General features: G+C 36.8%; 1 protein-coding gene and 1 pseudogene across 6 annotated transcripts; both read right to left on the bottom strand.

Moving 5' to 3' along the window:
- Positions 1-137,167: 137,167 nt before the first annotated feature.
- LOC144317205 (high mobility group protein B1 pseudogene) lies at positions 137,168-138,422 on the bottom strand (annotated as a pseudogene).
- A 26,546-nt stretch (positions 138,423-164,968) lies between these two features.
- On the bottom strand, positions 164,969-266,638 carry IBTK (inhibitor of Bruton tyrosine kinase). 6 transcript variants are annotated; one of them, XM_077903260.1, is made up of 29 exons: positions 266,444-266,638; positions 255,281-255,977; positions 251,501-251,597; positions 250,247-250,371; positions 244,339-244,449; positions 241,856-242,026; positions 238,402-238,519; positions 238,078-238,258; positions 236,259-236,382; positions 234,330-234,507; positions 231,017-231,191; positions 229,204-229,803; positions 227,966-228,052; positions 227,075-227,157; positions 226,953-226,990; positions 226,408-226,504; positions 220,914-221,015; positions 216,648-216,765; positions 213,301-213,361; positions 212,390-212,511; positions 210,819-210,931; positions 199,799-199,902; positions 198,068-198,231; positions 196,582-196,674; positions 195,995-196,138; positions 178,046-178,192; positions 167,687-167,758; positions 167,142-167,274; positions 164,969-166,217 (listed from the first exon to the last, which is right to left on the bottom strand). In XM_077903260.1, the coding sequence occupies exons 2-29, from the start codon at positions 255,599-255,601 to the stop codon at positions 166,086-166,088; spliced, it is 4,011 nt and encodes a 1,336-aa protein (XP_077759386.1). In that variant the 5' UTR covers positions 255,602-255,977; positions 266,444-266,638; the 3' UTR covers positions 164,969-166,085. The 6 variants fall into 6 exon arrangements, with proteins under 6 accessions (XP_077759386.1, XP_077759382.1, XP_077759385.1 ...); XM_077903256.1 differs by having other exon boundaries at positions 199,799-199,947; positions 231,017-231,194; positions 266,444-266,637; XM_077903259.1 differs by having other exon boundaries at positions 231,017-231,194; positions 266,444-266,637.
- Between the last annotated feature and the right edge of the window lie 21,720 nt (positions 266,639-288,358).

Here is a 288,358-nt window from a genome sequence, read left to right as displayed (position 1 = left end):
TCATAGAATTAGTTAATAAGAAAAAAATTATCACATTATAGTAAAAATAACACTAAATTAATAGTTGGGGAGGATCCAGATTTTAGATCTTGATTACTAACCTTCTTAAGTCAACTTAGCTTCTCTAAACCTGTGTATTAGTGTGAGAAATGAGAGCAGATGATAATAGTTATCAGTTCTAAAGTACTAAATCTAACAAGATTAAAATGAAATATAATATGTGTAAGTTTCCCTTAAAATGATAAAACACTGTGCAAACACTAGGTTTTGTTGCTACTGCTGAGTCAATCAACCACTCTCTCTGGTCACCACAGCATCACCTCATCTACTTCAAGGACTGTGTGGTTACACCAATTTTCTTGGGCATAAAAACAGTGCCAGCATGTTCCACATAATTAGAGCTCCCACCCAGCCATTTTTCACTTTGACAGGGGAAAAAAAAGGAAGGAAGGGCTGTGTTCCATGGTTAGGCCAACCTTTGATTCAGATGTGAAATGAAAGCTTTGAAGCAGAGGTGATGGGTCTGTGCTGGCTAGGAAAATGAACTGTCTCCTTTCAAGGAGCCTTAAGTTCCCCTACTTCAGGGTGTGTCAGCATAGACACAAACAGACAGTCAATTTTCCATACAATAAGGTTTGGAGTATTGCCACTCTAGTGAAGGGCTGAGGAAAAGGTTTGTGGAATGAGGCTTTCAACATTTTCAAACATTAGATGGCAAGAAAGCATTTTTTTTCTGGATGATATCTGAGATCTCCTCCAACTCTGAAGTCCAATTAGTCTCTGAATCAGCAAATTATACAAAATTTAAGGAAAAACATGGAATCTCCTTGACTCCTCTGTCCCCTGTTTGAGACCCAAGCATTCTGAATCATCTCAGAAAATAACCTATATTTTCAACTTACCACAGTTTGTCAGCCTACCTTAGCCACTCCAGGCCATCCTTACAATTCTTCTTCATAGTGCGTTCCTTTCATTTGTACACTTAATGATCTCTTTTCTTATGTCATTGTCTGTTATTTCATGAGGACCTGTCTTTACAACAGACTGTGAAGTCTGTGTGTATAGGACTCATGCTCTGGCTTTTCATGTCACTTTGTAACCTTAATTCCCTGAGACTCATACTTGGTAGAGTCAACCATTCCAGGGTAGCTCTTTGCGTGTTTTTGCCTTCTTTTACTGGTCCCTGAACATCACTTCTCATGACTGACAGTCACACGTTTCCTTCTGGTGCTTTGCTCTACATTTCCTCTCTTCCTGACTATGCTTTATGTTTCCAGACATATAGGTAACATCCACAGACCATATACAGAAATGCCCTCTGGGAATTGAACCCTGAGATGCTGGCCATGGTGGGCCTACATACTACAGAAAGACTAAAAGTGTACTCAATGTGGAAAAAAATTGCAACAATCACCCCATGGTGAGGAATAAATATTGGTAATAGACATAGAAAGAAGGAAAAAAGAAACTATTTCTCAAAACTGAGTATCAAGTGACAACTGAGCATTATTTTAACAATGGGGTGATTCCAAGAGCATAGAAGATAGAACTTTTAGAAGCTGGGTTGATATGCCCAGGTGGCCCAGTGGTTGAGCATCTGCCTTTGACTCAGGTCCTGATCCCAGGATCCTGGTCCTGCCTCAGGCTCCCTGGATGGAGTCTGCTTCTCCCTCTGCCTGTGTCTCTGCCTCTTTCTGTGTTTCTCATGAATAAATAAATAAAATCTTTTAAAAAAAGAAGCTGTGGTTTTACTCCCCTGTTTTTGTCTTACCACTTTTTACATTTGCTTTATGCTGTTCAAAGTAGATCACCCAGGTCAAAGAGGGTAGGAGACTGAGAGAAAAGGAAAAGCAGAAAAGAAGGAAAGATCAGTCATTCTGATATGTTCAAAACACTATGTATATCTTTCTTTCCATTGGTGCCAGGAAAATGGCTGCTAAAATACTGTAAAAAGCTAATTATTTTAGTCCCTTAGATAGAATACAGTGGACTAATAGTTCAGCTTTAGTACCAGTTAGTGAGACAATTATGTAGGTGCCCTGAGCTAAGGACTAATTTAGCATGAGGATGTGATAGACTGATGACCCCAAATGTTCCCAACTTCTTGTTATTCTTGTCCTTTGCAATATACTTTTGCACATTTTCCCCTTATTAGGTGAGATCTACTTGTTCACCTCTTGAATCTGAGGTGACTTTGTGACTTGCTTTGGTCAATAAAACACCACAGAGTGATGGCATGCTAGTTCTAAGCATAGGCCGTGAGAGAGAGAGATTTTGAATGTTTTACCTCTCTCTCTTAGAATTGGCCTACCAGCATAAGAATAAAACTGGTATAGCCTTTTAGAAGAGAAAAAATACATAGCCCAGTCTTCTACCACATAACCCAAACTATCTGCTAACCACAAGAATGAGATCCTGCTGATATTCCTAACCATCCCAATAATATACAAAAGATACATTAGTGAACTTAGCAGAACTAAGTAGTGATCAGTTAGGGCCCAGGACTACCTATCTTGCCCATTCACTCATGAGCAATAATAAATGCAGTAAAAGAGAATACAGAGACTTTCATTCAATAATTTGGCCTGGCATTTTGCCTATGTACATAAATCTGAAAATATCCAGGAGCCTAAGCAAGTAACATTCAGAGTTCATACTTTTACCAGGGCTATTTGGAATCCAGAGTGGGTTGTTCCAAAAGCAGATTAAAAGTCCCAGAGAGCATTTTTAATAATAATCTTAGAAGCTAACAAATGCTTATTTCAAAGCCACCATCTTTTCTAATTTCTACAAACATGAGATGCCATTACCCTGCTTTCAGGAGCAGAAGCTAAGGGTAAGAGAAGGTAGGTAGGTACCAAGAGCTAAGATGGAAAACTTGGTTGTCTGATGCCAAAGCTCTGTTTATGAACATTGCACAATAGAGTCACACTGGGAAAATGGCAGTATTGTCACAGCTTGGTCCTTGGCAACCAAGGATCAAGGTGTAAGGCAACTGTCCTATACACAGTGGAAATGGGGTTTGGGGTAACTAGGCTTATTCAAAGTAAAAGGAGACAAGGGGGCAGCTGGAGAGAAGGCAGCTGTGAAACACCTGTCAGATGTTATTGCAACAATAAACAAGCCCAGAAAATTCTGCTTCCCTCCAGAGAATATTTGTCTCAATGGTGAAATAATGCAAAACTGGGCAAGAGTCAGTCATAACCCAAGAGGAGGGGGGACTCGGATCACAGAGACTTAGAAGATTGCTCTTTACTCTCTGCCTCTGACTCAACAATCCCAGAGGAGTAGCACTTGCTTGCTATCAGTTTTCCCAGTCATCTCAACAGACAACAGGAGAGGGGGGTAAAGCTGCAAAAATTCCCATTCCATTGTAAAGCTCCTAGATTTGGTTGGGGATTTCTCAGTCTCCCCTGTAAGCATGGAAAAATATATTTACCCATTCTCTAGATGTTTAACTTACCCAGTCCTCATGAAAATTACAATATTGATTACTCTAAATTATCCTGTTTTCAAGAATCAAATTATAAATTTATCCCTTAGTATAGAACTAATAACTAATTTTGCTCTTAACAGCAACTTTGAGATATGTATTAGGATTCCCATTTTACAGATAATTTAATTTAGAGAGGAGGTAAGCAACTTGCCAAAAATCACAAAGGTGAGCCCCAGTCATTGCCAACCTACATTGTCAACTGTCAGAACTCATGCTTTCAACTCTTGTCTATTGTCCACCATAGCTAGTATGCCAATAGAGCTTTCTTTTTTTTAGCATGCCAATAAATATTCTGCATGTGAGAGTCAAGGGTAAGACTCATTTTGAACTCTTGTCTATTTTCTCTTTAACTAACAACTTAGAAATGACACTGAAGACCAGAGTTGTTAACACTCTTAACAGGTCAGTTCTGTGCATCTTAAGAATTATTTCCCTTCCAACATTAACACATTTCCAGTTCCTTATGGCAAATTTCAACTCTGCTGAAATGCAATAGCAAAACCATCAGCCTTTTTCTGGTGTTTACAGTTTATTTTTCAAAATTAAAACTCAGGACACAGATTCCCATTTATGAATCAACCCACCAGTGTTTTTCTGAGCTAAATTGGAGATCTGGGATATGTCTTCATCCAGCCAACCTGCTGTTGTTTGGGACACAGGGACAAGGTAGGGTGCACTCAGCCAAAGGATGCAGCTTCAGGAGCAGTCAAGAGACTGAGCATGCTCTGTGGATTACTTTCTTACACTCAATTCTGTTATGGTGAGTTTCTATGTGTAGGATGCCTGGATGATAGGTGGAGGAATATGAATGCCAGATCTCCAGAAAACTCATCATTTTCTTATCATTTCCTTTTTTCCTATGTATTTTCACTTCCCGAAAGAGATAGAGAGTATATTTAAAGTTCAAGTTTCTATCCATCACACATCTCACGGCATATGACCATAGCATAGTGGACTAGGAAGGCATCCACATTCTCTATTTCAGTCTTCTCCAATGAATGGAGTCTACCTACTGCTTTCAGGGATTTATAACTTCTGCTCAAATATTTTCAGTGACAGACAATTTATTACACAGGACAGTCTAATTAATTATTTGAACCATTCAATTTACCAGTGTGACAGATATTAAAGTTTTTCTCTGTATGTCAGGCATTGCCCAGAGATGATAAAACATACCACTCTTAGGAAACTGACAGTCCAACATTAGAACCATAATAAGCCTCCCTTTAGCATCTAACCCTTATATTTTTGGTTCTCTCTTTTAAGGTGTCACAGGGTAAGTTCAGTTTCAGATACCCATCCCTGCTAAGTTATGATCCTTATGCCCCTGGGAGAAACTCAATGTGAAGATACTGTCAGTAAGATACATCTTCCTGACAGTGAATTGTAAAGACTTTCCTTCTGACAGGAGAGAATAGGAGAGTCATTTTTGACCAAGAAAAAGAAAAGAAGATCTACTAGAGCTGAAAATATTTATCTATGGTTAGACTTCATTGATTTGGCATCTGTGTTGAATGCGAAAAGAATAGGATTTGTTATTAGCACACCCCTAGGTGCTGATGACCAACACAGAATCTTCCATGACTTCTACTGACTACTTTCTATTTGATATTTCCTTTTCCTTTGCCTCTGTGATTGCTCCTTCTCAACTGGCATCATTGGCTTTTTCTACTATTTGGATACTGTAAAAGTTAGTATTCTCCAGTGTATGAATTTCATCCCCATCTTTTCTTATACTACAAGTTCTCTCATGTGGCTCCCATGGCTTCCACCAAATCTGAAAGTTGACAGCTCCACTCTTCAATTTGTATCTGCAGCCCTCATTTCTCTCCTGGCTTCTACAACTATATTGCCAATTTCCTAATCCACTGTATTTCTTTTAGGCACATCAAGTTATTCCCTTTTCCTGTCCCCTTTTCAATCTGGCAAGCTCATATTCATCTTTCAAAATTCAATCCAAATTTATATCTTCTGGGAGACTTTTTCTGACTCATCCAGGCAGTTATTAATGTCTTCCTATGCATTGGTGAATGCTCAAAAGTATTATGCATCAGACGTGAGACATGCTAGACATTGTGCTGAATAATGAATGTTCCACATTTAGGAGGATAGAAAGTCTGTACTCCATGGGGTATATAATCCAGAAGAGAAGACAGAGGTTGGACATGTAATTTAGGAACATTGACTATTATAAAGAAATAACGTGTTATGGTTATCTATACTGTGGATAAGGCTGTACAATAGCACATTCTATATCTGTGAAATGTCCTATAGATATCTACACAGTCTGATATGATAGCCATTAGCTACACATAACTAATGAATACATAGACATGCCTGATGCAAGTGAGAAATTAAAATTTTCAATTTATCTAATTTTAATTGATTTAAATTTAAATATCCAGCTAGCGGCATCTATATAAGACACATAGTTCTAGATGTTAAGGAAGTTTTCCCTGAAAGAATAACATTTATTACTCTTGGACCTGAAGGATGACTAGATCTGAAAGGCAATTGAGAGATGGAAAGAAAATTACAATATAGCACTGTAAAGGCCCCCGACTCACAAGTTCATGTTGTTAATCCCATACTCTGCCCCTTAGCTTTTGTAAATGTAAAATAGTGCCTGACACATAATTAGTGCTCAACATATATTATTTTTTTATTTCATTCTGGTTTATAGACTTCTTCATAAATTTTATTAAGTTATTTCTCCATTTGTATACTATTTGCCTCCATCAACTTCATAAGAGTGGGAACTATCTCATACTGTTTTCTATTCTGCTACAGTATCCTAAGAGTTGTATACAGGCAAATTCGCTCTCCATCGGAAACATGCTACATTTTAGGGGAATTAAACTTCAGTGAGGACATGTGTCAAGTGATGATCATCTCCACACACCAAGATTTTGAGCCTTACGGCTCTCAAGGTCAAAGCATGGAGTTTTAAGCTAATCAATTCTGAAAGCTTTCAGTTAGTGCTTAAACTAAGTCTTATGCCTCATGTCCTCTACAGTCTTGAATCCATCTGCAAGGCATTTGCGGTAAGAATTTTGCCTCTTACAAGAACTATGATCCCATTTCACATCCAGCTTCACATTGCTATCAAAAAGAAAGCATTCCCATCGGTTTTGTACCAGTACAATTTTACCTTGTTGCAGTATGCTTTTATATATGACATGGGAAAGGTGTGGGCAAAGGAAGTGCTATTTTGGGATGCATGCTTATCAACACATAGCAGGTGTACTATAAAGGCTGGAGGAGATGTTTTTAACTAGTGAATTCCTGAGAGTACCTGCCAAAGCCAATAATGCAAGTGGCTTGGCAATCTGAGCAACTAACTCCACAACCTCACCCCCAAACCTAAAGAGGGGTTCAGACTATTTTTAAATTGTGAAAGCCATCCAGATATCTGTATAAAGTATGAGGAGCTATGGACAGATGAGAAAAAAATGGTTACAGAGAACTGAAAAAGGAAATTGTCAACAAACTGCAGATGAGAAAGAGAGAGAGACAGACAGACAGAAAATGACTAATAAGGCCATGGCAAGTTTCTTCTCACTACCAAGTCAGATTCTGCCAATTTATGGTCAAGAGAGACTTCTCACCAAATTTTATCCAGTGTTTAAGACCTAGTTCAAATCCCATTTGCCCCACAGATCTATGGTGGCCTCTTACTGCTGAAACCCCAGGATATTTGTCATTTTTTAAAAGATTTTATTTATTTATTCATGAGAGACACAGAGAAAGAGAGGCAGAAACACAGGCAGAGGGAGAAGCAGGCTCCACGCAGGGAGCCCAATGCGGGACTTGATCCTAGAATTCTGGGATCACACCCTGAGCCAAAGGCAGATGCTCAACCGCTGAGCCACTCAGGCATCCCGGATATTTGTCTTTAATTTGTAGGTTGGCACTTAATTATGTATTGTCTTATGTTATTCATTAAGATTTCATGTGCTTGGGTTTTATTTCCTCACCTAGAATATAAATTTCATAGGACTATGACATAACTATCCTGAATTCCCCATGTCCTAGCATGGAGCAGGGCCCTTCATGAAGCCCCTGATAAATATCTTCTGATTTATTCAATAATGTGCTAGAAGACACACCAAGTAGTGAGTCAAAAAAAAAAAAAAAAAAAAGGCAAGGGAATAAAGAAGAGCAGAGTGCAGGGCTGTGCCCTAATAAAAGCAGCTAAGCTTTCCTGAGATGACTCATACAACAGCAACGTCAACACTGATGAGCAGAAGTGGGGTAAATGGCTTGGACACTTGAACTCCGATGTTCTCTTACTATTGGCTGACATATGGATTACATCTTCCCCTGACAGTGTATAAAGGGCCAGGTTCTTTGGAAAAGAAACCTCTATTCCAATGTTAAGAAAAAGTCTATATAAAAGTGTTTCCCATTCCAGAGGCTTGTGAAAATTATTAATCAGGCGAATTGTCTGACCTATGGTCCCAGAATATTAAAACTGTTTACTTCTTCAAGGCCACGTTCTATCTACTCCCTCTTTCTACTATATAATCAACCTTTCCTTCTTTACTGGCTTCTCTTCAGCACATAAATATGTCCAAATATTTCAACATATCTTCAAGACACCTTATCTTGACCTTGCATTATTCCTGTAGCCATTACCCTACCTATCCTTTTCTTCAGAACCCAACTTCTATGGAGAAGGCTATCCTTGGTGATTCTAATTCCTTGCTTCCCATTTTTCCCATAGCACACTGTAAACTAGTGATTCTTGCCCTTAATTCTGAAAATTACTAGAAAGGTCACCTATAATATCTTAATGCACAATAATCATTTTTGTGTCTATTTTTTATTATGGCAAATATATGTAACATAAAATTTCTCATTTTAATCATGTTTAGCTGTACAATTTTATGGCATTAAGTACATTCACAGTAGCATGCAAGAATCACCATTATCCATTTCCAGAAGTTTTCATCATCACAAACAGAAATTCTGAAGGCATTACACTCCCATTCTCCTCTACTCTCAGCCCCTTCTTCTTCTACTTTATGTCATTATGAATTTGCCTATTCTAGATACCTCATTTAAGTAGAATCATACAATATTTGTTCTCTTCTGTCTGGCGTATTTCACTTTGCATGTTTTCAAGGTATATCCATGTCGTAGCACATTACCAGAATATCATTCCTTTTCAAGGCTGGATTATTCCGTGTTTATATATACATATATGCCAATATGCCACATCTTGTTTATCCACTCATCAGTTGAAAGACATTTGAGTTGTTTCCACCTTTTGGCTATTGTGACTAATACTGTTATGAACATTGGTATACAAGTATCTGTTCTGCTTTCAGTTGTTTGTATACCTACTCAGAAGTGTAACTTCTAAATCATAAGATGATAATCTATGTTAATTCTTAGGAAATACCAAATTGTCTTCCACAGCAGCTGCACTATTTTAATTCTCACCACCAATGCATATAAGTTCCAATTTCTCTCCATCCTTACTAACATGTGTTATTTTGGGGGTTGTTTTTTTTTTTCCTTTTGGGTTTTTTGTTTTGTTTTGTTTTTTGTTTTTGTTTTTGTTTTGTTTTTTGGATAGTAGCCATTCTAATATGTGTGAAGTGTTATCTTATTGTGGTTTTTGATTTGCATTTCCCTAATGATGAATGATGTGGAACATCCCTTCTTGTGCTTATTGGCCATTTGTATATCTTCTTTGGAAAAATACCTATTTGAGTCCTTTACCCATTTTTGAATTGTATTGTTCAGTTTTTTTGTTGTTGAAAATTGTGGTTGCAAGCAATGAAAGCATTTTGAAAACTTAAATTAAAAGTAATTTGTTGTAAGGATAAGAAGTAATTTGCATAATTTGAAGGAAAGTTGGAGAATTTAGTTTAAGAAGAAAGACTTGGATGGATTGCAGCACCAGGGTTGTAAGAAGTGAGGGGCAGTCTCCTGAGGGTCCAGCCACTTGAATGAATTGGCTGCCAATTGTTTCAGCAACGTGGTCAAAACGAAATTCCAGAAAGTGAGTATCATATTGGTCTGGCTGGGACACACACTATCCCCCGTTGTGACTGGCAGTCTAAACCTGGCTGTATCCAAAGGTTCACACCCCCAGGGCAAAATAAGAAACAATGAATAAGTGGATGTAAAATGACAAGTCTACTATACTCCTAATCTTTTACTTTAGCATAGACCTCTCTCATCAGCTCTTAACCTAAATATCTGATGACTGACATCTCTACTTAAAAATTGTTAGCACATATTGGTAATGCCTTGCTCATCTTAGTTGGGTAGAAGGTTCCCTTATAAATACCTCTCTTGCTGCATTTCTCACTCTGGACCAAAGATATATGTCAGTCTCTCTCTCCTTCATGAGACTGTTTCATATTTAGGTCTTTCATTCATTTTGAATTTATTTTTGTGTATGGTGCAAGAAGATGGTCTAGTTTCATTCTTCTGCATGTTGCTGTCCAATTTTCCCAACACTCTTTATTGAAGAGACTGCCTTTTTTTTTTCCATCGAATATTCTTTTCTGCTTTATCAAAGATTAGTTGACCCTAAAAGATAACTATTGATTCTAATGAAATTACTAAGAGTTTGGTAGATGTAAAGATGCTGTGGTAGGCAGAAAAAAAATGGTGGAATCTGTGAATATGTTACATTAGATAATAAAAAGGACTTTGCAGATGTGAAAAATTTGCATTTGATTCATTCAAGTGGCTGAACCTTAAAGTAAAAAGATTACCTTGGACTATCCAAGTGAGCCTAATCTAATCACATGAGTTCTTAAAGGTGGAGAAACTCATGGCTATGGTCAATAAGAAGGGGATGTGACTTAGAGAATAAGGATCAGAGAGAAGAAAGATCAGCAACATTGCTGGCTTTGAGAGGGGCCACAAGCCAAGGAAGATGGAGAACCCCTAGAAGCTGGAAAGGCAAATAAGAAAATTCTCCATAAACTTCCAGAAATGAATGCATCCCTGTCAAAACCTTGAGTTTAGATTTGTGAGATTCCTGTGGTACATATGACCCATAGAACTGTAAGATAATAAATATTATTGTTTTAAATCACTAAGTTTGTAGTAATTTGTTACAGAAACAATAGAAAACTAATATAGATGCTTAAAGTTAAAAGGATAACATGTTTGAGAAAAGAGTCATTTATTGTACAAATGCTTAGCAAACAAAATTTCATGTTGTACTTAATACACTGACTTTATATGATTTTTTTATAGGGATGACATACCCAAGATTGGCATTATGCATCTAGTTGTCCAGGAAAAAATTTTTAATGAAAATAAGTATAAAGTATGACCTCTACTTTGCTTCCAAAGACCAAATTTTTACACACTAGAAGATTACAAAACAGAATATAATCAAGGGCCAAATTATATATTATAGCAAAAACAAAGGGCTATAAATGTGATTATTTCATATATCAGATTTTTCAGAATAAGCTAAATTTCAGATATCCTGAATGACTATATATATATATATATATATATATATATATATATATGCCTTCCAGCGGCACTTTGGTGAGTGGGTCATGCCCACAGCATGAGGTGTTTGGGCATCCCAAACACTGCCCACTTCGCTAACGTGACACAGATCGAAGATGCTGTCTCCTTGTGGGCCAAGCTGAAACTGCAGAAGGCATCAGAGAGATGGCAGCCTGACACCAAGGAAGAATATGAAGACTCCAACAGGAAGGTGGTGAATAAGAAGACCTATGAGGACCTGAAGAGACAAGGACTGCTCTAGTGTTCAGGGATGTAGCTTAGCTTCTGGGCTTCCCCAGACTTACCTGAAACCTCCTTTATCTATTTCTCCCAACCAAATGCTCCTTAAAGACTCTCCTACTTAGTCTAGCGTGCGTCTTGTGAAAACCAAGGCATGCTGGCAGGTTGCAGGGCTGAGATGTGTTTTATCTTTGTTTTATATTAAAAGATTCTGTCAGAAAAAAAAAACAGTTATATATATATATATACATATATATATATATATAACTGTTAAAAGGGCTAGAAATTCTTCCATTTTAGATATAAAATTTACCTCTTGCTCTGGAAATGACAAATCATTTGTCAGACAACATGTTCAGCTTCCTATCATGATGATAGGAAGGTGAGAATGAAGTTTAATAGGACTGGTGATGTGTTAGAAGAGTACATGTGTATTTATCTGTGTGTATGTAGAAGAATAGAACTTGAGTGCAAATTAAAAATGATCTTTTAGAAAAGCAAATATACCTCCTTGCCTGAATTTTTTAAGGAAACAGTAAGCTTTAAATGACTATAAATGGAGAGTTGGCATGAAAAGGAAATACATAGTACAGTTTAGCAAATCAAAATAATAATAAAAGAATAAGCAATATTTGTGAATTTGAAATAGGTTATCTTTTTTTATTTACAAAATAGTAAGTTCCTTAGGTTGTAAGTCTACAGAACTGAAGTTTTGAAACAGCTTGTTTGAATTTTTGATCTTCCTCTAGAACAGTAAATTTGAGCAAAATGGAAGCACAAGGATGTGAATTTGTAATGGGGTAAACCAGTTGATATTATACATTGTAAGTTTCCCAAAGACTTGCTGAGCTTCCCTGGTTGAAATTTCGCACATATGATGAAAATGAAGTAGTCCAGAGCTATGGGAAGGACCACACTGACACAGTTGATGCTGCTCCAGAAACAGCAGAGATTATACATTAAGGAAAGAATAAGGACCCAAACTTTGGAAAGCAAATGGCATTTAGGACTCTTGTGATCTCTAAAAATTAATTGTAGAGGAGAGGGTTCAATCAAATCGAGGCTGTTAAGATGGACAAAGTAGCAAAGGATGTTTTCATTCACTTTAAGCAGGAGACTTGAAATGACTTCAAAATTGTCTTCTCTTTAGTTCAATAGTTCTTTATGTCTATTTAATGCCAATTAAAGATGAGAGCATGACAGACACTAATTTTTAGTAAGTAATTAACCAAGAATGATTTATCTTGGCTTCCCACTGCTTCTCCCGTTCTTATATTTGTACTGTCCAACAATAATAACTATGCCTTGGTGGTCAGTTGGATATCCCTGACTCAGCAAATCTAATTTTTGTGGGTTGCTATTGATCTCCTTTTCCTTCATCAGCTAAAACCAGTACTCACCCAGATCCCCATTATTGAGTTACTCTTCCTCTAAGACAATGGAAGTGCCACCAACCGCACACACTGCCCTCTGCTCCACTGCCCATCTCAATAGCCTTGATCTGGGTGAACCCTCTCCTCTAAAATTAGATTTTAGAGATTACAGGACTGGTGAGAGAAAGCTTAAAGTAAATGAAAATGCTCCATTTGACACTAAATGAAGAGTGTAGGCTCAGAATCAGAGAATTTCCTTGAATTGATCTATATTTATGCAGTCAGAGGCTTTTTCAAAAATGCCATCCTACTCAACCTTCTAAAAGTATGATTTTTTTTCATTTTAATGGGAAATTTATATTTGATTGAGAAGATGGAACATAACATTCTCAATTTAATGTTTCCGAGAGATGCTTTTCATTCACTGGATCATATGCTTAATATAGGTTCAAAACATAGAATTTAGATAATTTGTTTCCAGGTAGGAGTATGAATTGATATGAATCAAAGAACAAACTAATTATAACAACTTTCCTTTGAAGCACACTTTAAGGGATTATTCAATAAACATTTATTGAGTACTTTCAATGTGCAAAGCACTATTTTGGGAACTGGATAAATATACAAAGATTTTTATGACATGTCTTCTTCAGTAAATTCATGGCCTAATAAGAGAAATGAATACAAAAATATCTTATTGTGTTTTTTATTGCTGCAAACATAAAAAAAAAATAAAAATTAGCATTGGGAATTTGGAAAATGATGCAATCCCTCCTGCATACAAAGATTAAGAGCATATTGGAGGAGCCTGTATTTGGCTATGTTCTTTAAAAGATAAAATAAGTGTAGAGATAAAAAGGTAGGTGTATAGTCATAGGGAAAAGAGCCACTGGGAAATCAAAGACAAAGAGGAAAACACCATGGAATGTGTTCATGAGCTATCAAGTGGAACAATTTGGTTAAAACACAGTACTTAAGTGGGAAGAGGTGGAGAAAAGGGGCTAAAAACCAAACCATGGGTATTTTAAATGCTAGGAGTTATTGAAGTTGTTTAAAAAGACATGATTCCCCAAAACATATATGGAAATAGTGTATACAAGTTGGATGGAAGCAAAGTAAATAAGAGACAACTAAGATAGTTCGGAAGACCTCTCCATGATCTTAATTCTCAAGATCTTCATGTCCTATATATATAATGTGTCTTGATGCTATGTATTGACTGAGCATCTGCTCTCTGTATACCATGCTACCCTGCCTGGCTAGACTTTTTACCATGATTTACTGCTGGATCTTTCCCTCTGAGTCTAGTGTTCAATAAGAATTCATATCTCACCTTCCTGCTGCAGTTAACAGAGTCATGGCTGGCAATGTATCAAAAGGATTACTTAACAGAAATATAGGCTGTGCTATAATATTAAAGGCAAAAACTAGTGATGAGGTTCAACAGCCAATGAAAGAGGCAGAGAAGGAGTACTGCCAGGAAGTAAGAATAAGCCTAGTGGTACAATGCCATAGAATCGATAAGGCAGTATTGAAAACCATCTGTATTGAAAATGGCTATGGTGTTTGGAAATGACCATATCTTATATATACTACATCTGTTCTAATAGTTATACTTCAGTGCAAATGTTCCCCAAAGGTATGAATTGGGGTCTTACCACACACCTACCATAATGCCTGACATATAAGAGTAACCAAGTAATTGTTTCTTCAGTAAATTAAGGAAGTAATGGATAGTCAGTCAATAATCACCTTAATTAGAAAATATTGCTAATTATAAGTCAGGGAGGAAGGTAAAAAGTGAATGGTAAAGAACGAGAAGCAAACGATGCAGACCAAAATACTTTCAGAAAGGAAATAGTTAGATAAACGAATGAATAGCACAAGAAGTTAGTAAGGGTTTGTGTTAGTGGTAGTTAATGTTATTATTATTTGCTTTTGCCTTTTGTTTTTAAGTATGAAGGATATTTGAAATCCTGTATAGGTTGTGGAGAAAAGACAATTAAAGGTTGATAAAAAACAAAGGTAGGTAGGGAGAGGATGAGAGAGATTATAACTTATAAAATAAATAAATGTCCAAAGAAGCTCAGAAAACATGAGATAGAGCAAATTCTCAGAAAAGAAAAGTGATACTTATTCTAAGAAAAGAAAAGAGATATTGTTATGTAAGAATCAACAGATCTTTAGAACATAAGTCTTGAGTTAGATACAGAGAAATTCTGAAGTAAAGAATTATGTTGGCCTTGACCTCCCATGAAAGAAGAGAATGAGAAATTGTGGAAAGTTGAGGTTTGATGATTAAGTAGAGTAGGAATGATTAGGAAGTGCTACCGTGGAAATACATTTAAGATTTATAATACAGAGTTATTAGCCCTGAGGGCCCCAAATGATAGCAAAGAACTTTTTGAATTATAAGAGGTTCAGTAAATGTGCTTTGTGACTTTCTCCACGAAACTGCTCAGGGATTTGCAAGATGGGTACATGCAAAAGTCACAAAATGAGGGGATTCAGATTACTAAGGAGAGAAACCTAATTGGTAGTAAGCAAGAGCCAGAATTTCTCAAAAATTATTTTTAATAATTACTTGTTAGTAATTATTTCTCCTACTTAAATGTAAGCCCCATGAAGGCAGGGTACAGTGCCAACCAGTCAGAGCTGGCCCTCAAAAACTAGTTGCTGAAGCATAGAAGAGAGGGGAGAGGAAAGGGAGAGGAGACGGAAGGCAGAAAATAAGGAAAAGTAGTAGAACTTTTAGAACTTTTGTTTAGAATGAGCAGTCATGTTGTTCTACATGTTATTTGAAAGAATGCTCCCCTTTGTTAAAAGGAACCCCACTATACTTTTAGAGTACAAAATAATGTGCTGAGGACTATTTTACATTCTCCCACTTACTTTAGAAGAAGCTAGGGATCCCTGGGTGGCGCAGCGGTTTGGCGCCTGCCTTTGGCCCAGGGCGCGATCCTGGAGACCCGGGATCGAATCCCACGTCGGGCTCCCGGTGCATGGAGCCTGCTTCTCCCTCTGCCTGTGTCTCTGCCTCTCTCTCTCTCTCTCTCTCTCTATGTGACTATCATAAATAAATAAAATTTAAAAAAAAAAAAAAAAAAGAAGAAGCTAAAAACGTTTTGAGTATATATTAAGAAGAGAAAAGTCATATAAGGCAGTCAATAAAATGCCCATGGAGTTTTCATTCTAAGAGAATGTGAAGTCTGTTTCTGACAGGAATATCAGATTAATCAAGAAATGTGTTAGTGAAAATGGTAAGAAAAATAGCACAATTTACTCTCATTTCCAAGGAAATGTTCAAAAATAAACCTATCTCACCAGATCTGTGAGAAATATCTGATAGCTACCAGAGCAATCTCAAATACTGGATAAAATGTGTTCCTGCCTATCACATATGTTCTCAGATAATTCTTCAAAGAAAAATGGTGTTACCCAAGTGATAGACCATCTGCATAAGGGGACAGTTCAGTGAGTGAGTTTTTACAAATGCTTTTTAGCCAGGTTTGTGACACTAAAAGTGAAATTTAAAAGTAGTCAAAAGTTATATCCATAATCAAGGCCTTATCCAGACCAAGAGGAGTCTTTGGTAATAGAAAAGGAGTGTAGGAGTAACTATGACCATAGGATCAGTGACATCATGGGAAGACATCAGGGTTTCACTAGGTCTTTGCATGTCCCAAGGTTGACATCTTCCAGAATTTTCTGAGAGACATATTATTCCTTTTGACTCATCTTCTAGTCCTAGAATCTCCCAAGGAGGAGCTATGGAATATACAGATTTAATGGGTAGTTCTAGCCTAGCCATCTAGTGCACAATTTGATGCCAACAGATGCAAGGGAAATAATGCAAATAATCAATGATGACTGCGAAAACATCCATAGGTGCAATTCTACTCCAGTTCCCAGATTAAAGAGTAGAATTTTACCTGTTGATGTTCAAATTCATTTTATCCCTCCCACCACACCACACCTTCATCCATTCTGGCCATTCTGATTTGAAATGGAGATGCCCTGCTCAGTGCTCTAATCACAGTTGAACTTGGGCTGTGGTAACAAAAGGCTGACCCCTAAGGGCCTCCTATGCTGCTTTAGTCACATCCCTGCATACCCAACAGAATCTCACTCTGACTCTCTGTCCTGAGCTCCCCATCCTAAGATCTCTCCGTATGACCACTTCAATATTTATTCTGATACTTTCCTGGGGTTCTAGCTTCCCTGAGAGGACTGTGGTCCTGCCTTTATCTTTCCAAGATTGCTTTCTCAGGGAGTAAAGATCTGATCTCCAATACAACCCAAGTTTTTGCATTGTTTATTGCCTACCTTGATTGCCAAAACTTAGCATAATGTCTGGCACATAGCAGCTATCTAGTATATACGTTGAACTGAATTGAAGCATGACCTGCTCTGAGTTTCCTGGCTCCAATGCCAATCATTTGTTTGAGGAGTGCCTGAGACTGCCACTTCCTACTTGCCCTCTGTGCTGTTCCTTGCTTGGCCAACTGTAGTTCTACTGCCAGGCAGGCTGTCATCTAGTGTGGAAGACCTAATGTCAGGTTTTAATCACCTGGCTGGCACATCCTACTTTAGGTAACAGGCGGGCCTAGCCAATAATTTCCAAAATTTTACAAGGACAATCTACTCCTGAGTCCAATGCTTTGTACAGGTACCTTCCCATTAGCAAAGCATCTATTTTGAACATGATTTCCTAAGTCAAGTCAAATTTATGTGATGCTCCTTAAACAATTAAGCCTTTGGGCATTTTCCTCTATTGTATATAGACTTATTTTCTCTAATGTGGTACATAAGTCTCACAAGCAATGTATATGACAATGCATATAATTAATATTTTGGTATTGACCCACATTCTGTCCTCTTCTAAAATTATTTAGTTAAAATGTACTAGGCTATTCCAGGACATTCTGAGATTTTATCAAATAGACAGCAATCTTTCTTGGCAAGAGAAACTGTAGACAACCTTGAGAAAAGAATGTTTAGAGAAAATATTCAGTGACTGACCCTTATGTCAAGTAAAAATTTAAACAAGAAAACATGTGATAACAGTAGCTGCCCATCTACAGAATGGAGTATGTATCAAAATGCTTTTATTATTTCACAATGTAAGAAATTTAAGATGTAATTATTATCAGATGTTTATATATGCATAGGACGTTAAACTTATGCTTTCATTTTCTCTGTCAAGAAGACCAATCTTCAGCTTGAAAAGGTCAGATGAAATAATAAGAGGGAACTAAAACCAAGATAAGTATAGAGATTATAAGTGTATAATTGTAAAAGAATTTAAGTCTCGTGGTCTGGACAAAAATACATATGGATATTTCAGAGGGAGGGATGTAAGACTAGGGAATTGAAACAAATTCTCTGAATTGAATCTTTGAGGAGCCAGGGAAAATAGAAGATGAGCCTTGTTGTTCACATTTCCAAAGAGGAGTGACAGATTTTACAAAACACAAGCCACAAGATTTGATATGTGTTTTGGGCAAAATTCTTGACTGAATTATGAAAAACTGAGTTTGTAATACATGAAAAGAAAATGACGGTAATGAAGAATAAATCATCCCAGATTAAACTAATTGTTGGTAGAGTTACTAAATTGGCAAGAAGGAATGATATAAACGTGGCATATCATTATTGCAGCAAGATGTTGGACAATGTCTTTTATATTTTTCTTGTGTTCAAAACAAATAATTATAAATTGGATTAAAGAAGTTAGTTAGATTTAAAATGGGTTGAACAACTGCAGTAAAAAAGAGTCAGTGTTGACCTAAGGGAAATTCCAAGAGGGTCTCTGTATCTCATTCAATACTTTTACCAGTGATTTGAATAAGAATTCTCAGCAGCTCTGAGACAGATAGCAATTACCCACATGACAGAAAAAGAACATAAAAGAGCTCATTCGGCTTAAGTAATGAGCCAATTCAAACAAAAATGAAACTTAGAAGAAAGGAAAGAAGAAAGAAACAAACAAAGGAAAAGAAAAAAGAGCTTTTCACATGGAATTATTATGAAAGAAGGTAACGAGAGATGGAGTAGGGGATAAAAAGCAGACAGATTTTTATTAAGCTTCCTAGGGCTGCCATAACAAAGTACCAAAAACTGGGTGACTTGAAACAATAGAATTGTGTTGTCTCACAGTTTGGAAGCCAAAGTCCGAAATCAAGTTGTCAGCAGTGCCAAGCTCTGATGGCTTTAAGGGAGAATTCTTCTTTGCCTCTTCTAGTTTCTAATGTTTGCCAAAAATCCTTGGCATTCCTTGGCTTGTTCGTGCATCACTCCAGTCACATGACCATCTTGTCCTTGTATCTTCACACCATCTTCCCTCTGTGTGTGTTTGTCTCTATGTCCTAATTTCCCCTTTTCATAAGGACATTAGTCACATTGGATTAGGGCCCGCCCTAATGACCTCATTTTATTTAATTACCTCTGTAAAACTCTGTTTCCAAACAAGGTCACATTCTGAAATACTGGAAGTTAGGACTTAAACATATCTTTTGTAGAGGGACACAATTGAACCCATAACAAGCCACTGAAAAATGAAAAGTAATGTGACAAACATGAAAAGCATGACTGCAAAGATCAGGAAGAAAGGGAATTCTGCCTCCCTGGTCATGGCTCACCTGCAGAACTAAGGTCAATTCTGGGCCTCTAACAAGCAATCATGATGATGAGGTTACTTAAAACCAAATTATTGGACCTTGGTTTGGAGGAAATGGGAATGTCTAGCCTGAGGAAGAATAGGCACAGGGGGAAATGAAAGCTGCTTTCAAATACATGATCAGCTGGCTGAAAGTAGAACTAGAGTTGTTTTTTATGGCTCTGAAGTCAGAATTATATTACTGACAGAGATTGATTCAACTGGATGAAAAGAAGATTCTAAAAGGTAGTGTGTCCAGAGGCAGTTCAAATTTCATAGAAATACCGAATTCCCTATCTTTGGATATCTTCAAGTAAAGGCTTAACACAGAAGGAGGGAGGTTTAAAGGAAATGAAAGTATTGGAAATTAGGTTGGATCATGAGTCTTCTGACTTTGATATTCAAGAATTCTATGAAAGAAGTTACTCTTTTAACTAAAGAATATTAACACTCAAAGTAACCCATAGTATCTTCTAAGGAAATGAAATGTGCTAACCAAAATTTAGGATTATCTTCTATTAAATAAAATGTAAGGAAAGAAAAATGAGAAGAATCACATATTTTAATTGTATAAATAGATGGTGTAAGTAAATGAAATAGGCTCAGTAAAAATATAGAAAAACCACAAAATCAAATAACGGGAAGCAAAAAACTTTATCCAAGTCACAAGAATTTTAAAATAAAAGTAGATTTTCAGTTTCTATAGAATTAATATGAAAGATGAAATCTAGAATAGGAAATAGAAAATTCAGTAAGGACCAACATTTTCTTCCCCAAATACCTGGGAAATAGAGGAAACAGGAAGAATAGATACTATCTGGTGAAGTGAATTAATTTCTCTGAAGAGATTTAGGGGGAGGAAGAGATCAGTGAAGATGAGCTAATAGAAGGAGGTCACATGGGCAAGTGGAAAGGGCACTAGGTTTGGAAGTAAATCTGAAGACCAGCTGGTCTTGGCTTAGCCACCAACCAGCTGCACAAAGTCACACAAAACACTTCTCTGCTTCTCAGTTTGCTCTGTTATTAAAAAGCAAACAAAGAAGAATCAGATGATGTTTTAACAATTCCATCCAGCTGTAAAGTTGGGACTCTGGTGAAAATCCACAGGTAGGGAGTGAGGAAATATTTTAGCAAAATAAAGGTGTAAGAACATACAATTTTAAACACCTAAAGGAAGAAACAGCCAATGTAACTGTAGTAAAGGACTGGAATTAAAAGCAATGGATTGAAATAATAATAGTAGGTACTGTAAATGGAATGTGCCAATAAGCCAAATGTCTATGTATAGAGAGACTCTTAGAGTTTCAAGAAAAATAAAAGGGAAGTCATTAGCATATTAATTATTACACATGGGGATCCCTGGGTGGCGCAGCGGTTTGGCGCCTACCTTTGGCCCAGGGCGCGATCCTGGAGACCCAGGATCGAATCCCACGTTGGGCTCCCGGTGCATGGAGCCTGCTTCTCCCTCTGCCTGTGTCTCTGCCTCTCTCTATCTCTCTGTGTGACTATCATAAAAAAAAAAAAAATTTATTACACATGAAGTCTTAGCTTTGTATTACCAATGAACTTATGAGTTCCTTGTATATAAGTTATAAATATTTATGTAAACTCACTCATTCAGTACATTGCTTTGTATGATCCAAGATGTAATATACCCATAAACTGGAGGCTATGTGTATGACTTCCAAGTCTAATAAAGTCAACTTCTAGGCAACATAATTTAGAATTAAGTTCTCAGGTACTTTTTCTGCAATAGCAATTTCATAAAATTTCTCCCCCACATTTAATTCAAATTTAATCGTTATTATAATCCTTGATTTTTATCTGGAGAGATATAAATTAACTGACATTTATTTATAATTCAGAATAATACATACAATAAAACAAGAAGATTCAACATATAAAAGAGGTTTAAATTGACAGTGATACCTCAGGATTTTGAAGGATAAGTAGGAGTTTTTCCAACACAAAAATGGAAAAATATTCCAAACAGAATGTTTAAAGGCATTGGAAGCAAGAAACAAAATGAAATTTTGGGAAGATTGGGAAATTACAATTGGTTAAGTATTTCTGAAACAAGTGCTAGGAGTAGACAATATGCAAGAGGTGAAGCAGAAGGAGAAAATTAGCTCACAAAGGGCTTCCTGGATCACTCTAGCAATGAACGCCTTTATTAAGGGCAATAAAAAGCCACTGAAAGACTTTGAGCATTTAAGTGATAAGCACAATTGGCATTTGCGGGGGCGGGGGGTGGTGGTGATGATTCTGGCTGCAGAGTGGAGTAGGGGTGATATGAGCTGAAGATGTGAGCAAGTCAGGGAAATGAACTGAATTAAAGCCATAACCAAGAAAATGGGGCAGAGATGTTTTAGGAGTGAAATTGGTGGGATATTGGTTATCAGTGATATGCCCCAGAACTGCTATAGAACCAGTCACAGAGAGGGACCACAGAAGGAAAAACAGATTTGGACTGTATCAAGTTTGAAATGCTCAGAAGACAAATACACATACTTCTGTATCACCTTTTTCTTTTCTAACACCTACACATTTTAAAAGTCTATTTTTTTAGAGAATACAAAAACCTAATTATCTGATTTCTTTTATTAGTTAAATCTCTCCTTAAGAAAATAAAAGAAGGGCATCTGGGTGGCTCAGTTGGTTAAGCGTCAGACTCTGATTTCAACTCAGGTCCTGATCTCAGGATCATGGGATCGAGCCCTGCATCAGGCTCTGCACTCAGCACAGAATCTGCTTGTCCCTCTCCCTCTGCTCCTTCCCCTGCTCTTTCTCTATCTCTAAAATAAATATATAAAATCTTAAAAAAAAAAAAAAAAAAAAGAAAGAAAAGACAACTGTGTTTTCCCTCCAGAGTAAAATCAAGCCCCACATAATGGTCTTAAGAAATGACAGTTTCTAAAACAAAACCTGATCTAATACTATAAAATGAAATAATTGGACAAAGACAATTATCATATGGTTTCACTCATCTGCAGAATATAAGACATAATACAGAGGACCATAAAGGAAGGGAGGGAAAACTGAATGGGAAAAAATCAGAGAAGGGGACAAACCATGAGAGACACTTAACTCTGGGAAACAAACTGAGGGTTACTGAAGGGGAGGTGCGTGAGGGGATGGGGTAACTGTGATGATGAGTGTGATGTGATGAGCACTGGGTATTATACACAATTGATGAATTAAAACCTACATCTGAAACTAAAGATCTACTATATGTTGGCTAATTGAATTTAAAAACAAAAAACAAAAGGTAATATCCAACCAAAGACCAGTTAATCAAATGCTTTGTCAATAAAAAGTAATTGTTTATGTCACAGCTGGATCATCAAAGTTTAAAGAATGGGAATGCAGAAGATATGCTTAATAGCAAAACTGAACACAACCTCATCTTCCAGGATTCAAAGACTCTTCAGGTAAATGTGCTCTTTGTACCTTACTTAAAACTGTGCATAATGTGTGGAAATGTTTTTGTCTTTGCTGGATAGTCAAGTCAACTCTCCTGCTCTGTGAAATGGTTTGAACTTGGTTAGAAGAATCTGAAAAGTGACAGCATCTATAAAAAGGAAGGGGACAGTGGGCCAAGTTTGCATTCTCCTTTGGCAACGTAGAGCCAGACTCATAGGAATGTGGTCAAGACATAATGTTACATTTAACTGATACTTAACATACCATAGTTGGGAAGGCCACAGAGTTGCTGCAGTGTGTGTCAATAAGCCCTATGAGAAAAACAGACTGTGCAAATGTTATTTCCAAAAGTCACACACTGGCAGGGTGACAGACACTAACACATTTGGGTAGCAATAGCCAATCCAAAGTTTCCCTGCATAATTAGTAGATTTGGTACTCTTGAAAAAGGACATTTTCCATGAAGAACTTGCTTTGAAGGCAGACTTTCACTGCCAGGTCTCCTGGGAGAATAATTTTTTCCAGCTCTCACTTTTGCTATCTCTGACTCATCTCTCAAAGTTTAAAGGAAAACATTCTTATAGGGGGAACATGTGGGGGTGAAGATATAACTTTTTGAGTATCTGCAAATGTCCACTATTATCAGAGTTTCGTGTTAGTTTGCTAAAGCTCCAGGGTGGTGACCCCAGTTCTGGAGATGGGGACAGCTTGACATGTAGCACCAAAGGCACACCAATCATGTTTCACATCATGTGCCAATAATCCCTAAGATCCACAAACCCTGACATTCTTGGGAGGAAGTAACAATTTACTCTTGAAAGAGGAAGTAGATATAAAGTTCTGGACAGTGTTGGGTAGGCAGTCAGGAGGAAGAGGTGGAAAGGAAGATTATCCAGACACTTTAAGAAATGACTAGAAAATATCAAATAAGTTAGGTGGCTTCCTAAACCCCTACAAAAAGAACCCCTATGAAACTAGTTAATGATAGAAACAAATATGGCCCAGAAGAACAGACTTTGGCTGACTTGGCCTCTTGGATTTTAAAAGCATTCGAGGGGAACAAGTTGACCTTCTGATGCTGCAGTGATTAAATATGGCAGTATCTTTACCTTTTTGTTGCAACTGGTTCATCAAATTCTTTCTTGTTCCTTATCAGTACCTCGGGAGTAAATTAACCAAATTGTGGTTAGGGGATTGTGGGTGCATATAATGGCAGCTAGCTTTTGCTGGGTTTGTTAAATATGACCCATACTTCTAACCAGTGGACTCTGCTTCATATGACTGAGCAATAAACTCTTGGGATCTTGGTTCAGTCTATCAATGGCCTCAGCTAAGAATGATTCTTTTTACCAACATTCAGGGAGAGAATTAAAGCTATCTCTGGCAGGTAAGTTTGGCAGAGACTGGCCATATGCCTTGACACTGACAGTGCAGCTTGCCTCTGCCTCTAGAGACCCCATCACCAGGGTTCACACAGCTTTGGTACTGTATAAGTTATATAGAAGAAAAATAAAGAGCTTCTTTTTTGGAGTGAGGGGGGGGTGCTGAGATTTTTCTGATTTTATTTTATTTTTTGTAAAAAGATTTCACTGTTCTATAAACAGTCTCCCATGGTCCTGGTTTTATTGTAATTATGTGTATCCATCTTCATTTTTTTTTCCTTCTCCCAAACCTGGGCAGTAAAGATTTGCACCCTTAAAAGAAACCACATACAGAAAGAAACCACATTCTTGGAATGAAACATCCTGAAATAGCATCTACATGTTTCTTTTGACTGATTTTGATGTCTTCCACATACACAGGTTTAAAATTACTCTTAGCAATTGGGGCAGCTTTGAGGGGATTGGGAGAGTGCCCGCCCTTCCTCTGCAGGATCTGATATGCCTCTGACCCACTGTATCTGAGCAAGGCAGGCTCCAGGAAAATTTTCTTGGAGTTCTGGTTTACTTCCCACCAAAATATAAAAGATTCTGGTATCAAGTTTGTACGTCATAAAAAATGCATTTTCTTATTGGAGTCCAAGGATTGGAATAAAAGGCTATGTTCTCTTGAGTTTGATTTTACATATGAAAATTTATAAAATCAAATACATATGTGCACACACACACACATACACACACATATACTTTTATGCTTTTTGTTAGACTTTAACTTATTCACTCCACAAAGGCCACTATAAGAAATATCTGATGAACATATTATCCCTATTCAAATCAAAAATGTAAATTTGAATCAGGAGAGTCTCTCAATGTATCTCCTCTGGAACAAAATAGTGAGTGCACAGAAAAGGCCTTCAATGGTAGCACTTTATTGGGACAAATAAAGTCCTCAGAGAACCATATCATGGAGGGTTGTAGCAAACAACTACAGGAACCCCAAAGGAATAAAATCTCCATATGAAACACAACACCTATGGCATGGGTTAGAGTAACCCTTTATTCTCCCAAATGGCTCTGGAAGAATGTACAACTTTGAGCTATGACATTTTTGCACCTCTGGAGAGATGCCATTTCTAAGTGATGGCCGTGGCCCTTCCACAAGAGACAGCCTGTGTCTCCCAGACCACCGCAATTATGCCTCTCTTCTCCTGGCCTCTGCCCGCAGCATGGGTCAAGATGCCACTACCCACTTAGAGCACTCTCGTTTACAGTCCCAAGGGGATGGTGAATACCACATATGCGAATTTGGGGGAAATGCACTAGGGAAAAAACCCAGCTTGATTCAGAAATAGTACAACCGTAAAACCCAATATATAGTCAGTATTTTTCTATATATGTGAATATATATTTTCTATATATGTGAGTGTTCCAGAATAATCAACTTTTTAAATCTCAAATGCTTTAAATGATTGATACAAAATCTAAACTACTATTATTCTATTATTCTCTTCCTTGCCTTCTCAATTTCTGAATATAATTTTACCATTCTTAATAAATTGGCATCAAAATTTTCTGCTATTGAACATACCTGATCTGGTGTCATGTGCATTCCTTTTTGATCTCTTATCTCACATACCCTGAGCTTTAGCCAAAATGGACTATTCCTTACTTCCCTTTATATCTATCACTTTTGGCACTTGTAGCCTATATTCAGGCATGTTTGTTGAGAAGGACTCTAACTCTTCTCTGGTCCCCATTTCCACAGCTCTTCTCATCTTTCCTGACCCACCCACTGATCCACCTTTTTGCACAAGTACTGCAAATAATATTTCCTTAATTGGATGTCAGTTTTCTAAATTTTGGTTTTGACATTTGCCACTCTCTTTCATGATTAGTCATATACTTATTTATATGCATACAAGTTGTTGAGAGCAAGAGCCATATTTTACATACCTTAGTTTACCCTGTTGTGCCTTAAAACAGATATTTTTAAAAAACACTTTTAAGACATTTGCTGAATGAGTTTATAGTAAAGGTTCTGGCTGGTCAAAAATGAAATTTGATATAGCTGGCAAGTGAAGCTAAGTGAACTTCCCCCCATTCCCAAACCAAATTCCTTTGTCTATTCTACAATCATTGATCTAAATAGAGGCTGAGAGTCTCCCTGAAAAAGAGCAAAAAATAAAACCACTCTAATCCTGCCCAGAATTGGAATTACTTCTAGTGCTTGGAATAAAACCTGCCTCATGATAGGTGTTCAAGAAATAAATAAACCAAGTATTGTGACATAGCCAGGCTTAATTTAAATTCTCTTGGCTAATTTTAACAAAGCATATCATCTCATCTCATAGCAGCTTTTAGTCCTCAGCCTCAGGAATAGTAAAGATATTGGTGACTGACAAGACCATCGAGGAGCTAAACTGTGGAGGCCTATGAGAAATCATGGCCACTGTGACACCCTGGCCCACAGACACTGCATCTTAACTCTTCAGGCTTCAGTTCAGGGGAGATAATGGCACTTGTAGAAAGGAATTCCCAGCTTTTTAGAGAGAAGGGCAGCAATGAAGGAGAATCTCACTCTATGCCTAGAATAGCAGTGGGAATGGGAATGATTCACGTGAATCATAGACTCACAGAAGACACCTCTCAGTGAAATATATGGGTGTGATTTACAAGGGAATGGAGTTGCTACATAAAAAGATTGCCGTTATTAGCTGGTAAAATTTGGTCTATTTAAGATGACATTATTTTCCCCAAGGGTAGGTATGGAACCATTTGGGAAATGAATGACTAAATGAATGAATGAATGATCGCACTTAATAAAACCGAGCTCTTAGAAAACTGTTTCCTTCCCCTAAAGATATTAAATATTTTAGTAAATTCTAATAAACAAATTGCTTAAAGCCAAAGAACCTCAGAACTAATGGGGAACTTAGCAACCATCCAGTGTGAAGCTCTTGCTTTGCTGATGAAGCTCCAGTCCTATGGCCTGTTGTTGACCAAGTTGGAACCAGCAACCAGGCTTGCTGAGATCCAGCACTGGAACTTTTTCTGTACCAGAATAGATAATCCCTAAAGCATGATGTGGAAGTCAATTTTGCTTGGAGCCAAACTGGGACATACTAAGGAGAACCAAGCTCTGAGACCCAATGTTCAGGTCACACTGATCAACATCAATGGCTCCTACTAATGAACAAGCCAACTATTTTCCATTCCCGTTAAAAGAAAGTTAGAATTACATAGTATATATAAAAAAAAAAATTGACCTTTTGTTTAATAAAAACTACCACAAAAAGCATACTTCCTTGAACCATCACATCTCTAAGCAAAATGACTGAATTGCATGGACTCTGAGAGGCATTAATTTCCATGGTTGTTTTTAATTCTGGAGTTGGGAGGAAGAGAAAAACTTCATAGATAGCAATAGAATAAGGATAAGTGCATCTAGAAACTTTCGTTTGGCAGCTGAAATCCTGCTTAGAAACGTGTGTGTGTGTGTGTGTGTGTGCGTGCACATGCACTTGTGTATTTTTTTACAAAGTCTTTTTGTAATGGTAGTCAACCTTTCATCCATTCAGCAAATATTTACTAAAGACCAATATCTTGTCAAGAATTATGTTAGAGATAGAAATATCACAAGGACCTAACAAGAGCTAAATGCAGACCATATGGAGGACTTACCTGAGGAGCTGAGTCCTAACAGACAATAGTTTTTAACTGTATGAGGCCTAGAATGAAGGACACTGCAGACAGAGGAAAAAGAGAGCATAGTTCTTGGAACAGGAAGATATTCATAGAGCCTGGAGTACTGAGTCGGGGAAAAGGTGCAATGACAAAGGAGACTGGAAGGGAGGAAAGACCATCTCAGGGGTTTGAGCTGTCTCTCACAGGTGATGGGGAGCTATCAGAAATATCAAGGAACTGTTACATGATCTGATTCATATTATAAAAATAACTCCATCTTAAATGGCCCTTAAACTTAAGAAAAGATGCCCGGTTAAACTTAGAGATACTGCTTATTACCTATTAGATGAGCAAAAACCAAAAAAGTTTAAGTAGGGTAGAAAAACAGGTATTTGCCCTTATTTCTGGCAAGAGTAATAACAACTTGGTGACACAAACCAAAATTACAAACACACAAACCTTTGACCCAGCAATTCCAGTTCTCGAAATCCATCCTACAGTTACTCTCACACCAGTATGGAGTGACATATTTAGGACTTCATTCACTGCAATCCTGTTTGTAATAGCAAAATATCAAAGACTATTAAATGTCCATTAAAAGCAGACTGGCTAGGGATGCCTGGGTGCCTCAATGGTTGAGCATCTGCTTTCAGCTCAGGGCATGATCCCGGGGTCCTGGGATAGAGTCCTGCACAGGGCTCTGCACAGGGAGCCTGCTTCTCCCTCTGCCTGTGTCTCTGCCTCTCTCTGTGTGTCTCTCATGAATAAATGAATACAATCTTTTTTTAAAAAAGCGTACTGACTAACTATATTTTATTAGCTTCACATTATGGGCACTTCGCATTTAAAAGAGTATTATATAACTTCCTTATATGGAAAGGTTACCATGATATGTTATATACTTAAAAAGTTAAGCACAAAACAGTGTGTACAGCATGGTATCCACATGTAAAGAGGGAAAACATACTAATATATTTTGCTGTATATGTACAGAATATCTCTCAAATAACATAAAAAAATTCCTCATCATGATTATCTGTGTGGAAAGAGTTGGGAGGTAGGATTAGGAAGGATGCCATATTTTGTGACATTAGCCCAGAGTATTATACAGTAAGGTGGGCAGAACCCAAAGCACAGCTGAGGACTGGGGGGATGAGGAGCAAATATAAGACCACTTTCAAGAAGTCTGGTTGTGGAACAGCTGGAGAGCAACAGGGGAGGGTTCAGGGTGGGCATAGAAGAGCTATGTCAGACCAAGAAAAGTCTCTTTGACTGGAAGACAGACTTGAGTTTGTTTTCAAATATAGACACAGAAACAAAAAGATGAAAAATATAGGATAAAGAATATATTGGTGAATGAGGCAAGGAAGAAGTAAAAATATTATACATTTCCAAATAAGTCTTAAAATTACAAGTCCAAGGATTATACCTTTTTTTCTTTTTACTTTCTTTTCTTTTACTATATACCCTCTGTTGTCTTTAGAATGGTTGTTTGTACCAAGAAAGACTCATTAAATGTTTATTTACCATCCAATGTCATGGTACCCAAACTCGTGTCTTGCAGTATTTTTCACTGATGCCACATGACACATCCAAAATGATATGCTATAACAGACAGTATTTGCACATATTAAAGCAAGATCAAAGTGGCATGCACCTACTTTAGAAAGTACAGGCATCTACCTATCTCTGAAAGAATGAAGAATGTAGCTTTTCCCTCCATCTCCCTGGCCTCCACTGTCAATCCTGCCTAGAGTTCCTAGCTGCATGTGGATCCTCTACCACAGGCTATGCTTCCCGCAGGTCCAGACCCACACTCAATGTACAAGTCAGGGCATGGCCCCACAAATTCCTTACTAAGTTTTTAGTGTTTTCTATGCACCAGCGTTCCAACCCCCCTTTCTGATATTTTCCAAGTGAAACATTTGACTCACGCTCCCCCTAGTGACAGCCCCAGGAATGCCTGTCAGTGACCTAAAGTATACCTCATTGGTAGCAAAGAGAAGGAGCCAGCCCCAAAAGTGCATCTTCACTTCCTTCATTCCTGCCTGACACGTTTGCTGATGTTGCTCTCTGTGATTAGAAAGAAATATTTGGCAAACCGAGTATCTAGAAACTAATAAATGGAAGGGAATGAGTTTCAGTCAACGATGTAATGAGGACATCACCAAATCTTCCTTGTTTTGTGTGGAAGAAAATGTTAGAAGCAGGAAGACTCTGGATATGTTAAGAAGTAGAGGAGGGAAACATGGAATATACTGGGTGTGCCCCAATCTGCAGTGGTGATTTCAAAGCTGAGGCAGTGTGATCCTTGCCACATTTGGGCTCAACTGAAGACAGAAATCAGGTTTAGTGCTCTGAGGACATAGAGCTTTAGGGGACAGTGATAACAGTGATTAAATATTTGCAGACTGACATGTGGAAGGCTAAATTTTCTTGTTCAGAACAACTTCAGTGGATCTGAAACATTTAAGGACCAGTTTAAGAACTTGTGAATCTATCTATGGACTTTCTCTCTAGAAAAATATGCTTTCATAATTCACAAAGAATCTCTGAAGAATCAAAGAATGTGAGGAAAAACTTTATAGCTAATAAATATAGAGACAGATGTTCAGTCTTACTTAAAATTTCAGGCTAAAGTATCAGGGATATACTATATTTTACCTGTCAATCTGCAAAAGATCAAATAATTTAGTAATGCAAAGTATTGTCCAAAGTGTTGAGAAACAGGCACATGTCTCTGAGCTTTAAATATAAATAATCAGTTGGCTTCACTTGACTGTCTCAAGGGTTCTGCAGATCTAACATGGGCAAGGCAAGACTAAAAACTCCCACAAACACGGTCCCTTGGTAGTGTTCCCTTGCTGGCATTTAGCACCCCCATCCACTTAGTTGTGTTAGTCAGAAATCTCAGAGGCATCATTGACATTTTCCTGCAACTGCTTTTGCCTACTTCCCATGTCACCACACCACTTTAAGTCATCATCATCTCTCACCTGGACTAACTGTAATAATCTAACTTGTGTTCTGACACCCACTCTCTTCCTCTGATGGGTTATTTTCACTGCAGTCAGAGTGATCCTTTCATAACTTAAATCTAATTATGATAACCCCCCTGCTTAAAGTCCTGCAATTGCTTTTAAGATAAAGATAAAAATCCTAAATGTAACCTGTAGACTGTATACCATCTCACTTCTAATTATATTTCTAGGTCCCTCTACCCCATACTCTCCTTAATTCCCACACTCCAGCACTCTGGCTTATTCTTTTTTCTTTAGAGCTTTTTCTCTCCTGCCACAGGGCTTTCTTTTTCTTTTTCTTTTTTTTTTATGATAGTCACACAGAGAGAGAGAGAGAAAGAGGCAGAGACACAGGCAGAGGGAGAAGCAGGCTCCATGCAGGGAGCCCGACGTGGGATTCAATCCCCGGTCTCCAGGATGGCGCCCTGGGCCAAAGGCAGGCGCCAAACAGCTGCGCCACCCAGGGATCCCCAGGGCTTTTTTATATATATTTCTTCTGTCTCAAATTATCGTCTTCCTCTCTTCACCTGTTAAGTTCTACTCAGGACATAATTGCAATTCCCTGAAGAAGGCATCCCTGTCACCCCAGCTCAGTTCAGTTTTGTTATTTTGTACGTGAGAGCAAAGAACTATGTCTTTTTTCTTTATGTCAGTTATAACAATTTGTAATTGTGCCCTAATCTACATGATTATTTTAGTCCTATCTTTTCCTGCTACTAGACTGTAATCTTTATGACAGCAGAGACCTTATCTTTCCCAAAATGTTAGTGTGTCTTGAAATAGCAAGAGGTAGGCACTGTGTATGAGTGTGTTTTTGAAAATGTGAGGAAGAAAATACACAAAAATATTAACAGTGGTTATTTCTAGGTAATGGGCTTATGTATGATTTTTTTTCCTTCTTTTATTTTTCTGGGGTTTTTTTATGTACTTTACACAATGGGTATGCATTTATTTATAACCAGATAGAAATCAGTAAGTATTATATTATTAGAGGCCTAATGAACTGAATTTCAGAGGAAATGCCAAATGTAAGTGGACCACAAAGGATTAGCAGAAAAAGTATAGAAAACTAACAGCATAAAAGAGAGTCTAAAATGAAACTGTTTTGAAAAAAAAAAAAAAAAAAACTAACCTTGGGGTAAGCAACAGAACAAAAGAGGCTCTTTTTAATCTGAATTAGCATCCTCAGAGACATTTGAGGAATGCTATTTTTATCATAACAAACTGCTATAAAAAAGAGGACAGAGAACTAGAACAAGACTGATATAATTAAAAATATATTTGCAAAAAGGAAATGAATGAGCTACATGATAAAATATACACGGCTGAAGTTAGTGAGCTGAAAGATAAGTCAGTCTCTCAAAACATGACATTTAAAGCAATAGAGACTGTGAGACAATAGTTAAAGGACATGGCAGGTAATCTAAGTGGTCCAATCTATGTCTAAAAGGGATTGAGAAATAGATTGTAGAGAAGAAGGGGGAAAAAGAAATGGTGAAATAAAATTTATCTGACTTAAAGACAAAAACAGGTTTTCACATATGAAGAATCTACCAATAGCCAAGTGGGATGGGGGAGAGGTCAAGACATAAACCTAGACATATACTCTAGAAAATCAATTAACCAAGGAAATAAAATCCTAAAGCTTCCAGCTAGTGATTCAATTACCTAAAGGAATCAAAATCTTCTACAGTTTGAAAGAATGATCATGAACAATAAAGCAGTATCTTCAAATTCCTGAAGGAAAGTTAACTTGAATCTAAAATTCTCTAAATCAATCTGTTTTTCAGAACAAATAGGTATTTCAAACAAATAGATATTTTATATGGAAAAAATTCCAGCATGTGTTTTAACAAAATTAAAAAGAAATATATGAAAGTAGACAACATAATTCATTCACTTTAAAATCTCTTTCTTCTTTCCTTTTTTAAGATTTTATTTATTTATTCATGAGAGACACAGAGAAATGCAGAGACACAGGCAGAGGAAGAAGCAGGAAAGAAGCAGTCCCTGCATGGAGCCTGCTTCGGGACTTGATCCTGGGACTCCGGGATCACACCCTGGGCCTAAGGCAGGCACTAAACCATTGAGCCACCCAGGTATCCCTAAGATCTCTTTCTTTTTTAACCAATCATAACACTAGGTGCTGGGGATACATGATAAGCAGAAATGACAAAACCCTTTCCCACATGGAGCTCATATTTTAGAAGAGGGACGCAGATGATGAGCAAAATAAGTAAGTAAAAATATTTAGACTGTTACATGGTAATCCATCAGTGATGGGGAATATTGCAAGGACACAATTTTAAACAGTGTTATCAGAGCAGCCTCACTAGGAAAGTAACATCTGGATCAAAGCTGGAAGAGGTGAGGGGTTAGCCTTCAGAAGTATGGGGCAGAACATCCCCAAATGGGGATGGGGTGGAGGTTTCAATATGTGCAAAGGCCCTGAGGCAAGAGCAAGCTTGTTGTGTTCTGGGAACACCAAGGACACCACTGTGGCTAGAGAGAGTATACAGAAAGAAAGGCAATGGAAACAAATTACATGGGACCTATTAGGCCACTGGCAAACATTACTTTTTACTCAGAATGGAATAAGAAATTACTGAAGTTTCAAATAGAGAGACGACATGATCTATCTGTTGAGTTAATATACTAGGAATAAATTGAAGGGAGTCTCAAGGAAACTGGGTAGGAATTTATTACAATCATTCAGGCAAAAGATATATGAGATGGTTAGACCAGGATGATAGTAGAGTAAGAGATAAGAAAGCTTTATACTCTAGGTACATTTTGGAAGTAAAGCTAATAGGAATTAAGTGTGAGTCCAAAGTTTTTGACCTGAGGAACTGGAAGATAAAACTGCCATTGCCTAAGATAAAGAAGCTGAAAGAAGCAGACATAGTGGGAAAGACCAGGATTCAATTTTGGACATGTTAAGTTTGAAATAGCTATTAGATATCCATGTAGAGTTATGGAGAAGGAAGTTGGATAAATAAGTCTGGTTTCAAGAGAGGATATAAGACATATAGAAATAGATATTTATATTTACATATAAAATATATATACATATATACATATGAATCATCAAAGTAGAGATGTTAATTTAAAATATGAGACTATATTAAGGATCTAGAGAAGTGGATGGAAATGAGTAAACGGAAGAGATTTCAAAATTTAGTCCTAGAATGTACCTATGTTTGGAAATGAGAGATATGAGAAGAAAAGAGCAAAGAAAACTGAGAAGTAGTAACCATAGAAATAGGCAAAAAACCATAGTAGTATCATGTCCTGGAAGCCAAGGGAAAAACATGCTTCAAAGAGGAAAGCATGATCAAAAACTGCTGACAGGCCATGTGAGATTTAGCAACATGAATGTAAATAGTGACCTGGATACAAGGTTTCTGTGGAACCATGGGAAGAAATTGGAAACAGTGAGTGAGTATAGGTAAGGCTTTAGATTTTTCATACTATAGAGGGAAAAAAGAAGTGAAAGGTAGCTGGAGGGGAAAGTGGGGTCAAGAAAGAATTTGTTAAGTTATGAAAAATAGCATCTTTAGAGCTAATGGAAGATCCGACACTGAGCAGGAACTTAAACTTGATCAAGAAATTAAAGTGTAATTTAAAATTATATTGGTCGATTCTAAAAGAAGTAAAAAGCAATGTGACTATTTCTAAAGTATTAACTGGAGAGGAGATGGTGAGGAAGAGATCTTTACCTCTCATCTTATGCATTTCAGTATCATTTGATTTACCTGTCCATTAGTATGCATGGATTATTTTCAAAATATTAAAAAGTTTAAGTAATTTATGGAGCCCTGAATGCAATTTTTGTATCAAGTAGGACCTCCAAAAGATTATATAATTAGACATTGGTAAAATCTAACACCTTTCAGAATTGACTCCACCAAGTGCTAACATTAATGTGCTAGCTTTCATCAAAAGGTTACTTTGAGAAGTAGCGGTAAAAAATATTTCCTGTTTATTGTAAAACTGTTGTTGAAGACTTTGTTTATCACATGATGCAGCATTCATTGAGTCCTCAAGTGAGTGTCTTTTAATCTCAGTGCTAAATAAAGCTTTGCTTCTGCTGAAAGCCTGTCTTACTTTCTCCTGTGCAAGAGAACTGTTCATTGGTTTTGTTCACCTTTTTGACCAACAGTCAGACTGGAAGACCCATCCCAGAAATTGTGTTACCCTGTATGGGTGGCATATTTTTACTTCCCTTCTCCTTGGTCCTGATTTTCTATTTCTATTTTATCTTTTAATTTTACTTATTTAGGATATAAACTGTGTGATGTAACATCATTTGTAAATTGAGGTAAATAAGTAGAGTTTGTTACATAATAAAATATACTATTTATGACCACTAATAAAATGCCATAGTCCGTCTACTTTCCCAAACTGCCAAATCTTACTCAAGATCTTTTCCCATCACCTTAGAGGTTCTATTGGCTATATTTAGGTGCAATGATAAAAAGTGTAGACCAGTATGTCCTTAAAGGTTTTCAAATAAACTGGACAAAAGTTTCAAGACACATACAGAAAGAAAGCTTGAATACAATAAATCTAAATAACAAGTATAAAAGAACATTTCCAAGTAGTTAGAGCCATTCAAAGATGGGAGTGGACTACCCTACCCTCAGCAATTTATCCTCTTCTGGGACTCCATACCCCTTTCTGCTGGAATAAGGGAGACACATGTTTAGGTTCCCCACACCAGGAACACTGTGCAGTATCTTTGCTTCTAATGATCTCAGTATTAGAAACCATCACTGGATTATTTATTTCAGTGTAGAAGACTTGATGTCTAAATCTTTGCCTTGTCCCTTCCCTATCCCCAAATTGAAGACAAGTATTTGTCTCCTTGGCTGTTGGCTCAGTCTCAGTCACTATGGAGGAATGTCTACTTTACCTATAGCCTTGGTCCCTTTGGAGACAGTTTATTTTTTGGTCTCCACCCATTACATGAATTAGTAAGAAGATGTCTGAAAGGACAAAATTGCTAACTCAGCAGCCCTAAATGTAAAGAAAGCTTGGGAAGCTACAAAGATAATGTAAAAACATTAAAATTGACACATGGTTCTCCATTATCTCATCTCAATATCAGATTCAACTTCAGATCAGATACCTAATACTGGGGTGCCTGAGTGGCTCAGTCAGTTAAGCATCTGGACTCTTGATCTCAACTCAGGTATTGATCTTAGGGTTGTGAGTTCAAACCCTCTTTGGGCTCCACACTGGATGTGAAGCCTACTTAAAAAAATAAAAACTAATACTGATTCCAGCTACTTTGTAAGCAAGTCATGGTAATCATCTAACACTTATAACCATTGGAACAATTTGTAATCTTCTATTTTCATACATTGCAGAATCACATACAGTACCCATTTTTCTATTATTTTAGGGGTTAAGCAGACATGGTTACTCAGCATTACAAACCAGAATCTTTTCTGAGGTTTTGATGAATTGGGAAATACTCAGAGAAGAAATTTCAGAGAACTTGAATCATTTAAAGAATTATTCAGAGCAATACCATATAAGGTCATAGAACAAAGAGCAGCTAGACCACCAGTGACTTTAATTCTCTGAGGGTAGAACTGTAATGACTCATTCAAACCAAAAGGGGCTCCAGTGTCTAATATCTGCAATATCTACTCAGAGCTCAAATGCAATCCCATCCTTGGGAAGAAGTGGAAGCCAAGGGAAGAAAAAGCTCTGGGTTGAGACTGAAATGAAGGAGCGAGACTGAGGACTTAAGATTCCGTATACCGTGTCACCCAAACCAGACACACTAGATTTGTGTTCAGACTGCATCAGAATATTGTCTGAAAAATGTCATCCTATTCCATGATTTTGCTATTTTTTAATTTTTCTTGGTTCTATGTAGAATTGTCATGGTAAAAAATGATACATTAGAGGGTAAGTCTTCATGTTACACAAGGATTATTGGCTTCACATTAGAAAAAGTCATACCATTTTAAAAATGACTACAACCCATTTTACACCTAAAATATATCCTTTTGGAGCAGCCCCGGTGGCCCAGTGGTTTGGCGCCGCCTTCGGCCCGGGGTGTGATCCTGGAGACCCCAGATCGAGTCCTGCCTCAGGCTCCCTGCATGGAGCCTGCTTCTCTCCCTCTCCCTCTGCCTGTGTCTCTGCCTCTCTCTCTCTCTCTCTGTCATGAATAAATAAATAAAATCTTTAAAAAAAATAAAAAATAAAATAAAATATATCATTTTGTATTAGTCAAGAACCCAACAGAAAACACCACACTCAAACCAGGATAATTTATTATGCAGTCTCTGTAGCTCAAGGTTAGTTCATTATCACCTAAAGTCTTGACCTAAAATATGCTCAATGTTATGCTAAATGCTGGATGAGATTCAGCAGTATACAATATTCCTTTCTTTAAGCTTAACAAAGTTATTAGAAGGGCAAGATATAGACATACAAAGTAGCAACAACCAATATAAACAGAATTTGTTTTAAATTTTGTGGTGCATTCTACAAAAGCCATAGAAGACTGCAGGAGCAATGATAGCTAAAATGATCTAGGAAGACTTCATGGCAAAAATAGTAAGTGTATAAACAGGATAGGACAATTTCTCCAGATAGAAGAAACAGAAGGAACACAAACTGGAAACAGATATAGATACTAACAGGATAGTCGGCCATTCCAGAATACAAGGTAAACCCTCAACACTGGTGCTTCTTCTAAATGATGGGCCATATTGTAGATATAATCCGTATTTTAGGTCCAAATAGATCCAAGCAATTTGAGATGATAACTCCTTCCACTTCCACTTACTCACACAGACCTCCCTCCAACAGTTCTGAAGACAGATTAAGATAGAAAGTTAGAAGGAAGTTAACCCATAGCTCCTAGTAGGACCTAGGATAAGACTATAACCCCTGACTAAATATGCAAAAAAGCAGCCTCCCTTGTAACCACTTATGTTATTGTCTTCCTTTTCTCCACTAGCAACCCAATCAACCTTGATGGTAGTTCACAAGTTTCCTGGTAACAATCTCCAAAGATTAACTTTTGACTGTGTGTGAGTTGAAGAGATACTAGGTTTGAAAATGAAAAAACATGCTTTTCCATTAACTGTTATCAATTTAATGCTTGTTTGTGTTTCTCCAAAATGCCATTCCATACTAGCTGAAATGAATCCTTACTGACTTTGTTAAAAATAAAAAACATCCATCATCAAAACTGTCCTACTAAAAGAAAACCCGCAGACTTCCCTGCCCTGTAGATAAAAACCTAAAAAGAACATTTGGCCTGGAAATCGGAATATACAAGCCAAACCTGCATGCAGACAAATGGTAGGGTGATGATGTAACTTAATCACCATCTTTCCTTTCTCCTTTCTTGCCTCACTCGCACACCTATCTTTTTAAAAAGTGTTTGTGCTGTTGCCAGTAAAATCAAGCATGATGTAGAAATCTCTTTGGGGTATTCCCAAATACTGACCTCACTGAAAAGGGAGTAGGTGGGAATACCACAAAATGCTTGAAGGAGCACCTAATCCTAAAGGAATTCAGTTCTCCCTAAAGCAAAATTTGCATGATTCACCAGAGTAAAGACAAAATCCATCTTTCTTTCCATAGCTGATGTGGTCACATACGAAACTACTTGGAACTAAGCACCAGGATAGAGATTTTGATGCTTTATGTAGAAAAATAAGATCTTGAAATTTGATGAATTCTTAATGCTTTTCTTTTTATCCTGAGATCTCTGTTTTTGATTTCTGGAGTTCTCAACCTGACTATACAAAACAGTTGTTTGAGAAGCTCTTCAAAAATGCTGACCTCTCTCTCTCTCTACACACACACACACACACACACACACCTCAAACCTTCTTTTTCTTAATCTTTGATTTTCTGTGGTTTGAAAATTATATGCCTATGTGTAGTTTTTTGGCATTTTCCTACTTTGACATCTCTATGCTTCTTAGATCTGTGGTTTGTTGTCTGACATTAACTTAGGGAATTTTCACTCATTATTGTTTGAAATATTTCTTCTGCTCCTGTGTCTCTTTTCCTTCTGGTATTGCCATTACATATATGTTATACCTTTTGTAGTTGTCCCCTCATCCTTGTATATCCTGTTCTAGTTTTCTTTTTTCCAGTTTTTGTTCTCTTTGCTTTTTGGTTTTTGTGCATTTTATTAATCTATTGTCTAGCTCAGATATTGTCCTGCCTACTAAGCCCATCAAAAGCATTCTTTTCCGTTATAGTATTCTGCTTTGTTTTGTTTTGTTCTTCTCTCTAGCATTTTGGGAGATACTTTCTTAGAATCTCCATCTCTCTATTTACATTGCCCATCTGTTCTTGCATGCTGTCTGTCCATTAATTATTAGCATATTAAATAATAATTAGCATATTAATCATCATAGTTGTTTTAAATTCCTGATCTGACAATTCCAACATCCCTGCCATGTTCTGATTCTAGCTCTGTCTCTTCAAATTGTGTTTTTGGCCTTTTGGTGTGCCCTGTAATTTTCTCTTGATAGCTATACAGTATGTTCCAGGTAAAAGAACCACTTTAAATAAACCTTTAGCAATGTGGTGGGGAGGTGTGGGGGGAGGGGAAGTATTCTATAGTCCTTTAATTAGGTCATAGTCTTTTAGTAAGTCTTTGCCTCTGGACTGTGAACTTCACCAGGGTTTTTCAGATTTTTTTTCTCTCCCTTAGATGGGACAGGGTGGCTGGAACTGGATGGAATTGGGATTGCCCTTCCTCTAGTTCAAAGAAGTTCCAGTAATATCCAGCGTTAGGCTCTGATTAACTGTTTTCCCCTAAGAGCAGATCTTGTTAAGAATTGAGTGCTCTGACATTTTTCAAAATCACTTATTTTCGCCTCTCTATGCCCGAAGCCCAAGGGGATTTTTATTCCAATATTTTCTGTGGGAAACTGGTTAAGCTCTTGGACATAAATTTCATAATATTGTGGAAGTCTTGCTCTGATTGTGTTCCCTTGTTTTTATAGGAAATGGGAAATGGGAAAAGACATCCCATTTCCACCCCCACATTATTTCAGATTTGGCAATTTTAACTCTCAAAGTTGTTCACAATTTTGTGAAAAAATTGTGTCAATTATGATTCAGGTTTTCCTGCACTTGACTGATTACACTCATTAATGTCTGATGTGGGAAGCTGCTATGACCTTTATTTGCCTGTCTCTCCAATCTTGGAGGCAGCAGTTTGCCCTATGTCTTCACCTCTCATGCATCCAAAAAGAGTTCTGGTTTTTCAATCTGTTTGGTCTTTTATTTGTTGTTAGGATGGACTGAGGACTTCCAAGCTCTTCGCATGCAGAACGTGAAACCAGAAGTTATTTTGTACTCATTTGGTACAACCATATATCTTAGAAATCACTTTGTATCATAGAGATCTTTGTCACTCTTTTTAAAAGCTGCATAGTATTTATGTATATGAACCCAAGTTTACTTAGCCAATTCTCAATGTTGAGGCATTTAGGTCATTTTCAATATTGTGCAACTGTAAATAAGGTAATAATGAATAACCTGTTGTACATGTATTTTTGCATTATTAGAGGCATGTCACACAGGTACAGCTATAGTCTCAACGTTTATCTCCCCCACCGCCACCACCAAATTGACATGTAATCCTAATGCCCAATGTGATAATATTAGGAAGTAGGGCCTTTGGGAGGTGATTAGGTCACAAGGGCAGAGCCTTATGAATGGAATTGGTGCTCTTATAAAAGAAACCCTACAGAGCTCTATAGCCCCTTCCACCATGTGAGGATACAAGTAGTGTGCCCTTACCAGACCATGTTGCACACTCATCTCAGACTTTGAGTTTCCAAAACTATGAGAAATAAATTTCTACTATTTATAAGCCACCTAATATGTGTTATTTTGTTATAGCTGTCCGAACAGACTGATTGATACATTCCTAGAAGTGAGAGTGCTAGATTAAAGGATAAAACATATATCATTTTGTTAGATGTTGCCAAATTTCTCACCATAACAATGTATAAGACTTACTGTTTTTCCTAAACACTTGCTGTCAGAGTATAATACCAAGCTTTTAGATCTTTACCAGTCTGATATGTGAGAAACACCTTGGTGAAGTTTTAACTTGCATTTCTCTTATAAATGATCAAACATTTTTTGTGAATTATCTATTCATGTTTCTTGCCCATATTTTTATAGGATTTTGGCCTTTATATTTTCTTACTTTTTCTTTTATTTCATTTAATTGAGATAAAATTTACATACATTTAAATGTACAGGTCTTGAGTACTTCAATGAGTTTTCACAAATATATACATCTTTATTATCACAACACTAGTCAATATGTAGAATATTTCTATCACCTCAGAAGTTTTTCTCATGTTTCCTTCCAGCTAATCTCCACATTCCATAACCAATCAGTTTTGACTTAAGTCATATGGTATATATACTCTTGTATCTAATCACTTATGCTCAAAACAATGCTTTTGAGATCCATTCATATTGGTGCATATAGAAGTCATTCTTTCCCTTTATTTTTTAATGTACAATTTACTGACAGTCATTGCATTCATATTGTTATGCAACCATCACCTCTATGTGTTTCCACAAGAAATTTTATTACCCCAAAAGAAAGTTCCATACCATTAAACATTCACACCCTATCCTCTCCTTCCTCTAGCCCCTAGCAATCACCAATCTCTGTCTGTATAGATTCACTTATTCTGAACATTTCATATAAATGGAATCATACAATATATGACCTTTCATGTCTGTCTTACTTCTCTTAGCATAATGTTTTCCAGATTCATCTGCATTGTAGCATGTATCAGTACTTCCCTATTTTACGGTTGACTAATAATCCATCGTATGAATATATCACATTTGTTTATCCATTCAGTAGTTAATGGACATTGTTTCTACCTTTGGCCATTGTGAAGAGTGCTGCTATGAACATTCATGTACAATTATTTAAGCATGTATATTCAGTTCTGTTGGGAAATATCTAGGAGTGGAATTGCTATGGTAATTCTATGTTTAGCTTTTTGAGGAATTACTAAACCAGTTTTCACAGAGGTTGCACAATCCTATGTTCACACCAAGGAAATATAAGGGTTCTAATTTCTCTACCTTTTCACCAACAATACTCGTTCCTACTTACCACTGTTCATAGTCCATTGCATAAATATACAACAATTTGTTTATTCATTATCTTATTAATCAGCATTAAGATATTTGGGTATTATGAATAAAAATACCCTCGACTTCCTTGTATAAGTCTTTTTGTGAGCAAATGTTTTCGTTTCTCTTTTGTAAATACCTAAGAGTGGAATTGCTGACTCATAGGATATGTGTATGTATATACAACTTCATAAAAAAATTGCCAAACAGCTTTCTGAAATAGCCCATTTAACAGTTCTATCAGGAATGTATGACAGTTCTCAATGCTTTATATCATTGCCAACATTTGGTGTTGTCAATCTTTTTAATTTTGGCCATTGTAATTGGTGTAGAATATTATCTATGGTATCTCATTGTGGCTTTAAAATTCATTTACTCCAAAACAAACAATGTTGAGCCCCTATCCTTATGCATCTTGGTCATTTGTGAATCTTCTTTTGTAAAGTGTAAGTTCAAGTTTCACGCACATTTCATGAGTTGTTTGGCTTTTTGTTAAAGATTTATAAGAGTTCTTTTCTTGAATATACATTTTGTAAATGTGTTTTCCAGGTCTGTGGATTGCCTTTTCATTTTCTTCATGGTGCCTTTTGACATTCAGAAGTTTTTTATTTTGATCTTCAAATTTTCATTTTTCTTTATAATTAGTACTTTCTCTGTCCTAAATTTAAGAAATTTATATCTACCCCAATTTTGTGAAGATATTCTGTTTTTAGAAGCTTTTTAAAATTTAAATTTTTGTATGTCTATGATTCATATCAAATTGATTTTTGATTATTTTATGAGGTAGTGTCAATAGACTTTTTCATAAAATTAGACATTTATTCTAGCACCACTTGTTAAAATGATCCAGTCAGTTACTGATTTCTCTAGTTTCTTCTTGCTTACTTTTGTTTAGAGGAACAACTGTATCATGTGCTAGGAATGAGCAATAAACTAGTTGATTAGCCATCTTTTTGAGGGCAAATCTTCAGTTCTGCAGTGATGAAACTAGTCCAAAAAACAAACAAAAAAAAAAAAACTGATCAAAGCTGACTATGGATGTAGATGCCAGTGCTACAGCCAGCATCAACATCTAATTTACCTTGCTTGGTGACCCTCTGAAAGTCAGCTTCTAGGTCTCCAGTGGCTGTTTACTGGTGATAGAAAAGGAGGTGTTCAGAAGACTTGAGCTTTACCCAATAGGTATAATATCTTGTTCTAAGAAGCATCCTTTCAGTCAAAAGTGAGAGTTTTCCTCTTGTCTTCCTGGAAAGTGGTTGAAATAAATATTTACATTTGGTCAAACCCAGAAAGAGAAAAAGTCAATCCCCAAGGTCTGGAAGAGAGAAATAAGAACTAGGGACTAAGCAACAGCAGGTCTGGTTAGAAAGGGATGCCCATGCTGTTGAATGGAATCCCCTCTCTGAATCATTTACTGACTGACCATACTTTCTTCATTAGTCTTTTGTTATTAGAGGAAGCAAGGGGAAGGATGTAGCATAGTACTAAGAGATAACAGAGAAATATCTTCAACTGGGATCTAATATTTCTCTACTGGTCAAAGATTTTCTTGGTCTGACATTTCCTTCCAACACCATATACTACTTGAACTGCCCACTCCTGAAAAGACATCCCATTTCCACCCCCACATTATTTCAGAGTTGGCAAGTTAAAATCAATATATTTTTGAAGGTAGAGGGCATACTATGGAGATTACTAAATCCAATCTATTTTACATATTAAGACACTGATGCCAAGAGATTGAACAACTCACCCAAAGTTACATTTCATCAAAAGTACAAGATGAATTTCTCTCCCTTTGAAAAAGCTAACCATGTAAACCATCTACCACCCAGTCTCTGATCTCTTCACATAAACCAAATGACACAAATAAATTATAATAGGCCACCTTGACAAAGAGCTGATACTGAGGTATTGAGCTATGCTAACTACATCTAAAATCATTTTTTGCATAGAGAAGCAAAATTATGAGGAATTATTGCCATGATTGACCACTGCATTTCTATCAGGAATAGAAATAGAAGGAAGTGGGCTGGAGACCCCCAGCGAATGTAGCTTTTGCATCTCGCTCCTGCCTTTAGATTACAAAGCAGTGAATAAGCATAACCTGGTATTTCCTGAAAGCTAGATAGTATATTGCTAAACTGTTACCAAAAGGTTCATTCCCATAGATTAAATAGCTAAGAATAAGTACATGAGTAAAGAGAATAAGATTATACATATTCTTAGAATTGGAGATTAAAACAATTACTGATAAGATCTTGCTCTTAATCCAAGTAGGAACACTCTATTTTTATTTTAGCAGCTTTCATTTTATTCCTCAATTTAATATTTCAAGGCCACTCCAGAGGAATTTTTATGGCCTCTGTCTCTCTTTTTTTTTTTTAACCCCTTTTATTCCCACTCCACCCTTTTAAAACAGAAAGAGAAGGTTTGAGAGTGGTATATGATTAAAATTAGATTATAATCAAGGATATTTGTGGAAAAATTTTCCCTATTCCTCTTTTGTTTTGTTTTTTTGTTGTTGTTGTTGTTTTCAAGTGGCCAACCTTTAAACCTGATTCAAGTATAAATTTAATTAAAGTATAATTTGAGAAACTTTTTTTATTACAAAAGTTTTCATAGTTTTATTTTAATGGTAAAAAAAATAAGGGGACATACAAATAGGCTTCCAAAAAGCAACAAAGACCCATTAATAATTCCACCACCTAATGATAATCACTATTGCCATTCTGAAATATCAGCATAGCTTGTTTTATCGTGCTTCACTTTATTGCACTTCGCAGACACTACATTTCTTATAAATTGAAGGTCCAAAACTTCAGTGGAGGAAGTAACTCAAATGTGGTGAAAATAGCAAGAGAACTAGAATTAGAAGTGGAGCCTAAAGAAGTGAGTGAACTGCTGCCATTTCATGATCAAACTTGGCGGGCTGAGGAGCTGCTTCTTATGGATGAGCAAAGAGTAGTGTCTTGCGATGGAATCTACTCCTGGTGAAGATGCTGTGAAGACTGTCAAAATGATAACAAAAGATTTAGAATATTACATGAGCTAGTTGATAAAACAGTGGCAGGGTCTGAAAGGATTGACTCCAATTTTGGAGAAGTTCTACTCTGGGCAAAATGGTATCGAACGGCATCACATGCTATAGAGAAATCATTCATAAAAGGAAGAGTCAATTGATATGGAAAACTCTTGTTGTCTTAATTTAAGAAATTGCCACAACCACCTCTACCTTCAGCAATGACCTCCCTGATCAATCAACAGCCATCAACATCACAGCAAAACTTTCCACCAGTAAAAATAATGCAACTCACTGAAAGCTCAGATGATGGTCAGCATTGTTTAGCAATAAGGTTTTTTTTTTTAATTTTATTTATTTATTTGACAGAGAGAAAGAGAGAGCATGCACAAGTAGGCAGAGCATCAGACAGAAGGAAAGGAAGAAGAAAGCCCTCTTCTGAGCAAAGTGTCCAATGCTGGGCTCAATCCCAGGACCCTGGGATCATGACCTGAGCCAAAGGTAGATGCTTAACCAACTGAGCCACCCAGCCACCCCCTAATAAGGTATTTTTAAACTAAAGTATGTACATTGTTTTTTAGACATAATGTTATTGTACAGTTAGTAGACTACAGTATATGGTAAACATAATTTCTATGAGCACTAGGAAACCAAAAAGAGGTATTTGATGTACATTATTGTGGTACTCACATTTTTGCAGGAGTCTGCAATCAAACCCACAGTATCTCCAAGGTATGCCTGTATATCCTTCTAGATGGCAGGGTTTGTGTGTTTGTGTGTTTGTGTGTGTGTTTTCAGATGTCCTTGACAATGTTGATGCCTACAAGCTCCTAACTTCTCAGTCCTGTCCAGCCTTTCCTTGACCCTTCTGGAGCCAACACTGGTAATATAACAATGGGCACAGTTCCCACCAGCTGTTAGGGTCTGAAACTCATCTCTCTATCGTAGTTCTGTGATAGCCCAGATGAGTCTTGGGCTCCTGCAAGTATATGGAGATACAGCCTTCCCACCCCCACTGAGTTTATACAATCCATAAGACTGAGCAGCTAGGCTGCCTCAGTTTCCTGATTGGGGTTTTTCTTCTCCATCCACTTGGAACACTATTCCACCAAAACTCCTCAGCTAGGGCCCAACACTCAGCTAGCTCTTGCCAGTGGTCCCCTTCCTCCTAGGACTCTAAACTGGATCCTCATCCCTTGGCTGCCTTGCACATCTTCTCAAAAGCATTTCCTGGAAATTTCAAATGCAACACCCACCAACCCAGATCCAACATCATCAGGCATCATTAACACTGCATTTAGGTCACTTTCATCAGCAATCAAACCTAGAATGGTTTCCCCTACCTTTGGTGTACTTTGGTCCCAGGGGGCCCTCTTCCCACCATCCCACTGCAGTCACCTCAGGATCTGGCTTACTGCATATTTATATGTTCAAATGTTTTGAGCCATTTGTTTACTCCTTTTACTTAAAACTAGTTACCCTTTACTGAGCACTGAGTTATTTAAACTGCAGTAGAGGGTAACAATACTTTAACTAATTACTTAGCAATGGTGTTTCAAAGCAATGAAAATTTATTTTTATGCCCACGTTGTCCTATGGATGGCTCAGTACCCTTTGGCGTGAATTAACTCTCACATTATAGCCTTTTCATCCTTGTCAGCAGGAACAGCAGTAAGGAAAAAGAAAAGAATGAAGAAATAACCAAAGGAGATTTATTCACATCATGTGTTCTCCTTTCCGAGTGGGGAGGGTAAGGTGAGCGGTATCCTTTCATCCACTGATGTCAAGATGTCTTCCTTTATATATATAACATATATATATATACATATATATATGTGTGTATATATATGTTTTCATTTGATCTAAACAAGCGTGCTGAGTTACATCTTGTTGCTCTCATATATCAGACAAAAACCCCTCTGTGGTAACAGGGTGGAGAAGCCCTCAGTGCTGTTTTGCCCCAAGTGACATATATAAGGGATTATTTTAAAAGCAAAAGGGCATACCTACCTAACAAACTTGGGCAAGCTCAAGTGGCAGGCTTGTCTTTCAAAGAAGCAAAATCATCAAGAATATGTTTTATGACATGCTGAACCATTATTCCCTAATGTCACTTTTTTTCCCTCAAAGAGAAACGAGTATTTTTGAAGTCATTTAGCTAGTGAGCACATTATAGTGAAGGGCACTGAAGGAATTGCACACCTTGTCTCAATCCCAGCTGCCAGCTCCCACTTGGAAGGAAGCCATCTATCAAGCTAAAAACAAAATATGTTTTGTAGGCTACGATGGAGACTTGGGTCCAAAGTAGAAGAAATGGAACCATAATCATCTTGGGTTTTTCTTTTGTACATAATAATTAAGGTAGAAGAATAAAATTCGAAGACAATGGTTAGATAAGAAATAAATTTTAGGGACGCCTGGGTAGCTCAGTGGTTGAGAATCTGTCTTCGGTTTAGGGTGTAATCCAGGAGTCCCGAGATTAAGTCCTACATCAGGATCCTTGCATGGGGCCTGCTTCTGCCTATGTCTCTGCCTCTCTCTCTGTGTCTCTCATGAATAAATAAATAAAATCTTTAAAAAATAATAAATTTTAGTCACTGATCAAAGCTAAGCATTTGTTAAAAGTATATATGCCCATTTTCTGAATTATCAAATTTTTATTTACATACATGTAAAACATGTGTGTTGCTAACCAATCAGTTGAACTGAACATCATTATCTATTCCTGTCTTTCTAGCAGTTTGCAGCAGTACCAAATTCCAACTACAGGAGATGGGACAGAGGAGCAAACAAAGCAGGGGCTATAAACCCAGCCCCTCCAGGACCAGGCAGGGAGGTGGGTAGGTGAGGTGAGTCCAGTGGGGATGCTGGTAACTAGGAGGGCACAGTCTTCTTCCACTATCTGACAGGCCAGCTGCTGCTCAGCCTCAGCCTCAGCCTAGCAAGGCCATGTGGGAATGCCAGCCCAGTGTTGACAGATACTCTGAGGCTTTGCAAGAGAAGTCGGAAATCTGGATATTTATGAGAATTCTTTAGATTTTTAAATGTTGGCAATTGACTTAAAGAATTTTCAAACCCCCGGTAAACCCAACAATAAACATGTGCAGGCCAGATGCTACTTTCAAGACTTCTAGTTTGTGAGCTGTATTCTAGAACATGGGAAGGAGGGGAGAGGAAGGGGCATATGTCAAGCTGGATGAGGTCCTGCAGAGGTGAGATGAGCTTAGATATAAATATATATATGTATATATTTATGCATATAAATATATATTTATATATTTTATATATTTATATTCATAAATATATTTTATATATTTATATACATAAATGTCTAAGTCCTTTGTATCGATGAATATATACATACCTATATATATTCAATGAGATGGTCTTTCTTTTTTTTTTTTTTTTTTCTTTTAAAGATTTTTTAGTAATTTATTTGAGAGGGAGAGAGCACAAGCAGGCAGGGAAGAAAAGAGAGGGAGAAGGAGAAGCAGACTCCCGCTGAGCAGGGAGCCCAATGTGAGGCTCCATGTGAGGCTCGATCCCAGGACCCTGAGATCATGATGAAATGGTCTTTCATTAATTATTTATCTATATATACATCACTCACATTGCTTGCATATACAAGGGAGCCATTAAATATTGTTCAAAATATACTTATTGAACACTAATACATTCCAGGAATTATTGTAGGATCCTGAGACAAATTAGTGAACACAGCTGGCAAAGATTCTGATCCTCAAGGCGGGTAGATTTCCAGGGTTGGGCAGTCAGATAATCAATGAACATAATAAGTAAATTGTATTTTGTAGTAGGAGGTAGGAAGTGCTACCAAAATAAAAAGCAAGGTAGGTGATGGGGACTGGGACTAATGAGAGTGATACAATTTGCAATATTAAATTGGTTAAGTATTTTTATTTTTTATTTTTTTAAATTATTTTATTAATTATTCATGAGAGACACACAGAGAGAGGCAGAGACATAGGCAGAGGGAGAAGTATGCTCCCTGCAGGGAACCTGATGCAGGACTACATCCCAGGACCCCAGGATCACAACCTGAGCCAAAGGCAGGTGCTCAACTACTGAGTCACCCAGGTGCCCCAAGTATTTTTATTTTTAAAAAGATAATAGATTTTTCTATTAAAATTTTTTAAATTCCACTATCATTAGCATATAGTGTTATATTCATTTCAGATATACAATATAGTGATTCAACAATTCTATATATTACCCAGTGTTCATCATGATAAATGTACTTTTTAATCATCATCACCTGTTTGAGCTGTCCTCTGTCCACCTCTCCTGTGGTAACCATCAGTTTTTCTCTATAGTTGAGAGTCTATTTCTTGGTTTCTTTCTCTCCCATTTTTTCCCCATTGCTCAATTGTTCTGTTTCTTAAATTTACATATAAGTGTAATCTTCTGTTATTTGTCTTTCTCCGAATGACTTATTTCACTTATTTCACTTAGCATAATATACTCTAGCTCCATTCATGTTGCTGCAAATGGTAAGATTTCATTATTTTTAATGACTTAATAGTCCATCGTGTGTATATATATCACATTGTCTTTATCCATTCATCAATCAATGGACATTTGGGCTGCTTCTATATCTTGGCTGTTGTAAATAATGCTGCAGTAAACACAAGGGTGCACATATCCCCTTGAATTAACGTTTCATATTTTGGAGGTAAATAGGCAGTAATCCCATACTAGATCATAGAGTAGTTCTGTTTTTAGCTTTTTAAAAATATTTTATTTATTTATTCATGAGAGACACAGAGAGAGGGACAAAAACTTAGGCAGAGAAGCCGGTTCCCCGCGGAAAGCCTGATACAAACTCAATCCCTGGACCCCAGGATTATGATTTACCAAAGGCAGACGCTTACCCCCTGAACCACCCAGGCATCTCTGTTTCTAACTTTTTGAGAAACCCTCCATATTGCTTTTCACTGTGGCTGCACCAGTTTGTATTTCCACCAACAGTGTAGGAGGGTTCCTTTTTCTCCATAGCCTATATGTTTCTTGTATTTGTGATTTTAGCCATTCTGTTCATGTCTTCTGCCCATTTTTAAAATATATTATATTATTGTTTATTTTAGAGAAAGAGATAGAGAGAACACAAGCAGAGGAACAGAGTGAGGGCAGAGAGGGAGAGGAATAGAATCTTAAGCAGGCTGAGTGTGGAACCTGACATGAGGCTCAAACTCATGACCCTAAGATCATGACCTGAACCAAAATCAAGAGTTGCCTTTTAGTTTTGTTGATTGTTTCCTTCACTGTGCAGAAGCTTTTATTTTGCTGTAGTCCTAATAGTTTATTTTTGTTTTTATTTCCCTTGCTTCAGGAGACTTACCTAGAAAAATATTGCTATAGCCAGTGTCAGAGAAATTACTTCCAGTAATTTTTAGAATTTTTATAGTTTCAGATCTCACATTTAGGTCTTTAAATAGATTATTTTTATGTTAATCTAGTGGTGAAGCAGGGTAGGAGACACCCATTAAATCCACTGTTAATTCCAAAGACTTATTTTAGCTATTATGCCTAATTTTTCCTCCATTTTTTTCACCAATGATTATGTAAAATTGTAAAGTTAATTTTTAATTTCACATTTTTTATTATTTTCATACTCATACACTGGTTAGTCATTTGTTTATTTGTTCAGCTATTATTTAATGAACACCTACTATATGCAAAGCTCCAAGTCAGGAATCACGGAGAGAAAGGAGGACATGACAGAGACAGAGAAGACTTTGATAAAACAATCTCAGGAACAAAAACTGTATAAAGATATTGGCCTTCTTCCTGCCCAGTGCCCCAAGAATGAGATGCTTTTAAGAACCAAATTGGTTTGGGGCCCCTAGGCGGCTCAGTGGTTGAGCATTTGCCTTCCACTCAGGTTATGATCCTGGAGTCCTGGGATTGAGTCCCACAACAGAGTCCCCACAGGGAGCCTGCTTCTCCCTCTGCCTATGTCTCTACCTCTCTCTTTGTGTCTCTCATGAATAAATAAATACAATCTTTTTCAAAAAAAAAGAACCAAATTGGTTTTCATTATTGTCAAGAATAGTTCCATCTCTGAGGGAACCAGAGCCATGTCTATCCATCTGTAGCAATGTGGGTGGCCTCCTGTATATTTCACACCATTTCCACTGCTTCCCCTCTCTAATCACATGACCAAGGTAAAAATTAAGTCAGTGTGGGCTCCTAGTGTGATCTCAGGAACCAATGCTCCTACATCTCTGAGTCTCTCTTATAACAGTATACATTAATACTCATGCATTTTTAAATGTTCTCTAGGATGATAGAGTGTGCATAATGGTCAAGACATGGTGATGATGAGACTCCTGGTTTGGGAGGCTGCATTTATGTGCATACCACCAGTAACCTGTAAGATTTAGTCCTTCCAACCGCAAAATGAAGTAAACATGTATGTCTTTCACATTTCACAGGATTCTTGGGAGAATCCAATGAGTCACTGGAAGAGCCTTCTGTAAACTCTCATTAATAATTATAAAGCAGAGCTTGTGCTTATCAAGTTCTTATCTCATGTGAAGCATGGTTTTACATATATTAACTCAGTTAATGCTCACAACAGTCTATGAAATAGGTGGTATTATCTTCAGTGTCCAGATGAGGAAATCCAAACACAGGGAGGCTCAGTGACTTGCATAAGGTCACACAGCTGTCAAATGGCACAGCCAGCATTTTGTCTAAGCTATCTGATTCCAGAAACAAAATCTTTAATCCTACTTTTAAACACTGCTATACAACTTACAGAAACATGATCCATTCCACAATATTCACCATCTTCAATATGCAAAGCATCATGCTAAGTAGGATGAGAAATATAGGATATAAAAAAAAAATCTTCCTGCCTTCAAGAAGATAACAAATTAGTAGGAAAAACAAAGAAATCTAGTTCATACTGAAGTCACACACAAATGTGTGTGTGCTTATAGATATCACGTACCCATTCCTGTGTTATGTCTTGACTCAAACTCCCTACCATCAGTAAAACTCATATGTGAGTTCTTAGGTAAAAGGAAGATATCTGCCCACACACAAAAGAACAGAACCGAGCTCAGTGATTATAAGGGTTCTTGGAAACAGAGTAGGTGTGGTGGATGTTAGATGACTAGGACCTAAATTCTCTACCACCAACAGCTACTCCAGGGATGCTCTTCGAATTGGAAGCAGAAGTGGACAGCCATTTTCTCTAGGTTGTATTTTAAAAGTGAATCAATATCACAACCTCCCAAGTGATGTCTAGCAATAGCATATGCTCAAGAAAGAGAGTTTCCCATGGAGAGAACTGAGGGGAGGCTGTCGGAGAATCTTTACAAATATGTGTTGCATCATAACTCAGCAATGCTTACCTTCACCTCCCAAACACTCTACTCCAACATGTTCTGGGGCCTTTGCTATTCTTTGTGAGGTAGAATCCAGGGCTGACTAGAGGTCCTCAAAGATTTATTTAGAATTCATCCCCCATAAAATAATTAAGAACTCACTTTTTAAGCACCAATACATTTTCATTACTTTGTTCTATCTTATTTCTGAATATCCCAATGAAAGTTTTATTCTTCTTGGTCTCCTTCAGCGACCCACTGCTTAACTCTTCCCACAATCCAAATTTTATAAAAATGCAAATCTTAGTGTTCATTATTATCTACAGATCTCAGTAAGGAATTAAAAAAAGGATCTGCTTTAATTTCATGGACTTTTGTGGACCCAACACATTAGGAAGTGATTAGAAAGGTAGTTGGTAATATAAGTTGTACAACCCAAGTTTGGATCTTTATTAAGGCACTTTTTTAGAAATATTTTTTAAAATTTATTTATTAATGAGAGACACAGAGAAGGGAGAGACACAGGCAGAGGGAGAAGCAGGTTCCATGCAGGGAGCTCTATGTGGGACTCAATCCTAGGTCTCCAGGATCAGGCCGTGGGCTGAAGGCTGCGCTAAACCGCTAAGCCACCCGGGCCGCCCTATAAGGCACTTTTAAAGTGGGGAAGCCCCCAGGATCTATCCTCATTTAAGACTCTTCCAGAAAGACCAAATATGAAAAAAGATAAAGAAAACAGAGCCGGGGATCCCTGGGTGGCTCAGCGGTTTAGTGCCTGCCTTTGCCAGGGCGCGATCCTGGAGTCCCGGGATCGAGTCCCACGTCGGGCTCCCGGCATGGAGCCTGCTTCTCCCTCCTCCTGTGTCTGCCTCTCTCTCTCTCTCTCTCTATCATAAATAAATAAATAAATAAATAAATAAATAAATAAATAAATCTTTAAAAAGAAAAGAAAAGAAAACTTAGAGCCTTCAGTGTCCACTCTGATTCTTAGTTTCTTCCTGTGTGGGGGTCATTTAACTTTTGCCTCTTGACTGAAGGCTTAGAAAAAAATAAAGAGCTTCTTTTACAGAAACAAATTCAGATTAACCCCTCAAGATAAACATAAACTGAACCTTTCAAATCTTTGGGACCATTAATTATAGATAAAAAATGAGACAACACATAGATAAAAAACGAGACAACACAATCAAATAATCCAGAAAAAGAGGGGACTGTCCCAAGAGACAGATGCCAAGTTCTAGAGAGGATATATTTATCTCTGGAGGGATTTGGTTCTCCCCAGTCTATTCCCATGAAAATGAGAGAAAACAAGTAGATGAGGATTTCTGTGCTGATCAAACCAGGGTAGTTAAAACATTTAAATAAAAAAAATCTTAATGAGGGCTTCCTCCATTCTTCATATATAGTACCCTTAGACATTTTAAGCCCAACTTTATCCTCGAAAAAAATCCCTAAGCTCCAAAGCATGTTTCAGTTTCTAAGGGCTCTCACAAAAATCACAACGAACATTTTTGTCCCATCTAAACCCAAATCCTCACTCAAAGAAATCCTTATTCCCAAGTATTTTTTTATTTGTGGCAAATGTTTCCAAATCAATTGTAGATATTGCAGTACATACTTGCTTTGATTGACTAACACCAGGTGCAAAAAACAGAATTGATCAAATCTGTTAAGTCTATTCTTATGTCAAAACACTAGCTTTATTGGGCCAGGGGAGAATGATGAGGAGGGTTGCTTCAGTCTGGTGTTCAAGAACATTTGACATACAAAGAAGGAACCCCTATACACCAAAATGAAATTGCTCGGACTTCAATATTTATCAGAAATACCCACAGATGAAAAGAGAGGAATAAGTTATATTGTTTTTTTCCTATATATATTACATCTGCAAAATTTTAGTCACAAACCACAGACTACCTTTCCTCTTTGTTTCTTAATTCCTACCTTGAAATTGTTCACACTATCTCATTTGCAAGTTGTGTGCTCTACAATCATTTAAAGGGCTACATTTTTAATTTTTTTGGTGGCGTGTAGGAAAAGATGAATCCTATTATTGCAGGTAATCTGATATTTCTGAAATTAGATATACAAGAAAGGGAAAAACAAGCCTGTTATTTCACCTTAAAAAACTGACATGATTTAAAGCAACTGATTATTATGAAGCTAAAAGATTCATCTCTACATGTTCATTACTTAGTCATTTGCTTAATTGCATTTGATTAACCAAGCTGAATTATGTTTTTTCCTTTGTATAGCTTTATTGGTGGTACTAATTTCCAATTATCAAACAACACCATGGGTAGGAAAATGTCTTCATTATTACAAAATAACCAGAGAGTTATTAATCAGAAACAAAAACTATAAAAATTCATAAATTTGAATATATTAAAATATGGGAGAGGTTGGTAAAAAGCATACACTTTCAGTTATAAGATTATTAAGGTCTGAATGTCTAATGTATGACATGGTGGCTATAGACTTGATAGACTATAGTTCATAGACTGTATTGTATAATTGAAATTTGCTTAACGAGTAGAACTTCAATGTTTTTACCAAAAAAAGGGGGCACGTGGAATATGCAAAGTGATAGATGTGTTAAGTAACTTGTGGGGGAATCCTTTCACCCAATGTACTCCAAAAAAAATTGTGTTCATCAAAAGGAATGATAGCAGAGTTAACAGGAAAGCTGCAAGTAGAAGACACTAGCAATTCTTGAAGAATTTCTATAAATCATTATCCATAAAAAAAACCCAACCTAATAGAAAAATGAGTAAAAACTTGAACAGATTTTGCAAAAACAGGATATCCAAATGGTCAATTAATAAGTGTAAAAGTGCTCAATCTCATTAATCATCAGGGAAATACAAACAAAACTACCATGAGATATAACTAGACATAAACAAGAATGACTAAAATAATCTAGAAGGGAAATAGCAAATTTTGGTGAAAGGATTGAGTGCAGAAATTAACATATATTCTTGATGGGAAAATTAATTGGTTGGAAAACTGGCAGTATCTGTGAAACTTGAGCATAAACTACCTTACAGTCACCGGAAATGTGTACAAATGTTCACCAAAGACAGTACTAGAGAATATTCCTAAGAACCCTATTGATAATAGCCCCAGACTAGAAACTACTTAAATGCTCATTAAAAGTACAATGAATAAACAAATTGTGGTATAGTCACACAAAAAAATATGACATAGCCCTGAGAACAATCACACTATGACTCTGCATAACAGTGTGGATGACTCTCATGATCATGTCAAAAGAAGCCAGACACAAAGGAGTATACACAACATTTTCTAGTTGTATAAAATATAAAAATTGGCAAAATAATATAAACTGTTAGAAGTGGTTACTCTTGGGAATGAGGGCTCAGGCACAATAGAAGGCTTTTGAGTGCTGGTAAAATTCTGATTTGTTTGGGTACCACTTATAAGAGGTGATCATTTTGTAGGTAAAACTAGCCAGTTATATACTTATAACTAGAGTACTCTTCTGATTTGTAGTACTCTTCAAAGAGGTAAAAAACAAAGCAAATTGGGCATGACTAACTTGCATTTTCATGAAAACACTTTCAAACAATGCTGTACAGTTTAATAGATGAAGATTGCCTTCCTTTTTGAAATTGATCTTTGTAATCAAGGAAATATATTCATTGAGAAGTTTTCTTCTACCACAAAAAGGCAACAAATACCAAAAGTTAACAAACAGTACCTATTTTTCTTAAAAAGATTCAATAATTCCTTTCACTGAGCTAAAAAAATAATATAAACTAAGAAGTTTTTGTGCTGGTATTGATAATGTTTCAATGTACCTGATGCTTTATGGTTGGTTAGTAAAATACTTTCTATTTTCACACACAGTATCTTTCCCCTGAGCCACATGTCAAATAGAACCAATATTATTATTGTTTCTGTTTTTATGGATAAGGAAAATGAAGTTCAGAGAAATACCATGTGTTGGTGATCACAAAAACGAATAATTTATCACCTGGATTCAAATTTGATGGAGAATTGATGCAATATACTACAGTTCCGCAAATAGTCTTATTTTAATTTTTCCTGTACTCCTCATAATCTGCCTGAAGTGAAAAATCCCCCTGATAATCCTAGATTCATCATTCCTCCGCTAAAGCTGAAGTGTTCCTTAGTGCAGAATTGCATAAAAGATTAATTGGAATTTTTTTCTTTTTAAATGTTTTTATAGCTGGTGTCAATTTTTCTTTGTTTTCAATCTGCAAAAAGCTACCTGAAACTCCTCAGTGTGTTTAAAATCAGTCCACTCATGGTTGCTTATCTTTGCTCCCAGGTAATTAAAACACTGTAATACCTGGATCACCTTTGACTTGGTGCTCTCTGATTTTGCCTTCAAAGTTAGAGAGGTAATAAAGGACTAGATTACAGAAGTAAGTCCTCAATGATGTTTTGTGAATTTTTTATGTATTTTAAAACTGAAAAATGCAAGAACCTGAACTTTAAGTCTGCTTAGCACCTACTCTGGATATTAACTTTACAACCAAATATCTTGCATAAACTTAGTGTAAGAAAAATAAGAATTCAAAAGCACAGTACTTCCTATATGGGGTAACAGATGGAAAACAGAATGTGTGAAGAAAAACTAAATGAATAAGGGATGTGTGTCATAAAGCAGAGTAACCTCAATGACAACCAATTAATTTTCCAAGACTGTACATCTTATTAGTCAAACAAGAGAGAAGAGAAGAAAAAAGGAGGTGAAGTAAATATATAAATTGGTGTGGCTTTACTCATGGACTCTAGATTGACTTATGAGCCACTGAAAGCATCTCTTTCCAAGGAGGCTCTCCAGATTTACACACTTGTCTTATTCTGGAGCTTAAAACTCAGCAGTCATTCAAGTTCCTAGCATAATAGGTATCCTCTCCTTTTTAAAAATAGCACTTTAGGGGACGGGGCAAGATGGGGGAGGAGTAGAGTCCCCAAGTCACCTGGCCCCACCAACTTACCTAGATAACTTTCAAATCATCCTGAACACCTACTAATTCAATCTGAGATTTAAAAGAGAGAACAGCTGGAACACTACAGAGAGAAGGGTTTTTGCGTCTGAGAAGGTAGGAAGGTGGAAAAAATAAAATAAAACTGAATCAAGTGGGGGAGGGGCCCCGCGAGGAGCCGGCTAAGGGGGCAGCTTAAGGAAGGCCCAGCCCGGGAGAAGCAGGAACTTAAAAAATCCGCCCCGGATTCTTCCCCGAGGGAAAGGCGCTTAGCAGGGAACTCAGGCAGCATCCCAGGAGGGGCGGTGAGGCCTCCAGTCTCCTGGAGTCACTAACAGAGGAGGTGCGCCTGGGGGAGAGCGCCCCACACCCCGCGGGCCGATCCTGGTAAACGGCTGGAGCACGCACCCCGCGGGGCCTCTGGAGCAGCTCAGGCGGGGGCTCCGGGCAGAGGGGGCTGCGCAGCCCCAGGAGCGGGATTCCAGCAGCGCAGGCCCCAGATCCCAGAGCGCCGGGGGACACAGCCCAGGATCCTGCACTCCCCTCGGGGCAGGCGGAGGTGGGGAGGGCACAGGACAGCGAGGACACTCCTGCTATGGGGGCCCCCAAGCTGTGCAGGTCAGCGCCCCCACCCCCAGAGCATCCAGGCCAGTGTGGACTGGGAGACTGCGGTAGTTACTGGCGGAAATGACTCCAGGGCTAGAGAGCTGGCCACCACCAGTGTGGTTGTTCCTCCTTGTGTCACCCTGTGCCTGGGACAGAGCAGGGCCGCCAGGGAACAGAGGCCTCCTGGGGTCAACAGCTCCCACTGAGCTGTGCACACACCTGAGAATCAGCTTGGCAGCCCCTCCCCCAGAAGACCAGCTGGAAGAACAGGGGAAGAGCAAGTTCTTGGCCGAGCAGCATTGCAAAGCTCCAGGGTAAGTTGAGGAATTAACAGTATATAGAACCAGAGAATACCCCTCCTTTTTTGTTTTGTTTTGTTTTGTTTTTCTTTTTTTTTTCCTTTTTCTTCCTTTTTCCAGTACAACTCGTTTTTAGCCACTCTGCACTGAGCAAAATGACTAGAAAGAAGAACTCACCACAAAAGAAAGAATCAGAAACAGTACTCTCTGCCACAGAATTACAGAATTTGGATTACAATTCGATGTCAGAAAGCCAATTCAGGAGCACAATTATAAAGCTACTGGTGGCTCTGGAAAAAAGTATAAAGGATTGAAGAGACTTCATGACTGCAGAATTTAGATCTAATCAGGCCGAAATTAAAAATCAGTTAAATGAGATGCGATCCAAACTGGAGGTCCTAACTACAGGGGTTAATGAGGTAGAAGAACAAGTCAGTGACATAGAAGACAAGTTGATGGCAAGGAAAGAAACTGAGGAAAAAAGAGAAAAACAATTAAAATACCATGAGGAAAGGTTAAGGGAAATAAATGACAGCCTCAGAAGGAAAAAATCTATGTTTAATGGGGTTCCAGAGGGCATCAAGAGGGCCAGAGGGCCAGAAAGCATATTTGAGCAAATCATAGCTGAGAACTTCCCTAATTTGGGGAGGGAAAAAAGCATTCAGATCCAGGAGATAGAAAGGTCCCCCCCTACAATCAATAAAAACCATTCAACACCTCAACATTTAATAGTGAAACTTGCAAATTCCAAAGATAAAGAGAAAATCCTTAAAGCAGCAAGAGACAAGAGATCCCTAACTATATGGGGATAAATATTAGGTTAACAGCAGACCTCTCTCTGTCACAGAGACCTAGCAGGCCAGAAAGGCCTGACAGGATATATTCAGGGTCCTAAATAAGAAGATCATGCAGCCAAGATGACTCTATCCAGCAAGGCTCTCATTCAGAATAGAAGGATAGATAAAGAGCTTCCAAGATAGGCAGAAACTGAAAGAATATGTGACCACCAAATGAACTCTGCAAGAAATATTAAGAGAGTCTCGGTAAAAGAAAGAGGATGCCCAAAGAAATAATCCACAAAAACAGGGACTGAATAGGTATTATGATGACACTAGATTCATATCTTTCAAAAGTAACTCTGAAAAAAAAAGTAACTCTGGACATGAATGGGCTTAATGATCCCATCAAAAGACGCAGGGTTTCAGACTGGATAAAAAAAAGCAAGACCCATCCATTTGCTGTCTACAAGAGACTCATTTTAGACCTAAGGACACCTACAGCCTGAAAATGAAAGGTTGGAGAACCATTTACCATTCAAACGGTCCTCAAAAGAAAGCAGGGTTAGCAATCCTCATATCAGATGAATTAGTTTATCCCAAAGACTGTAGTAAGAAATGCAGAGGGACACTATATCATACTTAAAGGGTGTGTCCAACAAGAGGACCTACAATCATGAATATTTATGCCCCTAATGTGGGAGCTGCCAAGTATATCAATCAATTAATAACCAAAGTAAAGACATATTTAGATAATAATACACTAATACTGGGAGACTTCAACATGTGCTTTCTGCAAAAGACAGATCTCAGCACAACATCTCCAAAGAAAAAAGAGCTTTAAATGATACACTGGACCAGATGGATTTCAAGATATTTACAGAACTTCACATCCAAACCCAACTGAATACACATTCTTCTCAAGTGCACATGGAACGTTCTCCAGAATAGACCACATACTAGGTCACAAATCAGGTCTCAACTGATACCAAAAGATTGGTATTGTCCCCTCCATATTTTCAGACCATAATGCTTTGACACTTGAACTCAATCACAAGAAGAAATTTGGAAGAAACTCAAACACATGGAGGTTAACAACATCCTACTAAAAGATGAATGGGTCAACCAGGAAATTAGAGAAGAGTTAAAAAGATTCATGGAAACTAATGAGAATGAATATACAACCATTCAAAATCTTTGGGATACAGCAAAAGCTGTATTCCTCAGAGGGAAATACATCACAATACAAGCATCCCTCGAAGAATTGGAAAAAACTCAAATACACAAGCTAACCTTCCATGTAAAGGAACTGGAGAAAGAACAGCAAATAAAACCTATACCAAGCAGAAGAAGAGAGTTAATAAAGATTCGAGCAGAACTCAATGAAATAGAGACCAGAAGAACTGTAGGACAGATGAACAAAACCAGAAGTCAGTTCTTTGAAAGAATTAATAAGATAGATAAACCATTAGTCAGCCTTATTAAAAAGAAAAAAGACTCTAATTAATAAAATCACAAATGAAAAAGGAGAGATCACAGCCAATACCAAGGAAATATAAACGATTTTAAAGACATATTATGAGCAGCTATACTGTCAATAAATTAGGCAATCTAGAATAAATGGACGCATTCCTGGAAAGCCACAAACTACCAAAACTGGAACAGGAAGAAATAGAAAACCTTAACAGGCCAATAACCAGGGAGGAAATTGAAGCAGTCATCAAAAACCTCCCAAGACACAAAAGTCCAGGGCCAGATGGCTTCCCAGGGGAATTCTATCAAACGTTTAAAGAAGAAACAATACCTATTCTACTAAAGCTGTTCCAAAAGATAGAAAGGGATGGAATACTTCCAAACTCATTTTATGAAGCCAGCATCACCATAAATCCAAAACCAGACAAAGACCCCAGCAAAATGGAGAATTATAGACCAATATCCCTGATGAACACAGATGCAAAAATTCTCGACAAGATACTAGCCAATAGGATCCAACAGTATATTAAGAAGATTATTCACCACGACCAAGTGGAATTTATCCCTGGTATGCAAGGCTGGTTCAACACTCATAAAGCAATCAATGTGATAGATCATATCAACAAGAGAAAAAACAAGAACCATAGGATCCTCTCAATAGATGCAGAGAAAGCATTTGACAAAACACAGCATCCATTCCTGATCAAAACTCTTCAAAGTATAAGGATAGAGGGAACATTCCTCAGCATCTTAAAAGCCATCTATGAAAAGCCCATAGCAAATATCATTCTCAATGGGGAAGCACTGGGAGCCTTTCGCCTAAGATCAGGAACACGACAGGGATGTCCACTCTCACCACTGCTATTCAACATAGTATTAGAAGTCCTAGCCTCAGCAATCAGACAACAAAAAGAAATAAAAAGCACTCAAATTGGCCAAGAAGAAGTCAAATTCTCCCTCTTTGCAGTTGACATGATACTGTACATAGAAAACCCAAAAGACTCCACCCCAAGATTGCTAGAACTCATGCAGCAATTCAGCAATGTGGCAGGATACAAAATCAATGCCCAGGAATCAGTGGCATTCCTATACACTAACAATGAGACTGAAGAAAGAAATTAAGGAGTCAATCCCATTTACAATTGCACCCAAAAGCATAAGATACCTAGGAATAAACCTAATGAAAGAGTTAAGGGATCTATACCCTAAAAACTACAGAACACTTCTGAAAGAAATTGAGGAAGACACAAATAGATGGAAAAAATATTCCATGCTCATGGATTGGAAAAAATAATATTGTGAAAATGTCAATGCTACCCAGGGCAATTTACACATTTAATGCAATCCTTAACAAAATACCATGGACTTTCTTCACAGAGTTGGAACAAATAATCTTAAGATTTGTATGGAATCAGAAAAGGCCCCAAAAAGCCAGGGGAATATTGAAAAGAAAACCAGAGCCGGGGGCATCACAATGCCGGATTTCAAGTTGTACTACAAAGCTGTGATCATCAAGACAGTGTGGTACTGGCACAAAAACAGACACATAGATCACTGTAACAGAATAGAGAACCCAGAAATGGGCCTTCAACTCTATGGTCAACTAATGTTTGACAAAGCAGGAAAGACTATCCACTGGAAAAAAGACTCTCTTCAATAAATGGTGCTGGGAAAATTGGACAACCACGTGCAGAAGAATGAAACCAGACCATTCTCTTATACCATACACAAAGATAACTCAAAATGGATGAAAGATCTAAATATGAGACAAGATTCCATCAAAATCCTAGAGGAGAACACAGGTAACACCCTTTTTGAACTTGGCCACGGCAAATTCTTGCAAGATACATCCATGAAGGCAAGAGAAACAAAAGCAAAAATGAACTATTGGGACTTCATCAAGATCAAAAGCTTCTTCATAGCAAAAGAAACAGTCAACAAAACTAAAAGACAACCTACAGAATGGGAGAAGATATTTGCAAATGACCTATCAGATAAAGGGCTAGTATCCAAGATCTATAAAGAACTTATTAAACTCAACAGCAAAGACACAAACAATCCAATCATGAAATGTGCAAAAGACATGAACAGAAATCTCACAGAGGAAGACATAGACATGGCCAACACGCACATGAGAAAATGCTCTGCATCACTGGCCATCAGGGAAATACAAATCAAAACCACAATGAGATACCACCTCACACCAGTCAGAATGGGGAAAATTAACAAGACAGGAAACAACCAATGTTGGAGAGGATGTGGAGAAAGGGGAACCCTCTTGCACTGTTGGTGGGAATGTGAACTGGTGAAGCCACTCTGGAAAACTGTGTGGAGGTTTCTCAAAGAGTTAAAAATAGAACTACCTTATGACCCAGCAATTGCACTGCTGAGGATTTTCCCCAAAGATACAGATGCAGTGAAATGGCAGGACATTTACACCCCGATGTTTCTAGCAGCAATGTCCACAATAGCCAAACTGTGGAAGGAGCCTCGGTGTCCATCGAAAGATGAAGGGATAAAGAAGATGTGGTTTATATATTTATGTATACAATGTATACTCAGCCATTAGAAACGACAAGTACCCACCATTTGCTTCGACGTGGATGGAACTGGAGGGTATTATGCTGAATGAAGGAAGTCAATCAGAGAAGGACAAACATTACATGGTCTCATTCATTTGGGGAATATAAAAAATAGTGAGAAAGAATAAAGGGGAAAGGAGAAAAAATGAGTGGGAAATATCAGAAAGGGAGACAGAACATGAGAGACTCCTAACTCTGGGAAACAAACACAGAGTGGTGGAAAGGGAGGTGGGTGGGGGGATGGGGTGACTGGGTGACCGGCACTGAGGGGGGGCACTTGGCGGGATGAGCCCTGGGTGTTATGCTATATGTTGGCATATAGAACTCCAATAAAAAAATATATACAAAAAAAATAGATAAAAAAAAGAAAGAAAAGAATTTGCAACTCTCTTAAAGCCTTGTACAGAGTAAAGAAAAAAATAGCACTTTAGAAAAAAATGACATTATCATTATTATTAAGGATTACTTTTGAAAGATATTTTAATATGGTTTAATAATCATCATATTTTATTTGTATCCTTGGCCCCTTAGTAACTGACTCAGATCAGCTTTATCAGTTGAAAATTATTAACAAACAAACAGGATTACCATGAGATAAGTATACTTTATGTATAAGTGCCTAGTAGAATATGAGGCAGCCTGGGTAGCTCAGTGGTTTAGCGTCGCCTTCAGCCCAGGGCCTGATCCCAGAGACCTGGGATCAAGTCCCACATCAGGCTCCCTGCATGGAGCCCGCTTCTCCTTCTACCTGTGTCTCTGCCTCTCTCTCTCTCTCTCTCTCTCTCTATCTATCTCTCTCTCTCTCTCTTTCTCTTGCTCTGTGTCTCTCATGAATAAATAAAATCTTTTTTTAAAAAAGTGCCTAGTAGAATAAATAAATGATTCCTCTGGTAGAATTACTTGAAATTCCTACAAGGTTTTGTCTTCTCTTATCCATTCTTCAGTATATTGAATAATCTTATTCATAGATGAAAAGATCTTTTAATTACTTTAATTTTAAATAAAGAAATTTTATTATGTTAAAATATAACTACTGAAACTACTAATTTAGTAACTGTCAAGGCTGATCATTATCTGGGTGGGCAGGTTGCCTAAAGGGCATTGGCTCTACACCACATTTTCATGACAATCAAATTCATAGGAATGTGAAACTTCAAGTTTCTTTCATACACTGACCAAGAAAAGCACAGCATTTCATATGCCTCTTACCTCTGCAGGCAATCATGTGGCATGATAGAGATTGAAAATAAGGTTATGAGCCTCTTCTTGTCATGGCTCTAAAAAACCAATGTGCCACTTTTTAAAATAAGGAATATTATGATAGAACTATGGGATTGAGTCTCTCTACAACTTTTGAATTTCCCAGATACTCCTGCCAACTCTTTTTTTTTTCTCCCGCCAACTCTTACATCTATTGTTGTACATTACCTATCTACCCTCCCAATCCAGTTATTGTGTCTGTCCAAGTCTCTCCTGACTCACATGGAAATATGGCAAAAGCCAAATTTCACCAAAACAACATAACTACTTTCAAAGAACAGAATGCTATAGTGATTCTTCACATGTATCTGATGGTTCTAAAATAGTGGATAAAACAAGTCATTTATTATTTTTGATTAAAAGTGAAGAATTCTTCCATGCTTGGGTGACATTTGGAATTTAGAGACTGATGAGTTTAATTCATAACCAAATCTTAGTTTTCTATTGCTGCAATAACAAATTACAACATAACAAATTACCACAAATGTAGTGGCCTAAAAGAATCCTTAGTTAGCTTGGGCCACCAAAATAAACCACCATGGACTGGGTAGCTTAAATAACAGAAATTTATTCCTCACAGTTCTGGGGTCTGGAAGTCTGAGATCAGGGTGCCAGCATGATTAGGTTCTGATGAGAACCTTCCTGGCTTATAGATGGCTGCCTTCTCATTGTATTCTCACAGGGCAGAGAGAAAGAGGACAAACTCTCTGGTATCTCTTTTTATAAGGGCACTAATCCCATCATAAGCCTTCATGACCTCATTCAAATCTAAGTACCTCTCAAAGGCTCCATCCCCAAGTACTATCACATTGTGTGTTAGAGCTTCAGCATATGAATTTTGGGGGGACATAATTCAATAGCACTGACTCATTCCTTTCATCTCTCCATGTTGATCCTATTGATAACATATGAAAAGCAAAGAACACCTTCCAATTTAAATTCTATAGAATCAATTTGTCAGTCAGCAATTTTCATTCATTTGAAATCCTTTGGTTAGCTTATTCTTTTCAAAAGAGAAAATCATTCACCCAGGGTATATATAAGATTAGCATAGTAGACAGAATAACAGCCCCCCAAAGACGTTCATGTCCTAATCCCTAGAATTTGTGAGTATGCTTTCTTATAATGCATAAGGCACTTTACAGATGTGATTAAAGGTATAGACTTCGAGATGGGGAAATTATCATGGGGTATTCATCAGGTCTCTATCAACTAACAAAATGTCAAAAAGTAATTTCTTTGAATATTAAACTACATAAAATTTGAACCAACTAAGAACCAACTAACAAGTTACCAATTACTAACACTTACCAATGGATTTCCCTCCCTCCATTGTGGATACACCAGGTTTCATATGCTTCATGTAAAAAACACTGAGGGTTGCTGTATGTTTCTAATTTTAAAATCTTAAAATATTGCTTATATACTTGCTTTGCTAAGATCAGAGAAACTCCTCAATAACACAGTGGCAAGATGAAGAGAAATCAACACAAATATAAAGCTGTTCATTTTGGTGGGCAGCCATACCATGGTATGATATCAAGAACCCAGAAGGGTCCTTTTGGTAGATAGTCTCCAAAGATGATTACCATAAGTTTCTTCCTTCCCTGTACAAATATTCTACCCTCCCCCCAAATGAAAGGTAGAAATTATTCTTCCTCCTCTTGAATCTACACTGCCCTTGAAACTACTTTGACTGAAAGATTACAGTAGAGATAATATTCTCATACTTCTGAGCCCAGACCTTAAGAAGACTGACAGCTCCTACTTTCTTCCTCTTATAATCTTCCTTCTTGGAACTCAGCCACCAACCAGTAAGGAAGCCCAAGAAGCTAAATAGAGAGGCCACATGGAAGAGAACAAGACCCTTGCCAACAGTTCCAACTGAACTCCCATCTGGCAGCCAGAAATTACTTCCAGCCATATGGCTGAAGCCATTTGGACCTTCAAGCCATCCCCATCCTAGTACTCCAGCCAACACTACATGAAGCAGAAGAGTTGCCCATTCAACTAGAATGGGGAAAAAATGGAAAATAAGAGCAGAGTGAAAAGGAAGATGAGCATTACAATTTTAAATAGAGTAATCAGGGAAAATTTTATGAGAATGTAACATGAGGAAGTGAGCCATGTTGATATCTGGAGGAAGAGTATCCTAAGCAATAGGGGTGGCCAGTGAAAAGGCCCTAATCTGTGAGTGCTTGGCATGTTTGAAAAGAATCAAGGAGTCCAGTCTGGTTTGCAACAGGGTGATCAAGAGGGAGAATGATAGAAAGGTCCAAGATAATAGGAGTCTATAGTAGGTGGGCTCTGTAATGGGTTGAATGGTAGCTCTCAAAAATATATGCCCACATCCTAATCCCTGGATCCTATAAGTGTGATCTTATTTGAAAAAAGTCTTTGCCTATGCAAATAAATTAGTGATCTCAATATGAGATGCATAGGTTATCTGAGTGGACTTAAATATAATAATAAGTGTTCTTATATGAGAAAGGAGAGAAATCCATGTGAAGATGGAGGCAGAGATTGGAGCCATGTAGCCAAGAAACATGTGGAGCTATGAGAAGCTGGAAAAGACAAAGAAGCTTCTTCTCTAGAGCTTTTGGAGGGAGCATGGTGCTACCTTGACTTCGCATACTTCTGGCCTCTGGAATTGTGAAAGATTAAAATTCTGTTGTTTTAAGCCACCAAGTTTGTGGTACAGCCCTAAAAAACTAATACAATCTTTTTAGGACACTGTAAAGATTTTATTTTGTAACTAGGGAATAGGGGAGCCATTACAAGATTATAGCAGAGAAGCAACATGATCTAAATTACACTTTTAAAAAGTGTTGGACTGCTAAATTGAAAATAAAGTGTTTGGGCCCAAGAGTAGAAGTCAGGAGACCAGTTGGGAGTTTAATACAAGCAAGAGGAAAAAGCATAGGCAAATATTGCAGCAGTGTTAGGGACAAAGAGTGGTTAGATTCTGGATCTATTTCTGCCGTAGAGAGAACAGAATGTCTTGATAGGTCGGACCTAGAATATGAAAGAAAGGGAAAAGCCAAGGATGACTGCAAGGTTTTGGATATAAGCAAATGGAAAAATGGAGTTGTCATTGACTGAGATGGGAAATGTTAAAGGTAGACCAGATGTGTGGGGGAAGATCAAATGAAATCAATTTGGAGCTTTTGGAATTTGGGGTTTTTATGAAATATCCAATTGGAGATGTCAGGCACCCAGTTGTCTATAAAAATCTGAGGTTCTGAAGAGAATATGGGCTGGAAATATTAATTAAGGTACATCAACATGCAGGTGCTTTTCAAAACCATGGAACTGGGTGAAGAAAACAAAAAAGTAAATATAAAGAAGGGAAGAGAACTAAGAATAGAACTCTGAGTGCTCTAGCATCAGGAGGAAAAGGAGCAGAAGGACAAGAAAGGAGACCAAGAAGAGGTAATTGAAAAGATAGGATGAAATCCAAAAATCGAAGTATGCTGGAAGTTAAAAAGTATATCATGCTCTTATAATTTACTTCCTTGAAGGAGTGATAAAACTATGTCAAACATGTGGTTCAGACAAGTAAGACTAGGACTGAGAATTAGTCAGTAGCTCTAGCAAGTTGGAGGTCCCTGGTAACTTTGATAAGTGCAGTCCTGGTGAAATATTAGGGGCATACGCCTGGCTAAAGCGGGCTTAAGAGAGAATAGAGACCATGTGCATGGAAAAGTCATTAGAGGACCTATAATACAAAGAGAAGCAAAGAAATGAGATGGCAGCTCTCAAGGGAAGGAGAGCCAAGTAAAGAGTTTTTGAAATTTAAAGAAAAAGTATCATGTAAGTATGCTGATGGTAGCCATTGAAAAGAGTAAAAAAGAAAAAAGAAGAAAGACAAAGAAAGGGAAGAGAATTGCTGGAGCCATGTCCAATGGGATGGGATCTAATATGCAAGAGTGAGGGAATTGGCACAGTAAGTTCTTCTACAGTGTAGCCCAATGAAAGAGGATGTGGTTGCTGGTGAGGTAGGGCGATAGTAATCTGGAGCTGTTCTCTTCTGTTTGCTTCAATATGATGGGTGAAGCAGGAAGTGAGGCACTGTCTGAGAGTCAAGATAGGAGAAAGGGTATTGGAGGCTGGAGCAGAGAGAAGATATGAAATAAGTGTCCAGGAGAGTGGGCGATTAAATAGCTAGGAAATTAGAATGATTGTCTAGCAGCATCAAAGGCCTATTTGATGTTTGTGGTGACAAGCTTAAGGTGCTACCAGGCAGCACTGTGGAATGTTCTCTCCAGTCAAATTCAGCTGTACTGAGGCAGCCACAGAGCAGCCAACTCCTGGGTTTAAGCAGGGCCCCAGGTTTGCCTAGAGATTTCTACAACCTGAGAGAGGCAAAAGGTAGCCAAAGGTATTCACCGGGAGTGGCACATTGATGGTTGGCTTTGGATTTAGGCTTGTAAGGAAGGAGAGAGAGGCCATCAGGGGAATGAAGGATAGTGAAGTGTAGTGAGACCAATGGGTAGAAGGCCAGGGTGTTGGGGAATCAAAGGACTATTGGAAATACCAGAGAGAGTAAACTGGGAATGAGAAGAAACCCAAAAGAATTTAATGTTTTAAATACTGAACACCAGAACAGACCAGAGGGCAAAAGCCCTCCCCCTGGTCTTTGAATCACATTAGGAGAAAAGAGAACCTTTGAGATGGACCAAAAACAACTTCCTTATCCATTATTTCCTGTGCTAAAAATGCCTTTTACTTTAAAAGCTCTTTATTTGTTCAAGTTTACAGAAAACCAGGAGGGCTATATTTTTTTTCCAAGCCAATTTCTAGCTGTCCTATCTTCAGAGGTGATTCTCATTGGATTCACAATATGCTTTTCAATCTAAGTTGAATGTTATATGTGTAGATGCCTCTTCACCACATCAGTGACTGTGATCTCTAACCCTCCGTCCTATCCCATTTTATAATCTATAGTTTTTCATTCTTTTATTCTCCTTATCGCCCATCTCTCTTAAAATTAGAATATAATGCTTAAGCACAAATACAACAGAGCAGACTCACCAGGCCAAGAACAGTGGGAGGACTATCTTGCTATCCTTTATGTCATTTACTTTCCCAGTGTCATGTCATGTCAGTGTTGAGTTCAGTGTTTTTCAGGAAATAGACGCCCACTTTCTCACAGAGTAAGAAGTGCAATGGGTAAAACTCCTCTCACGGAGCCATATTGCACCTGGAGATATCTCCAGGGGGAGATATGCAAAAATAAACAGCAGCCCCAGGCAACTAGGTCCCATTATATTTTTATTAACACAGTAACTCTTTTACCCAAGCAATATCCCAAATTGGGTAATTACCTCCCACATTGCTTTCCCCCTGGCTCTGGAGCTAAACACCAGGCTCTTTCTTAATTAGTGTTCTGAGCTTTGAGTCAAGTTCCTTAAGTTCTGTTACCCAGCTGCTACACAACTACCCAGATGTTGCATGAGGCCCTTCCTAAATATAGCTCTTTAAGCACATTCAGAATCCTCCAGGAAAAAATAAATAGCATTCGTATAAGATTTTATTGACAAGAATCTGTGTCTCCCACTTAAAAGTGTTTTCAAAAAAATTAGAAATGTCAAATAAGCAACATTTTATACTAACTAAAATTTCGAACTACTGACCTGATCAGGTAAAAAGATCATCAGGTAATAAAATCTGATGCAAGTTCATTGCACTTCATGCAGTAATATGTTATTACTGAGTAAAAGTAGTTTAGCAGTAAAATGGTACGTATGAAATAAAGTATGTTGAGGGGGAAAAATCTACTTGTGTTTTGCATTTAAATGTTTTAGTATTTAAATGGAAACCAAAAAGGCAACAATATTCTGAAGCAAAAACAGAACTGGAATTTCCATCTCCTATCCACAGCATAAATGAGGTCATTCCACAGCAGTGCCTTCTTGTAACCACTTTGAAATGAGTGCACTCAGACAGCATCTGTGGCCTGGATCCAAGATACTGAAAATCTATCCTGTGCTGGCTTCTGAAGGACGCATCACATGCATGCGCGCACAGGTACACACACCCACATGCATGTGCACGCACACACAGTGGAGTTACAGCTCTACTAAAACTCACGTAATCTATGGCTATGTCTGTAAAATTTATAAATAAACTACTAAAGCTGCCTCAAGCAGAAGGGGCAGAAAATGCTGCTCCTTTTATTTCACTTTGGAAATAAACTCCATTTATTTGGAAAGGTAACAACATATGATACCTTGACAACATCAAAAATAATATTTAAGGGATCCCTGGGTGGCGCAGAGGTTTAGCGCCTGCCTTTGGCCCAGGGCGCGATCCTAGAGACCCGGGATCGAATCCCACATCGGGCTCCCGGTGCATGGAGCCTGCTTCTCCCTCTGCCTGTGTCTCTGCCTCTCTCTCTCTCTCTCTATGTGACTATCATAAATAAATAAAAATTTAAAAAAATAAAAAAATAAAACCTATTTAAAAAAAAAAAAAAAAAAATAATATTTAAGAATATAGCAATCCCCTGTAGCATCATTTCATGTCTCCGAAAGGGTTAACACCTGAATCCAGTTCCTTAAATCTGAATTCAGAGGGCCACTCATGCTGCCCGTGTGGCTTCTGTCCACGCGTGGAGCTCACATTTGTGAAGCTTTGTCTGAGCAAGTCACCAACCTGCTGTCACTATTTTTCATTAACCTTTCACTTACAAGAGATGCGTTATCAAGATACCTTATCAAGTGCATTATGCAGCACATACCCTCCAGGAGGTGCCCTCCAAGGAGTGCCACCTTGCAGAGGAATTAGCAGGTGGAGAGATGGGTAAGGGTACAGAGGTGATGGCGCTGCTGTGCAAAGGAAAATATTTATGGGAACTCATAGCTGAAAGGAGAAATAAAGTAGAGCTAATTATTTCAGTACAGTAAATAAGGGGCATTGTTTGCAGTGACGCCTGGGCCTCTGTACCCTGTAGGTACATCTCACACCCTGAGATGAGTGTGTACACCCTGTAGGGCCAGCCTGCTCCTGTCTGGCATCCACCAGCCTTGCCTGCAGTGTGGTCATGGGTGCCTTTTAGAGAAGCTTGAGCCTCTGGGTTCCCAGGTAATGACCAGCCTGCATCCCACTACTCTTAGCCCATCTACGGCTACCTATGTCCTACAGCTCATTTGCTCATATCCAAAATTTGAAAGAGAAGTATTGCCACAAAGTTTACAACACATGGAGCTCATTTTTGTTTCCTGCAGAATAACATAGAAATCAGACATTCAGGATAAACTAAGGGTCTAGGTCTGAAGAAGGTTGAAGAAGCCGAAGGAGGAATGCCCTATTGCATGTCTAAAATTGAGGAGGATCAGGGGCAGGAAAGGAGAAAAGGAAAATAACTATTTAGAGAAGAAAAAGTGAATTCAATGAAAGGAACGCTAGGTAACCTTGGAAATAATTTCTTCAAATTCTTAAGTTTCCTCTTAGCATTTCCCGTCAGCTGTCTGGCTATCTACCAGGGAAAAGAAAAATCTAATACTGTTCCTGTGGGAATTTGAATTGTAAGTATGAAAAATAACAATGGCCCACAGGCCGGAGAAGGAAATGGCAAAATTCCTAAATGACTTGAGGTGGAAGAGCAGGAAGAGTGTAAACTTTTGTGTTTTTCCACTTTTCTGTGTGGTAATGCACAAGATGAACCTCCCTGCCATGAAGACTGGTGATGAATTGATATGGAGCAGCATCACACTCGGACAGAATTACACATCCATTAAGTATTTTGCAAATCCCTAGCACTGAGCATTCAGTAAAGTGTAAGAGTTAAGGATTTGGTTTCTTCAGCCACGCAGACTACTATACTTAAATCCAATTCTATCTTTGTGACACTGGCAAGTGGCTTAAACATGCTGAATCTCAGTTTTCTCACCTAGAAAACAGAAGCAATAATAACACTTTTCTCACAAAGTTGCAAGGATGAAGTTATTAATACATGTAAAGTATTTGGAACGCCTGGTACATAGTAAGTACACAACATATGCTAGCTATTATTATTGTGACTATCATTGCATCAGTAATAGTTATGTTGCTTCCAGATATTGTAGAACATATTTTGTATTTTTTTAAAGATTGATTTATTTATTCATGAAAGACACACAGAAAGAGAGAGACAGAGACAGAGACAGAGACACAGGCAAAAGGGAGAAGCAGGCTTCCCACAGGGAGCCTGATATGGGACTTCATCCCAGATCCTGGGATCACGGTCTGAACCGAAGGCAGACACTCAACCACTGAGCCATCCGAGCGTCCCTATTTTGTATTTTTAAATAAATTTTCCAAATTTCTGGGGAAATTAATCATCCAGGTACTTATGACAGAACATTTCATGAAAATTATATTTTACTTTTCTTTTTATTCTTCAATACGTACATATAAATTTAATTATGTACTGGTAGTGTATGAAGTACATGTGCATGTACTATAAAAATATATAGTATGCTGCATGTTTTTAATATATTTAATTATACATATAATTTTAATTTTATATTGCCAGCCTGTATATCCTAGTGGAGTTGACCAAAAAAAAGTTGTAACCTGGTTACAAAATGGCAATAAATTAGTTGTTGTAGAGCTGAGGTTAAGTATAGCTCTAGTTTATTGCCATTCCCTTAAGACTTAGAGAACAGAGGCCAATAGGATCTATTACTTTGCCTGGCAAACATTAAGCAATGTCATGAGTGAATGGATGGATGGATGGATGGATGGATGGATGGATGGATGAATTGCCCCAGTATGTTTTCAGTCTATCCTATTGATATAATTTCCCTCTGCTTTATTTTTTAAATTTCTCTTTCAAATATTGGTTCACATGTAGAAAGCTTTTGAATTGATCACAAGATAAATGTAAAAAGAAAACATATCTGCATGCCATCCACTATACTTGTCATAATTTTCTCCTATGCCTCTTTTTCTTCAAAGTCACCTCAATTCTCTCATGCAATTTACCTTGAATAAATTGAAAGCAAAAGTATTTTTGCACCTACCATAACCATAACCAGTATACACCTTCCCCACCCTGAAATAGAGGATGAAATAAATGTGAAAAGTTATCATATGATAGTCACTCTGTCCATCTGTTTTCTTTGAATTTAGGCTCCAACAGAACTGAGACCATGTCTTCCAGAAATCGTGGATGTCCAATAAATATGATTTGAAACAGTCTCACTGAGAGGACTCAGGTTCTCTATGTGGTTATCCTTATTCCAGCCTACCACTGCCTGCATGATGCTTATTCCTCATTCTCTACTTGCTTCTGTTTCCTGTTTTCTTCCAGACTACAGTCAAGGCCAGAAAGCTCCTCAGTCTACCCTTTGCTCAGCTAGACTGCCTCCTCCCTACTTCAACTTGCAGGCTATTAAACAGAGCTTTTTATAGTACCCAGACTATGTCAGCCCTCTCAGATGAATTACTTAAAAAAAAAAATGATTCATGATCTTGACCCTTGGGGCTGGAAAGTAATGTCTCATTGAGTGAAAAGGCAGCATAAAACTTCAGAGAAACTGTAGTTTATTTTTCAGCTCATACCTGTTAACTTTCCAGCAGTTGCTGGAAATTATTGTGAAGAATACAAGAAAGAATTTGGCCATGTTGTATGGAAATAGCAATAAAAATTGTTCTGTATATAAAAAAAATTAAGGAAAGCCATTATTACTAGTCCAGCTACTAGTAAGGTTCAGTCATTGGTTCATTTATCATTAGGGATATAATAATCTCTTTGGGAAAAGTTTATTCCAAAACATTATACCAATAACTCTTTTGTCATCTTATTTATGTGAGGTAGACTTACTGACCTTAGCACCAAAAGACAAAACTGTGAAAGTAAAATATATCAAATTAAATAAGAGTGTCAAATTACCAATTTGCATATCAAAATTCAGAAAGATTAATTAAATAGGGAATAAGAGGAACCAAGAAGATTAAGTCCAGTTACTCTACTTTTTTTTTGCATTTTTAATAAAATGTATGCCATACATTATCAATAAGAAAAAACAGTTGTATTTTTTATTTTAAATGTGCTAAACTCCATTTTGTATCTTTAGAATTCTACTCTCTTGTCCATTTATAAATATTTATTAAATATCTACTTTGTGCAATGCAACAATATAAATAAAACACAATTCCTGACCAGAACAAACTCACATTTTAAAAGGCAAACAAGTATACAAAAATGGGAATACTATATATGAAGTATAATAGTAGGGATTTTATTAGGTCAGAGATGGCTCAAGGAAGGAGTGGATAATTCTCTCAGGAGAACTAGTAGGTAAAGTATATAGCAGACAGGCTGAGTGGTAAAGGACATTTCTAGAAGAAAATGAACTATATGCGTGAAGACATGGACACATGAACCAGCATAAAGTGTCAATGAACTCAAGCCAAGCATCATGGCTGGAGCATGAGGGGAGAAGGTAGATGGTGAGGTGGCAGTTAGCCAGGTCTAGAGTCATAGTGGGTTTGAATGTTGTGATAAGAAGCAGAACCAGTTGTGTGTGCATGCAACCTGTGCAGCTATCTAGCACCCCATGAATGGAAGGGCTCTGTGCCTGGTTTAATGATCCACTTCACCATCTTGAAGTTCTTAATTTTGAACAAGAGGTACTGTATTTCATTTTGTACCAGATTCCATAAACTTATATTTAAGAGTTTAAACAATACGCATTTCTAGAAAAAAAAATGATGGAACTAAATTCTCCTTAGATTATTTGTGATTCTCTGTCTTTAACAAGCCTCAGTCAGTATACACAAATGCCAATAATTCTCAAAAGAAGGAAGGGAAATTTCTAAAAACATTGCTCCTGACCAAAGCTATTCACCAATGAAACCAGTTAGATGACTGTGATCGTTAGTCTTTTCTGCTGATTCTTGCTCCCACTCAGGTTTGAAAATATCCTCCAGTTAATTACTATACAAATTTATAAATATTCTCAGGGATTATCTTTATAAAAACGAATCCTTTAAACAGCATGCATGAAATCATTTGGCATTCCCTTTGCCAACACATACAGTGTTTAATTCTCAGCCTCCTGACTCAACCTACTTTCCACTTAGAATCTTAAGCAATGGCATATAAAGCTAGAGATGAGCTTTTGTTTACATTCTAGTTATACAATGAATTATATTATTGCTTATCTAGGGAATAATAAATTATGATTGCCAAAATTATTCATAATTCATTTATCTTTAAAATTAAAGTCCCTGGCCCAATAAGCAATATTTAATTCATCTCCAGAAGTCATTTTGAAATGAATCCATTTCCAATATCTTTCTTTTATTTGAAGCATACATTTATTCAATTTACCATCTGTTTCAATAAGAATGATTTCTCCATATGTATTACTCTCAGCATTTTTTTCGCCACAATCCTAGATCAACATAGACAATATGTTTTAGTTTTTCATTTTGTTTTTTTATTGAAATACAAAATTTAGAAGGCACACAAATCTTACGATCAATAAATATATATATGTATATGCATAGAAGTATATACATATACGCATGTACACACATAAATGTAACCACCATCCAGATCAAAATATAGAATATTTCCAACACCCAGAAAGACATTTTATACCCTTCTTAGTCAACACCCCCCACCCAGAGTTAACCATTAATATGACTTCTCTCATGATCTTGCCTATTCTTCTTTTTAAATACTAATATAATTAACGTATAGTGTTGTATGTATTTCAGGTGTATAAAATAATGATTCAACAATTCCATCCAATGCTCATCACAGCAAGTACACTCCTTAATCCCCATCACCTATTTCACCCATCTCCCTACCCACCTTCCTCTGGTAACCATCAGTTTGTTCTCTATAGCTAAGTCTGTTTTGGTTTCTCTCTCTCTTCCCTTTACTGGTTTTGTTTATTTGTTCATCTGTTTATTTCTTAAACTCCACATATGAGTGAAATCATATGGTATTCAACTTTTTCTGGCTGACTTATTTCACTTAGCGTTATACTCTCTAGCTCCATTTATGTCATTGCAAATGGCCAGATTTCATTCTTTTTTATGGCTGAAAGAAGATATAGCATATATACATAATGGAATATTATTAGGCCATAAAAATGAGTCTTCACCTATTCTTGACTTCATGTAAACAGAAATTTTGGTATATTTTACTCATTATTATGTCTGTACAATTCATTTTTATTATTGTGTATAACAGTATCTTGTTTTTTTATTACTATGTGAATATACCACAATTAATTTATTCATTTTACTGTTAGCAAACATTTATTACTGAGTCTCACTGATGAGTATTTAATTAGCTCTGAAAAGTTTTTAGTCATTATCTCTTTGTTTCTCTTCCAGTCTGTCTTCCTTGTCCTGATATTCCAGTTACATGCTTATTAATTTTTTTAATGGGTCCCACATGTCTTACTACTTTGTTTCGAGCATTTCCCTACTCTTCTCTCTGTGCTTCAGTTAGATGTTTTCTATCGACTTCCACTTCATTCATTCAATCTTCCTCTGTGCATGATCTGCTTTTAATTCCATCCAACAAGTTTTTTTTTTTTAAGATTTTATTTAATCATAAGAGACAGAGAGAGAGACAGAGAGAGAGAGGCACAGGCACAGGCACAGGCAGGCACAGGCACAGGCACAGGCACAGGCACAGGCTCTCCATGCAGAGAGCCTGACGTGGGACTCGATCCCAGACCTCCAGGATCACACCCTGGGTTGAAGGCGGCGCTAAACCACTAAGTTACCAGGGCTGCCCTCAACAAGTTATTAATTATGAAATTAACACTGTATAAATTTCATTTTCCTGCAACTTCACAGCCTAGCTTTATTTTTTATTGCACATAATACATTGTATATAAAAGTACTACAGAGGCTACAGATGATATTTTCCCCCAGTGGGGATTTATTCTTTGCTCCATTAGGGTGTTTTAAAACACAGATTTTATTATTATTTTAGGTATGGCAAGTAAAACATCAGGAGATGACTGATATTGAAAAGATAATTTGTTACACTCACAGATCCTAAGAGAAGGAGGCATGCCATTACACAGGAGGTCATATGAGGAATTTCCAGGTTGGTCAGGAGACAGAAGGAGGGGGAAACAATAAGCAAGAGCCTTCATAGTGGTTCCTGTGAAAAGGAAATGACATAGCAGGGTAAACAGGTTTAGGATTGGCTTGAATATCAGCAGGCTCTGGGGCATAGGGGTTTTTGTTGGTACCTGGCTGTGAAGTGATTAGGACATGGGAAAAAAAAAAAAAAAAGGACAGGGGCATAGTAGACTAGAATATGAGAGTCCATTAAAGTAGGTGATTGAGAGTATGGGCTCTGGATTGGTTGGTTTGCATTTGAAAGGTACTCAGGAGCAAGTATTTACTCTCCATGAACTAGCTAATGTTGGGAGGGGCAGTCCCTCCAGATATCAAAAGTATCAGAAGTCCCCCCAAGATATCAAAGCATCAGAAAACAAAAAAATAAAAGACATAGTTAATACATTAAGGGACTGATAACTTCAGTAAAAAATTGTCCTTGTTTGAAGATGGTAAGGAGACTCAGTTCAGCTCTGGTTTGTTCCTATTCCTCAGGCATTGCTCTTTGAGGCTTCCCTTCGGTCATTTTAAGATTAACCTGATGGTCTTCCATCCTATGCAGGTTCATAATTTGGCATATGTCTTAAGGGAGAGAACTTACATATTGGTATTGCAGGCTATTTCCCTCTAGCAGGACTTCGTTTCCTCAGTACCCTAGGACAATGGGAGACTTCCTTCTGCTTTCATGGCCAGCAACAGACTCCTGAACCACTGGCACTTAGTAAATGATGTATAGGGAAAACCCAGCTTGTGTTCTGGCCTCCCCTTCCTCATATTTGTTACACCAGTCTCTTGGTACTAGCTAGTTTCTCTTTCTCCCAGCAAAGTTCCTACACTTAGGAAAACCTTTATTTTTAGTCCACATTGCAAATTGTCCATGTTCCTGGAAATAAAACTGTTAGCAGACATCAGTTCATCTCAGAAGAGCTTTCTTGCTCTCTGGAATATCATTTATCTAATCCTCATTATTTTCACAGCTTTTCAGTGCCATTAAAAGTATTATTTTTGCAACTTGCTCTATTTTTATTAGTTTCAGTGAGGAAGCCTGCCACAACCTACTATATCTTACCCAGGAGCAAAAATGAGTGTAGATCATATGTCCTTAAGGCTTATCTTTTATTTTAAAGAAAGAACAAAAACAAAAAAAAATTAAAATATAGATGAAAAACACATAATGCATTAGAGAATACATTAACACTATTCAAGATATTGAGGAAAAAATGCATGTTAATTGATTTTTTTTATTTTAATCAAATGTATGTATGGCTTTTCCAAATAGGTATTCCTAGCTGTCTTACTTTGTTGTTGACACAGTTGTTTATGACTCAAAGAGACAAATGAATACAAAGACATTGAAGCCATGAACAGGTGGACCTATAAAGAATTAGAGTTAAAGAGAAGTCAGGAACTATCATTCTCACTCTACACATTTCTTAAGTTTCTAAAGAACTTAAGAAAAATGTTCAAAATAAGTTTGGAATATACAAGCAAATAGAGTACTACACCTCAAGAGATATATATTTTTTAATTTTTTAGAAAGTGAGAGAGTACAAGGGCAGAGAGAGAGAAACTCAAGCAGAATCTCCACTGAGTACAAGGCCCAGCACAGGGCTCAATCCCACAACTCTGAGATCACAATCAAAGCCCAACAAAATCAAGAGTCAGAAGCCCAGGCACTCCTAAACCTCAAGAGATTTTAAAAAAATGCTAGCAAATATCCCTAAACATATATAGTACCATGTCTGTTATGTAGTAGGCATTTTTAAAAAATATTTTATTCATTTATTTGAGAGAGAGAAAAAGAGAGAGAGGGAGAGAGAACATGAGCAGGGAGAGGAGCAGAGGGAGAGGGAGAAGCAGACTCTCACTGAGCAGGGAGCCTGACACAGTGCTCAGTCTCAGGACCCCAAGATCATGACCTAAGCCAAAGTCAGAGGCTTAACCAACTAAGCCACCTAGGCACCCCTAGTAGGCATTCAATAATTGCTTAGTTAGTTCAACCTTTGAGCAGAATGAATAGATAAATTATGACTTTAAAACATATCTTACTTTTATTCTTCTAAACAAATTAGCTATAAAAGTAATAATGTTCAGAAGACTTTAGTAGTAGAGAATAAAACTAGTAACTAAAAAACACATTTCAATTAAAATATCATGATATAGTGTTTCTAAAACCCCTTAAACACACACACACACACACAAGATTCTGAATAATGGCAACAGATATTATAATCCAATCATTTAATCTAGTACAATGTTGAAAAAAGCGACTCTTCCTTGAAAGAAAAATTAATCACACACTAACCTTTGAAGTTTACAGAACAGCTAAACCAAGTCTCAAGTTGTATTAATGTTGGAATCTATAATGTCTATCACAGACTGACGAATAAAACAGAAATTGACTCTCTGAAGGGCAGCAACTGATTTTTAGTTATTAACAGTATCTGTTACCCTACTCTGGCTACGTTTACTTAGCAATAACAATTCAGTGTAGCATGGTGAGTAAGAGATCTGAAGTCAGAGGGGCCTGGGTGGCACAGTCGGTTAAGCATCTGACTACTGATTTTGGCTCAGGTCATGAACTCAGGGTCATGAGATTGAGTCCCTTATTAGGCTCAGTGCAGAGTCTGCTTGAGACTCTCTCCTTCTCCCTCTGCCTCCCTCCCCAGTAGGCTCTCTCTATCTCAAATAAATAAATAAATACATCTTTTTCAAAAAAGAGTTCTGAAGTCAGTTGGCAGGGATCTGAATACTAGAAAGTCATTTGACCTACTGAAATCATAGTTCCTTATCTATCTAATAGAAACATAGAAACAATCTCATAGAGATTAAATTAAAAAAATACAAATTATCTGTTTAGGATGGTTTCTAGCACAGGGTAGAATCTTAAAAATTGCCAAATAATTGGCTACTATTTTGTCATCTCATATTAAGTATATATACATTTATATGTTTATTTTTATGTTTTTGAAAAATATATAGCATATATATAGTGTGCATGTATGTATGTATTTGCCATTTCTACCACCAACACCCTGATTCACATTCTTCTCACCGTAACTCTGAAGTTATTGTCTTAACTGCTTACAATGATCATTGTGTATACAACTTATGCCTACTAGTGGATCAAGACTATGTAAGGATGGTATAGTTGACTTTGTAGTTAAAGCTTCAACTTCCATTCAACCCCAAATAATTCATCTAAGCCATTCATGGTAATTCCATTCCCCTTGCCAGTAACTTGTTACAGAGTGGGCTTCTGACTCAATTGCCAGCAATGAGAAAGGAAAGAATGACTGTGAAAGGTTACTGGCTTACTCCTAAAAGAGAACCACAGAATGATATGATCCATTTTCCCCTTGGATATCATGCCTGTAATGTGATAGCCATCTAGCTATCAGCCAGAGGAAGAAGCCTTCACCAGGCTTGACAAAAAGATATAAAAAGAACCAGAGTCTGTGGTGAAATTATTGAGCCACTCAACCAAACTTTGTATCTAACCTACCTCAGAACTTCCTGTTACATCAGGTATTAAGTGCACTTACTTCATCACTATAAGCCCCCATACTAACCATAGTGACTTTTAGTTTAGTGGGTGCTCAGCAAATATTTCTTAAAGGGATTTAAAAAAACGATGGAAGTATATTACCCAAGGTAAAATGATTAGTGCAATACATATTCATTGAATAAATTATTTTTAAGGCAACACTAAGAGGACTGATTATGCAGTATTACCATCAGGTCCACATCACTATCTAAATTGTAATCTATCCTATTTAAGTTACTAAAGTATTGAAACTCTGCTGCTTTAAGAGGGAACTCTATGATATGGATATCCTTGGATTTGAAATCAGAAGACCTGGGACCAAGAGTCATTGGGTATGACTTTGGATAAATAAAATAGGTGAGAAGAATATTAATCACATTTATCACATATTTACCATGTAACAGATACTGCGCTTAGTGTATATGTCACTTAATTCTTAAATAACCCTATAAATTAGATTTTATATTATGCTCATTTTTAAAAGTTGCCACTAAGAAATTAGATTTAAAGGTTGGTTAAGATGTCAGAGGAATAGGGGACCCTAATTTTGCCTGGTTCCTGGAGTTCAGCTAGATAGTTAACAAATCATTCTGAACACCTGTGAAATCAACCAGAAATCTGATTTTTAAAATTGCTGCAATTTTACAAATAGAAAAGCAACTACTTTTTGCAAAGTAGGAGGTGTAGAGACATGAATCTAAGGCAATATATAGGAAGATAAACTTCAGGGGGTGGGAGAGAGCCTCTGTAAGCCAGGTATAGGAAAGTGATATAGCAGCAGAGTGCAAAATTGGAACATTTAGAAGTCTCCCTAAAAGCTGCTCTCGAAGTAGGGTGGAATCCCAGGTCAGACAGCGTGGTCTCAGGATCCCCAGGGTCACAATGAGAACTGAAGTGCCTGAACCCAGCAGAGTTTCCAGGCATTAGAACAGGGAAGCCAGCTGGAAACAGCGAGCCTAGGAATGGGCTTTCAGCCTGGAGTTGCCACAAACTGCAAACCATTGCACTGTTGGGTGACTGCTCTCCAAGCAGGGACCTAGCAAGAGGCAGGACCTCTGCAAGACTTCCCTTCCACACCTCCATTTGTTAGGAGTGATGTGGATGCACACCACTGCAGTCTATAAAGTTTGGAGCCTTGAAACTAAGTCTCATGCTTGAGATAAAAATGCTCGGTCACAGGCTGGGTGAACACAGAGTTTGGATGGAAACCAGGGAGAGAAGAGTGATTGACTGCTTTTCTCTAAGGGCACACTGAAGAATGGGGAGTGTGAACTTTCAGCTCTGGGGCTAGAGATCAAGGGGCGCCATTTTCATCCCCCCCCCACCCCCATCAGTGTGGAAAGCTATCAAGGAGGAAAACAGCCAGGTAGAGCAATCCAGAGCCACTTACACTGGGCCTGGCCCCCTGGCAAGGGGGGTGCAATTCCACCTGGGCAAAGACATCTACGAATCAGTACAATAGGCCCCTCTCCCAGAAGACCAGCAGGAATATCTGGCTAATACCAAGTTTACCAATCACACAGAACTGTAAAACTCCAGCACTAAGGGAAACACTGTTTAGCATTTGTGGGGGGTTTTTCTTATAGTTCTTTAGTCTTTCAGTTTAAATTTTTTCCTTTACAGTTATTTTCCTTTTTTATCAATTCTTTTTTTAATTCTTCTTCAGTTTTCATTTTTATATTTATGTTATATATATATACATACATATATTTCTTTTTTGGCTTTCTTTCATTGTATTCAATTTTATTTTTGTAGACATATAAGCTTTTCTTTCTTTTCTATTTTGGAATCTAACTTCTTCTAACAAACAGACAAAATACACCCAGGATCCAGTCTATTGCTCTGTTTCATTCACTTTTTCTTTTTTCCATTTCTATTCTCTTCTGATTTGTTTAGTGTATATTTTTCTGGTGTCATTGTTGCTATTTTTGTATTTTTTCCCTCCTATATTCTTTCTGGACATAATGACAAGACAGAAGAACTCACCCCAAAAAGAGAACAAGAGACAATACTCACTACCATATTTAATCAATATAAATATGGAGTTGGAACTAAAATTCAAAACAATGATTATAAAGATATTGGCTGAACTTGAAAAAGGCATAGGAGACACTAGAGAATACCTTCCTGGAAAAATAAAGAACTAACATCTAAATCAGGTCAAAATCAAGAAATCTATCACTGAAATGCAATAAAAAATGGAAGCTCTAACTGATAGGATAAATGAAGCAGATAAGAGAGTCAGTGACATAGAAGACAATATGATGGAGAATAAGAAAGCTGAGAAAAAGAGAGATAAACAACTACTGGATCACAATGGGAGGATTCAAGAGGTCAGTGATACCACAAAGTGAAACAATTTTAGAATAATTGGGGTCACAGAGGAAGAAGAAAGAGAGAGGGGGCAGAAGTTTATTTGAACAAATTATAGCTGAGAATTTACATAATCTAAGGAAGGAATCAGGCATTCAAGTCCAGGAGGCATAGAGAACCCCCTTCAAAATCAATAAAAATAGGTCAACACTGTGACATACAGTAGTGAAGCTTACAAATATCAGAGATAAAGAGAAAATCCTGAAAGCAGCTCAAGACAAGAGGATCTTAACTTAAAAATGTAGAAACAAGCAGACTTGTCCTCAGAGACCTGGCAGGCCAGAAAGGATGGGTATGATATATTCAAGTTGTTAAGTGAAAAAAATGTGCTGCCAAGAATACTTTATCCAGCAAGGCTGCTATTCAGAAAGAAAGAGAGATAAAGAATTTCCAGACAAACATAAACTCAAAGAATTTATAATCACTAAATCAGCCCTGCAAGAAATATTAAAGAGGATCCTTTAAGGAAAGGGAGAGCCCAAAAGTAACAAAGACCAGAAAGGAACAGAGAAAATATACAGAAACAGTGACTTTACAGCTAATACAATGGCACTAAAATTCATATTTTACTAAAATTATATTTAATACATATTTACTGTCTACAAGAGACTGATTTGAGACCAAAGACACCTCCAGATTGAAAGTGAGGAGGTGGAGAACCATTTATCATACTAATGGACATCACAAGAAAGCTGGGTTAATGATCCTTATATTAGACAAATTATATTTTAAACCAAAGACTGTAATAAGAAATGAAAAGGAACTCTATATCTTAATTAAAGGGTCTATCCAACAAGAAGATCTAACAATTGGAAATATTTATGCCCCTAACTTGGGAGCAGCCAATTATATAAACCAATTAATAACAAAATTAAAGAAAGACATTGGTAATAATACAATAATAGTAAGGGACTTTAATACCCCACTCACAGCAATGGATAGATTATGTTAGCAGAGATCAACAAAGAAACAAGGCCTTTGAATGACATACTGGACCAGATGGACTTCACATATATACACAGAGCATTCCATCCTAAAGCAACAGAATATACATTCATCTCAAGTGCACATGGATCATTCTCTAGAATAGATCACATACTGGGGGTGCCTGAGTGGCTCAGTCAGTTAAGAGTCTGCCTTCAGCTCAGGTCATGATCCCAGGGTCATGGGACTGAGTCCTACATTGGGCTCCCTGCTAAGCAGGGAGCCTGTACCTCACTCTCCCACTCCCCCTGTTTGTGCTCTCTCACTCTCTCTCTGTCAAACAAGTAAATAAAATATTTTTTAAAAAATCACATACTGGGTCACAAATCAGGTCTCATTTGGTACCAAAAGATTGAGATTATTCCCTGGATTATTTCGGATCATAATGCCTTAAAACTTGAACTCAATCACAAGAGAAAATTTGGAAGGAACACAAATACATAGAGGTTAGGGTATCCTATTAAAGAATGAATGGGTCAACCAGGAAATTAAAGAATATTTTTTTTTAATTCACGGAAGCAAATGAAAATGAAAACACAACTGTTCAAAACCTTTGGAATGCAGCAAAGGCAGTCCTAAGACGAAGTGTATAACAATACAAGACTTTCTTAAGAAATGAAAAAAAGTCTCAAATATACGACCTAACCTTACACCAAAAGGAGCTGGAGAAAGAATAGCAAATAAAGCCTAATTCAGCAGGAGCAGAGAACTAATAAAGGTTAGAGCAGAAATAAGTGAAATAGAAACCAAAAGAACAGTGGAATAGATCAACAAAACTAGGAGCTGGTTCTTTGAAAGAATTAATAAGAACAATAAACCCCTAGCCAGATTTATCAAAAAGGAAAAAGGATCCAAATAAATAAAATCTCAGTTTGACTATTGTGGACATTGCTGCTATAAACATCGGGGTGCAGGTGTCCCGGAATTTCATTGCATCTGTATCTTTGGGGTAAATCCCCAACAGTGCAATTGCTGGGTCATAGGGCAGGTCTATTTTTAACTCTTTGAGGAACCTCCACACAGTTTTCCAGAGTGGCTGCACCAGTTCACATTCCCACCAACAGTGTAAGAGGGTTCCCTTTTCTCTGCATCCTCTCCAACATTTGTGGTTTCCTGCCTTGTTAATGTTCCCCATTCTCACTGGTGTGAGGTGGTATCTCATTGTGGTTTTGATTTGTATTTCCCTGATGGCAAGTGATGCAGAGCATTTTCTCATGTGCGTGTTGGCCATGTCTATGTCTTCCTCTGTGAGATTTCTGTTCATGTCTTTTGCCCATTTCATGATGGGATTGTTTGTTTCTTTGGTGTTGAGTTTCATAAGTTCTTTATAGATCTTGGAAACTAGCCCTTTATCTGATAGGTCATTTGCAAATATCTTCTCCCATTCTGTAGGTTGTCTTTTAGTTTTGTGGTCTGTTTCTTTTGCTGTGAAGAAGCTTTTGATCTTGATGAAGTCCCAATAGTTCATTTTTGCTTGTTTCTTTTGCCTTCGTGGATGTATCTTGCAAGAAGTTACTGTGGCTGAGTTCAAAAAGGAGCCTCGGTGTCCATCAAAAGATGAATGGATAAAGAAGATGTGGTTTATGTATACAATGGAATCTTACTCAGCCATTAGAAACGACAAATACCCACCATTTGCTTCAACGTGGATGGAACTGGAGGGTCTTATGCTGAGTGAAGTAAGTCAATCGGAGAAGGACAAACATTATATGTTCTCATTCATTTGGGGAATATAAATAATAGTGAAAGGGAATATAAGGGAAGGGAGAAGAAAGGTGTGGGAAATATCAGAAAGGGAGACAGAACATAAAGACTCCTAACTCTGGGAAACGAACTAGGGGTGGTGGAAGGGGAGGAGGGTGGGGGGTGGAGGTGAATGGGTGACGGGCACTGAGGGGGGCACTTGACGGATGAGCACTGGGTGTTATTCTGTATGTTGGTAAATTGAAACCAATAAAAAATAAATTTATTAATAAATAAATAAATAAATAAATAAATAAATAAATAAATAAATAAAATCATAAATGAAAGAGGAGAGATCATAACCAACACTGAACAAATACAAACAATTATAAGAACAGGGGCACCTGGGTGGCTCTGGTTGAGCATCTGCCTTTGGCTCGGGTCATGATCCTGGGATCCTGGGATTGAGTCCCACATTGTGCTCCCTGCAGGGAGCCTGCTTCCTCCTCCACCGGTCTCTGCCTCTCTCTCTCTCTCTGTCTCTCATGAATAAATAAAATCTTTAGAAAAGAACATATTATGAGCAATCATATACTAATAAATTAGGCAATCTGCAAGAAATGGACATATTCCTAGAAACATATCAACTACCAAAACTGAAACAGGAAGAAATAGAAAACCAGGACAGACCCATACCAGGAAAAAAAATTGAAGCAGTTGTCAAAAATCTCCCAACAATCAAGAGTACAGGACCAGGTGGCCTCCCAGTGGAATTCTACCAAACATTTAAAGAAGAATAAATACCTAGTCTTCTGAAGCTGTTTCAAAAAATAGAAATGGAAGGAAAACTTCCAAACATGTTCTATGAGGCCAGCATTACCTTGATCCTAAAACCAGACAAAGACCCCACCAAAAAGGAGAATTAAAAACCAATATCCCTGATGAACACAGATGCCAAAATTCTCACCAAGATACTAGCCAATAGGATCCAAAACACATTAAAAGGATTATTCACCATGACCAAGTGGGATTTACTCCTGAGTTGCAAGGGTGATTCAACATCTGCAAGTCAATCAATGTTATACATCACATTAATAAAAGAAAGGACAAGAACCATATGATCTTCTCACTAGATGCAGAAAAAGCATTTGACAAAATACAGCATCCTTTCTTGATTAAAACTCTCTGTGGTGTAGAAATTAAAGGAATATACTTCAATATCATAAAATCCATCTATAAAAAGCTCATGGTGAACATCATTCTCAATGGGAAAAAACTGAGAGCTTTTCCCCTACAGTCCAGACAGGGATGTCCACTCTCACCACTGTTTTTCAACATAATACTAGAAGTCCTAACTTCAGCAGACAACAAAAAGAAATAAAAGGCATCCAAATTTGCAGAGAAGAAGTCAAACTTTCATTCTTCACAGATGACATGATGTTCTGTGGAAAACCCAAAAGACTTCACCCCAAAATTGCTAGAACTCATACAGAAATTCAGCAACATGACAGGATATAAAATCAATGCACAGAAATCAGTTGCATTTCCATATACTAACAATGTGACAGAAGAGAAATTAAAGAATTCATCTCATTTCCAATTGCACCAAAAATCATAAAATACCTAGGAATAAACCTAACCAAAGAGGTAAAGGATCTGTACTCTGAAAGTTATAGAACGTAGGAAAGGAATTGAGGAAAATACAAAGAAATGAAAAAGCATTCCTTGTTTACAGATTGGAAGAACAAATATTGTTAAAATGACCATGATACCCAGAGCAGTCTACACATTCAATGCAAACCCTATTAAAATACAACCATTTTTCACAGAGCTGGAACAAATAATCCTAAAATTTCTCTGAACCAGAAAAGACCCCAAATTGCCAAAGGAATGTTGAAAAAGGAAACCAGAGCTGGTGGCATCACAATTTTGGACTTCAACTTGAAGTTATATGGTTACAAAACCATACATTAAGACAGTATGATACTGGCATAAAAACACACTCATAGATCAATGGAACAAAATAGATAACCCAGCAATGGACCCTCAACTCTATGGTCAAATAATCTTCAACAAAGCAGGAAAGAATATCCAATGGAAAAAAGACCGTCTCTTCAACAAATGGTGTTGGGAAAATTGGACAGCCACATGTGGAAGAATGAAACTGAACAATTTCTAATACCATACACAACAATAAACTCAAAATGGATGAAAGACCTAAATGTGAGACAGGAATCCATCAAAATTCTAGTAGAGAACACAGGCAGCAACCTCTTCAATCTTGGCTGCAGCAACTTCTTGCTAGGCACGGCTCCAAAGGTAAGGGAAACAAAAGCAAAAATGAACTATTGGGAATCCATCAACATAAACAGCTTTTGCACAGCAAAGGACACAGTTGACAAAACTAAAAGACAACTGACAGCTGGGAAAAGATATTTGTAAATGACGTATCAGATAACGGGTTAGTATCCAAGATACATAAAGAATTTAGCAATCTCAACACCTAAAAAATAATCCAGTCAAGAAATGGGCAGAAGATGTGAGCAAACAGTTCTCCAAAGAAAACATACAAATGACCAACAGACACATGAAAAAATTTTCAACATCACTTGCATTAGGAAAATACAAATCAAAACCACAATGAGATACCACCTCACACTGGTCAGAATGGCTAAAATTAACAAGTCAGGAAACAAATGTTGGTGAGGATGCAGAGAAAGGGGAACCTTTTATACTGCTGGTGGGAACGCAAGCTGGTATACTCACTCTGGAAAATGGCATGGAGGTTCCTGAAAAAGTTAAAAATAGAGCTACCCTATGATACAGCAATTGCACTCTAGACATTTGCCCAAAGGATACAAATATAGTGATCCAAAAGGGCACCTGCACCCCAATGTTCACAGCAGCAATGTCCACAATAGCCAAACTATGGAAAGAGCCCAGATGTCCATCGACAGAATGGGTAAAGAAGATGTGGTAGATATATACAATGGATTGTTGCTCTGCTACCAAAAAATAAAATGAAATCTTACCACTTGCAATGATGTGGGTGGAATTAGAGGGTGCTAAACGAAAAAGTCAATCAGAGAAAGACAATTATATGATTTTACTCATATGTGGAATTTAAGAAACAAAACAAGAGCAGAGGGGAAGGGAAAAAATAAAATAAGATAAAATCAGAGAGAGAGACAAACCATAAGAGACTCAATCATAAGAAACAAACTGAGGCTTGCTGGAGGAGGGTGGGATGGCGGACAGGATAACTGGGTGATAGGCATTAAGAAGGGCATGTGCTAATGAGTACTGAGTGTTACATGCAATTGGTGAATCACTGAAATCTACCTCTGAAACTAGTAATACACTATATGTTAATTTATTGAATTTAAGTAAAATCAGTAGATAAAAAAAGTTAGATTTTGAGTAATGAGGGTGTAAAGAGTTCAAGCAATTCCTCCTGAAGTGAACTGGGAAAAAATTATTAAAAACAACTGTTTGAAGGTATTTAAAAATGATCAAGGCTGGCAGAAACTTGAAAATAATTTCCTCTTGAAGAATGTGACTGAAGTAGGTAATAACTGAATCTGTGACATTCATACTTGGTGGGTGCTCCCCAATGACTCCTCCCCAACCCAGAAACAAAAAAACTATATGTTGGCTCAAGGTGGCAGATGACAGAGTTAAGAGCAACAGAGCAGCTATACATCCAAGGAGTAAATTTTGAAAACACAAGGAGTATAGAAAGGCTAATGTCTAAAATCTAACTCTAAAAGCTAAATAGCAAGTCAACACACAAAAAAATACATGCTGTATTCCTTTTTAATTTATAATTTATTCCTTAAATCATCTCTTCCTCATACCATTTACTATAAAAATGTCACAAAACTCATAACGCAGATGTATCACTCCTTTCTTTCTCACTCTAAAACTCCTAAACAGTCATTATAGAACTTACCCATCTGAAAACTTTTAAAGGAATATATATAATATGGTTACTATATAACTCTTCTAATCTAAATTTAACAATTGTTTTGAGTTAATGATGGAATAGAATATGTTTTTGCCTTTCTAGTACGATAGACCCATGACTTGAAGATTGAGAAACGAGAAATGAGAGGAAAAAGGAAAAGAGGAAAAGAAAAGGTTGTTAATTCTATGGGCAAGTTTATCAAAAGAATGTTTCCTAATTATCTGTAGGAATAAAAACGAAGACCCATGCCCTTAAGGGCTTATTATTAAGAAAACAGCTTAATGTTTGATTAAGGAATAATTGGGCTGGCACTAAAGTTTAAGATCTATGTCAGAGCTTTTTTATTACTGTTTTAATAGTTTAATTTTAATAACACTATTTCCTACAACTGATTAATTGTTTAATCAAAGTGAAGATAAATATTTGCTCCTGCTCCTCCCTCTCTCTGAATTCAAAATGTGCTCACAGGACTTTCCAATATAACAAAGTATATTATTATGCCTTTTATTTGCTCTTACTATTGAAAAATTGTTTTGAAAATATTTTGCACAAAAAAAGTTCTCTTATCTTTCTATCCCAGAAAGCACAATTATTTTATGAGGCTTTATAAGTTTGCTTCTAAAATAAAAATATACAACTTTATTGGCAACAACTACCCATTCCTCTTGAGTCTGTGTGTATTTTAATCACCACAAAACCTCAACATAACCCTCAGAAAAAGTTAAAAACAAACGAAAAGCCTCTCCGTGGATTGCCTCTCCTATGAATACAGTAAGTACCTCTTCTCAAAATCTCTTTTTAAAAAAATAATTTAGTTTGAGCTGAAGAAAACAAAGCACTTTGAATCAAGATTCAAAGAGAAAGTGCACCGGGGGCCTCTGTGCACGTCCTAGGGCGGTACCCTGGGGACCTGGGCTGAGCATCCAGCCGCCTTCCCTGCAGGTCACTTCAGAAGCCTCCCAGGCCTGCGCCGAGCGGGAGCCCAGAGGGCGCCCCTGAAGCTTGGGGACAGAAGCCCTGGGTCAGGACTTGCACACAGCACTCTTGCCTACCTTGTTTCAGTTCTCATGGTTCAACTCTTGGAAACCACATGCAGAAAGCTTTAGTTGAAAAATGTCTGGTTCTGGGCAGCCCGGGGGGCTCAGCGGTTTAGCACCCCCTTCAGCCCAGGGCGTGACCCTGGGGACCTGGGATCGAGTCCCACGTCGAGCTCCCTGCATGGGGCCTGCTCCTCCCTCTGCCTGTGTCCCTGCCCTCCCCCCCCCCTCTCTCTGTGTGTGTCTCTCATGAATAAATAAAATCTTAAAAAAAAAAAAGAGAGAGAAAAGAAGGAAAGAGAGAAAGAGAGGGAGGGAGGGAAGGAAGGAAGGAAGGAAGGAAGGAAGGAAGGAAGGAAGGAAGGAAGGAAGGAAGGAAGGAGGAAGAGGGAGGGAGGAGGGAAGGGTCAGTTGCCCCCGCACCACGACAGTGTCTTCGGCGTCCAGCCCTGCGTGCACAGCGCCGCGGGCCTCGAGGTGGGTGTCTTTCTGTTTTTCCGTGTCAGCGGCCAAACGTGAGGGGTCTAGGGCTGGTGCTCTGCCCTCCAAGAGAGCTTGCCAGGGAAAGTCCTGTCTCCTTTCCTAGAGGGGGTGGCCGTGGCCTGGCAGGGGACCCTACCCAGCAGGACGCAGCCACTAATTTGTATTCCTTCCTGGCTTCAGTGGGCATTTGAAGGAAAATCTGCTGGGCTGTGTGTGTCCCTGAATCAAGGGCTGTCAATTCTGTGCTCTGCTTTTCTGTTTAACCTCCTTTCCAGCACAAAAGCTCTCCTTTAAACAATCTGTTTTCAGTTAGAGATTTTTGTCTTGTGTACATCATCATAAGTTTGGTCCACTGCCGTAGTACCAGAACCATCCTTTCCACTGAGAGACCAGCTCTTGCTCCCACAGCCTCAGATAACCTGCCCTGGAGCCCAAAGTCTGCACCAAACGCTTTGGAGAGAACCCATGGAGAGAAACGGAAAGTTGTTTGAGTGTTTATAATCCTTATTAATGAAGTACTTGTTGGAGCCCATCTGCCCTGTGACTTGGTGTCAAAAACCTTCCACAGACCACTCTTGGGAAGGTCAGCTGGGAGATGAGGAGTGCCGCATGCTTTTTATCATTTGATTTAATTAGAATAGAATAGAATGGAATTATTGACTCAAACAGGTTCTTATTGTCGGGAGTTCACAGGAACAATGAAAGAGCCTTGAATTATTTAGTTCAGGCCAGCCCTAATTATCTGAAGAGGTTTGGGGACCACCTTCTCTTTCTCCCAACTTCACCTTTTCAGGCAGCCCAACATAGCTTTACCTTCTCTGGGACTTCTTTTTTAAGTATTCCCAATTTCCTGTGCTGGAGATTCTCCCGCTAGCCCCCCCTAACCCCTCAGCCCTTTCCTAGCATCTCTGCCTTCCGTAAAAGCACCAGTTTCTTAGAGCCTATGGCATTTCCTTGGCCCTGTGCTGAAGTACCCCAAGACTTGTGAGCTGCTGGCCAAAGGTGGGGGGGGGGGGACAGGACAGTTTTGTTCATAACTTTCAATTGTTCCTGTGGGGGCAAGGCGTTCATGCCCATTGGGTGGAAAAGTAGTCATTTCTCATAGGAGGGAAAATCTTCACTGCTCTCAACTACCATAGCCCTCGGGTTGCCCGAGGTTTTCTTGGAATGAAGTATGTTTGGGGCCTCCATCCTGGTAACGTGTTAGAGACCAGATGCTTGTCCCATTGATGGTTTTGGTGAGCTGTTACTGCAACTGGGAGGTCAACAGGTAGACCTGCTCTTGCTGGGAGAGGCTGGTCTGCCCACCCTGGGCAGCCCCACTCTCCAGCATTGCTGTGGGAAACGCAGTATAATTGACCTGGCTCTCTTGATCCACCCCTGGCCCCAGTGACACTTGAGATTTCTGATCACCATGACACAGGAGGGCAGCTGAGGCAGCCTCTCAAAAGCATGGGGGACATGCAAGAGCCCTGTAGGGAAGCAGGAGTTTGTGATGCTGATCCTCCTGTCTTCTTGCTCTACAACCTGCACATTCATTTAGGGTCAGAATGTGGATGGATTGAACAGGAGACACTGCAGGATGCTCATGGTGTTGCTTGATTGCAGTTCATTGTTTTCCTGGGCAACTCAAGAGAGCCAACCTTCTCCTAGGGACAGGCAATGCCTGTCTGAAGGAAACCTGCCCTGCCAGTCTACTGTTTTTCCTCTCACTTTTTGGTGCAGATTCATATTAACTGGTGCAGATTCAAGTTAATATGAATGCCTTGACATGCAGTAAATGTGGTCAGTAACACAATCAACCCAAGCAGTCCCCAAGACCAAGTATTTATTGGGCCAAAAGCCCAATAGTAGAGTAGACTGGCTTGAGAGTAGACTGAGGGTGAGAGATGGAAGGAGGGGGTCTATTTCTTCTGTTCTGCCTTAATAGATCTAATTTTAAATAAAGTATCAGCATTAGGATTCATGGTGGGGTTTCCAGAGGCTCCCAGGCACTTCACAGCAAAAAAGAAGAGGCTGCATAGAAGTGATACCATGAGCGCCCTGCGGCACATCCTGCCCAATTGTTAGTGCAGTCTGAGGACAGAAGGGGCCGCAACAGGATGCTCAGGTGTGCCAGAGACCTGGCCGGAGCCCCAGGGAACTCTGCCTCACACTCTGCTCACCTAGTCACCTCCTACCTCTGCCCCGCAAGCCCCATGGCAGTCCCAGATGCCCAAGGCTGACCAATAGGAGCCAGAGGCCATAAAATATGGCCATGGGGTGTGGCCAGGGCCCATCCAGAAGCACCTGGTAATCAGGAAGAGAACTGAGCTGTGAACGGAACAGTTGAAGAGTTTAAAAGGCTTTATGTGTTTTGATCCCCATTTTCTCCTCTTGGCTTAAAGTTGCATGTATGTGAAACAAACAAATTCATGATTATCTATTTTTCTGGCTAAGAATGAGCCCTGCTTGCTCAAGGCCTGCCTGTGGGCCCACATGTTACAGATCAGTCAGCTCCCATGGCCCTCATCAGGCTGTGCCAGAGAAGGTGGCCTCCTCCTTGTCTGTCATGTCTTACTCCGTGGACCAGGAGTCAGTGTATTTTAGAACAAGATACTGACTCATTTGTACTCACATGGTGCCCTTTGCGCTGTTGATACAATTGTGTTGGGAGAGTCTGGGAACATTCTCTCTCTCTCTCTCTCTCTATATATATATATATATATACACACACATATATATACATATATATATGTACATACACCATATATACATATATATACACCATATATACATATACACCATATATAGTTCTGTAAACACAATGGGTTCACATAGAAAGAAGTGACTTTGATTTGGGGATGATATTGATTTGCTACACATGAAATGAGAGCTTAGAAAAAAATCCAAAGACTCTGTAATGAATTGTAAAGACTTCATGCTTTGTATTGTACAAGGAACTAAACTGCTGAAACTTTGTACCATAAATACTTGTCCTTCATATGACCAGCAACTTGTAAATAAACCAGATGATTTCGGGCCTAAAAGGGGAGAGGGAGAGCATTAGCTCTGAGAACTACAAGTAAATTCATGTAAACCATCTTTCTGTATATTCAGTGTGAAAACTTTCAACAACATAGCTAGCTGAGAACCAAAGATAAGCTGAACACCGTCCAAGACACCACAGGGAAGGCAAGGTTCTTGGTCTCAAGAACTCATAATCTGAGTGAGGCATAATAAAGATACCAATGAAAATCTTACCACAATATATAGGGCTTCATACTGTGCTATCTTAGGTATCTTATATCTTTATATCTAATGTATGCCTATATCTTGTCTAAAACATTCCAATTTATTTAACAACATTTGCCAGTCTCTACACCAAAATATCCCAGCTTGTTAGCCTCCCCTCTCCTTTTCCTGCAAACTTCCCTTCTGGTTCACAGAATTTTAACTGCCTCAATTCTTGAATAGATCTTTCTCTCTTGTCTTCCTCCAACCCATTTCCCCCTTACCACACCTCCCCCATACACACACACTTTGGAAGATAAAATATACTTAGAAATAATAATAGATCCTCTTCAGAAAAGATCATAGTATGGCCTTTAAAACATACTCTGTGTACAAGTTTGGTGCAGTGCACTTTAATAACTATTGATTTTTAAATACAGAATCAGCAGCCAACTTTCTAAAAGACTATTCAATACTTTCCTGTTTTTACTTTTAAATAAAATATAAATATCCTCAAATTAATATAGGAACTGTAAATATAAATTAGAAATCTAGAAGCTTGCAATCTCAGGTTTAAACACTGAGCAAATATTTTCTAAATAGACGATTTTCAATATCTATAAACACTTCAGTATATGCAATGTGACATAGAGGGTATTACTTAGGCTAGATCATAACCAACATGCTAATCTAGATTGGATGGCACACTGGTGTTCTAACCACAAAGTCCATAACATATAAGAGATCTCTGTATGTTTATCAAAAGCCAGTGCTTTGTAAATTCACAGATACAACACCAGAAATGGGTTTCTATAAGTAAAAATAATGATCTGTTAACTAGCATGATGAAATATTAGAAACTGACTCCTTTCATGAAACTTTAAAAATTGTGAATTGGCTAAAATTTATTTTAGAGGCATTCTCCACCCTTAAATGAATCAGGTGAAAGAACCCAATGAAGCCTATACTTCTTTATCATTAGGGATAAGAATTAAATACTGCTGTGTCCAGATAGGACCTCTGGAGAATTGTTTCCTAATAGATTACAAAGGACATAAGACCATTGTTCAAAGTTTGAAGAAACAGGTGATCTATAAGGGTAGCAGAATCTTGCCTCTGGAATCCGGGCATTAATCTTGAATGACCCTCCCTATGTTGGAGGGTCAGGACATCTTTAAAAGTACTAAGAACTGGGACACTTATGAGCCTACAGAACAGGCTGTCTGAAGTGTTCCACTGATGCTTAGGCCTTTTTCCTTGGCTATAGCAATTAATGTAGAGAGCACAAGAGTATAATTTGGTATGGTATAATATAGTGTGATAAATAATACTATTAATAATAGCTTAGTTTTGAAAGCAGTCACCATGTATCAGGCACTGTTCTTTGCTAGGGGTCAGCCAGTTTTTTCTTAAAAGGTCAGATAGTGAACATTTTATGATTTATGGGCCAGGAGACAAAATTGAGGGTAATATGTACGTACTTAACTGTTTTTAAATGGAGTCCTTAAAAACTAAAAAAAAAAAAAAAAAAAAAAAAAAAAAAAAATTCTTAGTAACAATTGAGCCAGAGAAAGCAGAGTAAAGAGGAATCTATTACCTGTCATTGGCAGGCGGGCTATCTTGTTCCTTCTGTAAAATAATGAAGCTTTTATCAAGGGCCTCCCAATGCAAATAACATTTATGGTTCCAGATGGCTCATTGCAGTTGTTCATCTTTATGTAACCAGATGATTAGTACAGAGCAGCAATTGTAGCTAAATCATCTGTCAGTTTGTCTTTAGACCTTGCTGATCATATCATCCCAATATTTGGGATAACTGATGACATGTACTTATGCATGGAAGAGAAGATTAAGCTTTACTCTCTCTAAAAGGAAATGTAAAAGACAAAAAACACTAAGATTGCTTTGGGTCCCAAGTCTCTGGCACCAGTGAAAACATCCTGAAACATCCTTTCTGGCCAACATCCTGAAAACAGTAGATGCTTTTTCTGGCTAATGGTGCAGTGATTCTCTGATATGGGTGTCCTTTTTCCTGGCTCTTTAATCAGCAGCAAAATCAAGTGAAGTAGTTTTGTTATGTGTAGGCTCAAATCAGATGATCCTTGGCTGAGTAATCATCACTCTGGGAACATTTCAAAACATTCATGTTCACTCTGAACATCCCTTACTTGGCAAGGAAGGTTCTAGTCAAATTATAGATACTATTCTGCATGTGATAGGGAGTTACTATATATTCTGTATGAGGATTTCAAATTGTAAACCTTTTCAGCTAATCAATGACTAGAATGGCTTGAATGCCTCCTCTGAGCAAAAGGCTCAAGGTCTTCTCGCACAGCACAAGACTCGATGATGTACTTCCTGTCCAAAGATAAAATTAATATTAAAATTGTACTGAAGTCATGAATACGTTTAGCATTCAGCTGATATATAGGATTAGCAAAACAAATGGCTATGTGCTAAGTATGCATGAGTGTTATAATCATAGAGTCATCTGAATCTTTTTTTTAGGTCAGCAACAGTTGAATATTGTTCAACTTACTATAAATTAATAGATTTCTAACTGAATATATGAAATGTTTACTATGCTATTAGTAAATTACTTTGTTACAGGGGTGCCTGGGTGGCTGAGTTGGTTAAGCTTCTGCCTTCAGCTCAGGTCATGAACCCAGGGTTCTGGGGTCAAGCCCCACATCAGGCTCCCTGCTCAGCAGAGAATCTGCTTCTCCCTCTGCCTCTGCCCCAACCCCAGCCTGTGCTTGTGCATGCACTCTCTCTCTTGATCTCTCTCTCTCTCTCTTTTTTTCTTTCTCTCTTATGGGCACATTCTCTCTCAAATAAATAAAATCTTAAAAAAAATAAATTACTTTGTTATAGGAAGCCTGCTTTACTTGGATGTTTTGATTATATACAGCCCTTTGGCACCTAAACTACTTAAGACCTGGAACCCCTAACGCCTCCCTTAAAAGAAGCTGTGTTTGCTTTCTGAGTCAGTTTTCTGATTTCCCTGATGTTCAGTGGCAGCTTGAGCTCTAAATTTACACACCTCTGCTAAGTGATAAGGGGCAAGTTATGACTGGTGAGGCTTGTGAGCTTCTTCGCTGAACCTCTAAGTGCCACAGAGAACACACAGTCACATGGCCTCTAGAGAGGGAAGCTCTCAGATGCATAGCAGATTGAAATTTCCCTAGGGGAAATCCTAATCTCCATCTGTCGCTGCCTGAGAAATCTGTGTAGAGAATAACAAAACAGGAACCTGATATCCCATAGTCACATGTTCAAATTAAATTAACTTGAATAAATCATTATCCTAAATACGGTATTGATGAAATTATAAAGTAACAGATACACTCCTTCCATTCAAGTAGATAGCAAGAACTTGTGAGTCTTTTTTTAAGCACACAAATGCTACTTTAATACCCTTTAACAATGTTTATTAGAAACCTACTCTGTCCCAGACTCTGACAGTCCCTTTCTCATATGTCATCTCGTTTCCTTTCCACAACTCATAAATAGAGGGCAAGGGTTAGAACCCAGCTTTTCTGAACCAACACAGGGTATGAAGGTGCTGCATTGGTTTTGTGACCTTATTGGGAAATCTTTCTCAGGACTGTTTAGTAGACATTATGTAATATGTTTTGTAAGAGGAACCAATTTGGTAAAACTGAGAATGAGAACAGTTTGCTTTTAATTTCTTTTGGAGGGATTTGTGTGAAATTAAGAGCTCCTACATTGAGCTCAGTGGGACTTTTCACTTAGGTAGTGAGTATAAGCAACTTTGATTGGGACTGTCCAAAGTGACTATTTTCTTAAGAAGGAGAAACAAGACAAAGTTCATGATAACACTCTCCTAATGGAACCAAACTGAACCACCCAGCTTAACTTCCCTAGGGAGAACCTGCGTCAAATTGAACACAAATATTTACCTAGACGTACTTGAAGAGGAACCCGAGACTCTTCCATGTGTGTATTGCCAACCTGATCCAAAGAGCAAAGCAATCATTAGACCTTCTGATTTAGTTATGGTTTACATAAATATGTTATAATACTTATATAAGGTCTTTATACAAATATAAATATAAAATAAATGCATTTTAAATGTATATTAAAAATAAATATAAACATTATATAAATACATGATAGTTTATATGAATACATATAAAATATGTAGAAAATGTATCTAGAAATATGCCAGCAAGAATTTCACTGATTTTTTTTTTTCTCTCCACTATTATATCATCAGGAATTCTCTTATAATTCTACTTGTCTGGGAACTCTGCAAAGACTTGTTTGCATTTTCCCTGCACTCAATCTCAGGAGTGGTAACAGAAACTATGTTTGTACCAAATAACAGTTTCATAAAGGTTTTGGGAGTGAGCAGAGGCCTGCCATGGTTGAAATGCCTTAAAGTGCCTAGAAGTAGATGAGCTGCCATTTAACAGAGCCAGAAACACCAGCCTCCAGAAGCCCTAAGACCCCTGACCAGCTCTCTCAAGTTCTCTTCTTAGGATAGGTAACTCAATGTTATATACCTGGAAAAATTGTATAAAACCCTGTACCTCCTTCAAGTACTACAGGGCCAGTTGCCTTATTTGCAGGGTCCAATAAAAGATGGAAGGATGTAGATACTTGTTCACAAAGTAAAAAAATAGCTTTTTCCTTTTTACTTAAGTCTTTCTCAACTTGTGATGGTGTTCTTTATTTGCTATTTAATGTAGCATTCCCTTATGGAAATATTCACTGGGCAGGTACAGACCTTCCTCACTGTAGGGCTCCCCAGTCTCCCCCAACTCAGCACATGGAGTTGCTTCCAACTGTCCTTGTACCTGCACCCAGCCCTACCATGGGGCAGGGGAGGACAGCAGTTGCTGGAACAAGGCGGGAGATGAGGCAGCCGAGAATCTGACCCTGGGAAGCAGCAACATAGCAAGCAGAGAGACCACGTGTGAAGTAGACTCCAAACCCATGTCACATACTCTGTGGTCCCATTAGACCTTACAAAACACAAATTCAAGCATAAAGGTTTTGAGAATTTCAAAACAGTGACCACAGAACATTAAACACCCAAAGTGTGGAGCCCTTGTGAACACAGCCGGGTACAGTCATACTGATAATACCCATGAAGCCGGTCCTGGCTAACCCTAAAGTTTTCCCAGAGCACCTATTTGCTAAAAGTAGGTTCTTCAGTCCAGAAATTGGTCATGTGACAGTGGTCTACCCAAATAATGAGCAAAGAGACATTGTCCGAGGAAAGCCTCCTAAAGCAGAAATGCTAGACAAGGAGCCCCTGCCAAGAGACAGCTCTCCTAATTTCAAATTTAGCAATAGATAAAAATGAGTTCAGGGATCTAAAACCTTTGCTTCACTCTCAAAAATTTCTAACTAATCATCAGGATAAACTTGCAAGTAGAAAAACTCCCTGAGTTTCTTTGTTGACAGGCTAAAGAGAAGGTAGATAATGAGAGAGCCCTAATCAGATAATCAGCACAGAAGCCACCAAATCATGAAAATCCAGACAACCAAAAAAAGCATTATCTTATTAGCTGGACCAAAAAAGCAGATGGTCAGAGAACAAGCTCTGGGAGCCTGGAAAATAAGATCTTATGGAGAAAAATAAGAAAGAAAAGAAAAGCACCATGACAGGCCTGAACTCTAAGCTAGTGATGGAAAAAACCCAGCTTAAAATCAACCATCATGCATCTTACATCCTCCCAAACAGAAGTTTATATGTTATCCTCAATGGGTTCTAAATCTCAAACATAACTCAAAACTATTTTGACACTGAAATTACATAACTGGGGCATTAGGTTCAGTGTTTTGCATTAGCTATCATGGTAACTTGTCACCCTTTGCTAGCTTCGTTTTGCACTGGGAAACCAGGGCTTACAGAAGTACCTTACCCACAGCCACCCGAGTGGCTCAGAGTGACAGAGCTGAGGGGTGACTAAGTAGACCGGCCTCCGTGCCTGCACTATTAGCCCTGTACTTCACCCTCATAGCACTAGCTGCCTGTATTCCCTCAAGAGGCACAAAAAGCATTTCTTAAAGCCCTATGTCCTGATTTTTTTATTTGGAGATTGCAATCACTAGAGCAAAAGAACTCAGGCAATGCAGGTAATGAGAAGCAGTTCAAGGATATAAATGAAATCTTCAAGCTCCTCCTCTTTTCTCTCTTCCTTCTGGTGTGAATCATCCCTTGTAGCCTTTCTATGCATCCATGTCCTACTTGTAAAATAAAAATAATAAGTCTTCATCATGGTATTGTGAGGGCTAAAACTGGTAATCCCTGTAGAGTTCTTAGCATATCCCTCAATAAAATTTGCCATTATCAGTTTAAATGTTCATATTAGTGTTAGTGTCATTTTTGGAATAGGAAAGAATGCTGAATGTGTATGGGCAGGTACCATTAGTCCCTTTCCGTAGACTAAAAGTAAGAAAAAACAGAGCACTGTGTATAAGCTGGGTTAGGGAGAATTACAAATTTCTAGCCTAATGCTGATTAAAACCTGTGTTGTGTTATAACTATCAAGAAGCACACCTAATGTGCTTTATTTTCCAATCTGTGTTCTCCTAATCTGAAAATTCTTTCAGAGGCTCCTCATATCCTATATATGGCCAACTTCTTAGTCAAACAGGAAAAAATCTAAGGGAAAAACTAAATCTCAATGTACTGGAATCCAAATGTTGCCAATTTGTCTGCTCTAAAATTTATTTCTGAAAAATTTTATACCAATACCAGTTACTCAGTTTATTTATTTTGTATTTTACTGCCTATATATGGCTTAGGTACTGCATCTTCTGATTTATAAATTTTACCTGTTACCTCACATAGAGTAAAAGTTCTGTATTCTCTAATTCCCAGCACAGTGATACATAACAAAAAAAATGTATAATAAAGGTTTAATTTACTTATTAGGCTAAAGAACACTTCCTAACATTCTCTCAGGGAGTTCATTCCCTGGCGGCCACAGATTTGATCTCTGTAAATTTAGCATTTGGGATCCTAATGAGTTAATTTCCTCTGCCAGGTGGGAGACCTCACAAGAATCCCATTGCACAGTAAGCTACACCTGCTCCCCAACCACTTGGGGCAACTCAGACCAAACCACTAGCAGGTAAAAAGAGGAATCACAGTCTTGGCAGGAGTAATATATCCTGATCACCAGTCAGGAGGAGGAAGAACTTGCTGTTCCCAGAGGGCAAAGAGGAATACATTTGGCATGCAGGTGTTGGACTTGGGCTTCTTTCAGAATTCCCTTGCCCAGTTATGAAACTCATTAATGTTATTTGTCCATTATAAACCCAGAAGCCACAGCCTGAGAAAGGGGATAGAACCCTTCTGGATTTCCCACCGCATAAGTGCCATAGACCAGCAGAGAAGCTAGCCAAGAGTGAAGGGAATTTCGAATCGTTAGTAAAGGAAGGAGAGAAGTATCATTTCTGATCTCAAGGTTAACTGCAGTAGTGAGGGCAGTAGTTTGTCTCACTAATCATCCTCCTATGAGTCTCCCTCAGGGAGAAAAGGCCCACCAGAATCCTGTGGGAGCTGGCATCAAAATTCGTATGAAATAAGTAGATCCAAACAGTACAAGGAGAGGACATTCATGTGTGCAGTGTCAGAGTTATATGCTCCCTTCAAGACATAGATGTACCCCCCCACTGTAGGTGGGAAGGTAGTTGCCAATCAGCCCTCTTTGGGATCACTTCAGTACAAGAAACCCCCCTGCCCAAGGTCATGTGCCCTTTGGGCAGACCAAATGTAATGACTGACCAGTGCAAGTCAGGACAACTCTGAAGGGCTTCAGAACCCTCCTGCCCCACACAGGGAGAGGCCTTGTTAGGACTCCACATCAGCCCAACTTATTCTTCTGTCCAAGTTTTCTTCCTCTTTGGCCCCCACCTTAATAAATTTCCTCTACATTCAGTTCCATCTCAGAACCTGCTTCTTGGAGAAGCCAACTCAGAGCAGTCCACTGTTACTTAAATTAACTGTGAACTTGTTATCAGATCATCATGTTGCTTCATCTTCAGGCCCTACTTTTTCTGGTGAGTCAGAGGGATGTCAGGAAAATGGCAGACTTGCTCTGCTGCACTAATGATATACATGTGAGTGCTATCCACAGGCAAAGAACATAGGAGCAAGAGGCTGAGAGGTTTTTCTTCTACAGGCTAAAAATGAGGCAGAGCATGAGATTTCCACATTAGGAACTGTGGCAATTGGCAGTTTCACAGGATACCCTCAAGATACATTCCCCTTCAGAAGGCCAACATTTTCGTGCCTATCACAGAGAAGGCACCACTCACTAGCCAGAATGGGCCAAAGACAATACACAGACATACAACAGAGGATTGTAGGCAGCGGTGTTCTGGCAAAGGTTTAACAATCAACAATCAATCCAGAGGAGGGGGGAAGCACTGAATTATAACATGCTTACTTCCATGGTGTAAAGACTCCCACCGTGACTGATTTTAAGTTACCAATATGACATCACTGATTTGTAATGTCAGAAAGAAATGTGCAGTAGCATACCATCACAGAGGATTTCCACCATACAGTTGCGATACATATAAAAAGCACAAAGAGGATAGATAATAGTAAGAATAGCTAAACAATTAAGAAGTGACAAGTTTTGAGTATTACCTCTTTTTAATATAATTTTTAATTGTAATTTTATATAATTAAGTTTATAATAATGGCATATTTACCAATTGGGCCATAGAATTCCTGCAAATTTAACAATCAACTCTAACAAGCAGTAGAAGCCAATTCCAGCACATCATCTGATATAGAAACAGTTAAGAAAACAATAGCTCCCACTCTCCCCTCTCTTACCAGTCTCCAACACAAAAAGCTAGAACCAGAAGAGGAAGAGGAAAGAAAGGAAAAGGCATATTTCCCTCTCTCTTGGCCAGATAGCCATGGGAGTAGGAAATGCTGCATAATAAACCATCCCAGAATGTAATGGCTCCCTCTTATGGTTCTGAGGGCCAATGGGGCTCATCTGGGTGGCTCTTCCCCATGGAAAGTTAACTGGAGCTGCAGTCATCTGGTGCCCTGACTGGGCTCTCATGCCTGAGATGGGCCATTTACATGTCTGTCCCCTTAGCAGAGACAGCTGGAAGGTTGGGCTCAGCTAGGACTGTGGCAGGACTGGGCCTCCCTCTCTATCCATATGAGCCCAGGGTTTTTTGTCTGCATGTAGTATCTCTACATAATATGCTGACATGCCAGATTTCTTACATGATGGCACTGGGCTTCCAAAAGCACAAAATAAGAAAATACCAAGCCTTCTTATGACTAAGGCTCAAAATAGGCACAGCATCCTTTCCTCTGGTTAACATGAGTCATAGGCCTAGCTCAGATTTGATATTGGAGGGTGCAACAATGGTCATGGTCAGTGGAGGGCCATCTTTGGAGACCAGCTACCATGGGAAGGGGATAACTGAGAGGCAATAAGGAAATAAGGTTTAAATTGGATTTGAAATAAGAGGTTTACATCTGAGATTGGAAAAGCTTGAGGTTTAAAATAACTGAAAGTGACAGGAAATTATAGATTCTAGACAAAATGTTATTAGGGATGAGAAAGGAATATTTGACATAACAGTTTAGGAGCATTTGAAATAATGTAAAATAGCTTGGTTATATATACCCCTACTCAATTTAAAATGTTCAATAAACCAGCTGCACAAGATTGTAAAAATACCAGTAATAATTATGAATTATTAAGAAAATTTGTTTTTCAACTATTATATCAAAATAAGATAAATATTTAGCGGTGTTTTCTTCATCTGAGTCAGGGTTCACTCTTAAGAATGAACATCTTAATTTCTATCTGAACAGTGCAAACTGACAACTGTTTTACATTTATTTCAATTTTGTCATACAGTTTAGTTTAACACTCAGCATGTGACTCCCTCCCATTTTCCAAAATCTTTGCAGTTTTTCCAAATGTGGAAATTATGGAAAAATAAGTGTTCTCTAGGACACACCCACACCCTGCTCAATTTTGAACAGATTAAGAATCAGTTGGAATTCACAGTATCCTTTCCTAGAGCTAAATAGTATGTTGAAGGACATTTGTAAATTATCACTGGGAATAATACAGATCTGCTTCAGATCTGCAGTTATGAGTACCTAGACCCAAGTATTCAGGCTTCAAATTAAGTAGGCCTATTTTCCTAATTTAAAGACCTACTCAAATCTTCCTTCCTAAAAGCTAAATCTTCCTTTCTCCAGACAGATCTAGTATGAAAGAAAATTTTTGTAGAATATGGGAAGTACACTGGTTCCTAATTCCTATAGAAGGGTTAGCCCAACTTGGGCTATTTCTCTTCTAACATTATTGTGAAAACCCAGGGTTTTTTATTGCTTTAGTGGGACAGCATTACTTTTTTCCACAGCCAAGCTGGTTAAGACAGAGTGTCCCTTATTGGAAGGCAGGCCATATGAAGCAGGCAAGATTCAGACAAAGGGTGGGGAGTACTTCTAGCAGGATCCAGAAGGAGATTTGAGTAGCCAGGTTAAATAATGTTGTCTGATTCGAGGGTAACTTCTTGAGTTGAGGCATGGCTGTAAGCGTACATTTCTGCATGAAATAATCATTCCAAAAAAGTTTGCTGTAAAGTACAGCGTGTTGTAAGAATTGGCTTTTCAGCCAAGTTTTTAATTAGCATCAAAGTTTCTTAATGGAAGATTGCATAGTAATTAAAACCATGAGTTTTGAAGTGAGACTTGAGTTAAAACAGATTCTTCTACATATTGTATATATGACCATTCAACAGTCACCCAGCTCTAAATGTCAATTTCTTCTTCATGAGACAAAATGATAGTGGGTCATTAGTAGGATTCAGAAAATTGTGTATGTTAAAAATAGATAATAAAATATAGTTTCCAATAAATATAGATGATGTACATTTTAGAGGGATCACCATGATAAATCTGGCTTGCCATTGGTCATCACACAAAGTAGTTACATATTATTTACTTTCCTATATCTGCATTATATCCTTATATCTTATTTATTTTATAACTGGAAGTTTGGATCTTTTAATCGCCTTCCCCCATTTTCCCCATCCCTGCACCTCCTCCAGCAACCATCAGTGTTCTCTATATCTGTGAGTCTGTTTCTGTTATGTTTGCTTATTTGGTTTTGTTTGTTTGTTTTTAATTAATTACACATGTAAGTGAAATCATACAGTGTGTGTCTTTCTCCATTTGACTTATTCCACTTAGTATAACACCTTCTAGGTCCATGCACGTTGTTACAAATGGTAGATTTTCTTTCTTTTGTATGGCTGAGTAATATTCCATTTGTGTGTGTGTGTATGTGTGTGTGTGTGTATATATATATATATATATATATATATATATATATATATATATACCATATCTTCTTTACTTTTTGTATTAGTGTTTTCATTTTCTTCAAATAAATACCCCAAAACAGTATTGCTGGATCATATGGTAGTTCTATTTTTAATTTTTTGAGGAACTTTCTACCATTTTCTGTTGTGGCTGCACCAATTTTCATTTCTTCCAAGAGTCTACGAGCATTCACTTTTCTGTACATCTTTGCCAATACTTGTTATTTTCTGTCTTTATGATACCAGCCATTCTGACTGGTGTGAGGTGCTATCTCATCCTGGTTTTGATTTGCATTTCCCTGATGATTAGTGTGATGTTGAGCATCTTTTCATACATCTGTTGGCTGTCTGGATGTCTTCTTTGGAGAAAGGTCTACTCAGGTCCTCTGCCCATTTTTTAATTGGATTCTTTATTTGATACTTTGTTATGGGAGTTCTTTATATGTTTGGGATATTAGCCCCTTATCAATTATATCATTTGCAAATATCTTCTTCCATTCAGCAGGTTGCCTTTTTATTTGTTGATGGTTTCCTTGGCTGTGTAATGCTTTTAAGTTTGATGTAGTTCCATTTTTTTTTTATTTTCCCTTTTTTCTTCTTACCTCAGAAAACAGATCAAAAAACAAATTGCTGAGACCTGTGTCCAAGAACTTACTGCCTGTGTTTTCTTCTGGGAGTTTTAGGATTTCAGATCTTACATTCAAGTTTTTAATTCATTTTGAGTTCATTTTTGTATATGGTATGGGAAAGTGGCCCAGTTTCATTCTTTTGGATGTAGCTGTCCAGTTTTCCCAATACCATTTATTAAAGGGTCTTTTCCCCATTGTATGTTCCTGCTTCCTTTGTTGAAGATTAATTTACCATACAAGTGTGGGTTCATTTCTGGTTTCTCTATTCTGTTCCAGTGGCGTATGTGATTGTTTTTGTGCTGGTAGCATACTGCTTTGATTACTATGGCTTTGTAGTATAGTTTGAAATCAGGGAGTGTGATACCCCTAGCTGTGTTCTTCTTTCTTAAGATGCTTTGGCTACTTGGGGTTTTGGGAGTTCCATAAAAATTTCAGATTCCTTTCTCTAGTTCTGTGAAAAATGCCATTGGGATTTCGATAGGGATTACATTGAAGTTAGCTTGTTTTAGGTAATACAGACATTTTTAACAATATGAACTCTTCTAATCAATGAACTCAGTATATCTTTCCAGTTATTGGTATTATCTTCAATTTTTAATGAATATCTTATAGTTTTCAGAGTATAGGTCTTTTACCTCCTTGGTTAAATTTATTCCTAGGTATTTTATTCTTTTTGATGCAATTGTAATAGGACTTTTTAAACTTCTCTTTCTGATAGTCCATTATTACTATATAGAAATGCAACAGATTTCTGTATATTAATTTAGTATCCTGCAGGTTTTGAATTTATTTATTACTTTATTTTGGTGGAGTCTTTAGGGTTTTCTATATATATTATCATGTTGTTTGCAAATAGTGACAGCTTTACCTTACCAATTTGGATGCCTTCCATTTCTTGTCTTAATACTACAGCTGGGACTTTTGTTTAATAAATACAATGTTGAATAAAAGTGATGAGAGTGAACATTCTAGTCTTGTTCCTAATCCTAGAGGAGAAGCTTTTAGCTTTTCACTATTGAGTGTATCATTAGCTGTGGGTTTGTCATATATGGATTTTTTTATGTTGAATTATGTTCCCTCTAAACCCACTTTATTGAGAATTTTTATCAGAAATGGATGTTGGATTTTGTCGTATATTTATTCTGCATCTATAGTGATGATCATATAATTTTAATCCTTCATTTTGTTAATGTGGTGTCTCACTATGACTGATTTGCAAATATTGAACCATCCTTACATCCCTAGAATAAATCCCACTTGATCATTGTGAATGATCCTTCTGATGTATTGTTGAATTTGGTTTGCTAATATTTTGTCAAAGATTTTTACATCAGTTAACATTAGCAACAAGATTTAGAACAAAACTATTACCTCTTTTTACCTAGACTCAGAAGGCAAAACAACTGATTAACAGATACAAATTATTAATATAAATAATTTGCAGGACAAATTTTGATGAGATATTGAGGACCACAGAGAAACATAAGATCTATAAAACTTAAAATAATGGACTCATTTACATAGGGAGAGAAGAATAACTTTTATTATATTTATTTCCATGTCCTATTTTTTTTAAAGATTTTATTTATTTATTCATGAGAGAGAGAGAGAGAGGGAGAGAGAGGCAGAGGCACAGGCAGAGGGAGAAGCACGCTCCATGCAGGAAGCCCAACATGGGACTCAATCCCAGGTCTCCAGGATCACACCCTGGGCCACAGGCGGCGCTAAACCACTCGCTGTGCCACTGGGCCTGCCCTACTTCCATGTTTTAATGTGAAGTGAATCTCAAAATTGTTCCAATAAAACCTAGTTTGAGACCCATATAGTCTGATGGAAAAACAGAGTAACAAAGTTCCTTCACTATTTATAAAGCACTGGATGCCAGGATGTTCTTGTAGGAGGGAAAACAGCAGTACAGGGGCACCTGGGTGGCTCGGTTGGGTGTCTGCCTTCCGCTTAGGTCATGATCTCAGGGTCCTGGGATTGAGCCCTGCATTGGGCTTCCTGCTCAGTGAGAAGCCTGCTTCTCTCTCTCCTTCTGCTGCTCCCCCTGTTTGTGCTATCTAACTCTCTCTCCACCAACTAAATAAAATCTTTTTTTGAAAAAGAAAAAATAAAGAAAACAGCAGTACAGAAGACTATATATAGCTGCTTACTTCAGGAAATTTTCCTCTGATGGTGAGGATGAATTATTCAACAAATAATTATTATAAGTAGAAGAAAACATTAGAAAAAATATTATTTTGTGTGCTTTGAGGCATCAACTTTAAAGTTACTTTTGCCTTATTTCACCTATTTTTAAATTAGAAAAAACAATTATTTTTGCTATATGCTTTTATCACATTTTATTAAGTGTTTGAAACAATTTGTTATTTTAATTAGAATTTATCTGAATTCAAGCACTAAATTTGCTAATTTTTCCTGAGGGGCTGCTTCATTTCCCCTTTGCTTCCACCAAGGTTTTTGTCACTGCAGAAGGACTAATTTCCTTTACTGAGAAGACATAAATCTGAATTCCTCCAAATCAGCCTTCTTTGTTATCTTCCCATCCATGCAAATGCAATAATCTCTCATGTAAAAACTTACTTAATCAGAAACTATGATAAGAATGCTAGATTATAAATAGTATAGAATAAATAGAAACAAGCATTATGGTCCAAATTATCTGAATAAAACTGGTGTTGATATCTATGTCCAAAAAGGAGATGCTTTAGATGTTTAAAAAGATAAAGGAATGAAAGAAACCAATAATAATAATACCAATAACAAAAATGATAATGATGATAGCTCATATGTAGGTGCTTTTGAAGAATGTTTATGACCCAGATCTCTGGCCCGGGGCACCTGAGTGGGTCAGCTGGTTGAGCATCTGCCTTTGGCTCAGGTCATGATCCCAGGGTCCTGGGATTGAGCCCTGCATTGGACTCCCTGTGCAGTGGGAAGTCTGCTTCTCCTCTCTCTCTGCCCCTCTCCCTGGTTTGTGCTCTCTCCCACTTGCTTGCTCTCTCTCAAAGAAATAAAAACTTAAAAAAAAAAATCTGGTCCACTTTTATGGATCACTGTCTTTATACACATCACTCATGTATATCTGATTTGTTGTACTGGTTCAATATTTACTGACTGCTTATGACATATAAAGCAGAGTCCCTAAAGGTGAGCTAACACAGCTGCTCCACAGTTTGTTCTTTCTACCTTTGCAAACTTGCACCACAAACTCCAAGAGGATAAAGGGTGATGCCAGTCAGTCCAGTATTTGTGTGAGAGTAACTTTGATCTTGACCACTTCCTGGATGAGGTGAACTCTGAAGTGAGTTATTCGGAAGAGAAAATGTTGACTACAAATGAGAAAGGATCCCTGTCCTCCCAGAAAAGATTTAGGTTAGAAGTCAGAGGATTAATCAAATAGGTTTAGGGTTAAAGAGGAGAAAATGGTAGCTTTAAAAGGGAGCTCAAGACTTGCCCCTTCTTTGCTATTATGTTACATTATCCTGGGGGTTACAGGGTCAGGCAGGCATCAACAGGGCCTCTTGGTAGATGGTGGAATACTTGATGTGATCAAGTAGCCATATATGGCCCTACGCTGTGCCCCCTGAGAGTCTGTTCTCCTTTTGACTCTTCCACTCTTGAGGTTGACATCTCTTTTTATTCTTCTCTCTTCAGAGATCCCTACTCTGAGCAATCCTGGGATGAGTAGCTTAGATTCAGCTCTAGCTCCCAGAAAGAAAATGTCCTTCCCTTTCTTTGTAGATGCATTCTTCTTTGGATCCTTCTTTCCATACTATCTCATGTCATGAAACCGGGGAACTACAGAGCAGACATAGTAAAAAGGGACGTGTTCCAGGCTTACTCTTAAAGAAAACCATAGACAAGTCTGGAGCTTTCAGAAGAGAAGGACCTGTTCCCCTAGTTGCTGAGGATGTTGAAATGATCTTCAGTCATCAACCCTCTTTGAAAAGGAATTGCCTTAACTAAGAAAGCTGCCTTGCTCGAAGTTATACCTCCTTCCAGGCACAGCTTACATTCACAACCTATCCCTACTTAAGAAAATTCTGAAAAGCTGTCCCAACTCCAGAGCTACCCTTGAGGTCAGCAAAGAAGGCCTTCAATGGGACTACATTATTGCTCAACTTCTCCCACTGCCCAATCCTGCTTCCTATTCATCCCTTTGACAGCCCAATATCAATACCTAATCAATGTCCTCCCTATTAAAAAAAGTAGAATAGTGGAAACCATTCATAGCTTGCAAGCTGTATAAAAACAGGTGAGGGACCCCTGGGTGGTGCAGCGGTTTGGCGCCTGCCTTTGGCCCAGGGCGCGATCCTGGAGACCCGGGATCGAATCCCACGTCGGGCTCCTGGTGCATGGAGCCTACTTCTCCCTCTGCCTGTGTCTCTGCCTCTCTCTCTCTCTGTGACTATCATAAATAAATTAAAAAAACTAAAAATAATAAAAAAATAAAAAAAACAGGTGATATTTGACCAGGGGCTATAGTTTGCCAACCCTTGCTCTATAACCACTTTCCTAAATTCCATCAGCTTTGGAATCTTAGTATAAGCATATGCCATATGATGCCCATTTCCAAAAAAAAAAAAGTTTAAGCTAGAAATGCTTACATTTAAGTCATTGATGGGCAAATCAATAATGCCATCAACTCATTAAGCAAAAGCATTTACATGAATGAAAACATTCCCACTCCTCATACTGTGTTTTTTCATGAAATAAAAAGACTTTGTTTTGTTGGTTTGAGGGTCAAACATTCCTGAAGTAGAATATAAATGTCACTTGGAAAAGAAAAACATTATCAGCAATTAAATGTAAAATTTTGGAACTGTGATAAAGAGTGGCTTTCTATCATTTTCTTCCTTTGAATTTCATGGAATCTGGCAGCAATCTTCAGAAAGGCACAATATCACATTCATGTGTAATTTACATTGAAAAGAAGCTGCATAGAAATGACTCACAGAGCCTATTCATCAAGAGTCCTAGTATGTGCTCAGCAACAAGGATTGTCACCTTAAAGGCTGAGTACTCAAAAATGTTCGTGTGATGAATTATTATGAGTAATTAAATAAATGAGGAGTTCAATAAACTCCTCAATACTCAAGTAGACCTGTCCTCTACTTTGATTTTGTTGTTCACTTCCTGCTCACGCTTCATTGCAAACTATGGACAGAAAAAATTTCAGTGCTTTATTTGACATTAATACCCAGTCAAAGTCAACCTTGTATGAAAATAGACCCTATTTTCAGTTTCAAAATTCAAATTAACTTCATATCAGATAACTGATTTTTTTCATAAAATACAAGAGTCGGACTATTGCATTCTAGATTAGAGTTAAAATTTCCCAGAAGAGAGTGTCTAGAATAGGAATCTGATATGATTCACACTTTCCTTTTTTTCCCTTCTCTTTTGTAGGTGTAATCTTTTTAGAGAAATTCACAGTTAATCCTATAATGATATCTGAAGGAAAATCAGTGAGGATAGAGTAGGCCTGATTTTTCTAACCATAAACACTATCAATTAGAGCTAGAAATAACTTTGGGAAACCATGGCCACAAAGACTATGGTTAAACTAAAAATAAAATGATACAATTTGAAGGGGGTGGATGACAGTGGTTTAGACAAGAGCCTTCCCTTTATTGCAGGTTTTCAGGCAGAGGTCACTATGAAGTCAACCATTGTGGTTTCCGACATAGATCCTCAATGTAATTCTCTTCCCTTATTGGATTCCCCATCCCCCTAAAGCTTCCTCAGACTTGCTTTTTTTCCTGGGAAACCTGATCAGACACCTCTTCTTTTGAGACTAAGAGATAGAACATCAGGGCAGAAAGAAACCAGGAAGGAGAAGGAGTAAGAGATGAGCATAGATAGGATTTTCTCTTAATAATGGGGCCTATGCCTCCCACATCTACCTAAGAAACAGTGGGATTTATCTACTTTTGAGTAAACTTCACTCCAGCTCCCACTGGCACTTAAACCTTAAAACCAAGCAGTGTTTCATACTGCTTTACGAATCAACTGCTTTCTCATTAGTTAACACCAACTTATTTTATTGAAGAGAAAAGCAAATCTTTGTAAAATAATAAACTATATAATGGCACTTGATACTGGTCTGTCACACTTTGAGAACTTCAAACATTAATTGAGTAACCATCCTTTAAGGGAAAGGGGACATGATTGGAAATAATGGTATTGCCTGGTCATTCAAATTATAAAGCCAAGATATAAAAGATACGGTGAAATGCAGGAGAAAATTGAGTTCCAGAATAACCCATAAGGTCGAAGACCAAAAGTCAGAAGCTTCTGGGTTCAATGCTATTTTGTTTCTACATCCTGAAGGGAGCACATTACTCTCGCTGTGACAAGATACTACTACATGGTACCCATCTCTTCTTTATTACTAACAGAAAATTAATTTTGTTTAGGGAAAACAGTGTGTCCAAGCTAACCACACATACACATACAATATTTTCCAACTTCCTTTGTAGATCTCAATGTCCATGTGACATGGTTCTGTCCAATAAGATGTAAGTGATAATGGTTCTTGGGAAATTTTGGTTAAACAAACTCTATGTTCCATGCCTCTTTTCCTTCACCTTTCCCCTTCTTTCTTGAAGGCACTAGGTTTGGAAGTAGAGGAGGCCAAGTCACATTCATAAGGAAGAGATGCCAAGGTAAGGGGGCAGAGCAGAAGGACAGAGTTCCTGTACCAGCCCTGGACTGCTTCCTCTGGGCTTTTTTGTTCATGGAAAATAAATAAATAAATAAAGCCCTATGTGTTTCAGCATTGTCATTTTGATAATTTGAGCAAAACACAATCCCTAACTGACGCATCTTAACAGTTAAAGAACCCAAGGCCCTCTTCACTGACCAAAGTTACATGACTGATATGTAGTCGTACCATAGCTCCAATCCACATCTGATTCCCAGGAGCCCATTCTCTGTCCACCTCTTTGTCTTTTTTCTTTGCCTCTGCCTCCTCAAATGAGTCCTGTCACTTTTGGTATTTATGGCTCAAGTTCCTAAAAATGATTTCCTTCACAATATTAAATAACAGACTTCTCTCCTGTCTGACCTTCTTATACAGAAATGAGTTCACAGGGTTTTTGCCATTGTTCTTTGGAAAACTGAAGGAAGTGCAGGGCAAGCTTTCGTAAAGAAGAGGGCACTGGAACTGGGCCATGCAGGATGTCAGGGATTTCACTGACTGAGGTCATGGAAGGAAAGTCATTTCAAGTAAAATGAACCCTTTGAGTAAGAGCATAGAGAGGATCAACTCCAGTTTGGCAGGAACAAAGAATATGTGAAGGCTATATTTACTTTTTTTTTTTTACACATTTTTTTCTTTTCAATAAGGTAACATTTATTTTGAAAGATTTTTCCTGTCAAGGGGAAATCTATTTGTAGTATGATATCAAAATCTCGATGCCACTCAGAAACAAAATTAAATGCAAAAATAGGTAATATCAGCTATGGTGGAATTACATTTCCCTATTTTCTCAATCAGTTGCAAAGGAATATTAGTCTACCACAAAGTCTCTGCACTGTACCATCATACAATTTATAGAGTTTATTGTATTGGTGTTAAGAACATTTACATATTAAGTTCCTAAACAGTCTTGAACATGAGGTAGGTACCCATTTAACACCTAGTAATTCATTTTTATTTTAACCAATCATAGTGCACATGGTTAAGTCATTTTATGATTTTATATCAGTTGAACTCTGTACAGCTTATATTTTTAACATTCTATGATACAACATATCACAGAAATATGTCTTTGATGTGAGATTTTTAGAATGGTATGGTATCTTAAGAATAGCAAAAGTGCTTTTCAGGTGATCATACATTACTTCAATACCATTAGTTAATAAGTGGAAACAATTGAAACTCAGTCATTAATAATTTTTTAAAGATATTAATTACAAGTTCCCTTATCAGCTGTGCTGCTGTGTTAAAAATATTAACGGCCTCTATCAAATGCCATTACATTTTTTGCAAATAGATAAAACAAGCAACTACAGAGGCCCTATGAATACTGAATGTAGTTGCCTGCGGCTTCTTTTTTCTTCCCCCAGTATTTATTTATGTATTTGAGAGAGAGAGAGCGTGCACATGAATAGGGGGAGAAGCAGAGGGAGAGAAGAAACAAGCAGGCTGTCCCCTGAGTGTGGAGCCCGATGCAATGCGGGGCTCAATCCCAGGACCCTGAGATCGTGACCTGAGCTGAAACCAAGAGTTGGACGCTTAACAAACCGCACCGCCCAAGCGCCTCTGGCACAACTTTTTTAAAACATTTTTTAAACTCTAGATTAGTGCTTCTTTTCATCTATCAGCCACTTTTTCCAATGATGGCTTCTCTACATGTGCGGACAATCTATTGCATTCCAGAAGATGGCTTAACATGCTTACACATGATTCTTTTTCAACGTGATTTAATATTCAAAAGAAAAAGTAGAAATCTACAATGACAAATCAAGACGGTATATCCTTATTTATGATGTCGGTTTCCAAGAAATGTATTGAAATTCCCAGGTAACTACCTAGGGGCTAATCTTAAACATTTGCACATATTCAGGCCTATCATTCTGACATGAAGTGCTGATATGTTTTCAATCACATGAGCTTCTGCATTGCTACACATTTTAAGATTATTATGACAGATATTTAGTGTGCCTGTTTTGCATTATCACAGCTAAAAGTTTATGTTATAAAAATGTAGCCATGTTTACTTTTTAAAAATTATTTATGCCCTAGATATTTCCAAAATTATTTTGGAGGAAGCATACAGTGAAAAATAGAGATACAATAAAACCACAAACAAAATTGAGTTTTAAAAAGTGCTGAATGGGATGCCTGGATGGCTCAGCTGTTGAGCATCTGCCTTCTGCCTAGGGTGTGACCAAGAGCCCAGGATCGAGTCCCACATCAAGCTCCCTGCATGGAGCCTGCTTCTTCCTCTGCCTGTGTCTCTGCCTCTCTTTCCCTGTGTCTCTCATAAATAAATAAATAAAATCTTTTAAAAAAATAACAAAATAAAAAAGTGCTGAATAATGCTTTCTACAATATATATATATGTGTGTGTATTTTTGATGACAAAAAAAATTTGTAATTGAAGTGTAGTTGACATACATTATGTTAGTTTGTTGTGTAATGTTTGTTGATTTGACAATTATATATATTATGAAATGCTCACCAGTATAAATGTAGTCACCATCTGTCATGATAAAATGTTATTACATATTATTAGTATTCCCTATGCTATATTTTTCATCCCTGTGATTTATAATTAAGTGGAAGTTCCTTTAATTTGTCTCACCTGTTTCACCCATCCCCCACCAGCTTCCCCTCTGTCAACCACCAGCCTGTGCTCTGTATTTAAGTCTGTTTTGCTTTTTGCTTGTTATTTTTTAGATTCCACATATAAGTGAAATCATATGGTATTTGTCTTTCTTTGTCTGACTTGTTTCACTTAGCATAATGTCCTCTGGATCCATCCATATTATTGCAAAAGGCAAAACTTCATCCTTTTTAAAGCCTGAGTAATATTCCATTGTGTGTGTATCTGCATGCTCACGTGCACACCACATCTTCTTCATCCATTCATCTACTGATGGACAATTAAGTTGCTTCCATATCTTGGCTATTGTAAATAATGCTACATTAAACATAGGGGTGGATATGTCTTTTCAAATTAGTGTTTTTGTTTTTTGGGGAGTAAATACCCAGAAGTGGAATTACTGGATCATATGGTATTTCTATTTTTAATTTTTTGAGGAACCTCCATACTGTTTCCTTCCATACTGTCTTAAATAGCAGCTGCACCAATTTTAATTCCCACCAATAGTGGGCCAGGATTCTCTTTTCTCCACATCATTGCCAATATTTGTTATGTCTTTTTGATACCAGCCATTCTGACTGATATGAAGTGATATCTCATTGTGGCTTTGATTTGCAGTTCCCCTATTAGTTGAGCAACTTTTTATGTGTCTCTTAGCCATCTGAATATCTTCTTTGGGGAAATGCCTATTTGGGTCCTCTGCCCATTTTTAATCACATTATTTTATTTTGGTTTTGGTTTTGTTTGGGGTTTTTTTTGGGTGGTGGGGGGAGAGGGTCAGTGTTAAGTTACATGAGACCTTTGTGTATTTTGCATGTTAGATTATTCACAGATATCTTTTCCCATTCAGTAGATTGACTTTTTGTTTTGTTGATGGTTTCCCTAACTGTGCAGAAGCTTTTTAGTTTGACGTAGTCGCATCTGTTTATTTTTCCTTCTGTTTTCCTTGCCTGAGGAGACAGATCCAGTAAAACTCCTAAATCTGGTGTCCAAGATACTATTGCCTATGTTTTCTTTCAATAATTTTATGGTTTTAGGTCTTACATTAAGGTCTTTAACCCATATTGTGTTTATTTTTGTGTATGATGTAAGAACGTGGTACAGTTTCATTCTTTTGCAAGTAGCTGTCCAGCTTTCCCAACATTATTTATTGAAAAGACCATCTTTTCCCCATTGTATATTCTTTCCTCCTTTGATATATACAGATTGGCCATCTAACTGTGGGTTTATTTTTGGACTCCCTATTTTGTTCTATTAATCTATGTGTCTATTTTTGTGCCACTATCATACTGTTTCAATTACTACAGTTTTGTGGTATATTTTGAGATCCAAGATTGTGTTCTTTTTTTCCTCTTTGTCAAGATTGCTTTGGCTATACAGAGTCTTTTGTATTTCCATACAAATTTTGGGATTGTTTGTTCTAATTCTGTGAATAATGCCATGGGGATTTTGACAGGCATTGCACTGAAGCTGTAGATTACTTTGGATAGCATGGACACTTTAATAGTATGAATTCTCCCAATCCATGCACACTGTATATTGTTCCATTTATTTGTGTTGTCTTCAATTTCCTTCATCAGTGTCTTATTACAGTTTTCAGAATATAGATCTTTCACCAACTTGGTAAAATTTATTCCTAGGTATTTTATTCTTTTGGATGCAATTGTAAATGTGAAGTTTTTATTAATTTCTCTTTCTAATAGTTCATTATTACTGTGTAGAAATGCAACAGATTTTTGGATATTAATTTAATATCCTGGAACTTTACTGAGTTCATTTATTCTAATAGTTCTTTGGTGGAATCTTTAGGGTCTTCTACATATAATAACATGTTGTCTATAAATAATGACAATTTTATTTCCTTACCAATTTGGATGCCTTTATTTATTTTTCTTGTCTGATTGTTGTAGCTGGGACCTCCGGTACTACGTTAAAAAAAAGAAAAAGAAAAAGAAAAAGGAGAGTAGACATTCTTTTCTTGTCCCTGATCTTAGAGAAAAAGCTTTCAACTTTCTCCCATTGAGTATGATGTTATCTGTTTGTCATGTATAGCCTTTATTATGTTTAAGTATGTTCCTTCTAAACTCACTTTACTCAGAGTTTTTATCATGAACTGATGTTGGATTTTGTTATTTTTTCTGCATCTGCTGAAATGATCATATATTTTTATTCATTTTGTTAATGTGGTGTCTCACATTAATTGATTTGTGGATATTAAAACATTCTTGCATCCCTGGAATAAATCCTTCTTTATATCTTGGTGAATGAGCCATTTAATATGCTGTTAAATTCAGTTTGCTAATATTCATTGAGGATTTTTGTTTCCATGTTGATCGGGGATGTTGGTATGCAATTTTTTTCTTTTGGTTGGTAATGTCTTTGGTTTTCTTATGCTGGCCTCATAGAATGAGTTTGGAAATATCCTTATTTTTTTTTTTTGAATAGTTTGAGAAGGATAGATATTAACTCTTCTTTTAAAGTTTGGTAGACTTCACTGAATCCACCTGGTCCTGGGCTTCTGTTGGGGTTTCTTTATTTTGATTTAATTTTGTCACTAGTAATTGATCTGTTTAGATTATCTGTTATCAATTCAGACTTGGAAGATTGTATGTTTCTAGGAATTTACCCATATTTTTTTTGTTGCCCAATTTGTTGACGCATAATTTTTTGTAATAGTCTCATAATCCTTTGTGTTTCTGTGATATCAGTTGTAACTTCTCTTTAGTTTCTGAGGTTATTGATTTGAGTCTTCCTTTTTTCTTGACAAATTTCATTCCTTCTACTAACTTTGGGATTTGTTATTTTTTTCTAAATTGTTTATTTGGATTTTTCTTGTTTCTTGAAAGGGGCTTACACTAGAAACTTCCCTGTTAAATCTGCTTTTGCTACATCCCATAGAGTTTAGTTTTTAAAAGATTGTATTTATTTATGCATGAGAGACACAGGGAGAGAGAGAGGCAGAGACACAGGCAGAAAGAGAAGCAGGCTCCATGTAGGGAGCCGAACGTGGAACTCGATCCCAGGTCTCCAGGATCACACCCTGGGTTGACGGCAGTGCTAAACTGCTGAGCCACCTGGGCAGCCCCACCATAGAGTTTAAACTGTTGTGTTTTCATTTTCATTTATGTCCACGTATTTTTTAAAATTTCCTCTTTGATTTCTTCATTGACCTATTGGTAGTTTACTAGCATGCTGTTTAGTCTCCACCTGTTTGTGTCGTTTTTCTTTCTTTTTTTTTTTTCTTGTAGTTGATTGCTAGCTTCATACCATTGTGGTCAGAAAAGATGCTTAATATTATTTTAGTCTTCTTAAATTTATTGAGATTTGTTTTGTGGGCTAACTTGTGACCTGTCCTGAGGAATGTTCCATGTAAACTTGAAAAAAGAAAAGAATGCATATTTTGCTATTTGAGGATGGAATGTTTACATATATGTTATATTCTTCACGCACACACACATACACATACACATATATGGTCCATCTGGTCTGATGTTTTATTTAAAACTATTTCCTTATTAATTTTCTGTCAGAATGATGATCTATCTATTGATTTAGGTTGGCTGTTAAAGTTTCCCACTGTTATTGTACTACTGTCAATTTCTCCTCTTTTTGCTATCTCCATTTGCATGGAATATCTTTTTCCTATTTGATGGGCATTTTTATCTGACTAAATCTTATTAAGTCCTCTATGCTACCCCCTGCTACCGTGCAGGAGTAGGTATTATTAATATTCCCATGTTACAAATAGGGAAACTAAAATATTGAGAAAGTAGTTTGGCCAGTGACAGAAAAGCTAATAAGTGATGGAGTTGAAAATTAATCTCAGAACTTTTTGATGCTATAATTCATGCTCTTTTGACTATGATATCTCCAATTAGAATAGTAACGCTTTTCTTAAACAAAATTATTGAATGAGGCACAGTCTACAGAATATAATGGAGCAGAGCTGCTTTGACTGAGGTGGAGGGGGCATCTACACTCATTTTCATCTGGTTTCTTTCCCAGTGCCCCTCTGCATGAGTGGTTGTTTCTCAGAGACCTCAGCTACAAGGACTCAAGGATGCTTGAAGCACATTTTGCAGCCAGGGTGTTAAATGAAGTCTCTCTCCATACCCAGGCTCTCCTGACTATGAGAGCCAAGGTGATACAGATCAGATCTTCACAGAAGAAAGAACTATAAAAAATGTGATGGGTTACTTTTCAGTACTAGTTTAACCAACAGTGCCAATTCCTTCTTCATTACATGGCTGTTCTTTAGTGACACTCATAAAAGCCAGGGCATAACAATTGTAGATTTTTTAAAGCATTTATTTGGAAAGCTAAAGTCATATAATAATTCTCAGGTAATGTGACTCAACTGGAGTAAAACTAAGTGCATGATTAGCATGTTCTAGAATCTATATCAATTTTCTCCGTTAAGTATGGATTTTTTTCAAAATATACAAAGTAAAAATTCCAAATTAGAATCACTAGGAGGAGGATGCAGAAAAGGAGAGTCTGTAGTTGATTTAGAGTAATTACATAGGCTAAAGCTTTTAGGCTTATAGAAAGCAAGGTTGACATTTTGAGGTAAAAAATCAGATAGTCTGAGTTATCCTCTAACTGTATCACAGATCCAAATGCTTGAGCATGATTCAGCTGCTTTTCCAAAGTTCTGAACCACAATACATGGAAAGGATGAACTGGACATGGACATTTTGAGGCTAGAAGCTAATGGTTATGCTCCTCACCCATCAAAGACTCCTGGAGTACATTTCATTTTTTAAAAGGTTTTATTTATTTATTTATTTATTTATTTATTTATTTATTTATTTATGAGAGGCAGAGAGGTAGAGACACAGGCAGAGGGAGAAGAAGAATCCATGCAGGAGCCTGATGTGGGACTTGATCCCAGGACTCTGGGATCATGCCCTGAGCCAAAGGCAGATGCTCAACCCCTGAGCCACCCAGGCTTCCCGTACTTTCATTTTTAATTGGATTTGTGCATTCCCAGATAAATGAGATTATAGTCAGTCTATGGTTCATAGGTGATTCCATGAACTGCATTTATCCTCATAGAAGACAGAAGTCAGGTTCCTTATTTTAAAATTTTTTCAGGGGGATGCCTGGGTGATCCTGGAGTCCCAGGATTGAGTCCCACATAGGGCTCTCTGCATGGAGCCTGCTTCTCTCTCTGCTTATGTCTCTGCCTCTCTCTGTGTGTCTCTCATGAATAAATAAATAAATTTTTAAAAATAAAATAAAATATTTTCAGGGATTTATATAACCCTAAGCAGAGGTTAGGTGTGTAGATGATCTACCCCGAAAAGGCATTCTTTTAAATCCCACTCTGATAGAATAAGAGTACTTTTTTAAAGATTTTATTTATTTATTTATTTGACAAGAGAGAGCACATGTAGACAGAGCAGGAGGAAGAAGCTAAAGCTACCACTTAGCAGAGAGAACCTGACACAGGGCTCGATCCCAAGACCCTGAGATCATGACCTGAGCTGCAGGCAGATGTTTAATTGACAAAGCCACTCAGGCGCCCCATAAGAAGAATACTTTTAATCAAATTTGTCCAGGAGCTCAGCTGCACAAGACAAAATAAGAAATCATAAGTACTTGAGTATTCTTAGATTCAGGCCTGTGGCACTGTACAGAAGGGCAGCCTCTGGAAAAACTCACTAGCTATTTGCTGTTCATGAAGAACAGGTAATTACATGGTGATTGTGTTGATCAGAGACTATGGGTTTTAGTTTGGATATCGGTGTTTTAGCTTATGGATCTCCTGAATGACCAAGACTGGTCATTTTTGATGTGGAGCTTCTCAGGTCTTTTTAGACATTAGGTAACTCTGTGGACAAGATGACCTAGTATGATGGTGTATATGGAGGACCGTTTGAGTATAAGATCTAAGGCAGACCACTAGCGGGCTATTACAATTGTTCAAAGGTAAATAATAAGGAATTGAATTATGTTCATGAAAAAAACAAAGGTGATAGAAAATAGAGATGTTAGTAGATTTGGCATTAGAAAGGATCTTAGTACAGAGGAATCCAAAGAACTCACAGGACTCCCAGTAACGTATGCCAGTTGATGTATATTAGTCATAATAATACAACAGAGTAAGAAACCAAAATGTTCAGTGATAGGGAAATAGGTAAATAAACTATGATGGAAATGAAGAGGATCATTGAATGATCTGTCTATATACCTTGACTTAGGAAAACAAAAATTCTGCACAAAACCTGAGGTCCACTCCCATCCTGAGTTCATATGATTGTCTTTACCTTTTTATCATGGAAGCCAAGGTTGCTAGACCTGGAAGGGTTTGCAGAAATCTGGGAAGAATGTAAGGGTTGGGCATGATTTGCCTATGGCTAGAGAGTTCAGGTCAAGAGTTCTCTGAAAGGCTGACCCAGTAGATCATCCAACCCAATATATCATTCCAGGGCAGCTAGGCACAGAAAGAGAGAGATGGGGCTTCAGGATGTCAGATCAACTGAGCTCACACAAAGAGTAGGAAGTAGACTTCAAAGAGAGTCCCTCAAGAGTTTTTGTAGAAGGTCTTCTCTTTAGAGGTGAGGAGGGCAGAGTTAAAGACTCAGAAATGGTATGAACAGTTTCTCAATGTAGGGATGGAGATAGAGAACTCAGTCACATGCTTTTCCCATATTTCTCCCGTAAAGTCCATTCCAGTGGGCCCAAAAATACCAACAGAGTTGTGGGAGAGGCATTATGTGGAAGACAGAGTAGCTTTATCTCAACATTGTACCAACCCCAGGGACTCTACTTTCCATAATGCTGAAGGAAATATATTAGCAAGGACTCAGATAAACTGGGCTCCCTTATGTAATCATATTTTTATGCTGTATTCCAGACAATAAGCACGTACAAGGAATACATTTAGCAACAAAATAAGGACTTCTAGGATGGTGCTGTGCCTGCCAAGAGTGCTGTGGTATAATTTCTGTGTGGGTATTATAACTTTGTTCTTTAAAACTCTTAAGGGATCCACATTTGCCTGCTACAGAAAGGAGGATGTGGTTAGTTATACAGTTGTTCACTGTAATGTAAGAGGCCCCTTGGTGTGCAGGAGAGAATTATGGATTTGAAGACAGAAGACCGTGCAACTTTACTAGTCGTATGATCTCAGGCAAGTTATTCAATCTGATCCTCAGTTTCCCCTTCTATAAAATGAGACTAATGGTTCCATTCTCATCTTTCAAAATTGTAACAACTCTGAATATTAAAAATAAAAAAAAACTCTATAAAAACATCCATAACTATCTGTAGAGCACTACATAAAATAATATTCCAATAATGTACTTAAACCAGTTGCTACCTGTTATAGAGATTCCTGAATACCACAGGTAGGTCCTGGAGTCAATAGGGAATTTAAATACTGAGGATTCCCAAACCTATAAATCTAGCCAGTCTCCTCTAGTAGCTTGCCCATACTATTGCAAACAACATCTTTCTAAAGGTTACGTTCCATTATAACAGTCTTCTAAAATTTTTCAGTGTCATCATGGTTCTCAGTATAAACCCAAGCCTTTAGCAAAGTTCACTAGGGCCTTTACGATTGGCCCCACCTAATCCTCAGAGTCCTGTTCACATACCTCTCCTTCTGCTTCAGAATCCAGACACACTGACCTGTAGTTCCCTGAGTGGCTAGCCACCTTCCCACTTCTGTGTATTGCTAATGCTGTTTCTGGAATAATTTTCCTATTTAGCTTACCTTGTACAGTTTTTCAAGGCTCAATTTAAATACAACTTCTTGGGGCACCAGGGTGGCTCAGTCGGTTAAGCATGTAACTCTTGATTTCAGCTCCTCTCATGATCTCAGAGTTGTTAGATCAAGCCCTGCATCAGGCTCCACACTCAGTAGGGAGTCTGCTCCAGATTCTCTCTCTCCCTCTGCCCCTCCCCTCATGCTCACCATCTCAAATCTTTAAAAAAAAAATAAATACCACTTCTTCCAAGAAAGTTTTACACCACTCCTAACACACACACTCACACCTGGCCTTCCATCTCCATAGCCATCATTTTCTATAACACTTCTCATACTGTAATTATTTATTCTATGTTTTTTTTCTACCAGATGAACTCCTTGAGGGAAACTACTGAGATTTCAGTGTTTTCTCTCCAACAACTTGCTCTGTGCCTGGCACACTCCTGATTCTGGTCAAGTGTAAAGAGTTGAGTAAATCTACCCAGAAGGAATCTTTTTTCAAATCCCTGCCTAGACAGGGGAAGCTTCTCTTTAATTAGGCATGACCTTGAGGTTGTCCAGCAGATGGACAAAAAAAAAAAAAAGTTCAATTGTTTAATTATAGGCCCTCTCTTATACCAAAGACATTTTAAAGGAAGATTTACAACCATCTGGTTATTCTTCAGAGCAGCCACAGCAAACAGGAGAAGTCTCCTTTTATTAGGCTAGAGGCCAGAGCAGAGATCAGTGGGGAATGTTCCCAAGTCCAGAGCACAGCTGACTTCAAATAGGAATGAAGAGTCCATGGGAATCAAAGAACCAAAGATAGTCACTCCGAAGGAACACACCCTTGGGTCCCTCTGTGTATCATAAGGAGAGAATCCTCGCCCCCCACCCCCACCCAAACAGCATGAGCTTGTCCTTGACCCACCGCTGGGGAGAGGCAGAGGAAAAGAAGAGAAGCTTTGAAAACTTACCTAGAAATCTCCTTACTTTACCAATTATAGAAGCCTACCTGACCACTACTCCTTCCTCAAAAACAATTGCACTCTTCATTATATAAAATATATAATTCATTATAGAGCATTCTTGCAGTTGAAAGTCCTGGAGTGAGGTGCAAAAGGAGAATAGAGGCCATCATCCAAATGTGAAAAAGAGAATGGTAAGGGTTTTCTTTAATTGCCAAAGCATACAAATTGGAAAAAGTATGAATTCAAATTTCTTTTTTTTATTTTATTTATTCATTCATGAGAGACACAGAGAGAGAGAGAGAGGCAGGAAGAGACACAGGTAGAGGGAGAAGCAGGTTCCATGCAGGGAGCCCGATGTGGGACTTGATCCCGGGTATCCAGGATCAGGCCCTGGGCTGAAGGCAGCTCTGAACCACTGAGCCACTCAGGCTGCCCCCAAATTTCTTAATATATGACCCAACAGTTCTTGTGTTTGGGTTTGCATTTACCCTACCTTTTCTTAATTCATCACTGTCCTACTGTGTAAGTGAACAACAAAAAACAAAACAAAACTCATCCCTACCAACAATGCTCTTACAACTTCAATATCACAGACCATAGATCTACTGAAGCTTTGCAGTCCTTTCAGAGTCATGAACATTTGCTTTAGAGGCAAAGAAAGTTACTTTATTGTTGGTAGCAAAAACCTAAAGTTGTTTTTTTCCCATGACTTAACAAATAGCATCAAAGAACTTGCATTAATATTTCACATAAGTCACAGACACGGGATTTGTTTTGATTTTTATTCATTTCTAAATTCTCTTCACTTCAAGGGTGACTTGTTGAGGTTTGAAAGTCTCTGCGGTTTTATAAATCACCCTAGGAAATGGCTCCTCACGAATTTGCTAGGATTTTTAATAAGTTTACATGATTAATGACTATTACAAGTTATTAAGAGCTTAACGTAATAAATATTAAATATCCATTGTGGTAATTACTTGTTCTTGTTCAGAGCTGCTTTTGCAACTTGAGATGCTGTGAAAGGTCTCAAGGGAAACAAAGATGTCAAAGACAAGCCTGCCACTTAGTAGAAGCCTTGAGCTTCAACTTCTGAGTTTCACTGGATAGTTTTCCAACCCCAGCCCTGCCAGTAGGAGGATATGCATGGGGCAGAGCCTTCGGGGAGTCCAGATAGTCCAGATAGTCTCTCAGCGTTTTTTGACTTTTTGGTTGGGGTTTGGTTTTTATTTCCTCGGTGTTGAAGGTTCATTATTCCAAGGCAGGTAGGAACCATGTAAAATGAAGGGAAGGGTATACTCTGCCTGTGAATTTTCTTGGATGATGAAAAGCTTACCTTTCATTTCAAAGATACAAGAGAAACAGGGCTGCCTTGTTAATAAAATAACAGTGGAGTCCTGCTCCTGCTCCTTCGTATTTCAAAAACCCTGTCCTTCTGAGGTGCAAGTGCTAAACATGTAGCCGGTTTACCTCAAGATGCTGCAAAGAAATTGGAGTTGCCCAGGCTGCTTATGGTGTCAGCAAACTGGAGGAAACCAAAGAACCAGAGAAGAAAGACAGTGATTGTGTTTGCCACTCATTTAACATTTCCAGGGGGTGATGTGGACAAGAGTGGGAGCAGGTTGTAAAAAAACACGAGCTGGGTCTTACCATTTCTCAGAACTGACCCAACCTCTCAAGCCAGTTTTGCTAGGGTTGATTGAGTCAATTTAAGGAAACTGATGATCACATCTCTTTCATTCAGAAAAGAACATATAACCTAGATCCAACCCAGGAGAATTAAAGACCAGAGCTTCAATAAGCAGATATTTTCAAAATCTTTGTCCCTAAGATCACAGTAGACATGTATTCTAATAATATCCTGAAAAGAACGTAAAGAGAAAGAGCAGATGTCTGAGGAGGAAGTTTGCTGGAACCTGGGATCTGGGTGCACAGCCATTGCAGGCAGGCACCCTTTGACTCACTATCTTCCTTCCTTCCTCTGGAATATTCAAAACAGGAAGCAAATCCCAGGGCAGAATGTTCTGAGTTTTGTTCAGAATGAGGCTTCTGTGTTGCTTTCTGGTAAGGTGTTTTCAGGAAAACTTTTTCTATTCTCAACATACTCAGTTCCAAGAGCCTGAGATTTGACCGTGATTTATACTGATTGAAAAACCAGAACTACCTCAGAATCATGACAGAAAAATCATAAGCTCCTTGGTATAAATTTGAGAAACAGGCAGTTCCCAACCAGTTGTAGAATCAGAATTCATCTCTAAGACATCCTTGGGAACTCAGAGTGTATGTTCCCATAGAGATATGGTGGGCCAGTTCACCACAGCCAGCGGCACTCATCACAGAGCTGAGACAGCGTTACACCGACAGCATTCTAGAACCTAATCATCACTGCTTCTGAGAAAATGCATAACAAGTTTCAAAGGGCATTACCAGAACCACAACCCTCTCCTTCTCCTCAGTTCCGTGGCAAGATCTTTCCTGTCTTTCAATTCCCATCCTGCTGAACCACAGGAGAGCTCCTCCCAGTGTGCAGCAAGCCAGGCACAATAGAGCTTGGTGTGGGGGTCGGGGGAGGTGGCCTCAACTCCTGCAAGGCGTGCAGTATCTTCAGGGTGGGGCTCGGCTGAGCAGAAGCATCCAGCAGAGGAGCAGGAGTACGTGAGAATCTCCAGACGCGAGAATTATAAGCTAAGCCCCCAGTGAGAACTTCCAGTGGAATTCTGCAGGACCAGCCCCCACTGGGTCTGGTGGAGGCAGGAGGAAGGCTCAGGCAGGGAGTGGTGGAAAGAACCAGCTGGGGCAGGGAAGCAGTGCCAGCTAGTGGAACAGAGGTTTAAGGGCAATCACTCTCTTGGGTAATGGTTTCAGCAGGAGCTCCTTTCATCAGCGAGAAAAGCAGCAGTTGAGACTTTTGTTTTTAAGATTTTATTTATTTAAATATTCATGAGAGACACACAGAGGCTGAGACATAGGCAGGAGGGAAGCAGGCACCCTGAGAGGAGCCCAATGTGGGACTCGATCCCAGGACCCCGGGATCACCACCTGAGCGGAAGGCAGATGCTCAACCACGGAGGCACCTAGGTCCCCTACTGTTGAGAGTTTCTGTTGTCTTTACTGGTGGAGGCCCCTTGAAATGAACCTTGCAGTTCAGCCCCATGACTTACTGGGCCCCAGGTAGCCCCAGACCCTGCTCTGATAACCATATCCTTGACCTTTTCCATTTTGACTAGGACATCTCATCCCTATGCAATGTCAGCCTTTATCCTACAGCTCAAGCACCAGAAGGGTGGATCTGAGATGCTTCTGGTTTTGGAGCTGATTAAATCATGGCCAATGTGTAAGAATATATCCTAGAACCAAATCATTATGTCTTATGGTGAGGAATATGCAAAGATCTCTGGTTTTTCTCTCAAATACTGAAGACCCACTATGTGCCAGACTCACTTTGGCTTGAGGAAACAAAAATAAATACTAGCGGTGGATGGGTGGGATGTTTGGTGACAGCACACACAACACACTTTAATTCAATGTGGTAAATACTATAGAAGCCATTGGAATCAAATGCTGTTGGACTAGTGGAAGGGAGTAATTCTTCACATTGACGTGTTAAGGAGACCTAAAACAGTGGTGAGCTAGATTTGAAGCCTCTCAGGCAGCCACACTGACTACAAATATAATTGCCTTCGGAGGTACCAAGAGAGTGTGTCGAGGTACAGCCACCAAGATCAGAGTAATCACAGTTCCCCTTCCACTGTGGATTCTTTGCCAACTAATTTAAACAGATTCACCCAGACGCTTGTTCACACTGTCTCTTAGCCATGTGGTTTTCCTTCTCGCCTTCATCCCACAGATGATCTTGTTTTAGAGACCTCCCTCCATGTAACAGGCAACCTGCTTAGAAAGGCAAAGACAAGAGCCAAGGTCCGTTGGACTGAGCTCTGACAACTCCATCCCCTGAGTTGGGCAGTTGATTTTAACCTCTTTGTGGCTTAACTTTCTCATCTTTAAAATGAGGGTTTACCAACCTTGCAGATTTGTTTTAAGGGCTAATCTATATAATGCATGCAGAGAGGGGCACCCTGCCTGGTGGAGCGCGGGCACTGAATACATGGAAATTGCTTGTTCGATTTGGCCCTCCTCCCTAAAGGCTGCTCTGGGGAAAGAAAGGAGACGGCTGCTTCCCCTGTGATTCTTACAAGCTCTGTACATCAGAACCCATGTCCCAGGGCCTGCAGCTCCCCCTCTGGATCCCAGGGAAATGTGTGTCTATGCAGTTACAGATCAGGACACGGTCCACATTGTCCAGCCCCTGATACCAGGAGGCCTCACCAGATGGTTTCTCCCTTCGCCTGAGAATCTCTGGGATTTGCACCATCTAAACACCGTTCACTGCCACGCGATGCCCCCCTGGGGGCAGCACTCCCTGCGGGTGCCATGCCCACCGGACACAGCCCGGGGAACGATTTCCTGTTTCCCGCAGGCTGATCCGGTGCCACGCTGCACCGTAGGGACCGTAGCCAGGCCTGGGCGGGCAGGTGTGTAGGGCCGCACGTCTCCTGATGGCCCAGCTGGGAGCCTCTCCTCTGCCCCGTCCCACCTCACAGGGCTGTGGCAGAAGCCGTCGGGGTGGAACAGTGTGCAGAGATACTCGTTCATGGAGTGTTTCCCCGTCCCTGTAGCATCTTCTTTCCTTTCCCCGCTTTGGACCAGGCCGGAGGCTCTGATCTCGCCATCCACGGGCAGCCGGGTGGCTCTGGGGTCCCAAGGATGGAGGTGGGGGCTGCGACAGCATCTGAACTTTAATATATACGGGGTTTGAAAGAAATGAAGGAAAGAGGTTATAAAGACAGCATCTTTTTTTTTTAAGCATTTTTTTAAAGATTTTATTTATTTATTCATGATAGTCACAGAGAGAGAGAGAGAGAGAGAGAGAGAGAGAGAGAGGCAGAGACACAGGCAGAGGGAGAAGCAGGCTCCATGCACCGGGAGCCCGACGTGGGATTCGATCCCGGGTTCCCAGGATCGGGCCCTGGGCCAAAGGCAGGCACCAAACCGCTGCGCCACCCAGGGGTCCCTAAAGACAGCATCTTAATGAAAGAAGGGCCGCACAGGCTTCCCTCTGACTTTCGAAGGCTCTTCCAAACTGGAAACAGGGAACCCGGGTGGGAGAAGCAGGGCACAAGCAGGGCCTTTGGGGCCTGTAGTCCTTTTCTATGGCTGCATAATAAGTGACCTCCAACTTAGCAGCTTAAAACACTGCTCCTTAGCTCAGGGTCCTGTGGGTGCTGCTGGTCCCACAGCACCTGGTTGTGTAGGTCAGGGGCAGTGTGTGCTCAGAATATCACAGGCTGAAATTGAGGTGTCAGCGAGGCGGAGTCTGGTCTGGAGACTCGGGAGAAATCACATCCAGGCTCATTCAGGTTGGCAGGGGTCAGTGGGGCTGAGGCCCATGTTTCCTGCTGGCTGTCAGGGCCTCTATCCATTTTACTGTCAGGCCTGAGATGGTGTGTTGAATCCTTCTCATGCTTTGAATCTCGGATTTCCTTTTCTGCAATCAGCAGGAAAAAACTGCTGTTATGGACTTATGCTGTCATGTCAGGCCCACCTGAATATTCCCCCTAATTAAAGGTCAACTGAGACCTGGGTTACATTTGCAAAATCTTTTCACACCAATACCTAGATTACTGTTTTCTGAGTAACAAAGAGGAGGTATGCATAACCCTAGGACCAGGAATCCTGGAGGTTATCATAGAATTCTGCAGTCCCAGAACAAAGAACTGAACCCTGCTTCTTGACAGCACCATTAAGGCCATGAAGGGAATGGCTATATGATGTGGCCAAGAACATAGGATCATAGGACACCCTGCAAAGGTTCTCACCTTTGTCCCACCATGGCTTGGCCATGAAACTAGTATGACAATGTCAACTCCTCGGTCCTGAAGCCACCATGTGGAACTGGGCAGTGGACACCTGAGAAGTGACCAGTAGTAATCATATTCTCAAAAATAGGTACTCTATCAAAGCCCAGACATGCAGTCAGAAATGAAATGGAGTTATAGAAGTTCATGACAGTGATACTTTTTGCATATCCACAAGATAGAAGTTGGACCACTTGGTGTCTCCAACCCTAACAATATAGTACCTGATGTATTTTTTTTCATTATTTAATGAATGAATGAACAAAGGAATGAAGCTAGTAATGAATAGTTTGCAAAAGTTCACAAGAGCCACCAGCTTTTGAATCGGTCTCTCTTTCAGGTACAGGAAAAAAATACATGAGGGTAGCTCTTTTAAAAAGTGTGTTTGGAGAAAGGTTATTAAGTATTATATAAAAAAACAATTCTTTAATGAAGACAATTGGGAAACTGCTAGATCACAATGGTACACTGGTTTCTTTCCTGAGGATTTTTTTTAACATCCTTTAAAATGCCAGTGTATATATATTATCTTTAGCGGGATGGCATATGCAGCATTTTCAAAATTTCGAAATTTCCTTGATACAAAGAACCCCTTTTCATGCTGGTCATGCATTGGGAAGGCTGGGCTAGGATACAGCAGTAACACAATCTCAGTGGTTTAACCAGTGGTGCTTTGTTTCTTGTTTCCTTTACATGACAGCAGCTAGGTGGCTGTAGCTATGGCTCTTCTTAACATCCTCTTCACTCTTGGATCGAGGCTGAAAGGGCAGCTTCCATCTGGGCCAGTGCTGGTCTCATGGAAGAGATAAAAGGAAAACAGTAGAACATTGTGAAGGGCTTGAGGCTTTCACCGTGGGTGCCGTGTGGCACTCATGTGCCATTTCATTGACTGAAGCAGATCTTGTGGCTGAGCCCAATGTTAATAGGGAGGACTGTGACCCCCTAGAGGGAACATTCAGTGATACTGATTCTTTGTGGAACCCACTTTGAAAACCCCACATCAGGAGCACTTGAAAATCACTCGGGGCTTGGGGCTGCCTGTATTACGTACAACAGAAGAAAAAATCAGAACCGCAGGGCAGGGCAAAACTCATAGACAAATCTTGGATTTTACTCCAAATCCACCGTACTTTTGTAACAGTAGTTTATGCTGTTCTTTCAAGTTGAGGAAAACTATGAACAAAAGAAAATGGAATAATTATCCAAAATTATTGCAAATTTATGCCTAAATATTTTCAAAAGAAGAAAAATGTTAAAACATTAAGTCTTCCATTATCTTCTGCCTGAAAGTTCTGATTTTTGGACATATCTAAGGGAAAATAGAAGCCTGTTTGCTTCTCATGGAAGGGAAAAGCATCTCTTCGGTCTAGGGAAAGACATCAGTCTCCCAGTGATACAGCACGGCCTTCCCTCACTGAGAAAAAGAAGAAGGTTCAAGAGAAAAGGCACAAAGCCAAGGAGAATGATTGAGACTTTATTTTCTTCTTCTACCTCCCTCCTTTCTATCCTTTACTTCAGAGCTAGGCAGGGGACAGAGTTAATTTGGCCCAATTAAGAAAAGTTAAAAACAAGAGGGATACTACTTACCAATTGGCCTGTTTGGGTAACTACTGATCCAAAACTTTATTCTGGCTGCAGACAAAAAACTTGTCAAATTTTTTATTGATCATCCCAATGATAATTCCTCCCAACAAATCCATAGCTGACATTTTGGGATAGCTTGGTGAACTCAACTTCTTTGAGAAACACCTTTATACTTATGACCTGTGGCTGGCTGATTCATTAAAGCTAGAATCAGCTTTAAAAATGCGATCACAGATCAGAGTCTCTCTCACCTGTGACACCCACTACCATTCACTAAAGTCCCTTCATCAAAAGAACTTCTAACACACACACACACACACACACACACACTCTCTCTCTCTCTCTCTCTCTCTCAACATATGTACTTATATGTCTAAGTTAAATAAAACTCATAGATGTGTGTTTGTGTGTGTATATATATATATATATATATATATATATATATATATATAACATATATATATATTAGTTATATGAAATCCCTATAGGTTCAAATTCAAAGAGTTATACACTGATAGCTAGAGAGGTCATGATCAAAATCTAACAAAATACCTTTAAGGTAGTTTTAACTGATGTCCTTTCACAAAGCCTAGAGTGACCCAATGACTGTGTTTTGTGAAATGTGTGGGTTTACTCTTTCCTGGGCCATATGTTTTGAACAACTTCACTAATTAGGCTTGTATTTTCAACTCTGCCCCAAATGTCTTTGATTCATAGACAGTGAGATTGACCTGGATTTGACTTTGCCTGAATTAAACTAGCATTTGTTCTCAGCCATGTGTCATCAGAAGTTGAAATCTGCAGGTAGAAGTGATGGATATGCTGTCTCTTGGAAAATACACAGCTAGAGAAGTTCCATACAAAAGATTTTGGATTTAAAATCCCTTAAGTGGTTTTATCCAAAAGAAGTTATTTTACAGGGATCCCTGGGTGGCGCAGCGGTTTAGCACCTGCCTTTGGCCCAGGGCGCGATCCTGGAGACCTGGGATCGAATCCCGCGTCGGGCTCCCTGCATGGAGCCTGCTTCTCCCTCTGCCTGTGTCTCTGCCCCTCTCTCTCTCTCTCTCTGTGTGACTATCATGAATAAATAAATAAAATCTTAAAAAAAAAAAGTCATTTTACAGTGCCTAAAATAGGACAAGCCTAACAGAGTGTTTACAAAACAATAACCCACACTCTCTCCTCTCCCACATGGTCTTTTATAATAGTCTAATTAATTTATTTTGTTAGCTGAAACCTATAATTAAGATTTAACAAGAACCTCACTAACTTATAACCAGAAGTCATAGCTAATCATCTTGAAACATCAAACAGTTTCTCAACTTGATCTTATTATAAAACTATCCAGAGAAATGGAATATGATCTTTTCTTCTTCATCTAGCCTATTAAGAATATACATGTTATAGTTTTGGACAAGTATTATAAATTACATTTCCAACTTTTCACAATACCAGAGAACTAGAGGAAACTTAAAGAAAAAAGAAAACCTAAGGCTATAGCAACAAAGACCATGGATGTGAGCTAACTTGACTGTAGCTAAAAGGTATTCCATGTTGGAGAGGAAATAATATATATGTCATTGGCTTGTAAATATTTTAAGTGGAAAGTTTTAAATTTCCTTTTTATAAAAACCAGGTTTAAGAGAATCTGAATCTAGTTGCTAAATCTTAAACTGATAGTAAAAGAAACACCTCCCTCCATCATCCTCTCTGATCCCACTATGCATAGCAAACTGTCAAAACAATTATAAAGCATCCCTTTAATTTGATAAGAAACTCATTATAAAGAGTTTTGCAACTTTAGAAATGTACAAGGTTGTCTTCCAAGAGCCTAAAAAAATATTTCTGCCTGCTGAGAGGTAATGACCACATGTTGGGTGACAGTGTTTCCCTACATCCTGACAGACGATGCTCACTCATACTTGACGCAGAAAATCCGACAGGGGCTTCTCCATCTTCTGATCACAAATCCACACGTCTCTTTCATCCATACTCCTGTTCTGTGTGCTCCCCTTTGACAAGGAAAGAGTCGCTGCCCCTCTGAAGTATTTCCCCTTGCTCCTGGCATCCAGTGCCTTCACCTTTACAAGGAATCACTTCCACCATTCTTTCTTCTTTCCTGCAGCCTCTTTGATTCTTCTCCTCTGGGTGTTTCCATTGGCACATGGACAAGCTTGTGTTTTCCATTCTCAAAAAACAAATGGCAATAGCAATGAAGACAAACTATCTTCATCCCTCAGCACCCTCTGTTTCTGACTCCCTTCCCTGCTCCTCTTCACACCAAAACTTCATGAAACATGAGTCCGTTCAGTCTTCACACCCTCACCGCCTTTCCCTCTGGTCTACTCTGTCTTTCACCCTACCCTCCACTGAATAATCTTGCTAGAGCTGCTGACAAGCTGTGTGATTCCATTTCCAAGGGTCATGTATATAAGCCCTCATGTTACCTGGGCTCCCAGGAACTCTCAAAGAGGTAACCACTCTCTCATCTGCCAAGCACTTTTCTTTCTTTCTTTTCCTTTTCTCAGTGACACCCCGAACTTTTTTCATTCTCTTCTACTTTCTGCCAGTTTCTTCCTTCTCTTTTATGTTCCTCTTCTTGGCCCAACCTCTTAGGTTAAATGCCCCAGGATTCAGTCTTTCCTCTCTACATTTTCTCCCTGGGCTTACATACTAGTTATGTGCTAGTGACTCAGGATCATCAGTTAGGATTCATTCACTGCAAATAACCAAAAATCAAACTCTGTCCTAAAAGTAATAAAGCAGGGGGCCTATTGGCTCACATACATGAAAAGTCCAGAGGCAAGGTAGTCTTCAGGGCTTAATGATGTCATCAGGGAACCAGATTCTTTCCAATTCTCTGTCCTGCCTTCCATATTATTAGCTCTATGTGTCCCTCCTATGTGTGAGCCAATGTGTCCTTCATGTTGACAAAATGGTTGCAGTGGTTCCAGACTTTATATCCACAAATCATGCCATCCGAATGAGAAATAGGATTGATTTATAGTAGCTTTCTCAGTGTTCTCAGCAAGACCTGAAACATTCTTTCTTAAAAGATCTCCCAAAATGAAACCCTACATGTGGCCATTTGCCCCAAATTTTTCACAGACCTACTTCTGATCTGATTCTTTTGCATAGGGTAATGCTATGTACAGGGTACCTTAAATCTAAGTTTCCTGAATCAATAACAATGTGGGAGAGGTATGCAAAATACTTCTATAGGCTGATTAATCCATTTCCTCTCCATCTATGTTGAACTTAGGCCAATTACATTAAGATATATGTCCTTTATTCTTTTTATATAGCCCTGCAACTTTCCCGTACCAAATTTTTATATTCTACATTTTTTAACTATCCTGAAGTGACTGCTGATTCTCTATTATTGTGCCTTGACTTTTATAACAATATATCAATTGGAGAAGTTTGGAAAGAAATATAATTAATTCTATTTGGTTATGTTTTGCTTGAGATGCAAGGGTAAAATTGGTCCAGATGGCCTTTGGATATAGGTCTGGATCTTCACTTTACCAGTTTTTGTTGCTGTCTATAGTAAATGATGTAAATGACTGGGTTTAGGTGAGTTTGGTGCTTCCATCATGTAGACTTTTCTCTGTTTCTTTGTGTCCTAAAAAGAATTTTAGTCTCAATAGTTTTATAACTAAAATCAGAATCTTTTTGTGTATAAACATTAATAGTGACTCAAAGAGATAATTGCCTATAAAGTGATGAATAGATTTTTTTAATATAATTTTTCTCAAAAAGTACACATCAAAGATTATAGTTATTAAATTTAGCCTTAAATAAACATAGAACAAGTATCTTCAAAGTATCCTGAGCTCAGAAAGAATGGAAATATGAATGTATTAATGAGGTAAATAAAGAGCAAGAGTTGAATCCTCGACATTTACTTAGAAGCTAGGTTAATTTTATAAAGCTGCATTATTTTTTTTTTTAAAACCTCTGCAATTATTAGTTTATTAGTATCATCCAGGACTCAGATGTTCAGTATTCTTCCTGAAATTACATAAACAAATGCAAATGGAAAGAATCCAAGTCAAAATTATATAACAAAACAGCACTCCATCACAAAAGCGTGTAAAATTACAAGAACGCTATTTTAAAACACTGGCACTTTAAGAGAACGATAATCTCAAAAAACCACAAAATTGCCAAATTGTTCCCTAAACTGCTAAGTAGATAAACATGACTCTAATGAATGAGTTTGGGTTTTGTAAGAAAAATCAAATTCAAATCAGATAAATCATACTGAAATACCAAGTTTTAAGGGTCTTCTTCCTTTACGTCTATTTGACTTAAAGGAGCAAACTCTAATATAGGAAAATATACCTGATTTTAAATGTGGCATACATTTTAGAAGTTGGCCCAATTAATTAAAAATACCTTTAATGGAGAGTCAAGTTTCCTTAGAAATCCACATTTAGATAAATAGAAGACATTTACAGCCAGCACTTTTTTTTTTTTTTTCTGTTTTCCAGAGCCTTTGCTGGGACTAATGTCAACAAAACATTTAATATGGCAGTCTTGTATTTTAAGCTCACGCTTTTGGGGATACATTCTCAGGTCTTCTTTAATGTGGGAACTGCAAATATAACTGCCATTACATGGTAATGGGAGTTAAAGAATGTAGAGTCCTCATGTAAAGATTAGAACATACTTTTCTTAGTCCTTCAAGGACAGACTTTCAAAATGATTGATTCTACTAATCCCATGCTGTGAATAGACTGGTTACTCTTCACTTTATAAATGTGACCGGGCTATGTGAGATCTGGTATCAATTGATCAAGATTTGAGTTTCAGTTATGGATGAAAACTGTCTCAGTTCGACTTTTATTACCCTCATCATGAGTATGCAGGGTGCAGACAAAAGCTTTCTATCAGCTAACTATATGAAAAGATAAACACTGTAATAATCCATGTGATCCAAAATGGGCAAAAGCAAGACTAGCTTCCCCTCAAGAAGAAAAATTTCAGACCTATGAAAAGGACAACAATACTAATAAAAAAAATTGTATTTACTTAGAAGCATTCAGAATGTCAACAAAACAGCTGCAACTTTTTTTTTTTTTTTTGCAATTACAGAGTGGTATTCAGTTAACAGAACAACAATTATTTCGTAGAAGCTGCATCAGAGACAACTGAAGATGAAAAAACTACCATCCCCATATATAACTAATTTGTGCTGTGCACCAACAAGAACCTGCTTTAAATTTCCATGCCAATTTACAACCCCCATACTGTACCAGGCAAGATTAGTGGCTATTGAAAATACCACCAGGACAGGGCTATCTAAAGACACATTCGGTAGTGTGTTAACTATACAAAAAAAGACACTGTACAGTTTAAAAACAAATCTTACACAGCCTTACATTTCAATTTTTTTCTTTAAAAGGAGTGAGTTGTGTACAGGGGGGTTAAATGCTTTATAGACAAGAAAAAAAAACTGCGCTAGAACCAACTTATTCATCATCATCATCTTCTTCTTCATCTTCATCTTCTTCATCTTCTTCCTCCTCCTCATCCTCTTCATCCTCCTCGTCTTCCTCCTCTTCCTTCTTTTTCTTGCTCTTTTCAGCCTTGACAACTCCCTTTTTTGCCGCATCAGGCTTTCCTTTAGCTCGGTACGCAGCAATATCCTTTTCATATTTTTCCTTCAGCTTAGCAGCCTTCTTTTCATAAGGCTGCTTGTCATCTGCAGCAGTGTTATTCCACATCTCTCCCAGTTTCTTTGCAACATCACCAATGGGTAGGCCGGGATGCTCTCCTTTGATTTTTGGGCGATACTCAGAACAAAACAAGAAAAAGGCCGAGGGAGGCCTCTTGGGTGCATTGGGATCCTTGAACTTCTTTTTTGTTTCCCCTTTAGGGGGGATATAAGTTTTCATTTCTCTTTCATAACGGGCCTTGTCCACCTTAGCCATGTCTTCAAATTTTCCTTTCTCTTTAGCAGACATGGTCTTCCACCTTTCTGAGCACTTCTTAGAAAACTCTGAGAAGTTGACTGAAGCATCTGGGTGCTTCTTCTTGTGCTCCTCTCGGCAAGTTTGCACAAAGAATGCATATGATGACATTTTGCCTCTCGGCTTCTTAGGATCTCCTTTGCCCATGTTTAATTATTTTCCTCAGCGAGGCACAGAGTCGCCCAGTGCCCGTCTGGCTCTCACTTGCCCCGGCGCTGTCTCTATGGAGCTCAGTGTACTGCAATGGCTGTGAGAGCGGGAGCCAGACGCAGCCTCCTCACTCTCTCCGCTCTGTCAAGCTGCATTATTTTTTTAACACTTTACATATTTGCCTTTTTAAAAAATTTTTTTTTCAGTAATCCTTTGAAAGGTCTTGCATTGCTCATAAATGGAGTAGTTTACAGTCATATTATTTAAAAACTATTGATTACTAACCTACTTGGTGAACAGCTAATAGCATGACTGATTAGAAATCATTTTGGCTTCCTTTACCTGAGGTAGGGTCATCTTAGAAAACATTCTTCATGTTAACTAGAATTGAAATTACAATTAAATAGATGAAATGTGTTGAGTTCTTATCAAGAAAGTTTTTAAAATTAAAGATACTTCAAAATAAAAAAAAATCTTAAAATTTTATTATAGTCAAAGGGGGAATAAGAAAAAATATGGCTCCGAAACTTTGTGTTGTCTCTACATTGAATACCCCTAAGATGGGGCAGTGAGTCCTGTCTTTCTGGCAGAACTATCCCCAGATTGCTCTCCTTCTATGGCAAATAGGAGAGCCATAGGATTTGTACATGGAAGGTCTCCTTATTGAGGGCTCAAGAGGCCTCAAGTAGGAAGAATTTGGACCAAGAGGAGACAGGAGTGGAGAGAGGAAAAGAGGGAAGGAGAGACTCCTCTAGAAGCTCATAAAATAAAACATAAACCCTTAAACCCTATCACAATAAATAGGAAAAAAATTACACCCTGCCCAAAGTTACACAGTATCATTGTGTCTTCTTTCTCCCTGTCAAGGGGAGATCTCACATACATAAGATAGGCCACTGGTGACTGGACAAGGGTGTGGAATTGGAAAAGAAGAGGATACCAGGCATCATGATGCACCAGGAGCCCCAAGGCCTTGTAATCCCACACTTTGATGTTAGTTTCCTATTTTAGTTTTAAAAGGAGAAAAGAATTGTGATTAGCCATTAAAACACTCATTGAGTTAACCTTTTATTTTATGTAGTCTCTTAGTAGCAGAGGAAATACAAAGATAGGATGTTTTGGGGATACATTTTTGGAAATAGATTAACAGTTGGGGTAATAGCAAAAAACACAAGAATTTCCCTGAGGTTTTTGAGTAACTGAGTGGGTGATGGATGCCACTGACGTCAACAGAAAGATGGTTAAGAAATAGGGTTGGGGATGAGGATTGGAAAGTAAGAGTTCTAATTTGGCCATGCAGTATCTTCTGTAATGTCTTCTATAGTCCCAGTGAATGCAGACCTCAGAGGTTCTGTTGCTACGCTTAGACCAACATTCCTCATTCACTGGAACAACACCCCTATACACCCTGTCTCCCAAGAGCAAAGCCTGAATGTCATTTTAGACCAGGCCTTCCCCTTCCTGCCAGCCATCAGCTCAAGCTGTCTACATTTCACCATGCTATTATATCTGACTCTCATACCCAAACCCACCTTTATGATCCAATTCCCAGTACTCTGTGCCTCCTCCAATGATTAGAACCTAAATAGTACTATGTGAAACTATGGCTGGGTGGTACCCATCACCACACAGGACACAATCCAAGCAGTGATAAAGATTTGATGATCCAGAGTATAAGTTTCTTTTTAAGTCTTTCCTTTTTATATCCTCCCCATGCACCCTAATGCTAGCATTATTTTCTGGATAGCCCCTGCAGCAGTCTGGTTGACCAGAACTCCAGTTAAGATATCCAGACTAGTTGTTCCAAAGTCTGAAAAATATCAGCATCACCTTAGACAGCCCAGAGTTTTCAGCCCAGGTTTGTCCATCTTAAGAACTCCAGCTTTACCTAGCATTTCCTTGTCTCTATCAAGCAATAGAAGGAGGAGAAGGAAAGAGGAAGAAAGAGAGGATGGAAAGAAAAATCTATATATATGTCATCTCGTTTCCACCCTCTCAACACTATCATCATTCTAATATAGTATGCTATTTGGATCATTTTCCTGTTCCAAGGGCCATCAGAATCTCCAGTGAATGCAGTCTTCTGTATATATAACCAATGTTGCTTACAGAATCAAAAGAGAAGAGCTGATCATAAGTAATTAAAAATTGTTTAAATTTCTTCAGACAAAGTTCTTGGGATAAGAGGGTTTCCGTTGGTATTGATGGGGAAACTGAGATTCCGCCCACAGAAAGGAAGACAGATATTATGCTAACTAGAGAAAGTAAGGTAAAACCAGTCCACTTAGAGGCAGTTCATGAGGAGGTATGCCTCAGGAGATGGGGACACACACACACACACACACACACACACACGGGGCCAGTGTTGGCATGTGATGGATATTAGTAGAGTCCATGGGAAGGAATTTGAATTTCATGCCTGAGGTAACTGAGAAATCCTCCAAGCAAATTTGACCAATTATCTGCAACCCCATTGGAACAGGCATCGTTAGAAGCACACTTCCCTTCTGTTTTCCAGACTCCACCTCCATAAGAAGTTAATTTGTATTGCACAACCCAGTCTTCTGGCTTAGACAGAAACATTTCGTTTTTTTAGAAATTACCAAAAATATTTATAGCTTGACTAAGCTAATTTAAAACACATAGCAAAAGCATGCCGTGCCTTGCGCTCTCTGGGCTGCAGCTGTGGGAGCGGCTGCTTGCCTCTCAGCCAGGGGGGGACTTGGTCGGTGGGGACACTGTCAGGAAATGGCTCTCCATTCATCACGACCTTGCATAGGTTACACGGGACCCCTTTGCTTACTAGGTAACTGTCTGGCATGGATGCAACCGTTTCCAGGCAAGTTTTCTTCAGAACCTAAACTTTCAAGGCATTTGAGCCTCGAGCAAGACCCTGAGCTTGTCTCAGGGTGAAATATTTTGTGTCCTGACCCAGCAAAATATTTTACAATCTGTTTCCTAATCCTGGAAAAGCTGAGTCTTACCCTTGTATAAACCGAAAATTTGCCCTAAAAAATGAAAGCAATTAAATAAAACAATAGGGAAAAGATTTCCTTTGTTCTGCGGAGAAAATTCAACATTTGCCCCCCCTGGGCCACAGCCAGCCGGGCTATCAGGAATCTCAGCTGAGTGAAGGCGGCCAAGCCTGCCCCAAGCACCTGAACCAGACACCAGACACTCTGCACCTTCTCCCTGGTGCTTCAGTGGAAGCAGCGGTTATTATTAGCTTCTGTAATATTAAGAGACATGCCAAAAGATTCTCAAATCTCCAGAAAACATAAAGTCCATCAATTATAGGTATACTGGGCAGACTTATTCTTCTGATTAAACTAGGAATGCTTCCTCTGGAAAAACTGTTTTGTCATCAATTAGAAAAGGCATGGAAGGAGAAATTAAAAAAAAATTTTTTTTTTTCTCCAAAATGTACATGGAGAAAACGACTATGGAAGAGGGGACAGAAGGGAGGCCACTAGGAAGTGGAAATGACCACCAGCACTTTTGTTCTGAAAACCAAGCAGATGATGATTGCAACAGGACATTTGATACATATATACCTCTTGATAAAAGCAAAGATGACAAAATTACAAAAGCCAACATTATCATTGTTGAAAAGCAATATGCAAATTATGGTCTTAAAATAAGCCTGGGAGAGGCCTGGGCTTCACCCACATGAAAGGCCACTTCTTTGCTAGGCTGCTCTTATTGTTTACACTAATCTCCGGTAAGGCGAGCGTGGAGTTTCTATGAAGTGCAGTGTTGTGATTCATGACATTTAGCAGATGAGGAAGGGCCCTCTCCAGAAATGAGCCTCTCGGCTGAGGCTGAGCAGAAAATAGCCTGAAATGAGTCACACAACGTAAGAGACAGCACAAAAGATGATTCACTGGGTCCCAAGGAAAATAAATAGGAGTGAATGGCTAGTGTGCCCAGGGAAACTCAGGCTCAGTGGGCAGAATTTATTGGTCTGCCTCACACTGAGCCCCATCATCGAAGCTGGTGGGACGAGGTGCTGGGGCTGAAAATGTGATGGGTGGCAGTGAGCTCCTTTTGAGGCAGTGGCACTGCAGTGGCTGCTAGCTTTCAGTGAAGGATCTTTGTGGCCGAGGGATACATCTGCACTAAATGCTGTGAAGTATATGTTGTGAAATGATTTATCCAGAAGGCTACACAGCTGGCATCAGATAAAACATTTGGAATCATTTTAGATGTACATTACCTAGAGGCAGCCTTCCCTCCCCAATGCTAAATTTAAACCATTCCTGTCATTTCAGACACTAATGAAATCTGTTTTTCATAGGATGTCTGTCTTGGAAATAGCATGCAACCCCCACCCCACCCATAAAATGGAAGAGAATTTGAAATTTATAAATCACCCGTTCTTCCACCTTCCTCTCCCTGTGCGCGTGTGTGCGCGCCCACACACGCGCGCACACACACACTCATGCACAGCCCTACCTCTTTTAAGAATTTCAGAACAGAAGAAGGAATGCATGGAAGTGATAAAGATGAGCTTCCCAGGATGGAGGAAGGAGAAGGAGGGGGTGGCTGGTGCCTGCCAATAACACACAAACAGCGGCACTGAATGACTCATGCAAAAGCCCCAGAGGGATCATCGGTTCCCTCAGTCGCCCTTTAGAAGAGAGACAGAAAACACGGTATTATAAATGTTCCCACAGAATCACAGCTTTACTGGATCCAAGGGAACCACAAGCTTACCCTGCTGCTCACTATGCTGTAGTGTAAATAAGCTGATGTGCCCTACATACCAAGAAACCCAACAGAAAACATTGAACACACACGTGATTCAATATCCAATGGGAAAGCTCACATAGTCTGATTGAGTCTGTCCTATTCTATGCTTGAATATTACAGTTTTAAAAGCTTCCAATGTTCCTTGATGCCATTTAAAGGCGAAATGAACATATGAATATTATTATCCTTATCTCAACTGTAGATTCCAAAACGATTTCAAGAAATTAAAAGCCAACTTTAAGCAGAACCCAGGAAGAGTTCCAGTTTGAAACCCAAATACAAATGCTCTTTGCTCTTTTTATGTAAAGAAGGGGCTTGCTCACATCACTGATGATCATAACACACAGTCACAGGAACACCACATCTTTAACTTTTCCCATATGTCTTAGTTTTGCATGATGATGATGCTACTGCTTACCATAGTTCTTCACCTCATCTGGAATGAGTTAGCAGAGGAATTGGATGCTATTGCACGGGGGCCAGGAAAGATGCCTAGGATCCTGCCCAATGTGTAGCAGTGCTCGTAAATGTCTGCAAGTGTAAAAAAAGGATTGGCAAGCCTTGCTTTGTCTGAGTAACCTTCTCCCTTCCCTCAGTGTGGCTCAGAAAGAGCACATTTCTATGGCCCTCTCCTAAACTGAGCAGACAGGCGGGGATACCACAGGCCTTGAACCAACACTGTTCAGTAAGTACTGGGAAAAGTCTTTGACTGTAGGATGCCCAAAGCAGTAGATCCCCCGAATACTTCCTTAGAGAGTCTAAACTACCTGAGTTGCTGTGTCTCTTGAGTTTTCAGGGTTTTCCATCAAGGCATTCGGCCAAGACTGATGTGGCTACCATGCATTGTGACATTGCATTGCTCAAATAGCTGATGTGGCTCAAAGCCTCCACTTGACATTTCAAGGAATGTGTATAAAACCACTGGGGAAAAAGTGGTTCTTCATAGGAAGTCTTTAAATCCAATGTCATACATCACCTCAAGTGTGAGAATCTCCTGTTCTCAAGCTCTATCATCAGTGCTTCTGGCCTTAATTAATCCAAGGAAAACCATGTGCTGTACTCACTACCACAGTTAAGAGCTTTGGCCTTCTTTGGGCTCTGCCATGTTTTCCTTCCATAGTAAGTACTGCTGAAATACCCAGTCCCCTCACACGTTTCTTTTTTTAAGACTTTATTTATTTACTCATGAGAGAGACACACACAGAGAGAGAGAGAGAGAGAGAGAGAGGCAGAGACACAGGCAGAAGGAGAAGCGGGCTCCATGCAGGGAGCCTGATGCGGGACTCGATCCCGGGACTCCAGGATCAGGCCCTGGGCCGAAGGCAGATGCCCAACCACTGGGCAACCCTGGCTGTCCCCTCACATTTCTTGATGTGAGACTTGCCATCAGGAATAGAAATAGTCAATCCACTATTGACAACCTAGTGTATATCAATATATACTGTTGAGTGCAAATGACTATTTGATATCACCATATTACTTTGTGATGAAAGATCTGTGAACTCATATGATCACTTGCAGTCATCTACAGAATATAACCACCTCTACGGTGACAAGATGATACCGCTATATTATCAAGCCAAAACATCCTAACCTGGCTCTGTCCTACAAATTGGACTGCTGATTATAAGCACCTTCTTCTGGGTGGAGTCTGCCTAAAGTAAAAGTTACTTCAATGAAGGTATGTTAACAAAGGCCAGTTCACTCCCACTTGTTATTTAAATCTTTACCCAGTGCTCAGAACAAAGTTTGATCAATTCCCTATTGACTTTCAGAATGCACACAGAATCCATATTTTCTCTTCGATTAAAACACACAGTGATTAGCAGAGCCTGGCAATACATACCCAGTCACTTAAATTTTTTTTGAAAGTATCACAAGATGCTTCAGAGTCAAGACTCAGGAAACCAAGACTCACAGTCAAATGTAAAACAAGGCACAACCACTTAGGCATATTTCTTTACTGCTAAAATATATTTGAAGATCTCTTGATTGACACAGGAAATAGTTTTGGTTATTCTAATAGCAGTTTATAATACTGGCCATCTCTTCAGGGTTTCCAGTATTCCTGGTCAAGGCTGGGCTGTGCTTTCTACAGAGTAATCAGGGTAACCTAATGGCCACTGACAATGTGTAAAGGGGACTATGAGCTATTCCCTATGGCTGGGCCCAGAATTCCATGTTCTGCATTCCCAAGAACAACCTATTTTAGAACAGAAAATAAAAGGTGATTCCCACTTATGTTAGAGAAGCTCAAAGAGCTTTGTGTTTAAAAAAAAAAATAATAACTTCGATGGCAACCCATTGAGATAAGGAACAGGTGTTAACCAGATTCTTATTGGGAGATTGTAGTTATAAGCTGTGAAGGACATGGTATGCCAGCGAGCAGGCTGTATTACAGTCAAACATTGGGTTGACATCTTTGCATTTGACTTCCTGCTGTATCACTTCATGCTTTCATGCAACACATTTATTCAATATGTAAAACTAGATTCAGAATCATCTTCTTGTTAGTGTATAAAACTTCTGATAATTGAAATCCTGGCTATTACAGCCACTACTATCTTTGTTAAAATATAGCCATTATGATGTTTGGTACCACTTGGAATTATATTCCAATAGAAAAATCTGCATGAGATAAATGCCAAATTTAAGTCATAAGGGCAACTAAGCAAGTGATTTTATCACCAAAACTATTATTCACAATTGCTTCAGGTTTTTTTTTTTTTTAATTCCGTATGTTCTGTTTAATTGAGAGCATGTAGTCAAATAATATCCTGCACTAATTCAAGATTTTGAAGCACTGTATGTTCGGTAGCTAATTTAAAATAATTGACTATCAAATTGATTTTTTAAATGTACTCTGTGTAAATTCTAGGCATTCTGAATATCTTCAGAAATAAAATTACGTCCTAGAAAGCACTTGAAGTGTGTGTGCCTAGTACTCAACATTTCTAACATTCAATTAGGGGATTGAGTAGTATATGGGTATAAAGAGCATAAAATTCTATATAAAACATTCTTCTCGAGGATGGAGTGGAAAGGCAGAGAGACTCCAAATAAGACAGTCAGCATTTACTCAAATGACTGTTCACAATGGGAACAAGAACTCAACCTATTGATCTAATCCCATTATACTGGGATGCAGGGATAGAAAAAAAGAGAAAGCAATTTGCCTTTTTGTCTGTTTTGCAAAGTGAACAAGAGACTATTTGGTCAGGGAAAATTTTGAGACCAAATACTTACATGTATTGACATAGCTTTGGGGGCAGGGGGATTATATTGAGATTATTTTAAAAGTTCTTCCTTCTGTTCGAAGAAAAAGCAAGGACAGTGTCCAGAAAGCACATTGCCATTCAGAACTACCACCACCACCCCACCACCCCCACAAAGAAATAGAATGACTTCAATCACCCTATGTGGTTTGATTTCGTCTAAGTATAACTTTAACAATCCTTGCTAATCAGTATTTTAGTTCTATAAAAAGAAATATAGTACTTTGCAGTCATTTCCTAATTAAAAACATATGCAAGAAATGCAATGGTAAAGGAAAGGAGGTAAAACTTGGGATTCCTTGGAAAAGGAAAGTGCCTATTTTCTCTTTATGCTTTGACCTTTGCGTGATTTCTACTGTCCACATTCTCTAAGCTCCTCACCATGATGTCCCATGTGAGCTTGGGCCTCTCCCAGTTCCAGAAGTCTTTCAATAGGTCTATGCACTTTACCTGCCTCTGAACCCAACACTGTAGGATTTGGTGATGAGTAACACTGTCAGCAAAGGACCCACTGGCTCAGATGCCTCAGAATTTATTGCCAAAACTCTGAAAGTCTGTCTAATCCCCAGGTTGCCCATTCTTTTCTCCAATTTGGCCTCATTTTCAGAATTAGGTCTCTACCTAGGTTTCCCTTTAATTTTTGCCAGTTAGTTGCTCCATCTGATAGACTCTTTACCCTCAAAGATAGGCGCTAGATCTTGAGGCTGAATTAATGGAGATTAAGCCCTGCTTGTTCTAACTCATGGCTCCTGCCTCCTGTCCTCTAAAATAGGAACAGATCATCCAAAATCATGACTTTTGTTTGCTGGCTCCTAGAGCCCAAATTCTGTTTCTATGTCACTATTTACTCACTTACCTAGGAGATTGTGTAACTTGTCTCTAAGATGGTAGCAATAATCCCTCCCATCCCACATGCACATTTTTTTTAACTTGCATTTTGAGATAACTATAGACTCACAGGAAGTTGCAAAACTGGTACAAAGAGTACCATGTAGCCTTCAACCAACTTCACAAAATGGTGATCTTAAAAGTATAACTATGGTATGATATCATGATTATTGGGCAATATATAGTACACTATTAAAACCAGGAAATTGACAATATATTATAGCTAACTAAAGATCTTTACATCATTTTTGAACCTTTATTCATTTGTGTTGCTTATAGTATATCTATATACTTTTCTCATTTTGAGAGTTTCATAAATGAAATCTTACAGCATGTACTCTTTCAAGATTGATTTTTTTTTTTTACTAAGCCTAAGACCCTTGAGGTCTACCCAGGCTGTTGCTTTTATCAACAGTTCATTCCTTTTTATTGCAGTATTCCATTGTATGGATGTACAAATTTGTTCAGTTGAATGCAGGATGAGGGATTATTGCTGCCATCTTGGAGACAAGTTATACAACTCTTCAGGTGACTGAATAAATATTGGCACAAAGACTGAGAACTCTTTACGCATAATATAGGAGATTTGGGTTGAAGATTTAATTTGCTTCCAGGATTTTTCTGTTATAATTAAAGTTACTATGAATATTTGTATACAGGCTTTGTGTGAACATAAGTTTTCATTTCTCTAGGATAAATGCCCAAGAGTGCAAATGGTGGGTCATATGGTAAGTGCAGGTTTAGTTTTATGAGAAACTGCCAAACTATCTTCCAGAGTGGCTGTGTCATTTCACATGTCCACCAGCTAATGAGACCCAATTTCTCTACATCTTCCCTCACTAGCAATTGGCATTATCACTAGTTTTGATCTTAGCTATTGTAGTAGCTGTATGATGAATACCTCACTGTGGCTTTAATTGGCATTTTTCTAATGGCTGATGTCGAATGTGGTTTCATGTGCTTATTTGCCATCTGTATCTTCTCTGTGGTGAAAAATCTGTTTATATCTTTTGTATATTTTAGAATTCATTTTTCAGATGTGATTCCTTACTCTGTAGTCTTTCATCCTCTTAACAAGGTCTTTCACAGCACAAAAGTTTTAATATATGTTGATTCATTTGATTCATCATGCTTTCGATGTCCTACCTAAGAACTCCACATATTTTTGGAGAAATTGAAAACGTATATTTATATGTGCTTGAATCTGCATAAAGGAACTGGAAAAACACCTAATCTAATGAAAGTGTGAGGCACCTGAATGTGGGAATCGGAGAATATAGGCAGGGATAGGAGATGTGACTTTTCATCTTTTTTATATTCAAGTTTTTAACTACATGAGGATATTAATTTTATTTTTTTAAGATTTTATTTATTTATTCATGAGAGACACACAGAAAGGCAGAGATACAGGCAGAGGGAGAAGCAGGCTTCCTGGAGGGAGCCTGATGCGGGACTTGATCCCAAGACCCCTGGATCACGACCTAAGCCAAAGACAGATACTCAACCACTGAGCCACCCAGGTGCCTTGAGGATATTAATTTTAAAAACAGAGCATGGGCTTTGGAATCAGATCAGTTTCAATACAGGCTCCACAAATTTGCTGTTAGAGCTTGGAAAGTTATTACTTTAGTTTTCTCGTCTGTAAAATTAAATGTAAATAGACATAGTATCAGTCATTTTTAGGAAGATTAAATAAGATTGTGAAAATAGTTTAATAGTGAACCAATTATGAGATTGAATTACAAATCATAAGCCAAAGTAAAATTTATATTTAATATAAAATAGTTCAGTTTTTTCCTCCTGCTTCATAGTTATCTTTGGTGACATATTGCTCAGTTTTTCTAGGCTTTGTACATTCTGCTGAGGAATTACAGTGGCTACATTTGTCGACTCTGCTTCTCCAATTAATGCTGTTTTGATAAGTAAGCATTTTTTATTTGTGCTTATAATAAGCTCTGTTCTTTACACAAACTAGCAATCTCTAATACTCTTATTAAGTGGCAATTTATATTCTTCCTGAATAGGTGAGAACTCAGGGCTCAGAGAGGTAAAGTGACTTGATAGTTTGTCTAATTCCAGAGCTTCATATGTAACTTTGGGGTGCTTGGGGGAGCTCAGTCAGTTAAGCGTCCCAACTTTTGATTTCAGGTCAAGTATTGATATCAGGATCATGAATTCAAGCCCCATATTGGACTCCACACTGGATGTGGAGTCTACCTAAAAACAAAAAAACAAAACAAAACAAACAAAAACAAGAAAAACAAAAGAAAACAAAAACAGCATATAGCTAACTTTGATGCCAGTATAATCTAGAATATTTTCCATGGAACTCCAGTCCCTTAGAGATATTGCTCAAAAACAAAAAACAAACAAAAGGCATTGATTCAGTGAACTTAGTGTATATATTAAAATAAAGCATGTTGAAAAAGTCCCTTCTTGAGAGTCTGCATTGCCTAATCACAAATTAAAGGTTCTGAGGAATCCTATAGTCTTGAACCAGCATTTCCCAGATTAACTTTATCACAAGGTTCTTAAGAAATATAGAACTAGTTGGGCAGCCCAGGTAGCTCAGCTGTTTAGCAGCCCAGGGTGTGATCTTGAAGACCCAGGATCCAGTCCCACGTTGGGCTCCCTCCCTGGAGCCTGCTTCTCCCTCTGCCTGTGTCTCTGCCTCTCTCTGTTTCTCTCATGAATAAATAAATAAAATCTTAAAAATATATATATATATATATATATATAACTATTAAAATCACTCAGAATTAGCATTCCATAGAAATATTTTAGGACTCCTTAAAGCCCTAAAGAGCATACGCTTTGCCCTATTTTAAAATGCTTGATATTTCTGTAAACTATTTCTAGCATAGCTTCACAAAAACTCCACAGATAGTTCATTTATATGACATTATAGCATCCTACTGATGAAAATAATAATCTTGTGGCAAACTTCATGAAATATATATGCTTTGGATTTATGAAGAAAACCCCCAGAGTAGCAAGTTTTGCACCAACTCTGAGGGCAAATGGTGTTAAAGAGAACATAAATCTCCTTCTTGATAAGCCTGTGACTTTTCACCTTGAATGGTGTACTATTCTGAAAACTTTAAGATAAGGTCATGTTGGAAACTCCAACTAATGCAAAATATTGTTTAACATACATACAACCAAAAAAGAAATTTATTTTCTTTAATCTCAGTCGCTACCTTTAATTCTGGTACTTCTTACCTATTTCTTCTTACAGGCTTTTAGAAACATAAGGTATTATGTTATCAACTCAAATGTCGGTGCCTAGATGGAAGGGAATATACTGGCTATTTCCTGTCCTTGGACTCTACCCTCTGTGCAGTAGCTATTTAAACAAAGGCTTGGTAATGAATGTGATGGTTTTTTTTTTTAAGATTATATTTATTTATTCATGAAAAACAGAGAGAGAGGCAGAGACATAGGCAGAGGGAGAAGCAGGCTCCCCAGGAGGAGCCTGATGTGGGACTCAATTCCAGATCACAGGATCATGCCCTGAGCCAAAGGCAGACGCTCAACCGCTGAGCCACCTAGGCGTACCATGAATGTGATGGTTTTAGATACATAGTTATAGACATGTATGTAACATAAAATCATACTAAATACCTCTTTTCCTAAATTTTTCCGTGTCTGATGATGGCAAAATGAGTCAAATACGCTATTTAATTACTTATTAGACTGGTCACTGCTATGTTATTCTTGAAAGGTAAAAGAAAATTCATCTTTTCATTTCAGCCTATTGTTATTTCCATTTTACTATTTATTAATAAGTACAATTAGAAATTTGTTTCAGAAAGTTTAAAATTTCTTTAGAAACTTTAAATGCCTTAATTGAAACCAGTGACATATGTAACAAATAGAACTTTAGAGATAAAATAAACTCATTTTCTCTAAAAATTAAATTAAAATGATAATAAGTTTTATTTCCTCTAAATATTATGCAAGAAGTGAAGAATTGAGTTATAATAACACAATACTTTAATTATTTTAATAGAATCATCTGTAATTTCTACCAAGAGAATATTTCAAAAGTTTAAACTTAGACATTTAATAGTGTCAGGCATAAGTTGTTATGAATTGAACTTAATTATGATGCTTTTATTTTCTATCTTATTAGATAATTTTTTTCAGTAAGGGTGGACATTGCTACTTCCTTTTTGTCCTAAAGTATACAAATATGCTTTTGTGATATTTCAGAATATATTGTTCCACAGAATTTTAAGACTAGCTCATTAAAGTAAGGTACCGTGGAGCAAAATCTACCTTGATTTGACGCTTATGACTTGATTTTAAAAGAATTTATTTACCTCCTGAATTTTAAGCTTGCTTATTTGGCTCACAATAAAATAAAAACAGAAAAATAAATTGATGAGTGTACTTTGTGTAATTCTTTTTAAACATTTATCCATCTTTAAATATTATCCATGTAGCAACTGTAGGTGTGTTCATAGAGAATATAAAAAACTCTCACACTTCCAATTCCTAAGTTTATGATTTTGATGCAATTCACAACTAAAAATTCTAAACTAAGAGGCCATCTGTTTCTATGAATCTGAAAGATACTGCCCTATTTGGAGACTTTTATAACATTAAACATGAAAATCTGGAGTTTGAAACTTCTAGTTACCTGTAAAAAAAACTCTAACATCTAATTTGAGGATAGTTTTAATATTCACATATTCTTAAAACACAAACCTCAAAGTGATTCCAAAGAAGACTCTAAGGCTGAAATGGAACACAAGATTAAAACCAATTTTTTAAATGCTTATTAGCTTTAATAAAAACCAACCCCCAAGTATTGATAAACTTTAACTGACTTTATTCATTTTCTGCTTTAGTTTCTTTCTTTTTTGAAAAAAAAAGATTTTACTTATTTATTCATAGAGACACACAGAGAGAGAGAGAGAGAGAGGCAGAGAGAGAAGCAGGCTCCATGCAGGGAGCCCTACGTGGGACTCGATCCTGGGTCTCCAGGATCACACCCCGGGCTGCAGGCGGCGCCAAACCGCCGTACCCCCGGGGCTGCCCTAAAGTTACTTTCTTGGCTGACTCATTGTCCATTAATTGTTGGATCTTCCAGCAATTAATATGCTTATTAGAGGGACAGTTGGGTGGCTCAGTGGTTGAGTGTCTGCCTTTGTCTCAGGGCGTGGTCCCGGGATCAAGTCCCTCATCATGCTCCCCCAATCCCCCCGCAGGAGCCTGCTTCTCCCTCTACCTATGTCTCTGCCTCTCTCTCTGTGTTTCTCATGATTAAATAAGTAAAATCTTTTTTAAAAATGCTTATTAGAAAAGGGTTTTTTCAAATATGCTTATCTACTGCTGTATATGGTATATTTTGGTAATTTATCAGAATACATAGTTTACTCATCTCTTTATATCATTTATACATCACAATAGGATTCAAAAGTTTTTTGCTTTAACAAGTCTAAAAAATACTCTGAAACAACATTTAACATATGTAAATAATCTAAATGCTTATGTTATATTACACCACAGATTTTGCCTTAAAATATTTGATAGCTGTAGCAAATGAAGATAGATGCTTTACACTATACATTTTTGAGACTAGGGCTTATTTTATGAAGCAAACTTGACTGAATAATTAGAGCTTTTGTGTTGACCAAGTTCAGGGGTTTTTTTACAGTCTCAGATTTTAAGATTAAACTAGTTAAAGCAATAGTTATACTGAGCAAGAATTATGTCTGGTTTTCTTTTCTATAAAGCCATCTAACAGATTTTTTAGTTTATATTATAGTTAATTTTACAATTTTTAAATTATTTTATACTTGTAGAGCTTAGAAGTCAAGCCCTGCTAAAAAAGGCTTGTGCCAAAATAGTTGCTCCCTGACCTCAGCTCAAACACAATTCCTGTCAGCTCTTTCACCTGTTTCTTCTTTATTTCAATTTATTTTTTAAACCACTTTACTGACGTATGACTGACGGGTAAAAAGCTTACATATTTAATGTATACAACTTCATGAGTTTGGTAGTAAGTGTATACCCATGAAGCCATTACCAACTTCACTATTATTAAGGCCATAGACATATCCATCACCCCCAAAGTTTCCTCCTTCCCTCTTTATTAGTAGTAGTAATGTGTGTGTGTGTGTGTGTGTGTATGATAACAACACAAGATATACGGTCTTGGCAAATTTTAAGTATAAAATAAGCAGTGTTAGCTCTAGGTGGTACGCAGCATAATAGATCTCCAGAACTTATTGGCTTGGGCCATAAGAGCAAAGCACTATGCTAAAGTCTACTAAAAGCTGGTCCTTGGTTAATCTACAAATTACTGAAACTCCTCAAAGTGGATAATCAAATCTCCTCTGAGAAATGAGAAAATTCTCAGCAACTTGGGATAGATGTATTGGACCCAAAAGAGGTCAAACCAGAACCAGTTTAAAGGGTAAAATCTGCAAAGAACCAGAGCTTTTCTGTAGTTATAATCAAATAATAAAAGTGGAGGCCATTCTGCTTGAAGTTTGATGGGATCCATACATTTCATCTTATACTGAGATTTAGTCTTAAGAATAACTCCTGGTTTGGTCAAAGGGGAAGTTTGTGTTTGCTTCTTGTTTTTCTTATTATTTAGAAGTGATTTTCAATAGCCTTGAAGATATCTTTTCTCTGTCATCTTAAAACTGGAAGTCCTACTGCACACTAACTTGTGCCTCCAAAGTCTCTACAAGTAAAAACAAAACAAAAAAACACATCACCACCAAACCTTTCTTTCATGTGCACATGAAAGCACTAGAGGTTTCCTTAATTTTTAGCCTAACTTTAAAAGAATACTATATATATTTGCCATCAATTTCAAATGCTATCTATTTTTAAAGGAGTCTATAGGGCAGCCAGGGTGGCTCAGTGGTTTAGTGCCACCTTCAGCCCAGGGAGTGATCTGGAGACCTGGGATCGAGTCCCACGTCGGGCTTCCTGCATGGAGCCTGTTTCTCTCTCTGCCTGTGACTCTGCTGCTCTCTCTCACTCTCTCTCTCATGAATAAATACTTTAAAAATAAAAAATAAAAAAAATACAAGGAGTCTATAGGATTTTATTTTTTAGGAGCTCCAAGTACATCCTAAATTGAACTCCACAGCTAAGGAGATTTATAAGTATTTTGGAAAATATTTGTACTGTAAGTTCGTATTTATAATTTTAAATGCATTCAGTTCTTCATTTTCTGTGCAAATTAAACTAAAAGTTAAAAGTCCACATGCAGGATCCCTGGGTGGCTCAGTGGTTTAGCACCTGCCTTTGGCCCAGGGTGCGATCCTGGAGTCCTGGGATCAAGTCCCACGTCAGGATCCCGGCATGGAGCCTGCTTCTCCCTCCTCCTGTGTCTCTGCCTCTCTCCCTATGTCTAGCATAAATAAATAAATAAATAAATAAATAAATAAATAAATAAATAAATAAATAAATAAATGAATAAATAAATAAATAAATCTTTTTTTAAAAAGCCTATATGCACATAATTTATAAAAGATGGGCAAAGGGAGAGCTTATATAACAAAATACCTGATTACTTAAGAAATGATAATCTGTTTTGGATATCTGAAAATAAGTTTGGCTCTCTAATTCTTCCCACACAGTTTTAGTCAACACTGTTTAACTTTTATTTTCTATCAGAGAATATAACTAGAAAAAAATTAATTAATTGAGGTATAATTGACTTAGTTTCAGGTGTAAACATAATACTTCGTTATTTGTATATATTGCAAAATTATCACTGCAATGTCTACTTAACATCCATCAGCATATATCATTAGAAAATGTTTTCTTCTTGTGGTGACTTTTAAGATCTATACTCTTAGCACTGTTCAGATTTGCAATGTGTTATTAACTACAGTCCCCATGTCTCCATGACTTGCTTATAACTGAAGTTTGTACCTTTTAAACTCCTTCACTCATTTTGTCCACCCTTCACCTCCTGCCTCTAGCAATTGGCAATCTGTTCTATCTACTAACCTATCTGTGCGTATAATATTTAATATAAAAATATGTTATTTATATATATAATTATGTAAACATTATATATAAATAATATATATTTTAAGATTTCACATATATATTTTTTAAAGACTGCACCTATACATGAGATCATATGGTATTTGTTTTTCCTGTCTGACTTATTTCACTAGCATAGTGCCCTCCTGATCCATCTGTTATTGCAAAAGGCAAGATTTCTCTTCTTTCCATGGCTGAGTGATATTCCCGTATGTGTGTGTATGTCACAATTTTTTACCATTCATCCATCAATGGACACATAGGTTGTTTCCATATCTTGGCTGCTATAAAATAATACTGCAATGAACATTGGGGTGCATCTCTCTTCCAGTCGTGTGTTTTTCTTAGAAAAGCACCCAGACATGTAATTGTTGGATCATGTGGTAGTTCTATTTCTAATTTTTTGAGGAACCTCCATACTGTTTTCCATAGTGGCTCTACCAATTTATATTCCCACCAACAGTGCACAAGTGTTCCTGTTTCTCTACATCCTTATCAAGACTTACTCCTTTTTTGTTGTTAACTGCCATTCTAACAGGTGTGAGTGATATTTCCTTGTAGCTTTGATATGCATTTCTCTGATGACCACTCATGTTAAGCCCCTTTCATATGTCTGTTGGCCATCTGTATGCCTTTGGAGAAATGTCTATTCAGGTCTTCTGCCAATTTTCTTTCTATCTATCTATCTATCTATCTATCTATCTATCTATCTAATTTGCTATTGTATGGCAATATTTAAAATATTTAAAATTTTAATTTTTTAAATTCAATTAACCTACAGTGTTATATTAATTTTAGGTGTACAAGATAATAATTCAATAATTCTATATATTACTTGGTGCTCATCACAGTACATGTACTCTTAATACACTTCACCTGTTTCACCTATCCCCCCAACCCACCTCCCCTCTGGCAGCCACCAGTTTGTTCTCTATATTTAAGAGGGGTTTTTTTTGCTCATCTTTTTTGTTTTGTCCCTTAAATTCGACATAAGTGAAATCATATTTTTCTGTGATATTTTTCATTTAGCATTATACTTTCTAGATCCATCCATGTTGTTGCAAATGGCATGATCTCATTCTTTTTTGTGGCTGTGTAATATTCCACTGTATGTATATGTGGTGTGTGTGTGTCTGTATACCACCTCTTCTTTGTCCATCTATTGATGGACATTTGGTTTACTTCCATATCTTGGCTATTGTAAATAATGCTGCAGTAAACATAGGGATGTATATGTCTTTTTTGAATGAGTGCTTTCATTTTCTTTGGGCAAATAGCCTAAAGTAGAATTACTGGATCATATGGTAATTCTATTTTTAGGTTTTTGAGGAACATCCATTCTATTTTCCACAGTGGCTGTACCAGCTTGCATTCCTACCAACAGTGCACAAGGGTTCCTTTTTTTCCACATCCTTGCCAATACTTCTTATTTCTTGTATTTTTTTATTTTGGCTATTCTGACAGGTTTAACTTGATAACTCATTGTGAGTTTGATTTGCGATTTCCTGATGATTAGCGATGTCAGGCTTCTTTTCGTATGTTGTTGAGTTTTAGGAATTCTTTATATATATTTTGAATATTAGTCCCTCATTTGCAAATATTTTCTCCCACTTGGTAGGTTGCCTTTTCATTTTATTGGTGACTTCCTTTGCTGTGCAAAGCTTTTTAGTTTGATGTAGTCTCATCTGTTTGTTTTTATTGCCTTTGTTTTTGTCAAATTCAAAAAATCTTTGCGAAGACTGATGTCAAAGACTTTATCACCTTTTTCTTTTAGTAGTTTTATGGTTTCAGGTCTTTATTCAAGTCTTTAACTCATTCTGAATTAAATTTTATACATGGTGTATGATAGTTTTTCCAACATCATTTATTGAAGAGACTGCCCTTCCTGCGTTGTATACTCTTGACTCCTTTGTTGCAAATTAATTGGCCATATATGTATGGGTTTATTTCTGGGCTCTCTGTTCTATTCCATTCATCTGTGTCTTTGTATGGCAATACCATTTTGATTACTATAGCTTGGTAATAGAATTTGAAATCAGGAAATGGTGATGCCTTCAGCTTTTTTATTCTCCCTCAAAATTGCTTTTGCTATTCAGTCATACACATTTCAGAACTGTTCTATTTCTGTGAAAAATGCCATTGGAATTTTGATAGAGATTGCTTTGGATAGTATGGCCATTTTAACATGACTTCTTCCAGTCCATGAATATAGAACATCTATTTATATCTTCCTCAGCTTCTTTCGATATTTTACAGTTCTCAGTGCACAGATCTTTCACTTCCTATTTTATTCGTTTTGCTGCAACTGTATATGTTCATTTAAATTCCTCTGATGGTTCATTATTAGTGTATAGAAACAACAGATTTCTGCGTGTTTATTTTGTATCTTGCAACTTTACTCAATTTATTAGCTCTAACACTCTTTTAGTGAAATCTTCAGGGTTTTCTGTTTAGTGTCATGTTATCTGCAAGTAGTGGCAGTTCTACTTATTTCTTTCCAATCTGGATGCCTTTTCTTTTCTTGGCAAAAATGCTCTGGCTAGGACTTCCAATATTATGTTAAATGAAAGTGGCAAGAGTGAGCATCCTCGTATTGTTTCTGATCTTTCAGCTTTTCCCTGTTGAGTATGATGTTACCTGTGGGCTTGTTGTATATGGCCTTTATTATGTTGAGGTACATCTCCTCTAAATCCACTTTGTTTTTATCATAAATTGGTGTTACATTTTGTCAAATGCTTTTTCTGCAACTATTAAAGTTGGTCATGATATTTATCCTTCATTTTGTTAATGTGGTATATCACATTGTTTTAGATGTTGAACCACCCCTGGAATAAATCCCACTTGATCATAGTATATGATCCTTTTAATGTACTGTTGAATGTGATTTGCTAATATCTTGTTGAAAATTTTGCATCAGTGTTAATTGTGGATATAGGCTGTAATTTTAGTTTTCTTGTGGTGTCCCTGTCTGGTTTTGGTATTAGGGTGATGCTGGTTTTGCAAAATGAGTTTGGAAGTGTTTCTTCTTCTACTTTTTGGAAGAGTGTGATAAGGATTGGTGCTAATTCTCCTTTAAATATTTCGCTAGAATTCATCAGTAAAGCTACCTGGGCTTTTGTTTGTTGGGAGGTTTTTGATCGCCAATTCAATCTCCTGAATAGTAAGCAATGTGTTCAGATTTTTAATTTCCTTGATTCAGTCTTGGAAAGTTGTATGTCTCTAGGAGTTTATCCATTCCATACAGGTTTCAAACTTGTGTTCATAGTAACTTATGGATCCTTTGTATCTCTGTAGTATTAGTTGTAACATCTCTTTCATTCAAATTTTGTTCATGTCCTTTTTTTGTTTGTTTGTTTTGTATTTTTACCTTGGGGGGTCTTGCTAAACGTTTGCCAATTTTATTTACCTTTTCAAAAATCAACTCTTGGGCAGCCCAGTGGCTCAGCGGTTTGGCGCCACCTTTGGCCCAGGGTGTGATCCTGGAGACCGGGGATCGAGTCCCATGTTGGGCTCCCTGCATGGAGCCTGCTTCTCCCTCTGCCTGTGTCTCTGCCTCTTTCTGTCTCTCATGAATAAATAAAATCTAAAAAAAAAAAAAAAAAAATCAACTCTTAGTTTGACACGCTCAACTGTCTTTTTAGTTTCTATTTCATTTCTTTCTATTCTGATCCTTGTTATTTCCTTACTACTACTAATTTTGGACTTCATTTGTTCCTCTTTCTCTAGTTTGTTGAGGTGTAAAGTTAGGTTGAGATTTTTTTTGTTTCTTGATGTAGGCATTTACGGCTATGAACTTCCCTCTTAGAGCCACCTTTGCTACATCCTCTAAGTTTTATTACGTTGTATTTCTATTATCATTTTTCCCAAAGTATTTTTTCTCTTTTGATTTGTTCTTTGACCCACTGTTGTTCAGTAGTATGTTGTTTAATCTCCACATATTTCTGAATTTTCCAGTTTTCTTCCTGTGATTGATTCTACTTTATACCATTGTGATTGATTCCAGTTTATACATTGTGGTCAGAAACGATGCTTTGATAGATTTTAATTTTTTTTTTTTTTTTTAGCCTTAGGCATGGTCTTTATTCACTTGGATAGTGTACAAATATTACAATTTCTTTTTGCTGCAAAAAGTATAAAAATAATCTTTATATAGGAATCCATTCGTTACTGCAAATCTTTCTAAATCTCTGCAAATGGCTCTAAATGAGGGTAAATGAATAAACAAGATGGGAGGGTTGGTCTACAGGACAGCAGGAGATTGGGCCAATCCTCAGGGGCTCACCTGCCCAGATTTCTAGCTAAAGACCTCTCTGTTCCTTCTGGTTGACAGCCCCTCTCCCCCACCTATAGGTACTCAGAGCTAAAGGTCCAGCAGATGAGGGGCACACAGGAGAGGTCTAGGGGGAGCTGCAGGGTCAGGGGTGGAGAGAAGCGAAGGAGGCTCGGAGTGGTGCTGGCAAGCATCTGGCTCCACCCTCAGCTTCCCTCCCCAGAGTGGGAGGCGTTGGCTGGAACAGGGCAGTGGGGCTGGACAAGCTGCCCTATGGGGATGATGGCAGGTCTTCAGTTCTGTGCCACTGAGTGGCAGCCGAGCCTTGGCTCTGAGAGGGCATGAGGTGGGGGAAAGCCCCAGAAAAGGAGAGGCAAACACTCTGGTGATAGGATTTTAATTTTAAGTTTATTAAGATGTGTTTAGTGGCCTAACATATGATCTATCCTGGAGAATGTTCCATGTGCACTTCAGAAGAATGTGTATTCTGTTATTTCTGGATGGAATGTTGAGTATATAACTGGTTTACTATGCCATTTCAGGTCATTATTTCCTCTGGATGATCTTTTGAAAAACTATTACTTTCTTTATAACAAGTTATAATGAGGACTAGTGGATTTCAGGGCACTAAGGAAATTCAAAATCTTTTTTTAAACTGTACTAAATATTTGAGAATTAAAGGAGTTGTAAGCAATTTACAAATATTCCCCTTTTGCTATCAATTAATAAAAGCCCTCCATTTAGTGACAAACAAAATTTAAGTTTTTAAATTTATATTGCAAGTATGTTTTTGACTCTCTTCCAGTTACTGGCCTTCTCTGTGCTATGAAAAATAGATTATCAAGCCAAGTTTATCTTCCCTTTTCTTTCACCTCAAAATGTCCTCTGTACTATGGTTTTTTAAACTTTAGCATGCATCCGAATCTCCTGGAGAGCCTGCTAAAACATAGATTGCAGGGTTCTACTCCAAGTTTCAGGTTTAAAAGAACTGTTGTAGAGCTTATTAATTTGCATTTCTTACAAGTTCCTGGTAATTTTGATATTCTTAATCTGGATACCAAACTGAGAACCACTGATCTAGGATTATACTAAGTTACTCTCCTTCAGTTTAAGAGAAATAGATAGCACTTCTCTCCAACAAATTTTACTTTGTACTCTTGATTCCATCTTCATCTCTATCACACAATTATTTCCTCTGTTTGCAGCTCTCCAATTTCTGTATGCACTGACTTCCTCCATTCTGCTTTCCTGATGAGTAGACTTCAATTTTTAAAAACACAAAACAAGGGCATCATCTAACTACCATTTTTGTCTCATGAATTACCTGTTCACTGCCAAATTTCTAGACAAAATATCCTTGAACCAGAACCTCTGCATGCTCTTGCTTTTCATTATTTGGACCATCTCTGAATCAATTAAGAGTCCCAGCAGGAAACAGGTAGCACTCTCAACTTAGGTAAATTATTAATAAACCTATAAAAGCGTCAGCAGGATATAGGGAAACTACAATGGATACTGCAGTAACCTGAGCTAGAAACAATGAGATCATCCTGTCATTCCTAGATCTGAATGAGAGGAAGCAACACTTAACAGAATCTGAAGAACGCTCCACGGGAACAAGTTGCCTGATAGGATTTATGACCTTCTGGCGAGTAGGGTAGCCCATAGCAATACCATGTAGGCAGGAGACAGGAAAAAACAAACAAACAAAACAAAACAAAACAAAACAAAAAACTGTTCAGACTCTTTCCTCCTGTCAATATGCCAATATTATACTAGTTGCTCCAAACTAGCTAAAGTAACCAGAAGCTAGAAGGAAAATGAGCTAGTTGATAAAGTTCTAGAGTTCAACCTCAGAAAGACAGAATAGTAGAGAGAATAGAGAATGGATCTGAGGTGCAAATAGATGATATCCAGCACAGCCCATACCTTTTGATTTTTAGCTTCTATTCTTGTCCTTTATTTTGGTAACAATTTCTGTTCTCAACACAGAAAACAAAATCCTATAAGCTGCCATTTCAGAAGATGATGTCAAATTCATTCATATTCTTTTCATGAACACATGGAGCAATCTCTAAGATTCTACATGATAAAATACATCTCAATAAATTAATAAATTTAAAAGGATCAAAACAATACAAATAGGTTCTCCAAATTTAACAAAATTAAAACAGAAATAAACAACAAAAGGATACTGGAGAAATTCCTGAATATTTTAAAATTAAACAATATACTTTTAAATAATCCACAGTTCAAAAAAGAAATCAAAAGGAAATTTTAAAATTTTTGAATGAAAATGAAAACATACAAAAATTAATGTGCTAAGTGGTATATTTATAGCTTTAAGTGCCTATTACTTGGAAAAAAGAAAGCTCTTAAAATCAGTAATCTAGGGTTAAACATCTAGCAAAAGAACAATAAATTAAAGCTAAAGCAAGCAGAAAAAGGAAAATAATGAACATCAAGGTTAAAACCAATGGGGAAAAATAGGGAAAGCAATCAATGAATCCCAAAGTTGATTCTTTGAATAGATTAACAAAATTAATATATCAAGGGAAAAAAGGAAAGAAAACACAGACCCAAAATTGAGAGTGAAAGTGGAGACCTCACTACCAAGCTTATCGAGATTAAAAGGATTAGAAATACTGTGCAGAACTTTATGCCAACAAACCGGGTAATTCAGATAAAGTCCTAGAGATATAAATTATTGAAACTGACCCAAGTAGGGGCACCTGGGTGGCTCAGTGGTTGAATATCTGCCTTTGGCTCAGGTGGTAATATGGGGTCCTGGGATTGAGTCCCACACTACACTCCCTTCGGGGAGCCTGCTTCTCCCTCTGCCTATGTCTCTGCCTCTGTCTGTGTCTCTCATGAATAAAGAAAATCTTAAAAAAAAAAAAAAAAGACTCAAAAAGACATTAAAAAAAAATCTCAGTAAGCCTGTAATATGTAGAGAAATACTGTATTACTAAAGATTTTCTCACAAAGAAAAGCCCACATCCAGATGGAAAAAAGGGATAGCAGCTAAGGACTAAAGCAGTGTTTCTTAATGATGTTCTCAACCTTTCAAGAGTTAATGAGGTCAAAACCATTTTCATAAGTTGTCATTTGTCTCTTTCTATCTCAGTTTCTCAAGTTTCTAGACACTATATGACAAAGGACACTGCAACAGAATGAATGCAGAAGCAGCTGGGAGAATTTAGGAGTCCTCTATTAACCCAGACAGCAAAGACTTAAACCTGAAATATGGAGTTATATATTTTTATATATAGAAATATAAAACGATCCAAATCTTATTGTTTTGTAAAATAGTTACATTTCCATTAAAAATGTTATTTAACATGATAGTTTATTATTTTTAAAGGAACTGAATTTTTACAGTTCTCATGTTGCATACATTAAATACAAATATATGTGACACGTATAAATAAAAGCTCTCTCAAGTTCTCAATTTTGTATCAGTATAAACCTTTGGTTGTGGGACCAAAAGGTCTGAGCATTTTTGGAAAACAAGGACATAAAACACAGTAGTAAGTAATGAGAATGAAATGGAAAGGATTAAATAAAAGATAGGAGTTGGACAACCAATAAATTTGGGGGCAAATGAGGAAAGAGATAAAGTAGAATCCAGAAGTTTGGCCCAGGGATGCCTGGGTGACTCAGCGGTTGAGCCTCTACCTTTGGCTCAGGGTGTGATCCCGGAGTGCCGGGATTGAGTCTTGCATTGGGCTTCCTGCATGGAGTGTGCTTCTCCCTCTGCCTATGTCTATGCCTCTGTGTCTCTCGTAAGTAAAATCAATCAATCAATCAAATGTATGTATATATGTATGTATGTTTAGCCCAAATGCCATAGAAGAATGACAAATTAAGAGATAAGGAAATAAAAAAAAAGATCAGTGAGTTTGGTGATATCAAGAATTCAGTTTTGACATACATGAAATGCCAGCCAAGCAGCCAAGTAGACATATAAGAAAATAAAATATATAAAGACTAAGATATAGTTTGAAAGTTATGTGTGTAGGAAAGATCAGGTTGTCCTGGCATCTTACATAACTGAGCATCACTTCAAGCAAATAAGATATTCATAACCATAAATCTTGGATCACTTTTCCCTAATTCCTTGGTGGATGATTGTTATGTTTCTTCTGAAAAGCTCTCTTAAATGGACAATTCTGGAAGCGTCTGGGTTATACATTTATCTTCTCTAAGCGTTTTTTATATTTTCTCAGTCTCAGTTAAATTACTATAGACCATTAACAATTTCTAAGAGGCCCAACTTTAGGGGAATCAGACTGAAAAGACAAACTTCATTCTCATTAGTCACTTTCTCTGGAGTTTACTTTCTTTCTTTCTTTTTTTTTTTTTTTTTTAAATGAAACAGCTATTAATGCCTTTATCATGAGCAAACACATATATTCCAACCTCCAAAAGAGTTACAGAACAAATCTAGATACTGACTAGCAATATTTCTCAACTGTCTGTCATTCCTATATAATATAAAGTAGGAATATCTTAAACTTCTTTTAAAAGACATCCCTTTTGAACTTTGAGAGGTCCTAAATCCTACTATTCTGACAAAAAAATTTACTTTTACTTTGATTGGTAGACTTATCAATTTTTCATGTTTTCAGGATATTTTTATTTTACACCTCCACCTCCATGTAACCATCACCTTTCCAGGCTAAAGAGTTCTATGACTGTTGTGGTCAATCTTAAAATCTTCTTCACCTCCCCGATCCTTTAAATTGACAATTTCTAGATTTTCTTCAATTCTATTAAGTCTTGAAGTCAAGAGATTAAAGATACATTAATTATTACAGGCAAAATAATATTGTTAGCAGAAAAAAATCCCATCACTTTCCCAGGCTTTTTGGCAGCAAAGTATTAGGCTATTATCTTTATGGAATTCTTAATGAAGAGTTATAGTGTATAGCAGTGCTTATCTTTCATTGTACTAGCAAAAGAATTCTTTTTCTCCCAATGAAATTTTATACAATACCTCACTATATAAAATGGGCCATAAAGTGCAATGCTCTGATGTTTGTAAAGACCTAAAGCCCCCAGAGGCTCAGTCAGCCCTTTTTCCTCCTTCACAACCCATCCAAAAAAAGGCTCTTTAGGGTGCTTCCCAGGCAACATGGAATGCACTGTGAAAACCATCACTTTAAAGCATCATTAAATGTTAAAGATGCCAATATGGATTTAGAATCAAAGCTTCACATGAAATAAAGCAATTACTTCAGAAGGCCTCTTTACTGCAACTTCAATAAAACTTTATAAAATCCATTTCTTCTCAAAAATAATATAAAACTTTTCACAGATGCATCCTCAGAAAACTGCCTTTCTTAAGCAGTGAAGGAATGAACACAGCATCACTTTAAACAATACTGGTTATAGTACAGTAGATCAGGAGGTCTACTGTAACTCCTCTTATGGTAGATGTCAATATAGTATATCAAAGACACATTAACAGTAAAATGGATCAAGATTATTTTTTATTGCACATTTGCTTACAAATTTGCTGTTTTAAGTATAGCTAAATCTCAAGTATTAAGTTAGTTTCAGCCATATTTCCATCAACTGAATTAAAGCAGTGAATTGCCTATATATTCCCTTAAGATTATGTTTCAGAAACTGGAACATTAACCTTCCCAATTTGTCTAGTTTATTGGAGCACATATTTAACATTTGTTTTTTAAAAATTTAACTACTCAAAACCAAATAGCATACAATAAAGAAAACAATGTTTATGTCTATTCATATAACTCAAGCTCAGAGAACTTCTGATTACATAATATGTAAAGGGTCTTCAAAACTATTCAATTCTTCTTTGTATAATTTTGGAAATTTTAATATTTTGAGAAATTGATTCTCTCATAATCAGACTTTTATAAGGTTTCCCCTCCCCACCAAAAAACAACCCACAATGACTCCAAATTTAATAAAGGAACCATTATCTTGGACTAAGCTTCAAAATAGTATTCACATTCTCTATTGACTGTACTCCACAGTTTAATGCAAAATGCAAAATGTGCTATACAAATCGAAATAATATGGCATTTGAGCAGTCCATGCTTTAAACAGACCTTGAAACATTGATAGCCTGATCAAAAGAAACACAAGAATGAAAACAACTACTGCAAATGCAAAATTTTGGCCATTAATGGATGAGTAATGGCTGATGCTCCTAATAAGCTCATCAATATCATATAAAAAACAAAGAAGAGTAACAACAGACATTTGGCAAAACCTTCTAAATTATTTATCCCAAATTCTCAAACGGAATTTTTAATGCCTCACTCTTAAATTTTACACTTCAATCATTCATGTTTTCCTTTTCAGACTGTTAAGAAATAATTCTACTTAAACTTTTAACCTATTTATCCTCTCACACATTTTTACATAAAAAGTTACTAAAATCACAATTCTGTGGCATCTGTTTATAATCAAACATACACCTAAACTGCAGTAAAGAAATTAGATCCTTTCTTATTCTATCTAGAAAGACGTTACTGAATCTCTAAGAACTCTTTTCCACAGCTCTTCTTTGTAACAACCATGATTTATGAAAATTGCATTTCAACTCCATAGCAAATTAACATCCATGCTTATTCCACATAGGTACTGCTAGTGGTCCCTGTGGTGTCCTTTCAACAATAACAAACTCATCAGGGTTGCCAAATGCCTCATAGAAAACCAATAAATCTTGTATTGCACGCTCTTCAATCTGAAAAAAAAAAAGGTGGAAAAAAAAAAGATCCTTTAATCTTTTAGCAAGATTATATTAGCTTTCCAATTTCCTTTTGTGGAAGTACAACTTAATATGAATACAATGCAGCAGAATTAAATGAGGTATCCTGCTATCACCTAGGCAAGTAGAAGGCTTAAGGCCTGAAGAATAATCAGATACCCATCCTCCTTTGAATTTTAATCTTGAGCAGAAAGAAAAAAACCCTGAAAATAGTTGTTGGAATCCATTTATTCCAATACTTCAGGAAGATGCTTTCTGCTACATAAGTCTTCTAACTCTCCAGGGCAACTATGGGTCTTATCTGTTTCCAAGCCTGGCTCTCTGGTCTTTCAAGTAAATCTCAAATTTTAGCATCCCTTGATAATTTATCTTTCCTTGAACTAGTCAAAATTGGTATCTGTGGCTTACAACCTAAGAACACTTTCTGATACAGAAGCACCAGATAACACCAAGTTTGTTACTAATCATTTATTTATTTATTTATTTATTTATTTATTTGAGCAAATGCGAGTGCAGTGGGAAGGGTGTAAGAGAGAGAATCTTAAGCAAGCTCCACTGCCCAGCATGGAGTCAGAAAGGGGGCTCAATCTCATGAACCTGAGATCATGACCTGAGCTGAAATCAAGCGCTGCATGCTTAACTGACTGAGCCACCAGGTGCCCCTATTGATCACTTAAAAAAAACCAAAAAACAAAAAAAACAACCTTGTGACAATTTATTCATTCTACATTAACCTAAATTCCTTCAATTAATACTCATTGAGCACCTCAGTTTTGTTTTATAGTACATTTTAACACAATAAATATATATACCTTTGCAATGAAAATAAACATAATTTTCTTAAGATGAAATGTAGTGCAGTTCTTCCCTAAATTAAGTCCATAAAAGCATATTACTTACCTGAATCAAAGCCAAGGGTTTTTCTCGACTTCTGATTAAAGCTGCTTCCTGCTGTAATTCTTCTTCTACAATAGATGCAAAAGTGACTGGAGCTACCACAGGAGGAGCAGTCAATGAAGAAGACAGCCAGGGACTGAAAGAATAGTAACAATGAGCTCTCATTATCTTCCCAAATTCTTGCATGTAAATTCTCCTTTGAAATACTCTTCAACAGTGTTACACTTTTTCTCAGTGACCTATAATATGAGGGGACTTGAAAGCTTTTGCCTTCTTTTTATAGAATAGTAAGGTTAAGAAACAGAGGAAAGGAAAGCTAATATTTTATTTGGATCAGTGCTAAAAAGAATACTTTAGAAAACATCAAAAGGCTGGATGGAGCAAAAATGATATAACTAAACAGAAAGGTAACTCAAACTGTGGAGCAGACAGTAGTCAGCTAACACATTCTATTCAATATCATACTACTCCCAATTTCTTAATATTATCTTTCAGTGCTAAACAACAGCCTAGCTTTTGATGCTCCAAAGCTAATCAATAAGCCTTACTTGGGACTGTCTAGAAGTGGTAAATCTGAAATATGGTTGCCTTCTGGTCCTGGCGTACCATGAGGGGAACATCTGCAAAACAAATGCCAAGACTGGAGATTAAAATTTCTACTAATATTAGTAAAACTCTTTATTCATAGAAATACAGAGGAAGAATTATAAGTCCTGACACAGGATACAAGCTAATGTGTGGAATCAGACTTACTTTTAAAATTTAAGTTAAAAAAAAAAAAAGTCTACAGGTATATAAACCCTAATAATGTTCATAGAACCATTTACTATTATCAAACATACATTAGGAAATACAAAAAACTTTGTAAATAAAGTTTTACATTAAAAATTGTTTATGAATAAAAGTGAAAAATTAGCACTAAGTTTCAAAATACATACAAACTGAATAATTAGCCAAATTTTGTGAGCAACTAATATAGTAAATACTTTGATAAGCCAGGAATTATAGGATAGAAATATATGATTACTATGTTCTAAGAACTCACAAACTAAGTGAGGAAACTATATATAAAATGACATAGCAGAAAATAATTTAAGATACGATCTAACAGAGGCACCTGGGTAGCTCAGTGGTTGAGTATCTGCCTTTGTCTCAGGTGGTGATCCTGAGGATCGAGTCCCACACCAGGCTCCCTGTGAGGAGCCTGTTTCTCTCTCTGCCTATGTCTCTCTGCATCTCTCATGAATAAATAAAAATCATTAAAAATAAAAAAAAGATAAACTATCTAACAGGGCTATAGAAATCAAAAAAGATCTGATCATTTGAGAGGGCCTCATGGAGAAGACAATAAAAGAGGTGTAGGATGAGGGGGCAGAAGTATTCGTGTAAGAGAAATAATTAAAGGTACTATAGAGACTGACCTAAATGTGGAATTTTACAGCTAAAAAGATACCTAGAGATTATCTGGATTAATCCAATCCCCTCTTTCAGAATGAGCAAACTTAGGCCTAGACAGGTTTATCAGAAAGTCAGTGAATGAACAAATAGCACTTAAACACTGACTTCCTGATTCATTTATGGAGTTACTAGGTATATGTAGCACTATGGTGCTAAAAATCAGGCTGATTAAAATTCAGTCTCTTCGCCCCTAAAAATACTGGGGGGAGAGGTTTAAAAATCTATTTATAAACAATAATAAAAATGTGAGATAAAACAATTGATACCTGTACCAACCAATACGTACAAAGTAATATGAATTAACAGGAGATACTGACATAATATGGATGAGGGTACATGCTCTTGGCTTCACTGGGGAAATGGCATCAAAGCTGAGAGTGGCAGTGAAATAGCGTTTTTGGTTGTACAAATGAATGGAATGGTAAAAGCCACCAAAGCCTTTTCAATAAATAGGATAGGATTAAGAGTTTGGAAGGGATTAAAAGAGAAATAAAGTTAAAATGAACCAGTAGGCCAAGAGTACCAAATGCACTGAAAGCTAAAATGTTTAGACCTAATGTGTGGGCAAATAAATTTACTGAGAGTATTTTTATATACATATCTCATTTAATCTTTGCAATACTCTATTAAAAACCATGTATTATTTCCATTACACTGATTAGAAAATTAGGCTCAAAGAATATTATATAATTGCCCGATTCACAGATTGCCTAAGTAGAGACAGAACTCAAAGCAGGTCTTTTTTACTCAGAGTACAGTATGTTTTCCATTATCACAAACCTGCCTTTATTTCTATTATTCCTCTTAGTTTAGAATACATTCCACTATAAATGTCTTTTTATTCTTTAAGGACTAGCTCAAATATCACCTTCTCTCTCTTCCTACAGCATTTCAACTACTATTATAGAGCTTCACACACAGTAATTATTGCTTACATGTCTATCTTAACTACTAGACTAGTCTCTCAAGGTACGGCACTGTGCGTCATTCTTGTTTGTATCTCAGTGTCCAACAGAACACCTGGCACATAGTTGTTTGTAAAAATATAATTAAAGTATAAACAACAGGGGCGCCTGGATGATCCAGTCAGTTAAGCATCTGCCTTTGGCTCAGGTCATGACCCCAGGGTCCTGGGATCACACCCTGCATCAATCAGGCTCCCTGTTCAGTAGAGAGCCCGCTTCTCCCTCTTCCTCTTGTTGCTCCTGCTTGTGCGCTCTCTCTCTCCCTCTCAAATAAATAAATATTTTTAAAAATAACATAAGAAAGCCAAAGGATTTTAAGTATGAGATAAAAGCAGGATTTTTTTTAAAGTTCCTTATTCCTTTGAATTACTGATAACTTCTTTCTTCTAGATGTTAGGTACTGAAATACAAAATGAAATGAAAGGTATAGCTATAGGTTTTTAGTTTTAAGTTTTAGGACTTGAAATCTACTGGGTGCTTGACCTATGACCTCCAAAATAAAGAGATATAGATATCCCCAGGATAAAGTAGAAGACTTCCAACCAGGAGAAAAATGAAGCTAAGGAGATAAATTAGAAAGCTACTGGAGTATTACAAGATGATGGAAACCTAGACTAGAATAACTACAAAATAAATGGGAAAAATTTTACATTCTGATGAAAGAGAGCTACCTTAGAGACTAAATGTAAATTCCCATGGTTTAAGTTCCCTGAAGTCCCTAAAAAAAGAAAGAAAAAAAAAAAAAAAGGAAAGAAGGAAATTAGGAAAGAAAGAAAGAAAGACATAAAAAAAGAAAGAAAGCATCCTAAAGTCAGTCCAAGGCTAAAGATTAGAGGCCTTCTAGGCACTAAAGCATAACATGGAATAAACACAAACACAGATAATGACTTAAGTGGTGCTCAAAAATCTCTCTGGTGTCTGGGGATTGGCTAAAAGTGTTTGACACTTTCAAAGAAATAGAAAAATACTGTGGAATCTACTATTAAGTAAGAAGCAGCAACTACAAGCTGTCTGTGAAAGTGATATGGTACTGGCTAGAACAAATTGAGTATCAGGATTAAAGTATTTTATATAGGCCTTATTAAACCAAAGTTAAGCAATCAGAACTTAAGTATAACTTACCTGTATAATCTATAATTTATAGAGTACTTCCATATATATTATCAGATATAAGCCATAATAAACCTGTATGATAGGCATTATTGTTCTTATTTCATATGTGATAAAACTGGTTCAGAAAAGTTCAGAGGGCTACTGTGTCAAGACTGAAACTCAAATCTGTTTCATAAGATTGTAATCCCAGAAGTCTTTCCATGGATAATCTCATTAGTTATAAATTTACCCCAACAACTGAAGCTCCATGAAAATTTCATCTTAAAGTAAAACTATTAAATAGAGCTATGATTAAACAAATATCAAAAACATGCTAAGCTTTCAGATAATAAATACAGCATTATTAAGCTGTAGGTATTTGCAAGACACAAATAGACATCGCAATAGACAATCTATAAAACTTAGCCTTCTGAAAAAATCATTTAGAGATTTTTGTTCAAACTGAACATTAATCTTACTAAATTTAGACTTTGAGAATAAATAACTTCTTATATAGCTGACTTTTAATTTTTTTAAAGAATCCTGTATTAGCTTAATTACAAAGATTTTTAAGTATAGAGCTTATATAATAATTTTTTGTCTCACAAGTAGTTTTCCTTACCAATAAGAAACACAAGATCGGTTTCTGCCCAAGAATTACATAAAAGGGTGTTTAAGTGGAAGGAAAATGAAAGAAAATGCATGAAAATGAAAAAGAACACATAAGTAACATACATAAGTTCCACAAATCTCTTTACATTTTAACATTCCCAAATAACAATGGCATTCCTGGACTTCCCTAGCTTTGAGGGAAAAATTACATTTTCTACAATTAAAACAAGAATATATGATTTGAGGAACTTCTAAAATGAGCTCCATTGCACTTGCCACACAAATTCCCTAAATACCACAGCATTTCTGTCTTCTAGCTGTAATTCTATTTCCTCTATTTAATTTACACTGCCTCTTCTCTTTTAAAAATCCTATCCTAAGTTCAAAAGCTTATGGCAATGAAATAGATCAGTATTTTTCTAATACTATTCATATGGCCATACATATAATGATCAAGTATTTGGCACTAATTAAGAAAAGTGTTTATAAACTGTTCCTCAAGCCCTTCTTCAATTAGATTTTTCCTGATAATTCCAGCCCATGGTCATTTCTTCCTCTCTGAACCACTCATCTGACACTTAAATAATATATTGCCTTGTGACTTAATACTCTTACATTATATTGCAATTTCATTCTTGACCTTCCATTTAACTTTCATGTGTGCCCCCTTAGACTTACCAACTAGATTTCAAACACATTTAAGGGACTAGGCCTATATATAACACTTTTATATATACACCTAATATAAGCTAGCAGAATGTTATGCAAATATAATTTGGTGATTATTTACTTTTATTATTTCCTTTTTATATCTCACTTATGATTACACATTTTCACAATGAAATTAAAAAATTAAAATGAAAGTCACGCTATTTCCCTTCTCAGTGATCAAATGGTAATACACAGTGATCAGTGATAACATACAGCCATTTAAAACATTAACTTCCATGCTATGGCTGTCATGATCATTATTATATACTCCTTTACAATTTCTAAACCGGTATAATAGCAGATGCCACTTTTCACGATTAAGAGCCCTGATGTTATAGCACGCTCTAGTGATCAACTATGAAACCACAGATCTTCAAAACTTTAAGACAAAGACTTACCCAAAGAAAGTAAGAAATTTTCAATCAATAGTGTTAATATTTAAAATGTAAAAATATTACAAAAATGAACTTAATGTTCATACCTTACAATTTACAAACTTGAAGCATACAATAAAACTTACTCATTAGAAACAACTGTTACCTAAAACAGCTACAGTTTTACCTCATTTATTCATCTTGTTCTGAGCATTTATTACATGCTAAAAAATATTCTAAGCATTGATAGTTCAGCGAGAAGCAGAGATCAACCTCTCATTGAGAGGATTCTCTTCTCCTATGCTTTCATTAAACATATAGTTGGATATTCAGTCAGTCATTAAAATACTTGTAGTTGAAAACATTAAACAAAGAATCACACTAGTAACTGAAAAGTCCAATGAGTGAGAAGTGCTGTGGGAATATATCAAAGAAAACTGACTCAGGAAGGGAAGTCTGACTCCCAAAAAATACGATTGAATAGAGACGGAAAGAAAAATAAGAGTCAACTAGTCAAAGGGTAGGCAAGTGGCAAGAAATAAATGGCATTTTTTTAAAATTTTTATTTATCTACGATAGTCACACAGAGAGAGAGAGAGAGAGGCAGAGACACAGGCAGAGGGAGAAGCAGGCTCCATGCACCGGGAGCCCGATGTGGGACTCGATCCCGGGTCTCCAGGATTGCGCCCTGGGCCAAAGGCAGGTGCCAAACTGCTGCGCCACCCAGGGATCCCCAGTAAATGGCATTTAGAACAAGATAATGAGAATAGAGAGATGTTAAGAGAAAGATAAGAGGTTGGCAGAAACCAGACTATGTAAGGCCTTAAGGGCTATATAAGAAATCCAGCTTTTCCCTAAGAGCAGTAAGATCTGCCATTTCAAAGAAGAACAAAACTGGCTCAGTATTTTGGAGGGAAAGAAGAAAGGTTATGGCAAGACCAGTTAGGAGGCTACTCAGGTAGCCCAGGTGAAAGATCACAGTAATCTGAATGAGAGTAAAAACAGTGGAGATAAAATTTAACATATGATTTGAGGAATATTTAAGAGCTAAAACTGGCATGTCCTGATGATAGACTGAATATTAGGAAGATGGAATAGTAAAGACTTTCAAATGCCATTTTCCAAGGAAGGAAACTCAGGAAGAACTTTTTTTTTTTAATATTTTATTTATTTATTCATGAGACAGAATAAATGTGTCATGAGACACAGAGAGAGAGAGGCAGAGACACAGGCAGAGAAAGAAGCAGGCTCCATGTAGGAAGCCCGATGTGGGACTCAATCTGAGGAACTCCAGGATCACGCCCTGGACCAAAGGCAGATGCTCAACTGCTGAGCCACCCAGGCGTCCCAGAATGGACGTTTTTTTTAAACTAAACATTATTTTGTTTCCAACTAACCATAAAATATTCCTTCTTCTGAGGCACCTAGGTGGGGCTCAGTTGGTTAAGCATCTGCCTTCAACTCAGGTCATGGTCTCAGGGTACTGAGATTAAGCCCCAAGTGGGGCTCCGAGGTCAGTGGGGAGTCTGCTTCTCCCTCTCCGTCTGCCCCTCCCCCTTCTAGCACATGTGGATTCTCACTCTCAAATAAAGAAATAAAATCTTAAAAAAAAACAAAAACACTCCATTCTTTAATGAAGAATTAGACTTCAGGAGTTCATTTACGCATTTTTTTAAAATTGAGGTAGAATTGACTACAATGTGGTATTTGTTTTAGGTGTACCACAGTGATTTAACAATTCTATACACTATGCTATGCTTAACCACAAGTGTAGTCACCATCTACCACCATACAATGTTATTACATATTACTGACTATATTCCCTATGCTGTATTTCTTATCCCCATGACTTATGTATAACTGGAAGTTTGTATCTCTCAATACCCTTCACCTATTTTGACCATCCTCCCAACTCCCTTCACTCTGGCAACCACAAACCTACCCATTCTCTCTATAGACAAAAATGTTTTTGCTTGTTTCTTTTGTTAGATTCCACTTACAAGTGAAATTATATGGTATTTGTCTTTCTCTGTCTGACTTTACTTAGCATAGTACCCTTTAGGTCCATCTATGTTGTCACAAATGGCCAAGATCTCATTCTTCTTTATGACTAAGTAATATTCCATCACACACACACACACACACACACACACACACACACACACTATATCTTCTTTATCCATTTATCTATTGATGGACACTTACGCTGCTTCCATATCTTGGCTATTAAAAATGCTGCAATAAATACAGGAGTATGTGTATCTTTTTGAATTCATGCTTTCCTTTGGGTAAATGAGGAAAAAAATCAGGAAGTATGGATTGTTTTATGTTTTCTATTTTTGTTTGATTTTATGAAAGAGGTATGAAGAAAACATTGTTTGGTTTTACATGAAGTTAAAGTATTTCTGAATATCCAAGTAGGATGGAGATTTCAAGAAGACAGCTAATTCTGAAGTTCAGATGATAGTTGTGGACAGGCAATATAATTTTTGAGTCTTTAGTGTATAGCTGATAACTGAAAATAGAAGCTCATGAAATGATGTAGAAAGAGTATATAAAGTGAAATGAGAAGATGACCTGTAATTGAACTTCAAGTAAAATGAGTCATATAAAAAGTTCATGGTTTTGGCAAAATGGAGGTCACTGCTGAACTTAGCCTGAGCTGTTTCAGTTTAGTAATGGGACTAGAAGCCAGACTGGATTAAGAAGTGATTGGGAGCTGACAGCTCTTTTGAGAAATCTGGCTGTGAAGAGAGTAGGGGATTGGTAATGATAGGACAACTGTTAGAGGAAAGTGCGAGGGATGACTGAAGGATTCATTACCTCACCCAGACCACATGATAGAGATCTAAGCATATTCAAAACAAGATGGGAGGTATCCACCTAAAAGGACAATGTTGACTATCCACAAGAAAAGAGAGGGACAATTAATAGTGTAAGGTTTTTAGTAAGGCTTTTAAAGTGGAAAGGAATGAAGATACCAGCACAGGTATAAATATGAACCATCAATAGGAAAAGTAATTCTAGTGCAAAACAAGAAAGGAGGAAAAAATGAACAAAAATAGAGGCAGATTTAGGTGTTTCATAGTAAGAAGATAAAGAAGTTACGTGTCTTATTTATTTATTTATTTATTTATTTATTTATTTATTTATTATTTATTTAAAGATTTTATTTATTTATTCATGACAGACAGAGAGAGAGACAGAGGCAGAGGGAGAAGCAGGCTCCATGCAGGGAGCCCGATCTGGGAGATATAGGACTCAATCAGGGGACTCCAGGATCACGCCCTGAGCCAAAGGTAGACCCTTAACCATTGAGCCACCCACATGTTTTTCTATTTAAAAGCATGGTCAGCATCGCTCATCACACAACTTATAAAAACCAATAGTATGCCTACGTTTCTCTTTTATCAAAAAAGACTACACTATATTCAATTTTTAAAAATATTGTGATAGATGCAGGATCATTATAGAGTAGAACAACAAATTTTTAAAAAACATTTATAAAAAATTTGGAATCAAAAACATAATGAGATGTACAAATGACTTTTTGAAACTGAAACATTTGTTTAGAATTATATAGAGACATTTTTGAAATAAACATATAATCATAAATGCATGTGTATCTGTACACTGGCATGCAAATGCAGTTGAAAATAAACATTTTTACTGTGCAAATTTAACACTTATAAAACTACCTGTCACCTAGGAATGGAATAAAATGCCCTTCCCTCAACATCTTTAAGAATACAACTTATAAAATACTAAATAGTTTTATATTGTTTGGGTTCAGTCATTTTCAGTGTATCATAAAATGTTCACCAACTTTCGTTAGTACTTTTATTCTGAAATACATTTTGAATCTAATAAAAATATATAGATTCAAATACTTTTAACACACTGAAGATCACTGGCATGTTATAATTTCTGTTGCGAGGTTAATTCATTTCTATATTAATTCAAGAATATAATTTCTTCTGCCATCTCTGTTTAAACAAAAGTGTACTCTTAGAGAATCTTAAATCACAACTATTTCAGAGTTTTCTTAATATTAGACTAATGTTGAAATATATGTTGAGAATATTTTTCATTATGCTTTATATACTACTTGCATATGGTTTCTCTTTTCTTTTGGACTGTGTGTGCTCCACGGGCAGGCACTATGTTAATTTTGTTTGCCACTGTAACTCTAGTACCTAGTGTAATGTCTGATACAGAGTAGATAAGTCATTAAATATTTGTCAGTTTTAAGACTACAAATGTCTTATATCACATCTAATTCTACATTTATAACCCTAACAAATCAGCTTTAACATTTTTTCATAAGTAAGCATATAAAAAATTTATCTATTTTATATGTTAGAGTTACACTTAAGATTTTTTATAGTGTTCCACTAATAAAAGTTTTCATAAAGATAGGGAGATAGACCAAATGATTTCTTCAGGTTCCTTCTGATCTTTTGGTTTTCCATATTGTAAGTAGAGATCTTTGGTCCAAATGTACATTATCTATAATAAGGCAGCCAGTCACAATATCAACAATGAAAATATGTTTATGTTTAGAGTTCATATAAACCAGTAGTTTCCAGTGTTGTTAGAAGACTTTGACAATTCCCCAGAAGTTGCTTGCAGGGCAGATATGATGAGGTTAAACTATAGTATGATTCCCAGACCCCTTATATTAATATGTTTATAATGTTGGAATTGGACATAAGATTCCACTTAAAAAAAAAAAAAAGGTTTAACAAATAGTGAAAAAAGCTTTATCATTATGTAAAATAAAATATTAATCTGGTCACGGCTGACATTTTTAATTATATTTTTGTTTTGTCTAAAATACTTTAGGGATTAATATCTTTGGGAGATGTCATATTAGCAAAAATAAGAAAAAAATTCCACTTAGTCAACTAACTTGAAACACAGTTCTTTCTTCCAACACTGGACTATCTAATGCTCCAAGAATGTTCCTTTTTGTACAGTGATTAAGAGAATTTACATACCATGGCAGAAAAACTACTTTATTAGAAAACTGCTTTTAAATTATGTTTAGATTTTCATGTTCCACGGAGGCATTTAAAATATGAAACATCTTTTAAAATACATTAAACTTTAAAAACTAGTATCAAAAATAGTCTAGAGAAAAAACTGGAAACACCCAAAGGTCTATCAATAGATGCAGATAAATGGGTTGTTTTATAACAATGGAATACTACTCAGCAATAAAATGAAATGAATTAATGATACACACGACAACTTGGATGACTCAAAAACTGTATCCTGAGTAAAAGAGAATTTTTAAAAGTACAGACTGAATAATCCTATAGATATAAAACTAGAATATACAAGTTGTCTATACTGACACAAGAAGATTAGTAGTAGCTGCATAGAGAGTAAAATGGGGAAGAGAAGAAGAGATTACCAAGGCACATGAGGAAACTTCTGGGAATGATGGTTATAGTCACTGTCTTGAATATAACTAGTAATGGTTTCACAGGTGCATACATATACCAAAACACCAAACTGTATACTTTAAAAAGTTTACTGTAAGACAATTATATCAAAATAAAGCTTAAAAAAAGTAGACATGTAACTTTTGAATGTAAAAGAATGTGTAAAACTGCCTGATAAATTTTTAAAGATTATTTCAGAATGTCAAACTACTATAGAGCTTTTTAAGGTAAAAAATGTTTATTACCTTTCAACTTTTGATGCCTGAGAATTTTCTATTCCTTTAAAACAAACTTTTTTGACATGATCTCCTGAACTATGGCCAGTAATAGATTTTTTTTCTTCAAAGAAATCCCGGAATGACTTGGATGAAACTGAATGTACAGAAGATGCCCTGCAAAGAACAACAGAGATCATGTTAAAAAGTCCATTTTTTAAAAAGGTCAATGCTAGAAATCACAAGTAGAAAATGGAGAGAATGTATTATCAAAAATTTTACACTGATATTATATAATTAGTTTTTAATGTGATGTTAGATTCTTGCTGTCAGTTGTGAACTCATCAAAATGATGTGATAAAAAAAAAATGGAGACCAATACTGAAGATAACCCAGATGTTGAAATTAGCAATGATATTAAAAACAAGTGTCATAACTATGCCTCAGGCAACAATTAAAAAAAGCTCAGAATAAATTAAAGAATAAGCTCAGGGAAAAGAAACTATGAAAAAAAAACAAAATAGAAATTCAAGAAGTTTTAATACAATATTTAAAAAACAAAATTCATTGGATGGATGTAACAAACAATTGGAATAGAATCAAGAAAAACTGAAGATAAATCAACAAATTTTTAAATCTGAACAGAGGTAAGAAAAGACTGAAAAAACTTCCACCATGGTGACTTAATCAGATATCAAAACGTCTACCATAAGTGTAACTGGGAATACCAGGAAGAGAGGTTAGAAATACAGCAAATAAAAATATTTAAAGAAACAGTAGCCAAGCATGCCCCAAATCTGGTGGAAGATATAAATTTAAAGATTCAAGAATTTTAGAAAACCTCAAGGAATATCAATCTAAACAAAACCATACTTAGGCACATAATGAGCAAACTGCTAAAAACCAAAGATCAAAAGAAAAGCTTGAAAGCATCTTGAAAGAAATACAACACAGTATGAAAACACTTAGCTTATTATTAGAAACAAGGAAAGCCAAAAGACAGTGGAACAACATCTTTAATATGATGAAAGGTAGGAAAAAAACTATTAATCTAGTATTCTATATCCATATGAGTCAACTTGGACAAGGATGCTCTCCAAGTCAGGATCAGAAATGATTACAGTCCTGGCTGAACCTTGATTGCAGCAGTGTGGGAGACATGAGCCAGGGGCACTCATAAGCAATAACTCAGTGAAGCCCGACCTAAAGGAACTATGAGATAATAAACATTGATTGTTTTAAGCTATTTTTTAGGGATAATTTGTTACAAAGTAATAAATAACTAATATAAGATACCATTGGAATTAAAAAGATAACAAAGATTATGAATAACTTAGGCAAATAAATGACAACTTATATAAAATGGACAAATATCTTGAAAAAAATATATATTTTAAAGATTTTATTTATTTATTCATGAGAGACATAGAGAGAGAAGCAGAGACATGGAGGGAGAAGCAGGCTCCTCCACTGGAGCCTGACATAGGACTTGATCCTGGGTTTCCGGGACCACACCCTGAGGTGAAGACATACACTCAACCACTGAGCCACCCAGGCATCCCGAAAAAACTATTTATTAAGGGTACCTGGGTGGCTCAGTTGGCTAAGCATCTGACCTCGGATCAGGTCATGATCTCTGGGGTTGTGGGATCAAGCCCCATGCTCAGCAGAGTCTGCTTCCCCATTACATCTACCTTTGCCCGTCTCCCTCCTTGGACACTCTGAAATAAATCTTTATCAAAGAAAAAAATATGAAATAAAAAAGAGACCTATCTCTATTTAAAAAACTGAATTAATCCCACCAGTTTAGAAGTTGACAAGTTGATTCTAAAATTTTTATGGGAATACAAAAAAACCTAGATTAGCCCAAGTATTCTTAAAGCAATACAAAATTGGAAGAAGATAAAACAAGTCACAGTAATCAAGACAGAGTGGTACTGACATAAGGATTAAAAATCCGATCAGTGAAAAAGAAAAAAAAAATCCGATCAGTGGAAAAGAATAGACAGCTCAAATATAGATCCTCACATATACAATCATTTTAATTTCAATAATTAGTTCCCAAAACAATTCAGTGGCAAAAGTATTTTATCTAAAAACAAATGGTTATAAAAGAAAGAAACCTTCACTTTTATCTCTTATCATATCCTAAAATTAATTCAGGGTGGATAATAGACCTAATGTAAAAACTATCCTAGAAAAAAAACAAAAGGCTATCTTCATAACTTGGTGGTAGGCAAAGGTTTCCTTGGGCTTATACTACAGGAATAAACAAATGACGAATTACAGTTAACCAAAATTAAAACTTCTGATCAGAAGACATCATTAAGAAATCAGAAAATAACTGCAAAACACTATGTGACAAATGACTCGTATCCAGATTGTAAAAAGAACTAGAACTCAAAACTAAAAAAAACTTAACACATAATAAAAGACAAGGCAATTTTAAAAAGCAAGCAAAACAATTTGAATAGACACTTCACAAAGAAAGATATGCTAATGATCAAAAAGCACATTAAAAAGTGCTCAGTATTCATCAGGGAAACACAAAGCCACAATGAGAGGCTGCTATACGCCCACCAAAATGGGTAAAATTAATTGACAATACCAAATGTTGGCAAGAACGTGAAATAACCAGTGCTCTCACATACATTGTTGGTGGGTGGATAAAATGGTACTAATGCTGTGGGGAAAGGTCTGGCAGTTTCTTAGTAAGTAAACATTTATTTTTCTGTATAATCCAATAATTCTCCCTAATAATTATCCAAGAGAAATTAAAATATATGTCAATAAAAAGGCCCAAACAAGAATATTAGCAGCAGCTTTACTCATAATAGCCAAAAACTGGAAAGAGACCAGGTGTCCATCAACAGGAATAAACACAAATTGTATATTCATACCTTGGAATACTACTGAGTAATAAAAAGGAATAAACCATTGGCATACACAATCCAGATAAATCTGAAGAACACGTGAATGAAAGAAGCCAGATGGATAAAAGTACATTATGTTTCATTTGCATAATATAAAGTTCTAGAAGAGGTAAAAATAATCTTTGGTCAAAAAAGGAAAAAGTCACAATACTGATTGACATTGGTATGGAGGAGGGCGCCAAGATGAAAGAGAACTTTCTGAAGAAAACTTTCTGGGATAATGGTAATGCCCAGCAATTTATTAAAAAGATAATAAACAATGACCAAGTGAAGTTTTCCCTAGTAATGCAAAGTTGGTCTAACACTCAAAAGAAAAAAAAAATCAATATGAAACATAAACAGGATAAAGTAGAAAAATCCTATGGAAAAGACTTATGATCCAAAATATGACTAATAACAGGCAAGGACATGCATCCCAAAGATATGAAAATAGCCAATAAGCCCCTGAGAAGTGTAAAATAAACCACACTTACTAGTAGCTAAAATCAAAACAATTACGTGTACCAAATGTTCGAAAGAGTATGGAACAAGAGGAACTCTCATACACTGCAGACAAAAAGTGTAAAATATGAACATTTTGGAACATTGGTGCTTTTCTTATATTATAAAGTCTAACATTCACTTAACATATGATCCAGCAATTCCACTCCTAGGTATTTATCAAGAGATATAAAAACATGTCTATTATGACTTATACATAATCACTTTTTTCATAAAAACATACTGGAAACCAGTATTTCTCAACAAAAAAGGAAGAAATTACTGGTAAATGCAACATGGATGAAGCTCCAAAACTTCAAGTCAAATGACAGAAAGCTAGACATAAAACAGAACATAATGAGCTTACATGCCATTTATATAAAGTTTGAAAACAGACAAAAACTAAGTTATAGTGACAGAAAATTTCATCAATGATGGCATAGGTGGAGACTAAGAAAAGATACTGCAATGAGGGAAATATTTCTTTTTATTTTCACTGGGGTGGTGAATACACAGATGAATATATTTGTAAAAACTCCTGTATACAAAATTAGTCCACTTACTACATGTAAATCATATCTTGACAAAGTTATTAAAAACAAACAAACAAAAGGAAATCTGCACTCCTTCTCAAATGACTAAAAGTTGAAAAATGCCAAGTTTTGGTAAAGAGGTGGAAGAAGTACAACTCATACAACGCTGATGAAAATGTTTTGTGATGCCACTAAAAATGAATATATGTATATCTTATTATCCAGTTATTCCTAGCTAAGATACCCAATAGAAATACGAATGTACATTCACCTAAGACATGAACTAGAACATCCATAGCAACACTAATCTAACAGTAAAACAATGAAGATATTCAAATGCTAACAAAAACTGAATGAATAAGTTGCAGTATATTTACACAATGGAAATTAGCTAGTACTCATCAAAATATGAATTTCATAATTATGTTGAAAAAAAGAAGCCAGACACAATTCTATTTATATACATTAAAAGAAAATCTATGAAAAGAGAAGTCAGGATAGTGGATGATAAAAAAGATACTGGGTTGCTGCAGGGAGAAGAGGGCATGTAAGGGTGGCAGAGGGGGACTTAGAAGATGATGGTAATGTACTTCTTGATTTGAGTGCTGGTTGTACAGGATGTGTTCAGTTTGTGAAAATTCAGCCTATATATTTATGGTTATTGTACTTTTAAGTGTATATTATGTTTTAATAAAAAGTTACTTAAAATGTTAGCCTGCTTTTACATGATAAAACAGAAGAAATAAAAATTAGGTTGATCTAAATATACAAAATTAATCACACCCAACATAGCTGTAATACTTTGATAATTAGTTAAAAGTGGAATATATTTTACAATACCAAAAAACAGGCAAAAAATTAAAAATCACCATTACAGACTAATTTAGTTTTCAAAGATTTCATACTCAGAGTTTAATGATTTCAGAATCTTTTAATTCAACTATCAATGTTTTATTTTACAGCCATGCAAAAACAATCTGCAGAGTAATAGGGCTAGACATATAAAGCTCTATTGCTTAGACTGGGTTCAAATTTTGGCTCTGACTTTGGGAAGTTAAGCTTTGTGCTTCAGTTTCCTCATCAATAATACGACGATACTATCTCCATCATCATAATGGTTGTTATGAGGATCAAATGTTAATTTATGGAAAAATACTTAAGACAATAGCTGACACAGAGAAATGCTATGTAAGTCTTAATATCCATAATTTTCATAGCATTTAACAAAACTTACTGTGATTTAAGAGAAAAAGAAGACATGAACAAAGTTCATGACATGAAGACATATAATCAGTTATAAATAGGCTTAGTATCTCTTTCCTTCTAAAGTAGACTTAGAAAAATTAATTTAAAAAGCTAAACTTTAGTTATTAGTTCTTTTATACACTAGATCTACACCATAACCTTAGATCATTTTCAGAATCCTTAACATTAGAGAGTCAAAATTATAAGCAATAATAATGTATAAACAATTTCCATACCTAGGTTTTTTCTTTTTTTTACTATTTTCTTTACTCAGAGAACAAAGTGGTCAAATGCTAAATGGATAATTCCCGAAAAAGTTAAATTTGTAGGGGCAAGAAACCATAAAATCCGAACCTAAATTAAGTTCATAAACAATTTGAGGTATCCCATAAAAGAGCAAGTCTTTCTAAAATCCTATTATTTTGTCTGAATAGCTCGTTTGTACTTCTGATCTAATTACCAAACTATATTTGCAAAACGCTTTAACATGCATCATGTCATTTAATTCTTGTAGTAACAATCCTAAAAAGTAAGTATTTTTTATCATCTCCTAAGTTTAAAAGAAGAGTAAAACCAAAGTTCAGGGACCACCAGAGATAAGGCAGAACTGGGATCCAAACCTAATTCTTTTTTTTCCCTAAAAATATTTTCTTTATTTATTCATAAGAGACACAGAAAGAGAAAGGCAGAGACACAGGTAGAGGGAGAAGCAGGCTCCATGCAGGGAGCCAGACTTGGGACTCGATCCCAGGTATCCAGGATCAGGCCCTGGGCTGAAGGCGGCGCTAAACCACTAAGCCACCCAGGCGTTCCCCCAAACCTAATTCTTAATGACCACAGAACTCATCCTTTAGTCTACCACTGCCTTCAGTAAGAAATCAAGACAACACTTCTTATAAAGTGCCAAAGAGAAAACAGATAGGAAGATACTGATGATTCACACTTTGTTTTGTTATCATATGAACTAAGCATCCATTCATAACAAAATGAAAACTATTTTACCCAATTTCTATTTGATCAATAAAGATTAGATCATTCAATACAAAATGACTCCTAAAAGATTTTTTTAAGGGACTCCTGGGTGGCTCAGCAGTTGAGCATCTGCCTTCGGCTCAGGTCGTGATCCCAGTGGGGAGCCTATGCCTCTCTCTGTGTCTCTCATGAATGAATAAATAAATCATAAAAAAAAAAATTTTAAGAAAAAAGAAAAGTTCACCAAAAAGTTAATACATGTTAAGGAAATCAGTTAATCATATGGCCATATTACAAATCAAGTTACCATTTATTAAAATATAAATGGCTAACATTTATATATTTGATTAGACAATGCTGAAGGTGCTATGCTAAATGTTTGATGCTTTAACTCAGTTTCAACTTCATAATACCCCTGTGAAATAGGTACTGTTTTTAGCTCTATTTATGGACAAGGAAAGAAAGACAGAGAAAGATTAAATAACTGATCTAAGCTTACATTGCTACCAAATTAACAGATCCATGATTTAAACTCAAGCAAGGCTAACTCCAGAACCCAGGCCTAATCACTATACTGCTGTGTCTACATATTAAAAGTTGTTTGCTCTAAGTAAAGCCTTAAATTACATCAGAGGAATTTTCCTTATAGATTTGTGTCAGAAACATGACCTACCTAGGTATTCATGCTAAAAATACTTCTTCAAATGGAACGTCCCTATGACTTGACCATGAAATTTTTCCCCAAATACATACATATACAAAACATAAAAAGCTAAACACATATACAATTTGTGTTTCCTTAACAATTCCTTCCTCCTCCCAAAAGCACACATACCTAAAGGATTCTATTGGCAAACAAGGTAACTATGGTGTACAGTGTAACATTAGCAATTTGGGAATACTGATGGCAAATGTTCTTGCCTGAGAATACAATGAATGTCTCCTTTAAGTAAATCATGTTTCTAAATACAGAAATTTCAATCTATAAAGCATAAGTTGTCAGATTCATTCTAGTAGTAATTCAGAGACTCCTAGATGTGATAAATTATACATACTTTTAAAAGACTTCCAAAACTCTTTTAAAAAGCTACTGATACCTCCTTAGGAATAAATGTAAATAACAGTGCTTATAAAATATCTTAAACTCACATGTTCATTAATCATGCACAGTGGTTACTTATAAAATGACTTACCAGATTTCCTTAAATGAGTTCTACTACTCTTTCCACTGATCATGCCATAATTTGAAACAGTTTCTGATTTCCCATGATTTTGCTTTCTTAACTCAGGCTCTGGCTATTTTCCATCTTAGGAGCCACAGTAGCTTTATGAAGAAGCATTTGTAGACATTGGTAACCACGTAAAAAATTAATCAAGATTTTGTTTCTTAGCTAAAGCAGCTCTGAAATTTTAGCTTTAATAGATAAAATTTCCAGCTCTAAAAAGTTAAGAAGTTGAATTAGTTTATAATTTATAGGTTACCTCTACATGGAATTTAGAAGAATTTATATTCATCAAGCCAGGCCACAAAGATTGTGCATTCTTCCACTGAAGATGACTCATGAGAAATGTATTATTTCTCCAAGTAAAACAGGTGATAATGAAAAGTGGCCAACTCCCACATACACTTGTGTTTTCACACGATATTATATCAGAACTTCATTCTAATGCAAGAACCAATTATATTTAATATATAATATTGCCACACCTAACTGTAGAGAGCAGGAGTACAACTATGTATTATGAGTCATAAAAACTAGGTGAGAAAATCTGTGATCAAACTAGTAAAAATCCTTTCCACAATCAGAAGCAGATTTATAGGGCTAATTTGTGATTTGCTAATGAGCTTTATCTTAACCTTAATACTAAGATAAACACAGCATAAAAACATATTCTACAAAAATAAAATCATGTTAGATGGTTCTTCAGATGATGAAGATGCTCTTTTAAGAAATATTTTTAAAAACTTAAATCACTACAGTTCTGAATATACTCTATACACACAATTCATAAATCAGATTAAATGCTAATTTAATTTTCTAATTTATTCATAGCATAGTAAAGTTTAAGTGCTACCAAATTTCATTAGATCATCATTTACATGGGATATTCTAAGGAAAACAAATCTATGCCATTTTTAATTTCTTCAATCATATACTACATGTATTTACACCCTGTGTGTAAAAAGTATTCAACAAATGATTATTTCCGTTTACACTAAACATGGATCAAAATTCATGAACACCAAACATCAACCAGTTTATATAAACATGTTTTAAAAATCTCTAACAAATATTTTGATTTATGCCATTAACTTATAAAATTTCCATAACCAAAGTATATATATATAATATCCTTATAGTTATTCTATACTTATTGACAAATATATATTTTACTAAGTTAACCTTTAATTTAGAGTACAAACAAAAGTATATATATTCAGAATTTAGCAGAAATAAATTTTAAAAGATCCTTCAAATATTAAAAATAGTCTCAAGAAGTCATAAAAAGGACACAAATGATCAATTTTATAGCTCAGATAATTCAGAATAAAATTATCCCTAATTAAATTTGCTTGGTGTCCTAAGAAACATAAAACTGCTATTGATTAGTTTGTATTTTTTTTTATTCAAGTATAGCTGGCATACATTAATTTCAGGTATGCAACATTTATATATGTTGTGAAGTGATCACCTACCATAAATCTAGCTACCATCTGTCACCAAAATTGTTACACATTATTAACTTTATTCCCTATGTTGCACATTGTATCTATGTGCCTTATTTATTTTATGACTGGAAGCATGTTATTTTGACTTTTTAATCCCCTTCCCCTTCTCCCATCTCCCATCTGGTAACCATCAACTTGTTCTTTGTATATACCGAGTCTGTTTCTGTTTTATTCATTTATTTTTTGATTCTACATATAAGGGAAGACATACAGTATTTGTCTTTTTCTTCCTTATTTCATTTAGCATAATACCTTCTAGTCCATCCATCTTGCTGCAGATGGCAAAATTTCATTCTTTTCTTTTACGGCTTTTAAGATTTCATTCTTTTTTTTATGGCTCCTATTCCATTGTATGTATTTATACCTAAACTTTATCCATTCATCCATCAATGGTACAAAGTTGCATCCATATCATGGCTATTATAAATAATGCTGCAATGAACAAAGGATTCTAAATTTCTCTCTTCAAATTACTGTTTTCATTTTCTCCAGATAGATACCAGAAGTGGAATTGCAGGATCATATAGTAGCTCTATTTTTAATTTTGTTGAGAAACCTCCATACAGTTTTCATAGTGGCCGCACCATTTTGCATTCCACCAACAGTGACAGTACATCAGAGTTCCCTTTCCTTTACATCCTCACCAACATTTAATGTCATTTTTGACAATAGCCATTCTGACAGGTGTGTGCTGATAGCTCATTGTGGTTTTGATTTGCATTGCTCATATGATTAGTGATGCTAAACATCTTTTCATGCGTCTGTTGGCTACCTGTATGTCTTCTTTGGAAAAATGTATATTCAGGCCCTCAGCCTGTTTTTGTTGTTTTGATACTGAGTTGTGTATAGTCTTTATATATAATGGATATTCAACCCTTATCAATCGTTATCATTTGCCAATATCATCTCCCAATTAGTAGGTTGCCTTTTTGTTTTGTTAGTTTTCTTCATTCTGCAAGGGCTTATTTAACATAGTTTCATTTGTTTATTTTTGCTTTTGATGCCCTTTGCCAGAGGAGACATATCAAAAAACCATGTTGCTCAGGGACGCCTGTGTGGTTCAGACAGTTGAGCGTCCAGCTTTTGGTATCAGCTCAGGTCATAATCTCAATCATGAAACTGAGCCCCATGTCAGCCTCTGTGCTCAGCACAGAGTCTGCTTTAGACTGTTTCCCTCTATCCCTCCCTGCCACTGACTTTTGCGCGCACTTTCTAAAATAAGTAAATCTTTTAAAAAATACGTTGCTCAGACCAATATCCAAAGCTTACCACTTATGTTTTCTTCCAGTAGTTTTATGGCTTCTGATCTTAAATTTAAATCTTTAACTCACCTTGAGGTTTCTTTTTGTATATGGTATAAGAAAATGACTGTTTTCCCAAAACCATTTATTGAAGAAACATGTTCTTTCCCCATTATATGCTCATGCCTCCTTTGTCAAAGATTAATTGACCAGAAGCATAGGTTTATTTATGAACTCTATTCTGTTGCACTGATCTATGTGTCTGTTTTTGTGCCAATACCATAGGGTCTTTATTATTATAGCTTTGTAATAGTTTGAAATCAGGGAGTATGATACCTCCAGCTTTGTTCTCTCTTAAGATTGCTTGGGCTCTTCGGGGTATTTTGTGGTTTCATACAAATTTTAGGATTATTTGTTCTAGTCCTGTGAAAAATGCCCTTGTTATTTTGATAGGGATAGCACTGAATCTGTAGATTGTTCTTGGTAATAAGGGCATTTTAAAAAATAAATTCTTCCAACACAGGAGAGCAGTGTACCTTTCTGTTTGTGTTATTTTTAATTTATTTCATCATTTAGTTTTTATAGTTCTTTCACCTACTTGGTTAAATTTATTTCTAGGTGTTTTATTCATTTCAATGAACTGTAAATAGTACTGTGGTCTTACATTTTCTGACAGCTCATTATTAGTATATAGATATGTGACAAATTTCTGTATATTAACTTTGAAACTTTTTTAAGATTTTTTTTTTCATGAGAGAGAGAGAGAGAGAGAAGAGAGGCAGAAACCCAGGCAAAGGGAGAAGCAGGCTCATTGCAGGGAACCTGACATGGGACTTGACCCTGGGTTTCCAGGATTATGCCCTGGGCTGAAGGCAGGCACTAAACCGCTGATCCACCCAGGCTGCCCTGTATGAAACTTATTAGTTGTAATGATTTTTGGTGCATCTTTAGGGTTATATTAGTTGTAATGGTTTTTGGTGCATCTTTAGGGTTTTATATATATATATATATATATATATATATATATATATATATATATTCATTCATGTCTTCAAATAGTTAAGTTTTACTCCTTTTCCAATTTGGATGCCCTTTATTTCTTTTTCTTACCTGATTCTGATTGCTATAACTAGGACTTCCAGTACTATGTTGAATGAAAGTGTTGAGAATGGACACCCTTGTCTTATTCCTTATCTTAGAGGAAAAGCTCTCCACTTTTCACCATTGAGTATGATGTTAGCTGTGGGATTTTCATATATGGCCTTTATTATGTAGACATATGTTCCCTCTAAATCTACTTTATGGAGGGTTTTTATATTGATTGGAAACTATTTGTCAATTGTTTGTTCAGTTTATCTATTCAAAGGATCATATGGCTTTTATCCTTTCTCTTGTTGATGTGGATGTATCACATTGACTGATTTGTGAATAATGAACCACCCTTGCATCCCAGAAATAAATCCCACTTGATCTTGGTGAATGTTATTTTGATGTATTGTTGGATTCAGTTTGCCAATATTTTGTTGAGGATTTCTGAATCTATATTCATCAGAGATATATTGGCCTGAAATTTTTTTGGTTTGGGGTTTGTTTTTTTGAGGGGGGTGCTGCTGTCTTTATCTGATTTTGGTATCAAAGTAATGCTGGGCTTATAGAATGAATATGGAGTTTTCTTCCCCTTCTATTTTGGAAAAGTTTGAAAAGAATAGATATTAACTCTTCTTTAAATGTTTGCTAGAATTCACATGTGAAGTCATCAGGTCCTGGACTTTTATTTGCTGGGGGTTTTTGATTACTGATTCAATTTCATTGCTGGTAATCAATTGTTCATATTTTCTATTCCTGCTTCAGTTCTGGTAGGTTATATATCTCTAGGAATTTACCCACTTCTAGGTTGTCCAATTTGTTGGCATATAATATTTCATAATATCCTCTTACAATCCCTTGTATTTCTATGGTGTTAGTTGTTATTCCTCCTCTTTCATTTCTGATTTTGTTTATAGGAGTTCTCTCTTTTTGGGGGGTGGGGGAATCAGTCTGGCTACAAATTTGTCAGTTTTGTTGATCTTTACAAAGAACCAGCTCCTAGTTTCATTGATCGGTTCTACCGTTTTTTTAGTTTTTATATCATTTATTTCCACTCTAATCTTTATTATTTCTTTCCTCCTACAAGTTTGGAGTTTTGTTTGTTCTTCTCTTTTTCTAGCTCCTTTAGGTATAAGGTTAGGTTGTTTATTTGAGACGTTTCTTGCTTCATAATATAGGCCTGTATTGCTATAAACTTCTCTTCTGCTTTTGCTGCACAGCCCAAAGATTTTGGACCTGTTTTCATTTTCATTTGTCTCCATGTATTTTTTTTAATGCCTTCTTTGATTTTTTGGGTTGGCCCATTCATTGTTTAGTACCATGTTATTTAACCTCCATGTATTTGTCCTCTTTCCGGAATTTTTTTAAAGATTTGAGAGAGTGCATGCATGCAGCATAAGCAGTGCAGGAGAGGCAGTAGGAAAGGGAGGAGAGTCTTAAGTAGACTCTGTGCTCAGCAAGGCAGGGCTAAATCTCATGACCCCGAGATCACAACTTGAACCAAAACCAAGAGTCACTTATCTGACTATGCCACCCAAGTGCCCTCCTGAGTTTTTTATTGTGGTTGATTTCTAGTTTCATAGCATTGTGATTGGAAAATATGTGTAGTATGACTTCAGTCTTTTTTAATTTGTTGAGACTTGCTTTGTGGTCTAATATGTGATCTATTCTGGAGAATGTTTCATGTGCACATGGGCAAATAGAATGTGTATTCTATTTGAGGATGGAATGTTCTGAATATATGTATTAAATCCATTTGGTTCAAATATGTCATTCAAGGCCATTATTTCCTTGTTTTTGTTTAGATTATCCATCCATTGATGTAAGTGGGATGTTAAAGTCCCCTACAATTATGTATTATTACTTTTAGTTCCTTTATGGTTGTTATTAACTGCTTAATGTATTTCAGTGTCCGCATGCTGGGTGCATAGATATTCACAATTGTTCTATCTTCTTGTTGGATTATCCCCTTTAGGATTATAGAGCATCCTTCTTTGTTGCTACAGCCTTTGTTTAAAAGTCTACTTTGTCCAATATACGTATTACTATCCTGGCTTTCTTTTCACCACTAGTTGTATGATTTTTCTCCATCCCCTCACTTTCAGCCTGTGGGTATCTTTAGCTCTGAAATGGGTCTCTTATAGCCAGCATATAGATAGGTCTTGTTTTTTTTTTAACCCATTCTCTCACTGTGTCTTTTGATTGGGGCATTTAGTACATTTACATTCAAAGTGGTATTTGATAGGTATGTGTTTACTGCCATTCTGTTGCTTGTCTTGTGGTTGTTTTTGTGGTTTTTTGTTTCTTTCTTCTATTGCTCTCTTCCCTCACCATAAGTTGGCTTTCTTTAGTGATATACTTGGATTCTTTATTTTTTGCATATATATTACTGGTTTTTAATTTGTATTACCATTAGGTTTGCATACAACATCTTCTACATATATCAGTCTATGTAAACTTGATGGTCACTTAGGTTGAACCCATTTACTCCTCTCCCCACCACAATTTAGGTATAAGGTGTCATACTTTATATACTTTTCGTTTGTGAGTCCCTTCACTGGTTTCTACAGATACCTTCCTTTTTATTTATTTATTTTTTTTACTACTTTTGTGCTTCCTGCTTTTCTTGCTTATGGTCTTTCTATTCAGAGTCCCCTTTAACATTTCTTATAGGGCTGGTTTAGTGGTCATGAACTCTTCTAACTTTTGTTTGGGAAACTCTCTCCTAAACTGAATGATAGCCCTACTGGATACAGTATTCCTAGCTGCAGATATTTTTCCTGTCAGCACTTTGAATGTATCATGCCAATCCCTTCCGGCCTGCAAAGTTCTGCTGAAAAATCCACTGATAGCTTTATGGGGTTTCCCTTGTATGTAACTGTCTTCTTTTTTTCTTGCTACTTTTAAAGTTCTTTATCACTACTTTTTGCCATTTTAACTACTATGTGTCTTGGTATGGACCTCCCCGGGTTGATTTTGTTGGGGGGGTTCTCCGTACCTCCTGGATCTGAATTTGTTACCTTCCTCAGATTTAGGAAATTTTCAGCTGTTATTTCTTCAAATAAATGATCTGCCCTGTTTTCTCTCTATTTTCTTCTGGGATCCCTATAATGTGAATGTTACTACTCTTGATGGAGTCAGAGTTCCCTGAGTTTGTTCTCATTTTGCATAATTTTTTCTCTCTCACCTGCTCAGCTTGATTCTTTCCATAACTTTGTCCTCCAGGTCACTGATCTGTTGTTCCCTTTAGTCTGTTCTTTATTGCATCTTGTGTATTTTTAATTTCATCTATTGTGTTCTTCATCTCTGTTTCTTTCTTTAATCTTTTTGTTAAGGGTTTCAGTGACGTCCTCTACTCTTTCAAATACACGGATTATCTTTATGACCATTACTTTAGATTCTCTATCAGGCATAATATTACTTATCTATCTCCATTTTGCTTAGGTTTCTTGCTATGATTTTGTCTTGTTCTTTCATTAGGAACATACTCCTCTTTCTCTTCATTTTATCTAACTTTCTGTGTATGTTTCTATGCTTAAGAAAGTCAGCTACATTGCCTATTTTTGAAAGTAGTGGCCTTTTGATATCCCGTAGTGCCCCACAGTGCAGTATCACCTGTTTACCAGAATGTGGCACCAGGGGTGTCTCCTATGTGTGTTGCATGTACCCTGCTACTGTGGCCAAGCTGTTTTCCTTTGGTCCATTTGTCTGCAGTGGTTCTCTTAGCCTATTGTGGGCAGTTTTTGATTCCTGTGGACCAGTCTGGGCCACCTTGGGCTTGAGTTGAGGCAGACCAGGCTTTCTTCACCAGATGCAATAACAGCTAATTGCAGGGCACTTTCCCTGTGTTGTCCCCTGAAAAGCTTTTGGTGGTAGTGGGCAGGGCCTGCTACCAAACCAGCTATCTGCCCATAGCCCACTCCTGGGACTGTAATCTAATTAGTTTGTGTGGTTATGTTTTCCTCTCCCCAGATTACGAGTCACTTTGGAGTGGTGCTAGCCTCTGTCAGGGCTGCCTCAACACTGCCACACTTATGGCCCTGGTCTAAATGGGCTCTAGCCAACAATGTGTTGGTGGGGATGGATCTATAATATGCTCAGGGGCAGAGCATGCAGTAGGTCCTCTGAGAGAAAGGATGAGGATCATGGCCATCTGGGCTTATCAGGAAAGCATGTGGGCTGGGTGCAGTTTTAACAAATGCATACCAGTCCTCTGCCAGTGGTAAAGGGCTGCGGCTGATTGCAAATTAGCCCTGGCCAACTCCAAAGTGTGAGTATACAGGGTACACAGTGCCTCCAAGTTTTGCATGCCACTTCTCTGCTGGGGGGGATGTGCCTCTGATACAAGGGAGGTCAGCTGGGCCTGTCTGCAAAGAAGGTAGGGGTGGCATGCACAGTTTTAACAAGGTTCTTGCTGGTCTTCTGATACCACAGGGACCAAAGACCTGTAAAGCACGCTGTCAGGAGATGTAGTATTGGCAAGGCTTGCATTGGTCTTCTGGGGGAGGAGACCTGTAGTGCTGGGACTAAGGCAGGCCTGGCTAGAGGGGGCAGATCCCTGAAGCAGGGAAAGGGGCTGGGGAAATGGCACCTGCCAGCTCCTCTGTTTCTGGAGGAGTCTCGCAGTGATGTCTGTCCCTCTGGAATATGCTCTGAGATTAGTAAATAATTCTCCCTCCCATATGTTCCAAGGGTTTTGAAACTGCTGCTTCTATGCTGTAGGTCAGTAGGCTGTCCCTTTAATTTCAGGGACTCATTTTCCTATAGTCCTCCAGGCTCTCCTAGAACTAAGCCTGCTGATTGTTTTAATCCCATGCTTTGGGGCACGTGGGTGGCTCAGTGGTTGAGCATCTGCCTTTGGTTCAGGTCGTGATCCCGGAGTCCTGGGATTGAGTCCCACCTCAGGCTCCCCAAAGGGAGACTGCTTCTCCCTCTGCCTATGTCTCTGCCTCTCTCTCTGTGTCTCTCATGAACAAATAAAAAGTCTTAAAAAAAAAATTTCATGCTTTAGGTCCTGCTGGTTTTAAGAACTCACAAAATTCTATGCCTCTGATTTTCAAAGCCAAATGTTATGGGGATTTGTTTTCCCCATTCAGGTTCCCTGGTATGACAGTCTGTTTGTCTCCCCTCTCTCCACCCTCAAGTCCCTCTCTCAAGAGAAGTCCCTTTAGCTCCCCACTATCTCTGCCCTTCTTACACTCTTTGATGTGGCCTCTTCTCTAAATTTAGTTGTAGAGTTTGTTCTGCCAGTCTTTGGATCATTTTCTGGGTTATTTACAATTAGGTTTGTGTATCTATTGCATCATGGGATACAGTGAGCTTAAGGTCCCCCTAATCTACCATCTTTCCAGGAAGCCTCCTCTACTTTTTGTTTTTAAATAATGAAACTGATTAATGGCATGGCTATATTACTAAGCCCAAAGCTTCTTCATATGCTTAGTTAATTCTCTCAAATTGCAGTATTATTTAGTATCTTGGGAGTTGATCCAAGAACTTTTGTGTCTCTTCCATACTTTTCTTAGGGAAAACACAACTCAATGTTGTAACAGCTATCTTACAAACCCTACAAAGGCAGTGAACAAATCAGTCTACCACATATAGAAGGTATGCAACAAATACTAATGAATTAAAACATTCTACTAAACTCATTTTCTCAAATTTTACTCTTTTCTTTTTTGAGTTTTCCCACCTCTTTCTATACTTTCTTTCCTGTGATCATGCTTTAGATCTACAAATAGTCCTAACATTGATTTAGTCCCCTTGGTAGCACCTAAAATGAGTTGCCACTCTTTTCAAAATAATTTACTTTTTTAATTGGGAAAACTATTCTCTTACAAGTAGGAAAATGAGGCATTAGAAGCAATGAAAGGGGGGCACCTGAGTGGTTCAGTTGGTTAAGCGTCCAAATCTTGATTTCAGCTCAGGTAATGATCTCAGAGTTGTGAGACTAAGCCCCGTGACTGGTTCCGCTTTGGGCCTGAAGCTTAAGATTCTCTTTCTCCTTCTCTCCCTGCCTCTCCCTCTGCCCCTACCCCCCACTCTTTCTCTCTAAACTAAATAAATAAAAAGAAGCAATGAAAAGATTCCCTCCAAAAAGGGTAGCTTCCAAGACCCTCTTCAGTCCTTATGAGAAAAACGGGAGTTCAGTGAATCTCTTCCTTGCCCTTTACTCTATCCCTATGCTTTTCCTCTGAAATTGCTTTTTAATTAAAGGGAAACAGGAAGTACAACCTATTTTATACACCTCAAAATTGCTAGTTGACCTCTTTGGAGATTTTTCCTATTAATGTTGCTATTATAGGGGAATTCTAATGGAGAAAACTTGCAGCAATTAGATACCCCTGCTTAAGAGTGACAATGAAACCCAGGATTATAACAATGTAAAGAGATTCCCAATGTATCCAGAAGGACAAAGAAATTAAGGTGGTTAAAAAAAAATGTGTTTATCCAATTTTTCTATGATATATATTGTTTCTTATAACAAATGAAAAAAATAGACTACTTTCTTAAATTACTTTAGCAATACACACTAATTAAAATACCAAGAAGAAATTATATCTATGTACAAAAAAAATTTGGAAACCATGATGTAAATGTCAAAACAAAACAAAAAAAATTACTTCACAAGGTCTAATTTTTAACTTTTTAAAGAGAGGAATGAAATATTTGAAAAGATGGGAAGGGGACCCAGAAGCCAAGAGCAACCTTAAACTCTAATGCACAGATCTCTGCTTGTTTTAATAAAAATTAAAGCATACCATGCGTTTGCTGGTTTTGGAGTTTTTGAAGGAGCAGTTAAAGCTGTTTCCATGCTATTCGTTCCTGAATTGTTTTCTTTGGTAGTCATTGCAATCATTTTCCGTTGCTTCTGAGAAAGTTTAACTCCATGAGAAATCATCTTGCTAGGAATTAAATGAATTGGCATTAATTTCTACTTAATGAAGACTACAGGTAATTATATTGCTTTTTATTTGATGTGATTTTACTATTACTGGATCAAAATGGCAACATGATTCAACAGTGACAGTATCAATTTACACTATCAATGATCAAATAATAGATACAAATGAGCCTTCATACTAATATTACATCACAGTTGCATCAAATATAGTCCACAATGATCATTTTAGGGGTCAATTTCTAACCATCAGAGCTAGACTACCAACCCAACTCAGTCTTTAGCATATATTTGAGAAATGTCAGGAAGGCTAGAGTATCTAGGAAAGAGCTTAAAATTTAACATCAAATATAGAAAAACAAAAAAAGTCCAGTAGGTCTTTCCAATTCTTTAGGGCAGAACTATAAAACAACACAGTCTTTGCTTTCTTATGATTTTTTAACGAACCCCAAATTTGTCTTTGGTGTAGCTCCACATTTTTGTCTACTTTCTTCAATTTGCATGATGGTTCTGAGATCCATAACAGGAGGGCTGACAGGACTAAAACACATATAAAGGTTATTTTACAACAGTTATTGGAAAAAAAAAAAAAGAAAAAGAAAAAAAAAAAAGAAAAAGGAAAAAAGAAACTTTATTGATCCATAAAGTACAAACCTCCAAATGTCACTGAAATTGTAAATTATACGTAAGATTGATAATGAGAGGATACTTTAGGTCTGTCAACTACGGCCAAATTAAAAAAGGATACTTTGAATGAAGGCTACTTTTATATATACATAACTAAAATGCATCCAAAGTCATAATATATAGCTGAAACATTAAAAAAAAAGAACAAAAAACAAGAAAAAAAACAAGCAATAGAATGATTATTTAACTCAGAAGTAATCAAAGTTCTGTTTAAATTCTTATTCTTTAAGATGAATAGAACATGCAAATTATATTCTATTTTTAACAAAATTCTTACTACTAAATGTTAACAACAAAAATTTAACAGTGAAGTTTGAGGGTGCTCTATAATATTAGAAACCACCTGATGGAGTTAAATTATGAGAAAAAAAAATTTACAATCTTTAGAAATAGCCAATCTATTTTGCTGACTTTATACCAAGTGAATTATTCTTAAAACACATTTAATAAAATAGTCTAGTGTTTAGAAGATGCTTCTCAGTGTTCCCACAAACAAGTTTACTTAAAAAGACAACAAATTTGAGACTGATAAAGCAACATAAACTAGCACAGCATAATCTGGTCTTCCAACTTCATAAAATACAGCACATTTCAAAATAATTACATTAATATAATAATTGATAATTATCAGGTTTAGTTTATTATAAACCATAGTAGGTATATAAAGATGAAGCACAAGCTCAATTAGCACTTTGAAAGAATACTGTACTATATCTACTTCAACCTAAAAACTTGACTTTTTTAAACAAAAGAAAAATATGGATATAGTACATGTAAGTTTAAAGCATAGTGTAACATAAATGAAATGTCCTCTGACAAATAAATGAATAACAAAACATTTTGTGAGATCTTAAATACCCTTTAATGTGCTAAAAAAAAAAAAAAAAAGATAAAGTAAACCCAAAAATGACAAATGGTCTTCCTGAAAGGGAGTTTTAAGTAATATATACGATAAAAATAACCCATATATTAAGTCACTATATATCTAGATACAGATATTTATGTGTTATATAGTATTTACTAGTATTCACAAGTGACACTACAAAGGGAACTAAAGGAACTAAATCCTGTCTAGGGGGAAAAGTGCCTATTTTAGCTGGCTACTAGTTTGTATGCATTCAGGTAATTTTCTGTGTATTAGAAACTTACATTAATACTTTTTAAATGTGCTTCATTAAAAATTTCCATTGTACTAAAAATGAGTAATATTTTTCTAAAAGAATATAGAACAAAATGAAAATCCTACCTGAAAGAGCCAGCAACCCAACTAGAAGAGTTTGTAGTATCAATTCTGTTACTAGGAATGGTCTGTGGAGCAGATATGTTAAGTATTGGTGATTTTTCCCATGGTTTTAAATCTTCCCTAGAATATGCAGGAGGTGTACCATTAACATATGGTTTAATTTTCACCTGTAGGTTAAAAAAAAAAAAAAAGTACATTAGCAGGCACCTGGCATAATAGCTGGTACTAATAGTTAGTTGGTACTTAATATTGGTTAAATTAAAGTATAAAATCTTGTAACAATAATCATCTAGCATTCCTCTAGTTTAGTGCCTTAACCAATTCTCAAACCTTATCAGTGACTAAACCCAATTATAGTGAACTTTGAGAATAATTTTTAGGAGAATCAGTTTACACATTAAATCCCTATTAAATATTTTAAAATATTAAATTGAGTATAAAACAAAAATGTTAATAAAAGTTCTTCAAATAAGGTATGAAGCAGCAACTTTAAAATTAATGTCTGTGACTTTTATATCAAGCTTTCATTTTCTTTCGTATTAACATCATATAATTCACTCTGAATAAAATTAAAGTTAAATAATACTGACAGCTCAAAAGGACTGCCATTACAGTAAGTCAGAAAAGTTATTAAAATAGCTATTTCCATTGCCAAGATAGATGCTTATTGCCAGACATTCACAGCATGTCTTTAATCTTCCTTTTAAGCCTTAATTGTCTTCTACACCCACCTTGACATTAATAAGAAATGTCCCCAAACTTCTATCCTACATAAAGAAAAATAAAAATAAAATTTAAAATCCACATTAAGGGGCATGTAGGTGCTCAGTCATTAAGTGTCTATGTTCAGCTCAGATCATGATCCCAGGGTTCTGGGACTGAGCCTTGAGTCGGGCTCCCTGCTCAGCAGGGAGTTTGCTTCTCCCTCTTCCTGCCCTCCACTCAAGCTCTCTCTTGCTATCTCTCCCTCTCGAATAAATAAAGAAGATCTCTAAAAAAAAATAATTTAAAAACCACATTAAAAAAAAAAGCAATCCTGAGGCTTAGAACACTAAGAAGAATGGGTAAATTTTCCATTGTTTCATGAACTTCTCAAAGTTGTAATAGTTCTGTGAAGACTAGGGGTTAGAGAAAAATGACTCGATATCTAATAAGTTAGACACTATCTTTTCCTATAGATTAACAATTATGGAATAAAATGTTAAGCTATGTCTAAAAATGGCCTCCCCAGAGTTTAACCAGACTAGAAATTCTGCAGCTTAATGTCAATTGTACCACAGTAGGAAGACTCCATTCCAGATTGTATTGCTCCTAATAACATGACAGAGGAAAGAGACTACGCAGAATTTGAAGTTAGGCTTACTTTCAAAATAATTTTGTTTTGACAGTTTTCAGCTGGTGGTAACTGACATTTCACAATATAAATTTCAAGTAATTTAGCTATAAATCTATTTTTCCATATGTCTATACAGTGCTGCTGTATTTTACAACAATGTTTTAACTGCAGAAAGAGTATTAGAAATATAATGTCATAAAAGGTTCAAACTGCCATTAAAATCTTTAAAACTAGAAATAAAATGCAAATTTGAGAAAACTAATACTACATATGTTCTATTTTTTTGTAAACCAGCCAGGAGAATATTTTAAAGTTAGCCAAAAATAATAATAATAAAAAAGTATAGATTGTCTATAGATCTAAAATTTGAAGAAAACAGTGCATTAATTAAAACAAACCTCAATTTTATCTGACTGAAATCCTGCTGTGAAATCAGGGGACTGTAAATCTCTAGGACTACCCACTCCTGCATAGCTTCCTTCAGAGTCTGATGTCAACAGTTCTGGAAGAGATTCCACAGAATTGTTCTTACCAGACTTTAATAATCCTGAAAGGTAAAATTTTTAAAAATATTTAAACACATATACATTCGATGCACTAAACAGAGCTAAAAACTTCCATTTATCCAGAAATTTAATAACATTTATATTATATTCACTGTATCCAATCTTGGCAATTCAAGGTAACTGATGAAAAAATTAAAAAAACTAAAATGAAGGATTCTTTAACACAACAGTTTTATCCATTTCAATAACACAACAATTATGCCACAAACCTAAGGAAGACACTTTTTTGGGATCTGCTTTAAGAAGTGATTCAGCACTGGATGTTATACTATATGTTGGCAAATTGAATTTAAATTAAAAAAATATTTTAAAGTGTTTCAGAACTTCTTTTTCTCCATAAAAAAGGAAAATAAACTTCAGACACCCCCCCCCCCTCATCTCTCTTTACCAAGTTCTCTGCACCCATGCAGAAGGGGACTGGCCCCATTCTGTGTGGGAGGAACACTATAACTTTTCTACCTCTCATCTAGTCAACAGACTGGCCCAGTAGCAGAGGCTATGCTGATGCCAACTGTAGCCTGTTTGAGGGTTTTTACTTCTGCAAAAAAAAGGAAAAAAAAATCTGTAGCTTGAGAACTACTTTAATTTTTAATTAGCTTATCACCTAAAACAAAAGGTTATGAAATGTACATGCCATTTTCTTTTCTAGGCAACCTAAATACCTATCTCCCTGCCATACTTGGTATGTATATTCATTAGTACATTAGAGTCATTTCAAATATCAAAAGAAAAACCAGTAAACTTTTGCCTAAGTTCATGGTGTTTATTATCATCAAATTTCGTAGAATCTAAATGAGATAGCAAAAGAACTCATATGAGCTATAACTAAAAGTAACTAAAAGTTTTACAAATGACTTAAGTAGGGATCCCTGGGTGGCGCAGCGGTTTGGCGCCTGCCTTTGGCCCAGGGCGCGATCCTGGAGACCTGGGATCGAATCCCACATCGGGCTCCCGGTGCATGGAGCCTGCTTCTCCCTCTGCCTGTGTCTCCTCCTCTCTCTCTCTCTCTCTCTCTCTCTGTGACTATCATAAATAAATAAAAAATTAAAAAAAAACAAAAAAACAAAAAAACAAATGACTTAAGTAAAATATACCATCTTTTATACATTCAAATAAGTATTTTCTTTAAAGTAAATCACTTTGGGGGAGGGGCAGGATGGTGGAAGAGTAGGGTCTCCAAATCACCTGTCTCCACCAAATTACCTAGAAAACCTTCAAATTATCCTGAAAATCTATGAATTCGGCCTGAGAATTAAAGAGAGAACACCTGGAATGCTACAGTGAGAAGAGTTCGCGCTTCTACCAAGATAGGAAGACGGAAAAAAGAAATAAAGAAACAAAAGGCTTCCAAGGGGGAGGGGCCCCGCGAGGAGCCGGGCTGAGGCCGGGGCGAGTGTCCCCAGGACAGGAGAGCCCCGTCCCGGAGACGCAGGAGCTGCACCAACCTTCCCCGGCGGAAAGGGGCTCGAGGGAAGTTGGAGCAGGACCCCAGGAGGGCGGGGATGCCCTCGGGCTCCCTGGGACAGTAACAGAGCAACTGCGCGCCCAGGAGAGTGCCCCGAGCTCCCTAAGGGCTGCAGCGCCCTAGGCGGGACCCTGGCGGACCCGGGCTCGGGCGGCGGCTCAGCGGAGGAGGCTGCAGACCTGCGGGCCGGAGCAGCTGGGAGGGGCTCGGATGGCAACTCCGCAGAGGGGGCTCCGCGGCCGGGAGCGAATCCAACAGCACAGGCCCCGGAGCACAGGGCGCCGGGACACAGCCCAGGATCCGGCCTCCCCCGGGGACAGAGGCCGGGAGAACCCAGGACAGCAAGGATGCTCCTGCCCCGAGCTGAGCAGATCAGCGGCCCCGCCCCGCAGCCTCCAGGCCCTGCAGACGGAGAGCTCCAGAGTTACTGCGGGGGCTGAATCCAGGTTTCCACAGCTGGCACCGCCACTGGGGCTGTTCCTCCAGGGGCCTCAAAGGGTAAACAACCCCCACTGAGCCCTGCACCAGGCAGGGGGCAGAGCAGCTCCCCCAAGTGCTAACACCTGAAAATCAGCACAACAGGCCCCTCCCCCAGAAGACCAGCTAGATGGACAAGTTCCAAGGCAAGTCAAGGGACTTAAAGTACACAGAATCAGAAGATACTCCACCGTGGTTCTTTTTTTCTTTTTTTTTTTTGTTGTTGTTGTTTTGTTTTGTTTTGCTTTTTGATTTCCTTCCCCCACCCCTTTTTTTCTTTCTTTTTCTTTCTCTTTTTCTTCTTTTTTTTCCTCTTTTTTTCTCTTTCTCTTTTCTTTCCTTCTTTCTCTCCTCTCTTTTTCTCCTTTTCCCAATACAACTTGCTTTTGGCCACTCTGCACTGAGCAAAGTGACTAGAAGGAAAACCTCACCTCAAAAGAAAGAATCAGAAACAGTCCTCTCTCCCACAGAGTTACAAAATCTGGATTACAATTCAATGTCAGAAAGCCAATTCAGAAGCACTATAATACAGCTACTGGTGGCTCTAGAAAAAAAGCATAAAGGACTCAAGAGACTTCATGACTGCAGAATTTAGAGCTAATCAGGCAGAAATTAAAAATCAATTGAATGAGATGCAATCCAAACTAGAAGTCCTAACGACGAGGGTTAACGAGGTGGAAGAACGAGTGAGTGACATAGAACACAAGTTGATAGCAAAGAGGGAAACTGAGGAAAAAAGAGACAAACAATTAAAAGACCATGAAGATAGATTAAGGGAAATAAACGACAGCCTGAGGAAGAAAAACCTACGTTTAATTGGGGTTCCCGAGGGCGCCGAAAGGGCCAGAGGGCCAGAATATGTATTTGAACAAATTCTAGCTGAAAACTTTCCGAATCTGGGAAGGGAAACAGGCATTCAGATCCAGGAAATAGAGAGATCCCCCCCTAAAATCAATAAAAACCGTTCAACAGCTCGACATTTAATAGTGAAGCTTGCAAATTCCAAAGATAAAGAGAAGATCCTTAAAGCAGCAAGAGACAAGAAATCCCTGACTTTTATGGGGAGGAGTATTAGGGTAACAGCAGACCTCTCCACAGAGACCTGGCAGGCCAGAAAGACCTCTCCACAGAGACCTGGCAGGCCAGAAAGGGCTGGCAGGATATATTCAGGTTCCTAAATGAGAAGAACATGCAACCAAGAATACTTTATCCAGCAAGGCTCTCATTCAAAATGGAAGGAGAGATAAAGGGCTTCCAAGACAGGCAGCAACTGAAAGAATATGTGACCTCCAAACCAGCTCTGCAAGAAATTTTAAGGGGGACACTTAAAATTCCCCTTTAAGAAGTTGTTCAGTGGAACATTCCACAAAAACAAGGACTGAATAGATATCATGATGACACTAAACTCATATCTCTCAATAGTAACTCTGAACGTGAACGGGCTTAATGACCCCATCAAAAGGCGCAGGGTTTCAGACTGGATAAAAAAGCAGGACCCATCTATTTGCTGTCTACAGGAGACTCATTTAGACAGAAGGACACCTACAGCCTGAAAATAAAAGGTTGGAGAACCATTTACCATTCGAATGGTCCTCAAAAGAAAGCAGGGGTAGCCAACCTTGTATCAGATAAACTAAAATTTACCCTGAAGACTGTAGTGAGAGATAAAGAGGGACACTATATCATACTTAAAGGATCTATCCAACAAGAGGACTTAACAATCCTCAATATATATGCCCCGAATGTGGGAGCTGCCAAATATATAAATCAATTATTAACCAAAGTGAAGAAATACTTAGATAATAATACACTTATACTTGGTGACTTTAATCTAGCTCTTTCTATACTCGATAGGTCTTCTAAGCACAACATCTCCAAAGAAACGAGAGCTTTAAATGATACACTGGACCAGATGGATTTCACAGATATCTACAGAACTTTACATCCAAACTCAACTGAATATACATTCTTCTCAAGTGCACATGGAACTTTCTCCAGAATACCACATACTGGGTCACAAATCGGGTCTGAACCGATACCTAAAGATTGGGATCATCCCCTGCATATTCTCAGACCCTAATGCCTTGAAATTAGAACTAAATCACAACAAGAAGTTTGGAAGGACCTCAAACATGTGGAGGTTAAGGACCATCCTGCTAAAAGATGAAAGGGTCAACCAGGAAATTAAGGAAGAATAAAAAGACTCATGGAAACTAATGAGAATGAAGATACAACCGTTCAAAATCTTTGGGATGCAGCAAAAGCAGTCCTAAGGGGGAAATACATCGCAATACAAGCATCCATTCAAAAACTGGAAAGAACTCAAATACAAAAGCTAACCTTACACATAAAGGAGCTAGAGAAAAAAACAGCAAATAGATCCTACACCCAGGAGAAGAAGAGAGTTAATAAAAATTCGAGCAGAACTCAACGAAATCGAGACCAGAAGAACTGTGGAACAGATCAACAGAACCAGGAGTTGGTTCTTTGAAAGAATTAATAAGATAGATAAACCATTAGCCAGCCTTATTAAAAAGAAGAGAGAGAAGACTCAAATTAATAAAATTATGAATGAGAAAGGAGAGATCACTACCAACACCAAGGAAATACAAACAATTTTAAAAACATATTATGAACAGCTATACACCAATAAATTAGGCAATCTAGAAGAAATGGACGCATTCCTGGAAAGCCACAAACTACCAAAACTGGAACAGGAAGAAATAGAAAACCTTAACAGGCCAATAACCAGGGAGGAAATTGAAGCAGTCATCAAAAACCTCCCAAGACACAAGAGTCCTGGGCCAGATGGCTTCCCAGGAGAATTTTATCAAACGTTTAAAGAAGAAACCATACCTATTCTCCTAAAGCTGTTTGGAAAGATAGAAAGACAGAAAGAGATGGAGTACTTCCAAATTCGTTCTATGAGGCCAGCACCACCTTAATTCCAAAACCAGACAAAGACCCCCCCAATATCCCTGATGAACATGGATGCAAAAATTCTCAACAAGATACTGGCCAATAGGATCCAACAGTACATTAAGAAAATTATTCACCATGACCAAGTAGGATTTATCCCCGGGACACAAGGCTGGTTCAACACCTGTAAAACAATCAATGTGATTCATCATATCAGCAAGAGAAAAACCAAGAACCATATGATCCTCTCATTAGATGCAGAGAAAGCATTTGACAAAATACAGCATCCATTCCTGATCAAAACTCTTCAGAGTGTAGGAATAGAGGGAACATTCCTCAACATCTTAAAAACCATCTACAAAAAGCCCACAGCAAATATCATTCTCAATGGGGAAGCACTGGGAGCCTTTCCCCTAAGATCAGGAACAAGACAGGGATGTCCACTCTCACCACTGCTATTCAACATAGTACTGGAAGTCCTAGCCTCAGCAATCAGGTAACAAAAAAGACATTAAAGGCATTCAAATTGGCAAAGAAGTCAAACTCTCCCTCTTCGCGATGACATGATACTCTACATAGAAAACCCACAAGACTCCCCCTCAAGATTGCTAGAACTCATACAGCAATTCGGTAGCATGGCAGGATACAAAATCAATGCCCAGAAATCAGTGGCATTTCTATACACTAACAATGAGACTGAAGAAAGAGAAATTAAGGAGTCAATCCCATTTACAATTGCACCCAAAAGCATAAGATACCTAGGAATAAACCTAACCAAAGATGTAAAGGATCTATACCCTCAAAACTATAAAACACTTCTGAAAGAAATTGAGGAAGACCCAAAGAGATGGAAAAATATGCCATGCTCGTGGATTGGCAGAATTAATATTGTGAAAATGTCAATGTTACCCAGGGCAATATACACGTTTAATGCAATCCCTATCAAAATATCATGGACTTTTTTCAGAGAGTTTGAACAAATTATTTTAAGATTTGTGTGGAATCAGAAAAGACCCCGAATAGCCAGGGGAATTTTAAAAAAGGAAACCATATCTGGGGGCATCACAATGCCAGATTTCAGGTTGTATTACAAAGCTGTGGTCATCAAGACAGTGTGGTACTGGCACAAAAACAGACACATAGATCAATGGAACAGAGAACCCAGAAGTGGACCCTGAACTTTATGGCCAACTAATATTCGATAACGGAGGAAAGACTATCCATTGGAAGAAAGACATTCTCTTCAATAAATGGTGCTGGGAAAATTGGACATCCACATGCAGAAGAATGAAACTAGACCACTTTCTTTCACCATACACAAAGATAAACTCAAAATGGATGAAAGATCTAAATGTGAGACAAGATTCCATCAAAATCCTAGAGAAGAACACAGGCAACACCCTTTTTGAACTCGGCCACAGTAACTTCTTGCAAGATACATCCACGAAGGCAAAAGAAACAAAAGCAAAAATGAACTATTGGGACTTCATCAAGATAAGAAGCTTTTGCACAGCAAAGGATACAGTCGACAAAACTCAAAGACAACCTACAGAATGGGAGAAGATATTTGCAAATGACATATCAGATAAAGGGCTAGTTTCCAAGATCTATAAAGAACTTATTAAACTCAACACCAAAGAAACAAACAATCCAATCATGAAATGGGCAAAAGACATGAACAGAAATCTCACAGAGGAAGACATAGACATGGCCAACATGCATATAAGAAAATGCTCTGCATCACTTGCCATCAGGGAAATACAAATCGAAACCACAATGAGATACCACCTCACACCAGTGAGAATGGGGAAAATTAACAAGGCAGGAAACCACAAATGTTGGAGAGGATGCGGAGAAAAGGGAACTGTGAACTGGTACAGCCACTCTGGAAAACTGTGGAGGTTCCTCAAAGAGTTAAAAATAGACCTGCCCTACGACCCAGCAATTGCACTGTTGGGGATTTACCCCAAAGATACAGATGCAATGAAACGCTGGGACACCTGCACCCCGATGTTTATAGCAGCAATGGCCACAATAGCCAAACTGTGGAAGGAGCCTCGGTGTCCATCGAAAGATGAGTGGATAAAGAAGATGTGGTTTATGTATACAATGGAATATTACTCAGCTATTAGAAATGACAAATACCCACAATTTGCTTCAACGTGGATGGAACTGGAGGGTATTATGCTGAGTGAAGTAAGTCAATCGGAGAAGGACAAACATTATATGTTCTCATTCATTTGGGGAATATAAATAATAGTGAAAGGGAATAGAAGGGAAGGGAGAAGAAATGTGTGGGAAATATCAGAAAGGGAGACAGAACGTAAAGACTGCTAACTCTGGGAAACGAACTAGGGGTGGTAGAAGGGGAGGAGGGCGGGGGGTGGGAGTGATTGGGTGACGGGCACTGGGGGTTATTCTGTATGTTGGTAAATTGAACACCAATAAAAAATAAATTAAAAAAAAATAAAGTAAATCACTTTGACAAGATATATGCTTTTTTTACTGCTAAAACAGTCTGAAAGCAACGTTCAGCAACGCCCCCCCCCAATCTTTTCAATGTTTTTATGAGCAGCAAAATTTTTTTAAAAGATTTATTTATTCATTTATTCATTTTAGAAAGAGAACATAACCAGGAGGGGCAGAGGGAAAGGGATAGAGAATTCCAGGCTGACTCCACACTGAGCATGGAGCCTGAGATCTCACAACCCTGAGATCATGACCTGAGCTGAAACAAAGAGTCAAGTGCTAGCCACCTAGGGGCCCCAGTAGCAATTTTTTATCTTAAAGAGCATATTTAATGCCAGAATGCTCCCAAAAGTCAATTAGAAATAAATCTAATGAATAAAGCGGATATTTTAAAGTAGACAACAATTATTTTTAATATAAAACATTTTCACAGAATGTCTTTTGTCTAACGTTAAGAGATCAACACAAATAAATTTACTTCCAAACAGGACTTTTTTGGCCCCCAACTAAATTTGACTTTTCAATCATTATCTACTTTGGCCACAGAGTGGTACAGCATAAAGAATACAGAATTGGAATTGAAAAAATAAATTCTATTTCTGTCTGTCTGTACTTCAAATCACCGAAGTTTTCTGAGCTTATTTCCTCAGGTTTAAAGGAAGGGACATAAATTAGTTTTCACTATTAATGTCTCTCCCAGCTCTGAAATGCTAAGATTCTAGCATACGTACTAATAATACCACTATTTAAAGCAAATCTACTAGGGGCACCTTGGTGGCTTAGTCAGCTAAGCTGGAAGAGTCTTGATCTCCGCTCAGGTCATGATCTCAGGGTCCTGGGATCTGGCCCCACATCAGGCTCTGTATGCAGTACAGAGTCTGTCCTTTTCCCTCTTCTTTTGTTCCCTCATCCCTCATGGCCTCTCAAACAAACAAACAAATCCAAATACCTGCTTTTGTCCTAAGTCTTTTAGGTAACTGGAAAATCACTAGTCTCATGACTATCTGTCTATCCATTTATTCATCTTTACATGTGTCTACCCATGTGTCCTTCTAAGGACTAGAGGTTAACTCATGTAACACAGAGAACACAAAATTACAGAATTTTACGTCATGAAAGGTCCTAAAACAGGAATGAGATGTAGTGAATGCAAAAGATCTATCGTCAGCGCTTCAATCAACCAATTTAGATATAGTATCTTTTTTTATATCTTCTTTTTGTTACCTGAAACAATTATTCTTGACATTATTTATCCTTTGAACATTACCAAACACATCAAGTACCTCACTTGTAGACGATGTTAAACATAAAAAGATACTCTTTCTCTGCCCTGAATGAAACTTTTTTTTTCCCCCCACCGGGACACAAACAGTATGCACTTGTATTTTTTGAAGTACCTTATCAGGCTGACTGACTATGAAAATACTGCTGATAGAAATTATACCTATTTATGTCTTATTGCCATAGACATACATACCATTCTTTAAAGCCATACTGTAGTCTCATTATTTTATGGTCACACTTCCATATTTTCATCTAAAGAAACTATTAACTATTAAGAAACTATTAGATAGTTTAATCTGGATCTAATCAGATAAATCTATAATGTGGAATAATAGTCTATACCACTGATCTGAACTTTTGAAAACAAAACAGAAAGATATGAGAGGTGCTGCAATAATTAAGAGACATTAATAAGCAAAGGCAATGTCTATCTTCATAAGATACCAGGTCATTTTTAAGGATAAAACACAAAAGGCTATAAAAGTATTCTTAAACTATTAGGGATATCTGGATAGAGACTATAATTCTAGGTAATATTAGTGAATTAATGTTAATTGTCTTAGATGTGATAATGATATTATAGATGTGAAAACAATATTGTGGTTATGTAGAATATCCTTATTCTTAGGAGATTCATATAAGTATTAATTCATATCAAACTGTCATGCCTACAACTTCCAAGTGGATCTATAAAAAAGTGTATAGAGGGATGCCTGGGTGGCTCAGTGGTTGAGCGCCTGCCTTCAGCCCAGGGCATGATCCTGGATTCCCGGGATCATGTTCCACATCGGCTCCCTGCATGGAATCTGGTTCTCTCTGCCCATGTCTCTGCCTCTCTGTCTTCATGAAAAAGTAAATAAAATCTTTTAAAAAAAATGTACAGAATGCCTGGAGGATAAGGGAAGAGAGCATGCAACAGAAAGTCTGTTAGAAAACATGTGGTAAGAGGCTAACAATCTGAATGAAAGTTATATATACAATTTTTTTCAAAATAAACTGGGAAAAAAAATTTAGAAAAACTACATAACCTTTACTTTCAAATAGCTCACATAATGCACAGATATGAAATGTGTTATATTATATCACTGGATTATAACCTAATGCAAATGAAGGGCATCTTGCTTGGAGCACTGATATATAAATGAAATGGATCTATATGATAAGAGTATCTCTGTCATGCTTTGCCTATCTCTAACTCTCTATGCCACTAGACAGGGTAGTTTTTCTAAAAAATTTTAACCACTCACATCATATGCCTTAAAAATCCATTAACTAGGGGCACCTGAGTGGCTCAGTTGGTCAAGTGTCCAACTCTTCATTTCAGCTCAGGTTGTGATCTTAGGGTTGTGAAATCAAACCCCACATTGGGCTCTGTGCTGGGTCAGTCAAAAAAAAAAAAAAAAAAAAAAAAAGCCCATCAACTACCCATAGCCTTCAGAATAAAATTCAAATTCCTTAGTTTAGCATAAAATACCTCCTATATCTGACCAGTTTTTGACTACCACCTATATGCACATACTCCATATGGCTGAGTCATGCTAAACCATAGGCATAAGAAATTTGCAGTTCTTTCTAGGGCCTCTAGTCTTGGGAGCATATTGCCCCTTTTGCTTAGTATGTCTATCAGCCTGCCTCCTTTTCTTGGCCAACTCCTCATTCTTCAAGATCCAACTCACATATCATTTTCCTCTAAGAAGTCTTCCCTGATCTTCTTAGACTAATATGGGCTCTTCTTTTGTGTTTCCAAAGCAAACTTCAATCAGATTATTAAAATATACTATCAAAAAAATAAAATAGGGCAGCCCGGGTGGCTTAGCGGTTTAGTGCCACCGTCAGCCCAGGGCGTGATCCTGGAGACTGGGGATCGAGTCCCGCGTCAGGCTCCTTGCATAGAGCCTGCTTCTCTCTCTGCCTGTGTCTCTGCCTCTGTGTGTGTGTATCTCTCATGAATAAATAAATAAAATCTTTAAAAAAATAAAAATAATAAAATAAAATAAAATAAAATAAAATAAAATAAAATAAAATAAAATAAAATAAAATAAAATAAAATAAAATAAATAAAATAAAATAAAATAAAATAAACTATCATTTTCTGTAGCCTCCCTAAGACAAAGACTATTTTCTATTGCAGTAGGCCTGGCAAATGACATGCAATAGTATTTAATATGTGTTAAATGAATTAGGTAACAGACTTGAAAGATTAGATCAGGAAATAAATCCTAAGACACTTTCACTAACCTGTAGATGGTGGACTCTGAATAACATCTGAAAGGTTATAACCTCCAGAACTATCTGAACGCTTACGCGGCTTCTTTTTTGCTTTTGTTTTTGCCTTCTTGAACATACTTTCCCTATGAAAAAGAGCAAATATAGAAAATGCATTTTTTAGAAATAAGTTACGGATTAACAACAGAACTACAAATTCTGAGTATATATAGCATTTTAGTCAAACAGAGAACACAAAAATATGCATGCTCTATTTGCATTTATCTATGTGGCCCAGAGCAAATTACTCTGTTTCAATGAACCTCAGTGTGATACTCTTAACTTGTTCTAACTCTACTATTTCTGTAAAATAAGATCATATATAGGAAAATAATTTGAAAAGTAAAATCAGTTATCAGAAACTTTAAGCAATCCAAATGCTAACAAACTCCAGAAAAAGGGTTAAAAAAGACCTCTGGAACCCAAGAGCAGTTTCTCAGTGAGCTATACAGTATACATAGTAAGTGACTTGAATGCCTAAAGATTTTAACAAGTCATTTATCAAGTAGAGGAAAGTAATTCTGTAACCAGTTGATAAAGGAGCCTAACACCCAGATTGGAAATTCTAAATTCGGCTTGTCAAATGGTTGGCTACACTATAGGGAGATACTGTAGAACCTGGGATATTTTGTTGGAGGATTTCCAAATGTCAGTCACTGTAGGTCCTATCTTGAACCAGTAAGGTTCTCTATAGAGAAAATTTTATATAGAGAGCTGATGCACTCCTCTTAGGTTCAAACTCTCCAGAGGGCAAATATTTCTGCCAAGAAAGGGGCACAGGAGGGGCAATCACTTCGTTGAATGGGGTTCAGAAAGAGATCATGCTCTTTGAAAGAATCTCAAGGGATGCCTGGGTGGCTCAGCGGCTGAGAGTCTGCCTTTGGCTCAGGGCATGGTTCTGGAGTCCCGGGATCAAGTCCCACATCAGGCTTCCTGCATATGGAGCCTGCTTCTCCCTCTGCCTGTGTCTCTGCCCCCCTCTCTCTCTCATGAATAAATAAATAAAATCTTAAAAAAAAGAAAAAAAAAGAATCTCAAAAAATGCTCTTTTCCAAATCTAATCACTTAACCTGGTTGTCATAAACCTGGTACCTCTAATTCTTAAGCCTTTCTGGAATTTTGCTTTAGTTTTCTTTTTGTTCTAAGTCATTACACTCTCAGCAACCACTTTCCAACTTCCAAAACTGTACATCTCCTAACTGCTGTTTTCTCCTTTCCTGTTCTCCCTGCTCTAGTGCAATATGCCTTTCTTATTTCTTTATCATAATTTCAGCAGGGTTTGGGAAGGTAGCTAAGATAAATGCACTTATTCAATTTGACATTTTAATTTGAAAGCTGTATTCCTTCTATATTTATACTTAATTTTGTTACATCTGTAAACAGTTATACACTTACTTTCTTATAATAAGGCTAAGAATAAATATAAATATATACTTATGTCAGGATTCTCCAATTTTTCTTTTTCAGTATAAAGCTGTTAAGAGTGTCAAAGATTGAGGAGGGGGAGAGGAAGGAGAGGAGGGAAGAAGAGAAACAGAGCTTACGAATAATTTTGTTCCATATTTATTTCTTCTTTCAAAAAGACATCTCCATCTTCTACTTCCAAATAGCTAATATCTGGTCCATCTTGGTATGGTGTAATGACTCTTCTATCCATTGCTGGAATCTATTTATATTTAAAAAAAAAAAGAAAAAAGAAAAAGGTGTTCCTTTTTAAATACAAGATTTGTAAAGACTTTTAAAATAATAGGTAAATCCCACTTGTTTATATTGATATGTGGTTACATTAACAAGGAAAAGTCTACAATGCCTAATGACTTCCAAAGTCCAAGGTTTACAACAATGGAAAGAAATTGGTTAGATTTATTCATTTATTCCAAAAAACTGTCCAAAAAAAAAAAAGCTCCATCTTATTATCACATACAAATTAATTCATTTCTTAGGGATCATGTGAATCCTTATTTTTGTACTATCCTAAACTTTGGTATAGTAACAAATAATGAAAGACTCAAAAAGCTTTCAATAACTTTCATTTAGAAAGGAATTAAAATAGGGATGCCTGGGTGGCTCAGCAGTTGAGTGCCTGCCTTCGGCCCAGGGTGTGATCCTGGAGTCCCAGGATCAAGTACCACATTGGGCTCCTTGCATGAAGCCTGCTTCTCCCTCTGCCTGTATCTCTGCCTCTCTGTCTCTCATGAATAAATAAATAAAATCTTTAAAAAAAAAAAAAAAAAAAAGGAAGGAATTAAAATAGATAATTTTATCATTGAATACTTTCAATTTTTGATTATCACACTAATCTGTGGGATCTATAAAAAAAATTATGTCCTCATTTTTAAAAGATCCTAATATATTAGAATTCATTAGGAAATTATTCCATTGAGAAGTGTGACCTAATATAATATAGTACTACTTTGGTTTTATTATATTATTGGAAAAAAATAATAAACCTTACCATTTTTCTATAAAACACAGAAAGATCCTTCAAAACACCATCACTTAAAACATCAAGAGACCTAAAAAATAAGATAAAAAATTCTATCTTGAGGACTTAATTTACATTGCTGAATAAGTAACAGTTATTTTTAAAATCAATATGCCAGCTATTACAAATTCTTTTTGGAAGTATATATAGTTATATATTTTAAATGAACCACATTATATATATACAAGTACCTTCAATAAAACAACTCTTAGAAAGGATTTTTCTATCACTCATTTATATCATAGCAAAATACTATAGTTCTTCCTCAACATCCCAATAAATCATAAATTAAAAATCTCTTATGTCAAAAATACATTTAATATACCTACCTATTGGACATCACAGCTTAGTCTAAACTACCTTAAATGTGCTCAGAACATATACATTAGCTTACAGTTGGCCAAAATCATCTAATGTAAAGCCTATTTCATAACAAAATATTGAATATCTTATGTAATTTATTAATTACTGTACTGAAAATATTAAACAAGTGTGTCAGTTGTTTACACCCTTGTGACCCTATGTGTCACTGGGAACTGTGGCTCCCAGCCCAGGATCACCAGAGAATATCGTACTACTTATCACTAGCATGGAGAAAAGATCAAAATTCAAACTTTGCAGTACAGTTTCTACTGAATGTGTATCACTTTCACACCACTGTAAAGTGGAAAAATCCTAAGTCAAATCATGGAAAGTCAGGGGTTACACATATTCATTTTCCAACCTTCCAATCTTTAACTACAAAAGGAACACTATATTGACATAATACAATGGCCTGATACCTGAATTTTATCTAGAACTATCACTCACAGTTACCTGAATGCCTCTGAGCAATGCACTTCACTTCTTTGGACTTTAGTATGTTCACGACATATAAAATAATGTTTGGACTAGATCAGTTGCATTCAAAGTAGATTTCAAGGAACTCTCAAGTTCCAAAGAGATAATTTTAAAGCATCAGTGAAAAAGTTTACATTTTAAAATATATTTAAACTATTTTTACAAGTGCAAAACAACTTGTCTATTCTGTAAAATATCAGTTTTTAACATTTTAACGATAATTAACTTGTGATGTTCTATCAGTTTCGGTGTAGCTCTCCTTTTTGAACATCTCTACATATTTATCTACACTCCTAGGAAACATATTTGATAAGGAATAATTATATCTGTACAATCTTTGTTTTAATCTGAGTTACACATATCTACTCATGTAAAATTACACAAGTAGACATCACCACAGCACATGTGTCTTTTTTAATGGTTCACCTGACTAACCTGTCACAACATAACAATTGAACAATGGCAGTGAGACACATCATTTTCCAATATGATATTTATAGATAGATTTGGTATTTATTTTGCATTTTGGTTGATTCTTATCTGACAAACTGAATGAGCTTAATTTGGCAAGCAAAAACTGCTTTGATTACAATTATTAATATAAGATCAGCAAAGAAATTTATTACGAAACCCTAGCCAGGTTCTGATACTAAAATACTATTGGCATTTTAAAATCACATTGTCTGTTATCCCATAACATTAATTTGCATTTGAAAAGCATTTTCTACAAAATAACAAAGCATTATACTATGAAAAGAATTTCCTCTGAATTGAACTATATGTAACAATTATTAAGAATCTGTTAGTGATTCACCTAAAAATCAGAACCTTTTATTTCAATCATATTTTAACATTAGTTTCATTAAAGATTATCCTGTCTTTGAAAGGTAAGATATCAAAAACCTGTTACCATTTATAATAAATTAAATGGATCAAGATTTTGATTGCCAAAAAAGGGTTCCTGCATTTTCTCATCAGTAATAAGAGGATATAAACAGAATCTACTTCTTCAGAAGGTTTTCATGAAAATCAAATGAGATCTACATAATACTTTTTGAATGCTCCCTGGCACATAGTATTTGCTATCATTATTATGACTAAGAAAAATACGGCGGCGCCTGGGTGGCTCAGTGGGTTAAAAGTGTCATGCCTTAGGTCATGATCCAGAAGTCCAGGGATCGAGCCCATCATCAGGCTCCATGCTAAGCGGGGAGTCTGCTTCTCCCTCTGCTCCCCACCCCACTCATACTCTTTCTCACGCTCTCAATTAAAAAAAAATAAATAAATAAATAAATGATACTAAAGCTTCAAAAATGCAAACTGAAAAAAATGCAAATTGACTCATCTAAAACTTCTATGTTCACCAAACATTTTTTCTCACCGACTTTGTAGTAATAGAAATTTGACCTTATGTTAAATAAATCTGTAAACTTATTTCCTTAAACAATTCCACTAAGACAGTTGAAAACATGGGATAAAATTTCCAAGATCCCTGATTCTAAAAAAATCTAATAACTCCTAAATTATTAGCATTAAATTTTTCTAATCCAAGTAAACATCCATAATATGAAATACTAGCTTATAAAAAGAGTGTATATATTTAGCCAATTGTTTTATGTAAAATGTGTCACTTTTTATAAGAATCATTTCATTATTCATTGATTCCAACATAAAGACTTGAATATTCATCAAGCTTGCAACAAAATAAACCAACTAAATTTTCAGGCCATCTGCTGGGCCTAAGATTGACTAAGGAAGCAATATGTAATATAAGAAATATCCAAAGAGAGGGGCAGCCCGGGTGGCTCAGCGGTTTAGTGCCGCCTTCAGCCCAGGGCCTGATCCTGGAGACCGGAGATGGAGTCCCACATCAGGCTCCCTGCGTGGAGCCTGTTTCTCCCTCTGCCTGTGTCTCTGCCTCTTTCTCTCTCTCTCTCTCTCTCTGTCTCTCATGAATAAATATATAAAAATCTTAAAAAAAAAAAATAAAGAAAAAAGAAAAGAAATATCCAAAGAGAAAAATACAAGGAGAAAAGGAAATAAACTAATAACAAATTTTTCACATGCTTACATGTCAATTAAATGTTATCCTATTTAGTATTACATAGTTTCCAAAAGCCAAAGTAACATTGCTACCTTTTTTTTTTACAACTTTACAGTTGTAAATCAACCCAGACAAGAGATATGTACACTATAAAAAATATACTAGTAATAATATTTTTTTCATGAATTTCCAACAAGACTGTAAGCTCTCCACTGAGTCCAAGGATTTTGTCTGTTTTGTTGACAGTTGTATCTTAGCAGTAGCTGGCATATATGAGGCACTTAAATATTGATGGAATGACTGAATCCTCAAAATTTTTATTTTCTACAAATCTGCAATTTATCATTATGCCTTTTTAAATTAGTAACATATCAGCTATAATATATAAATAATTGCTTTCACAATGGTCATATAATGTATGCACCCAACCTACCTTGCTTCAAGTAAAGCGGCCATATTCAGTCCTATAAACTGCAAACAAGACAGTTTCAATTGTTCAGCATTATACATTGCTGCAAACTCCAGTACCATAGTAGCATTCTTAAGGGTAACTACAAAAAGAGTCAAAATGAGATAAAAGCCATATTACTAAAACAAATACAATATACTTATTTTTTTAAAGTTGTCAGGTTTGAACATTAGGAACAAGGAAGTAGTTTCTTGCTAAAAAATAATGTATACTCCCTCAAAACTATAGAACACTTCTGAAAGAAATTGAGGAAGACACAAAGAGATGGAAAAATATTCCATGCTCATGGATTGGCAGAATTAATATTGTGAAAATGTCAATGTTACCCAGGGCAATATACACGTTTAATGCAATCCCTATCAAAATACCATGGACTTTCTTCAGAGAGTTAGAACAAATTATTTTAAGATTTGTGTGGAATCAGAAAAGACCCCGAATAGCCAGGGGAATTTTAAAAAAGAAAACCATATCTGGGGGCATCACAATGCCAGATTTCAGGTTGTACTACAAAGCTGTGGTCATCAAGACAGTGTGGTACTGGCACAAAAACAGACACATAGATCAGTGGAACAGAATAGAGAATCCAGAAGTGGACCCTGAACTTTATGGGCAACTAATATTCGATAAAGGAGGAAAGACTATCCATTGGAAGAAAGACAGTCTCTTCAATAAATGGTGCTGGGAAAATTGGACATCCACATGCAGAAGAATGAAACTAGACCACTCTCTTTCACCATACACAAAGATAAACTCAAAATGGATGAAAGATCTAAATGTGAGACAAGATTCCATCAAAATCTTAGAGAAGAACACAGGCAACACCCTTTTTGAACTCGGCCATAGTAACTTCTTGCAAGATACATCCACGAAGGCAAAAGAAACAAAAGCAAAAATGAACTATTGGGACTTCATCAAGATAAGAAGCTTTTGCACAGCAAAGGATACAGTCAACAAAACTCAAAGACAACCTACAGAATGGGAGAAGATATTTGCAAATGACATATCAGATAAAGGGCTAGTTTCCAAGATCTATAAAGAACTTATTAAACTCAACACCAAAGAAACAAACAATCCAATCATGAAATGGGCAAAAGACATGAACAGAAATCTCACAGAGGAAGACATAGACATGGCCAACATGCACATGAGAAAATGCTCTGCATCACTTGCCATCAGGGAAATACAAATCAAAACTACAATGAGATACCACCTCACACCAGTGAGAATGGGGAAAATTAACAAGGCAGGAAACAACAAATGTTGGAGAGGATGCGGAGAAAAGGGAACCCTCTTACACTGTTGGTGGGAATGTGAACTGGTGCAGCCACTCTGAAAAACTGTGTGGAGGTTCCTCAAAGAGTTAAAAATAGACCTGCCCTACGACCCAGCAATTGCACTGTTGGGGATTTACCCCAAAGATACAAATGCAATGAAACGCCGGGACACCTGCACCCCGATGTTTCTAGCAGCAATGGCCACGATAGCCAAACTGTGGAAGGAGCCTCGGTGTCCAACGAAAGATGAATTGATAAAGAAGATGTGGTTTATGTATACAATGGAATATTACTCAGCCATTAGAAATGACAAATACCCACCATTTGCTTCAACGTGGATGGAACTGGAGGGTATTATGCTGAGTGAAGTAAGTCAGTCGGAGAAGGACAAACATTATATGTTCTCATTCATTTGGGGAATATAAATAATAGTGAAAGGGAAAATAAGGGAAGGGAGAAGAAATGTGTGGGAAATATCAGAAAGGGAGACAGAACGTAAAGACTGCTAACTCTGGGAAACGAACTAGGGGTGGTAGAAGGGGAGGAGGGCAGGGGGTGGGAGTGAATGGGTGACGGGCACTGGGTGTTATTCTGTATGTTAGTAAATTGAACACCAATAAAAAAATAAATTTAAAAAAAATAAATAAATAAATTAAATCACAGAGAGAAAATCCAAAAAAAAAAAAAATAATAATGTATACTAGAGCAAATATAGAATGCGGTTTTCCATCCCAATGTGCCAAACCAATTTTAAATGACTGGTTATGAGGAGAAATAAGCACACCAAAAGAAAATAAAAATGACATGTTACAGTGTCACCTAAAAGCAAACACACATTACAACTGACCATCTTCCACCTAACATTTTTACAGTAGTTTTAACTTTCACAGATAAACAACTTTCCTTTTCATTTATATAGCACAGAATAGTTATTCTCCTATGAAACTAAAAAGATCTTAAGACTAAGAGAATCTAGGAATATGGCTGGCTCAGTCAGTAGAGCCTGCAACTCCTGATGTTGAGGGGAGTCTGAGCCTCATTTTGGGCACAGATATTACTTTCAATTTTTTTAAAAATATATTTTAAAATAAAAAGTAAAATTAAAAAAAGCCAGGGGTCACGTTAAGGGTAATGTACAAAAGAAGACTAAGATACACTGATGAAATCAGCCTATAAAATATATTTACACTGAGTAATCCATCAGAATTTGTATGGGTGTATTTACATAAACACATATACACACTATATATTTGAAAAATAATTACATTTAAATAACACTGTATTCATGCCATGTATTCATTATTCATGCCAGTGCAGAATCTGGTACACTGTACCAAAGATTCTTGATTTGATTACAATCTTAGTACTTTATATATGAAGTGTCCTATTTTGCTAGAGGCCATCTAAGAATATTCTATCTACCTAGCATGTAACTTGGATTTCTCAAACCCCTCCATTCTTTATTTACTGTGAGTTCTAATGAACAGAAGAACACACCTGTTTTCTACACCTGGCTTACTCCACATGCTTTTTTCTTCCTTGTAACTCTGTCAAAAGGTATAACTACAATCCATAATAGTCTGCTCCACTCCTAACCAAACCTAAAATTTCAACTAATCATGAACCCAAAGTCTCCCCTTTCGCAAAAATAAAAATGGATCATATAAAAACTCTAGAGTTGTTCAGCTAGGAACAAGGACTGCCCAATACTAAAAGGCCACACCTCTGTTGAACCCTTCCCTTACTAGGTTCTAGGAAAATCAAGATATTCACTGGTAAGACAGTTGTGCAGCATGGGCCAAAAAAGAATACAAGCAGTGCCAGGAAAGTCATTTGAACAACTGAAAATATCTCCAATATGTATACTTTATTCCTGTTATACTAAAATAAAGAATGCAACAAACATTTCCATTTTCTAGCTTAAAACACTAGAACTATTGTTCTTTTTGATAACCAAGGAGAAGATATTCCATAAAGCTCAAGAAAAGTAAGTAAATAAGACACCAGAGCTAAGACAAACTATCAGCAATTACAAATTAGAAAATTCTGACAGGAAATCCCTTCATGTGGCAGTGTGACAATGAAAATGAACAAAGATAAAATTATAATCTTTTGTAACCTAGAGTAAGCAATTAAAAATATCTAAAGAGAGGAAGACATAATTACTTCCAACAGGAAGATTAAAAAAGAGAGAAGTAGAAAGAAAAAGGACTTAAAAGATTACTGTGACCCTACACAGAAGGGATGGATAAGTGATCTCAGCTAGCAGAGTGACAGAATAAAAAGGTGGGGGAAATGTGATCAATAAATATAATTAAGATGCAGCAGTTCTGTCAAATGAAAAAATTTGGATGTAAAGAACAAAACAAAAAATAGCTCTGGGTTTCAAAAGTTTAATGTTCAAATGTTCAAAAAGACAGCAACGAAATTTACTGAAATAATGAAGTATTTATTAAATGAAATAACAAAGAAAGAAATAAAGAGTTTAAAACAAAAGAGATGTGTTTTGATCAAATATATAAATGAGACCATTATATAAAAATTCCAGTGACTAGTAAGAAAGAGGTAGCTAAACACAGACCTACAGCTAAGACCAGGGCAAAAGGAAAAAATTCCTTTCAAATGCTCATCTTTGAAATTTCAAAATAAAGTTCCTATCATCTTCATGATTCAAGGTTTTATGACAGTTTTAAAAAACTTAACATTCAATTATAAGATGTACTTATTTTCACATATTAATGCATCTGAAATAAGAACGTGCTTACTTACAATGACACAAAATAGTTTAAATGTTTTAACAGTTTTCATGATTCAAAAAAATAATGACGCAGTTTTCCACAAATGGCATCATAAAGTCAATGAATAATCCTTTATCGACCTGAAAACACGGTTAACAGTCAAATTCAAAAATACTAAAAAAAAAAAAAAAAAAAAAAAAAAAATCAAAAATACTCACGTTTCTCAGTTAATGCTACTTCACAAATCCCTTTCAATCGAGTTATAAGAAGCTGATCAGCCACCACAAGAACACTACAAACAAAATCCACATTTTGAGATTCTAAAAAAAGAAAATAAACAGAACTATTATTTTGTAAACATTACATTTATGAAAAAAGTTTCAATTCATTAAGACACAAAGAAGATTATGACTATTTTCTAAATGTTGCAATGCCAATATGATAAACAGCAATAATGTGAGAATTTTCTACCTTGTAAGTAGAAAGCTGAAGAGAAATACACCAAAATGCCCTGGTTCACACCACAACATAAAATGGGCAACTTTAATTGATCTTTTTAGCCTAGAAGGCTACTAGAATGCCTGCCTATTTAAAATCTCCCATGTTGTTAGATAAGTATTTCTCAATCTAATAAATACAGGGAAAATTCAAATCTCAGCATCAAGTTTATTATGTAGGTATATGTTAAATACATATAGCATATATGTTAAGAAAATATAGAGAGAAAGGGGTGAATAATACTCTTAGATGATCATTTTTGTTTTAAATAAAAAAGCCTAAAAGTACATTGTCTTCTTAATCCATAGGATGCTCTTTAATTTAAAATAAACTTCTTGTTTCTGAGCATTACTAATGGCCCTAAGTAATAACCCTGAGCCACTGCCAGAATAGCAACATAAATACAAAAACAAAACAAAGCCACAATAGAAAGGGAAAAAAAAAGACTAAGAAGAAAAAATGTAGAAAAATCATTTTTCACAAAGGAGGAAGAGGTGAAGTCACTGAATGGCAAACTAAGGACTACTTCTAGAACTCCTCTTCTCCACAAAAGCAATGAAGATACTATGAAAATTGTCAAAATCAACTTTTTCAAAATTCTAGAAATTAGCCAAAGGCTTGCAATGACCTGGGGAGTGTTGACTCAAGAAAAATGGCTGAATCTTGGTAAAAACAGTAAGTGGTGGGACACTGTAGCTTTTTCTATTTAAATCCTCCTTTCCCCTCCTCCACAGTAGTCTTAAAAACCAATAACCCTGCAATCATAGTGGAAAAGAACCACCATTAAAGGAGGTAGAAGAGTTATAAAGAAACATTATCAAAGAATTCTCATTATTTGACATGTCTGACAGTTCCCTGGAAATCCCCACTGGAAGGTTGCTCTGACTTAAAGCTTTGCTGGTCTGAACAGCCTCTTCTCTCAGGGCATTTACTAAAAAGAATCAGTAGCAATTGTTTAACATTGAAGCTGACTGAGACAATGACAAGAGAGCAAACAAGAAGCAGATCAAAAAAGGTTTTTAAGTTAGAAAAGAGATATTGTTATGACTGGATGTTTGTGTCCCCTGAAAATTCACATGTTGAAGCCCTAATTTCCAGTGAGGTTATATTTGGAGATGGGGCCTCACAGGAAATAATTAAGGATAAATGAAGTTATAAGGGTAGGGCCCTGGTCCAATAGGATTAGGGTCCTTCTAAGGAAAGAGGTATCAAAGAGGTATCTATTTACCTCCCTCCCTCTTCCACTCCCTAAACACACACACACACACACACACACACACACACACACACACACACACACAGGAAAGGCCATGTGAAGACATAACAAGAAGGCAGAAATAGTCATCAGTACAGCAATAAAAGAACTTGAATATAGATATTCATGTTCAAATATGGATAGATCATGGAAAAAGAAAATCAACCAGGAAACATCAAACCTGACCAATACTACAGACCAAATGAACCTAACAGATGTATACAGAACATTCCATTCACAAAAAAAACACAAATCCTTCTTGGCACACATAAAACATTCTTCAGAGTGCATCATATATTGGGCCACAAAACAAGCCTTAACAATTTAAGAAAATTGTAATGATACCACTATCCTCTCCAACTACAGTGGCATCAAACTAGAATAACAAGAGGGTATAGGGGAAATGTGTAGATATGTGAAAATTAACAAAATCAAAGACAAAATCAAAGAGAAAGCAAAAAATATCTTGAGACAAATGAAAGTGGAGATACAACATACCAAAACTTACAGGATGCAGTAAAAGAAGTTCTAACAAGGACATTAATACTGATAAATGCCTTAATGAAAAAGAAAGATCTTGAAAAAACCACCTTAGGGTTTTTACACAATAAGGACTACAAAAAGAAGAAACAAAGCCCAAGTCAGCAGAAGGAAGAAAATAATAAAGACTGAGCAGAGGGGTGCCTGGGTGACTCAGTCGGTAAACATCTAACTTTGTCTCAGGGTCCTGGGAGGCACTGGGATTGGGAATCTGTGCTCAGCAGGGAGTCTGTTAGTCTGCCTCTCTCTTTGCCTCTCTCCTGCCCTCATGCTCTCTCTCTCTCTCTAATAAATAAAATCTTAAAAGAAAAAAAAAAACTGAGCAGAAATAAATGACCTAGAGGCAGCATAAAAACAAGGTCAATGAAACTAAGGTTATTTGAAAAGATAAAATTAACAAGCCCTTAAGTAGCCTAAGAAAAAGGATCCCCCAAAATAAAATTCTAAATGAAAGAGAAGACATTACAAGTGATATAACAGAAATGCAAATTATCAGAGACTAATATCAACAATTATAAGCGAACACATTGCATAACCTAGAATAGATGAATTCCTAGAAACACATGATCTATGAAGACTGAATCATGAGGAAACAGAATCTAAATAGACTAAAAACAGAGTAAGGAGACTGAATCTGTAATCAAAAATCTCCCCCAAAAAGAAAAGCCCTAGGCCAGATGGCTTTGTGAATGAATTCTACCAAACATTTAAAGAAGAATTAAAAACAATATTTCTCAAAATTGTCCCAAAAAAAAAAAAAAAAAAAAAAACTGAAGAAGAGGGAACACTTCTACATTTATTTTATGAGGCCAGGATTATCCTGATACCAAAAGGAGTCAAGGACACCACCAGAGAAGAAAATCACAGTATAGTATCACTGATGAACATATGTGCAAAAATCCTTAATAAAATACTAATAAATCAAATTCAATAGCATGTTAAAAAAGACCATACACCATGATCAAGTACAATTTATGTCTGGATGCAAGGATGGTCAATACATGCAAATCAATGAATGTGATACTATCTTAACAGAATAAAGAACAAAAATCATATGATCAATTCGGTACATGCAGAATATGCATAAGACAAAATTCAACATCCATTCATGATTAAAACTCAACAAGTTAGGTAGAGAAGGACTGTGCCTCAACATAATAAATTAGGCCACCTATGACAAGTCCACAGCTGACACCATACTCAACAGTAAAAATCTGAAAGCTATTTGTCTAAGATCAGGAACAAGACAGGGATGCCCACTCATGACACTCCTACTCAACACAGTACTGGAAATCCTAGCAAGAGTAATGAGGCAAAAAAATGAAATAATCATCCAATAGAAAAGGAAGAAGTAAAACTATCTCTGCAGATAACAAGGTCTTATATCTAGAAAACCCTAAATATACCATCAAAAATCTATTAGAAGTAATAAACTCAGTGAAGTTGCAGGATACAAAAATCAACACAAAAATCAGTTGCTTTTCTATGCACAATGAACTATCCAAAAAAGTAATTAAATGTCTATTCTACCCAAAACAATCTACAGATTCAACAAAATCCTATCAAAATTCCAGTGACATTTTACACAGGAATAGAAAAAGCAATCCTGGGCAACCCAGGTGGCTCAGCAATTTAGCATTGCCTTCTACCCAGGGCCTGATCCTGGAGACCTGGGATCAAGTCCCACGTCAGGCTCCCTGCATGGAGCCTGCTTCTCCCTCTGCCTGTATCTCTGCCTCTCTCTCTCAATCTGTGTCTCTCATGAATAAATAAAAAATAAAATCTTTTCTTAAAAAAAAAAAAGAAAAGAAAAGAAAAAAGCAATCCTAAAATGTATATGGAACCACAAAAACCCTGATCAGCCAAAGTAATCTTGAGAAAGAAGGTGGCTAGAAGCATTATACTTCATGACTTCAAAATATGTTACAAAGCTACAGTAATCAAAAATTAATGTACTGCCATAAAAAGCAGACATATATACCAATGGAATAGAATAGAAAGCCCAGAAACAAACCCTCATTTTACAGTCAATTAATCTTCAACAAGGGCATAAAGAATACAAAATGGAGGAAAGAATAGTCTCTTCAATAAAGAGTTCTAGGAAAACTAAATATCCATATGCAAGAGAATGAAACTGGACCCACACTATACACTAAAGTCACCTCAAAATGGATTAAAGATGTAAAAAAAAGACCTGAAAATATAAAATTCCTAGAAGAAAATGGTAAAAGATCCTAGTCTTGCCAATGGTTTATACTGAATAGGACATCAAAACCACATGCAACAAAAGCAAAAATAAGCAAATGGAATTACATGAAACTACAAAGTTTCTACAAAGCAAAGGGGGAAAAAATCAACAAAATGAAAGGCAACCTTCAGAATGGGAGAAAATATTTGCAAACCACATTTCATAAGGGATTAATATCCAAAATATATAAGGAATTCTTATAACTCAACAGCAAAAAAAACAAAGTAACTAAAAAATGGGCAAAGGACGTTTCTCCAAAAAAGACACAAGGGATAGCCAACAGATACATGAAAAGGTGCTCAATGTCACTAATTATCAGGAAAATGCAAATCAGTATTATAATGAGATGTTACCTTAACACCTGTTAAGATGGCTATTATCAATAAAACAAAAAATAACAAGTGTTGGCAAGGATGTGGAGACAAGGGAACACTTGTGTGCACTCTTGGTAGGACTATAAAATGATACAGCCACTATGGAAAACAATATGGAGGTTCCTCCAAAAATTAAAATAGAACTACCATGATATAGCAATCCCACTCCTGGATATTTAGCCAAAGGAACTGAAATCAGGGTCTTGAAGACATATCTGCCCTTTCATGTTCACTGAAGCAAAATTAACAACAGTGAGGATATACAACAGTCTAAATGTCCATTGACAGATGAAAGGATTAAAACAAAATGTGGTATATACATACAATTGAACACAGTAGTTCACCATGCCTATGACTGAAGACACTGTAACTAAAACATTGGTGTAGTGCTTTAAAAAGTATATAAATGCAATCTCTCCTTAAATTTTGATTCAATTCTATTTCTTTTACTTCAGAGATATTATCACCAGGGGAAAAACAAACACTTAAAAACTTTTGTCAAATATGTCAAAACTATTCCCTATTGACAGTTTCTCATCTCAATCACAGAAGTAGCTGGCATGAAACTTAAATCTAATCTCAACCATTATACATAATCCTTATAGAGTTCATTTTCACATAGGTTAATAAAATTTTTCTTTTTCTATTCCTTTACTATTAGTAATCATCCCTATTGCTCATTCTAAATTAAGCCCCTGTTGACGGTTTACTTCAATTAGAGTAGAAATTAAGATTCATGTTGACTTTGCCGTATTCAATTTTACCTTAAAATATCTAAAACATCCTCTTATTAATACCTTTTATCACCACAGCTTCATCAGTATAGAGGTAGTCCAAAATAACTTCCAGTATGTCAGAATGTATTGGCATTTCCAGAGCCGTACAAGTAGAAGCCTAAATAAAATAAAGTAAAATAATTAATTTTAAATTATGAAAAACTACCATATTCTGACTGGTACAGAAAACTTTGAATTGGGAATCATGTCAAATGCAAAAGAAAGTAACATTTATAAAACACAAATCTACAATGACATACATTTAATTTTAAAATGCCTTGTAACATGGAGAATATGAAAAAAAATTGAAACAAAAACCAATCACACTGGTATTCCAAACACATGGCCAAATAATAAAAGGTGATACTCTGACTGTAAGAAGTTTTTCTGTAACAATTTTTAATTCTAAATATTGCTGTTTTCCAGCAGGCTTCAGCATAAAGTTTAGAACAAAATTAAAATGGAGTTAAAATATCAGGTTCCCATTCTGAATTTCTTTGTACATAATTTCCCAAAAATAAAAAGAAGTGTGATTGCCAGCCACGTGGTTTGAATTTAAATCTTACCTCAATCCATGAGCTACTCAGCATACTATGAAAATATTCTGGGAAAAGAAAAAGTATAATTCATTAGACAGTGAAACAATAATAAAACAAATAAATCAGCAACTAATAAAAAGTATACCTACCAAGTCTAGCACAAAGAACACACTTATGACAAGGAAATTCCTTTCCATCCACTGATTTCATGGTCACATCACATAGAAAGGAACTGAAAAAACAATTTTTTTAATTGAAGTGAGTGATTTCTTTACATATTTAGCCAACAGAAAATTTATTATAGGATTTGGCTTCAGTTGATTTTCTCTTAAAGACAGCAGAGAACAAACTTGAGGGTACACATACAAATAAAGTTCTTTATCTCCTTCCACTTGAGTAAAGATAATAAGGACCTTATAATAAAGATAGTAAATGGAACCGAATACAGATAAGTATTCAAAAAAGTCTTCTAATTTTCCTTTTGCATTACAGACCAGGTGTTAATAATGTAATAGTAAGTGACATCATAGTCAAAGGTCTTTAATTCACCTCTTTTTACAACATATTCTTTGCTGAAATAGTCTAGATATCTCTAGTTTCTCTTTCTCCAAAACTTTTCCCCTACAAAGTACAAATACCTAAAAACAAAAACTTTTTAATAACTAACATATTGAGAATAGTATATTTATTACTTAAAAAACTTACACTAAAGAAAATAATCATAATGATGAAGAGGGACAATTAGTTTGGTTTTGGGCTAACATTTCCTACATATTGAATAATATAAAATTTGGGCAAGGAAAATTAAAAATTTCTTCCTTAAAAACCAATTTAAAAATGAACTGTTTCAATGTCTTATTGAATAGTTAACATTTTATCCATTTATCTCAACAGCTCTCCAACACTTCTAGAAATGAAGACTACTAAAGGTGAGGGTACCTACTCAAATATTTTGCTTTGTATGGTCAGTAACAAGAGCTGTTTTCACAGTTAGGTCTCAAAATCTACAGATGAAAGTTTATCTTCATTTCCTAACTTACCATTTTTTCTGATTTAGCTTTGATTTATTACCAGTTTTCTTCTCAATAACATTAATTTTTCCATTTTCAAATCTGACTCCATCTAACCTATCAAAAATAGATAAAAATTAAGTTGATGGACCAAAACAACAGCAAAAATCCAACAATTTACATCTGGACATAATTATATAATTTATATCACCTAAAAAAGTATCTCAATAAACTCAACTCTGTGATAAAGAAGTATCGTTTATTCTCCTTCAGTTTTACTTAGAATTCAAAGTACAGTTAATCCTTGAACAATGCAGAAATTAAAGTCACCATGCCCCCTACCTGAGTTGAAATCTGCATATAATTTTGACTACCCCAAAACTTAACTACTAGTACCTCAATGTTGACTGGAAGCCTTCCCAATAACTTATACAGTAGACTTGTATGTTTGTAGTTTGTATATTATTTGCATTATATATTGTATTCTTACAATAGAGAAAGCTAGAGAAAAGAAATTGTTAAGACAATCCTAAGGAAAATGTCCAATATGGTTTAATGGTACCATACTGAATTTATCATAAAAAATCTGAATACAAGTGGATCTGCACAGTTCAAACCCATGTTTTTCAAGGGTCAAATGCATATTAAATATGGTTACTGACAAAAAAACATACCAAAACCATAGCACTAAACCCTTCAGTGTTTTTAAATAGGAAACCTGATAAATGCTCCTTCTCTGCTCCTACCCCACACATAAGATTACACTATCACAAGCAACATACATATCTTAAAAAAAAGAATTCCAAAGAATATGGTTTATATGACAAATCTCTCTTAGGCAGTTTACACATACTGTAGGACAGAACTATACCAACAAATTGAACCACTATTATCCCTCCCTTCTAAATACTGAGAAACTGAAGTTCAAAGAAACTAACAAATCTGCCTCAGCTAGTCACTAGTAGAGCCAAAAGGCAAATAAATACAGGCCTAACTCCAGAGATAGTATTTTTTCCAGCATACCACACCGCCTACCATTCCAGATCCCTGTTACACAAACAACATAGAGTTCACACCCACTAACAGCCTCCAAAGTTTTAATCCAGGGGGTCCTACAGAGATAGCTTTAGCAGAAAATGAAGAAAGAACACATACAAAAAGGCACATGGGGGTAGAACTGAGGGACAGGAAAAGACGAGTAGCAAAGAAAAAGAATTTTTAAAAGGAGCTCATAATAAGGTTCAAGGACAGATATTAAGAAGCCATACCTACTACTCAAATTACTGAAACCAAATTTCTTTGCAACATTTTGCAACATTCTTACAGGATCATCTTCCCCAATACTTTTCCCTTTATTGGAAGCCTTTGATTTGCTTTTTTGCTTTTCATTAACTGTGTGTGCTTGATTACTTCTGTAAACTTCAAATGCTGACTTCTGATTATCTTCATGGCAATGCATTTTATTTGAATGTGAATTCATAGTGCCCTGATATTCTTCTGGCTTTTTGTTTAAGTTTATTCTTGGTGTGAAGCCATGAATTAAAAAGTCACAAGTATCTGTGTATATAAATTGTAAAAGGTACTCGAACAAGTCAGGATGAACCTTCTCTATGACAAAGAGATGGCATCCTGCAGAATCTTCATCTTTCCGGTAAACATCTATAAAATCTAAAGTAGTCCCATCTGAAAGAAACAATTTCTGAAAAAAGTCAGAACGCACTGCCAAAATATATTTATGTGCAGGGAAAATTCTATTGCCAACTTGAAATGTCACATCATGAATATTGTCCGTTTCATCTGTTTCCCTTAAGAGTTTGCCAAACTCTTCAAAAAAGGATGATGAGGATACGGCTGGAATTTCATAAAGGCTAGAAATGAAACAAAAATAATTTTTACTTTCAAGAAAATGAAAAAAAAAGCATCCCATCCCTAGCCAATTCTCCTTTAAAGTACAATTTATTTTTTAGCTATTAAACTTCTAAAATTTTAAATCTGGCATTTCTGAAAATATAAGAATACTGCAAAGTCTTAGATACTGTATCACATTTTAAAATGTGACTCCTTTTTATATTTTTTTACTAAACTGACAAGATTCAAGTTTTCCTTCAAAAGCAGAGTTTTCTATTTCTACTAGGAAATGCTAGAATGTAAATGAGTATTTCCATAGAAATTTTTTAAATGACTATAACTAAACACAAATGACTATAAAACTAAAAATATCCAGAAAAGAGTACAGTTCTCAACCTTTTCTTTGATATCCTTTTCTTTTATCCTTTATCCTTTTAAGTGAAGAAAACCAAATATACAAAGAACTGAGCAAATACTTCAGGTCAAATCCCAGAATAGGCCAGAAATTCAGGGAGGAAAAATAAATATACACACAGATACACAATCAGTCCATAACTCTGGTTCTTTAGCACTGTAAAAATGTTATCACACCTTCCCTATCCACATTTCACCCTTTCAGGTAGGGGAAACAATCCTCCTGGTTTGCCCTGGATTGAGTGCTTTCCCAGGAGATGAGAGTTTTGGTGCTAAATATGGGACAGGCAGGCCTAGGCAAACCAGAATGAAGTTCACCCTACTTCCAGGACTTCTTTCCAACAGTACCCTGGACATTTATCTTAACCTGTCATCTCTCTACTAATGTAACTTAGAGAATATTTGCACTGAGATTCACACTACCCTACAGATGACTATACCACCTCTTCTTTTGTTAATTATCATATTCAAGTATTAGAGATTTTTGCAAACTGTGTAATATTTATATTTCTCAGAATTTGAGAACCCAGAGTACATCAAAAAGTAGTTATAAATTTTGTGCATGCACATATGTATTTTCAAGATTTTCAATAAATACCAGTTTACAAACTAAAAGAAATACTTATCATTCCCACTATAACAAATTCCACCTCTGAGTTTTCCAGATAACATGATTTTATGTCTAAAGCTTCTACAAGTCTTGGCAAAAGCATTTCAATTAAATTTCCTCCAGGAGCTACTGAAAAAAAAAAAAAAAAAAAAAAGGAAAACTCAGTGATTATTCCTTCTAAAAATGAAATTTAATATATACAAGTGTACCTTGTTTTAGGATCTGACTGCAGGATTGCAAAGTTGCATCCACTTGGATCTGTGCTGACACTAACAGCTCTATGGGCAAAAGTAAGTTTCTCAAGTCGAATTCTTTCGTATACACTATTTATATCAGAGACACAAGACACATCTGATGAGGAATTATGAAGATTTGATAAAATCTCTGCTAAAAAGAAAAATAAACAAACTTCTATTAATGGAGGCTTTATTGAAACTATTAAAATGCTTTAGGAGAAAAGAAAATAGAAAAATAAAATATGAAAGTATCTTTCATATATAAGTCCTTTTGAAGAATTATAATCCCCCGCCCCCCAACACAATTTGCACCCTATGTATAGTATAGGTACTATAAAGGAAATTTTGTTTGGTCAATTCTCAATTACCCATGATTTTGTCCCTTTCAACAAAAACATCCTCCACACTGCACCAAAGTTAACTTTCTAAGAAGCAAATCTAGTGTTACACCACCTTCTAAAACTCCTCAGCTTGCATTAAAAATATATAAACTTAGGATCCCTATAGTTTGTTATTTGGTCCCAAATATCTGAGTGACCATACTGTGCTACTGTGATGCAGTGATCATCAATCTGTCCCTAAAGATACAGTAGTGAACAAGATAGGCATGTCCCTGCCATTCTGGAGTGCACAATCTAGCAGAGAAGACAGACATTAAAACAAATGATTATATCCATTACGAGTCAAATTAAGGCTATGAAAGAAAAGTATGAAATGTGCATGCAAAGAAATTATTCTTCAGTAGGAAGAATACTGAAAGTAATTAAAAATAAAGACAGAGATCATTTAGGAAACTAATAAGAAAGAATCCAAAGAATAAATAATATACATTGAAGTTGTAGCAATAAAAGTGGAGAAAAGTGGAAAGATTTCAGAAATATTTGAGACAAAAGTGACAAAATTTAGTGACTGATCGGATATAGGGGTGGCGGGATGTGAGGTGTCAAAGACAACCATTTACTTAGATATAAAACATTAAAAAGCAAATGTGGAAGCATGAGATCATGAATTCAGATTACTAAATGTGACTAAGATACAATTCTAAGACTTCCAACATTTATATGCAGTCAAACCTGCATTTTGGTTACTCTCTCAAATTCACTCTATTTCAGTCTTACAGGCCTTTGCTAATTTTTCCCACACACTCAGTTATTGCAATTTCTACTCTCAAAAAACCTAACATATGCATATTAGCATTTGTAAACTGTAAATATTAACATGTATCTATTGTCCCTACAAACTTATGAGTGTCTGAGAACAGGGGCCCTGTTATCAACATATATGTTATCAATAAAGCATAGCTCTATATGTGACACACAGTAAATCTAATTTAAATGTTTACAGACTTATATAATCTATAAAGAAATAAAAGAAATACAACAAACCTCTAATCACTCCACTGTGTCTTTGATTTTGAAAACTATGTTTATAATTTTCTGAATTAATTATAAACGTTCATTATATGTGTCTTAGCATATTCATTCAACAGATCTTAATGAGGGACTACTATGTGTCAGGAAATATGCTGAATGCCAAGGACCCAGTGCAATAGTCAAGGTCCTTGCCATCTTATAGCCTGATAGGAGACAAGCATTAAAAAAACTAATCACAAAGATAAATACAGGGATGCCTGGGTGGCTCAGTGGTTGAGCATCTGCTTTTGGCTCAGGGCGTGATTCCAGACATCAGGCTTCCTGCATGGGGCCTGCTTTTCCCTCTGCCTGCATCTCTGTCTCTGTCTCTCTCATAAATAGATAAAAACTTAAAAAAAAAAAATATAAATACATAAAAACAAGTAGAGACAAGTTGCATCATGAAAATCCAAAGGGAATATGAAAAGTGAAACAGGGTACTTCAATTTAGATTGAGGGATCTGTGAAAACATTTCTGATGAAGCATAAATGAATCTGAGATGTGAAAAATTAGAGAAAGTCCTGGGACTACTGAACAAAATTGAAAACCTGAAGATGGATGTGACTGAAGAATGATAAATGAAAGCAGTTCAGGTACACAGACAAAGGTCAGAGAAGGAGCTTTTGGGACGATGTTTAGGAAGTGAGGAAACATTAAAGAGTTTTTAAATACAGGAATATTAAAATCAGATCAAATATTAAAATAAGATCACTCTAATAGTTAAGAACAGATAAAAAGAAATAAGAGTACGAATAAGGAAAATTTTTTTTTTTTTTTTTTTAGGAAAATATATTTTTTGCAGTAGTCCATATGATTTGGGATACAGTGGGACCCATTAACTGTGAAGAGGTAAATGAATTTTAGTTTTTCCAGAAAAAAATCAACAAATAATTATGGATGAAAGAAAAATTTGGCAACTTAAGTTAAAAAACGATGCAAGTAATCATAAATTTATAAATTTATAATCAGATAAAATTAAGAATGAACTATATAATGAATAATTTCTGTTTTCAATGGTAGCATCTTAAAGCTATCCTTTCTATTCATCAAGGAATGAAATAAAATTTATCTCTACCCAACAACTATTTAATACAACTATTTTTTTAAATTCTCAATATAAAAATTTATTCTTCCTATTATTTTCCTTTAAGCCATGAAATGTGTGTTTAAAAAATTTTAATTTTACATATACAAGTATATAAAAAGACAATACATAAAATGTAAAAAAAAAAAAAAATATATATATATATATATATATATATATATATATATACACACACACACACTATAAGCCAGTCACTTCTCAATTTAGGGAAGAAGATAAAAAAATGGAGCTTGGAAGATGGTTCAAAAGCATCTGGGGAGTTTTTTCTTTAAACTTTACACTTCCCTGTCCCTAGAGCCAAGCAGTGATCTACTATTAGTGATAGGAATGCACCATGACCTCAGGATATACTGAGACAGATAAAAGGTTGAAAACCAGAGTTAAGGGATCCCTGGGTGGCGCAGCGGTTTGGCGCCTGCCTTTGGCCTAGGGCACGATCCTGGAGACCCAGGATCGATTCCCACGTCGGGCTCCCGGTACATGGAGCCTGCTTCTCTCTGCCTGTGTCTCTGCCTCTCTTTCTCTCTCTGTGACTATCATAAATAAATAAAAATTAAAAAAAAAAATATTTAAAAAATAAAAAAGAAAACCAGAGTTAAGTGAATTAACTATTTACCTACATACACATAAACCAAAATCAAAAGACAATACTTAAGGGTAAAACCTAATAACCCTTGTCAAACCTAATGATAAACACTTGTGAAATTAAAGGTTAATTGAAAGATACTTTATGCTCTATTCACATATATGACACATATATGAACTGACCTTTCTTTTCAGAATTCCTTTTTTTTTCTTCAAACCATTTCCCTCTAAATCCTTCTCCATCTTGTGTGACAAATAAAATGTCTTTTCTATTTAAAGCAATATCAGAAATGAAGACCTGGCGTGGATAAGCCCATCGACACTGCTTTAGAGAACTGCTGACTGATCTCCAGCAAAATACCTAAAATAAATCCAAATTACACTGGAATAAAAATATATTCCCATATAGCACCTGAACAACCAAAAACTGGTATCAAAGGATTATATCTCTAATTAATATGTTTCCATGTTCACTCTTTCACAGAAAAAGAAACTATAAAAATCAATTCATTGTGTCTTTCAGAAAAAGTACATCAAGCAAATATGAAGCACTAAAAATACTTCAAAGACACTCCCCTTAAGAAGATGTAATTTTCAGTATTACTCGTTTTTGGTAAATTGATCTGCTACAATAGTAAAGAAAAGCAAAAATATGAAAACTAAAACTTAGATATTAGACTTGTAGTACCATCTATTTGCAAGAAGAATGAAAATCACCCTATGAAAATCCAAACTTTAGCTCTCAAGAAAAAAAGGACATGAATAACCCAATTATAGAACTAAATCTTACAGGTAGAAAAATCAGAGTTCAATGGCTTCCAAGCGGTTCTGCAAGCTTTAATGTTTCTGAGAAATGGCTTGGAACCTACTAGTTAGGGATGGAGAGAATAAGGAGAGGTATGGTATTGAGTTTTCCAATCCAGCTTCATCCAGAACAGTAACTCTTATCTGCTTCATATATTTGCATTCCAAGAAAAATTACATTTGAAAAATTAATGCTGCTGATTTTTAAAAGTTTGATCCCCTCATATTTAAGAAAACTAACACAAAATGGTATCTGCCAAAATTTTAAAATTTATGTAAAAAAAAAAGACTATACTGATTGAGTCCTTCAGAGATTGGTTTTCATAGTAAGATTCTATTTTGCAGAAATTAAAGATACAGAAGTATAAACTAGATCCATATTAATATAAATAAAATATATCCTAGAGTCAAATGCTTTTTAGACTATTTTATGTAATCCCATGCCACTGCTTCCTCCCATAGTATAAAATTAGAGTTCTAATATAGTCCTCTATATTAAAATTATCAACTACAAACTTATATCTGTTAAGTCCCAGTAGGTAGAGCTTTATGATTAATTCTTCAATTTCCAAATGTCAAATTTTATAGCACTTTGTAAGATTCAGAAAACATTCTCATTATATGTTTCTATTTTATAAACAAAAAGCAGAAGGCAATCTGTGTTTTTCTAGCCAGTGTAAAATTCTTTGTGTTACTAAAATGTATGAATATATGCTTAATTTAACAATTTCCTTAGAGAAATGTACTGATATATTTGCACAGGGCACTGAAATTGAAGTCTACTTAAATGTAAAGAGATTAGAGATTCTTCCTATAGTGATCTAGGAATGCATTATCTTTTATATATGACAGTTATAATCTCTGAAAATATACATTATGTGTACATTTCCTTAAAACTAAATCTGGGGAAATTTACTAATTACAAAATTTTTAATTTTGCCTGTTCAGCTTTTACTTTTTTTAAGGAGCTGTTATATAAAATATATCTATGCGATTTGATATCTTCATCCATACTCAGTTTACATATCAAATAATCCATCAAAATTCCTTATTTCCATTTTAAGCACAGTAAATGAAATTTTAAGCTACAGTTTAACAAAGCTGTACTGTGCAACATTAATTGTCATCAAACTTTCTTTGAAATATCAGCTCCATACTAATTACTACTGATGTCAAAAGTAAGTAGAGAAAAAAGTCAATGGGAATCATCATCATCATAATAATACATGTTCACATTATCAGGTCCGTTACAGCTATCAATTGAGAACAAAATTTCTTTACTACACTTTTGCATAAATATACACTTACCCTTCCAGCTCCATCCATGGCAAGAATGCAAATTTTTTGACCCCCATTTTCCTTTAAATTTTCAGGATCAACCTTGTATTCCATACGTCCCCCAGAAACAAGAACTTTTTTCAAGTTTAGTTGTCTAGGTGAAAAAGAAAACTCTCCATTAATATGTTCTCTAAAAAAAAAAAAAAAAATTAAAAAAAATATGTTCTCTAAAATATACATGGCTCAATTTTTAAGAAATTACTATTCAAACAATAATCTACAGTGATTATTGTGACACGTGAAGTAAGACAATTTGGCCTTTGGTATCCTTAGTCCCTCCTTTCTCTTTAAGTTTCCCCTACATTATGGCAGTTTCTTTTTATAGCAAGTCCTTCCCTCCCAAATGCCTGTACCTACACACACACACACACCTCTGAAATCTAAAGTCCCACTTGTGAATGCACACATTCACTCTACTTTTTTTTTTTTTTTTTTTTTTTTTTTATTTATGATAGTCACACACACAGAGAGAAAGAGCAGAGACACAGGCAGAGGGAGAAGCAGGCTCCATGCACCGGGAGCCCGACGTGGGGTTCGATCCCGGGTCTCCAGGATCGTGCCCTGGGCCAAAGGCAGGCACTAAACTGCTGCGCCACCCAGGGATCCCTTCACTCTACTTTAATTAACTGATAAGACTAAAAGCTCCTAACAGACCAGAAAAACTTAAAACCTCAAAATGAAACAAATCTTTAATTTCAAATATGAACAACCCTAAATAGCTAATAGCTACCAGGAAAATCATCACTAATTTAATTTTGGGGACGCCTGGGTGGCTCAGAGGTTGAGCTTCTGCCTTCGGCTCAGGGCGTGATCCTGGAGTCCCAGGATCGAGTCCCACATTGGGCTCACTGCATGGAGCCTGCTTCTCTCTCTGCCTGTCTCTCTGTGTCTCTCATGAATAAATAAATAAAATCTTGAAGAAAAAAAAAGTTGAATACTTTGGAATGACACATTAAAATGCATAGCAAAATACTGCTGTCAAATCAGAAATGGATTAATCAACTATAAAAGATTGAAATATATGAAAAGTAAAGGACTCTAACCATATTAATTTACCTCACAATTGTTTTTAAGAGCTTCCTCCTTAAAGTGTTCAAAATGAAATCACAGATGATACATTATGGGTAGGTTTATGCTCAAAAGCTAAGGAACTCCAATTGGCGGACACATCCATGCTTACACCTTAGTTTTATGATTCCCTGCTTTACCTGGCTTTTTTGATGAGCTAACCAACTGCTAGTTTTTACTGCATGCTACTATATCCTACTATAGGATATATCATACTATATCCTACTCTCAGGTAACAAAAGGCTACACAAATATAAAGATAAAAAATATACCAGTTAATTATAAACACATGGACTGAGAATCCATGATAAATAATTAGCTATTTTTAAAAAATAAATAAATGCATAACATAAGAAAGCCACACATGAACCAATGATGATTGTGTCACAAACCAAGAATTATAATTAATCTAGTACTATGTACCTGAAGCATAAAAAAAAAAAGAAATTTATAGGTCACATTTAACCATATGTTAAATATAGTTCTGAAATACTGTTTAACAATTTACAGAGAACTTCTACATATGCTCCCTGGATGCTTCTCAAAGACTAAGCTCAAAGGTAAAAACTCTTGATTTTCCCTTTCAGTTTTAAATTTTCTCCATTCAGTTTTCTTCATCTGACACTCTAGAACATAGCACATAAAGCTTATATTCTAAGTCTTGCTGGAAGAATTATTATTATTAAAATTATATTTCTTTACAAAAATACACATAACATACTTAGAAGCCATCTTCTTGCACTGATAGTCTGCAAGTAAGTAAATATCTCCCCTTGTGGTAACACAGACTGTGGCCCCATCACTTGCAGCAACTAAAGACAAAGTGATATCCTTATGATGAAGGGCAGAGACTTGACGAGGAGCAGTTACATACTTTTCTCCATTGGGATCTGGCAAATAACCTAAAAAATCAGACAAATAAATAAAAAACAATTTATTTTTTAAAAAATTTTAAATTTTTTATTGTTTTAAAAATTCAAAAAAAAAAAATAAAATAAAAAAAAATTCAATTTACTTTTCAGATATTGTCATCAAGATTTCTTACCCAGTTGTCCACCATTTAGTCCCATAGTGTAAACAGCTTCTCTAGTCCACAGCACTGTATGAAACCTGCCTGCCGCTACTCCAATGATTGTCCTTCCTTTCAGATATTTTGCCTGCATCTATTCAAAAAGATAAGTAAGACAGCAGTTTATTATATTACCAAGTACTAGAATAATTTTTTAAAGATCCAGTAGACCAGAGTAGCAAATATATGACATACCCACTACCAGTGCCCCCTCAAGTTCTAATGCCAGAATTCACTGAAGATCTCAGCACTGAGACTCCAACCCTTCTCAGAACACAAGATATTTTGATGCAGCAACTTTAAGTCAGCAGTTTTAATATATAAAAAATTAACAGTATAAAAACCAAATCATTCAACTTTTCAACAAGCAACATGCAAAACAGGGATTCTCATTCTATCAGAAAATTCAACACTTTTAAATGTGACATATTCAACAGTGGCACTATTGATTTTACAGCCAGATGACTCTTACTAATGTGATGTATTATCACAATGATTCTTGTATGAATACTGAATCACACTTGCATCCCAGGAATAGCCAAAGCAATCTCAAAAAAGAAAACCAAAACTGGAGGTATCACAATTCCAGATTTCAAGTTATATTACAAAACAACAGTAACTATAACAGCATGATATTAGCATAAAAAGAGACACATACATCGATGGAAAAGAACAGAAAATTCAGAAATAAACCCACAATTATGTGGCCAATTAATCCTCAACAAAGGAAGAATGAATGTTTACAATGGGGAAAAAGACAATTGTTTTGTCTTTTTCGTACAAATCTTACTGAGAAAACTGGAGAGAAACACGCAAAGAATGAAACTGGACCACTTTCTCTCACCATATACAAAAATAAACTCAAAATGTATTAAAGACCTAAATGTGAGACCTGAAACCACAAAGATCCTTGAAGAGAACACAGGCAATAAGTCTCTGACACTGGCTGTAGCAACTTTTTTCTAGATATGTCTCCTGAGGTAAGGGAAACAAAAGCAGAAATAAACTACTGGGGATCCCTGGGTGGTGCAGCGGTTTAGCGCCTGCCTTTGGCCCAGGGCGCAATCCTGGAGACCCGGGATCGAATCCCATGTCGGGCTCCCGGTGCATGGAGCCTGCTTCTCCCTCTGCCTGTGTCTCTGCCTCTCTCTCTCTCTCTCTCTCTCTGTGTGACTATCATAAATAAATAAAAAATTAAAAAAAAAAGAAACTACTGAGACCACATCAAAATAAAAAGTTTCTACACAACAAAGGAAACAATCAACAAAAACTAAAAAGCAACCTATGGAATGAAAGAAGATATTTGCAAATGACATATTCAATAAAGGTTTAGTATCCAAAATATATAAAGAACTCCTACAACTCAATACTCAAAAAACAAATAATCCAATTAAAAAATGGGCAGAAAAAAATAAAATAAAAAAATAAAAAATGGGCAGAAGACACGAATAGACATTTCTCCAAAGAAGACATACATAGATGGCCGAAAGACAATAAAACAATGCTCATCATCAAGGAAATACAAATCAAAAATACAATGAGGTTATCACCTCACACCTGTCAGAATGGCTAAAATAAAAAACACAAGTAACAAGCACTGGCAAGGATGTGGAAAAAAGGGAACCCTCTTGCACTGTTGGTGGGAATGCAAACTATTGCAGCCATTATGTAGAACAATATGAAGGTTCCTCAAAAAATTAAAAATAAAACTACCCTATGATCCAGGAATCATACAACTGGGTATTTAACCAGAGAATACAGAAACACTAATTAAAAAAAAAAGAAAAAAAAAAAAACACTAATTTAAAGGGATACATGCACCCCTATGTTTACTACAGCATTATTTTCAATAGCCAAACTATGGAAACAGCCAAGTGTCCCTCAATAAATGAATGCATAAAGATGTGGTGTGTATATACACAATGGAATACTATTCAGCCATAAAAAAAAGAATGAAATCTTGCCATTTGTAACAACAGGGATAGAGTACAATGCTGAGCAAAAGAAAGTTAGTCAGGGAAAGACAAATACCATGATCTCACTCACATGGAATTTAAGGGAAAAAAAATGAGCAAAGAAAAAGGAGAGAGAGAAAGACAAATCAAGACGAGGACTCTTATCTATAGACAACAAACTGATGGTCAACAGAGGGGAGGTGCCTGGGGGAATGAGTGACACAGGTGATGGAGATTAAAGAGTACACTTCCTATGTTGAAAAAAAAATAGAAGAAAATGAAAATAAATTAAAGAAAAACTATTGGACATATTCAGGGTCCCCCAACAGTGGCACTACTGACATTTTTCAGTCAGATGAATCTTTGCTGTGGGGGACTACCTTATAAACTACAGGTTTAGCAGCAACCCTGAACTCTACCTACTAGATGTCAGTAGCACTACTCCCAACCCCACCCCCAGCTGTGACAACTAAAAATATCTCTGTACATTGCCAAATGGCTCCTAGGGATGCAAAATTGAGAATACTAGATATGTCCATGTCAACCTAAAGCTCCAAGATAGCCACATAACACTAAGAATAAAAACAAGAATAAAATCTACCATTTATAAAGAAATTTACAAAATGATTAATATCCACAAATTTCATGATTATAGAAAATGGATCCTCCAACCAAAAAGTACCACAGATTGGAGGCTACCTCTAACTATTTCTCAGTAATTCCTATCAATTCATTAGTCATCCAGAATGGAAAAGCATTAGATTTAAAAGCTTATTAATAAAAACTGTGTATCTAATAATAATTTTAAATCCAAAGGATTAAACCAGTAAAGAAATTTAATCTCTGAAATACAAAATTTACAAATTGGAAACACATTTGTTATTGAGCGATGATTCTAGCAACATATTAATTTAAAGCACCAGTCCTAGCCCAATAAGCTTGGACTTCTGGATAACTCACTTACACGGCACATTTTGCGTTTATTATTCTTTTTTAAAGACTTCAATTACTTATTCATGAGAGACACAGAGAGACAGAGGCAGAGACAGAAGCAGAGGGAGAAGCAGGCTCCATGCAGGGTACCCGATACGAGACTTGATCTCAGGACCCAGAATCATCATGCCCTGAGCTCAAGGCAGACACTCAACCACTAAACCACCCAGAAGCCCCCATAAATTTCATGTTTTCTTAAGGAGGGCCTCAAAATTATTTGTTTTAAACCCGCAAAATGTGGATCCCCCTCTGCTTATAAATAAAAAAGTTTAAACTAAAGAACTTTTGGGCCTAGTTTCCCAAACGCCTTCTCTCTTACTCCAAACAAATGCTGAATTATACTCTGCTTAGTATCTCCTGTGAAAAATAAAGTATATACCATTAAATATAAGTAAAATAAGTTACATGTCAGTATCTTCCATCTTTTTGTCCATACAGGTTTTATAGCAAATAGTCACCTTGTTTTAAAAAAGGAAGCTTACCTGTCTGGGTACATTACAACTGGAAGGTGGAGGAATAATTCCTAATTGATGAAAAATATTCAGACCAAATGTATAAACACATCCATCTTCAGTCAGTACAACAGTATGATCCTTAGCGGCTGCCACTTGGGAACAAGTATGACCACTCAGTCCTTCCACAAGCCTAGGAATCTACAAAATAAAAGTATCTTTAGTATATATTAACCATTTATACCAAAATGCAAACAGAATCTGGTGATCCCATTTCCAAAATGACATAACTAATAAATGGCTGACATATCATAGGTAAACTCTACAATTTAGCAAGGGATAAGTTTAATAGGATATGGGGCAGCCCCGGTGGCCTAGCGGTTTAGTGCTGCCTTCAGCCCAAGGTGTGATCCTGGAGACCTGGGATCAAGTCCCACATCAGGCTCCCTGCATGGAACCTGCTTCTCCCTCTGCCTGTGTCTCTGCCTCTCTGTGTCTCTCATGAATAAATAATAAAATCTTAAAAAAATAAATAGTTTTTTTAAAAAAAGTTTAGGGGGGATGCCTGAGTGGCTTAGCGGTTTAGCGCCTGCCTTCAGCCCAGGGTGTGGTCTTGGAATCCCAGGATCGAGTCCCACATCGGGCTCCCTGCGCGGAGCCTGCTTTTCCCTCTGCCTGTGTCTCTGCCTCTCTCTATGTCTCTCATGAATAAATAAATAAAATCTTAAAAAAAAAAAAAAAAGTTTAACAGGATATGGACATTGGTTTATGAGTAAAATGCAAAACCCAGTAAGACATTTCAGTAAAATAATTCAATCCAACAAATGATTTTTGAGCCCTTATCATACACCAAGTATAAATTTGTTTGGTATAAATAAAAGAAGTCTTCAGCTAAGGTATTCACTGATGTATTGAAAAAATAAATAAATAAAAATACAGGAAAATACAGGTGTGAAGAGTAAATGATTTGGTAAGTATAAAAAACAAGTCTCTGACATTGCATAAAATGAAGACAATAATATCTGTAATCTCACAGGGTTGTTTGTGAGGCTTAAGTCAATGATACCGTACGAAAAGCATCACTGATGCCTAGAACATAATAAACCCACGAAAATTGGAAGCTGTTATTATAGTTCTCTCTTCTTTTCAAAGCACCCTTTAATAGATAAATATAGCAGTAATCCTGTCAAAAAATTTTACCTTAAAAATAATCTACTAGGCAATTTTTTTTTAATTTTCTTTTTTTTTAATTTTTTTTTATTTATTTATGATAGTCCCACACAGCGAGAGAGAGAGAGGCAGAGACACAGGCAGAGGGAGAAGCAGGCTCCATGCACCAGGAACCCGACGTGGGATTCGATACCGGGTCTCCAGGATCGCGCCCTGGGCCAAAGGCAGGCACCAAACCGCTGCGCCACCCAGGGATCCCCAGGCAATTTTTTAATGCAATAATTATTTAGGTTTCTTCCAATTAACAGTTTCAGTAGCGTAAGAGTCAATCTTTGATTATACAATGAAAACACAGGCTCAACTTTTATTTTTGTTTAAAGACTGATTTATTTTAGAGAGAGAGCACATGAACATAAGAGGAGAGAAGGAAAAAGGGAAAGAATCTTCAAGCAGACGTCCCCCTGAGTAAAAAGCCCTACCCAAAGCTGAATCTCACAATCCATGAGATCATGACCTGAGCTGAAACCAAGATTTGGAGGCTCAACCAAATGAGCCACCCAAAGGCCCCAACTCAACTGGTAGGCCACAAATACTTTGATGAGAACTAAAAAGTAAATAAATAAAAACCAGGACTACTTCAAGAAAAGGGCTTTACAATTAGTCTGACTTTTAAAATTTCAAATATGGAAATATTTTAAAACTTATTTATATGCTCTCCTGTCTTATTATTTGCTATATGCAAAATATAATTTTTCTTTGATGCTTCAGAACACCTGGGTGGCTCAGCAGTTGAACGTCTGCCTTTGGCTCAGGGCGTGATCCCGGAGTTCCAGGATTGAGTCCCACATCAGATTTCCAATGTGGAGCCTGCTTCTCCCTCTGCCTATGTCTCTGCCTCTCTCTCTGTGTCTCTCATGAATAAATAAAATATTATCTTTAAAAAATTAAAAAAAAAAACTCTATCTAAATGCTTTAAACATGATATGCAAGGAAACTAAATGATCTTTTTTTAAACAATTTTTAAGATTTATTTATTTCAGAGAGAGAGATTGTGCAAAAGCGGGGATTAGGGGTAAAAGGGAAGAAAACTCCCTGCTGAGCAGTGAGCCCAACTCAAGGCTCTGTCCCAAGACCCAGAAAGCACAACCTGAGCTGAAACCAAGAATCAGAGGATTAACTGAGCCACCCAGGCGCCACAACTAATTTTTTAACTCTATAATCAACTGTTATATTACTCTCTGCTTATAGTAGGTTAAAAACAATGTCTCTTTAGTTAACTGAAGCTTCCATTTTAGGGAAATTTTACTGAAGTTACCTAAGATGGGTAATGACATTTCAATTACCAAGCATGTCTGTTCATCTCCATGGCCTAAACGTCCTCCAGGACCATGACCACAGGTATAAACCTGCCCTTTCTGAGAAAGAAACACTGAATGAAATTTACAAAGCACCACCTAGGAGAAAACAAAAGAATATGATTAAATTTCTCTGAATAAAATAACTTTTATAAAAAGAATAAATTACAGAATACTGCTATTTAAGCTGGATGACATGTATGTGGGGATTCATTATATATTCTCTCTATTTTGTATATATATGTATGTACTATAATATATAGTTCTATAATAAATATTAAAAATACAATTTTATTTTTTTTTAATTTTTATTTATTTATGATAGTCACACAGAGAGAGAGAGAGAGAGAGAGAGAGAGGCAGAGACACAGGCAGAGTGAGAAGCAGGCTCCATGCACCGGGAGCCCGATGTGGGATTCGATCCCGGGTCTCCAGGATCGCGCCCTGGGCCAAAGGCAGGCGCCAAACCGCTGCGCCACCCAGGGATCCCCTAAAAATACAATTTTAAAACTATATCTACAAATGCTGATAAATGGGAAAAGGAAAAAAGAAATTAAGTATATATTACCCACAAAAGACACTAAACAAAGGATAATGCAAATCTCAAGCGTTCAACTAGGAAAAGCAGTAGTCAGCTGTTTCCCAACTATAAAATCACAAACAAGAACGAAGCAGTACAACATGAAGCACAAACATCAAAAATACTAATATGGTATTAAAGAAAACAGTACATATGGCTTAAGAATATTTTTAAAAAGGTATCGCCTATACAGGGTTTGGTGGTTCAATAGTATGTCCTTTTAATATCTGTTTCTGTCTAATATATCTTTAATATCATTACATGGCTTTAAATAAAACTTATTTTCAAGTTTTACCCTCTTCCCCATTTCCTTTTCTACCTGCCATCTTTCCAAACCCTCCTTGCCCTACTGACACGCAATTATATATTCACATACCCTTATCAGAAGGCTAATTAAAGGACTAAACTTCATGGAAGGCAATAATACGAAACCAATAGCAGTTTTAATTACAGGCATATCTCGTAGATATTGTGGATTTGGTTCCAGATTACCACAATAGGGAAAATTTCTTGGTAAAGTGAGTCAAATTAATTTTTGGTTTCCAAGAGCATATAAAAGTTATGTTTCTTTTATACTGTAGTCTGTTAAGTAAGCAATAGTACTGGGTCTTTAAAAAAATAATGCACATATCTTAATTTTAAAAATACTTTAGTACTAGAAAGTACTAAACAATCATCAGATGTTTCAGCAAGTCATAATCTTTTTACTGGTGGATGGTCTTGCCTCAGTGTTGATGGCTGCTGACTGATCAAGGTGGTGGTTGCTGAAAGTGGGGAAGACTATGGCAATTTCTTAAAACAATTCAACAATGAAGTTAACCAAATCAACAGACTCATCCTTTCATGAATGTTTTCTCTCTAGCATGCAATGCTATTTGATAGCATTTTACCCACAGTAGAACTTCTTTAAAAACTTCAGTCAATCCTCTCAAACCCTGACACTGCTTTATCAACTAAGTTTATATCATATTCTAAATCCTTAGTGTCATTTGAACAGTCTTCACAGCATCTTCACCAGGAGTAGAATGCATCTCATGACACCACACCTTTTGCTCATCCATAAGAAGCAGCTCCTCAACCCGTCAATTTGATCATGAGATGGCAACGATGCAGTCCCATCTTCAGGCTCCACTTCTAATTCTAGTTCTCTTGCTATTTCTACCACATCTGCACTTACTTTCCCCAGTGAAGATCTGAACCCCTCAAAGTCGTCCATGAGGGCTAGAATCAAATTTCTTCTAAACTCCTGTGATGTGGATATTTTGACATCTTTCCGTGAATCACAAATGTTCATGGCATCTGGAACGTTTTTCTGGTTTTTTTCCAGAAGATTTTCTGTTTACTTTGCCCAGACCCTTAAGAAGAATCACTATCTATGGCAACTTTAGCCATATGAAACATGCTTCTTAAATAATAAGACTTGAAAGTCAAAATTGACTCCTTGATCCATGGGCCACAGAATGAATGTTGCGTTAGCAGGCACGAAAACAACATCAATCACATTGTACATCTCCATCAGAGCTCCCGGGTGACAAGGTGCATCATCAATGAGCAGTAATGTTTTGAAAGAATCTTTTTTTCTGAGCAGGTCTCAGCAGTGGGCTTAAGACATATATTCAGTAGACCATGCAGTAAACAGATATGCTATCAACCAGGCTCTGTTCTAGTTTTAGAGCACAAGCAGAAGACATTTAGCATTATTATTCTTAAGATCCCTAGGATTTTTAGTATTGTTAAGTGAACACTGGCTTCACCAGCTGCATTAGCCCCCAACAAGACAATCAGCCTGTCCTTTGAAGCCACTCACTGACCTCTCCCAATAGAAAGCTGTCTGTCCACATTGAAAATCTGTTGTTTAGTGCAGCAGCCTGCATTGTCTTGGCTGGATCTTTGGGATAACTTGCTGGGGCATCTACATCAGCACCTGCTGCTTCACCTTGCACTTTGATGTTAGCGAGACGGCTTCTTTCCTTAAACTTCATGAACCCACTAAACTCTCCCAGCTTCAAATTTTCTTCTCCAACTTCCTCGCCTCTCCTAGCCTTCACAGAATTGAAGACAGTTAAAGGCCTTGCTCTGGATTAGGCTTTGGCTGAAGGGAATTTTGTGTCTGGTTTGATCTTATACTAAGGTCACTAAAACTTTCTCCATATCGGTAATAAGGCTGTTTCACTTTCTTACCATTTGTGTGTTCACTGGAGTAGCACTTTTCTTTTCTTTCAAGAACTTTTTCTTTGAATTCACAACTTGGCCAACTTGCTTGTTCAGAAGGCCTACTTTTCCACCTATCTCAGTTTTTGACACACTTTACTCTCTAAGCTTAATCATTTTTAGCTTTTGATTTAAAGTGAGAGACATTCAATTCTTCCTTTCACTTAAACACTTAGAGGACATTGCAGAGTTCTTAACAGAACTAATTTCAATAATCTGTGTCTCAGAGAATTAAGGAGGCCCAAGAAAAGGTAGAGAAATAGGGAACAATGGCCAGTGGAGCAGTGAGAACACATACATTTATCATTTAAGTTCACCATCTTATATGGATGCAGTTTGTGGTACCCAAAACCAATTACAATAGTAATATCAAAGATCACTGATCACAGATCACCAGAACAAATACAAATGACTTCTGAACAACACCGGTTTGAACTTCAGTGTGTATCTACTTATAAGCAGATATTTTTCCAGGAAATATAGTACAATACTTTAAATGTATTCTCTTTCCCTATGACTTTCTTAATAACATTTTCTTTTCCCCACCTTACCTTACTGTAAGAATACAGTGTTTAATGCATATAAGTATGTGCTAATTGACTATGTTCTCAGTAAGACTCCTAATCAACAGCAGTTAAGTTTTTGGTGAGTCAGAAGTTATGCATGGATTTTTGATTGAATGGAGGGGTTCAAGTGTCCTGACCTCCATGTTCTTCAAGGGTCAACTGTATAATACTAATGAAGAAGTTTGATATTATTGAGAGAATTAACAAAATGTGACACAGAGACATGAAGTAAAGAAATGCTATTGGAAAAATGGCAAAGACTTACTCAATGCAAAACTGCCATAAACCTTCAATTTGTAAAAAATCCAGTGTTTATGAAGTCCAATAAAGCATAGTGCAATAACACAAAGTATGCCTGTTTATGTACATACATACTTAACCCCTACACCACACTCTGTTATTTTGCAAACCATCTAATATCAGTATATTAGTTTTACCTTAATACCATTTAAAAATCATTTTTTCTTTTTAAAAAATATGTGCTTTTACATTTCTTATGTCACCTATAATATTTCTAACTTTGGATATAAAAAATTATTACAAAATAAAGCAATCGGAGAATTATTTTCCAGAAAATCAGGTTCTTATGGAAAATAAGAAAGTTAGAAGCCGACTTACAAGCTCTATTCACATATATCTTTTAATTACTTGGTAAGTTCTGTGAATACGTATATTTATCTAAGTAATAAAAAAGTCATTAATTCATTTAATTATACCGCAAATACCCAAAAAGTCTAAAAATAAAACCCAACATTATATTCATATTTGTAACACAAATTTAGAATTTGTAAAGGAAAAATCATTTTTTTAAACCAGAAATAATACATTTTGCTTGGTTTTATATTCAATATTAGAATGCCATTCTATTTCTGACTTATATTAAACAACCAATACCAGAGTTTAAGTCTTCCAACCTTGGGACGCCTGGGTGGCTCAGCGGTTGAGCATCTGCCTTTGGCTCAGGGTGTGATCCCAGAGTCCCAGTATCGAGTCCCACGTCGGGCTCCCTGCATGGAGCCTGCTTCTCCCTCTGCCTGTGTTTCTGCCTCTCTCTCTCTCTCTGTGTCTCTCATGAATAAATAAAATCTTAAAAAAAAAAAAGTCTTCCAACCTTAAAACCCCTAAATTTTTTTTTAAGATTTTATTTATTTATTTATGAGAGACACGGGGGGAGGGGGACAGACACAGAGGCAGAGGGAGAAGCAGGCTCCATCCAGGAAGCCCGACGTGGGACTCAATCCCGGGTCTCCGGGATCACACCCTAGGCTGAAGGCAGCGCTAACCGCTGAGCCACCCGGGCTGCCCAAACCTCCAAATTTTTTTAAGGAGATAACTGATTATCCCTTTCATCTTAATTCTCTGGAATATACTGTGCTGAGATTAATACTATCTGCCCCATGATATTAATTCATTTAGTTCTAGAGTATAGAATCAGTCAATTTCAATTACTACTAATGGGGCTCTCCGTATAACTGGTGCTCAGTAAATATTCCCATAAAACTTGTCTTCTCTTTTCTGACTGTAATTTACAGTGCTTTCCTTCATAACCTATCCAGTGCTTGCTTCAATCTCATTCTGTGGTAAATCAAATTCCTTACATCCTTAATCTCTTCACAAAATATTCTCACTTCCTTGCCTTAAGTATAGCTTTCTTCTTAAGTGTACTATTTCATCCTAACAAAGGATAAATATGCTCATTTCTTCCATAACACATGTATCTTAGGACCTGAAGGTATAACCAGTATCTGGTTTCCTAACGCTACCATTTATTGTTTTACTCTTGTTTAAAAATCCTTGCTCCTGAAAAATCTCAGCTCATACAAGGTAACTACACCATGGATTATCTCAGAAAAGGAAAAGAGGTATCTTTTCTAAGTGCCCTGTGATCAATCATTAGTGGCTGCTAATGGGTGGAATAGCATTTTAAGAATTATGAGGACCTAGTAAGCTCAGATGCACGTGCGCGCGCGCGCGCGCGCGCGCACACACACACACACACACACACACACACACTGCATTATGGAATAAATTGAGTATGTCAAGAGTAACAAAATCCACGGAGGTGGAAAACATGATTCAGCAAAATGAAGACCAAAGACCAAAACTGTACAATTATATCAACTAAAATTTTATAATTACCCATATTTAAGAACTCAGGTTTGCTCACCTGAAACTAACAGTGAGTTTCAACAACAAATTCACTTGAGAAACAATGTGAAGAACTATAATTTTTGTGAAATGAAAACAAATGCTAGAAAATCAATAGAAGCTCTTACCTTTTAAAGTAGTATCTATATACTGCCTTCTAATTTCTAATACTGTTTGCACAAACATCTCAGTTTTATGGTATTTAACACAATCTAAATAATATTAAAGCTAACAAAATCTAAAATAGAATTAGTGAAGTTCTGTTGATTGATTTCTTCATTAAAATGTTACTATCCCTTCCACAAAGTTAACATAATCCAAATAAAAAATAAACTATCAAACACAAAAGTTATTTTTAATCTCTGAAAGTTCTCATTGTACTTCAAAATACCTGCTTGATATAAACCCCACTCCTGGAGAACAGATCCACCAACTCTGGATGGTGTTTGCTATTCTGGCTTCCATGACCCAGGGTGAAATTTGTATTATCTCCCCAGGTGTAGACATCTGTAGGATCTAAAATGTAAATTAATTTTTATACTTTAATATTTTAAAACAAATACAGTTGAGTTATATACCCTACTAATCAGTTTACCTCAAACACAGACTCTAACTAATTTAACCAGCATATTTAGAAAGACGCTGTCAACTTTATCTCTTACATTATGAAACTATTAACATATTATCTAATTTTAGAAATAGAAACCAGAAAATCTAAATCAGCACAAGTCTGTCTCAATGTTAGGAATCTAATATTTGTTCCTGGTTTTGTTAGCAGCTAGTTTAATTGCCAAATGAATAAAATACCACCTGCTGTATCCACTTAGTTTCCATGAAAATAATTAATTAAATACAGAATGTTACTAATACATATATATATTATTTATATGTTACATATACACATATAAAGGTTCTAAAAGAAGCAAATGTATCATTAAGTTACTTTTCTTAGAGAAATATTAACTTCAATAGTTTGCTCTTGATAGATGTAAAAATCACACTAGTGATACCTATTAAAGTGGAATAAAAAAAAAATCACCGCTAAGTTTATGATCTAAGTCTTAATTTTTATTTTGGAAGGCATATAACATACCGTTCTTGAATGGAATTATAACTATAACTTGCAATACAGTATCAAGGATAGAAATAAAAATGAAAAAAGAATGTGTCCTTATTTAGCTTGCTCACTATTTAAATGCAAATTATAGAGTGGACTCATGTAAACCTCTTCTCCTTTTCCACCAATTCCCATTTCCAAAGTTCAAAGGCACACAAATTAAAGAAATAAGCAAAATCAAAAAGATATGAAAGTAGAAGAATCACTTCCTTTTCCCTTCTACCTCAAGTATTGATGTTGCTTTCTGGATGCACATTAATTACTTTACAGTAGTTACAATTCTAATTGTCTTCCCACTTGGCTATGTTTTTATTCTCACAGACATAATATAGATTAAAACTGAAAATACAAAATAAATCAGTGTTCTGAATAAAAACCCAAAATAATCAGCCATCATACACCAAGATAAAAGTTCTTTGCAGATATCCACACACAAATAAATTTTCTCATGTATTTTAAAATGAACAAAGTTTCACTAAAATTTTCTCAGCTGTATCTTCATGAAATATATTTGCGGAATTTTCTTACCAGTAGTTTTGAATACTACATGAGTTGGTCTGTCCTTCATTACAAGATCCAAAGCTGACAAGCCTTCTTTGTCTTGAATATACAGACTAACACCATGCTAAAAAAAAAAAGAGAGAGAGAGATAAATATATAAATATGTTACCTCCTATGCCCACCCACATTTTTTCACACACAGAAGAGAACCAAAAAAAAAAAAAAAATCAAAAATCTAATTCTTGGGATCCCTGGGTGGCTCTGCGGTTTAGCGCTTGCCTTTGGCCCAGGGCGTGATCCTGGAGTCCCTGGATCGATTCCCACATCAGGCTCCCAGCATGGAGCCTGCTTCTCCCTCCTCCTGTGTCTCTGCCTCTCTCTCTCTCTCTCTCTCTGTGTCTATCTCTATCATAATAAATAAATAAATCTTTAAAAAAAATCTAATTCTTAAAATAAGAACTAGAAAACATGAACAAATAAGTAACATTTAAAATCAAAATGAACTAGACATGAAAATTTTCTACAGTTAGGCAAGTCTGGCTGCCCTAGCTCTGGGTCTCTCTGTATGTGCCCGTGCTTGCACACATATACTTTATGTATGTAAAGAGCCATGCTGGGATCCCTGGGTGGCGCAGCAGTTTAGCGCCTGCCTTTGGCCCAGGGCACGATCTTGGAGACCCGGGATCGAATCCCACGTCGGGCTCCCGATGCATGGAGCCTGCTTCTCCCTCTGCCTGTGTCTCACTCTCTCTCACTGTGTGCCTATCATAAATAAATAAAAAATTAAAAAAAAAAAAAAAGAGCCATGCTCCACGTCTAGTTAAGAGCTATAAAGACTTCAAGTAATGGCAGGACAATATTGATATCAGAATTTACTGTTTATAAATATGATGTCATCATCTAGGCTGCATCTCTTCCTGCCTTGAATTTTGTTACATCTGTTATTTACATTTAAGACAATTCTATTCCTTTATTTCTATTAGTGTGATACAGGTTTTCATCTTTGTATTCAAACTTTAAAGCAATGTTTAATTGTAGCTTCTTATAAATCCTAATAAAAAAATCTGAGAATGTGTCTATGTGTTTTAAGGATGAATTTAAAGTAATTTTTATATCTTCACAGTTCAAAATCAAACATGAAAGAGAACATTTTCTGTCCCACTTATATAAGGCAGTTAGTTAGCACACCCTATCCCTAACACCATACTTTTCTATCTTTTAAAATATAATAGAAGAGGAGTAGGGGGGACAGATAGTAATGTTCAACTGATATTGTTGTTACTTCACTACAGTTTTTTAAATATAAAATGTTCTTTTTGAGAATAATCTTTGGGGAAAAAAAGAACTTTTGGTACTTGCTGACAGTTTATTAAGACATTCAACAATTAGATTTATCTCTATTTTAACCTATTGTGTTCATTACATATCCCTATGATCTAGATCAGTGCCTAGATCAGTGGAACACATCAGGCACTCAAAAAAAAAAAAAAGAAAATTTTTGTTCCAAATACTTTACAAATAGCAGAGCATTTAATCCATACAACCTTATGATTAGGTTAGTTCTATTTACAAATGAAGAAAATTAAAGCAGTTTTGGGACACCTGGGTTGCTCAGTTGTTGAGCATCTGCCTTTGGCTCAGGTAGTGATCTCCAGGGTCCTGGGATTGAGTCCTACATCAGGCTCCCCTTGAGGAGCTTGCTTCTCCCTCTGCTTGTGTCTCTGCCTTTCTGTGTCTCTCATGAATAAAATAAATAAACTCTCTAAAAAAATAAAAATAAAAATAAAGCAAGTTTTTCCAGAATAGAAATGTAAGTAAACTATTAGTATGAAAAAACAATGATATACCAATAACATACAACAGGACCCTACAAGCATAAAGAGTCTTTGACAGCCACTCATCTTGTCATGAAATCAAGGAGTCAAAGAAGATATGTATAAGATAGGCTGTCTCTATTCCAGTTTTTGGTAGACAAGTAGTTTCTGCTGAGGTTTCTCTTCTCTTTGGCAATCAGGAACTGGTAGTACAGGTGTATATTTATTGTACAATTTGTTTTGGTAATTAAAAAGTCTTATAGCTATAAACTTGTTATCAAATGCAATTTATTTAAAATGTGTACTTGTGTATAGTCTCTCTCTGCCAACCATAATACCTTAAGGGCTATAGTTGTCGTAATACTTTAAATGCTACAGTTGTCCAGAAATAGAAGTGACATGCACACCCCAATCACTGCGGCCCTTCCAATTAAATGATGTTAAAAGATCAAAGGAAAAAAGGATATGCTATGTTGAGACATGAATACTAAATGGATAGGAAAAGGTTTCTGTGGGAAAATTTTATTAGTGCAATGTATCCACTCTTAGATATCTATCATTGATCAGTTGGGCTTTGATGATGACAAACGACAATCAAGCCAAGCACAAGGTGGCCAAAGGCACAATTTTCTGGCTTCTCTTAGCCAAGGAGGAAAGAATGAGGATTTCTAAAGGGAAATGAAACTTCAAAGGGAAGGAAGGTTCAAAATTCAGACCAGGCCCTATTTCAAACTGAAGCCCCAAATCTTGACACCTGAATGGCAACTCCTATGACAAGAGAAAATCCAAGGATGCTCATAAGCCTGATAGGACTAGGAGTCATCCAACTTTCTAGCAGAAACTGTTAAAAAGGTGAGGTTTTAGAGGTGGGAGAGGATAAGAGTAGATCTGGTTAAGATGTGTTAACTCTTACCAACCTAGCTTTCTGTATAAAATAAAGTAAGGAAATTGAACCAATATTCAAATGTTTTAGATATAAGAGGAATTACCAGTACTATTAGTAAACTTTTTTTAAAATCACAAATAGATGAAGACACTGAAGATAAACTCCCTAATGTGACCATAAATTCCTTGAGGACAGGAAGTGTTTTGCTCTTCTCTGTATCCTCTACAAACATGACAAAATGCCTGTACAAAAAAAACTTTTCCATTTAAAACTCATGACTTTTGACTGTTAATGTGCATTCATCAGTGAAATGACATTGGGATACATCTCAGAAAACTTCATTATTTGACTATACAGTACAACAAACCTAGATTTAATTTACTTACTGGAAATTTCAATTCAATTAAACTGACTCTATTTTTTTTTTACAACTATAAACTATATCCTAGCCAAACAAGAAGAAACATAGTACCCAAAAACAGTCCTTAAATGTTATATTTCAATAAGTAGTGCCCTTTTAAAGCTAATAACAGTTACAGAAAAGTATATCATTTTTCTTAAGAATACTAAAAGACAAAAAAAAAAAAAAAAAAATACTAAAAGATGGGCAGCCTGGGTGGCTCAGTGGTTTAGCGCCTGCCTTGAGCCCAGGATGTGATCCTGGAGACCCGGGATTGAGTCCCACGTCAGGCTTCCTACATGGAGCCTGCTTCTCCCCCTGCCTCTCTGTGTCTCTCATGAATAAATAATTAAAATATTTTTTAAAAATATACTATAAGATACATAATACTGATGAAATGATAAAATGTGTGGGATTTACTTCAAAATAGTAGGAGATAAGACAGGAGGGACATGTATAACATAACTAGCCAACAGTCTACTATGTATTAGAACTTTGGTATATGCTTAAAATCTACATCATAAAAAGTCTAAATAAAAATATATATGGGATTTGAATTCTAAAGATGAGTCAGTTACAATAGTAAAAGATAACAAACAATTGATAAGAACAAACTCAAATCTCTAGAAAATAAATGGGGTGTTTCAAACAGACTAAGAAAAACATATACCACACCAAACAGTTTTAAGTAAACAAATGATACTTACCTTCAAGAGAGACCAAACACAATCAATATGTCCATAAAAAATGCTTCTGTGCAAAGCTGTCCATCCTGATTCCTTGTCTTTCACCAGCAGATCCACTCCTTTCTCAATAAGCCAATCTAATACTCCTTTCTTTCCACAGGAGGAAACAAGGTGGAGGGCGTTTCTGCCAAAGGCATCTTTGATAGTTGCAGCATTGTAACAATAACTGGAGAGAAAGGCCTTAATCTGGTTTTCATTCCCCTTTGTTACGACAGAAAGGACATCCAAAGCATGCTTCAGGGATCGACACTTTGATGTGCAGTCAGGGATGGAAGAATTCATCCTAATTGTTTTATTTTTACTGCTTAGTAGTTCTTCAAAATAGTTAAGACTAATTTTTAAAAATAAAAAAGCCAGAACAAAAAGGTGCTATTCAGTAAGATTTATAGAGAATAAATGACTTGTACAGGATTATAATTTAAATCCTCAATGGCAATAGTATAAAACTATATATCTTTATACAATTTATTTTGGCACTTAAATCAAAAAATTATAAATAGTTCTATAAAGTTTATATCAAATGCAAATTCTTTATTAAAAAAAAACTTTCCACAGTTTATAAATTATTCCTGGAATCAAGCACCAAGGGGGAGTGAGGAGGGGAACTCCCCCTCCACACTGTGTGATCCTTTTAAATATCCATAATTGCAAGGGTGACCTATAAAAGAAAGAGAAAGAAAAAGTAAAAAATACAAAATTTACCCCTCACTCTCAAGTGCTTTACAACTACCTCTATATTTAAGTGCCCCCTAAAAAAATAAGTGCCCCCAATTCCTATTTCAAACACATAAATAAATAAAAATGTATCACCTTTTCACCTTCATACTTCACATCCACAGAATTCTAGAACTATATCAATCAGCTTTACCACCTTTTGTCCAGTCTCCTGTTTGGGGTCAACCCCTGTATCTGTACTTTGGAGTCCATCGCTTTCTTTCCAAAAGCTTCATTCCTTCTCCCCTGTATTTTTACACTCTACTAGCTATGTCCCCACAAATTATAAGCACACTTAATTCTACCATCTTTGTAACAATCCCATCTCAAAACTTTACCCCCTAAAATTATTTCACCACCATCACCATCCAACACCACCCATCACCACCACAAAAGCCAATCCTCTCTCTCATCATTCAGTTTTTATTAAGGGCTAGACACTGTCATAATGTTCTCTGTGCCTGGAAAGTCCTTCACCATACGAGCAGATGATAATTAAATATCAGGTATCAAAACAACTAGGTATCAACCTGAAAAAAAAACTTTTAGATACTTATTTATACCTTATACCAATATAAATTCCAGATGGGGCAATGATAAACAAAAATAATACCATAAAAACACGAGAAGCATGGGAGATTCCTTTTTACAATTTCAAAGTACAAGAGGACTTTTAAAGCATAATCTGAAATTTGAGAATTATAAAAATTATAAAAATTTAATCAGTTTAAAGCCTACATTAAAAAAAAATTAAGACAAAAAAGGAGAAAATCTACCTTACCATATAGTCTCTACAAATTAGAGACCAACAGAATAAAACTCAAAGAATATGATATTTTCAAAAAAAAAAAGGGGGGGGTAATTTAAACAGATTTTTTTTAATAGACTCATCTCACTCAAAAGATATGTAAATTAAAACTATAAGGAGATACCATACAACAACATGAATGGAGCTAGAGAGTATAATGCTTAAGCAAAGTCAGTCGGAGAAAGACAAATACCATATGATTTCATTCAAATGTGAAATTTAAGAAACAAAACAAATGAGCAAAGGGAAAAAAGAGAAAACTCAAGAAACAGAGCCTTAATTACAGAGAACAAACTGATGGTTACCAGAGGAGAGGTGGGGGGAGGGTTATATAGGCGATGGAGATTAAGGAGTGCACTTGTCAGTGACGAACAAAGGGTGATTCATGGAATTGTTGAATCACTACATTGTATCCATGAAACTAATATAACACTGTTAACTAACTGGAATTTAAATAAAAACTTAAGAAAAAACTATAATAAGATACCACTTTTTAATCTAACAAGATACAAAGATCAAAAGGTTGATATTATGTACTGACAAGATTGTAAGAAAATACATACCTACTCCATTGCCAGTAAACATATACACTCACACAATCTCTTTGGAGAGCAATTTAGTATAGTTATGAAAATGTAAAATACACATTTTTTCTGACCCAAACAATTTTACTTCTAGGAATTTATCTTGTAAAACCTTACATTATGTGTGAAATGGCATAAGTACAAGAATATTCCCTGAGTCATTGTTTGAAATAGTAAAGCATGGAAAAACCCTAAATAGCTAAAAGTATATCCATGCAAAAGAGTATTATTCATGCATCAAAAAGAATGAAGCAACTATGTATTTTTTATATGAAATAATCTCTAAGATACACTGTACAATGTTCTTTAAAATGAGATGTAAATTAATACTCTTTCTGGAAAAAATGTATATGTATTTACATGATTATGCATGAATATGTACAAAAGATGTCTCGAAGAATACACAGGAAAATGGTTAACAATAGTTCCTATGGAGAAGAGCACCACTAGCTGGAGACAGAAATGGAAGGCACACTTACTTATATTTTACGATGACCCAATTTTGAATGCTTTACCATGAGCATGAATATCTATTCAAAAATAAACATCCAAAAAATAGAAATACTAATATATTGATTAGACAGACTGTAGGAAAATCTAGAAAACTCAGCCACCATATAAGAGCCTTTATTTCCTTTTTTCCAGTATGCTACACTGTCTGCTTTCCCCTGATCAGATCTGGAGAAATGAAATACAATGTCAACTATATAATATGATAAATTACTATTCTTCAGTTTCTTTACTTCCTGTTAGAAAACTAACCACCTATATATTAGAAATTTTATATCTAGAGTGAACTACTTTCCATTCAACATTTCTCCATCTTTTTTTTTTGCTTTTATTTATTTTTAATTTATTTTTTATTGGTGTTCAATTTACCAACATACAGAATAACCCCCAGTGCCCGTCACCCAATCACTCCCACCCCCCGCCCTCCTCCCCTTCAACCACCCCTAGTTCGTTTCCCAGAGTTAGCAGTCTTTACGTTCTGTCTCCCTTTCTGATATTTCCCACACATTTCTTCTCCCTTCCCTTCTATTCCCTTTCACTATTATTTATATTCCCCAAATGAATGAGAACATATAATGTTTGTCCTTCTCAGATTGACTTATTTCACTCAGCATAATACCCTCCAGTCTCTATCATCTTTTTATTTATTATCTCCTAATTATTTTTCTTTCAATATTTTTGTACTCTGGATTTTATTTTATTTTAGTCCTCTGGATTTTTTTTAAGATTTTATTTATTTATTTGAGAGCGAGAGAGAGCAGGAACGGGGAGGGGAGAGGGAGAAGCAGACACCCCACTGAGCAGGAAACCTATTGTGGAACTTGATCCCAAGACCCTGAGGTCATGATCTGAGTCAAGGACAAACATTGTATGTTCTCATTCATTTGGGGAATATAAATAATAGTGAAAGGGAATATAGGGGAAGGGAGAAGAAATGTGTGGGAAATATCAGAAAGGGAGACAGAACATAAAGACTCCTAACTCTGGGAAATGAACTGGGGGTGGTGGAAGGGGAGGAGGGCGGGGGGTGGGGGTGAGTGGGTGACGGGCACTGAGGGGGACACTTGACGGGATGAGCACTGGGTGTTATTCTGTATGTTGGTAAATTGAACACCAATAAAAATTATTTTATTAAAAAAAAAAAAAAAAAAGCAGACGGTTAACCGACTGAGCCACCCAGGCGCCCACCCCAGTCCTCCGTATTTTAAATAACCAGTCAATCCATTTCATAATGGTTAGATTTTAAAACTTTTATAACAGAAATTCTATATAAATTCTCTTCTCCAAGGAACTGATCATAAATACTTAACAGAACAATCTTAAAACCAAAAAAGACTCCAAGTAGCCAAAGCAACCTTGAGAAAGAAAAACAAGGCTGGTAGCAGCACAACCTGTGATTTCAAACTATATTACAAACTCGTAATTAAAACAGTAGGATATTGGCATACAAAGAAACACACAGATCAATGGAAAAGAAATCCATGCATACATGATTTACAACAAAGGAAACAAAAATACACAATGGCAAGAGGACAATCTCTTCAATAGATGGGTGTTGAAAAATTGGACAGCCACAGGCAAAATGAAACTGGCTCCCTATCTTAAATCATATGCAAAAATTAACTCAAATGGTTTTAAACACTTATAAGACCTGAAACCATAAAACTCCCAAAAGAAAACAGGGAGTAAGCTCCCTGACATCGGTCTTGGATATTATTTTTTTAATCTGACACCAAGAGCAAAAGTCACAAAAGCAAAAATAAACAAGTGGCACCACATCAAATTAAAAAGCTCCTGCACAGCAAAGGAAACCATCAACAAAATGAAAAACCAACCTACTGAATGGGAGAAAAATTTTTGCAAGTCATACATCTCACAAAGGGCTAATCAATCTAAAATATTCAAAGAACTCATACAATTCAAGAGCAAAAAAACAAACCATCTGATTAAAAAAAAATGGGCAAAAGATCTAAATAGACAATTTTCCAAATATGCCCAGTGGTACATAAAAAATGCTCAACATTACTAATCATCACGAAAATGCAAATCAAAATCACAATGAGATATTACCTCACTCCTTCAGAATGGCTATTATAAAAATAAATAAATAATTACTGTTGGCAAAGATGTAAAGAAAAAGGAACCCTTTTACACTATTCATGGGAATGTAAATTGATACAACCACTGTGGAAAATAGTATGAAGGCTCCCCCCAAAATTAAAAACAGAACTACCATATGATCCAGCAAGTCCGTTTCCGGATATTTATCCAAAGAAAACAGAACACTAACTTGAAAAGATAGATGGATTCCCCATGTTCACTGTAGCATTATTTATAATAGCCAAGATATGGAAAGAACCTAAGCGTCCATCAATGGATAAATGGATAAAGAAGTTATACATACACACGCACACACACACACAATGGAATATTATTCGGCCATTAAAAAGAATGAAATCTTGCCATTTGCAACAACTTGGATGGACCTCAAGGGCATTATGCTAAGTGAAATAAGTCAGAAGAAAGAAAATAGCTTATGACTCTTATATGTGGTATTTTTAAAAAACAAAACAAGCTCACAAAGAGAACAGATTGATATTTCTAAGATGGGGGTAGGGGTGCAGAAATGGTGAACTAGTTCAACTGGCTTTTTTTTGTTTGAAATAAACTGAATGAATTTTAAAAATAAAACTTAAATTCCCCAAAATACTTTATTCATTTTAATTTTTTAAAGATGATTTATTTATTTGACAAACAAAGAGCCCACGCACAAGCAAGGGGAGCAGGAAACAGGGAGGGAGAAGCAGGCTCCCTGCCAAGCAGGAAACCTGACCCGGGGCTCCATCCCAGGGCCATGGGATCATGATGCGAGATGAAGGCAGACACTTACATGACTGAGCCACCCAGGGACCCCTCATTTTAATTTTTTAAATACACACTGAGTGACCAGAAAAACACTTATGAGGCAGTTATTTAGAGGGACCAAAAAAAAAAAGGGGGGGGGGGGACATATGATGAGTTTACTGTATGTATAGGGAAACCTCCTGTGCATCACAGATAGTGCAAATCTGCACTTTTAACTCCCATTTCAAACCACATTAAGAATCAAAAGTCCTAAATTTAACTAGTTCTTCCCTTCCTGACTTTCCCATCTGGAAGTGACAGCACAGAATTAGAGGACTCCCAATCCTCTTTAGCCTCAGTTGTTTCTACTAGTCTGTATGTTTTATAACTTGATATAAGCCTTATAACATTCATCCCAACTGTTGATTGGTATCAAAAACAAAAAGGTACCAAAGCTTCAAGTAGTTTAAAATGTGAAAACTGGAAAATGAGATACATGGCAAAATAGTCAACTGTAGTTAATTTCATTCTTTGGAGACTCTAAATATCTTCCCACCTTTGTAGTTTTAGTGTATTCATAATACCTGAGAAGAACTACTTATTGGCAAATAACTCAGACATTACATGAAAGAATTAAGGTATAACTACAGAAAATTCCATAACTGTTACTATATAGACAATTTAAATGGGAAAAAAGGGAATATTAAATGTAAAAATCATAGCATACTACAATATATAGAGAAACATATAGAATACTATGAACATAAATATGGAAGTGACTAAGAGCTAGAGTTTCTTAGAGTCTTACATATTTGGATTCAAATATAGTAATGCCAGCTGTTATTGGTTACATAACTAAAAATTACATAATCTCTCATTTCTTCATCTGAAAACAAAGACAATGTCACCAACCTCACAGGGTTACTGTAAATGAAATTGCTTAGTCTAGTACCTAGAACAAAACAGGCAATCAACAAATAATATCTTTTATTACTAATATTACTTCTGTAACAAAAGGGTAACAAATTTAATCTCAAAATTCATGTTTGAGTTTCACCTTCTCTGCAACCTGGTTTCCCTAATACTTCTATACTTCTCCAATTAAACTACATACACTAAGATTACCAAAATCACCTCCAAACTGCCAGATACTTTTAGCTACTCACAGTTGTTGGTTTTTTAAAGATTTTTATTTATTTATTTGAGAGAGAGAGAAAGAATATACACATGCAGGGGGAGGGGCAGAGGGAGAGAAGCCAACTCCCCACTGAGCAGGGAGGCCCACATGGCTTTGGATCCCAGAACCTTGAGATCATGACCTGAGCTGGAGGTAGACGTTTAACTCACTGAGCCACCCAGGCACTCCACTACTTTCAGTTCTTATTTTATTTTACTTACCTGCTTTTGGTCATTAATCTGGCATTCTCCTAAGGTATTTAGGAAGGGATACCTGAAGCATTTAAGCATGGACTCCATCTCACCACATCTTCCAAAGACGTTATCTCTACCCCTTACCTTCAAATTTTGGGCTTCTCTCAATGTTTCATCCTCAATCTTCTTTTCCCCTCTACTTCATATTCTCCCTGGGTAATTTCAATCTCTTTCTAGCTTTTAACTGTAACTGATATGCTCATAACCCCCAAATATGTCTTCTACCCTCACATCTTTCCTAAACTCCAGGCCCGTATTTCCAATTACCAGTGTAAATGTTATTTATGCATTCAGCAAATGCTTACTGAAGGCAAAGAAAGCAATGAAAATAAATATTTATTAAGCACCTGATACATACTGGATATCTTACATATCAGAGAGGTTTAAGCCACCCAAATCATAGCACCAATAAAAGAGGAGTTAGAATTTAAGCATAGATCTGTTTAACAGCAAAGTCCACGCTATTTCTACTACACTACTGCCTCTCCAATGAATCCACAGCAGGTCACAAGGTACTGGAAATGCAAAATAAATACAAATATTTTAGATAACATGAAAAAAATACAAGTTCATGGATAATACTTAAGTGAAACTACAGCTCATTTAACATCTGCATTCAATGAACAAAATTTATTACCTATTATAATCTACCATCAAAGGATCACAATTTGATAAAGGAGACTGATTTTATTTAAACAATAAAAACATGATTATAAACTTATAATAAAGATAAAGCAAGTGACTCATAGAAATAGGGAGTTGACAAGAAAGAGATATTTCCCACATCAGGATGTACATGTTTGCCTGATAAATTTAGGGTGGGTAGGCATTCAAGGCAGAGGGAACAATAAATATAAATGAAAGCATTAGAATCATTTTGGTCTATTCTGAAAATTCCAAGTAATTCAGAAGACAGAAAAGGCCTAATATATACACACAGATGAGTCAGATTATAGACAGCTTTCTGTGCCTTTCTTTAGGTCTAAAGAAAGTGAGCGATTCAGAGACACACTTAGATATATTTAAGCTCTTGAACTGACAAGATGTGGTGAACTCCCAAGTTTCTAGCCTGATTATAGATAGAACAGCCAAGAAGTAGAGTAAGGGTTAAATACTTTGGAAATTAGAAAAACAAAACAAACTTTTAAAAACCAACAAATAAAAATTAAAGGTGAAAAATTGTTTTATATGTGAATATAAAAATGCTGATGGGAAACGGAGTTGGAGCAGTATAGCTAGCTAGCTACAGGCAATTTTGTTCAGCCTTGAGCACTGGGCCACCACAAAGGTGTTAGCCAGTAGAAGTAGAGACCTCATAATTGTTGCACTTATCCTTGGTTAGGAGTTTAGGTATCTTCCTAAAACACAAATCTCATCATGCCATTCTCTGACAAATCTAAGCCCAATATCTATGTTTTATGTGTTAAGGTTAGTCTTGTGATCTCAGGAAGAGGATATCAATTAGGCCTGAAGATCATGTAGCATGTAAAATTCAGATCTAAATTCAGAACACCGGAGCTAGAAACCCATTAGTACACCACTGACTAAATAATCCTAGACAGGGATCCCTGGGTGGCGCAGCGGTTTGGCGCCTGCCTTTGGCCCGGGGCGCGATCCTGGAGACCTGGGATCGAATCCCACGACGGGCTCCCGGTGCATGGAGCCTGCTTCTCCCTCTGCCTATGTCTCTGCCTCTCTCTCTCTCTCTCTGTGACCATGATAAAAAAAAATAATAATAATAATAATTAAAAAAAAATAATAATAATCCTAGACACATTATAATTTCCTAAGCTTCAATTCTCTCACTTGCAAAAAGTGGGGAACAACTATTTATCTCCTGAGTTGTTCTGAAAAATAAATGAGACCATTTATTCATATGTAAGCACCCAACAAATGTTTCAAAAAAAGAATGGTGGGTAGGGGGAAGAGGACATATTAGTATACAGGTCACAAAATGGCATTACTTTATATTAGAGTCCTTTCTGCTTGGAATGCTTTTCACTCAAACCCTTACATGACTGCCAACGTGCCCATGAGTTACAAAACAGATATCGACCATCTTCTGAACTATGATACAGACAACCACAGGCTTTACTCAAATTTCAGACTCATATTGCCCCTTTATATGTGAGAACCTTCATTTTACAGAAAGGAAATTTACGTGAAAGTTTAAGTAGCCTATCCAAAATCACAAATACAGAAAAGTTTACTCTAGATTCTATCTATTCTACTCTACTCATATTGCTCTCTCAAAATGCAGTTAGGAAATCTTTAGTGAGAAATAGAATAGTGTAGTATGAAAAAAGTTATCGTTATTTGTAGTCATAAGAATTAGGTTCCTACTATCTAAAACCTTGGACAAATAACTTAATCTCCCTAGTCCTATTTCTCCATCTGCAAAGTTGATGATAATAACTTGCCCTGTTAGTATGTCCCTTATGTACACAAAGGTTTTAAGTTCTTGGATATCCTATTTCTCCCTATGTCTCACTCTATATATATATATAATCAGTAAGTAGATTTGTAAAAGCACTAATACCAAAATATCTTTCTTTTAAACTTGTATCTATATTAACTGTTACAAAGCTACAAATTGTAACTCAAAATTAAAGAGTTTAATTTTTTTTAATTCCTTCTATAAGCCTTGAAAATAATTCACATAACAATTTTAAAACACAAGCACTTCCTTCCTTAGGAAATTAGTAATTTTGCTTCATCAATATTATTTTAGTCTAACGTTTTCCCAAATATTTTCTTGGTACAAAACAGAAACTTCAATGCTTTATCAGAGCAATACTCAGTTTCACAACAGAAAAATTCTCCCAAGTTTTAGGGGGCAAGCACATCTCTACATGTAGCAATAAATTATTGACCTATTGATAACAGTAAACTGACTTTGATATTACTTATAATAATAAACCAAGTAATACGGAGCTCCTTTATGTAATAGGTAAATTCACTTATGGTCTAGTGAACTTTATACGGTCCAAAAGTATAATGAGTGTAAAAGAATTTAGTAAGTTCCTTCATAAAATTTAGTATACTAAGAACCCTCAATACAAGTTTCTTTGGGGTTTGGGGTTTTTTTTTTAAATCATGGAACAGCCATTTTTTAAAAAACTTCTTGAAGTAAACTCTTAAGTTTCCGCAAGTATCTGTAACAAATTCTTTTTAGAAAACAGACCTTGGGCAGCCTGGGTGGCTCAGAGGTTTGGCGCCACCTTCAGCCCAGGGCCTGACCTTGGAGACACAGGATCGAGTCCCACGTCGGGCTCCCTGCATGGAGCCTGCTTCTCCCTCTGCCTGTGTCTGCCTCTCTCTCTCTCCCTCTCTCTCTCTCAATCATGAATAAATAAAATCTTAAAAAAAAAAAGAAAGCAGACCTTTCTGTCCTCATCTTTGTTTCCAAAACCAATAAAAATCAAGGAATTCAAAACAGAGAAAGGAGTGAGAAGATCAAGAAGCGGCTATGCAAGGATGTGAATCGGTACATCCTGGGTAGAGAAACACACTCACAGAAGTCACATTCTTTCAGTAATTCTGATAAATTTCGAATTTCAAACGCCCTGCTTGGAAGCATGGGAGGGGGGAGGGGGCAGCTACATCAATTTCTGCTTCCTGAAAAATATCTTTAAGTTTTATTAACTAGGCTGGAGAACAGTCGTCAAGAATGTCCGTGCTCACCGATTTTGCTGCTGAACTACAACTTTTTAGAACCAGGAAGCATGATCACAATAAAAAGCCTCTGTCCTGTCTCCCCCACCCCCAATAAAGAACCGGTCCCTTTTCACGTAATGGTCGACTGACGCAGAATTTCAGAGTCAGTGTCACCATAGTGGAATAAAAATAGGTGGCCCTACGAAGGGGCAACGCTTCAAAGAACGGATTCGAGTCCCAGGCTTGAAGGGAAGCGACGCGGACAACTGTCTTGAGACTAGCAAGGCAACAACGCTGGAGGGCGTGTCGGGCAAGACGGCAACGTAGCACGTCGCACAACAGACCATTCATACGCTGCGCGAGGCTGCGGGAAGGCGGAGGCAGGGAGCCCGGCCACTCGGCCCGCTCCGTGCCTCCGAGCCACTGGCTTCCCTCCCCGCGGCCCACCCGCGCCACTGGCGTCCCCGGTCACCCGCACCCTCGGGAAAGTGAATACTGTGCCACCGCCCCCCGGCTGAAGAGCGCCGGCGCCTCAGCCCGCTCCGCACGCGGAGGCCGCGCACAGCGCTCCCTCACCAGTCGCTAGATGACAGTGCGCCGGTGGTCTCCGCGAGACGGGCACACAGCGGCGCAGGGACACATCCTCAGTGAAGACAACTGGAGAAACCCAACGGTGCCAGGAGGAGGCCGATCCTCAGACCCCGGCCAGCTGTGGAGGCGGCTGCAGCTTCAGCCGCGACTACAGGCACGGGGAAGGGGGGGGCAGGGAGAAAAGGCCGGGGCGGGCGGGACCCAGGAATAAGACGGGCGTTGATTGGCTGCGGCTCGTGTGTGCCTCCTGAGGATTGGCTGCGGTCCGCCCAGAAGGCCTCGCGTGGCAGCCCCTCAGCTGTGGCCTTTCCCGGGACCCCTGAGGGAACTTGACCCCTGCCGGCCTCTGGCCCCCGGCGCAGGCCGTGGCGGGGCGGGGCCGCGCGGCCGCTGAGGGCTGTCAGCCAACAACGGTGGTGGAAAGGTCCCTTTCAGGGTCAGCCGTGGCGGCCTAGGTAGGAACGTCAGCTGCAGACTTGGAATTCAGGATAAACCCGGTGGGGAGAGAGCCCCGGAGACCTGGCCGAATGCCCTGGGCAGCCAGTCACCCTGCTGCAGAAGCCAAATGCGTAGGCATCTTGCACAGGAGAGTTCTCCCGTTGCCCTACCGGTGGGGTCACTGAAAAGCCAAAGGCGTTGCCTTGCAGAGACGCAGCATCGCCCTTCCCTTCCACCTCGTACACCCGGATTGTAGGAGAGTCACTCCTTTGGTCCGAAGGCGTCACTGCCTTTCTAGATTGCTCCTGGGACCTGCTGCCCACCAGGGTCCCGTCACTGACGCCGGGCTTGCACTACGCTTTTCCCCATTTAACTCAGCATCCAAGGCCGGTTTTAAAAGTAATGCAATAAAATAAAATAATAAAATAAAATAAAATAAAATAAAATAAAATAAAATAAAATAAATAAAATAAATAAAATAAATAAAATAAAATAAATAAAATAAAATAAATAAAATAAAATAAAATAAAATAAATAAAATAAAATAAATAAAATAAAATAAATAAATAAAATAAAATAAATAAAATAAAATAAATAAAAAAATAAAAAAATAAAAAAAATAAAATAAAATAAAAAAAATAAAATAATAAAATAAAATAAATAAAATAAAATAAATAAAATAAAATAAATAAAATAAAATAAAATAAATAAAATAAGTAATGCAGTGGAGAAAAAGGGGGGGGGGGAAAGCGCGGAGGGGGCGGGGGTGGGCGGGTAAGAAAGTAGCAGCATTAGGAGAAGGAGGAAGTCAGTAGTGGCCTACCAAGCCGGAACCTCTCCTGCCAAATGCCTCATACACTAGGCATCCAGTAAATGTTCAAGGAGGGGTAGGTTGACTCAGAACAAACAGCATTAGCAGTTAGGAGTTGCCTGTCCAGCTCGGCCACGTTGTCAATTATACAAGCTCTCTCATCTATAAAACGGAGGCGTTGGACTACATTTCTTCTTAAGGGCAGCCAGGTCAGCTCTCCTGTCTTTTTATATAGCCTTTCTTATGGAAGTGCAAAGACATACAGCTGGTTAGTGCTGGGGACCGGGAGAATAGCTCCCCTGCTGCCCTTCCCAATACAATGGTCTGTTTCTTTGCCCCGCATTCAAAGTGCCCTATTTCCCAATTTGACAGAACAAAAAAACAGTTTGTAATGTAAAAATTAAGTGATTTTGAAAAGGAGCTATATATGATGACATATATTGATGAACAAAGACCCCAATAATGGCAAATTAGGATAATAATGTAAATAAATGCGTAGGCCTGGGTTCAAATATTTTTTGATGTCTTCTATCTGGGCAAGTTAAATAGCTTCTTTTTTTTTTTTAAGATTTTATTTATTTATTAATGAAAGACAGGCAGAGGGAGAAGCAGGCTCCATGCAGGGAGCTCGACGGGGGACTCGATTCTGGGTCTCCAGGATCACGCCCTGGGCCGAAGGCGGCGCTAAACCGCCGAGCCACCCGGGCTGTCCTAAATAGCTTTCTTGAAGACTTATTTTCTCATTCGTAAACTAGGAGCAATAATGTATTTTAGAAGCAAAAATGCATTTACATTTGTGAAAAATGTAATTAATTATATATTTATACAGCACACGAGCGCCTAGCACTTCATGAATAATAATAAGTCTTAACGTTGATAAATCAAAAGGTATTTCCAGTGGCATCTGACTGGCTCCATCAGAAAAGTGTGTGACTTTTGATCTAAGGGTTGTGAGTTCAAGCCCCACTCTGGGTGTAGATATTAGTTAAAAATAAAATCTTAAAAAAAAAAAAAAAGTATTTCCATAACAACAGAATTATTCCAAGCAGTCATTCATTCCTTGTAACAACTGCCAAGTGCCAGTCATGTGTGGTAAGCACTGAGGATCCAGTAGTGAGTGGAAACACAAATAGACCCAGATAATTCCAAACATAAGACTAGATTGCAACCTTCAAAAGAACTACAAAGAATATTACCAATTTAATCTAACTTTCCAGAGAAGTGACACTTGAACTATGATCGTAGGAATGAGTAGACAATAACTAGATGAAGCAAGGAAGAAAGAATATTCCAGTCCAAACGATGTGGAATTGGTCCTCATTTCCCTAGAAAACTAAATGCCTTCAAATATATTGGTTATTTGCAAGAAATATTGAAATGATTACGAATTAATGCAAATAAAATACAATTAAATGAAAAATGCATTGCAGCTGTTTTTAGGGGAGGATGAGATCAAAATTAGCCATTTTGTGAGGCTTTTCAAACATGTTTGTGTTTATATATAAGAAAGAAAATATAGCAATATACTACTGGTTATACTGGTTATATACTACTGGTTATCTCAGTGTGGTGAAATTGGGGTGATTCTTAATTTCGATCTCTTTGAATTTTATAATTTATAATTAATTTTATAATTAATTTATAATTAATTATAATTTTATAATTTATTTTTCTAATAAATAAATTAATAAATTAAATAATTAAATTAATTATTAAATAATCAATAATTATTTAAATAAATTAAATTAATTAATTAAATTAAATAATTAATTAAATAAATTAAATGTTGTTTTAAAAAAATTGACTAGAATTTCTGAAGTAGGGCAGCCCCGGTGGCTCAGCAGTTTAGCGCCACCTTCAGTCCAGGGCGTGATCCTGGGGACCCTTATGGAGTCCCACCTCCGGCTCCCTGCATGGAGCCTGCTCTCCCTCTGCCTGTGTCTCTGCCTCTCTCTCTCTCTCTCTCTCTCTCTCTGCGTCTCTCATGAATAAATAAATAGAATCTTAAAAAAAAAAAAAGAATTTCTGAAGTAAACTTAAAGCAAGAAATAAATCCAGAAAGGGCTTTAGAAGATTGCAGTGATGTAGTTGGGGAAAAGTAGGAGAATAATCCAGGCATCAGGAATGGATTATGAAATTAAGCCAGAATAGAGCACTGCAGAAATATTCTTAAGCAACATAGCATTTGCAACACTTCCTAAATTCCATTCTTCCAAATTAAATTAACAGTGCTATTCTTCATAATCAAGATGTATTGTGCTGTCAGTCAAGTTGCATATAGGCAGTGTTGCCCCTACTTCAGCTAGTAACATCAAGAATGTTAGAACTTGTATGGTTGCAGTGGATCAAAACCCAAACCTGATTAGGTTCTGCAAGAATAGTTATTACTATAGAAAAGCCAGCAGTGCAGCTGGCCTAGAGACTGGAACCTTATGGTTTGGCCCTATTCTCTTCCGCTCCAGACCATTCTCCATGTGAGAACACTTGGCTGGCTGCAGCTTTCTGACACACACCTCAGCTTTTCCATTAAAGAACACAGTGCTGTGTCCCCTGCCTAAGCACAAAAATTCCAGGACCCCTGATGGGTACATGTTGGCTCAGATTAGGTGAGGAGTCAAAGGTATAATCCTTAGGATTTCTTAAACTCATATTAAACTATGAGAATCATATGTTTGAAGCAAAGTAGTAGTAGTTCTCCCAAGAAGGCAGGGAACAGGGAAGGCAAAATAATAGACAATAGGGTGTTTCTATACAATTAGATCCAGGAGATATGGTCTCAGCTACACTCTTCCTATGCAATGATTATCCTTCAAATCCTCTCATAGAGGAGAGTACCTCCTTAAAAATCTGTGCCTGGTGCCCCTTCCTAAAAGCTATCTCCTCCTCTTTAACTTCTATAACTTACTCATATAATTGTGTCACACTGTAGTATTCTTAAATTTATTATTTTACATGTGGACGCTGTAAAAGCAGGGGCTCCAGAGGCATACCACCTGAATATAAATTTTACTCATCTTCTTATGAGTTGTGAGACCTTATGCAAATTACATAACCCATGTAGGCCTCAGTTTCCTCATCTCTAACATTTAATTAATAATAGTTGATGCATAAAGTTCTTGTGAAGTTTAAATGAGGTATCGGTAAAGCTCTCAGTAGAGCTCTTAGCACTAACAAATCTTGACATAGCTCAACTCTTCTGGTTATATTTGTGTGAGGGAGCATTTGAGGGGTGGTAAGGGGAGACAAAAGGAATGACCCACAAGATGGCAGTGTTTGAATATAACTTTAGAATTGTATAAGCTTGAAAGCAGAGTCCAGCAATGAATCTAAAACTTTAGGACAATCCAAGGCAAATTCAAAGCCTTCATGAAACAAGCAAACCTGTGAAAAAGCAAACCTATGAATTTGGCAATCTTAGCATCATTTCATAGCAATGTGAACTGTCTAAACTCTCTCTCCCCTTTAAAATAGCTAAAAATTTATAGAGTTCCCTGCTTGAAATTGCTGTGTTCCTTCTTTACCTAACTACATAATTAAGTCAGACTATTAACACCACTACTTCCTCTTTTAAAAAGGAGAAAAGTAAGTTTGATTTAAAATGGCAGAGTAAATTGAATACCAATAAAAAATATATCTATAAATAAATAAATAAATAAATAAATAAATAAATAAATAAATAAAATGGCAGAGTGGGCACATGATGCAACCTTCTTTTCATGCCACAAAACCCTAGACCTGGCACAAAATACATATTTTTAAAAATTAAATTCATTAAATTGGACTTTAATGAATTGGAAAACAAGAAGGTTGAAGGTTAGCTGTTGATGGTCCAGAACTTATGAGAATTCCCTGAAAAGTGGATAGGAAGCTGGATTGGACAGAAGAAAGAAGTAACAGCCCCAAACAACAAGACAGAACTGCTACAAAAGGTAATAGCAGGACCAAAAATGTTCAACATCTAGAGGTGACCATCAGGAACAGGAAGGAGTCCAGACTAAACCACAAAGTAACTGGAGTCCCACAGCAGGAGCAAGTAAGCCAATTGAAGTTCCCCATCCCCCATCCCCTGATGGCAACAGGGGTATCTATCCATAGGTAGAATACAAGACCTTCAGTTTAATAGATAGGCCACCTTCCATATGCTGGTGAAACCTGGAACAATCAGGATGCTCTTGAACCCAGAACACCAGCTCTTAGTTCTTCCTTTTCGGCAGTATCCTCCACCCCTTCCTCATACATCTAAAGAAAAGGCAGGTATTTAGGCCATGGCCATAGGTCTTAATCTTCCCCATAGAGTTAGTGTGTAACAAGCACAACCTCCTCCCAAAATAAAACAAGAAAAGAATCCCAAGTACACAGATAAACACAAAAGCAAGAATCACCAAATATTTGAGGAAACCTAACAAACATCCTGAGAGACAGAAACCCCAGGCAGAATATATAACTATGTGCCCAGACACATCACGATCAAATTGTTGAAAACCAAATATCTGACATCTGAAAGCATTCAGAGAAAAATAGAATACTATGTAAAAGAAGAATGATTTAAAATACTAGATTTCACATAGGAACTATGAAGATGACTTTAGATCAATACTTTTAAAGAGCAAAAGAAAGAAATTGTCAACCCAGAAAATTTTCCACAATAATGAAGGCAAATGAAGATATTTTCAGAGAAGCAAAAATTAAGAGAAATAGTAGCCATTAGAACTGCCCTCACCAGAAATTCTAAAGAAAGTTCTTCAGCCTGAGGGGAAAGCTACAGAAGGAAACTCAAAATTTCAGGACAGAAGAATGAACATGAGAAATGGAAGACACTTGATGAAATAAAGTCAATCTCTGTTACGTGCCCACCTCAGAGATCTTGCACTTCACTACTGTAGTAAAGCAAATATCACAATAAAGTGAGTCAAATAAATGTTTTTGGTTTCCAAAGCTACATAAAAGTTATCTTTACACTCTACAATAGTCTATTAACTATGAAAGTATGTCTTAAAAAAAACAAACGATGTACATACCTTAATTTAAAAAAATATTTTAGTGGGGTGCCTGTCAGTTGATAAAGCATGCTATCTTGATCTCAAGGTATGAGTTCAAGCCTCATGTTGGGCCTAGACATTCCTTTAAAAAATAAAAAAATTAAAAATGTGTTATTGCTTAAAAAAAAATGCTAACCATCATCAGATGTTCAGCAAGTCATAACCTTTTTGCTGGTGGATGGTCTTGCCTCAGTGCTGATGGCTGCTGACTGATCAAGGTGGTGGTTGCTGAAAGTGGGGAAGACTATGGCAATTTCTTAAAACAATTCAATAGTGAAGTTAACCAAATCAACAGACTCATCCTTTCATGAATGTTTTCTCTCTAGCATGCAATGCTATTTGATAGCATTTTACCCACAGTAGAATTTCTTTAAAAACTGAGGTCAATCTCTCAAACCCTGCCACTGCTTTATCAATTAAGTTTATATAATATTCTAAATCCTTTATTTTTAATTTTTTTAAAGATTTTATTTATTCATTAATGAGAGATGCAGAGAGAAAGAGAGAAGAGGCAGAGGAGGAAGCTGACTCCATTCAGGGAGCCCAATGTGGGACTGGATCCTGGAACTCCAGGATCAGACCCTGGACTGAAGGTGGCGCTAAACCGCTGAGCCACCCGGGCTGCCCTCTAAATCCTTTATTGTCATTTGAACAGTCTTTACAGCATCTTCGCCAGGAGTAGAATGCATCTCACGACACCACCCCCTTTGCTCATCCATGAGAAGCAGCTCCTCAACCCGTCAAGTTTGATCATGAGATGGCAACAATGCAGTCCCATCTTCAGGCTCCACTTCTAATTCTAGTTCTCTTGCTATTTCTACCACATCTGCACTTACTTTCCTCAGTGAAGACCTGAACCCCTCAAAGTCATCCATGAGGGCTAGAATCAAATTTCTTCTAAACTCCTGTGATGTGGATATTTTGACATCTTTCCGTGAATCACAAATGTTCATGGCATCTGGAACGGTGAATCTTTTCCAGAAGATTTTCTGTTTACTTTGCCCAGACCCATAAGAGGAATCACTATCTATGGCAACTATAGCCATGTGAAATGTGCTTCTTAAATAAGACTTGAAAGTCAAAAATGACTCCTTGATCCATGGGCCACAGAATGAATGTTGCGTTAGCAGGCAAGAAAACATCAATCACATTGTACATCTCCATCAGAGCTCCCAGGTGACGAGGTCCATCATCAATGAGCAGTAATGCTTAGAAAGAATCTTTTTTTCTTTCTGAGTAGTAGGTCCCAACAGTGGGCTTAAGACATATATTCAGTAAACCACGCAGTAAACAGATATGCTATCAACCAGGCTCTGTTCTAGTTTTAGAGCACAAGCAGAAGACATTTAGCATTATTCTTAAGAACCCTAGGATTTGGGCAGCCTGGATGGCTCAGCAGTTTAGTTCTGCCTTCAGCCCAGGGCGTGATCCTGGAGACCTGGGATTAAGTCCCACGTCAGGCTCCCTGCATGGAGCCTGCTTCTCCCTCTGCCTGTGTCTCTGCCTCTCTCTCTCTCTCTCTCTCTCTCTCTCTCTCTGTGTGTCTCTCATGAATAAATAAATAAAATCTTAAAAAAAAAAAAAACCCTAGGATTTTTAGTATTGTTAAGTGAACACTGGCTTCACCAGCTGCATTAGCCCCTAACAAAACAATCAGCCTGTCCTTTGAAGCTTTGAAGCCACTCACTGACCTCTCCCAATAGAAAGCTGTCTGTCCACATTGAAAATCTGTTGTTTAGTGCAGCAGCCTGCATTGTCTTAGCTGGATCTTTGGGATAACTTGCTGGGGCATCTACATCAGCATCTGCTGCTTTACCTTGCACTTTGATGTTACTGAGACTTCTTTCCTTAAACTTCATGGACCCACCAACCTCTGCTAGCTTCAAATTTTCTTCTGCAACTTCCTCGCCTCTCCTAGCCTTCACAGAATTGAAGAGAGTTAAGGGCCTTGCTCTGGATTAGGCTGTGGCTGATGAGAATGTTATGTCTGGTTTGATCTTATATTGAGATCACTAAAACTTTTTCCATGCCGGTAATAAGGCTGTTTCACTTTCTTACCATTTGTGTGTTCACTGGAGAAGCATTTCCTTCCATTTCCATTTCCTTCAAGAACTTTTCCTTAATCATTTTTAGCTTTTGATTTAAAGTGAGAGACATTCAATTCTTCCTTTCACTTAAGCACTTAGGGGACATTGCAGAGTTCTTAATAGGACCCATTTAAATAATCTGTGTCTCCAGGAATGGGAGGCCTGAGGAGAAGTAGAGTTTAGAGGGAATGACCAGCTGGTGAGTATGTCAGAACACATGATATTTACCAATTAACTTCACCATTTTATATGAATGGCGTCCAAAAACAACTACCAGAATAACATCATAGATCACCAAACTGATTACAGATCACCATAACAATTGTGATTACAATTGTAATCATTACAATAATAATAATAATAAATAAATAAAGATTTGAAATATTGCTCGAATTACCAAAATGTGACACTGATAAACAAAGCGAAAAAAATGGTGCCAATAGACTGCTCAAGGCAGGGGTGCCACAAACCTTCAATTTGTAAAAAAACACAACATCTACAAAGTGCAGTAAAACAAAGTGCAATAAAATGAGATATAGCTATATTCATAGATTCCATATTTGTGAATTTGTCCACTTGCTAAAATTTATGGATAACTTCCAAATCATTATTCACAGTACTTTCACAGTCATTCAGGGGCATATGCAGAACCAAATAAAGAGCAAAATAATCCAAAGAGCAAAATAAACTCAAAGTGGGCAGAAAGAAGAGAAAATTAAAGAATGAAAATCAATTAAATTGAATATTAAAAAAAATTTAAAAAATTGAATATTAAAAAAATAGAGAAAATCAGCAAAGCCAAAAGTTGTTCTTTGGAAAGATCAATAAAATTCATAAATTCCTTGCTAGAGTAGTTGTCAAGAAAAAAATGAAAATTCGGAACTGTCAAGAATTTCGAGGTTTATTGTCCAATATAAAAAAGATAATTTCTACCTCAGAGGTAAAAGATAAGCAAGCTTGTTTGCAGTCTATTTTAAAATGTTAAGTTTCCTTGAAACAAACCTATCCTCTGCTCTGGAGGAAGCCACTATCACTATTTACCAAGGCTCTTTGTTGGAACAACATCCTTGAGAAGATAGTCAAGGACAAAGTTGTCAGTGATTGAGCTCACAAAATGTGCAGAAATGTAAAGAGACCCATGAGTAGTTGTCTCTCAAAAAGAACTTCAATCACTAGTATCAGTAATAAAAGAAGTCACCACATTGAAAAAGCAAAGCAAAGCTGGAGGCATCACAATTTCAGACTTCAAGTTATATTACAAAGCAGTAGTGATCAAAACACTATGGTACTGGAGCAAAAATAGACATATATCAATTGGACAGAATAGAAAATAAACCCACAATTATGAGGTCAATTTATCTTTGAGGAAAGAGGAACAAATATACAATGGAAAAAGACAGTCTCTTCAACAGTTTTGGGAAACTGGACAGCAACATGCAAAAAGAAGGAAACCTGGACCACTTTCTCTCATGATACACAAAAATAAACTCAAAGTGGATTAAAGACCAAATTGTGAGACCTGAAACTATAAAAATCTTAGAAGAGAACACAGGTGATAACTTCTTTGACATCAGCTGTAGCAACTTCTTTTAGATATCTCCCAAGGCAAAGGAAATAAAAGTAAAAATAAACTATTGACTACATCAAAATAATAAGCTTCTGCACAATGAAGGAAAAACTCAACAAAACTAAAAGGCAACTAATTGAATGGGAAGAGATATCTGCAAATGACATATCTAATAAAGGGTTGATATCCAAAATATATAAAGAACTGCTACAACTCAAGACCCAAAGAACAATCTAATAAAAAAAAAATTGGCAGAAGACATAAACAGATATTTCTCCAAAGATGACATACAGTTGGATAACAAACACATGAAAAGATACTCATTATCACTTACCAGGGAAATTCAAATAAAAACTCTAATAAGATATCACCCCACACTTGTCAGAATGGATAAAATAAAAAACACAAGAAACAACAGGTGTTGGCAAGGACGTGGTGGAAAGAGAACCCTCTTGCTCTGTTGGTGGCAATACAAACTGGTACTGATATTGTGGAAGACAGTATAGAGTTCTCAAAAAGTTAAAAATAGAACTACCTTATGACCCAGCAAATGAACTACTAGGTATTTACCCAAAACAAAGGAACCTGAATTCAGAGGGATACATGCACCCTAATGTTGATAGCAGTATACAATAGCCAAGATATGGAAGCAGCCCAAGTATCTACAATTGACAAATGGATAAAAAAAGTGGTAAGTATATACCATGGAATATTATTCAGTCATAAAAAAGAATGAAATCTTGCCATTTGTAATGACATGGATGGAGCTAGAAAGTATAATGCTAAGTGAAATTCATCAGTCAGAGAAAGACATATATCATATGGTTTCACTCATATGTGGAATTTAAGAAACTAAGCAAACAAGCAAAGGAAAAAAAAACACACAAATCAAGAAAGAAACTCTTAACTATAGAGAACCAACTGATGGTTACCAGAGGGAAAGGGGGGAAGGTAGGTGAAAAAGGTGATGGGGATGAAGGAGTGTACTTGTTATGATGAACACTGGGGGTGATGTATGGAAGTGTTGAATTACTCTACTATATACCTGGAACTGATATAACAATGTATGTTAACTAACTGGAATTAAAATTAAAACATAAAATTAAAAAATGTTTTAAGTGTCATCATTATAGATCCTATGGACATTAGAAGGAAAAATAAGAGAATAATGTAAACAATATTAAGTTAAAAATTCAGAGCAGTGGGTTGTCTTTGAAGAGTTGGGGTAGGAATTGACTGGGAAAGAATATGAGAGGACTTTCTGAGGTGGTAAAAATATTCTGTATTTTGAGAGGGATGTGTTACACAGGTGTATGCATTATCAAAACAATTATACACTTAAAATCAGTGCATTTGTAAAATTTACCTCAAAAGAAAAAAAAATACATAATATGAACTTTGGCAATAATTTTTATGCTGAAGGGTTTAAATGTCAATTGATAGCTCCAATTTACTACAAAATGCATCAAGAATATTATTTGGAAAAAAAGGTGAATAGATGGTAGATAAGTGATAAAGGAAGTATATTTAAAATGTTGATGCTTTAATCTTGATGGATATATAGTTGTTCACAGTAAAATTCTTCCAAATTTGTTACATTTTTTAAAAATTTCAAACTAAAAGTTGGAGGTAAGAGACTTAAACACATATAAATCAATTACGCTGTTTGGACTTTATTTGGATCATGATTTGGACACATAAGCTGTAAAATATGAGAAACTAGGGAAATGTGGTCACTGACTGTTTACTTGTTCATTATTTTTAGGCCTATGTAGGGTATGCTGTGAGTTCCTAGGCCCCATAGTCCCTCACCCTTACCACTTTGGTGGATGATACACAGAATTCAGGTACCAGCACCTGCATGTCTTTGCCTGAGGACTTTCTCTGCCTGCTATGTGGCTACCTGCTAGTGCTGAGGGATTCATGCTTTCCAGAGCAGCCTTCTGTCCACACCTAACTTACAACCTTCCCTTTTCTCTCTCTCACTTCCCTATTGATGTCTCCCCCCTCTGAAATAGAATGTTAGCCTTCAAGCTTTTGTTTCAGTATCAGCTTTTGGAGGAACCCACAGTAAGACATAGGGTTAAGGGCACTTTCGTTGTTTTTTTAAAAGAGTTTTTTTTTTTTTTAAGATTTTATTTATTTATTCATGAGAGACACACACAGAGAGAGAGAGAGGCAAAGACATAGGCAGAAGGAGAAGCAGGCTCCATGCAGGGAGCCCGATGTGGGACTCGATCCTGGGACTCTGGGATCACACCCTGAGCCAAAGGCAGACATTCAACCCCTGAGCCACCCAGGCATCCCATTTTTTAAAAAGAGTTCTTAATTTTTCGAGATACATATTAAAATATTCACAGACAAAATGGCATTATCTGGGATTTGTTTCAAAATAGTCAAGTGTTGGTAGGAAGAGTAGGTGGAGGTAGGGATGAAAATAATGGCAGAATGCTGATAATCGCTGCAACTCAGTGATTGACATAGGTATTCATTATGTACTACTGTCTACTTTGTAAATTTTAGATATTGTACTGAAAATGACCTGTAGGGATTAATGATGGTAAGAGAGATCTGCTGAGAGGCTAGAACACAAACTCTGACCTGGGCTTATCAAGCAGACTCACCTGAAGAAGATACTGGTTTATTTTATTATTATTATTTTTTAATTAAACTGTTTTTTTTTTTTTTGTAATTTTTATTTATTTATGATAGTCACAGAGAGAGAGAGAGAGGCGCAGAGACACAGGCAGAGGGAGAAGCAGGCTCCATGCACCGGGAGCCCGATGTGGGATTCGATCCTGGGTCTCCAGGATCGCGCCCTGGGCCAAAGGCAGGCACCAAACCCCTGCGCCACCCAGGGATCCCAAGATACTGGTTTAAATGTTGACCAGAGAATCTACACTAGAATATTCATAGCAACCTTATTTATAATAGCCCCAAACTAGAAGCAACCAGAATGTCTTTTAATGAGTGAACAGTTAAACAAGCTATAACTTATTTATACATTGGGGGAATACTATCTGACAATGAAAAGGAACTAACTATTGCTAACACATAATAACCTGAATGGATCTGAGGGCAATATGCTGAGTTTAAAATGCTAATCTCAGAAGATCACATATGCTTCCATTTATACAACATTCTTGAAATCACAAAGTATAGAGACAGAGATAGATTAATTGTTGCCAGGGGTCAAGGACAGGAAGATGTAGGTAAAACTATAAAAGGGTAGCAGAAAGATCTTTGTGATGATGGACCAGTTTTATATCTGGATGGTGGTGGTGGTTACATGAATCCAAATATTCTCAGAGACCGGTACACACAGACATATACGCACATATATGCAATGAAGTTCATGTAAAATTTGCAAAATCTCGATAAGTTCTGTGGATGGGGGATCCCTGGGTGGCGCAGGAGTTTGGCGCCTGCCTTTGGCCCAGGGCGCGATCCTGGAGACCCGGGATCGAATCCCACATCAGGCTCCCAGTGCATGGAGCCTGCTTCTCCCTCTGCCTATGTCTCTGCCTCTTTCTCTCTCTCTCTCTCTTTCTCTCTCTCTCTCTCTGTGACTATCATAAATAAATAAAAATTAAAAAAAAAAAAAAGTTCTGTGGATGGTACCAATATCAATTTCCTTGTTTTGAATTTGTGCTATAGTTAAAGTAAAATGTAACTGTTAAGGGAAACTGGGTAAAAGGTACAAGAGACCTCTCTAAACTATTTTCGCATCTGGGAATCTCTATCACAAAATATAAAGGTTTTCTAAAAAGAAAAGAAATGGAAATTAAGTTTTATTTTTATTTTTTCTTAAGATTTTACTTATTTATTCATGAGAGAAAGAGGCAGAGACATAGGCAGAGGGAGAAGAAGGCTCTCTGCAGGAGCCTGATGTGGGACTCGATCCTGGACCCTGCAATCAGGCCCTGAGTCAAAGGCAGATACTCAACCACTGAGCCACGCAGGCATCCCATGAGCCACCCAGGTGTCCCAGGAAATAAAATTCTAAAAGAAGACATGTAGATTTTTTTTAAGTGACCTCTATAGGCAGTGTGAGGCTCAAACTCACACCCCCCAGATTAAGGGTCAGATGCTCTACCAACTGAGCCAGCCAGGCACTCCTTGCATCCATGTTTCAAAGGTAGCTAGGATGAAGGCACTAACAGTTGAGTCCCATATCCAGTGTTGAGAATGCAAAAAGTCTAAGATTCCTTCCTTCATCCATAAAGCAGGAGGCACAGAGCCTTCACTGGAAAGCCCAGTAGCCTAATTATTGCAGGCCATGTAGCTTGTAAACCTGATTATACGGCCCTCTAGCAGATTGGTAAGGTATCCAACATCTTAATACATTCCTTTTCTGCTTAAACTAGACAATATGGGCTCTGTTGTTTACAGTTTTAAACACTGGTTGATTTTTATTCTAATCACTTTAATTGCATCTGAATTTTCTGAGGCATTTTAAAGAGTAATAAATAAAGTTAAAATGTATCTCTACACACTGAGCCCACGGAGAAATCATTATCAAGCTAAACATTAATAAATGGATATATGATACTCTTCAAGAATTTCTTTGTTACGAGCCTGATTATAGATGCTTATCTTAGAAAGAGAGAACTGGAGTCTAAGTTGCCTTGCAATTATTATTATTATTATTATTATTGCCTTGCAATTATTCATGATCCTCTCTTTCTGAGGTTTTTAGTTGTCCTGAAATCCCTAAGGAACCAGAACTCTTGCGTGTACTTCTGTGTCCAGAATATGGATCTTTCTTCTGTACGTCACTGATGATATGCAGCACTGGCCCTTTAAACTCCCTAAGAGTGGCTCATACTGGTTATTAAATGGAGGGAATTCTGTCTGGAAAACCCTTCTGCTTTAAGTGCGTCTTAAATTGAGGGCTCTGCAAGGGGGATGTTGAGGCTTTAAAATTACCATATACTATAAGTGGTTAAGGAATGGACAAAAGACCAGGCAAAGGACCAGAGAAGAGAGCAAGGGGAAAGAATGAGAAATGGAGTTCTGAGAAAAGGAGAGAGTGACCGAAATAGTCCTGGCCTAAGTAAAAGGAGGAGGAGGAAGAGAGTCAGAGCGAGAAAAGTTAAGGCCATCCCACCTAAAGTTTAGCATTAGCACAAGTACAGCCATCTTAGGCCCCTGTGAATAAGAGCTGAACTTAATAGGAAAAACTGCAGAATGTCCTCAATGTCCTCGCAGGGAATCCCATATCAGAAAGACAACAGAGCTCAGAATTGCCCTCGGCAGAGAATCCCGTATCAGAAAGACAACAGAGCCCACGCCCCTGGTAGAAAGTCCCATATTAGAATGAGAACAGAGCTCAATGCCCTTAAGCCCCATATCAGAATGTCAACAGAACTTGAGAAATTCCTCCCCCCTCTCCTGGAGGTCCCCTAGACCAGCCTATAAAAAACCAAGCTGTAACCCACTTAGGGGTCCAAGTTCCTGCTCTGCTGTGTCGGGTATACTTGGACCCAAGCTCGAGCTTGTAAATAAACCCTCGTGTGTTTGCATCGGTGTCGGCTCCTTGGTGGTTTCTCAGATTGGCAATCTTGGGCACAACACCTCATGGTCACAATTCCCCTTTCTATTGCTTTGTATCAAATGTGTATGTAGGTTTGGATCTTTGCTGGTGTTGGAACTTTGTGTCTAATTTATTTAGGTTATAATGTGAAGAAGTCAATTTATAAAGTTTACAAAAGCAGAACCACCCAAACAACTTAATTTGAATGGAATTTTTACCTGGCCCCAAACAGAAACATCCAGGTTTATTTTACATCTGTCTCTTGATCTCAGTTTTACATTTGTGGGTAAAATGTAGCCACATAAACACTTTATAAAATTTAATGTAATTGTCCAATGGAGTTCCCCTAAATGGAGATGATAGGATCATCTCAGAGGTACACATGCTATGACATGCATAACAATATCTTCTTCATAGCTTTGTCACTATTCCTTTTATGTCTTCTAAAATTTCTACCATTCATTATTAAAACAAAACAAAACAAAATAAAAAACCGGAGTCTGCTAAGGGCCACCATTAATCATTATTACTGCCTACTTTTCTTCGGTGCTTTCCAGTTTAGAAAGTATCTTGACATTGTTTATTTCCCATTATGATTTTGCTTTTCTACAACAATCCTGAGAAAGAAGTAGGGACTTAAACAATTATCAAAGGGTTTAAAGTGAAAAAGTCGATGCTCAAAAGGGTTGACTTTCTCAAGGTTACAGAGCTAGTAAAAAGATCCCTCATCACTCACATCAGAAACAATAAACCTGCTGCCTTTTCTAATGCTAAGGTTTTAAATTAGAGAAAAGAGAGCCCTAGGGAATTTCCTCTAATCACCCCACATTAGCTGAAAAGCACAGATTGCCTCCTACTTCCTCTCAAATCCCATTGCACTCGCCATCTGTAAAATTTACTTGATCTCTTCATATTTTTTGCCTTGCCTTGCTTTTAAGAGTTGAATAAATGTATAGATGGATAGGGTGTGTGTGTGTGTGTGTGTGTGTGTGTGTGTGTGTGTGTGTGTGTAACTCCCTAACTTAAATAGTATAAATATTAGAAAAAAGAACCTAGCCTTTTGTATTCTCACAAAATTTAGCACCATGCGATGCCTATAACTTTTTATTTGAACTTAATTAGATTAGAGAATAGCTTGGAAAATACAGACTTTGCCCTAGGAAAGTAAAGTAGAGAAAAGGATAATTTTAGTGGAGGTCAACCAGGTACTTTCACGGCTATGGAGTCAATCACTGAATGATCAGTCTAATCATTCTTTTGCCAAGACATTTAATTCCCTTGACCTAGTTGCCCAAGCTCACCTCAGTCATAACCCTGGATCAACCTACAAATCCGCTTTCTTCACTCTTTACTTTGGTGAGGCTAGGGACAAGGTTACAAGGAATAGAACGATTAACATACACTTGCTTAAATAATAAAGGGTGTTTGGATGGAAAAGTTGGGGTTAAATTGCCTTCAAATGAGGATTGATCTCGCAGCTCAAATGATGTGAACAAGACCAAGTTTCTTTTTGTCTTTTTGCTGTGTCTTCCTCAGAGTTGGCTTCGTGCTCAGGCCAGGCATTGCTCTATTGCCTTCTGGTTTTCAGTAGGGCTATTGAGAATTCTGATCCCATTTTTTGTTTCCAATTCTTGGTATGTGACCTATTTTTCCCCCACTGGGAGACTTAGAGTTCTAAAATTTCAAAGAATCCTTCTTCAATCATATCCAGCAAGGAAAAGCAAATACGTGTCCCAGTATTCACAGTAAAGACCTAGATTAGGTATCAAGCATTGAACCAATCACTCCAGCCAGGTAAACTGAATAGACTGAAAAGTTTTTTTTTATTTTTTATTTTTTTTTTATGATAGTCACAGAGAGAGAGAGAGGCAGAGACACAGGCCGAGGGAGAAGCAGGCTCCATGCACCGGGAGCCCGACGTGGGATTCGATCCCGGGTCTCCAGGATCGCATCCTGGGCCAAAGGCAGGCGCCAAACAGCTGCGCCACCCAGGGGTCCCGACTGAAAAGTTTAAACTCAGTTCTGTGTCTCATATTAGAGCTAGAAAGGAATCCATTTTCCTGGGATCATATGGGTTCCCAGTGGGAATTAGTAGTTACTGGAAAAAGGAAAATAGTTTAACTTGATCAAGCATCTCTCTTCACAAAAAAGAATAAAACTCACTCAAACCAATCAGACTTAACTACTACCTTGATTACCTCCTGTCACAACCAAGTATATGAAGTCATGTAAAACATAATGAAGTGAAACAAAAAGAAGGCCACTGAAACCCACAAAATATCTAACACCCTCCCTCTCCCAGGCAACATGAATGACTGCTACTTTTTTTTTTTTTTTTTTACCAATCCTCCATTTAGGCTGCCTTCCCTTAAGGCAGGTAAGGTAAGATTTATTGATATACCTAATCATAGAATTGCCCTTTTTGATAGTGAGTAAATCCCCACTTTCTTAGGCTCTCCCCAAAATTATCCCACTATGGCTCAAATCTGATAAATGGGGTTCTAACACTCTCTTACTGAAATACCTCTCCGTTTCTCTTGGTGAGTGCTCTCCCCTTTTGCACTTAGTAATAAAATCAAGGTGGTCAACTAAAGGTGTTTTCTGGTGGTCTGTGGCTGGAAGATGTTGGCAGTCCTTACTGAATCCATTGGAGTCCATTGAAACATCCTTCATTTCCTTCTGAATTACTTCAACATTCTCAGAATGGTTTTCCCCTGTCCCCCATCTCATTTCCTCTAACATTCTAGAGTCCTTTCCAGGGTGATCTTTCTGATCCTCAAATATGATCATGTCACTTCCATTTCCCCATATTCCTAACAATAAAGTCTAAATATTTTAGCCTGGACTGTGACACTCTCCTTACAATCTCACCTCCTGTCCAATTAGTCACTACCTCCCCAACTCCAGTTCCATGCAATGGTCTTTGGTAAATTTGCTTGCAGTTCTCCTAAAGCATTTTGCTAAATGCTGGCATGGCCTTTGGACCTCTTCTGATGCTTAGAAAACTTCTTCATCCAGTTAATTTTTGCTTGTACTTAAAGACCTGGCTCGGGATCCCTGGGTGGCGCTGCGGTTTAGCGCCTGCCTTTGGCCCAGGGCGGATCCTGGAGATCTGGGATCGAATCCCACGTGGGCTCCCGCTGCATGGAGCCTGCCTCTCCCTCTGCCTGTGTCTCTGCCTCTCTCTCCCTCTGTGTGCCTATCATAAATAAATAGAAAGAAAGAAAGAAAGAAAGAAAGAAAGAAAGAAAGAAAGAAAGAAAGAAAGAAAGACCTGGCTCAAGCATTTTCTTCTCTGAGAAAACGTCTTGAACATTCCTGAGTGTCATTATTGTGTTTTTCTCTCAAAGCGTGTATCATACTGTACTGTATGTGTTTACTTGTTTTCCCCACAAGACAAACAACTTCTTGAGATCCACAACCTTATTTTATTCATCCTGATATTCTCTGGTAGTGGGTCATACCCAGGATTCATCTCTTATGATGTTTGGAAATAGAAGGGGGGAGTATGGTTAGGCTGCTCAGGATTGAGACCTGTTTTGTGGATATGGCCCAAAGATAATAAATGTTTTGCAATATACTGGGCAATCCTGTACAAAGGATTATCTCCAAGGATTGTTTCACCCAAAATGTCTATATCATCTCCATTAAGAAACACCACATTCTCAGTAGGTGTTTGTTTATTGAAGGAATGAATAAATAAACATGAATGATGTAAAAATAAAGGAATAAATTATGGAACAAATGAAGATGGAGAAAAGCAGCCTGAGCACTGTAAGTATACCCCAAGGGAAGGTATTGACTGGGAAATTCATACTTTGACAACTTAAAATTTTCTTCTGGTCATAATTATGGTCCCTTTCCCCTAGGGTTATGAGCACAAAGTGCAACCTGAGTTGAAAGAACTAATTAAAGTAAAAAGATTCATATGAAGATATGTGAGGTAGGAGACTATCTAGATGTGAGACTAGAGGCATTTCTGTAAGGCTTCTCAGATCATTTGGCCTACAACATTTACCTCATCTTTGCAAGACCAGACCTCTTAATTCTGATTTGAACTTTATATTTAACCATTTAACCTGAGGCCCATTACTTGCAGTTTATTGTTGCTGCAAATTAAAATCCGCAGGGAGCGGACATGCACTGTGGTTTTATTTGCCAATGTAAGTACTGTGTGACTCACATCCTCCCTTCAGGGGAATCTTAGCTAGGTAAAACTTTTCCAGGGCTCAACTTTTCCTGGAATAACTTTGTCATTAAAGACATAGGCACTGAATCAAAAGCTAATTGAATCAAAACTGTGGATAATTTAATCTAGAATTCGAGACCTATTTAGTGCATAAATAATTGGTACCAAGTGTCATTTGTGCACAGATGCCAACTGTTTCTGGGTCCCAATGAAATCACTTCTAGTTTTGAAGGTTATTTTAAATTCCTTCAATCTGTTCACATACCCAATATCATAAAGAAGATTTCAATGTAAAACCAATCTATAAATATTAGTTGGTGATCATAGCCTAATTCATACTTCAAAAAATAAGTGGCATCCTTAAGAATGTTTTTAAAATTTTTCATTCACACTTCCCATGGAAATACTTTTCAGGACTTCTAATTTCACTGTACAAAATAGTAAGTTGTCATAAGGTTGACTATGAAGGACTTTTGTTCATCTTCAATTATTGCAGATCTAGCGTATGTATCCTGAACCATAGGTGTTCTATTTCCTCACTTACTATTTAAAAGAAAGGGGGGAGGGGTGAGAAACTTTCCTTTTCTTTACCATTCTGTTGAGACCTATCAAATTAACAAACTATTTTGTGCTGATCTATTAGTGGGAGCCAATGGCTAGTGGGGTTTTCAGTACTGATATAGCCTTTTCAAGATGTCTTAATTCACCAAATTCCCTAGTAAATCCAAAAATGGGAGTGTTTTTAGGCACTCATAGTAGTTTGAGAGAGAGATTTGGGAATAAACTGGTTCTAAAGCAAGCATGGCCCGGAGTTATTCAATTCATATTAAAGCTGTGGAAGATGATTCTATATAAAGTTCAGCTTCTATGATCTTACGTTGCAGCAAGCTGCAATCTCTACCTATAAAAGAGCCAATGAGGACTAGCTGAATGGATATAAGAATTACATTAAATTCAATGAAACATATCGAGCACATGACATATTTCAGCACTCTGATAGCAACTGCAGAGGACTTTTAAAAAGCAACTTAGAATCCAACATGGGGATTAGATAGATACATATTATCACTGGTGGTAAAATGAAATACTACCATGAAAGGGAGACAAGGCATTGTGAAGCTATAAAGGGATCAGTTGGGGGGATCAGAAAAAACTCCTAATGTTATCTATGGAGAAATTTGGGGATGAATAGGATTTTGTAGAGCATCTGAAAGCAATGTCTTGTTGCCATATTTGCCAGTGCAGGGAAAAATTATAGAAGACTCTGAAATGGACCAAAAAGATTCCTGGATGACTTCAGTGGAAAACAAGGTGGAGGGATGCCTGGATGGCTCAGCGGTTGAGTGGTTGAGCTTCTGCAGTCAGCTCAGGCTGTGATCCTGGGGTGCCAGGATCAAGTCCCACATCGGGCTCCTGCTTCTCCCTCTGCTTGTGTCTCTGCCTTCTCTCTGTGTCTCTCATGAATAAAGAAAAATTTAAAAAAGAGAAAAGAAAAGAAAAGAAAAAAGAAAGAAAACTAGGTGAATCAGCTGTTTCTATAGGGTCCCTGGGCCTTTCATTGCCCTTGAGCTATTTTACCATTCTATAACTTGCAGATAATCAGACGCAATGCAGATGACTTCTGTTCATAGATATATAAATCTGTCTTCTGGCAGGTAGTCCCTCCCCATTACCTATGTCAGTCCAGAGAGCTCATGTAGAGTCCTGGTACCAAGTCCTAGCACCTAGATTGTCAGCAACACTTTCACAGCCTCTCTCACTGAGGTCTCTTCCTGTAGAGCATAGTGTCCAAATAGGTTCCAGTCTCTTTAGCTGTGGAGCCCATAATATCTACTCTTCCAGTTCCTGCCATGTACCTTCCTCTCACTTCTGTCCCTACCACACAGGAATCATTTTGTTTTTAAACATAGAGTTATATTGTCTCCTGAAACAATGTAACTATAGACCGTGGATTCTAGACTGTGAAGAGACAAATATCTGCTTATGTTCATCTCCATGTCACTTTCTCTTTAGTACCTGAAGCATTACAAATTCCTCTAAAAATAATGAGAACTGAAAAATGAGGAATCATGGTCACCTTAGAGTTCTCTGAGGTTGTCTCATAAGGTGAGACATGTCCATAAAATCCATGAATTATGTCCATAAAAATCCATTAAATTTTAATGGAAATCAATATATTTTAGAAATATTATTTGGACTCCACAGATATGCTTTTTTTTTTGAAGTCGTGTAA

Source organism: Canis aureus, chromosome 7 (assembly GCF_053574225.1).
Source record: "Canis aureus isolate CA01 chromosome 7, VMU_Caureus_v.1.0, whole genome shotgun sequence".
NCBI classification, from domain to species: domain Eukaryota; kingdom Metazoa; phylum Chordata; class Mammalia; order Carnivora; family Canidae; genus Canis; species Canis aureus.
Note: the sequence above shows the minus strand (reverse complement) of the source record. Positions and strands in the feature narration are given on the sequence as shown.

Bases quoted from the DNA above. Each gene is read 5' to 3' on its own strand.
- IBTK (XM_077903256.1), bottom strand. From the start codon at position 255,601: ATGAATTCTTCCATCCCTGACTGCACATCAAAGTGTCGATCCCTGAAG. The intron at 236,383-238,077 runs GTATGTTATGTG...TTTTTCACCTAG, and splicing joins TGCAAGAAGATGGCTTCTAA to ACAACTAAACTTGAAAAAAG. The intron at 226,991-227,074 runs GTAGGTATACTT...TTCTTTTCCCAG, and splicing joins TGTTCTTTGTGCTAGACTTG to AATATTTTCATAGTATGCTG.